At 41.1% G+C, this 282,837-nt stretch overlaps 6 protein-coding genes across 9 annotated transcripts; 3 read left to right on the top strand and 3 right to left on the bottom strand.

Annotated features, from left to right (window-relative positions):
• Positions 1-51,534: 51,534 nt before the first annotated feature.
• RAI14 (retinoic acid induced 14) lies at positions 51,535-136,864 on the top strand. Of its 3 annotated transcripts, XM_077171212.1 has the most exons (19): positions 51,558-51,687; positions 61,204-61,346; positions 62,076-62,167; positions 100,014-100,144; positions 116,977-117,065; positions 118,807-118,871; positions 121,678-121,735; positions 121,932-122,002; positions 123,361-123,467; positions 125,746-125,924; positions 126,546-126,574; positions 127,506-127,592; positions 128,321-128,407; positions 129,088-129,148; positions 129,469-129,587; positions 130,101-131,612; positions 132,376-132,525; positions 134,516-134,581; positions 134,838-136,864. In XM_077171212.1, the coding sequence occupies exons 3-19, from the start codon at positions 62,132-62,134 to the stop codon at positions 134,913-134,915; spliced, it is 2,925 nt and encodes a 974-aa protein (XP_077027327.1). In that variant the 5' UTR covers positions 51,558-51,687; positions 61,204-61,346; positions 62,076-62,131; the 3' UTR covers positions 134,916-136,864. The 3 variants fall into 3 exon arrangements, with proteins under 3 accessions (XP_054508493.2, XP_077027328.1, XP_077027327.1); XM_054652518.2 differs by lacking the exon at positions 61,204-61,346 and having other exon boundaries at positions 51,535-51,687; XM_077171213.1 differs by lacking the exons at positions 61,204-61,346; positions 127,506-127,592 and having other exon boundaries at positions 51,535-51,687.
• A 10,073-nt stretch (positions 136,865-146,937) lies between these two features.
• RAD1 (RAD1 checkpoint DNA exonuclease) lies at positions 146,938-152,242 on the bottom strand. The gene is made up of 5 exons (XM_054652025.2): positions 152,048-152,242; positions 150,388-150,496; positions 149,512-149,770; positions 149,060-149,158; positions 146,938-148,727 (listed from the first exon to the last, which is right to left on the bottom strand). Exons 1-5 carry the CDS (start codon positions 152,240-152,242, stop codon positions 148,544-148,546), a joined length of 846 nt encoding a protein of 281 aa, XP_054508000.1. The 3' UTR covers positions 146,938-148,543.
• Positions 152,241-157,035, top strand: BRIX1 (biogenesis of ribosomes BRX1). Its single transcript, XM_054652021.2, is given in 11 exon segments — positions 152,241-152,399; positions 152,401-152,616; positions 153,303-153,414; positions 153,803-153,846; positions 154,448-154,518; positions 154,900-154,949; positions 155,047-155,120; positions 155,220-155,270; positions 155,561-155,662; positions 156,188-156,316; positions 156,639-157,035. Coding segments are annotated over 11 exon segments (1,278 nt in total). The 3' UTR covers positions 156,909-157,035.
• Positions 157,036-159,518: 2,483 nt separating this feature from the next.
• DNAJC21 (DnaJ heat shock protein family (Hsp40) member C21) lies at positions 159,519-172,612 on the top strand. 2 transcript variants are annotated; one of them, XM_054651922.2, is made up of 12 exons: positions 159,519-159,703; positions 159,855-159,948; positions 160,813-160,936; positions 161,839-161,961; positions 164,927-165,231; positions 166,845-166,996; positions 167,336-167,423; positions 167,666-167,824; positions 168,482-168,521; positions 170,370-170,560; positions 170,959-171,031; positions 172,063-172,612. In XM_054651922.2, exons 1-12 carry the CDS (start codon positions 159,607-159,609, stop codon positions 172,225-172,227), a joined length of 1,611 nt encoding a protein of 536 aa, XP_054507897.1. In that variant the 5' UTR covers positions 159,519-159,606; the 3' UTR covers positions 172,228-172,612. The 2 variants fall into 2 exon arrangements, with proteins under 2 accessions (XP_054507897.1, XP_054507896.1); XM_054651921.2 differs by having other exon boundaries at positions 170,956-171,031.
• An 872-nt stretch (positions 172,613-173,484) lies between these two features.
• Positions 173,485-186,295, bottom strand: AGXT2 (alanine--glyoxylate aminotransferase 2). Its single transcript, XM_054652377.2, has 13 exons — positions 186,156-186,295; positions 185,594-185,778; positions 185,164-185,287; positions 184,225-184,319; positions 183,032-183,125; positions 181,939-182,032; positions 181,012-181,112; positions 179,854-179,946; positions 178,986-179,118; positions 177,776-177,864; positions 176,183-176,332; positions 175,755-175,853; positions 173,485-174,216 (listed from the first exon to the last, which is right to left on the bottom strand). Exons 1-13 carry the CDS (start codon positions 186,189-186,191, stop codon positions 174,106-174,108), a joined length of 1,404 nt encoding a protein of 467 aa, XP_054508352.2. The 5' UTR covers positions 186,192-186,295; the 3' UTR covers positions 173,485-174,105.
• A 4,068-nt stretch (positions 186,296-190,363) lies between these two features.
• On the bottom strand, positions 190,364-282,319 carry PRLR (prolactin receptor). The gene is made up of 14 exons (XM_054652350.2): positions 282,080-282,319; positions 260,767-260,857; positions 213,987-214,100; positions 212,876-213,008; positions 209,302-209,471; positions 208,334-208,500; positions 207,378-207,519; positions 205,200-205,332; positions 203,801-203,970; positions 202,387-202,556; positions 201,303-201,447; positions 200,371-200,470; positions 199,367-199,436; positions 190,364-198,744 (listed from the first exon to the last, which is right to left on the bottom strand). The coding sequence occupies exons 3-14, from the start codon at positions 214,054-214,056 to the stop codon at positions 197,734-197,736; spliced, it is 2,481 nt and encodes an 826-aa protein (XP_054508325.2). The 5' UTR covers positions 214,057-214,100; positions 260,767-260,857; positions 282,080-282,319; the 3' UTR covers positions 190,364-197,733.
• Positions 282,320-282,837: the final 518 nt, after the last annotated feature.

Here is a 282,837-nt window from a genome sequence, read left to right as displayed (position 1 = left end):
AGGTTGAATTGCAGGGATTGGAGTAGGTGACCTTTATGGGCCACTTCCAGTCCAACCCATTCTGTGATTCCAAGAGTGGAAGTCTGGATGTGTTCATAGGAGGTATCATTTTTTTTCAGATTCATTCAGGCAACACAGGCTTTGGAGAGAAATAAAGAGAGCTGATTTCTCTAGCACATTTCTAGAAAAGCCTCAAAAAACCTCAGGACACAGAAGCTGCTAAAGCAGACATTAAATGAATGATCTGATTTTAATGCAGCTCATTAGTTTGTAAGAAAAACAGATGGGACGTTGAATTATGGCCAAGAGTTCATCTGCAGTGGGACACTTTTGGCTCAGCAAGTATCACTCCACATCTGTAATTTCTATTAACTTCTTCAGTAATGTCAAATTCAGTTTCTGGTGGGAAAGAAACCTGAGTATTTTTACGAAAGGCTCAGCCACAGGATTGTGAGCAAATCTCTGGGAAGAGACACTCCCGAAGCACGAGGCCGCCAGCCCAGCCTCCAGCTCCACCTCAGGCTGAGTGAGGAGTGGGGGGCAGCAAAAGCGGAGCAGTTGCTGCCATCAGCTCATTCTGCTGCTCCCTGTGCCCAGCTGCAGGCACGGGGCAGGCAGGCAGGCAGCTCCCACAGTGCTCCAGCACCAGGAGGGTGAGCGAGGGAGGCAAACTCTGCACCCACAGCAGCCTTTGGATGTGGATCTGACAGCAGAACCAGCAGAGCCTGCCTGCCTGCCTGCCAAAAGCTGGTGGAACACAACCCCACTAGGGAACTTGGATGGCAGTGACCAAGATCATCCCCACCAGCTGAGATGGGGCTGGGCAAATTTGGGCTGGGGCAAATTGTACCTCCTCTGCCCAGGACAGCAGCTTTTAGCTCCTCTGAAGACTCAGTGTCCCTTGTCTACTGACAAAATTGATGCAGGAGACCAGACACGGATCCCTGCTTTAAGTAAATTTTTTTTTTCAGAGAAAATTTCTCAGGGTGCCTCTGAAAGATGAAACTCAATCCTTTCAAGTAATTTCTAAAAGTGATATTACCATGTGCTGCAGCTGATGGGATTCTCATTCCCATTTCCCCCCGCCTCCTGAAACATCCCATGTGGCACAGATTACCTGTGTCCTAGGAAACAGGAAAGCATAAGTTTTCCTAAAAACTAGGAAAAATCAATTCCCTTCGGCAGAAGGATGCCAGGAGGCTGTGCAGGCAGAGCAAAGAGGAGCATCAAAGGCTGAGGCTAAAGGAGTTCACCCAGCCCAGCAGGCGAGAAGTGCCTGTGCAAGTCAGAAACACAGATTTACCATCCCACAGCAGTGAATGTAACTGGACCTGAGAAAACCTGAAGTGATTTGCTAAAGTTGAAATTATAGCTGGCCACAAACACTTTGCTAGACTCACAGCTTCTGTCAGACACATCTGTGCCAGCCCCCTTCTGCACAGCAGCCACAGGGGAGAGGGACCTCATCTGCCTCCTCCCTAGCAGCAAGCCTGAACTGAGTCCTCAGTGAAGGCAGTATGAGCCAGAGACTGCCCACCACATATGCAAATTTCTTTTAAAATACACTCTTCTGCTTGGCTTAGTTGCAGGTTCTGCTGTAAATTAATTTCTGCATCCAAACAGGTTCGTTCATGCCTTGAAGGAATTTGCTATGTGACATGGGATCTGTCTATGATGGGCACTGCAGAAAGGAAATATTTGCTTTTGGGGAAGGGAAACCCTAAAACGACCAGAATTTCTAATGGTCTGACATTGCTATCAGAGCAGCTAGGATGCTCTGTGTGCAGTGAGCAGAGCAGCAGGAGCTGCCACAGCAGCTCCCAGGAAGCCAGTATGGATCCCTGCACTGGACTGAGACACTGGAGCAGAGGGAAGGCAAAGAGGGTGAAAAAGGGGAAAGGAACATTCAGCTGAGGCCAGAGCCAGCTATCTAAAATATGATTATTTGATACAAGCTTCATCAGCAGAGGGAGGAGGCAGCCCCATTTGTCTCCATGCCCCGAGTGCATTGCGTGCCTGCAGCCTGGTGATGAAGGAGACAGATCCTGCCCGGTGCCACACATCCCTTTTAATTGAGGAAAAACTGGAACTGAACCTGGCGTGAGACATGGCAGTGAGGTCTGTGGGAGGATGTTGCCAGGGAGCCTGGGCCAGCTGGAGCTGCAAGCACTGCCAGGAGCTGCTCTCCCTCTGCCAGCTCGGTGACGGTCACAGGGGTGGGCATGGGTGGGTTATAGACCCTGTTTCCTCCAGCACAGCACCAAACTTCCAGTTCCAGTCCCACCTGAGTAAAGTCCTTAAACCTGTGTTTTCATCTTCCTTTGCTCAGCCTAGAGTTTGTTTATTTTCTGGTCTGGGGCTGCTTCAGGAGCTGCACTCTGTGCTCAGCAGGTAGAATGCTGGAGGGGCTCCAGAAGCTGCTGCTGGCCCCAAGGACCAGGGAGATTTTGGGAATTCAGTACTAGGCTGTATATCCCAGAGCTGCTTGTGGAGGCTTGTAAAGGTAATTCAGAATCTTCCTCCAGCCCACAAGAAGAGGATGTGTCTGAGCAGCCGTGTGGGTTTGATAAGCTTCTGAAAGAGCAAGATCAGAAAATACAGAGAGATCACTAGTTTAGATGACCAAAACCATAGATTGAGAACATGAAATTTTCCTTTACACAGGATATTTTCTGTGTGTCAGGAATACTGGGGCTTTGCTTGCCAGCCCTGCTATATTTTGACTCCACAGAAAAAAACTGTGTAGAAAATCCATTCTTTGAGAAATCAAGGCAGAAACTTGCTGAACACTTTTAATCTAAATTATCCTCCTATGCCAATCCATTTCAAAACAGTGTCTATAATTACTCTGGATACATACTTACACAATTAACTTATTTTGCACTTGTGAAACTTGGATTTTTTTACCTCCCATTTGCATTGCATGGTACAGTGTAGTGAGTAGTGCCATCATCCTTGAGCAATCACTGGGGAATTTTGCACCATGAATGTCTTGCAGGGTACTACAGCACACTTACAGATGCTTGTGTATGGAATATTAATCCCAATATTTCCGGGTGTGTCGTGCCTGGCCTCGCCTGACCTTTGCTGCTGGACCAAAGGCAGCAGCTGTGGCGTTTCACCCCAGAGATGCCTTTGGCTGGCTGGATGCTGCAGCTGGGCACTCAGAACAAATCCAGGCAAAGCAGGAACTCAGTTTACCTCTGGTGGAAAAGGTTCAGGCGACGGTGAAGAGAAAGGAGAGGATTCTAGCGTGGAGTCTTAATCCAGAGTTTTATTTCCGGGTGGTAGGCCTCTGAATGTGGTACCAGCTCGCAATAGAACTCTGGGCCATATGGGCTCGTGTCCTTTTAAGTCCCGGGGACAGGGGGAGGGGGAGGGACAGGTGAGGACCAACCAGGTGTGAGCAGGGGAAGGGTCAAGGGATATAAAGACACTTGGACAGGCCAATGAACCCAGACCTGAGGGGCATCTTTTGAACTTCTGCCAACCACACTGTGCCCTTGCTGGAATGTTAAGATTGATGGACAGCTCTGAGCAGGAGGGCAAAAGGGGAAAGGAAAGGTTGGCACACCTGAGGGGTTGGGATAGGTGAAACAGGAAATGGCATCACACTGCAACACTTGTGTGAGAAACCATCTGCTTTTAAACTTGTGACAGGTGTTGGAAAAGAATACAAAACTATAAGTATGGGTTATTCTGTTTTTCTGTTTTTTGTTTTTTTTTTTTTTAATTTAAAGTTGGTGTGTATCTGAATAGTTGACTCAAAAGGTAATGACATAGCTCATCACAAAAAAAAAGTGACTAAGGAGATAAAGCAATGCTATTGAATAGGGTTTCTCTCATCTTGCTTGAACAAAGGCAGCACCATCTGTTGCTGTCTCTGCTGTCAATCACAGGAGCTTTTTTCCTGCCCAGAAGATGATTAGGAGAAATGAACCATATGCCAGAGAAATTAAATGAGGAGGAAAATGTTTATTTCCAAGGTGGGCTTAGACTGGCATAATTTAACCTGATCCATTGGACACATAGGGCTGAATCACAACTGCTTTTTTATTTTACACGAACAGTGTGTTATCTATGAGGCTTTTTTAAAAACCTGGTAAAAGCAGTGCTGATTTCACATTTCTCCAGCAGCCTTGCAGTGTAGGAATGACCCTCAAGAAGTTATAACCACTGAAAATGGAAAATACATTCAAGGCTTATTCTGATCCCTAAACATCAGGTTGAGTATATTCCTCAGGATGCCTCTTATCCAAGCAGCACCACCCATCACTGTCTGGTTGGTTGAGGAGCTGCATTTCTCTGGACTGCTTCTGTGCCACTTGCTCCCAGAAGGGTTAGATGACACTGTGCTGAAAGCCCTGCTTCCAGCTGGAAGCTGTCTGGCAGCCAGGCTCTCACATTGCTGTGGCTAACCCCTGATAGCAATGGTGGAAAATTCCTCTCTGTTTCCCTCAGAGCAGCGTGAGCCAATATATGAAGGAGTGTCTGGGCTATGGAGCAGACGTGGGCAAACCATGGAATGTGAGCAGGGATCTCCTGGGCTGTTAGGCCTACAGTTCACTCTTATAGGTGGAGATCCTTGTCCATGGCTTAGGGGAGGAATGCTGCTGTTTGTGGAGGTTTTGCTGCTCCCTTAGTGAGAGCTTCCTCTGGGGAGCCCACACAGCGCAGAGGGCTGGAGCCAAGGCAAGCTGGGCAAACTCTGTGTGCTCACAGACCCAGACACAGGAGAGGGCATGTTTTATTTCAGCTAGTCTGCTGTAAAGAGTGTCTCACAGTCTCAGTTATTCAGAAAAACATTTGGCAATTATGATCTCCAGGGCTCATTGTGCTTTTTGCTGGCGCTGGAGTAACCCAAGTCATTGCAATCCACGTGTCTGCAGCACAAGCACCCTGTCACCCTGACTTTTTAAGATTTTCTAAGCTTTCTGATGTTGACATTTTTGTAGCAAACTTTCTCACACACTTTCTGTAAATAACTCATTGTTTTGCATTCCTTTATGGAGGAAGAGAAAGTTGATAGACTGTTGGTTTGTCCAGCATCATTGGAGAGGTGGCACTGTCACCCTCCAATCCACTGTCACTTTTAGAAAACTATAAATGTTGGAGTCAGAAAATAAACTTCCCTTTTTTCTTCACCTTGAGAAGAGCAGTGTGCCCTTCTGTTCTTTCGTGTCCTATAGTGACATCACCCAGGAGGACACTCAGGGCAGAATTCTTGCATCAGTGCTGTGTTCTTCAGGGCACAGTGCTGGATCCATCCCAGAGCAGAGCAGAGATACCAGGAGCTGCCCACCTGCACCCCACTGCAATCCTTGCCTATTGCTTCGTGCAGGACAAGGGTCAAATGTTTCCTTTGTCTGAATTTTGAATATGAGGTGAGGAAAACAAATTACACTGTTCTGAGCAATTGAAGGAGGGTGCTGAAAGTCAGAGGAGAGTGGCAGCTGCTGTTCTCCTTTACTTCAAAGTTATGTTTGGAAAATTGGATATTGGTGTTACGGTCGAGATACCTTAAGGGTGCCTGATGGAAAATGTGACTTCCTCCAATCCCCTCCTCATTCCCCACACTCAAGTGTTTGGTTTCCTTACATAAAATATCATTATAAAACTGACATTTGTTTCACATCAAGTCTCAGTTTTCACTTGAAGTTTTAAAATGTGAAGAGAAATTAAAAGAAAAAAAAAAGGGGTGGCTTTCTTCCAGCTATTTTGGAATGGTTCTTTCCTTTTGTCATCCCCCTGTGAAAGTGTGACAATATTAAAAAAGGGGGATAAGTAAAGATTTAAAAAGGCAGAAACAGAGTAAGCTAAAGTGCACAAATTAAACATTCTTTCTTTGTTATCTGCTTTTCAGAACTACATTAGATTACTTATTTGCACTTTTCATGTTGAGATTTTGGTCCAAAATCAAGGCTGTTTCACAGAAGTTTTCAACTTCAATAACATTACAGGCTTTGATGGAAAAATACTCATCAAAATTGCTTGAGGATTCCTTCCTGTGCAGACAGAATGTGTGAGGGCTGCCTGGAACTGGCAATACCATTCCAGATATCCTTGCCCCCTGATGAGCACAAATCAGCACAGGAAGTTGGAGGTGGGTACATTTCATAGCCACACAGGGCACAGCTGATTAACACTCTCCTTTTGCACCCCCATCTAGATCAGGGAAGCACCTGCTGCTGGAGAAAGAAACAGTAAATGCAAAGTGAGGATATCACTGCCCTCCAGTCAAAAGTGCTTTATGTAGGAACACTGGTGTGTCTTCTGTGAGATCTGGGAAACTGCAGAAAGTAAATTTATACATCAGTGCTTGACTTTTGTCTGCTCTGGCTTTTATGTTATGAGAAAATAAAGGGAATGTCTCAGAGGAAGACAAAAGAAGTTTAAAACAAATATTCCCACCTCCAGCCGTGGGATCTCAGCTCCACAGCATGGAAAGCCACAGCTGAAAATGCTCTGTCATGGCAGAAAACATTTCCCAGAAAGCAACTTCAAGGGAGACTGACCCACAGAAAATGGCACCAGGCAGGGGAAAAGTGCAGGAAGCTTCATGTTGGAGTCCTGGACACAAGAGACTAGTGTTAAAACAAGAATAATTTCTGACCAGAAAGCTCATCAAGATTGGATTTTACCCACAGAATAAATCAGAGATCACGTCACTGTTGGGGAGAGCAATTCTGGGAGCATACACTTGTGCAGATGCCCAGGGAGTATTGTGTGTACAGGAGGTAGAAGTTCACTAAAATCTGAGTGCAACACCCCTGTCACACAGGCACCTTCAGCTTTGGGCCTTGAACACCACGTGATACTTGCACAAACACAAATAAACACATTATTTTAATTATGTGTGGACTTGTCCTTGTTTCAGTCTTTACACAGAAACCTGAATGTTGGCTTCAGAAACTCCACTCTGCTTGAACACAGCCAGGGCTTTCTGGCAAGCCCAGCACATCTCAGGGACCAGCCCCACTTTTCATCTCTGCAATGCATGCAGGGGGCCCTGCTGCTGGATCTGATTGTGTTGAAGGAGAGGGATCTTTCCTCACCACCCTCAACCCCCAGTCTGGGAAAACCACAGGGATGCTCCAGGCTCCTAATGCCATGACTTTGGCCAAGAGTGATACCAGTGCCCACCCTCAGTCCTGCCACACTGGGATTCACTTCTGCAGCATAAATAAAACCAGAAAATCTACTTCACGTGGCTGACCTGTGTGCTTTGAAAGGTTTCTGGGGAAGGAGACAAAAGCTGGGAGTAGGTTTGCATGTGAAGGGTGAACTTCTGGGGAATAGGTTATGGGACTAGTTTAGTCAGCACTTCACATGGTGCTGTATCCGCTAAGTATCAGTTAAGTAATTAGTGTAGTACAAAATGAAGTATAATTTATACAAGTATTCTAGATCTGTTATGAGAACAACTGAAATGTTTTTTCTTGCTTAAATTAAAGGAGCTGCTTTGCAGACACAGCAGGAATTTGACTGTCCTCAGCATCACTGCCCCTGTGCCAAAGAGAGCTAGAGAAATAAACAGGCTTTTTTTGTGAACTGAAGACATGCTCCTCCAGCACCACACGCTCACACAACAAGGGGTGAATTCCCATGTGGGAATGTGGAGACACACAGCCAGAAAAGCCAATGTGCAGGAGAATAAGCAGGGAGACAGGAGGTGAGGCTGGACAGGGGGAATGGGGAAGGAGCTGTGTCAAAAGGGTTCATGTACCAAAGGAGTCCATAGTCTAGATGAGTATACAGATAATTTATGAATTTGGGACACGCACTTGATAAATCTCAGCAGATTCCTTGTAGTCATGGGAGGCTCTGTATAAATATGTGCATTTCGGATGAGATGAGAATCGTGTGTGAGGAATGGGGAGGTTTCACTGCTTTGAAGCGGGTACCAATGAGGAATTTGTAGCTAGTGTTTAAAAGCACTCCTGCATGTTCCAGTTGGAACTTGGAACAGAACTAGGTTATGAAAATACTGTAAAATAATATGCTGTTCTTACACAATAATGTTGAACAATGCTGTGCAGTGTTTCTCCCTTGCTATGGCAAAGGCTATGAAAAATAATGACTTCCTAAATCAGAGATCTGTAGATAAAATACAACTATTGTATTATCAATAATGAGTTATGTTGGTTTAGAAACCTTTTCCTGTAGCCAATTTGTGCATCACAAGACGCAGTGCTCAAGATCAGGGTCTTTTTAAAATGGCAAGAATGCAGCAGAAGTCCAATTCTGAATGAAGGCCATGAAAGAGCTTTTGTGCCCTGGAATCTTGATATTTTAAAAGTTTATTCACAGTCATTACTAAATGTAATGACTGTGAGTCCTAAAGCCTCCCTAATTAGACGATATGGAAACAAGAGTGGATATTTTCATGTGTATTGGAAATAACAGAAGCCAAGTCCACACAAGTATGGGACACATGGTGTCCTCCATGGTGTCCAAATTAACTGCTACAGATTTCACTTTCACAGGCACTATTTATCCTCAGTGCACGTCACTGTCTTGTTTTATTCATTGTTAACCCATGGGTTAATCTGGGTAGGCAGGCCATGAGGGCTGCTACACTGGGCATGGCTTGGATTTCTTCTGGGAGAAATAAGCAGAAGCTGCTGTGGTCCATGAAAGCATCTGAAACACTGTGTGGTGGGGCAAAGGAGTGAAGGAGACACCACAGAGCAGAAAAAGGGTCAGGCAGACCAAAGGGCTGGTGTTCATCCTGGCTGGGAGAACCGTGGGTGTCAGCAGGGGTGGAAGAGACATCCCAGGGCTTCTGGAGAGCACTGGGAATCAGAAGGAGCCATATGGATGATTCATTGCTCAAACTGCAACAAGGAGGCAGCTCACATGGAGCTCAGCAAGGAGCCTGCCCATTGCCCACTGTGAGATGGGTCCTGCTTCAGAGGAGACATCAGGAGAGGAGCCTCAGCTGGGGCTTGGGATGACCTCAGGAAAACCAGCTGCAGGTCTCTCATGTCATGGCAACATGTCCACCAATGCTCCACATCCCCTGGCAAGGACTGGAATTTGCTCAGCCAGGTATTGCCAAAGAGGTTTGGAAAGAAGTGCAATGACCTGCAGTCAAGGTCCCTCCATGTTGATTTTCAGGCTGAGCAGAGGTCACCTCCAGGCACTGCAGATACTTCCAGACACTGAGACAGACATAAACTGGCTGCTGCTATCTCTAATGTATTGATCACAAAAATTGGGATATTTCCCTTTATAATTTTTTTTTTTTAATTTCTATGTTGGGTTTTTTTCCCTATTTTTATTTTCTTTTCCTTCTTATTTTTTCCTTTATTCCTTTATTTTTCAGGTTACTTTTTTTTTTCTTCTTTTTTCCTTTACCTCCCCTCACTGCCTAGTGACCCACGCTGTCAATGCCACAGCTGATCATTTGCTTGAGGCTGGAGACAGCACACAGAGCAACCCCAGCTACTTGAGAGAGGGCTCTGGGAGGCTGTGGCACTGATGCAGGCTCTCACTCAGCAGGGAAGGACAGGGGCTCCCTTTAGCCAGGTTTATCTGGAATAAAGATAAAGCCAGGAGCTGGAATAAGATAGACCTGTAGTACATCAACCTTTTGGATGGTCTGTGCGTGAGAAAGCTGCAGAGTGGTTTTTCAGGTCCCTGAGCAATGAATTCCAGTGATGAGAAGTTTGGTTTGAGAGCAGAAAGGACTGCCAGTCCCACTGAGAGATGGCACAGCCAGGCAGGGTGGGCAGACAAGCCATGCTGAAGGGGCAGGTTGTGAGAAATTTGGTGGATCCAGAAGTGACAGACTTGTAGGAGAGCACAGGGCTCCTCTGGGCAGGCCAGACACCCTTGCAGCTCAAGGGAGGTCACTGGGTTGTGCTGCCAGCCAGGCTGGAGCATCCTGGGCTGGTGCAGTCCCTGGAGCAGAGGAGATGTTTGCCAGGCACTTACACTCCCTCCTCTTCATCCACTGCTGCTGCTTTGCAGAAAGACATTTTTTGCAGTTTTTTTTTTTTTCTTTTTGCTCAGCACTGTGATGGCATTGTGAGGCCATTGCCTTGCCTTTTTATGCACATTCACAACTGATACACTGCAATCTAATCCCTGCTGATAAATGCACATCCTGTCCATAGATCTCAAATAATTTTACAAGTTATGGCAGTATGGCACTGCAGTTGCCAGTATTTGACAAGTGGATAAATCAAATAGAAGAAGGAAAATTGATTTTCTCGCTGCTAAAATAGAGTCACGTAAAGTCCCCCAGTTCCCAGGCATTTCCTACTTCCAGTCCTGGGACTGGCATGTTCTTACTATCTCCAGTACAGAGTTTGAAGAAAACACCAGAATATCTCAAAGAGAATTTGTAGCAATTTTTATACATAAGATAGAATTACACCAGCAGTTGCATAAATTTAAAAATATGCCAGAGAAGAATAACTGCTGAGAACAGCATGATAGCTGGATCACATGCTGTTTGCTAATAACCTTCTTGTGCAATGTGCCATATATACTTCAAAATGCAAACACTCCAACTTGCTTAAGCTTTGAATTGGGAATAGAATCCGCATGACAAAGACTAGGAAACAAATGGTTGAGATATGCAGATTCATTTGTATCTGCACATCTGTTCTAAAAAAAAGCAGAAGGAGAGGCAAATATAATGCAGAAGAGGAGCAAATAAAATGCAGAAATAAAGGAGACATAGGAAGTTAAATAAGACACAAAATTAAACTTTCTCAAAAGTCCTTATTTCATGAAATAGAAAAAAATCTGGGGCAAAACTGCAGTATTTCTCTTAGGACTGTCACATAAAAATGTATTTCTAACATAACCAAAGTAAACTTACAAAGCTGTAAACAAAAATATGAGACATATGCTGTGAAGTCTCGTATGCAGGAAACCACAGCAGTAAAACAACACAACAGTCACAGCAGTTCAGCAGGTCAGCAAAAGCTCCCAGCGTGATGTGATAAAACTGAATTTGCACCCAAGGGAAAAACATGTGTGATCAGTGAGGTAATCCCGAACCTGGGAGTGGTGCTGGTGAGTCCAGCTCTGGAACCAGACAGATTGTTCCTCTGGCCATGTTGTCTTCAAAGATTTCAAAAGACTTGGGGATTGTAAGAGGACTGAAAATATTGAAAGTGCTTTCAAAATGTGAATTGAGAGTACATTTGAATACAGTGATTAAACAAACTCATGTGGAGGAAACGCTAACAGAGGAACATACTTGTGAGGAGTTGTTACCAGAATCTACACCCGGGTGAATTGAAATCAAGAACTAAAAAATCTGTGCAAATAGTGCACAGCCCAGTCTTTTGTGTGCCTGGCTGGAAAAATGTGCTTGTTTATGCTTGATGGAGGAGAAACAGGTTGGTGTGGAGTGGGCAAAGATGCAGACCAGGTCCAATTAGAGGCTCTGCTCAGTCTGTCCAGCACAAACCAGCAACAAGGCAGCTCTTCTTGGTGAGGTGAGCAGGCTCCTTCTGCAGCTGATACAGACAGTAAACTGAGGGAATGAATCACACCATCTCTGTCAGACATCAGCCACAAGAGATACAAGTGAGTTGCCTTTTTGGGTGTCTTTCTCTGCTGTTTGTACTGGGAGATGAGACAGTTTCTAGCAACCTCACCTTCAGACAAAGTTCTGTGAGGTAGCCCCAGTTGTGTCCGATGGTCCCTTCTGATCTGATGTGACCAGGCAGGAGTGGCTGCCACCACCTGCTGTCCTCCCTCTGGCTCCCCCCAGCTCCCACCCACCCACTGCTTTAACCAGGATATCTGTTGTGCATGGGAAAAGTGGCTGCATCTCTATGAGCAAGAACAGATTTTTGTCTTCAAACCCCTGGTTTTTTCCTGCAATTCAGCCATGCTCAGTTCTTCACGTCCCCCCCACTGTCACTTACACTTCTGCTTGCTGGCACCTCTTTCTGCTTCTCCCTTCAGCCTCCCAAGCCCTTCCCAGCCCACTCCTCTTGCTGGCGTACCCTGGCACGCTGGGCACAGCCGCTCCTTTGCCCGCCGCGTGTGCTCGGGCTGGGCAGGCTCGGTGCCCCCGGTGCCAGGCGAGGCCAGCCCAGCGCGGTCCCAGCAGAAGATGCCAGGTGCCCGCGGAGCCCGGAGTGCTCTGGCGGGCTCCGCCATGTCGTGTTCCCCACCAATAAGCGCAAACAGAAAGCAAAGGTATGGAAAATGGTGCTGGAGGAGCTTCCTCCGGGCAGCGCCAGGAGACAGTGCTCCGTCTCCCTCTAGTGATGCCGGGGAGCAGGGAGGCAGCCCCGAGTCCAGGCTCACACGGCGTTTGTCCCCTCCAGCGCACAGGAAGCCCAGGTCCCCTCCCTGACCAGTGGGACAGAGTTTCAAGTCCCATCCCTCCCATCCCAGAGCTCTGGTTCAGGGTCTGAATTATTAATTACTGCGAGCTCTACTCCTATGGAAAAGCTGCTTCCCAGTCTAGTGGAAGCCTTCTTAGAGCTCACACCAGCCTGCTGCTGCCAGATGGTCCTCTGTGTGTCTGGAGAAAACCATCCACATCAGCAGCTTGCAAACTGGGAGAGCAGGAGCTCACCAAGTGGTCTTTTGCCCTGTGGGGGTGTATTCAGTGTCCTCGCTGTAACCATCCTGCGTGCTGGCTTTGGCTGGGGAAGAGTTAATTGTCTTCACAGTAGCAGGTATGAAGATGTGGTTTGGACTCATGCTGGAAGCAGTGCTGATAGCACAGGGATGATTTTGTTACTGCTCAGCAGCACTTGCACAGCACCAAGGTCTTTTCTGCTCCTCACCCCAACCCACCAGCAAGGGGGCTGTGGGTAGCAGGGAGCTGGGAAGGGACACAGATGGAGAGCTGTCCCCAAATGACCAAAGGGACATTCCATACCATATGGCACCATGCTCAATATATAAAGCAGAGGGAGAAGAAGGAAGCAGAGGGCACACTGGGGGTGGTTGTGTTTGACTTCCCAAGTCACCACTATGTGTGATTGGACCTGGCTTTCCTGGGGATGGCCAAACACCAGCCTGCCCACAGGGAGGGGTGGATGAATTCCTCGTTTGCTTTGCTTCTGTGCACAGCTTTTGCTTTGCCTGTTGAATTGTCTTTACCTCAGGCCAGGAGCTTTCTCACTTTCACAATTCTCTCCCCCATCCCACGGGTGGTGGGGGAGCCTGGGTGGCCAAGTTGATAGCTGGGGTTAAATGACACATCCTGCTCAGAAAATGCCCTGGATTACTCTCCTTGAGGAGGAAAAAACCCCCTAAATCTGCTTTCTCTTAGCAGCCTCACGTAACGGGATAAATGTAGTGTCTGGTCGCTGGCAATGAAAGGACACATCGGTCACCTGCTGTCACAGGGCCCTGCTCTGCCGGGCAGTGGCCTGGCGGCTGCACTCCGTCTGGAAAGGCCGTGGGACAGAGCACAGCAGAGACACAGGCAGGACAGGACCCGCCAAAGGCAGGGAGGGACACAGGACACGGCACTTCCAGCAGAGCCCGCTGGATGGCAGCGACAGGTCTGGGATGGAGCCGGTCCCCGCGCAGCTGCCCTGGATTAGCGACTTGGAAAAGACTGAAACCTCTTCTAGCGCCTGTACCGTGGGCACACAGGGATGTAGCGCTCCTAATATTTGCTGGGAGCTCTTAAGGCGTCATCGCCCCACAAATGAGGAGCTGCAGCGCTGCATGACCCATGCTGCTGTGTCTGCGAGTGCTGTGCTTTTTGTGGTGGGGATGGCCCGCACCGCGGGGTGCAGGCTGGATGCGTGTCCCGAGCTAAAATCAAACTGGTCATTGTCCCTTCTCTGCCACATCCCGGCCACTCCAAACACTGTGAACAACCTCAGTCTGACAGACCTGAGCCTGCACCTCCTCCTGACAGCACTCTGGGGCTGGGGGCCAAGGCAGCCCCATGGAAGGCTCCATAACCTGGTGGAGCAGGCAACACATGTCTAGGAGCAGAGATGCAAGCAAGGAGGGCAGGACTGCTGCTACTTTTCTTGTTAGGGATTTTGTTTTGTTTGTTTGTTTGTTTTTTGAGGAACACCTGTGGGCTTCTAGTCACATTTAGTAGTATAGTTAAAAATAATAATTTGGGGATGGACACCCAAGTGGAGTTTGTGCGGTCCAACACCCTGTTCCGAGTAGGTGAGACCAGGTTGCTCAGGCACTTTCCTGGCTGAGTATTGAAAATCTCAGTGTGGAGATTCCCTGCATCTCTGAGGCCTTCTTCAAGATTTCTTCACCCACATGATGAAAAAGTGAAAAAGTTTTTGGCTCATTTTAGTGCTCCAGGTTGTGTCTGTACTTCTTGTTCTGCAATCAGTGAACTGATCACTTCAGGTGACTTGCACTTGCCTGATCAGCCCCACCCTGCCTTGAGATAATTCTAGACAGTGATAACATTCCCCCCACCTTCCAAAGAACCCACCCCCAGTATTACACCTAGAGTTTTGCCACCAAAAATTACTGCATTTTGTTCCAAGGTGATATTTTTCTAACAAAAGACATCTTGCAAAGCATTGGGCAGGTACATACACAAACCCAGCCAAGATGAGTGTCCTGAAGCAAAGCTTTTTCTCTTGCTTCCCAATCATCAGTGCCCGTGGCTGCCCCGGTGGCTCACTACCTTGCTTGAATCTCTGCTCCACCAGGTTTAGGGAGCCTTCCATGGGGCTGCCTTGGCCCCCAGCCCCAGGATGCTGTCGGGAAGTGGTGCAGGCTCAGGGCACGTCAGATCCCTCAGACTGAGGATGGTGACGGTGTTTGGAGTGGCCAGGATGTGGCAGAGAAGGAGCCTTCATCCTTCCAGTGAAGGAGATCCAGGTGGTTCACAGGGCTGGTGGCTGACACCCACCTTGGCAGCGAGAGCAGAGCAGCAGAGACACCCTGGGCTTGTGGTGCTTCAGTTCTTTCTGGACAACTTGGGTTTCTTGCTGCTCAGGAGAACCTTGGGAGTGCTGGGAATCCACAGCTGCTTGGAAAAATGGGATCTCAAGAAGGGAACAGCTGCTACCAAAGGGTTCAAACCTTGGAAAAATGAGATTTTTTTAATCAGAAGTCCCATGGATGAGCTTTTTCCACTTCTCCTACCTCCTTTTTTTCCAGCTATTCCAGCAGGAAATGGAATTTTATTACCACCAAACCCATCCCTGAACACCTCAGAGCTCCCTTTCCCCCTCTAAAATTCCTTAAAATATATGTGAAGCAAAACTTGGAGGGATTTAAATCAAAACTGTGATCTGCAGATTTATATTTTTGTATCATTTGAAGGAAAGTTTGGATTTGGCTTTCTATGGATTTTCCTTGATTTGTGACTGCTCTGTTGGGTTTTTTGGTACCTAAAAATTCTATTTCTGTACATAAGAAACTATTCAGAACTAATCCGTGTGTTGTAATAAAGAGATTTGCAAGATAAATTTGGGAAAAACAGCTGGAAAATCCAGTTTTGGATTGGATTTCTGGGTGGTGAGGAGCTGTGTTTGTCATTCCAGGCTTTAATGACTGCAGGGGGTGAGGGCTGTGACTCACCAAAGGGCTTACGGCAGCTGTGGGAGAGCTGACCTGACCTCCTGCCCTTCTCTCTATCCCACCCTCTTTTTTGAGGTTCCCTGCCAAGCTTCAGGCATGGCTGAGTGTCTCAAACACTCCCAGGCTGCCATAAGCTGTAACCCAGCATGCTAAGGTAAACCAGCACCCATCTTGGTTCTCTTTCAAGCCACAGGACTACAACTTGTAATTTCTTAACTGCTTCTCCCATTGACTATCTGGAATTTGATGGGCATGGGATCCTTCATTTCCAGATTCAGGGAGCTCTGGTATTCAGACAGCTGAATTATACAGGCTATATTGTGCTCACCAAGGATTTGAGCCACAAGGAAAAAGAGAGCTTATCTCTGCACTCGCAGGCAATGAATCAACAAAAAGACACCATTAAAGAGCTAAAGCTGAGGGAGGAGAGCAGCCTGAGTTCAAAGTCACATGAACTCACTGGCCGTGTTTGAGCTAAGCAACCTGGGAGGTGGCAAATTCTTCACGACTTTAAATTAACCTTGGCAGCATAGTGTTCCTTGAAAAAACAGAGAACAAGAAGAACAGTATCATTGGCTAAAAGCCATCGTGCCAAGTACCCCATTCAGTGATCCAAATATTCAAGTCTCAATATGCAACTAGAGCAGATCTGCAGAAATATCAGTCTAACTTTTAAACTCTTTATTCCTGATTAATTCAAAGCACCCATTGAGATGTAAAGGTTTTACTGTCTGTAATGTGTGCTTACATATTTCCACAACCAGTTTGCAAAATAAATATTCTCCAAACCAGGAAACAGACACAAAGGTCTCCCTTGACTGTGATGATTTTCTATAATTTATATGATGACTCCATGATTCCAGGCACTAACCCTTGCTCTCACTATCACATGCTGGATGGATGCTACGCCGTCTCACCACCCCTTCCTGATCCCTTTGATCCAGGCAGACACACCAGCTGCAGCAGCTGCTGACATATGTCTGGAGGAAGAAAGTTCTGTTCCATGAAAGATTTAAAGATTTTCCTGGTTAAATCATTTGAATCTGGAACAAACCTTCTGAATTTATTTTATTAAGAGAAACCCTGTCTCAAGCCTGTGATTTCATTTTGACAAAATGGGAATGTTTGTATTTTGGGTTGTAATGCAGAATTGAAAAATGTTTGTATATTAAAGTACATCAAAGTGAAAGCAGTTTAGTATACAAACTAGAAACAAGTGTTGAGGCAGGACTTTTTCTTCCATCTCATGAGCTGAAACATCAGCAAATTGAATTCCACTTTTCAGAGTATGTAAAATTCCTCAGATTTCCATATCCTGGCAGAATTTTCCACCACTGCTTGCTTCACCACTTCCAGTGCTTGTACATACACCAGTTTCAGAGCCGCTTTGCATTGATACTGGAGTTACAAGAATCCTACCACAGTATTTTTACATGTGGGGCCACATTTTTGGGGGTTGTTTTGAGTACAGCTGTGCAAATTTGCTTGAAAAGGCAACCTAGCACAGGTCTGCTCGGGACTCCAGCCAGCTCTGCCTGGCATGCAGTGGAACACAAATGGAGGTTTTTCTAGCTCTAGTAATCACAGCCAGACCTGGTGCTGCTTAATTTAACAGCATAGCTCAGAGGCCAAGATTTTCTGTTTGCGGAATCACATGGGAATTGTAAAAGGCTCAGAATGTCTGAAAATCAGACAGCTTATACAGATGGCTGAACAGTGTGCTTGGGGACACAACTTCAGGCAGACAGTCTCAAAAGTCTTGGCTGTACCAGCTGTAGGAAGGAAGGTGATATCCCATTTTTCTTTTATATTGTGTAGAAATGTAGGTATTCAAGGAATTTAATCATATGGCTTACATAAGAAATCTTTCTTCTAATCTAGAGCACACTGTACTGTCCCCCTTTCTCTGGGCATTTGTAACTTAATTATGTGAAAGTTAGTACTTACTATGAATGGAAAAGAAATAACATTTATCCTCATTATTGTTATTTGTTTTAAAATGGGGAAACCATTTTTGCTGCTGTATTTTTCCCCAGCAGAAATGAGATGGGATATAATGGAAAAGTGCCTGCATGGAGAACTGGTGCTAAGACTGGCCAGGACCCAACAGCCCCAGGGAGACACAGGGAAGCAGATGCTGACATAAGCAGCAAGAGTAACCTCTGGCCTCTCAGAGATCACCTTTCCAGCTCTTTCACCATCTTTCCATGTGGTCACAGACACAAGCCCCTTCTCCTGTGATTGCCTGTCATTTTGCTGACTTGACATTCAGTCCTGTGACTCAGCCTGGGTGTGATGGACACACATCCATCTGCCCAAGGGGACACACAACAGTCTCTGGTCGTAGCTGAGCCAGTTCTTTTCCAAAGTACACCTGGTGAAATGCTGCAGGAGAGGACGTGGCACGTATCCTTCAGACACCTCCAGTGGCTCTGTGGCCTATTGTAGCTCAGATGCTGGCTACTGCATCTTTTGAGTCCCAATTGATCCTCATTTCCTTCAGGGAGGGAATGTTGGTGTCCTGGGAGCAAAAGGTGCAGAAAAGCCTGTGTTCAGTCACCATCCATGTTCTTGGCCTAGCAAAAACTGTCCCTGGTTCACGTTACCCACTGGCCTCGCTGGTGTCCTTAAGAGTTTGAGATGCACTCATGATCAAACAGCAGGGGGAGGTGAGGCTCTGCCCTGGCCCTTGTAGCTGGCACAGGCAGATGTGTCCTGGATGCACAGTCCCCCCTGCATGCAGTCCTCTCCCGCCTTAAAGTGAGCAACAAATTCCCTGGGGGCTGCGTGGGTGGCACTCTTTGCACCCTTTGGGAGAATGGGTGCTCTGGGGTCACTGCAAGCTGCCCTTGCTGTAGGTTTTCTCTTCCTGGTAAGGCACACTTTTCCTTAAACAATATCTATGTTTCCACCTTATCTGTACTCATCCACCCCTCACCAGGCATCAAACGCCATCCAAGCACTAAAACAACATGACCTTGCAGAGTTTCATTTACCTGTTAGCAAGCAGGCTGAAATTGCTGGTTACACAGCCATGCAATGGCCAAGGAGCTTTATTGTTTCACTGGTGGCTGACAAAAGCTGGCAGCAAGCTTGGCTCTTGCCCCTCTGCCACTTGAGATTGCTGCAGCCCTCTGAACTTGATGGGCAGTAGTGCCAATTAATCACAGCTCAACTGTGAGCCCAGCAGGCTCCTGCAGGGAGAATGCAGCTGCAGAGGGGAAAGGGAGCAGGGTGGTGCTGCTGGAAAGGGACTGTACCTCCTGGGTGAGGAGATGAGGGGGCCAGGAGATATCTTCAAGCAACACCTTTAAGAGGGTTTCCTTGATAAAGGACAGGTGTCATCACAGCAGGACATCGCACCAGCCCTGCTGCAAATGGAAACCTCTCAAGTTCACAGTCAGACCCAGAGCTGCTCAGGGCACAAACTTCATTTTCATCAGAATATTGTAATTTAATTTTCCCTGGAGAAAAAAAGATAGCTTTTCACTGTCACAGAGGCTGAACCTTGAAATATCTTCCTTGAAAAACAGAAGTTTGAATTCAGAGGAGTCCTAAATAAAGGCTTATCAAACTGTAAATATCATCATCATCCATCATGATAAAGATGACAGTTATACTGCAGGAATCATATCACAGGAGATGTAGATCAGCTGAGAAGCCTGAGTACAGAAAAGTTCAGAGGTATAAAGAAAGAAGATTGCACCATTTGACCCTGAAAAGTCAAATGCAATGTCCAAACTAGATTGTTTCACTGTATGAATTAAAGAGAAATTTTAAGAAACACCTTTTTTTCTGCCCACAAAGCGCATGAAGTGAAAACACATATTTTTCAGTGGTAAGACAGTTTAAATAAACCAATCTAACAAATTTTATAAAATAATTTTGTTTCAAATAATACCAAGAGGAAAAAGCCAGTTAGGACAGCGTGAGAAGACGCGCCACCCCCAGCAGGCACATTCCAGCAGGAAACAAAACAGCCCGTGGGTTCTGGGTGGCTCAACTTTCCCAGCACAGCCTAATCAATAATCTCACACGCAAACCTTGCCAGCAGCCCTGCTCACAGGCAAACACGGGACACAAACACTGATTTCCCAGAGGGAAGGTGTCCCCTCTGAGTGCATGGGAACACCGTTGCTCCACACACATCTGGGGCTTCAGGCACTGAACTCTGAACCCACACGTAAGGATGTGGTGTTTGTCCTGGCCACAAACACTGCAGCCCAAACCTAGATTTCACCATCATTCCTGCTGTCCATATTAGTCTGCTGTGAAAGTTTTCCAGAGCTGTGGGAAGGGAAGGCCCTCTTGGTAATATGCTGTTAGAACTGAACAATGTATTCACACTCCATTCACTCTATTTTGAAGAAGGAACATGCACTCTGGGAGCTCTGGCAGCCACAGTCCTGCCACATGCCAGCAGTGTCATACTGATGCAAAAATGTATTTATTACATATCAATGTAAATTACATTGATATGTAATAAATAAGGCTCAGAAAGTAATAATTCGCCTCAAATTGCCACTATGGAGTCTGAACCTGAGTCTGTCTTGGGCAAGTGTCCTTTGGAAATGTAGACCCAAGAGGAGGTAAGGGTGCCAAGAAGAGTGATTAGCTGTCTAGAAACCTTTTCAGAAAATTGAACTAATGGAGCAGGTTGCCTTGGGAAGCTGAGGGAGTTTCTAAGAATAGGTTAGAGAACATCTGTCGGAAATGGTTAAATTATATTTGATCTTATCTTGTAGGAGGGGAAGAGACTAGCTGGCCCTTCAACATCCCTTCCAGAGCTATTTTTATGTTTCCATGACAACTCTTTTGCAGATAGATTTTTCTTTGTATCAAGGCACTGGGATACTCTAAGGTGACTCATGAAAGCGGATTTTGGGAGTTGACACTTAACACCTACATGTGAATTGTTATTAACAGTTTTCCCCTAGACTGATCCTTGTATTAATTATTTGAGGAGACTTATTAAAATAAATCTGTTGTCATGCCATTTTTATCCTATTCACATCCTCCTATTGAAATTCAGCCAAGGATGGGATGACAACAGAGAGATTGCATCCAGTTTTGGTAGGATGGAGAGGGAAGAACAACATTTCCTGCAGTCACTACTAAAAGAAGTTCTTCCAAGTAAGATTATCCAACAGGAATTTGCCCAGGTATCCCAGAGTTCACAGCATTGCTCTTTAAAAAGCAATGTTAGAACAAGTGGCTGGTGAGAATCTGGATTTGCAATGCCTGGCCAAGATGGGACTGGGCAGCTGCAGCCTGGGGAAGGCCCTGAGGAGGAGCTGAGCACGGTGCAGAACCAGCGCAGAAGATGCTGCAAGTTTGGACATACTGAAAAAGAGTATACTGAAAGTTCTGCCCAAAGGAGAAGCTGCAAACCAAGGGACCCCAAATCAGCCAGGACTGATAATGATGTACTCAATAAGCAAATATTCTTGGCCAGGGAATGTGCTTTTACAAGAGGTTTCTGCCACAGCGCTAGGACAGAAGATGGTAACAGCTATCGAGTGACAGTGAGCTGTTCAGATACAACAGGTGAGATGGGGGAAACTCACTTTGCCATTTAGAGACGAGCTTAAATTTTCCTCCCTAAGTGGTATTCTACACCCTCCTTATGTAACTGTAGGAAAATGTTAGCTAAACAGTCTCTGGTCTGCTACCCTAAGCAAGCTCTTAACCAGCTTGGCAGGCGGCTTGGCAATTGCCTAGGATTCAAAAGCCCGGATGGAAAATTCTGAAACAGAAGCTCTTGCCACGTAGCACATTGGCATCCTGAGGAAAAGACCTTGGCCTGGAACCAGGGCCTTCTGAGTAACAAAATCAACCCCTGGGACAAACTAGCATGGATACTTTTTAATTGTAATTTACACACTGCTCAAAAAATTTTAGGCAGTGACAGAAGCTCAAGAGTAATAAGACCACCCAAACACCTACTAAGACATAAAGACAGTAATTATGAACTGATATTACCTGGTGTTAAAAAACAACCGCTTGCCTTTCCCTACCTCCAAGCTGTTTTTCTTGAATTTTTTTCCCTTTGCCACACCCCACTCCAGCTTCTTGCGACATTCCCACAGGGCCAGCCCAAGCCCATGCCCTTGGGGGATCTGCTGATGCCCCAACATACATCCAGTGCTCCTTTACAGGCCTTCTTGTCTGGAGCTGCAGCCAGCTAGCCAGAGCCAAATCTGGGCCACCTGGGCTAGGGAAGGTGTCTCACCCCGTGGCTGCTCTTACTGAGCAAGAGAGCAGCAGAAACACAGTGAGGACCTGGGCCAGATTCACATCTCACTTGGGCTAGTATTTACCTTGTGAACATACTGGTGTGCAGCTGGGGAGAGCAAGATCAAAGTGAGCTATCATGCTCAGAAGGGAATACAGAGCGGAGGCAGCTCTAGGTCAAAGTCATAGGAAAGGCGCTGTGATGCCTAGCTGCATTTATAGTTTCTCCATACATTATATCATACATTGTGTTCTTCCTGTCTCTGCAGTCAGCCAGCAATCCAGAGCTGGAAGTTCCTGAGGAAATGGCCTTTAGCTCTTCCACCTGTCCCTGGTGTGGCTCGTGGAGACCTCTCCACTGCTCTGGGAGAACACAGGACATGGGCTAGGACAGCTGGCACTGCTGCATTCAAACAACTTATTCAACTGCTGAAAAACTTCCCTAGCATCCAAGGAAGGTACGGAGGTGAAAATGTAATAGGCTAAAGGGAGCAGTGGAGTCCTTCACAGCAACATGAGATGAAGATGCATCATTTTATATTTGGTATCATTCAATCCTTTCCCCACATCCAGGCAGCAGAAAGGGTTCCAGCAGAACCCTTTCCAGCAGAAAGGGTTCCAGGACAACATCCAGGCAGCAGAAAGGGTTCCTTGACTGTGCTTTTCAATATTACCAAGAGTGGGTGATTTCAGCTGTAACTCTGGCAACTTCAGATTAAGTATCTCTGGTCTAAGGGATTTTTTTTATTCCTTCTGTAGTCAACAGATAGAGCAAGGCAGCTGCAAAGGGGTGATTCACCCCACCCTAAAATAGATGGAATGAGTCATGACCAGACAGGCTTATCTCCTTTCACTGATTATAGAGAGAGATCAGCCAAATAGCTTAGGTGAGATGCCATGACTTTTAGATGGCTAAAATTAAATGTGTGGTATCCCACTCTGTAATCACAGAGGTCTGTAGGTTTCCTGGCCCAATGAATTTTTTTGAGAGAAGTTTTTCCATCTTTCACTGCTGATAAAATGGTATCAAGTGTTCTTGTGTATTTAGAGAAATGTAGCCCAAAGAGAGGTCTCAGAGCTCAGCACAATAGCACAAATTCCAGAAGAGGATAAATAGGGCTCTAGGCAGTGGGACACGAAGAAAATCCAGTCTAAGTTATGTGTGCTCCATAATGACTTAACAGAATGGGAAGTGTGTATTATTAGTAAAATGCATTTGTGGTCCCCCAGCACCACTTGCTCTTGCAGTTAAACAAACACACCATGGGACACTTTCTACAGACACTGAACAAGGAACAAACAGAATACTGCTAGAAAATGACAAGATGCCCAAACTCAGGCCTTTTACTGCAGGCATTTTGTGTAAAATCTGCAGTATCTACTCCTCTGTGTACGTGTTAAGAAATCTCTTTTCTCCTGACAGAGAGGAGGTGCAAGATTTCCACAACAGAGTTGAAATATAGCCATGTAGCTGCTCAAAGTTTCAGCATGTTTTACAGAATAATAGATAATGGCCTGGGGCATTGCTTAGGGAAAAGCTGCTAAAAACAAGCAAAGTCAGTTTTGCTGGATAACGTATTGAGCAGGATGATTATGAGGGTGAATTATCCAAGCCCAGAAAAGACTGGGGCAGTGGGATGGAGATGGAGAGCAGAGCTTCTGGCAGAGAGCAGAGCGATGCCTTTGCATTGCCAAGCACATTTCCTGCAGTGTCAGTATTTGCTTTGATTGCATTTTCCACATGACATCTGCCAAGGTGGCAGAGCTGCAGAAGAATAAAGCCAATGGACAATGTCAGTTTCTTTGGAACTTGTGGTGGAGATTGAAAAACCCCAGCATAAACAAAAGGCCTGTGACTCATGCTGCAAGGGACACTGTGTGGGTATAGACTAAGACCTCAAGAAACAAGGGTGAGCTGCTGCTTGGGAGTGTCTGGGACACAAACCAAAGCAAATATATTTCAGCACAGCTGTATTGCAACTGGGGAGACAGTTCACAGTTACTTGGGACCAACCACTTCTAGAATGCTTGAAGCAATTCACAGTGTTACCTTTTGTAATGAGGGAGGTCTCCATCACTCCCACGTTAAAGAACAGTTAAATTACAGCATCCCAGGATCCCAGGGCTACCTGACTTGTAGACTCAGACCACCTGGTAGATAGCTACATAAGGGAGCAATCCACTGGCCAGTTGCAGTAGTGAGGAGTTAAAATCCTTGCTTCCCCTTTCTTTAGACAAATAAATCTTTCTGTGGTTGCCTGGAAGGAAAAGCAGGCTGTGGTATGTGGACATCTGGGAGAGATTCAGGCCACCCTTTGTGGTGTGGGGGGAGACCAGTGTGGTGAGGCTGCTGTGGGCCACCTCCTGCCCCAGGCTTCTTGATGGTTTGGCAATGGCCTTACAGCTCCTGCTCCTCTTGCAGCTGCACTGGGATGCAATGTCCCCTAGCAGCCCACATCTGAAGGAGAGGGGCTTGTCCTCCCCAGGTTGTTCTGTATGTACCTTCCTGTCCCTGGAGTATGTGGCTTGCCAAGAAAATAACTCTCTGAAAAACCTCACAGAGCAGGAATACAGGACCTATCAAAGGAATGGCAGAATTATGAAATGAGTGAGTTAATAGCTCTTGGAACTCCCTTTCCAGCAGCGCTGGGTGTGCCTTCCTATTTACCTTTGACAGTGTTTTTCTCACACCGTGAGGACAAGTGGCACAGACTTTGCTTTTCTGCATGGAGGCAAAGAGGGGCCTGGCAGAGTCAGACCCCACTGAGCTGCTCAGAGAAGACCATGCTTTGTGCTGAGATGTTCCCATCTGAACAGTCTCCTTGAATGTCTCCTACTGAGAGTCCAGAGGCACAGCAGCAGAAAAACACTCTGGGCTAGCACTTCCATGCAGAGTTGTTTTGGAAACAGTCAAACATGCCAAGTGTAAAAAAAAATAAAAGGCATTTTACCTAAAGGAAATGACTTCTGCCAGACAATGAGCTATCAGATCCCTTCCAGATGGAATTTTTGTTTTGAATCAACACTTTGTGCCTCAAGGAACCATGTTACAGAGCAGGAGGCACTGACCTTGGAGGAAGCGGAAAGGTTTGCATGACTCCTCTGTGCCTGCTGCAGACCAGAGCTGACAGTCCTTTTAATGGGCATGCAAAGTTCAAGGCAATACAATGACAGGTTTGAAAATAGACATGGAAAGAAGGCTCTGAAGGGCTCAGTGCTTTTGGGGGAGGTTTGGTTTCTCTCAAATTGAAACAGGGGCGCTTAAGTAGGTTATGAGCACGGGAAGGAGTCCCAGCTGCAGGAAGAACACATAATGGGGCAGTAATTGTGATTCCAAATGCAATGAAATCCAGTAATATCAGAGTGGTGCTGATACCAGCTTTATGCACCCTGCTGTGGCATTATGGCCTGACACAGCTGTTTTCTGCATCACCTCATTGCGCAGCCGCTCCCTCGGAGCTGGAGCCACGCCTGGCCTCTGCTCCGTGGGCTGGCAGCACTCACCCCTCTTCCCTGGGAAGGGCTGGAGCAGAGTAGGGCTGCCTGTGTGTTATGGAGCCTCAGAGTGGGTTTATGCCCTGTTTTCAAGAGAGATATAGGAAAAAAAGCCATCTTATGTGGTAAGCTGTGCTGTGGAGTGATAGCCACAGGGATATTTCATCATTTCCTAGGTAAATCATATGACATGGGGAGCAGAAGGCTTGTGACTGTCCAAGAGACACAGATGCACAGCCAGCCCTGACCCTCACTGCCTCTTTGTCCCAAGACTGGTGGTATCATGCTATGAGGTGAATCATAGTGCTGGTTTCCCCTGTTTTTATGAAAGTTGCAAGTGGTATTGCCCATGGCTGTTACACGATCTGCTTCCTCTTTAGAATGTGCTTCCAAAAACAACATTCCTTTGGTATTATCTTCTCTTTTCTCTCCTTTCCCCTTCTTCCTAATCCCGTCTCCACAAACTGGTCATTCATCACTGTCTTCTCAGACTAAATTCCCCATCAAGCTCTCCACCAGAGATGGAGAAAAAGGGCTGCAAACATCCTGCACACCAGTCCTCAAGGCTTCACAGTGCCTTGTACAGAACAGCCATGTCATCTTCTCCAAAACTTTCCATAGTCACTCCTGTCTCAAAACAGATTATCTCAGGGATGAGGTGGGCAGCAGTGACTTTTATGCGCCAAGAAAGTTTAGTGTGGAGTATTTGAGGAGCAGCAAAGGATCTTGTTCTGCTCTCCTCCATCCGTCGCTCAATCAGGCTTGCCACTCAGAGAGCAGCTGGTAGATTTTTAATTAAAACATCCGCCTCACAACTTCTATTTGGTTCCAGTTTTACAACACTGAAATTACCAGCAGAATGCAGTAAATAAGCTCATGTAATTTTTACAGGAGGTCAGGCACCAATTTCGACAATCTTAACTCGAGCACTTTACTACAGGTTTTTATATTGATGTTTTCCAGCAGCTGAAGGCAGGGGACCAGGTCAGAGCTCAGAGCAGGGCAGCTTGTCAGGGGAAAGAGGGCCGGGGTGAGGAGAAAACCAGATTGTATACAGTCTAGCACTGCTGTGGTTTTAGTCTCTTAGGATTAAATAACTTAACTGAGAGCAGCCAGAAAACAGCTGCAAATGTACACTGCAGCTGCAATCAGCGTAGGCACAGCCTGTGGAACAAGGCAGTGCCCATAGCCACACACCTGAAACCATTTGCCATTGCTCACGGCTGATGTCTAGACTGTGCTTTCACTCATCTGCTTCTGAACAACCCTCACCAGTGGCTGAGAAATGTCCTCAGGCGAGTGTGGAGGAAAAAAGCCAAAGGCTCTTGCTTAAACCAGTCCTGTGCTTGCGTTTGCTTCGGAGCAGTCACCCCAACCACGGAGCACAAGCCAGAGGACAAAGTTTCAGACCCCCAGGACTGGATCTCGTTTTCTGGGAAGTCAGTGACTAATCCCCGAGGAATGGCTGCGGGTGGGAGATGGCTGCTGCACAATGCTGCTGCCTCACAGCTCAGCTCGCTCCCGATGGTGTGGGATGAAGACGACTCCGAGGAGCTCCACAGTGAGCACACTTCCTCCTCGTGTTGCCCACTAACTGCGGGAGCATCGCTGCTTCTTGTTATGAGTAGAAAACTTGCCCAATTTTTTAAAAGGTTGCAGAGTTCACAGGGCTAGTTGCTGCCAGGGTGGAGTTATAACTGTTTGTTGTTGTAATCACCTGTTGTTAATAGTTTTTCGTTAACTACCGGTTTTTGATGGTGGGAATTCCCCTTTTTGTCGAGTGGCACCCTGCTGCTTCCTGGAGGATGGCACCCAGGATGGTGAAGAAGAGGGGACATCGGGATTGGCGTGCAAATGAAGAAGCCCCTCACCAAACCTAGCAAAAACCCCTACAAACAATGAGCGAACACAGAACTGAGGGATTGAAGTGATGTCTGGACGTGAGGAACAGAATCCAGTATCCACTGAGACCCTTTTTACCCCTCATCCTAACCTAAAAAAGATGTCGGCTAGAAAGAGGACCTCAAATGTCAAAAAGAAAAAGCGGGAATCTCCTGATGCTCTCGTGAGGATGGAACCCCCCCCGCTCTGCCACAGACCAGTGGACAAAGCTGCACTCTTCCTCCTCCTCTGTGACACTCCTGGAAGCAGTGGCGGCGTGAGCGCAACTCATCAATTCTTCCCACCCAACCTGATTTTTAATAAAGGCATTAAAAAGGAGAAGGAACTCCTGCGTGTGTTAATTTCACTTTTCACGCTGATCCTCCCCACCCACCCCTGCCAGCCCAAGCGCTTCACCTCTGGCTGAACTGGCTATCACAGAGATGCTGGACTAAGAGTGATCAGACAGGCAACAAGGAAAGGGGTGCACTGAGTTCTCCTGGTGATGAAATTCAAAATTTCTTCTCCAGGAGAACCCTTGCTATCCCTGTACTGGGGAAGAAGTGGCCATCAGGAGCTGATGGGGAGAGTTTGAACTGATGGAGAGAGCTTGAGAACTTTCTCTGATGGAGAGAGAAAGAGAAAAAGGGGAAGACAAAAATTACTTCATACTTACTTTCATACCCTTAAAATCTGAAGACCTGAATTCATCTAAACCAGGGGATTTAAAGCTCACATTTCACCTCTTGGGTTGGAGTCAGACTAAAACACCCACTCCCTTTGGCCCTCTTTCTGAGTCAGTGTCAGAAATAAGAGTCTCTGTGTCGGAAAGCCCCTTGTGCTCCAGTGACAGCAAAAGCTGGGAAACCAATCCATTCCTGGAAATCCCCTGCAACTCCAGCAGCTCCAGGCTGAAGAGAGAAGCTGGAAATGATCAGTGTTGCACTCCAGGAAAGCCCAACCAGCCCGGAGGGCCAGATAGGGCCTGCGCAGAGCACCACAGTCATGGGAGCACGCTGCAAAACAGCAGCACTGGGAGCTGCAGGGTGGTGTAGGACAGTGGGAGATGGTGGTGGAAAGGAGCCTGGGCTTTTCCGTCAGGGAATAATCCAGGAGAATGAAGATGGCTGAGGGGATTTTCCTATCCTCCCCCAGCCTCCTCTGTGGGACAGAAGTTACCAGAGGCCATCCGAAACTGAGAGGGACCAGCATCTGCTTTCTCTGCATTTTCATTTTGTTTATATATGTATTACTGTCTGGGAGAAATGTCCTCTGCATTCCAGACAGGGATAATGAAATCCATTCAGGGCAGGCAGAATGGGGATGACAGGTTAGGCGTCCCAGACAGCCCAAGCCAAGGCCTTGGCTGTGCACGGGCAGAGCCCAGCAGTCCCACAACGTTGCCATACACTGTCACTCACAGGACTCGGCTTCCTGCAGCCTCCTCCCCCTTCCTGCCCCTGATCCCTTCTCTTCCCCTCCATCCGGTTCCCGAGGGAACCAAAGCCAACTTAGGAAGATGCAACTCATCATCCTGGGACTTGCTCAGACCCTTTCTCATCAGGGTTTTTCACATCAAATTGGTTTGATAAATGTTTTGACCTCTGCATACCTCTGATAAACTCTGAGGGCTGCTCTCCTCCTCCCTCTACCCTTACTGTAAATATCTTGCAGATGCTCTGCTCATTTTTGTTCTTTTACAGCCAGCTGGCAACTTTGTTGGCATGCCAAAGAATTTCAGACCTTGGAGCAAAGCAACTTTTTAGTCTTCAGCTCTGAATCTTTTCTCACCAATATGCAAATCATTTGATATTTTTAAGACTTCTATTTAATTTTGCCATTAGACCATTGGACAAAAATTTTAGTCTAGAAAATGCTGTCCATTAAAATGAAAATATTAAATGTATACAGCTGAGAAACATTATGGAAAGGGCCAAATAAATTTCACAGAAGGTTAATGCCTTCAGACAAAATATTTTAACCAGTCTATAATATTTTATAATATGGATAGAATTTTCTATAAAATTCCTTAGGTGAGGCTGAAAGTTCACCTGGAAGGATCTCCTTCGGTACTGAATTTTCATTTGTTGGGTACATCTCAGACATTTCCAACTCTGTTCCCATATAATAGCATTATTTTCATCCTTATGACATGCTAAAGATTTTCCATAGAACAAGAAGCAATGCAGCTGACAGGATTTGCTAGGTAAGTACTACTGTGGGCATCAGCATGCACAAACTGCATTAAGACCATGAGGCTGACATCTGAGGAATGTGCACAAAATCAAGGAAAAAATGTGCTGGACACAGTTGATTTGGAGCCCCTGTGGCGCTGTGTGCTGTGCAAGGAAGAAAGCCAGGAGAGAGGAATTTGGTTCTGTCTCTATCAGTGGTGAGAAGAACAGATGAAGCACAGGGGAGGGTGGTTTGAGGCTGGTTCAGCATAACCTGTCTTTAATGGAGCTCGTTAGTTTGGACTCTGGGCCACACAAACCCAGTCACAGGGCTTCCAGGCAGCCTCAGGCACAGGCAGGGTGAGGCTGCCCTGCTCACCACGCACCACACAGGCAGATGCCCGGGGGAACAGGCTTGTCTGAAGGAAGCCAAGCTAAGCCTGTAGTTTTCAAGTGTTCCCAGCACTTGCTCCTCTCCCATTGCCACCCCCATGTTATTCCCATGCAGCAGCCAGGGGAGCTCTGAAGAGAATTGCAAATGGGCACTGCCTTTTCCTCCTTCTCCATGCAGACTGTTAGTGTAGTGACCCGCTCCAGCACGCAATATCAGATGTGGCACCATAAACATGAGTAACAGGGAGGTGTGAGGCTGATGTAACCAGGAGCGTGGGTACAAACTGGTTGGGCAGGTGTGGCTGCCGGGTAAAACATCTACAGAGTTTGGCTCTGAAGTGGAGGGGTTAATCTGTGTGTGAGTCAGGGAAAAGTGTAATAACATAACGTGAAGATCAGCTGAACATGGTGGGGTTGACAAAGACAGAGTCGGGAGTGGAAAATCAGGGAGATCTGAGAAGCACCAGGAGAGGATGGAGCAGTGAAACTGAGGGAAAATAGCATTTTGAGGAGAGAGTTGGGCTGCTGAGTGGAGTGGAGGAAAAGAAGACAGATAGATGGCATATCAGACAGTTCTAGAAGAGGCAAACCTATAATGAGGCAGAAGTTTCTGTTGTTTCAGTTGTTTCTGAGGCAGAAGTGATTGATTTGTGTATCACTGTTACAGCCCACCAAATGAAAGGTTGTTTGCTGTCACAGCATGATTCAGGCATTTTCAAGAACCATTGCTGGAGGACACAGATGAATACATCAAGCAGTTGTGTCTAACTTACTTGAGTGAACGCGCTGCTAAAGAAGACACTGTTTTAAAATCTTTACGGATGATTAAGTTAAAGTTCCTGTTCCTTGCACACACAGCATTTCCACTTTCCCCTTTCTCCTCCAAATGCCAACTTTTCCTCTGACCTGTGAGAGGTAGTGGTGGATAAAGAGGCAATCACAGCCAGTCAGGAGACCAAGCGATATAGGAAGCCTGCCTGAGCAGTTCCCTTCTGACTCCTGGCAAGCGAGAAGGTTACAGGAATGGACTCACAGACCGTGTGTGCAGAGTCAGACAGAAAGGCAGCTGAATTCTCTGCTTCCCCTGGCTCAGCACCACCTCTGAACCACATCCCAATTCATCAGCTCCTGACAACCGAAACACTGTCTCTGAGTGCCCCTGAGATGAATCCCTGCCTTGCTGCAGGGTCAGCACACAGCCACCTTGCCAGTCCCCAGCAGCATCAGCCCTAAGCCTTTACAGTCCTTTGGAATTGTCCCATCCCAGTCTAATCAGCTCGATCAGACCTCCCCCTTCCTGTCACAACTAGTGTCAAATTGAATCAAGGTCTGAGAACCTGAATTTCCCAGTCTGTCATTACACCTTTATTTATTATCCCATTCAGACATTAGTCTGGATGCCTTCCCCCCAGCTTATTCACACGTCTTCTGATGTAGTCTTTTCCTGTTTTTTTTCTTCCAGACCCAGTGCTAACTGGGTTATGAAGTCAACCAGCTTGAACCCAAGTTCTTAGCAGTGACCTCTTCACCTGTGACGTAGGGAGGTCCTGCAGCTCACAGCAAGCTGGGGCAGAGGTGCCCAGTGGCCTGACCTGCCTTATGGGTGTGAGATTTCCAGCAAAAAACCAAAACCACTAAACAATATATAAGCATTTTGTAGAAAATACATAGCATGATATGAACACAGCAGAGCTGAGAAGGATTTTCCCATGTATGTTATGCTGCCCAAAGAAGGAAGAGTTTGAGAAAAAAGACAGTGGCCTTTTTAATGGAGGGACAGGCAAGATGGCAATCAGGACCACTACAGGAGTTGAACACAGAGTCTGATTAAATTGTGCTGGATTTTCATGGGTATGAAAGTGCCAGTGTAGCTGAGGGGACAGAAGGAGTCTGGGTCACCTGGTTGCTGAGGCAGGGGATGCCAGACACATGTGTCCCAGCATCTGCAGTACAGAGAGGGGTTACAGGTAGGGACTGGCCAGTGATCAGTAAAGGAGATTTTCTGTATTGTTTACTTATTGTAACTTTGTTTCCAGCCTTGTAATGAAAAGCCAGATCCTGTTTCTTCCTGAGTAAACTCTTCCTCTGTCTTTATCCTTATATTCCTCTGCAGCTGGAAGGATTCCAAGTGGGACTCAGTGGCTTTTCTTTTTTTTTGTTTTTGTTTCCGATAACTAATGTAAATAAAGCGCTGTGTACCCTCCCCATCTTGGGTGTTTGCACTGTGACATCTGTTTAGCTTCATAAAATACAAGGACCCACCCTTGTCTCCTTCAGGCCGAATGAAATGGGAAGCAGACAACATGGAAAAGAAGTTAAAGAAAAGCAAGACACCGTGTACACAGACGCACTCTGTCAGAGGCTATATACGTTGGAAGCTGGTTCTTATCAGCCTGTGGGCACACGACCAGGCAGTCTGCAAAGTTGCTAGGACACAGGCACACAACTGCAACACCTGCAAAAGCTGTTTTGTGATTACAGGATTATGTAATATAATGTGATGTAATGTGAAACTACACCTGAAGTGGCTGAAAACCTGACTAGTAAATGTGAGACTCAGTTTGGCCTAGATCTACAACACATGTGTAAAAAAGCCAACAACTCCCACACCTATGTGTAAGTCAGGCTCTCAGGCCATGTATTTGAGTCTGTAGTACAGGTTTTACTGTAGATGGCTTTCAGCTTTGGACACTGTGCTCCACTAGGCTGGGCCCAACAGAGTTATTTTGTTCCCAAGAGACGCAGCTTTGTGTGGAGCAAAAGGGAGATGAATCACTTCAGCAAGTAAGGGTTTATGTCTCTCTCTGCTTACCCTGTCTTCTACCCCACCAGGTCCTCAGGAGCCATCGATGGCTTTAACCCATGCTGGCCACCAAGGACCCCTAGGCTGAGATATTTGTGTCCTGCTGATGCAGCTGCCATCCAGATTCTGCCCATTTCTCCCCTGTAAGGCAAAGTGTAACGTAAGTCCTGTGAAAGTTACTCTGTTCTCATTCAGACAACAATCTTCATAAAGAAATCTGTCTCTCTTCTAAATCCCTATAACTTACAAAGGGAAAAAGGAAGCATAAATCAAGCCTAAGTTTAAATGACCTGGACATGGGCCTCACCAGGAAAATCTAAAATGGTTCTGTGGTTGCAAGAACAATTTTCACTCCATGTTTCTGGACTGCATAACACACCACCAAAAGCATTAGACATTGGGAAAATAAGATCTCTTAATGGAAATATTATAGAGTTGTAATTTGCTTAGGCAGCAGTTTCTGTAAAAAGATTTCTTACTATTCTAAGGAAATGAAAAACGTGTGTTTTGGGTTCATATAAAAAGCACAGCCATTAGCAGAGAGAGGCCAGTAAACAGCAAGTGTGTTTCAGCAAAAGCCTTGGTGTAGTGCTATTTTAAGGACAGCTGGATGCAAGTATAGACTGCTGTGCTGGAAAACTGTAGCAGACTTGTATGGACAAGATGTTAATTGGAAATGCAATGGATGACATTATCAATACTAAATATGCTGAAACTAGTTTAGGATGGACTTCACACTGGGCTTGAGTTTTGTTGCCATTTACACCAGCATAATTTCCTTGTAATCAAATTTTTTCTTTGCTCATGCTTTATTGTCATGATACCCTTAGACCAGCAAGCTCTGCAGAGGGACATTTACCTTTGCCTCAGCCTGTTTTCCAGATGCTCTTGCAGGCTAAATGAACATTTTACACAAAATGGTAGGTGGCTTGTTTTTCTCAGGGCACCCTCTGGATTGCAATCTGGAGGCTCAGGATATATCTACTTGTGGTGCCAAAGTGCAGGCAAAGTTACATGCTTATTTACAGGATTTACTTAGTACATATTGAAGTGTGAAACCTCAGTGGATCTCTCTGAGTGATTATATGGATTGTGTTGCTGGCACAGGAGTAAAGCAGAAGCATAGAATTGTACACATTGAATCACACTTCCAAATACTTTAAAGTGTGCCAGATGAGTTAATATATCTTATTAAATCCACTAGTTATCTGTCAAACAAATAAATTTGAGTAGGTCTTGGCTGCCATTGAACAGTTCTATGGAGGAAGAAATATTTAAACCGGATAAGTGACTTCAGGTGTAAGTCTTTCTAAAATACCTGAATGTTCAAAATATTTTGAGCACTCACATTAAAAAAAATCAGATCTTAATTTTATCTCATATCCAGTGCCCCAAAAAGGAGTTACCTGATGCCATAATTTTGTAGTGACAAATTGGTGTCAGATCTTTGCAAAATCTAGCTCTGATGTTCAATCTGAAACTGAATCCCTTTCCATTTTCAGTATGTCCAGATTAAGCATTTAGGTCTGGTCTTTTTTTTTTTCTTTAGAGAGAGTGGCCCAGCTTTGACCATAATTGAAACATGCCCAATGTCAGAGTGTTGGTGAGGATCTAGGTTTCTAATTCTGACTCCTCTCAATTTAAACACCCTATTTGATGAATTTACTCAGAATAATGAAGGATGAAGGCTAAATGGGCTTGTGGTCATTCCTGGAAAACAAGTTGGTTTGTTGGTTTTTTTTTTTTGTTTTATTTTGTTTTTAACTGGAAAGAATTTATATTCATCATGCTAGGAGTTTAGGCTGACTTGTATCATCTTTAAACACTATCGTGTCAAGGAAATGGGAGGAGCCAAGAAATGTGCTGAATATCTAATAAACGAGATATGACAACTGAAAATCAGCTGAAACAGGGATTGTCTACCTGCAATAGTCCTGGCTAATGGTGAGTACATTCATGTGAGACAGCTAGTGGTTTTCAATAGCAGCTCACTTGCACACCACGCAGCCCTAAGCAGTGTGCAGGCATCCTTCCTGGCATGTCTGCAGTCCTGCAGGGCTGCACTCTCAGTGGGGTTCCCAGTTACAAACCCATCGTGCCTGGCTGGAGCAATGCAGGACCAGCTGACCTGCCGTGTGAACTTTTCACGGTTGTTGTTGTGCTGTCTGGACCCTGTGGAATGTGTAAGTTTCCTGTTTCACCAGTGTACCATGACTTGCATTTTGGGCAGGGAAACATGTAAACGTAATTAGATTGTTGGCAGCTACAATTCCCTTTGAAAATGCTGTCAAGATTTGTGCCTTTAAATTCTATTTTATTTGGATGGATTAAACTGATATTGCTCGAGACTGACTTGTTTATTGACTTAAGAATTTGGGAGTTTCCTAGCACACTGTTTATGGGTTGCATTTCCCTGTCTGTCCAAAATAAAGGTGATGCAGAGATTGTATGATTTTCACAAGTCAAGCACTCTCAATTTAAAGATGTGATGTGTCCTCTGGCTTCTTTCTGGTTTTCCTCCCAAGTATCAAGATACACAGCTTTCAAATACCCACTAGCAGCAGAGCCTAGGCTTTCATAACTCAAAAAACATGTGTGTTTCCCTGCTGAGGGTGATGGGTTGAAAACAGTGATTCTGCTCCCAAAGCAGCCTCCTCCTCTGTCGATGCTGCTGCTCTCCATGTCGAGGCTGAACCGAATCAATGTAAGGCCAATACATTATTGATCACCATCTGGGCAGGCATAACACGATTCACAGCCTCAGGGGCTGTAGGAAAAGGACAAAGGGGCTGACAAAGGTCAAGGTCTTCTGCTGGAGGTCAGCTGTTCCCTCCTCTAATTAGACATACAAATACCTGATTTTTGTAGAAACTGCAGATTGGGAACGCCCTTTTCACCCACCTCCCCACAGGCTGGGTAGGAGATGCAGACTCCTGGGGTCACTGCCCTTTAAGTTTCTCAAAATAAGAGGACACCAGAACTTGTAAGGACCCTAACAGCTGGCCTTCACAGCAGTTCTCTGGAACCAGATAGGGATTTACTGCCCTGATGTGCTAGAAGAGGAGTATCCCAGGCAGATTGATTTCAATGCATCAGGACTTTTTCTCGATGCCGACTCTGATTGCATTCAACAGACAGAGAGGCTTTGCTAAATCACTTTTCCAGAATATCAAGAAAGGAATTTAAAAACTAGTAGGCACAATGAGGGTTTACTACTAACTTATCTTCAGTCTTTTGCAAAGCACTCATAGATGAGCTCCTAAAGCCAGCTTGATGGCTGGAGACAGAGATGTGCATTGACACCAACAAAACCCAGGATAACTTTTCCTTATTTTTCTTCTTTTGTGTCATGATAGTTTCTCTTTTTCTGCCACTAGGTTCAATAGAGATGCTTATTTTATTTAATCTTTAAAATATGTTTTCTCCTTTCCATTTGTCAGTTCTGGACACATATTGTCATAGAATCTCATAATGGTTTGGGTTGGAAGGGACGTTAAAGATCATCTCGTTCCAACCCCACTGCCATGGGCAGGGAAGCCTTTTACTAGACCAGGTTGAGATGACTTGTGAAAAGTCCCTGTCCAGATTTCTTGCAGGCTCCTTACAGGTACTGGAAGGTGCTAAAAGGCCTACCCAGAGACTCCTCTTCTCAAGGCTAAACAGCCCCATCTTAGATCGTCTTCACAGGAGAGGTGCTCCAGCCCTCTGATCACCTTTGTGGCACTTCTCAGGATTCACTCAATGTTGTTCCTGTGCTGGATGCAGTGCTCCAGGTGGGTCTCAGCAGAGCAGAGCAGAGGGGCAGAATCCCCTCCCTCCTCTGCTTTCCACGGGGCTCTGGATACAGCCCTGGATGAAACTGGTTTTCTGGGCTGTGAGTGCACATGGTGCTGTGTCATGTTGAGCTCCTTGTCAACCAACAGCCCCAAGTCCTTCTTCCTACATCTGCCCCTAATGAAATCATGTTGGCCATTGCTGATCACCTCCTTATTTTCCATGTGACTTAGCAAAATTTCCAGGAGGATCTGCTCCATCATCTTGCCAAGCACCAAGATGAGACTGACCAATGTTTAGTTCCCTCGTTCTTCCTAATTTCCCATTTTAAAAAATGTGGGTTATCTTTCCCCTTTTCCCAGGCAGTGAGAATTTCACAGCATTGTCACAACTTCCCAAAAATAATGGACAGTGACTTAGTCACTTTGTCTGACAGTTCCCTCAGGACCAACAGATGCATCTCAGCAGGCCCCATGGACTTGTGCACCTTCACATTCCTTAGATGTGCTTAAGAACCTCATCTTGTGCTACAGCAGATGGCTCTTCATTCTCCCAGTCTCTGCTTTTGCCTTCTGTGACTCAGACAGTGTGGCTGGAGCACTTGCTGGTGAAGATTGAGGCAAAAAAAAGTCATTGAGTACCTCAGCCTTCTCCATATCTTGGATAACCAGGTCTCCCATTTTCTTCTGGAGAGGCCTCACTTTTTCCCTAGTCTTCATCACTGATGTACCTGTAGAGGCTTCTCTTGTTGCTCTTGATAACCCTAGCCAGACTTAATTCCATCAGGGCTTTGGTTTCCCCAACCCAATCCCTGGCTGCTCAGGTTCTCCCTCTGTACTCCTGCCAGGCTAAGGGAGTCTTCACTTCAAGATCAGGTTGATGGTGTTGTCTACACAAACCAAATATACCCCTAGCTCAAAAATGCACACACAGCTCAATTTTTAGGGAAGAGAATCTTTCCTACTTTCCTCCCTAATGTACTCTCTGCTGGGATGTGAGCTCACAGCTTTCCCAGCTGCTTGGGAGGCCATACTTTACACATTTTTGCAGTATTGGAAATTATAGAAAAGTATTGGAAAGTATAGGAAAGTATCTAATTATCTAGAAAATACCTAATTATATCTGGAAGTTATCTAGGTAAAATCCTTCCTGCTTTTCAAGTCAGAACAGTTTTTCATTCCAGCATGGAAGTTTTGCTGGAAAATTACTTTTGTGTTTTTATAGCTGATCCAGATCAGGGTTATCATTAGCTTAAGATTTTCCAAACGTGCTCTCCCAAACCCTTCTCCTCCTCCCAGGCTACCAGCAGTCTGCAAAAACTTGTAACAGCCACAGAGGGATCTTTTACTTGAGGCTGTGCAGAAGAATTTTCTGATGCAGTCTCTAGCTACTATCATACCCATTCTGCTTATGTACCTGGGATGAAAACTATAGGAAATCCCAGTCTAGACCTAAATTCCTGAGCAACTTCTTTTTTTGTTGACTTTGAAAAAGAAACTACATTTGAGTGATGTCTTTAGAGCAATTAGAGAGGTCCATCCAGTGTCATCTGTGTCACTTGCACATTTTTATTATTGCTTTTAAAAACATTTATAGAAACACTTGAGCCTAACCACAGTCATCAAGCATTTGTCTCTCCCAGACTGTTACTCCTCAGAGGCAGAAGATGGACTGATGGAAGCAGATCTCAGCCTATGGAAAGGACCAGGAGTTGTGCCTTACTGATCTAAGTTAATCACAGCACCCAAATTGCAATGCTTTTTACCAGCAACCAGGAAAAACATGAGGTTTCTATTAAAAATTTTCTTTGGAAACATCAGAGTTTATAAATAGCAGACAAGTCTATCATGATCAGATTGACATTCCCTCACACGATTTTTTCTCCCATTAAAAAGTTTGTAATTTTCCAAGTAAATTCTCTTCAAAGGTAAGAAGCAAACCAAGCAAAGAATGTTAATATATTTTTATTCTCCTACTATTGCAAAAAATGCTAGAACTTCTACAGCTGTTTGCAAATAAATAAAGAAAAATATAAAGATCTACAGGGGGAAAAAAAGAGATGGATTTTTATATTTTTTATAGTTTTATATTTTTATAGTATTTTTATAGTTACGAGTGACCACTGTGAACATTCAATCTCATCACAGGTGTAGCCTGTATTTCAGAATCTTTCTCAGTTAACCTTTCACCCAGTCCAATAACTTGCAAGAAACTCACACTCATGTCCTAGAAGGATATCCATAGGCCTTGAAAATTCCTTTTTGGATTTGTGCTGGATCCTAGGGGACAGCAACTACTTTTCTCTAATGCCACATCAAATCAGTCTGAGATATTATTGTAATTTATAGAAATTCAGAGGTCTCCTTTCATTGGTAGAACCTTGTAGATAAGGTTTAACATTAATGCAACTGAGTCTCAAATGCATAAATAATTAAAATTCCACGTATACATAAGGACAACTATAGTGCTAGTGGGGAAACTCTGCTCTGTTCTATTGAGAAAACTGTGCTGATTTTGGCCTACCAGAAAATGGGCATTTATCCTCAGTTTTGATATTTTGTCCACATTCTTCTTACCTTTGGGGTTTGCTCAAGTGCCCTTCTGCTTTTCAAGGTAATTAATGGGGGAAGTGAGGAGACCTGTGCTCCAGAAAGGTGGTATGCTCTGGGAAGGGAGTATATTTTGAGGAGTGATAGCGTGGAAAATTAGTCAGAAAGACATAAGCTTTCTTTTTTCCTGATTGTCAGCTCTACAATATAAGGCTTCTCATTGTTGGGGTACTCATATTTGGGTGTAACTCTAGATGTATTAATTAAAACATAGTCTTCAAAAAGGTCAGTTCATGATCTGCAGCTTAGAAAATCTGAATCTCATTGTGAAAGCTGCCCTCTCTGCCACAGTTCCTGGGAAGAAACAATGGATGGAAGGAGAGAGAAGGGAGGAGGAGAGAGAGGCAATATCAAAACAAGAGTGGGAGAAACAGAGCCAAACAGAAGAGAACTAACTCCACAGGGAAAAGAAAACACAGGTCATGGAAGAGGGCAAAGGGATGAAATGGGGGGTGTAAAGAAAAAAATTCAGACAAACAGAGAGCAAATGGGCTGCAGACTGGAAAAAAAAGGTGTGGGGGAGGGTGGTGGAGAGGAGGAACCAGAGTAACTTATTGAATCCATTATTGTCACTATAGAAGTCTTTTTAAAAAACCCTGATGAATGCAAAGTCCTCTCAAAAATTTACACATGTAGCCTGGGAGGGCTTTGAATTTATTTAGATGCACTGCTATGAAACCCAAATCGTACTCTGATCACTGAAGAGAACTGCCAGCGTAAATGATGTTTAATGGCTGGTCTTGACACAAGTAAGGATATCCTGCATTCCTGATTTACAGCCCTGAGGAAATAGACTATGAAAGAATCTTACACACCGAAATTCCAGTTTAACACACACACAGCCTATATATCCAACAGAAACACTGAATGTTCTTCTTATATTCTTTTGTTATGGATTTAAACTCAGAGCAACAGAATCATAAGATTCTGTTGTTCCTGTGGATGAAAATTTAAATTAAACATAAATTGGTCCTATTGATTATCTATCTATAGAGTCTCAACATGCCACTACTTGGAGATATGATGAGAAGCACTCAGTCTCTTAAGCACATCTTCAGAGCACTTCTGCAGCAGGGTGAGGAAAACCTTAGAATGATGCATTTGTATGAAATAAAGATTGTAGAGTGTGACTATATGTTGGAGTGCTTTTGACTAGACATAATACACACACCACCACAGGTTTTAGGTATTTTTCAGTCATTTATGCATCACATTCTTATATTTATAATCAGTTCTATTTTAGTATAACTATTTTCTTGAGAAGAAGCTACCCAAGTAAATGTTTGCAGGACTGGTCCTTAACTGATTTTAGTATCAATTTCAGTTCTGGCCATCTGTTTTTTTCATTCTAACTCTGTAAATGAATGTCTGTCCTTTGAGAATTTCAAGAAACAGAAAGTAACAATGAGCCTCTTCTGCAGTTCCAGACTAAATACTCTAACAATTATTAGTTGATGGGATATGCAGTAAAAAGAATTCTTACTGACAGTATAATTTATAAGGATAATTTGCTTTACCTAAAAAGTATTATAACATTTCTGTGCAAAGATGTGGCGGGCTTAGCTGTGTGCTTAGCCAGTTTTGAGCTGGTCTTTGGTGATGCAACCTAACCCAAAGAACAAGTACATAATCAGATAAGTAGCTCTGTGTTAATGGTATGTCAAGATTGTGGATTATTAGGGTTTCCACTTAATTTATTTTATTTTGAAGACCACAGATTCCAAGTTGGCAAGTAAAGAGAATTAAAAACCCACAACCAATGAAAAGAAGCTTTCAAATCTGCCATCTATACTGGTATGGCTGGAATGCTGGTGAAGGATACAGTCAGGAACTTAGGATTCAGTGCTTACTCAGCTTTCGTTAGCACTGCCATAATTAGTTTTAATAATGAGATAATACCTAAGGATCCAGCCTTTACTGTTACTGGGAGCTGTAACCATGTAAATGGAAACAGAGCGGGCTCCTCAACCAGAGATTTATGAAATATTAGCTAAAGGAAAGAATGGAGTATATGGGTAGGTTCTTATTTACACCAAGACAGGAAAAGCACAGAAAATGTAATTAGATCCACTTTGAAGGAATATAAAAAGTAGTAGATAATACAAATCATGCCTGTAATGATAAGATAATCAATTGTGCCAGATTAAATTGGCACTAAATTCAGATTTTGTAATTTTTTGTAACTTTTCCACAAAGTTATTGATGAATAAATATCCTCAGAAAACAAAAGTGTCGATGTTAAATGCAATTCCATATACAGCAAGAAGTCCCACAAAGCAGAACTCTGTGCTAATCTCCTTACCCTGAGACTGATCACAAATGGACAGTAAGCTGAAGGGAAGAGACTGTTCTGACTATCCAAGAGAGGAAAAAGTGGGAAAAAAACCAAAGCAAAATACAAAACACAAACACAAACCAAACCAAAACCACAAAAAAAAAAAAATCTCAAAGCAAACAAAAGCATAAACAGCTATAAATTGTATATTTCTTACTGAGGTCAGGTAAAAATTGCAACATAATTAAGGAATTTTTAAATACAAATTTTCTTAGCTCAATTTCATCATTCATGAGGTACACCACATTGTTCACTAACCTGTTGGACTAGTGAAGAACAATACCATTCCTGCTGGATAAAAGCTTCTTTGAAGAGCAGGTATATAAGGAATTTTGTGCTGCTTTGTGGATTAAATTCTGCTAAATACTGATGGCAATCTCATTCCATCATGAACTGAACTGAGACCTAAATGCCTACTGGCACGGCATGGATTCAATTTAATTTGATACAGGTCTCATGGATGTGTACAATGCAATCCTCCCTCCTCATGTGCAAAGAGAGGACTTGGACAGGTATTTGCTGTAGCGTACAAGATAATGAGAATGCCCTAGTTGGTTCCTAAACTGGGTTAGAGTAATCACATTTAAAATAAGTCAGGAAGCTTGTACTGTGTCTGCATAAACACTGTGGTTTGGTGTGGCTACAGAGTTAATCTCCCATCATTTTAGTTTGACTTGAAGAGCAGCTTTGGTGCACATGAATCACAGAATCACACAATCAGCTGAATTGGAAGGGACCCTCAGGGATCATCAGGTCCAACTCCTGGCCCTACACAGGACCCCCTAAAAGTCACAGCCTGTGCCTGAGTGCATTCAAACAGCTCTTGACCTCAGTCAGGCTGGTGCTGTGACCACTTCCCTGGGGAGCTGTTTCAGTGCCCAACCACCTTCTGGGGGAAGAACCTTTTCTTAATATCCAACCTAAACCTCCCCTGACACAACTTCAGGCCCCTTACACCCTATCACTGGTCACCACAGAGCAGAGATCAATTAGATTCAGAAGAAGCTCCGTCCCAAATGCCTATTAAACATTCCAGCTCCTTGGAGGCATGGAAGGAGGAGAGTATAGTGGTCTAAATCAGCAATTTGCTCTTTGGAGCAATTTGCTCTTTAGATGTCTTTGAACCACCTGCGTTGGGGACAGTTTGCTCAGGGGACAAGGCCAAATGTTGTCTGAAGGAAAAACTCTCAACTGGTGTAGTGAAATTATGGGGGCCTAAGCCTCAAATATCTTGCTAAAGCAGGCATTGGCAGTAATTGTCCCAGCTGGGGAGGTGTATCTCACTGAGCCCATTGTATCATGTTCATTCCTCATTGATGGAGAAAAGGTCTGATTTGACATATTTTGAAGGACAGCATGCGGGACACTCTGGTTCCTGAAACTGAGAGCTGTGTCTTGGGAAGGTGTGGTGGTGAGAGAGAGAGGTGAAGGGAAGTTCAAAAGCTGCATGAAAGCTCTGGCAGAAATAAAAGTGAACATGAAATTCAAAGGCAAAACTGACATTCCAAAGGGAATTTCTCATTTCATCAATTAGATTAATAAAAACTCTCAGGGCAAAGGGATCTATTTGCTTTCTCCAGAAAATACAGTACTTCGAGCAAATCTCTCAAAGCACTGGTTGTGTTGAAGGATGAAGTTGGTACCAGAGACTGAATCTTCACCAGTTTGCCTCTCATTCCAACTAGATACTATCTCACTGCAGCGTTTGAACAATGCATCATCCTGATATAATAATAGTGAATGTGATTCCAATTTCATTCTGCGTACTGCTTCATATACAAACTGGAGTTAGAACATCAGATGCAGGATTCTAGAATAAACAGCAAGACTGAATTTAAGATTGATTCAATGTAATTGTGATGTTTTGACCTGAATTGGAACTTGTTGGATATCTAATGAGAGAAGGAGAAGTTTATGAATCTTGATCCAAAAGGAAGAATAGCAGAGGCTAAGCTCAGCAGGAAATAATTTCTGGAAAGAGATCAAGTATGGACCTAACTAATGACAGAAAATACAAATATATCCAAATACAGAGATTTTAGCATCTTCATTTAAAATGTTTGCAAGTAATAACTTCAGTATACCATTTAGTGATCTGGTTTAAATATGGTTCCTCAGGGATAGCTGCCTGGAGAAAACAAAGTTGTGGAGTTGAGAGGCTCATTTGATAAAAGGGGGAAGGTGACCTACACTTCTTTTAAAATAAAATGACAGAAAATGATGGTTTAAGAACCATTTTGTAAGCTTTCATGTGCACAAATATTCTCAAACTCTTCCTTTCTTTGAATTTTCTAAAGAAAAAACTCTTGGTTTTGCACATGATTGTGGAAGCAAATACTGAGAAAAGGCAATAAAATTACTTTAATGTACTCAGTTTTTATTTCATTCCAACAACCACCACTTAATGTTCATAGAAAAAAAAGTGTACTGTACCCATCTGTCTCTACTCTTCTGCATCATATTGCAGCTATAATTTTGTTACTCAGTTACTTAAAATGCAATTGACAACATCCTTACTGCTAATATGCATGCACTGTTTATTTGCAAAGATCTGTTTTCAAATTGCAGAGTAAAATAAAATGACAAGCAAGTACCCAAGCAAGCAATTCTTTCTTAATTATTTTTGTGCTTTATTATTACATTTTATTGTAAATGGCCCCATTCCTTCCAGTAATAATTTCAACCTGAGGCTATGGTTTCTTGTCTTTGTTTTTTTTAATGTACTTAAAAAGCGATCCATAAACTGTACCCATATCTCTTGGTAATCATACTCTTACGTTCAGGGCATCAGAAGTAGGGCAGCTGATTTGAAACAAATGTTCCAAATGGCTGTATTTAATGATTCTTATTAATCCTGAAATTGAAGGAATTGAAAGGAATTGAAAGCAACACCAGATTGGCAGCTGGGCTCTCACTGTCATAACCAGCAAGAACAGACTTTGGTGCCCAGGGCAAAAGCTAGCAGGTTCCAGAGTCAGGCTCTGTATTTCCACAGAGGTCAGTACCACCAGAACCTTTTGTAAAATCATATCTCTCTGCATAAGTGGCACTCTTGAAAAAGGAAAAAAAAAAAAAGCTTTTTTTCTCATTTCTTGGGCAGCAGTTCAAACTAAGAAAAATGTTCTTTCCTCACAAAGAACTAGAAGGAGCAAATCGTTTTCTTTATTGAAAGACAACAGTACCATACAACAGTAAGACACTCGAAGATTTTGCTGATCCCAGTTAGGAGCTGAAGATAAGAGCCTTGACTTCTAGGAACTCTGCACACCATCAGTTATAATAGCCCATGGTTTCAAGGTAATTATTGATGGATTTGGGCGTAGCTAGGCATCTCTCAGCACAAGCAGGATCTGTGTTAAATCTGAGCACATCTAACCGGGCATCAGATCAACACATCCACCACATGGTGTTTACACTACCATGCACAAGGGACCTAGTGGTTCCTGGAAAATGAAGGCTTGTGGTATGTTTGGTGTAACTGGAAAGCAGCAGATGGGTTTGTGTTTCTCTGACTGGGAGGGAAGGGTAATATTTAGCCTAGACTCAGTCACAGACCCTTGAATTTCCAATTGGTCATGAAGGATGGGCGAGTATGTGGGAAGGAGAAGGGGGGGATCAGCTGGCCAGTGACCACTGACCACTGGACACAGTCCTCACAGAGGATGATGTGATCCTGTGCATCATTCCATGGCAGGCAAGTTATTTCTTCACTCAGGACCAGAGGAGCCTGCTAAATAGATGAACTGAAGCTACTTTGGCATTAGGCAGTGAAGTGCCTGAGACTGACTATTCAAGCAAAAGATTAAGCACACAGTGTAAAACTGTGAGAATAGAGGACATTTCAGCAATGCATTGCAGAGATACATGATATTGCATGTGAGAAAAATTCCACTAGACAGAAAAATCACTTTAAAGAAATAATTTCCAGAAATTATTGAATTATTTCTATTGAGTAGAGTGAACTTATACTCTGGATAATGTGGCTTTGGCATTTTTAAACTTTGATAATGCCAAAGCCAGACCTCATCACTTCATGAAACTCTGCCTTCAAGTCCATATTTATAAACTTCTAAGTACAATTGTATTCCTCTGTGATGTTCTGATTTGTCACAATCTTAAGGACTGCTACACCATATTAAAGACTTACTCTCCCTCCTTTGTTTGCTATTTATTTGGTGGTAATTAGATGCTTCATTTGTAGAAGTCCTTAAGAAAAGCCTCTCTGCTGGAGCAGGATTACCTAAGATTTATATCTGTCCTTGTGCAAAGTGCAGAAATCTCCAATGTCTCCACACTAAATTGCAGTCTTAAACTTGGATCCCATCCCACTTTCCAGCCCTTTGATATTTTCTCTTGTGATCCAGGATAAATGCTGTAGCCATCTCTAAGAAATAAAAAGGAATGTCTGACACTCATTTACACCAATCCCAGCAGAGGCAGGGGCCTTTGCATGCAATATGCAAATATGCAATATGAATGAGACCCAAAGTTTGATTTTCATGATACAGTAGAAAGAATCCTTGGATTTTCTTTTCTCTTTTTCTTTTTATACAAGTTTTAACATGGTCTGAAACCCCCTGCATCAGAGAAGCATTTTAAAAAACAAAACAGATGACTGACAAAGTGAGATTCAGTTTCTCTGGAAGTGTAAGGAAACTTCTTTTCCAAAACCTGGAAGAATGTCAATGAAGATATAATGCATATGGGGTTTTGAACCTCCACAACAAAATCAGCAGCAGAAATTTTGTCATGGGAATACAGCATGGGACAGAACAGGAGTTTCAGCTTGCTGATGCCAAGTGCATTAAGAAATCCTGTGAAGAGCAAAGACAAAAAATAGGCAGTTTGAAATGCCATTTGCAAGGTGCTTGGCTTCTCAGTAATGCAAATAGTCATATAAAATATGCAGGAATGTGGTTTTTTCAGGTTTGAATGGGAAGAGGAAATTGATTTACAAATTCTGACTGGAATAGGAACCTTAGACCAAGACTGAAGACAAAGCAACTTTCTGCACTCCTGTGTGGAGTGTATGCGGCATGTAGCCGCCTCTTTCTGTGGGAACTGCTTTGACTTTTGTGCTATTACAACACAATCAAGGTGCTCAACAGTGTAATTAAATACTAGGAATTTTGCTCTTCAGTGATCCTCAGATTAGTATAATCTTCTTCATGGTTGGTCTTGGGCAACTGGCCTTTCAGGACTTTCAGTGGTGTGCCTTCAAAGGGCCCCTTATATTTGTGGAGGGGTGGATGTCAGCTCTGCTCAAGGTGTGCTCTCCCTGTCTGTGGTAGTCTGGTGGCTTCACACAGGTGTTCCCATATGGCTTTTGAGAAATCTCAGCCCTCAAGCTTTCAGGGAAACCTCTAGGTGCAGGGTCTGAGTAGAGGATTTTCTCATAAGTATTTTCATAAGGATTTTCTCATTGATCCCGGTTCCCATCTGTATCTGTGGGGCCAAGCAGAGAGGAAAATGCTCCTCTTGCTTGCAGAAGACTGTAGAAAATGTGAGCCCATATGCACAGAATTTCCATGGCCCTGTGCAAGAGAGATTGAAGCAGTCCTAACTCAAGGACAAAGCAGTAGATGCTACACAGAAACAGGAATTATGGTACTGAGACCTGAAATACACCCTGTTGATTCTGGGATAGGCTTTTAACAAAGCTTTGTTCTTTACCTCCAGAGCTCTTGATGTCTGTTTGGTCAGTTGTGTTTCTGCTTGATGAGCTTTTCTATGGGAAGAAACAAAACACTTTTTCCTTTTTAAATTTAAAAAAGTATAGATGCTCTGCCATTTCAGGCACAGTCTGTTTGTGTAAGGAGTGTGTAATTTTCTTTTATTGTTTCCAAAAACAAACACTTGGGCTTGTACTTTTAAAATATTTTCAGAATTAAATATGTTATGGAGTAATTCTGAGGCTGTGTGGGAAATCTGCATTAAATCATCAAGACCACTTCATGCAAAGCAAAGCTGAGTTTGTCCCCACAGAGAAGATATACAAAATAAACTTATTTTACATTGGACATTGGTGAAAAGGCCAAAATTTTTTTCTCCTAGTTAAACCTACATAAATCACTTTCATATCAAAGACACTAACATGCAAGCACAGATTTCCATAATAATCTGAGAAAGAGAAAAAAAAAAAAAGAAGGCAATCTTTACTCTTTGTACTTAAGAAGGATTGCATTAATTCCTTTTGTATATTCCCGTAGCTACAAACTAAGATGAAAAGTATAACCACAGGCAGATAATGTCCTTTCTCTTGCAGGGAAAGAACAGTAAACTATGTTTCTCTTCTCTCCTAACTGGAACATCTATTCAGTCCCACTCAGGTAAGGCTGCTTTAGGGCTGGCTCTCCAGGGTTCACCTGATCTCTGCTGCAAAACCAGTGAAGGGTTTAGCAGCAGTAACACAGACAGCCTGGCCTCCTCCCTCAGCTCCTGACTCCGGCTCCCATGGCAGAGGAGGAATATTCAGATTTAAAGGGCAGCCCAGCCTCACAGTGCCACTTGAGGCCATGACAAAGCAGGACCCTGTGGTACCAGAAGAATCACAAAGGCAAAAGTTCACTGGAGCTTTCCAAGATATGTCACCTGGGACTGTGAAGAGGTCAAGTTATAAACTGGGGCTCCTTGCAGAAAGGTGTGCAAAGGTGAGTGCAGGTGCAAAAACCATGAGAAAGAAGAATGGTTGTTGGAGGCAGAGGAAATCCATCTTGAAAGAGAAAGTTGAAATAATCTAGATAATTCCCTGCAACCATTCCTGGATTTTTCCTTCACTCTTTGAAAGTTCAGTTCAAAGTAAAAGAAGTCCCTAGGTAAGCTTTCCTCTCTCTGAAGATTCTGTCACATTTAAGAGCCTAGTTTGAGCAGATCCAGTTGTGTTCTTTTTCCAGTTCCACTTTTAGTGTTGTCCTCTGGCGCTGACCCTTTCAGGCTCATTGCTGTTGCTATATGAAGAGCATGGAAACAGTAAAGGCAAAAAATTCCCAACCAAGTTTTCTAAACATACCATATTGTGAAGAGGCATCAATCACCTCCTTTCTGTGCTAACAAGTTATTAAAAAAAGAAATTGCTCTGGTGGAAGCAGATAAAAATGACACTTTTTAACTGTCTCACTTGTTACCACAGTGATTCTTGCATTTATGTGGGACATCTGCTACAAAGAATGATAAGAAGTACTTTACTGTAGGCAAAGAACAGTCTGGAAACAAAATCATGTCTTAAAATGTAAAGCTAAACTTTCTTTAAATTGCATTTCAGTGAAAAATAACAGCCAAGATTAGTAAATCAAATTATATTCCAATTCAAAATAGTCAAACCAGAACCAGTCCAACAAGGGAACTGAAAATGCAGCACTTAGAGCTTATAGAACAGGTTTAGGCTGCTTGAAGGGATAGCAGGAAGTAATCAGGCAGCTCAGGCGTGTGATTTCCTTTGCAAATGACTTCTAGGTGGAGATGTGGCCAGTGCTTTTTGTTCTACTAAAGGCAGTAGCCAGAAGCAGGGGGGAAAAAAATTAACTAGCCAGGAGCAGCATAAAAAAATTAACTGTGACAAGGTAAGCTAATTAGCAGATGCTATCAAGATAGAGTGATAAGATGTGATTAAAGACATCTTTAAGCCACTTCCAGGCCTCTCCCTTCTGGAGAAGTGGCTAGGAATGCAGAGGTGGTTTCATTACACCTCCCCGTGGGCAGCCAATTCCAAGTCAAAACTGACTGCACCCTCTCACATTTTCCAGGAGACTGGGCAGAGGAAGGTATCTTGCTCCCCCATCCTCGCATCATGCCTGCTGCAGAAAGGACTGGAGTGGCATGGTAAGGGTGTCACGCAGCCAACACGTTAATATTTAGATTTTGAGAGAAGCTGCTTGTGTAGGATGTACTTTACCTCACAGATTTAGTTGTCTCAAACTAGCTAACAATTTATGTTAGCTTATGGTGAGCATTTAATGAAACTCTCAAAGAGTTGTGTTTGCCCCAGAGTAGAAGCACAAGTGGAAAAATATGACTATGGCAGAGCACCGTAGCACAACGAGAGCAAAATTTGGAATAGAGCTGAGCTCATCCGGCTCCCAGCTTTGTCCTCTGCCTGCAGAGGCTCCAGCCACAAAATTACATAGGAGTGCTCTGAATAAAAAGCAATGACTAGCCCTTGGAAGGGGACCCAAAAGGGGGCTCAGGAAAGAAGAGATGAAAGGACAGCTTTCCATGCAAGGAGACTAACCCAGAGGGCAGGTATGTTCTGAGACACAAATCAGTTTGGTTTAATGCATTTAAGCTTGCTCCCACAACACACCCCAAAGCCTTTATCTTGGTCCACAGCTTATATGATTAACAATACTTCCCTGGTAAGTACTAAATATGGTATTTTCCACTTCCCAAGAACTGAAAGTTTTATGATGCATAGACAGAAGGTACTATCAGTTATTAATGTGTCATTTTATATGTGAACATCCCATGCAAACATACCCAAACTCCATCTTAATTATATAGTGGCATTGAGAACAGAAATAAAAATCATATTTGGTCAAACTATGCAAATGCAAGAGATAATGACTAACTAACATTTTCAGGTTAGTCACAGTGACTACACAGACCTTTACTGGTGTTGCTATATGTAGGCAAGAGACTTTCTAACAATACTGTACACATGTATTTGGCTTTAAAAATAACAGGAATTAAAGATAACTCAATAGTAAATGGAACATATTTTGTATCTGATGAGCTAGCATTGCAGGGAAAGTTTGATTTTCCTGTTTTTATTGGTTTTCTGCAAATTAAGTTCTTATCATTAGCTACATTAGATTAACATTTTGGGGTGTGTCTTTTTAATAAAAAAAAATAAAAGAAACAGTTCTGGCACAATGATGGCTGTTCTCAGACATAAAACACATGCAGAACAAATTGACCAAGGTAAGGGCTGCAGATTAGCAGAGCAAAGTATACTTCTGGTGATAATCAAGTATATTTGTTTAATAACAATACTTGCCACTATTACAATAATCACCTAAAGTTTTGAAGTGCTCATTTCCTCCTTGTACTGTTTGCCACTTCAGGAGGTGTGGATACTGTTGAGGACAGAGAAGATAAGAGCGATCACAGAGATTAAAGGAGAGCTTCTCAGTCAGGGAGCCCAGCTGTGGTCAGTGGGACCAGTAGATGGAGAGCAGCTCTGGCAGGACATTATGGGAAGCAGCTCTTCCTGCTGGGATCCAATGGGATGGGACCATTGACTCCCATCTCACTCTTGTGGTGGGATGGGAGTCAATGGTCACTTAACAGGTTAACTCATAGACAAAGTGTGCAAGGTCTTGCACAGGTGGTGTTTTTAGTGAGATATCACCGAGTATTTGGTGGTTTTGGTGGTTTGCCATTGGCTTGACGGAAGACTCTAGAAAGGGTGCTCCAGAGATTCAAGTCTGAGCAGAAGGGTTTGACCTACATGGGAAACAGACTCCTAGAGCACATCCTGAAACTTGGTACTGCTATAAAGCCCACTTGTGATTCCCACTGTAAGCTCCTATGTAGCCAAACACTACACCAGTTATTAATTTGGATCCTGAATAGTTCTCTTCTCTGAAGAGAAGCCCACTTCTCTTTCTTCTCAAGCAATCCTTTCTACCTAGAGGTCTGACAAAGGGAAGCTTTGGGAAGAACTGAAACACAGGACTTCCTTCATGTGCTGAAGAACTTTTGTTTCCTTAAGAACTTGACATAGATTTGGCCCCTGCCCCCTGCCCCCATCTTTATCCTAAGGAGATCCTAAAGCGCCCAAAGATGGCAGTGGCCTGGCATCCACCTTCAGCCCGGGGGAGACTGAGGAGATGCCTCATTGCAGTTACAACTTCCTTGTGAAGGGAAGAGGAGCAGCAGACACTGATCTCTTTTCTGGGGTGAAGTGACAGGGTCTGAGGGAAAGGCTTGAAGTTGTGTCAGGGAAGGTTTGGATCTGATATCAGTAAAACGTTCTTTCCCAGAGGATGGCTGGGCACTGGAACAGGCTCCCCAAGGCAGTGCTCACAGCTCCAAGCCTGACAGAGCTCAAGAAGTGCTTGGACAATGCTTTCAGACATGCTATGACTCTTGCGTTGTCCAGTGCAGGACCACAAGCTGGACTCTTGATGATCCATCCTTGTGGGGCCCTTCCAATTGGCATATTCAGTGACTCGGTGGCTCCCCGCGCCCCTTCAGAGACACACGCCGGCCCCGAGCCAGCACGGTGGTCTCCGCTCTCCGCCGCCCTCCTCCCCCTCACGGCCGCTCCCGGGGGGGGCGGGGCCGAGCCCCCTCCCCGCGGCCCTCAGCCCCCGCCGTCACGTGGCCGCCGTGTCACGCCGCCCTCCCGCCCCATCCCGCCCCCGAGTGTCCCGGGGCGCTCGGCGCCGCCGCTCCGCCCTTCGGCAGCGCCGTGGATCGCTCGGTGCGCGGCTCCCGGCACAGCCGCGCCGGCGTAGCGGGACGCAGGCGCTCCATGAGGTGAGGGCGCGGCGCGGGCGGCGGGCGCGGCTCCGTGCGCGCTCGGCGGCGGCGGCGGGCGCCGTGAATGGGGCTTTGTGTGCGGCGCCCACCTGCTCCCGCCTCCGCCGCCCGGCGCGGGGGGCTCCGGGCGCTGCCGCGGCGGAGAAACCTCTGAGGGGCGCAGAGGGAGGGAACTTCTCTCTTCTCTTCGCTGGGCGCTGCCGGAGCGCCCCGTTTGCCCGGTGTGGGGGAGCGGGGAGCAGCGGGGGGACGCAGCCCGTGAGTCTCTGCCGCTGGACTGTTTATTTTCATTTAGTCTATAGTTTATGTTTCGTTTGCTGAGTTTTGTTTTGTTTTCTCCTCAAGATGCGTGGCGGGCAGTGACAGCTGCCCGCGGGGGTGAGGGATGGCACCGCCAGTTCGCTGCCCCGCGCCCTGCCCGCCCGCAGAGGGGGCTCCGGGGTCCCTCGGCCCGAGCGGAGCAGCCCCGGGGTCGGGGGTCCCTGGTAGAGCGCGTCCGGCCGGACCCCGACAGCGGCTGTGCCGGTCCCGGGGCACCGTGATGGGGATGAAGTCCTCCCCGGGGGGACCCTCGGAGTCCTCCCTCCGAGCAGAAGGGTGGCCCCGGCTGTCCCGGTGCCCTCCCCGGACGTTTGGAGCCCGTGGAGGGCAGGGTCCTGCCGGGCTCCGCCGGTCCAGGCTGCCGGCCGCGGATCCCCGTACCCCGCGGGCGCGCAAGGGGCTGCGCCTTCCTATGGCAGCGCAGGCTTAAAAGATCCAGAATTTCTGTTGCTGTTAAAAAAAAAAGATTAAGTAGTCTGCTTTAGGAATGGCATCGAGTTTAATCGGGAACCTGTGCTTCTAACTTCTCACAGGGCATGCGGAAGATTTATCTTCCTCTTGCACAGCGTTTGGCAGCACAAGCCTTCTGCAGTCTGCTGTTGCCACTTGTGACATTCTTAACTTTCCCCTTGTGAAAAGAGTACGCTTTAACAGCGTTGCAGGATCTCTAACGAATTCTCCCGCTTGCTTCTATAATAAGCATGAATGTGCTTACTACAGCACTGATATAAAACACTTAGGCTACTTTCATAGAAGCTGAAGTCTCTTTTTGCCTTTTTCTTTTATTCTCCTGTACCCTAGCAGGTTGTAGCTGTGTCATTAAAAAAATAAATAGATCAAATGCCAAAAATTACACATACATCATGTTAGAAAGGTTTTCTGGTGTCCAGGATTAACTAGGAGTAACTGAATTTGTAAATATCTGTCAATGACCTGCTTGGCTCTTGTCTTGGGACACTCATGGAGAGCTGTCAATGAGATTTTATTTACTAAAAGAAGAATTGCATAACAGCCATATGAACCAGAGTGAAAGAGAATTTTGAGTAGAACAACACATTGTATGAGCTCAGGGTTCCCTTGATTTGAAGCCAAGCTCCGTGCCAATAAGTTACTGAGCAGTAGCAGACACCCATCCTTCCTCTAAAATATTGGCCCTCTAAAAAGATTGGCCCTCTGCTATTCTTTTCCCCTTCCAAAAGTGCATCTGCTAGCAAAGCAATAAAATGCTACCTCCTCCCCTCTATTTCCCTGAAACAAGAGATAGATGGATAACATCAAGTGAAGAGACTAGATGGGAGGCTGCTCATCTCATGAAGTGATGTAAGCATTTCATCACTTGCTTGCCTCAGATCTTCCTTTTTTTTTTCTTTCTGTATATTCAGTTTTCCTTCTCCCCCTCACTGATGACTTCATGCCTTTTTGAGGGAGAAGCAGTGATTGGAGAAGCATGAAAGCTGGTTCTTGTGTAAGATGTTGGTAATTTCTAAATCTTGCTGCAACAATACCCTAATCACCTTCCTTTTGGGAGTTGATTGTGGTCTGGTTCTTTTTGCACAGGGATAGTGCTTGAAATAAATATAGGGAAAAAATCCCCAAGGGAAACTAGAACAGATTCAAAGCTTTAGTGCCTTGCTTAATGGCAGACATAGTATAGTATTGAAAATTCCAGAGTAGAAGCACAGCAATCCATAGCATCTTCTGGAGTTATAGATTTGAGCAGCTGGCTCCTGCTGTGTATGTACCTCTTGCATGTCTGAGAAGCCTGCCAGCTTGCCAGCATTTTTTGGAGCTGCTGTCTAAGTGCCTGTGGATGCATACAGGTGATTGAGGTAGTTTGGGCTTTGCTTTCAGAGTTGTCAATCCTGACTGCTCCTTATATTTAGAGTCATCTGATCATGGGCTTTTCAGGTTCAGAGGAAGTAATGCAGACAGGTATAATTCTGGTAATATGTTAGAGCAGAGCTTGTCACTGTCCAGCTGCCAGAGACATGCCAGTCTGCTGAACTCTGGGAGCAGCTGAAGCTCTCCCTGGCACCTTGGACTAGCTGACAGTCCAGGTGCTTGCCAAGGACTACAGGAGTGGAAGCACACAGCAATGAAAGAATACATCCTTCCCTTGTGTTGAAGTCCTGGACAAGATGGGCAGAAACACCTAGAGGTGATGGTGGTGACCTGTGTGCTGAACTTGAGATGGTCACATCTTAGGGAGAGCCTCATGGTTAGTGCATTTTCCTGGGGAGTTTTAGGTCTTGATAAGTCCTTCCTCTGCAGGCAGAACTTGCATTTTAGATGAATGCTATAGTAACTTATGTACATTTTCTAAACCTGTCATAGTCTTCTTTTGGTTTTCTGCCTGGAAGCCATTGCCAGTGCTGAAAATACTGTAAAACACGATGAGTCTTATTTATTTTCCCTCCCACATGAGTCTGTTGGTAGAGGAGAGAGAAAGCCAAATTTGTTCAGTCATTACAACACGAAAAGAATTTGTGTGCTGGTCTGCCTGTGCCTCTGTAACTTCAAGGAGTTGAGCATTTTCCATTTCTTTTCTCATCACTTTTGAGAGGCAAGGAGCTACTGTTAGTTCTTACAGATGTCTGACTTCCCAAAGGCACTTTGGAACACCCTGAATTATCTCTTCAGAGTTTTCACTTTTGAGTACTTCTGAGGACCTTGTTTACAACTACTTGCCTGAGACACCAGCATGTTAACTCTAAGGGATATGTGAAGATTCCTAAGTCTGTGAAGACTGGGAGAAATATCTTAAACACTGTATCTCCTTCTTCAATATTGATACAGCACCTAGTGCTGCTGCTATTGAATATGAATTTCAAAAACCTGAATATAATCAGAAAAAAAATCACTTGATTGTCATTGAGATCATAGAATGGCTGAGGTTTGAAGGAGCTTCTGTGGATCATCTAATCCAACCCCTCTGCCAAAGCAGGTTTGGCTAGAGCAGGTTGCACAAGATCATGATCAGGAAGGTTTTGAATATTTCCAGAAAAGGAGATTCCACAGCCTCTCAGGGCAGCCTGTTCCAGTGCTGTCACCCTCAAAGTAAAGAAGTTCTTCCTCATATTCAGGTGGAATTTCACGTTTCTGTTTATGCTTCTGTTGTTGCCCCTTGTCCTGTCACCGGGCATGCCTGAAAAATGTCTGACCCCATCCTCCTGACACACATCTTTAAAACATTTGTAAGCATCGATAAGATCCCCTCTCAATCATCTCTTCTCCAGGCCAGACAAACTGATCTTTCTCAGCCTACACTTGTGAGAGAGAAGCTCCAGTTCCCTATCCATCTGTGTCCCTCCACTGGGCCCTCTGAAGAAGTTCCTTGCCTTCCTTGAGCTAGGGAGCCTGGAATTGGACACAGCACTCCAGATACGGCCTCACCAGAGCAGAGCAGAAGAACGTCCTTCAGTGTGCTGTCCACACTATTCCCAAAGCACCCCAAAATACAATTGGACTTCTTGGCCACAAGGACATACTGTTGGCTCACATTTAACTTGTCCACCAGGACTCCAGGTCCTTCTGGACAGAGCTGAATTTCAGCAGGCTCACCCCTAACCTGTGCTGGTCCCTGAGCTGCAGCACCCCACACTTGCCTTTGTTAACTTCATGAGGTTCCTGTCTGCCCAGCTTTCTAGCCTGTCCAAATGTCATTGAATGGCAGCATAGATACCATTCCACAAATATCATTTACCAAATGTGGGTGTTAATCTTGCTGAGAGTCTTCTAGAATAGAAAAGATCTGAATTTTTAGTCCTTTTTATTGAAGATTGAAACCACATGAAACTCTCAATTTTTGAATAATGTTAAAAATTATGTTCAGTTTTCATCAGCTAAAGTATTTACCCAAGAGCTTGGTAGCTGAGAAGGGGAGCTGTGTTACCAGCACAGTCTCTGAAAGTATTTCTAGATTCAAGCAGATTCTAGTGGGATGCCCTTCCAAGGTGTTTATGGGAATGGGGCTTGTCAAGTGTCTTAGGTAAATTGCTTTGATACTCCTGTCTTTCTAATTTCACCTCTAATAGGTGACTGCTCTGCCTTAGGCTGTTTCAGAATATTAATCCATAAAGTCATGGGTGTATCTCTTCATAGATTTAATGTTGCAACTGTACAGTTTGTTGTGTTCGATGATTCTGAAGAACATCAAGTTGAATGGTTGATAACAAAATACTAGGAAGGAAGTATAAACAAGTACTAGCTATTGTTATCCGTGTAGGTTTCTCATTTAAGAACTGAAATTTCAGAAGTGGGACTCTAAGGCAGTTTTCTCTATTGCTAATTGCAGCTAGATTCTTTATTTCCAATCTCATTCAGTTGAGCTGAATATTGAACATAGAAAAGTCTTCAGGACTGCACCCAGTCTTATGTATGATCAAACTAAAGAAGATGGTCTCAAAATTAAGGGCCGTGCAAGGGTGTGTGTATGCTTTTGTTTTAGAGACAGGAAAATTGAAGGCAGAGAAGGAGCATCAGTATGTCCCAGTTCATGCAACAAGTCTTGTCTTTTTTGTTGTGCCTGGATGTTGATAGACACCTCCAGACAAAAGAATGAGAGTGGGACTGGAATGAAGTTGTGTGTAAGGAGTAAACGACAAATTTACCTGGACTTAATTTAAGTTAGAATTTTGCCCAGAGTCCTGTCTAGTATGCCAAGTAAACAAACGAGGGCAATGTCACATTTTGAATTTTCTACAACCTGCTCCTGTTCATTGTGTGTAAAGGCCTTGTTGGTGCTAGCTTTCTTCTGGCTGTCTAGAGCTGCATTTGAATACACTGTGTAAACAAACTGCACGTATCCCCAGACTGACCATCTTGCCTGGGTTTATATTGTCTGTATGGCGTTCTCAGAGGCTGATACTTCTTCAGCTGAATCCATTAAAAGAAAATTTAACATTTGCAAATTCTGAATATCAAAGGAAGTGTAAGAGTAAAGAGTTGGTACAAAGTGTCCTGGAGAGAGGAGCGATAGCTGTAGATTTGTTAGTGTTGCATCAGCTGTGGTGCTCTAACTTCTGGACTCAGATGCTTAAATTTGTACAGTTCAGCACATCCTTGCCAGTGATTTGTGAGCAGATAGAGGGAATGCACTAGGTTACCCAAGGCCCTTGCTCTCTCTGATGTTGGATTCTGTTTAGAGTGGGATTAACTGTATATAAATCACTCCCACTCTTGTGTAGTGCTTGGGCTTCTCAGTGCATTTTTCAGTGCATTTTCATTAGTAAGTAATAGTAGATTAACCAAGCCAAGAATTATTTGTCTTTATAGGTAACACTGAGTTTATAAAATTCTGTTCCATTTGTCTTTTCCTATGATAGCAGGGTGGGTTACTCAAGATGGAAAAACTGAGTTGTGCTGATAAAGAGCAGGGAAATGTTCCTGTAGCTTTCGGTCGGATCATACATGCTTCTCTGATTTGGCCTGAGAAATGGAAGAATATGCTCAGCTGGATGGAAATAGGAAGTAGTCAGGGGAGGTGGAGTGTTGGGTGGATTATTGTTTTTTAGGACAGAGTGGGCTTGCTGTATTTATGTGGGAGCAGCCAGAGAGGCTGAGCAATGGCTAATGCCTCCAGGCAGCACTGTGTCTTTGGCCACGTTTAAGGAGCAGCTTGGGTTGGAGCACATTCTTGGTGTTGTGTAGGTCAGGGAAGCTCAGGGATGGGAAGCATTTGTGAAGTTGGATGCTGAAGGTGATCAGCAGAAGGGATGTATTAGTGTGGATGCCTCTGGCTGCTTTGCAGTGCTGGCTGCTGCTAGGCTGTGCTTCTGGGTCAGAGCTGGGCTTGTGGTTTAGAAAGTGATTGTCCAGAGGGTAAATGATGGTGTGCTTTGGGGGAAGATGCTTCTGGGGCCCCTTATTTTCCCTGTGAGAGGAGGTGTAGTCACACAAAGGAGGATGTAAGTGTATAGCAACAGGAGAACTCTTCCACACTCCAGACTCTTTTTTCATTTCCCCCACACCTCCACGTGTGTTGCCAGATCTTGCCTAGAGTCTGTAAATCTTTACTGTAACCTTTCAAGGTTGAAAAAGTTTTTTTGGAGTGTTTTAGAGTGTTTTTGGGAGGGGAAGGGGAAATTAGTTGAAACATTAGTCATGCTTTACTGCGAAAGACATCTGCGTGAGATGGAGGCTTCTCAGGGTGTTCTGAAAGAGGTGTAAGATTTTTGAGACCTAAATTAATTGAATTCAGAATTTATCAGTGAGGAGTGACTCATTAGCATGAACACTGTGCATAATATAAGGTTTTACTGTAAACTTCCAGTCTTGCTTAGGGAAACAAAGTATTTTCCTTATTGCATCACTGGATTTTGGCCCCCCTCAAGGAGTTAATTGTAACATTGTTTGAAAGGCCTTGCTCTGATTTTAATGCAATTTATTGAAAGGGGAAAAAAAGTCAGTATTTTTGTTTACTGTGGTTTGCACAAATCTCACTATAAATCTGCAGGGAAGATTATCCTAATCTGTTTCCTACATTTAAACCTAAATATTGTATTGTGTATTAAAACACAATTGCAATGAAATTGTTGAGGCCAAAGATTGCCACCACTTCAACGTCTCTTGTTCTAGCTAGATAGGTTTACCACCTACCTAAAGATGTTTTTTGTGGCTTGTGTTCCTCAGGGCTGTTTCTTGACATTAAGCGAAAGGAAGATAGAGGACTAGATATTTAATTTTGGAGATAATGGTTAACAGCACGTGATCAGCATTAGCTGTTGAGAATCCCTGGAGTTAAGCACTTATCTGCTGCTAACTTGCTGCAGTTATAAAATGACAGCACTCAGTATTTATTACCACATTCGTTCTGAAAGCAGAGAAATGCCACTATTAGTAGAGATTGCTTCTTGTAAATACCTGTGATTCATTGCAGAAATATTGTTTTGAAGTGTCTTGATGCTCCCTGGTGAATTTCTAGTAGTCACTTCCTATCTTGTAAAACAGGAGAATAATTTTAATGGCGCTTCCTTTATCCCCCCTCGGGCAAGTGAACAGTTGTCATAAAGCTCCAACGAATCAGGATGCTGACCTCCTTTTCCATCAATTCCAATAATTGCACCCTTTGAGAGGGGACTTCCTCCTTTAAACAGTGACAAGAAAAGGCAGCCCTCACCACTTCATGCATTTTTATCTCTACAGTGGAAGGATTATGGGCATTATGATGCACAAACTGTAATCTGAATGTTTGTGTTTAACTATATCATATGGAAAAAATACAGATGTGAAAAGCACACTAAGCTTGGGAATGCTGTTTTTGTGTTCTTGAGCATGCTTTTTTAATTATGCTGAGGATTTGAGTTTCACATTCAGTGTATAAAATGTGCTTTGTCCTTTCTCACAAGAGGGACAGTAATGTATTAGGAGTACTTGCAAAACTTGTTAATTAGACTCTCCTATAGGTTCCTCAGAGGAGAGGGTCCAGCTTTGCAGCTGCTCTGTGTACCTACAAGGAGTTTTCCTCTCTCCCATAGCCTTGTAGTTGAGCACTTTGTCTTCCTTGGGAGCTATAATAAATCTTTTGTCCATAGGAGCCAAAAATGCTGAGGGAGTGGGAAGGGGAAAGACAGCCTACAGCAGACAATTATTTGGCAATCTGTATGTGAGGAAAGATTTCTTGTTTTCAATTCCCTGTGCACGGGATTTATTTATACTTCATTAACCAGTCAAATTAAGCAGTTTGCTTTTTTTAGTCAAAGTATATTTAAGTTATAAAATATGAAATCCTGTTAAGTTTTGGGTTTTGAGGGATATTGTATAATGTTTCATGCCTTTAAAGTTTCTTTACATTGTTCTTTTTTTTTTTTTCCAATAAAATTTGGGGGTTGTTTGGTTTGGTTTGATTTGGGTTTTTTTTTTTTCTTTGCTGGTGTGGTATGTAAAGAAAGCCAGGTGAGTAATGGAATTTGTCTTGTCTGTACCCTGGCATTTGCAGTTCTCATCATCCTTGATATTACTGGAGGATAATTTAGAAGATTATTGGGCTCTTGCTGAGGTTCAGGCTCCTTTCCAGTGCAGGTTATGACAGCTGTAATTTAAAAACTTTCTCAAAAGTTTGGGTAGGTGTAGCAGAAACAAAGTGGTATGCTTCTCTCAAAGCAATCTGAAATAATTCCTTTTTTTTTGATTGTTCAGTTATTATTTTTTAAATTTTATTTATTATTTTACAAATACTCTTTTCCATCCAGGAAAAAGCTAAGAAATTTTCACCTAGGTCAGGCAGTGAAAAGGTTCTGCAAAATCTATTTTCCTTTTTTCTTTTTGCCTACTAAAGAATTAAACAAAACACCACAAACCCATTCTCCTTGTGATTAAATGCAAGAATTTTGAATGAAACCCCTTATTCATATACCTGGATGCAGTCAGGGATCTGACATGACTTGAAAATGACTGCGTAATTAGAGTTAGAGTAATTTAATTCAATTTAATGATTTTTTTAACAACTTGCAGAATTAGCCCATTTAGATTACCTACTGCTACCTACTGGAAAGTTGTAGCCTGTGGGAAATGTGTTTGTGTGTATTTAATGAATGGGATTTTTGTTTGTTTGTTTGGGTTTTTTTTAAAGAAATGTACTTGACTTTTGAGTTTGTCTTAAATCACTCTCAGATAAATATGGGGTTGAACTAAATAACATGTTTACTTAGCACTGATTGCTATTCCTGAATGGTAGTTAGGGCTGTATTTTGTGGAAGCATTCATATGCATATATATTCCACTAACAATGTGCTGTGTAGTTGGATTTTTAAAATTCATGGTAGAGTTATCATGTAGAGCATAGCAACTTGCCTTTAATAATGAGATGTACTTTTATGAAATAGCTGAATCTCACTTTGGTTATCAAACTGTAATCTACTGTTTCTGAAGAGTGATGTGAAACATACTGCCCCTGCATAACCTATTTGATTTTATGCTTCAGTCCCTATTTCAGTTATTTATTTATCTGACTAGACTTGTAAAACTTCTACTTTTTTTTCCTAGGGTGGAGAGAGGAAGTTTATACAGCTGAACATCCTTAAATTTAAACTGTTCCTTCAGAAAGAATTTGTATAGCAGCTAAAACTTGTAGATGAAAGCAACTAACTATTTCAGTAACCGTACCGTAAAACTAGAAATGTGGAACATTTTTATCTAGATGCATTTACCAATCCAGATGTTGCTCTCTCATTATGATTTTCTGCTGTGCTCTAGGGAAAAGCACATTGCCATGCTGCTTTAATGTGCTTTCACCATTATGTTGGATTGACAACATGTGGCATCATTGAAGCTTTCTGTCGGAAACCTTGCTCTAGACACCCACTTTCCTCTGTGAGAGTTTGCAGCTTGTCTGTTAGGTTAGTTTTGTATGTTTGTTCAACTGCTGCTTTCCTTCATGTGGAAGGGAGGAAGGGGGAACATGACTGTGATAATGCACTGCCAAGTTTCAAGCAGCTATGGCTCTTAAAAACCCACATACAGTTCCCCCCTTATGGGGAAGAATCCAAAACAATTCTTCCAGCAATTACCTCTGTCTTGTTCAGACGATTCTGTCTGCTCTGCTGTGTCAAGCTGTCCTAGTATGTGTCCAGCAAGGTAGAAGTACAATTTAGAGTTTGGTTAGTGGTTGTACTTGTGCATAGAATAATGGTGATACTTCTGCTACCCAGTGCAGACCCATGGTGGTAGGATGGCAGCGTTTTAATGAATGACTTTGTATGCTTAATTATGATTTTGCATAATCCATTATTACAAATGACTGTCCTGGTGATAATAGGCAGTGGTCAGAGGAATCTGCTCATGTATGAACGTGTTGCTGATCTAATTATGTGGAGGTGTAGTTAATATGATATACAGCTTAGGTTTTGGTGAACATTTGTTCTGTTGTTCAGTGGTCAGATTTAGGCTTATTTCTAAGTTTAGAGAAACAGTTAGAAAGGTTCCCTTAAGTGACTGTTAATCTTTTTTAGAGCTTGAGGGCTAAATCCTCAAAGACTGATAGGGATATGCAAATTCAATTGTGACTTGCCTGCCAGTGAACTGGATGGTATCAAGTTGGAATCTTACTTTCTTTCTTTTTTCTTTAGATATTGAAGAAGAATAAAAAGCTCCTCAAAGGTTTGGAAGGTTGAATGTGATCAGCATGAAGAGCTTAAAAGCAAAGTTCAGGAAGAGTGACGTAAGTACTTCTGCTATGTTTGACTGCTGGTTTTCATGCTGGAAACAAGTTCTTCACTCCCACCTTGATAAGCTTGTAGGTTAATGAATTACAGAGAAGAAAGCACAAAGGCAACAGCTGAGTACAGTATGGAGTAGGCTGTTTCTATTTGTAGAGCCATTATCTGTTATGCAAATTAACAGTGTTTTACTACCTTGGTCCCCATAGCTGAATCATAGACGTCTGTGGGGTCTGCAGAACTTCTGTTAGATTGTGCTGGTGCCCAGATTGGAACTTTGTTCCAGTTTTAGGGTTAAGCCTTGTAAGGGCTTTACTACCCAATCATATTTCTGTCTAAACCTAATACCATTCTTATCAGTGTGGTGTTTGAGCACTTAACTAATGTCTCCCCAGTCTGTGGCTGGATTTCTTTGTCAGCAAGAATACAGGAACCAGCTGAGCAATTAGGGCAGCTGTGGTCTATCAGTTCTAGTATGACAGGAGGGGTGGATATGAAGCTTGAGCAGTGGGGAAGGAAGACATAAATGTGGAGGTTCTCAGGAGAATCTCCAGAACAGTATTTAGAGAGACGTTAGGCTGCACAAAATCTTGCTTGTTGTAGAAGTATTGGTGGATACCCAAACTTTGACATGTGTAGTAAGCAATACTTCCCTTGGAGCAGTGGAACTGCTGTAGTCTAGTCCTGTTCTTGTCCTACTACTCATCCCAGGTTTTGTGTCACTAGTAAGAAGTCTGTGAAATAGGTGAGTTTGTTTAATCCACTTTCCAGATATCGTGTGGAATTTGTAACAGATACTCATGATCCATGGAGAATGTAGTGTTTCATTCTTCATCCTAATTTTTTTGTGCCCTTTTGAAAGAGGTGATGTATTGTTTGTCAGTGCCAGATTTGCATGGGGCCCTGGGGCAGCCATGTTGGATGAAAATTGAGTGTCTTAAGAAGCTTTGGTGTTCAGGAGTAAAGTTACACAGTGCACTCAGTGGGTGTTTTGATGTAAAGATGGTCTCACAGCATACCATTAGAGTAATGTGTCTTCAGCCAGCCTGTAGTGATCATCAGTAGCAGAAGAAGGTAGAGTTGCTCTTATGGTGTGACCTGCAGTTGTGCTGGCTACTGCCCAGAAAGAATTTTGAGCTGTGGGTTAGCATTTGGTGCAGCTGCTGAATTGGTGTCCTTGGAGCAGCACTGGTGGATGCTTCGCTCCTTCAGTTTAGCAAGAGGTATTTCTTAAAAGACTGCCTCTATAAGCAAGCTAAATATGTAAACCAACCTTTGCTGTCTAGAATATCTAGAATATTCCAGAAATATTTTAATTTTGGGTGCAGAGGGAAACACTTTTCACTACTTAAGCAGTATTTGATTTTGCTGGTCACCAGGTTGAATCAGCCAGTGGCACAGTGTCTTGTGCCACTTCACAACAAATAAAAATAATATCACAAGTTTCTGGTGTCCCATCTCACTGAACTTTCCTTTCAGTTTAGAACTGCTAGAGTTTTGTGGTCAGACTTTTTTCTCCTGTTCCAATGAGCAGCAGCAATTGCTATTTTGAGTTCACCCACACCACTAAAACTTTTAATAGGCATCTGCTTGGGTAATGAGAGCGGTCTGCTGGCTAATACATGAACACACTTGGAAGTTAGGTGTGCCCATGTGTTAGGATGACTTCATCCACACTTTTATGCTGCTTGGCTGGCCTGCTGCTCTAGAGCAAAGGCTAAGTGACACGTGTGATGAAACCAGACCTTGCTGTAGGAGTTCAGCCACTGTCATAAATCGCGCTGGTTCACTTATTCCTCACTTATCTAGCCCTGATAACTTGTGTACGCCTCTCCCCAAAATCAAGGGCAGTCTGAACGTAATTGCTGTTTTGATACTACTGCTGTCTACTGGCTGGAGACAAGGTTGACCGCAAAGGATTTTTCAGATACCTAAAATTTAGATATGCATCTCTAAGAGCATAGCAGTCTAAATCCATGACAGTCTGGTTTCCTCTGTTTTGAAGCCAAGCCTTAAGGGCATAATTCAAGGCAACCAACAGGAGCTGTCCTATATTTTGTGCAAGATAAGCAAGGAAAATTCTCTTCAGTTTCCAGAAGCTGCTCTTAGTTACAGTTTTTGAGGGGGAGAAAAAGGATGTCTTTTTAATGGGAAGTAGTTGGTTGTATTTCGTCTTAATGTATAAGATGTGGTAAATTCTCTTGGATTGGGGATGAGGGTGAAGTTAGAAGGGTTGGAGTGAATTTTCTCATTGCTCTCTAAAAGAAATCTTGAATGTATTGTGTTTTAGAACTGAAGATATCTTAGGGTAAGGAAAGAGTACCCTTGTCTGTAATCTCATTGTTAGCATTAAAAAATGGGGAGTGGGATGAGTAGGAGGTAAGTCTTCAAGATGTACATAAGAAACAGGAATTGCAAACACTTCTCCAGCAGTAGGGCTGATAACAAAAAACTCTGTACTGTAATGAAGACCACAAAGGAAATTTCACTGATGTATTGAAACTCACTAGGCTTTCCTGCAGTGGCTGAATTAAAAATGAGTATAACTGGTGATATTCAAGTATATTTCTTGGTATCCCTGCCAGAAGGCATTGCTTTGGTGCTCAAATGATGCCAGTGTTGATGCTTGTGAAAGAAATGACCCTGCTCCCTCTTTTTCCATGTCTGCTCTTCTCATTTTGAGGGTATCTGACCCTGCAGTGAGCTAGGTCAAGGACAAGAAGTGATGGAAAAATACTTTATGGAGTGAGTGTCAGATGAGTAACTCTGTGCTCTGTGTTACTGTAGGGTCAGCCTTAGGAGGAATTGTGGAAGTAGGAGGATCTGCAGGACATCCCTTTCTCCAGTTGTTGCTTGGTTTAGTTCCATTGTCAGGTCACACCCTAAGAATACTGGCGCAGAAAGCACAAGGGTGGGCATGCCAGCAAAGGAGTTGCAGGAATACACAAGTAAATAAGGCTGCTAATTTAAGTATTTAGCAGGATTGATATAGTCCACAGCTGAGAGATGACAGTATGACTCATAGATGAAGGGAGACTCCTCACTTCATGCTTTTGCTGTATCCCTGTATTTCACCTGATTTACTGTTTGTGAATCCAGCCCCATTAACTGGAGAATCCTTTGTCCTTGACACACTTAATCGCTGTGAAATCCTTCTTGGGGGTGACTGTTGCCATGTGAACACGTGTGTTCGGAGAGAAGGAATGAGATTTATCGCTCTGTCACAAATGTCTATTGTCAAAGCATGATGTGTAGTCACAGGAGGATGCTTGTAGACTGGGAATCTGTGAACAGGGTGCCTGGGTGGGAGCAAATGCTAAGACTGGAAGCTAAGCAGTGGTTGTGCACACTCAAAGAATGTATAGACAACAGAAACCACAATCATGTCTTGACAAAGCAGCAAGTCTCTTCTGTCTGAGAAGCTGTATTTTCTCTACTCTCCTCATCTCTTGCTTCTCATTATCAAACTCAAAACCTACCATTAAACACATAAAAGCTGACTACCTAAAAGGATGGCCATTTTAATTGTTGCTAGAGGCTATCACATGTAACACTTGAAAAGGTTGCCATAGTAATACCAGGAGCTATCACTTCAGACCTGAATTTGTTTATACACAGTCCATAGTTTATTCACACAGTGGAGAATGAATGTCTCTGCCCTGTAAGACAGAAGTTCTTCATAGTTTCTGCTTAGAAAAACAGATTTTGAAAAATTACTATTAAAATATAGCTACTGATTTCTTATTAGGTCTCTAATATTGGAGATTGTAGTGTTTTCTGTAGTAACTAGTCAGTTTGTGGTCTGACTTCAAAAGCGTCTAGAACCTTAAACAGTGGAAAAGTGGATTTTCATGTGTGAAGATTTAGCCTGTCTAAACATGTTTTGCCTGTTTCTTAAATATGACAAGGTGCTCATCAACGTTTTCAGGCACCTACACATATTTTAGTATCTAGCTCTTGATACTAGGATGATGTAAGTGCATAAGTGGTTTATTCAGGTAGACTGGCTTTTAACCATGATCTTGGTTACTCTAGAAAAAGCATATTGTGTGAAGGCTCTGATGGTTTGGATTGTTTTCACTGTCTTAAGTGTGTGGGCAAAAACTGAAAAGCTTTAGGACCCTTTTCTGTGAGTATTGAAGATCATCTGAAAAATACATACTGCAATTTGACAGAAACCAGTTTTCTTCTAAAAAGCTATCTTGTTGAATGAACAAGAAGATTTGTTTCCAAATACCCTCAATAATAATAATTAAAATAGTAGAGTGTTTTTTAACATTGAAAATTGACTGTGCAGTTCTCCAAAAAAGGTACTTAATGTCAGAAGCAGATCCGAGACAGGCTGGGATTCCCCAATGCTAATTACCAGCTTTAGCTTCTAGTATTTCTGGAAATGCCTGTATGTTGTACTATTACATGGGTGTTGAGAAGTTTGCAGTTCTAAGGAAAATTTCTGCTTTTTGGCCTTTGCTGTAGTCATTGTTCCATAAATCTCAAAATGATGAAGAAGTTAGGTATGTTGTAGTGTAAAATCTTAGTCTTAATCTAGACACTGTGCTAATTAAATCTTGGCATTTCTTTTTAATACCAAATGTTTGAAATAGTGAGTTTACATTTAGCAATTTTTAAAGTATAAAAAGCTAACCTACTTGGGTGTTTGGAATGGAAAGACTGCCTGGGACACATTCAATTAAAATCTGTGTTCTTGTGTGTTCTGGGCTGAATGTGTGGGAGAACAAAACTTGGGTGGGGCAACTTGAAAAGTAATAAAGCAGGATCTCCTGCAAACAGCCCTTAAATTACCCTGTCCACTAAGAGATACAATTAACCCAAAAGGAAGCATGGGATTCAAATTTGCTGTATCTGCTTTGTACATAGATACTTTCTTTCAGGGTAATTGTGACAAAAAATCACCACATACCATGTTATCTCTGGCAAAAAAAGTGAAATGGCAGTGTTGTTTGACCATTGTCCACCATTATTTAGAAAATGAACTACTGAAGCTTGCTTTTACTTCAGTATCCTGCTTTTGTTGTGTGTTGGATTGAATCAGGCTGAAACACATCATCATGACTGCAGCTTTTGCTCAGTTTACTGTTCCTCAGTGGTAATCTTTGATTCCACTATACAGCATGTGATGGAGGGTTGATCTCTGGAACATAACAGATTGCCCTCAACCAGTTCTTCTTGGGGGAAAATTGAACCTTCTTTCCCTCTTGAAATGAGTGTTGTGGTTCCTGATTGTCCCTCCCCTCTGTTAGGAGTCAAAAGTTTTACCTTCCACCCCATGTTCTGCTCTTTGGCTTCATACCTCCAGTTCTGAGCATACACTCTTCTCTACTCAGCTTGCTCTGCTTTGTCCAGGAAAGAAATTAAGCCTGGTCTGAGTATATTAGAGTAAGACCTGCTGCTGGTTCCAGTCAGTTCAGGGTGAACCTCTTGCCATCAGGTAGTGTATTTTCTTTATTATTCACAATAGGAATGTCCTCAGAGTACATTTAAAATTATTTTATTCAGGTGAACTGTAATTCTGGTGTGCAAGAGCCCTCTGTGAAGGGGGCCAATATCAGCCCAGAAGTTATGTAGCATCTCTTTTAATGGTGAAAAGAAAATGTAATGGAGAAGACAAGCAAAGACTGACAAATAAGGGTGTGGGAAAACAGAAGGGAAGCAAGAAGGTCTGAAAGAGAGAAGAAAGGAGGGACAGTTGAAGGGTCAGAGTTACTATTTTGGTAACTGTTCTGGGAGAAGAAGCAACTGGGCTGCTGTGGGTTGCCTGTTGATCATCTGTCTCTGGATGGGAAAGTATGAGAAGTGTTTAAGGCTAAATAACTTGCAGATATTCCGTAAACCACCTGCAGCATCTATAAATGTTTGAGACAGAAAGGAGAGGGAATTGGTTAAATGAGAACTGTGCTATGGTGTTTGGAATTACAGTAGACAAACCTTAGTTTACTTTGAATAAACACATGGTTATTTCCTTAAACAGGATTATGAAATGGGAGTGAGTAGGAAGAAGAAAGGCAAATTGGCATATACAGACTGGAGAAAACTAGTAATTTTGAATCTCTTGGTAACAAGAAAGGAATCTTTTTGTGTAGAAACATTTCTTTTCTGTCCCTTAAAAGAAAGCACAAAAGTTCAAAGGCCTCCCAACTTTGGAAGAGTTGGGAAAAAAGCATTTGTAATTTTTTCATTTATTTGTTTATCTTTAGTAAGATTTAAATGTAAAGTAAAATAAATTTGAAAATTATAAATGAGCAATCTATGTGTCCTTACTGTGGTACACTATATCCCCTCTTCCTTTTTGGCATTGCTCGTGCCTGATCTGATATGAAGTTGTCTGTTAAAACTCATGTGGAGGAGAGGATTTTAAGGAATGGGCCAGTCTTTGTGTTTGAAGGCTTTTGTCTTGTCTTTTGTTATTAGTGAAGACAGTTTGCTGTGAATATCTGCTGTAATATCATCTAGTGAATATAACACCCATACACTTTATTTTAGTGGAAATTTGAGCCTTTTCATTCTGTGCTTATGTTTTGGGTAGACTGTGAATGGTACAAGCAGACAACAAATGTTAAGGAGTGAGTCAGACTGAAAGAGGTGTATTAAATACCTTATTCCAGCAATGGATTCTAGTGCTATTCTTCAAGAAGCTGTTCTGATTGTGTGTAGTCCAGGAAAATATACAGCATTAGGGACATGTCAAGCCCTTTTTTGCTTTCTTGCACATTGTCACATTGAGGTGTGCTGAATATACATCTCATACATGCTCTGAATATCTGTGAAGGTAAAGCATAGAGTAGAATCACTGTGTCAATGGCCATTCTTCCCTGGAAAGGGGAAGTCTGGACTTGTGTAGTTGTTCTGATATCTGAAAACCTGTTTAATGAGCCATTTTGCCTATTTCAAGACCTGAATGGTCTGGGCAAAGCTGCAGCCTTCAGCTTTTAAAAGTCCTGTTAACATTGAGCTGGCAAAAGCCATCACAGTGGAATGTCTTTTAACTACAGCTTCAGGATGTCATAATTTCTTAGACTCACCGTTTATATTCACGTTTATTGTTACTGCAGGTACTATCTCTTCCAGTATTTGGGTTGCTATGTGGACTTCATATTTACCTTGAAGTATTTTGAGGTAGAAAACTCTTTAAGTAGTGCTCTTATTCCACATGACACCAGTGCTACTTTCTACTGTCTGGATTTTGAGAGGTGGCATAGTATTATTAGCAAAACATAATCTGAAACTGGCTAATTTTACTCCTCTGTAGCTGTCTGAGGATTCTCATTCTCTAGATATGATGAATGTGATTGTCTCAGATGAAATACACAGCTAACTGTCCAGAACACTTGCATTGACTTGATTGTAATGATAGAAGCAAAGGTATTTTAATAACTTTGCAAATGATGTGGTTGCCGATGCGTATATATGTGCCTGACATACCTGTGTGGCTCAGTTCATGGGTGCATACCTCTCCTCTTTCATCTTTGCTTCTTTGCTGTGTGTGGTGGAAACTTCTTAGGAATCTTGCCAACTTGGGTAACCTGTCTGGTTATCCAGAGCCTGAAACAGGGCCCTTTGAAGTCAGAAGAAAGACTTCAGTCTGCTTGAAAGAGCATTGAATCAAGAATGAAAACCAAAGTGCTGGTTCCATGGACGCACATGGCCAGCTCCAATGAGGGATAGATTTCCCCTCAATGAAGCATTGAAATACATTTGGGTGTTGAAAGTGCTGAGATTGACAGGTTATCCAAAAGTGGCTTCTTTCTGGGGTCTAGAGAAGGTTGAGTTTCTGTTCTTTTCCTCCAGCTTTTTTTTTTCCTTTGGGGGATGGTTGCTTATGGCATGATGCGATTCTGTTTGACAGGAGCAATGGCAACCCACTACATCTAGTTTCAGTCTACCCTCCTTTAGTTTAAAACCATTATCTTTTGTCTTATTGCCCCAAGTCTGGAGAAAAAGTTCCTCTCCATTGTTCTTTACTAGCTGCCTTAAAGTATGAAAAGGCCACAGTAAACTATTCTGGAGCCTTCTCTTCTCCAGGCTCAGCAACCCCATCTCTCTCAGCTTGTCCTCAAAGGAGAGGTGGGTCCCCTTTGATCTCCAGCAGGTCCCTGTCCCTCCTGTGCTGGGAGCCCAGGGCTGGATGCAGTGCTCCAGGTGGGTCTCAGCAGAGCAGAGCAGAGGGGCAGAATCCCCTCCCTGCCCTGCTGCCCACGGGGCTCTGGATGCAGCCCAGGACACGTTTGGCTCTCTGGGCTGTGAGTGCCATGGCTGGGCCATGTGCAGCCTCTCACCCACAGCACCCCCAAGCCCTTCTGGGCAGGGCTGCTCTGGGGCTGTTCATGCCCAGCCTGTGCTGGCAACAGGGCTTGTCCTGACCCTGGTGCAACACCAGCACATGTCCTTCTTAACCTCATGAGGTTCCCACAGAGCTCCTTCTTGAGCTTGTCTAGGCCCCTCTGGATGATATCAAACACACCTCTTGGCATGGTGTTATCTGTAAATTTGCTGAGAGTGCACTGGATCACACTGGCTGTGTCACAAATGGAGACACTGAGCAGTACTGGTCCCAACACAGACCTCTGAGGAACACCACTCATCACTGGTCCCCATCTGGACATTCAGACATTGATGACTGCTTCCTGGATGTGGCCATCCAGCCAATTCATTATCCACCAGACAGTCCATCAGAGCCATGCATCTCCAGTTGAGGGAGCAGGACTTTGGGAGAGGCCGTGTGTTGATGACACATTATTGATTATTTCTGTGTGCTTATCAGGGGATGAAGAAGGACCCTTTTCTTTAATTCCTTCACTGTGGCTAAAGGAATGTGAGCGGTATACCATGGGCTTATGCCTTACATTGCTGAGAAAGACTGCAAGTTCAAACTGTCTTGGAGTGTGTTACTGGCACAGTAACAACATACTTAAGGATGGAATTCTTGTGGATTTCATTTTGACCACCCAGTTGTATTCCTGTCCCACTTGGTACAAACAGCCTGTTGCTGTCTAATTTTGCTGGATTTGTCTCACAGCTGTCTTCAGTCCTGTGTCAAAGTGTGATAAATGCAGCAGGCAGCAGGTGTGCATCCCTGCAGCCCTGGTGTTGCAAATAGGGCTGTGCATGTGAAGTGCTGCACAGCAAGAAGCTGCCCTAGGCTTCGTGTTGGGCAGCAGTTTTTTTTCCAGTAGTGAATACCACTTCTTAATGCTTATGTTGTTTGCTTGTAAACTTGAAGTTGCTCAGTGTGTTTTGGTTTTGTTTCTTGTAGTGTAGGTTCCTTGTGTGCAAGCCAGGTCTCGCTTCAGCTGGATTGCTGTGCTGGTTATTTACCATGTTGTGCACTCAAGAGGAAGGTTGTGTTTCCATGTGTTTGTGAGGAACATTAGCTCAGATTAATGTATGTCACAGCAAAAAGGTCTTGAAAGTTTCCAGCGGTGATGCGCTGCAGCTATCTCCGTTTACTCAGATGATGGTAAGATGCATAAGGTCAGATGTAGGCTGTTGGTTTTTTATGTTTGTGAGTAATTTTGCTTTCCTTAGAGGGTCATTTAAGGAAAGAAATGTAATTTATGTTAATTTATATTGTTTTCTAAACTGTGATATAGTGAATGAGATGGGACAAGCATGAGCAGTGTGTGGGAAAATGGCTATAGCTAAGTTTCTTCTGTTGAAGGGTGGCCACTGGTTTCTGTTGAAATGCTTGGAATTTTGGGATAATATATGGTATATTTTTTTCTCATTTTTATGTGTGATGCTTGCTCAGTCATTACACATGAGGTGGTAAACACCAAAGTTTCTTTACTATTTTCTTCTTTTAATTTAGGCTAGCTGGGGGAGCATGGACACTCCTCTGGCTATAGAAACTTGTGTCCAGACTCTTCTCATTCACTGTGTCTTTGCATAGTTTTTGGCAAATGAGCAGCTATGGGTGTTGTTTCACCCTGTAAAATACACAGTATCTGTGTCATTTAGCCATGCAGTGTTGAAGGGAGGGCACCCAGTCCAATTTGAGAATTTCTGATGCAAAATGGAAGAACATGAAGTAAGTGTTCTTCAGAGACCAGGAAGGTGAGTTTAGCAAATTAACTTCTAGCTGAAATGTACTTGTCATTTTCAGTGTGTTTCTTCTGCTAGTATAGGAATGTAATTATTATGCCCTGGAACTCCATACAAGGGAGTTTCCATGCCTGGAATTTAGATTTATGATTTGCTTCCTCTCACTTCCAAACCCAAAGTATCATGATACTTTTAGATGAAGATCAAGTCACTTTATGATTTATTCTTGAAATGCTAAGTTACCTGTTTGCTGCAGTGGTGGCTGTGATTGTATTTGCCTTTAAGCTCAGAAGAAAAAAGCCTGCTATCTAGAAAGTGTGCATAAATACTACTTAATGACAAATATCTTCCTGCTCTCTGGCAGTAGCAATTCTTCCACTCATTTTCCTCTTTTGTCTCTTGGGTAACTCCCATAGGTTTAATAACTGTGGCTGGGGCAGAATTTTAATTTTCTTAAACTTATGTTTCTGTTTTTAACATTGATAGTTTTTCTGATATTTGGTTCCCTTCCTCCCACCCTCCACTGGCCTTTAAATTACTTTAGCAGTGCTCAGCATCCTCAGTTTTTTGAAAGTAGGATTGTTTCAGCTCTGTACACAAGGCAAACACAATTAGAAAATTACATCCTTTGACATAAGAAAAACAACTTTGTACGTGGTACATGTACTGAAGGTGTCTGTAAACAAACTTAGTATAATCTCAGGGGGGTGGGGGGCAAATGGACATTGTAAATCTTGCCATTGGAATTTATTTAAGCTGCTAGTTGAAAATCATGAGAACTGCTAATGCAGTGCAGTTAAGGAAGGAAAGGTCAGGAGATTGGAAAAAAGGCTCAACCCCTCATCTTTCAATGTGATTTTTTGCAGACTTGTGCAGGAGCTTATTATCCCACTTTCACACCTTAAAAATAAGGGAGAGCTGTGGAAAAATATTTCAATGGGGTAATTGTTGTGGATAGAATAGTAGTTCTGCAGTGCTCAAATACTGTGGAAACATTTGGACTGTGTAAATTCCCTTTAAGGAGAGACAAGCAGCTTCTACCACACCCAGACTAACAACTTTCAGAGCTCTGCATAGCTTGGGTCTCATCAGACTCTTCTGACTTTGGTATGTCAGCTAGCTGTGGTGACCAAGAAAAACCAAACTCTGCCTCCTGTTTAAAATCTGTTGGTATTTAGTGTTGCACACTGCTGGAGATCAGACCTGCTTTGCAGGGCACTTGAGTTTGTCCCAAATGTGTGTAATAGGACTGAATGAGGGTTCCATCAGTAAGATTCAGAGGGGTGTCTTTAAGTATAGAAGCTGTAAATGTCCCTGATGGTAGTCTCCTTTAATAGTCCCTGATGATAGTCTCCTTCTCTTTCTGAGAAGTTGAGACCTGTGTTTATGGTGAGAAGGTGCTGAGGACTTTGTAGGATCACATCTTTTACATTTTAGTAGTTCAGTTGTATGATTACTCACAGTTTCGTCAATGCATGATCATGCTCTGACCTAGACCATGTCCCCTTCTGCTTTCAGTGTATGTGTGTGTGATTTTGGATGAATTGTCAGTTTTCACACACAGCTGAAATGCATCTTCTTTTCAAGTATGTTTGAGTAATCCATAGTGATTAAGCAAAACAAGTAGGAAAGAATGTGATCTCGCTATATGCCACGATTGTAATGACCCCCTCTTTGCAATAAATCAGTTGTTTGTCAGAAGACTCATGTCTGCATAAGCACACGACATTGCTGCAGACAGGAAGTGCCCTAGTCTGTTGACCTCGTCTCCCAGGGAAAATCAAAAGTTCTCATTAAATTAAAAAAAAAATAACAAAACCAAGAAAAACTCCCCCAACTTGTCTTAGTAGAAGATGAAGGCAATAATATGTATAACCTCTTTCTTTTCTGTTGTTTATGAATGTGCAATCTGATATTTAAATTGCATTTAAAACCTTTTTAATGCAGCTGAAAGGAGTGAGGTCAGATGTATTTTCTTAGGGTTATATTACACTCCACAAGGGTGAACAGGAAATGGTTTAAAGGAATGCCAAGAAGCCCCTATTCCCTAACCAATTCCCTTGTTTTTTCTTAACCAGCTTTATTTCACATTGCATGCTTCAGCTGCTGTGAGCTTTTCTGGGTTGAGTATAGGAGCAGGTTTCAGTGTGTTCTTAAGTTACATCACCCAAGTTCCTTTGCCTGCATTTTAAAGAAGAAAACTGTCTAAATTCTAAATACAGCTGTATACAGACTAATTGTGGCGAAACAGAGATCTTGCTTTGTGCATTTCTAATCTGTTAGAAATGGTAGGTGTGCTATCTTATTGACACTGTTAATGTTAAAAGAATATGCATCACAATTTCCAATTATTACCACTGTCCTCAGGAATTTGCATATGAATGTATGCAGTAAGATCCCCATTTATTGACTTTATTTTTTGAATTCTTATTCTTCTGTTTCTAGATAGTTTTCTTCAAAGCAGCCTTATTTTTTTGTCATCAATCTGAGTATAGAAAATTGAAAGAAACTTACATATTGCCAAATCCATGCTCTTACAAACTATGAACACCCTGTGCCCAAAAAACCCAAAACCCAAACCAAAACAAAAACAAAAAACAAACAAAAACAAACAAACAAACAAACAAAAATCAACAACAAAAAAAACCCCAAATCCAGATTTAAGTGTTTCTGTATCATACACTAACTGAAATACTTAAAGACCATTTATCTCTTCGCTGGTTTTGCTTGTCACCTAGAATATCCAGTTAAGTAACACAAAGGAACACCTTGTAGAAAAGAAATTTTGGAAGTAGATATTTCAAAGAGCTGTGGGGGATGTAGCTTGTTTTGTGGAGTGATCTGCACAGCATGAACTTGGGCTTCCTGCTTTTCATAGGTGAGGCAAGTCCCTTCCTCTGTGGGGAAGGTTACTTGCTCTAGAGTAAGTCACTGCTTTCTGAGGCTTTGAACAGAAGCAGTGAAGGCTCTCCTAACACCTGTTTTCTGATCTAAAAGCTCACAGATGTTTTCATACCTGATTTCATACCTGATTCTAGGGGTGCATTTAGTGGTTGGTTAATAGGGCAAATCTTGAAAACATTCACGATGTTTACCAGAATGCTGCCACAATGAACATGCAAGACTAGACCAGAAATGTTCTAAATTCCTTCACAGAGTATGTGTGATGTGGATTTTTTATAGTCTTGTCTCTTCACAAGTAATTTCAAACACATGCACATTAAGTGTAAGTTTCAAAAGTAACCTACTGCTGATCTTAAAATGTCCTTAAATAGTCACATTAGACATTATCCTGGGCTTTTTCAAGCTTGGATATCAACCCAGGATGTCTAAAGTATGACAAAACTAGATAAGCTGACCAATGGTGTTGGTACATGACCAGGAGTTTAAACGTACTAATCTCCAGCTCCTATCCTATTAGGAATATGCAGTTGTAGCTTCTGGACACTGTGATTTGGCTTCCCAGGGTTCAGCAGCTTTGCTGACCACCAGGATTAGGTGATCTCTTGTAACAGTGTTTACAGAAGTCAGAAATATTTGCACAACAGTAATTATTAAAAAGGACTAAGAGCTGTGGTTATGAATTCCATCACCCATAACAATAATTAACACTGAATGGTTGTGTAGAAGGCAAGTAGTATGCTTGCTTGGGACTGAGTGCCTGCTACGTGAGATCAAAACCATGGTTGTTGAATACTGTAACTTTAAATTAAACATGGGGACAAAACCTTAAAATGTAATTAGGGGGTCTTCTCTAGTCTTTCTGACATTTGTAATTCTAGACTTAATTGGTTTTTCCATGCAATTAATCCTTATCAAATGTCTGGTGTGTTTCACATTGGGTTTGTGAGGCAAGACTCAAAATTATAGATCTTCCAGTGTTACATCCCTTGCTCACCCTACATTTCTGGTCAGTTTTCTGTTTGTTCCTGGGCTCTTTTGGTTTTGGAAGACACCAACAGAGAAGACTGGAAATGGTAATTTTTCTTTCTACTTCAGGAGTACTCTGGCAAAGTCCACTTGAGACCTTTGCTGGATCTTTATCCTACTTGCTTCCTGCATGGGTGGAGGTCTTCAGTCTCTTTTTTTGGAAAAAGAGTTAAGGCATTTGAGATTGCCTGCCATTACTGAGCCCTGGAGAAAAGTTCTTGGTTGGAAGCAAAACAAACAGAAAAACTAAAGGAAAAGAGAATATGTCTATTGACATGAAGTCTGACTTTTATTTGAAATAGAAAAATAGAAGCTTGCACTGACATGAATCATCATCATCCATGTTCTGTTCCTTGTTTTCTCTTCAGCTGATAGTGGGTGGAGTTCAAAAGTATTTCAAGCTAAACTAACTTCAGACACCAACTTGGGATTGCATTACCATCGGCCTGGGCCTCCATTGTCCTCCTGCAGCTTTGAGGATCTTTTTGGCGTTTCTTCATGTGGGTTTTTCACACTGCCCTTGAGGCATTGTGCTTACCAACAGATCTTAGTTGTTGTTGCTGCTATAATGAAAAGCATTGCTGCTAAGCTGTGCCTTCTTCCCTCTTTCCATATCCCTTTGCTGTTCCCTGCAAGCTTATTTTGTGTGTGTGTGTGTCTGTACCACAGAAACCTCGTACTGGGCCAGGATCTTACTATGCTTAGTGCTGTTATTTTTATCTTCCCTTCTTGCCTTTCCAGTTTGAGGGGTTCTTCTTTTATGAGGTTTTGTTCTAAAATGAAAACTGCATTTCCCACTTATAAAGCACCAAATGCAGATGATCATACCTTAAAAGAGACACTGTGCTTGTTTGTGGAGCAGCGGGTAAAACGTGATTTGTGCTACGCAGACATGCCGAACATTAATAAATTCCAATCACCCAAGTCGATGAAAGACACACATTATCTGTTTCTGGCAAGAATTATATTGCATCTAATTAGGCCCAACTTTAGAACATAGCATTTCATGAGGAAAGTTAATTACAATGCCTTTAGTCTTTGTTACAAGAAAGCAGTGGTGGGGAAAATCAGCAGTTGACGTTAATTTGTGTTCTCTTACTTAATCAGTCTTTTAGCATGTAAGCTTGTCAGGGCTGCCATGCACAGCAATTTTTTTGGGAAGAATGTAACTTCAGCGGATGAGAATGACAGAGAATCTCATTTCCAGTAGTAGAAAGCAATGTAGTGTTCATGCAGTTCTCCCTCCTCAATGGCTCAGTATAGAGAGTACTTTTAAGGGAGTTAATCAACTAATTTCTTTTGTGTGCTAAGTGAGGGTTGGAGTTACTGCCATTGGGGTTAAAAAGTACCAAATGCATTCTATTTGTCATCTCTCTTACCTTCCTTCTTGATCCCGTAATTTAAACTTCCTTTCTGAGCAAAGCAAGTCTCCCTGATTGATGTTGCAACTATGACCACATACCCTGCAGAAGTTGTAAGAAAGTAAGGTTACCACTTAGAAAACATCTTAAGAGCGTTTACAGTTTTTCCTGGGATTGGGAGGAATAAGTCTTAGATTCCTTAGATTTCACAAGGTCCTTTGTGAGAAGCAGAACTAGTGAAGTGTGGCTTCCCTGCAATGGTTGTTTTGTAGTTCTCCACATTATAACAGTACCTGTGGTTTTTCACTCTGGCCTTCAGTGTCTGCCTTTTCTGCTCTTTTTCTGACCTCTGTGCAGAGGCAGCTCTCTCTTGGGTCCCCCATGTGCCTGCCAGGCATCGCATGGTGTCTGCTGGGGCTGTTCCACATTACTAAAGCAGGTAGTGCAGGTAGCTCTTTGGCATTTCACAGGTCAAACACAACAGCTAAGCTCATGCTGCAGCCTTCAGTGGAAGCACTGTATTATTCTTGTCAATATAATCAGTTTTTCATGAATCTTGCATGAGTATATTTATCTTGGAGACTGTTTTCTAGCTTTTGGTAGAAAAAGCTTGGAGTAGGTATACTGGTATTAGAATGATTGCATAAATCTTTGGGGGGTTGGGGAGGGGGAGGAAATGGTGCCAAATTAAATTTTATTTCTAGAGGAGCAATTCTGGAACAAGAACAGGACCCTCAAACCTCTATTGCTGAGTTTGCTAAAACCAGCTTTATCAAGGGATGAAGGTTTCTTTTGGTCACAAAGTAGTGCTAACAGAAAGCTACCAGCTGGGACCTGTTTCTAAAGCTGACAATTTATATTCAAGTACAGGGATGTGATTTCTTCCTGTGCTAAATAAACTTGTTAGGAGATCTGGTTAGACTCTGTAAAATAGTTGGAATTATGAAAGTAGTGTTGCACTGAATTTTTTTAATTAAAGCTACCTAACGTGTCTGTTCTGGAGACTTTCTTTTGTCAAGCATCTGGCTGTCCTTGCAATTTGAGAATAATTAAGTTTAGATATTTTTTTTACTGTAGTGCTTTGTGCAATGGCACTTTCAACCCTGACGGAAACGTTAGGATAAACTGAACTCTGACACTCATCTGCCTGCACTGTTTCTAATAAAAGAAGTAGACCTCTGCCTTTTGCAACATTACAATATTTTTTCCTACCTGATATCATGTATGTTATGCTGATAGGTGTAACCTCTTGTCAAAGAAGAGTTATATTTTGTCACTCTGACTGTTTTGACAACTTTAATGATAGAAGTTGCATCCTGTTTGTTACTACTTTCATACTGTTTATGCAGACAAGAAATGAAAGAGAATGAGGTATTTTGTCTTTATTATAATTGTGCTTTGTTGTATGATACAAATTTTTCAGCTTCACTTTCAGAGGTTATTGAGTCTCACATGTCTGAGAATCCATATGCAGGAGTGCTGTCTGCCTGGTGCCTGCTCTGTCCAGGTTGCTGCCTCCTTCATTCTGTCAGGGTAGCAGAGGTTTTAGTGGAGGAGGCTCTTGAGATGCCTTGTTTCAGGACATGGTGCCTAAAAACTGGCAGTCATTAAATAATTTCCATGCAAAATCTGCATTTTTTTGTATGGGAGAAACATACAGCTTCCTCAGGAGCTCTTCCCATGAGCCTGTTACCAGGGCAGGGTGCTGTAGCCTAGTGAACAGTCAAAATGTGTTACTGTGATAGCAAATCTGTCTGACAAGTTATTACATCTCAGACAAAATGCAAGTGAGGGCTGGACAAATCCTGCAACACAGGTTCTGTGGAGCTTGGAAGCTGCTCCACAGATGCTCTTTCTGTGAGAATGAACTCTCTGTGGTCTTATTTGGCTTTGCTTGGCTTCCCCTCTGTCTTCTGAGATCAGCAAGCAAGATGCCCCACTGTAGGGTATTGACACTGATATCACACAGATGTAATGACTTTCATAATCTTTCTTAAGCACACATGTGAATCTAAGTGCAAAAAAGGATTGTTTGGAGTAGATGAACCAAAACAGTGGGATTAGTTTATTAAGACAATGAGATTTTGCCCTCTTCTGTGGGGCATTGTTGGGACTTGTAGCAAAATGCATCAAACCACAGTCTTCATAGCTGTGAGGAATATAATACATAGCTGTGATACCATCTCATTTGAGCTGTGCTGTTTCTGCTTGGGGTGTTTCTATAGTGCAGTTGTTTTGTGAGCCTGGGATGCTCTCTGGAAGGACACAGAGCAAGTATTGCTCATTGAGTCATCTGTGGCAGAGCAAAGACTGCAGCAGGAAAGTATGTTCAAAAGGCAAATCTTGAAAACTTGTATACCGTGGTAAAAACAGGACTTTGCAATGCTGCCCTTTGTAAAACACAAGCAGCCTGCAAAGACCTGACTGCACAGATTTCTTTTTCCTTCATTGCTTGTAAGCTGGGTTGGGTTTGTAAGAAAAAGCTCTGGTTCCCATTGTCATCTGAAATATGAACTCTGCTTTACATTCCTGACCTGTAGCAGAGCTATTTCAAAACCATGCTTTTTCTCCAAAACAGCATGTGTTGAATTATAATGGCCCATCCTGCAATGCAGACATTTTAATTTTCAACAGGCATGAATGTCTGCAAGGAGGTGAAAGTTCAGGGTGCGGGGGGAAGGCTAACTCAGAAAATATGAACAGAAATATGTTCCATTCCCAGCCCTCTATTCTTTAGAGCATTCTCACCAAAAGAAATTAAAACCAGAAAGAATTTTAAAACGATTTTTATCTTGAGAAGAACATGATGCCTGTTTGAGGTTTGGAATGTAAGTCATGAATAAAAAGCCATCTTGTTTTTGTGTGCAACTTCACAGTTGTACACAGTTTAGATGGTGGAGGGGAAATACACCTTTCAAGTCTAAAAATCATTCTGTAATTATGCATAATATGCAAAGATAACTGACTGTCTTGCTTAGCCTTCGTAGTTTGGCCTATGGGAAGGGAAACCTTCTGCAGGCAGTGTTCTCCTTTGTAAACACTTGACATTCTTCACGCCTTGTAAAGCATGTTGTCTGCAAGTTGTGTTGGTTAACTTTGGCTCCTGAAGTATCTGTTGCTCACTGCTCCCCTGGCTTTTCTCTGGCAGAAGAGGAGCATTTCCCTAGTGTAGTGGAAGATAACTTTTTTTTTGGTGTAGTGTGGTTGCAGATTTTTGTAGCTCAGGGACTAAGCAGCATGAGAGGCAGTTGCAGAAGTAAGGTATCAATTCTGCTGTACTTCTGATAAAACATAGGGCTTGAGAGTTGGAGAACGAAACTGGGACCAAGTAACTAAAGAGCTTTAGCTGTGGTGATGGATTGACTTTCATACAGTTCTGGAAATAACTGCTTGACTTCCCAAAAGAAGAGGAACGTCAACTCAGTTTTTTTGCAAAAACGTATCCAGTGCCTGAATGCTGTGTGTCACCAGGGCAGCAGAGACAGCATGGATCACCCGTAGCTCCTCAGGCAGTCTTATGGAGCAGGGGAGGGTGTTACAAGTGCTAACATAATAGAGAACATGTCTCTGCTGAAAGGATCTAGAAGTCCTGTTTGGCAACACTGTGTGCAGAACTAAAGTGAGGCAGTGGAGCTGTCTGTTTTCCTAGAGCCTGATTTATGCAGGAATTCACTTCTGACAAGTGAATTATTTGGTGATAAACACGCCTTAAAAAAATAAAATTAAAAAGTGCAAGTATCACATATGTTTTGATGTGAGTAGGTGAGCTGCACAGATGCAGTAAGAAAAGGCAGAAACTTAAATATGGGTACGTGTGTCTGTTCTGAAGAAATGCTAAAATAGGAGGAAATTGTAAAATCAATGCTAAGAATTCTAAACATATGATACTTTCCTTGTTGTGACCAACCAGCCTGTAGCTTTTGTTGACCTTGTTACTCTGGCTCATTAATTAATCCTGAGATGTACATGTGCCTTAATAATGGGGGAAAATTGGGTTCAAATTCCATGTGGCGGTTTCAAAATACATATGTGGAAGTGTGTGCTTTTTTCTTTTTTATTTAATGGTTATAAATTTTCCCTTTCCCTCGGATCTGCGTTCACAGATTGACTGTGAAGTGAATAGTTTGCAAAGAGTTAATCTTTTTGCCGTGTTGAATACCAGCTAACCCAGCTGTGTGGAACACAGGTAAATGCAGAGCAGTACAGCTCAGTCTGGCTTACTGTGGAAAAGGTCGCTGGATAATGCTCCCCATCCTCCCACCTAAACAGTTAAGGAAACTGGAATGCTTAACCATGCAAATCAGATACAATTGTAGCATTTGAATGGCTTCTTTGCCCTTTTTTTTTTTTCAGCTGTTGGTGCAAGAAGTGCCCTTTTATGCTGTCTTCAGAAACAAAAGAAGAACAAAAGTATTCTTGAATACTGTGCATCATCACAGATGTGTTGAGCTCTTGTTTTCATAGATCCTTCCAGTTCTCCTGTGACTGTGTTTATTGCAGGGCTCCACAGTTTATTTCCCAGATACAAATTATTTTAGGCTCAATTTAGAAGAGGCAATTTCAAGATGAGTCTGTTGTTCTGTTATTTTAAAAACATGAGTATTTGTTCCAGCACATGTCCCAAAATACGAATCCTCCATCCCAGAGATTATATTAAACCAATGAAATAATTGGCATATTTTCTACATTTGGTGGGAAGAAAGCCTACTTAAATGAATAATTTTGGTATCATACCTACTTGTTATCTGTACAATCCCTAACAAAAGCAAACAAACAAACAAAACCCTCTGTGTGTACAGAAGCCTTCTATCACACCTAGTAGGATCTGGACACAATTGTTTTCTCTTTTTACTACATGTTGAAATTCTAGCTATGCTGGAAGAGTAGTTGAAGTATGCACTAATTTGGTGTTTCTTTTGTTTGGTGTCCTTGTGTTTTGCTTAAGCGCATAGAAATTGACTGACTGTATACAAAAGAGTAAAAAATTTTGGTAAAATACATCTTGTGAGTTCTTCCAGAGCTGACTGGGAGTGATCTCCAAGGTAACCAGGCTTTTCCTGACATAACTCAGTAGCTGTATCTAAAATAAGAGTTGGTAGTAGCTGTGTGGGTGCAGTAGCAAGAAACATAGGTTTTTTACTGAGCCTAGGTAATTAGCTCTCAGTTTTTGGTCCAGTGTTTTCTGTAGATATCATCCATGTGAGACAGGCTCTACCACATCTCTGAAGGTGTTCAGAATTCACTCCCCAGCTGCCAAGGTCAGAAGAGACCATGTCTTGAAACGTGGTTAACTTCTTGGTTGAGAATAAATATTTTTGGTGCTTGTCTCCACAGTGATTGCTCTTTCAGACAACTGAAAAGCAGTTCAGCTTGCTTTGGTGGGAGGTATATGCAGACAGAGGAATACATAATGAAGACTGGAGTTTTGCAGGCTAATAATGTATTTCTTAAACATAATCATTTTTAATGGCTTAAAAGTAATAAAAATGCTGCACTGCAGCACCTAACTTTTCTAGTTCTACTTACATACAAGGATTATTTTTATTGCTTTTTTTATTTTGTTTTCCAGTCTCATGCAAACAGCATATGGATCATAAACAATATGGTATATTATTTTGGGCTTTACACTGAAATTCCGTCATTTCTGTTTGCAAAATTGTGACGTCTCTTCAAAGAGCAGTGGCATGACTGGCTATAGTGCTTGAGGTAATTGAGAGCATGTATAGTGTGTCAGGATGTATGGACTGTGTTGATAAAGCTCAGTTAGACTGGCTGTCATCCACTTTCCACTTCAGTTTTCCTGTCTGACATTAAATGTTTGGAAAACTTTTTGCATAGGCATAGAAATAAAAGAATGACGCATTCTAAAATAAAACAAAGCTAAGGAAGTGGCGAGCTACCCATGAAGCTCAATATTAATCTAAAACCTCTATTTCCAAATAATGTAATATTCTCAGAATGTTTCTCATTTGCCAGAATGTTTGCTGCCTTCACTAAAAAACAAAGCAAAACAGCAACAAAAAAAAAGACCCCCAAAATAATTAAGAAAAAACAACCCCACACCAAAACAAACCAAAACGATATACCAAAACAAAACTACATTTGAAATGGTGGAATCTCCCTTTATTTATACCTGATGTTGATTCTTTCTTTTAATTTAAGTGTGAATAGCTCTTGTGTAAAAGCTGTTTTTAATATGCCATGGAAGATGCAGGTAACCATCAAGCAGTCACGGAGCTTTGGCCCAAGGTTTGATGTCTTGTTCAATCAGGAGCATTTGCCTAAAAGAAAGTGGCATTGGAGATGGCCAGGCTGTAGTGAGCCCGGTTTTACAAGGGGGAGCACAATGGAACCAGTTCAGTGGCTGGGCAGGCATTCAGCAAGCAGCCCGAGGCAACGTGTTGTGTCAGGGACTGAGTACAAAGCCTTGGACAGCTGCAGCACAGAGGTTTAATTTATAGTGACGTTGCAGAGTGCGTGCCAAAACTTTCCTCATTCCTAAGGAAACACTTTCCAGTGCATAATCATTCAGTCTTGTAGAGATCTTTAGAGATGCTGAAGAGCATTTTGAGCCTTTTCTTCTCAAGCAGATAGCAATGTTCTGTGGTGAGGTTATGGATGAATTGTCTGTTCACACTTCACTCTAATTTCTGTAGTCACTATGGTAATAGTCCCAGATTTTGCTAATAGCAATATCTTCACTGCAACTCCTGGAGGAGTAACAGGAGGTTGATTCCATTTCTTAGCTTTGTCAGCCTCTTCCCATTCAAATAACATAGCAGGCCAAAATCTTTAAAATTTGATTTCTCAGAAGTAATTGCAGGGCTGTTGTGAAATACTATACAGAGCTTTCCAAATAGAAGTCCTTGATTTTTTAATTTCTTTTCCCATAGTGCAGTGAAGATTTTTAGAAGGATTAAACAAAACTGAAAAGTGGTGATTGATAATTCAACAGTTGCAGACAATATTCTTTTACTAATATGAGGGTTCTTGAGAGCTTCCTTTTCAAATCCGTATTTAGGTAAATAAATAAGCTATTTAGCTTTCAAAATGGCTGGTTCAACAAATAATTCAGTAATGGGATGTGTATAGCATAAAATATATTTAACATAAGAGATGGTAATCTACTGAAATCGTATCCTTCCATAGTAAAGATGTGTCCTCAGCCCATGTCAGAATGACCTTTTTTATCCATGCTGAGGTTTTTTGTTCAAGCCGTGAATTACAGTGTGGCTGTAGCCTGTCCTTGGTTTAGACTTCATCCCTTGATGCAAGTTGCCATTAAAATCTCCTTCCAGAAGATTATAGAAATTGGTGGCTGGGGCCTGAGAAGACCATACAATCAAAAGTATTCCAGCTTTTTGCCTGTGTGGTTAAGGCAGCATGGCCAAATCTGGTGGCTTTAAACCGTTTGTGTTCTGCTGTCTTTTAAAAAATGTTGGTCTCGTGATGCAGAGCTGACGTGTTGAATTCAAGATTGCTGCCTCGTTTTCCTTCATTGTCTCGGGATACTGGAGAAAGAGTGGAGGGATCCGTACAGCCCTATTTTGTGGAGGCTCCTTCAGCACAGGGGTTCCTTGCTTAGGACTGTGCTTGTTGGTGAGGTGAAGCACACATGAGGGGTAGCAGTTCTGCATTTTTTTCTTTCTACTTTCTACCTGTCACTACTGAAGGAAAGCAATATTGTCACGTGTGGTTAGCTGCTGGTTTAGGGCACTGTTTGTAGCCTGACTTGGTCCTGGTGCCTATCAGGCTGTACAAACACCAATATGTGGTTGGTTTTCCTTCTGCAGAGCAGGAGAGGGAATAGGAGCTGTGGCACAGTAAAAAAACCCAATGGAGCTGAACAAACTTCTGTTCTGTTATGAACAGAACACTCAGTTTGAGGGTCCCTAGTCTTTTTTTTCCAGCATGCCTGCTGGGGTATACCTAGGGAAGAAAAAGCACTGCACAAGGGTGTATGACACTTCTCCTTAATACTTTCCTTAGTAGTTTCAGCTCAAGCAGTTTTCTGCACATGTGGAAACACTTTTCCAAACTTGTAGTGAACCTTTCTGCCTAATGTTTGATCAGTCCCTCCCTGAACCCACATAAACCTATTGTCTGGAACATCCTTGGAAAGGACTTCCACAAATCCGGTATTGTTTGTTGCTTTACTCTGACCTGGTTTCACCTTCATGTGATGGTCCCTCATCTGTGCTGTAACAGTTGAACCCTCTGCACCTCCCCCATTTCAGTGGTTTTTGTCATCTTTGTGTCCCCCTTAGTTTGAGTACGTTGAAGTACCTTAGCCAGTTTGATCTCCATACAAGTGTTGTTTTGGATCATCTTTGCCCTTCTGAAACCTTTCTAATGCAGCTCTAATGCAATTTTAAAGAAAGAGCCCAATGATGCACATTGGTGAATACAGTCCATAATTGTTCTGTTTCCCTCTTTATGCCTTACCTGCTGGGTCCCAACACTTTGATTTCATATTAGTTGGACCGGGACTTGGGAAGCACGGATACATTTCCTGGTTCCCTTGTGTGGTCTCTTGGCTTCTTAGTTTTTGCTGAAACTTAGTTTCTTTCTAAACTTCTTTGTTGTTGTGGTTAAGTGTACGCACTATTAGAGGGGAAGGATACTAGCTGTGTGCTCAGGCTGACAGACTCCAATCTGTGTATTATATAATAGGGGGGTTATGGTAACACGGTGTTTTTCAGAAAGACTTTGGAATAGTTACACCCCAGTCAGTCCCCAGTAATTGTTCCTCGCTGGTTCTGTCACTATGAGAAACAAAACTATTCCTGCTTGTCATTTTTCTTTAGTTTTCATGCAAGAATCAGTTTATTTTTCTGGGAGCCAGGCTTGAACAACCTACAATATAAAGTGGAGGGTTTTTTTATATAACACTTAGACATTACATGCTTAGTTAAGGCATCTCTGCATACCTTCTTAAATGGCACCCTGAATACAACGAGGATCAGAGTAATAATGTGCTGAATGGTTGCCATTAATTCCAGGGGACTATATTAAATATTTGAGTAACTGAGATATTAAATATTTGAGTAACTGAGATGGCTTCTGTTGCACATATTTCAGTAGTGAACTGAAGAGTACTTTATGTCTTACAGTTGATTACTCTGATTTCCATCGCAGCACCTTTTTTCCATTCAGCATTTACATGATGCAGAAAATTATATCCTTTGCCTCTTACTGAGGTGTATTCTGAATTCATGTGTGTTCTTTTCTCTTTCCCAGATATTTTAAAAGGTAATCTTCTCTTGGTTTCCAAATAGTCCTTCAAACTCTTTTTTCCAAGAGGATTCATGCTAATAAGTGTGAAATAGTAATGAACCACAGATTACTTTCAAAGTCTATAAAGGCAAATTTTTTTAAAGCTGCATTGCTGCAGAAAGGTGTAACAACTTGTTGATTATACCTATTTCGTTTGTAATGAGAATGGCTGGTGCATTAATGTAGCTTTTAAGAGCAATATCCATTTCTTTTCCAGGAGAAGGCTTAAGAGTATTTATCTTGGAGTCTTCTAGAAAACCCTGCTCATTTGTATAATACCTTTTTAAAATAGCTAGCCAGATGGATCCAGGCAACGCTTGTGCATGTCACATATGTCTAACGCCTTTCCTTCTCCTGGGACCAAGCTGCATTACATCATATTTTATGATTACAAGACAGAATTTTGGTAGAACTGGAACCTAGCCATATGGTTGAGTCATCTGTTCTCTTCAGTTTTGGAAGGATTATACTGGCATCTTCAAAAGACTGTTAAATTTATTGTCTTTTTTAACCCATAAAATTTGGAAACCTTCTGCTATCTCTGGCAATGAAAACTAACTAATTTTCAGCTTATTTATATAATTCTTTGCAGTTATTAACTGAATCTGTTAAAGATGCTGTTCCGGGATGAAAAAAGGATGTTTGTATCTTATTCTGGGTTTTCTACCTCATGAGATGGAAGGGAACCCCTAAGATATGTGACGTGGATTCCTAAAAGAAACCAAAAAATCAACAAATGCAACTTCTTTGCATTTTTTCATGACTCATAAAACTCTTAGGCATTATCTCTCCTTCCATGAAGGCTTAAAACCTGTTACAAATCCTTGCTCTCCCTCTGCTCCTCCAACCTTTCACATGAATTATTGAAAAGCATGTTTTGAAAAAAAAAGAGAATTACTTCGCCACTGACTGGCCATTTGCTCCTGGGAATGTGTCTGAATTCGGCAGTTACTCAAAGTTCTTCTGTTAGATGCACTCCACGGAATCCAGCATAGCCCTGGTGTGCAGTCTCAGGCTTTGAAATGTGTTTAGAGTAAACTGATCCTGATGGGGGAGCGTGGCTAAGGATATTGGTCAGGTCAGTCTTGCTTGTAAGCATCAAGGGGAAAATGTTTTATAAGATTTATGATGCTACTTGGGATTTTTCTCTCTCATGTCAGCCCCTGCAAGAACTGTGATGAAATGGTTATAGCTGTAGCAGGGATGTTTTTGATGATGGAAAAGGGGCTGGTAGCACAGCCAGCCCACTCACTTTTCCTGGAGTTGTGTGCTCTTTCTCCAGAAGGACTCTGGGGAGTGGACTGCTCTTCAGGATTTTGTGCTTTGGTCACCATTTTATTATAGGTTTTTAATTTCTAGTAGCTTTTTACTGGGGAAGCTGAAAATCTCTATGTTGTTGAGCTGCTGTGCTCTGTTACAGCAAATGTGGGCAGATCTTGTGAAGAAATCAGAATATAAACTAGACAACCTGCAGTAGGGTGCCTTGGTACATCAGCAACAGTATTCCTTAGAGGGGAAGGACAGGCAAACCACTGGCAGCACTTATCCTGATAACAAGAGAGTATCTTGATGATTGTGACATGCAAATATAGTCCAGTCTAGGACTAATTAGTAGGAGCCAAGTGAATCTTTAATTAAAACAAAAGAGCAGAGGGTTGTTTGTATCTCTTGTCATCTTGTGTGAGCCACTCTGGTGCATTTGGTGAGTTGCAGGGTATCAAAATAGAAAAAGCACTGTGGGGAAAGGACTGAGTGTTCCAGTAAATCACATATTATTGATAAGAATATTCAAATGAGGACAGGTTATTGATGTGCAGATCTGTCCGTCAATACTGAGCTGTGGTGGTTGTGCCAGGTTTTTAGTTCAATCACTGATCAAATTGGCAAGAGTTAAACCCCCAGCACTGGCTTGGGGCAGCCAAAACTGAGTTTCCAGGAGCTGCCTGGAGGAAGGTGTGCAAGCTGTGGCTCTGATCAGATGAAAGGCAAGGTCATCCATGCCTGCTGAACAGAAAACTTGTGCATGTCATTATTCATGCCTGTGGAGAAATGGAACTCCTTCTTCAGATAAGGCCTAAGGACAGAACCAGGGTGAGTGCCTGCTTGTTCTCTCCCTCCTTTTGCTTTAGGCCTGGCATGTGTGGGCAGTTGATGTTCTGCATACAGAGTCTGACGCATAAAAGACTTGTCTGATTCTTAGTGCATGTGATGTGGAGGATAAACAACGTGGGAAGATGTGGTGGTGTGAAATCTCACATGTTCTTCACTGGCAGCTGAAGTGGATTTTATTTTCATGCAAAACAATTGCTTTCTTTTCCCCATGACTCTTGGATCTATCCCTCATTGCAGTCATGGAAGTAAAAGCAGCTAAGCTTAGCTTGCTTCTTTAATCTTTGATTTTGGAAACTGACTAATATTAGGTCTAGAGGTCAATTCACAGCACTAACATCTGTTAGTGGCCTCAGGAAGATCAGACAGATAGTGAAACTTTTTTGCCTTCTTATGTAGTCATGAAGTACTTTTGGAGATTGAGTTGAGTCCTTGAAGACTCCAAACAAAATAATTTCTTGGAATAGGGATTTGTCTCTATGCTTGCACTGTGTTTTGTTTGGCTTTGTCATGGGTTTCAGAATAGAAGGCTATAATCCCGTAACAGTGGTTATGTCCTTTACAAGAATGATGAATTCAACTATAAATAGACTGTTTTTGTACTCCAAATAGTTTTGAAATGTTAATACATATTTTGTTATGAATTTGGAAATTGTATTGCTTCCTACAATGGCATTCTAGTAGGTATAAAAATATTTCTAAATGTTTTTAAAAACATCCAAGATCTCTTCAGGCACTTGTGAAGAACATTAAGATGGTGAAGTTTAGTCAAGCAATGAACTTTGTCTTGCTAATAGAGGGATAAAAGGTAGCAACTTTCATTATGAGCTGAAATTTCATGTAGACATTTGTAATAGAAGCACAAAGTGGCTTGGCTATATGGTGGCTTGTACCTACAGCTTAGCACAGTACATCTTACACCAGTTCTGGACAATATGCTGCTCTGTTTGGTGTTTAATTTTTATTTTTTTTTTCTTATCTGCAGCCTTTGTGTCTGTATTCCCCTTTGCAGAATAATGGCAAGGAAAAACACGTAGCAGCTCTAAACACCATGAAAATCAGCTTACTGGGCAGAAATGGCAAGATAAGCAGTGTTTTGAGAGGTTTGGCAAAAGACAGAAGGAAAGATGGAGCCATAGGTCTAAAGTGCCAGTACATGATGGGTGTCCATTTGGCCATCAGAAATGAAAAGGATCCATCAAGTACCTGTATTCTCTAAGTTCAGTAGTTAACAGAAACTGGAGCATGCTACAAAACAACACCCAAACCAAGTTGTAGAATCATGGAATGTGCTGATTTGGAATGGACCCATCAGGATCATTAAGTCCAGGTCCCAGCCCTGCACAGGACACCCCAAGAGTCACACCATGGACCTGAGAGCATTGTCCAAATGCTTTTTGAACTTTGTCAGGCTGGTGCTGTGACCACTGCCCTGAGGACACTGTTCCAGTGCCCAACCACCATCTGGATGAGGAAACTTTTCCTGATATTCTAAACCTCCCCTGACACAACCTCAGGCCACTCCCTTGGGTCCTGTCACTGTCACTCCAGAGCAGAGATCAGTGGCTGCCCCTCCTCTTCCCCTCACGAGGGAGTTGTAGCTGCAGTGAGGTCTCCTCTCAGTCTCCTCCAGGCTGTACAGACCAAGAGACCTCAGCCACTCCTCACACAGCTTCTCTTTCAGACCCTTCACCTCCTTTGGATGCTCGCTGATGGCTTAATGTGCGGAGTTTACAAACCTTCCACTCAGGAAGTCGTATGTCTATGGCTTTAAATGTTGAAATCTAAGGGACTGTTCCTGTCCCTATCTAGAACCAAGGAGTTCAGATGTGTACCTTGGTCCTTGCAATCTGGTCTTCACAGACCACTGTGTCTAACACAGTATAGAGGATCCTCAAGATCATCAACACAGTAGCTGAATAAACAAATTTTGCTTGCAGAGTTAGCATTCCCTCTGTATTTTACAGCCTACTTACCACTGAAACATACTTACCAGATAAAAGGTCATGTTAGATTATCCAGGCAATTTTACTTTGAACCTCTTGATTTCCCCTTTTTCCCAAGTGACTATGAGGCAGTTGTGCAGCAGAAATCCTAAAACATGAAAGGCTTTATGTGAATTGCTCTTTGACCTTTTTAAGTAACTAAAGTCTGTTGATTAAGTAGTTTTTCAGTCTTAAAACTTCTTTAGAAGTGGTCTTTTTCATATGTCTCATGCTGATTATCAGTTTGTTGTTTGTATATGGTTTTATATTTAAGGGTAAGGAAAACTTGAGGATCTTTGGATAACCATTTGAGAAGTGTGGTCATTTTTAAGTCTGTGTTTTGACACCCCCTGGATCCTTTTGAAAGTAAGAGCTCCCACGTGTCCAGCAGTAATCAGTACTTTGTTAGATATATTTTAGTTTTAGTACAATTACTGAGTAATTTCAAGATGAGAACAGTCATCTGAGTCCTCTGTAGCTCAGATCTTTAGAACTTTGAGAAAAGACAGAACAATGGGAGATGGTCACTTCAAACAGAATAGATTTAACATCTTTATTTTTAGAATGTCCCCTATGTTTTTTCCTGTGCTAAGATAAACATTGTTTCATTTATACAAATATACACAATTAATTCTTGGCTTTACTTTCTTCTGTCTTACTGAGAATGATTGTTTGCATGTGGTGTGCATACTGCTACGTCCTTTGCTATCTGAAAATAAAGATAAATCTTCAGTTGCTGTACTGATGATGTGTGAGATGATAAACAATGGACAGTAGCAGGACTTACTGCCAGTGCTCTGGCTATATGTTACTAATGATTTAGATGTACTTTTTCTTGTTTTCTTCTAATGCCTTGCATGTTGTGAGCTTTTTACTCATCACTTTTCCTTTATATTCAGTGAAATGAAATGGCTTACATGAAAATATCAGTAATTTACTGATATTTAAAACATCAGTTTAAAAGAAAAGAGAATACCTGATGTACTAGATGTAATGTTAGCAGGAAATGCCACTGTTCCTCAAATGCAAAGATTGATTTATCACTTTAAAAAAGGCTGAAAAGTACTATCTGGATGGAAAAAACCATTGTGGCCTTTAGTATTAAGTGAAACAAGCAGCATGTGTGAGCTGTGTGTCTCCCAACCCACACAAAACTCCTCCATGTGCCTCTGAACTCGCTGGTGTGGGCCAGCTGTATTCCTTGGTCTGGGTGAACTGTGTCACACTCTCTTGGCCCCCCTTGCTGACTTCTGCTCTCAGGCTCTTCACTCTCTGGTTCTTACAGAAATGAAGTTTTGCAGTTGAGTTAAAAAGTGGCTGCTTTTCTCTGATTTAACTGTGCATGCTCTCTTCCTGACCTTATGGCTACTCTGCGTTCAAAGCCTGACTGAAACTGTGAAACTAACCACAGGGGTTTTTTAGAATAACCCAAACAAACAACAAAGCAAACAAAAAAACCCACTCACAAAACTCAACCAAACCGCCACCAAAACAGACAAAAAATACCCAAGAAACTTGCATGCAAGAAATACAAATATCTCAGCAAAACAGCAAACTTATTTCCACTTTCATTTCAAACTTATTTTGATTTTCATTGAGTGTTCTTGCAGCATAGCAAAGACCACACTAACTTTTTTCTACAACTTCCCTCCCCCCACACTCCCAGTCCCCAGACTTGCAGTCTCAGATGACCATTTTAGTCAGGTCATCTTCCCCCTTTTTTCTTGGTGAAAGACCCTTTCTTTTCACAGTTTGTGGTCCCCTTCTGCCAGGAAAGTTTCCGGGCAGCCTTGTTGGCTGATAGAAGTGCCCTGCTGAGTGACTTGCTGTTCAGTTGCATTATTCTGGGGTTCAGCATGAAAAAATGGTTTGCTTGGATAATAATCACTTCTTTATCTGCAGAAGCTACCCAGTGAATGGGTAATTATCAAGGTTTACTGACAATCTGCCCGTTAGTCTTTTGTTAGCATTCCTTGTCCATTCACTCCAACTGCTTCCTGCCTTCCCTGTCGTGTTTTTATCTCTGATTCAAATGGAATTCATGGTCTGACACAAGTACAGCCTCCAGTATCAAACAGACCTCATGCAATTCGCATGGCCAGTTACCCGAGCTAGGCACCATAGTAAGAAACAAGAGGAGGGCAATGGACTAACGATTCTGGTTGTAAAATGTGCACAGGTTACTTCATTGCTGCCATTTCCACCTTTAAATAATGACATGTGTAATCTTGTGAGCTGCAAATGTTTCACCTTCCTATGTAAATATAATTAGTGTTATTAGCCACCATTAGCCATCAGGTGACTGATGGCAACAGGCAACATGGATGGTCAAGTGAAGCTGGAGAAGACTGGGTTGTAGCAATTAGTGACATTTAGATAGTATCACTATAAATACTTTGAAAGCCATTGTCACGCTTTGCTTTTCTGACAACTTAATTAGAGGTCTAGACCTTACTTGTGGTGAAGTTAATGAGAACAGCGTCTTTTGGCATGGCCTTTCAGGGCGCTGCCTCGGTCGGCGCGGTGTAGCAGAGGTCAGCTTGCAGTGCCACAGAGCTGTGCCCTCGCCCAGGGCGGGCTTTGGGAGCGGCAGCAATTGAAAGGAACCCGGGAGGCAGCAGCTGCCAGCATCTGCTGAGCTCTGGATGTCCTGGGAGAAGCTGCTTTAGACTGGAATAAGCTGTTGCTGATAAGGTCAACAACATCCTGCCCTTCTGCAAGTGAGATTTCCACTCCCACCACCCAAGCTTGCTGCTGGCAAATACAATCTCTAAATTGCAGATGGGAAGGCCAGGAAAGGTGTAAGCTCCTTACCTACATAGCACTGGCTCCTAGGTTATAGTGTTTACAGATAAGCCATTCTTTTGAGAAAAACTGTCATCTGTTGTTTTAACTTCAAGGGATGTTTTGTTTAGTGAATGCATTCAGTACAATAAGATTGTTCTTGTTTTTAAAACTCTCTTGGGAAGTCCTGCACATGTGGACTTTTGTGGATGACCTTGTGGTGCAGTGGTGTTCAGTGTCTTTGCCATGCATTTGTTTGTGACGCCAGTCTTTAAGTATTCCTTTCCTTTTCAGACACTTGAGTTGCTGAGTTTGAAATTATCAGGAATTTCAATTTGCTACTCAGCTTCCCTGCAGTTCTGATTTCAGTGGAGATAACATAACTCTGTCTCCAGTAGGTTTGCAACAATGCAAGGTCACTTAAATCATCTCCTGTAGGCTGCATGCCAAAGATAAAGAAACTAAGTTGTTGCCAGTTAATGTTTGCTCAGGTATTTGCTCATGGAAAACGTTGTACGAGTGTTAAGTAGAACTATCACCTCTTGTTATATGTTATTTCTTGCATGATATTGCTGGTAAACTTAGACAATTGAGGCTTAATATCCTGATATGGTGGTGATGAAAAAATGAATAGCTACCTTTTTTGAACATGTTTTGATTCCTCAGCTTCTCTTCTGGAAAGAAAATTGTTCACTTTGTGACAGAGAAAACAATGTATAAAACAGCTAGTACAAGCTTTAACTCTATAAGAAAATAGCCTTCAATATTAAGGTTTCTCTTTGGACTCAAAATCTGTCAACTTGCCAACATGCTATGTGTGATCCCAAATATGAAGGATTTTTACTGGATGGTTTCAGTCCCACAGCTATGATAAGTACTTTATTAGTATCTTGCAATGATAAAATTGGAAATAAATTGTGCACAGAGAGGGCTTACAGGAGACTCGACAGCTGCCAGTGCAGTTGCTGTGGGTAAGTGCTGCCAAAGCTTGTGATGGAGCCATGGTTTTGAGAGGTCATGCTGATGGTGATCACTGGAGGTGGTGTGAGCACTGCTTCGGCTCAAGCATTGCCTTTTTTAACCACTGGTCATAAACTGGTGGTGTAGATCAAGTCAATCAAGTTCTCAGCCTCACTTCATTAACACCGGCCACACAGTGCCCTATGCAGGAGTGGCTTTGCACCCTAAGTGTGGCTACCTCTGTGCTGCCAGCCCTTTCTTGGGTCCATGAGGGTATCAGTATGAAAAACACTGAGCTGTTACCAGGGAGGTGCTTCTGAGTGAGGCCCTACAGCACACCTTTTCATCTAAAAGCTGAAAATTGAGAATAAAAGGCATGCTTGAGAGGGATGTTCAGTGCCACCAGATGTTTGAATTTTAGCATGCCATCCTTTCAGCTGTCAGTGTTGTATCTTAGCATTTATAAGAATGACAGATTATCTGATCCCCTGCACATTACTAGGAAAAACACCTATTTTATCCAAAAACTTGCACGTCTTGAGCTTTGATCAGATTACTTTGTCTCTGTGTAGGTAATACTCATTATTGCTACCTACACTGAACACGATACACATTTAAAAAAACCCAAACAAACAACAGACTAACTCTTCCCCCTCCCCCAAACCTGAAGAAGTACTGAGTGGAGTAATGGCCATGGTCTGTGAAGCTGAAATATGTGTTTCATCAATTTTGCATGTGTTCACAAGCCATTGTTATTGCAAAATGTTAATTGTTTGAAGGAAGGCTGTTGATAACTGTTTGGCTTGTGGCCTACAGGAGTGGGATGGGTGTGTGTAGGGTGGGGGTGGAGGTGAAGAGAACTCTCATGTGCAGTCTTTTCTGGGATAAGAGTCTTCCAAATTCATTACTCATATGTGTTTATCTTTAAGCTGAGATGCTCAGGTTTGGGGTTTTTTTACTAGAATACTACATACTCAGTTGACTAACTTGTGTATTTGCAGCAGTCTTACTGTAAAACAAACAAAAACCATCTCCAAATAAAACAAAAGAACCCCCAGCTTTATTGGTGGTGAAAAGTACCTGCTTAGCCATTGTTTTTTTTGCTCTTGTGCTATAGTCAATATATTCCTGAAGACTGTGCTGCTATTTTGTGCTAGCCTTGAGTTTGAAGTGTCTGTGTAGGTTGGCTCAGAATGTGGAGACCTCTCTGACATAAAAGAAAACTCTTTTATGTTACCTGAGTGAGTGGTATAACAGAACTGAAGTCCCCAAGGGCTGTGTGGTGGCTGGTGCCGTGCTATTTGGATGAGATCTGAAAGCAAGGCAAGTGAGGAATCTTTAGATAGAGGGGGTGGTAGGTGGTGCAGAGCTGAAGAAGGGGCAGCAGAAATGTCTGGGCAGCTTGGAAAAGGGAAAGTTTGGGGACTGCAGTAGAGGAAATGCAGTGGGTTTATGAAGCTGGCCATCCTGTACTCCTGGCAGAAGAGAGCACCTCCCATGTGCATGTTTCCCAGGATAGACAAATGCTGGTGCTGCGTGATGGGTGTCAGTTCAAGGTGGCTTCTACAGTGAGCACTAACAGGGAGTACCCATGTTTTGCATCATCCCAGCAGAAGTTACCTCCCAAGTCTTTGGTGTATACTTGATGATGTGTGACTTGTGGGGTCAAAACCAGGCTAATATTACAAGAGATTCCAGAAATGTAATGTAATGCAGCAGTTACTGCCTCTGTTCAGAAATCTGGGTTTTCTGATCTGCTATGGACAGCAGTGCCTATGCAATATTTGATTGCATGAGGCACTTTAAGACCACTACTGACTTAAATATCTCCTACTTTCTTGCCAAATCCTGGGTACAGTGTCTTTCTGGATGTCATGTGTATTCTCTGTCCTTTGAGATTTTTCTTCCCCTGAAGAAATGGACAGTAGGGATATGATCCCATATCGAAATGGGTTTTTGAGGGTCTATTATGTGCCATTTATTTTATTAGCTGTACCTTTAACTTTTGAAATGCATAGCTGGTCTTTGAGCACAATGGGGAAGAAAAAAACCAGTTTGATGCTATCCGAGGAATATTTGAACAACAGTTGATGCCTGGATACTTGTTTCTTCTGTGTGAACAGATTTGTGTATAATTTAATTTCAAAAATAAAACAAGGTGTGTAAATAGTTTTTTGTAGCTTGCATAAAATTGTAATTTCATCTACAGTTACAATGATGGCAGTTACTGATGTCTTAGAGTGGAATTTTTATTGCTTTAATGAAAAGATCAACAACTTTGTGTGAGCAATAGAGTGTGATGGCTTTTAAACATCTTGGGTAGGACACAGATATTTTAGTTTATAAATAAGCATAACTCTGCTGTGTGATGATAAACTGCGTGCATTCTTTTGTTTTCCAGGAGCAAAACTAAGTTTCAGGTACAGTAGTGTAATGGATGTTAAATATGCAATTGCAAGAACAAATATAGGTGGATTTAGGTATGTGGCAATCTCTAAAATTACTAATTCCTTTAACATCTCTTGAGTTACAATGCTTGAACGAAGAAACACTAATTAGATATAGAACTGAAAACAGGAATCTAAAATGACTGCCAAATACAGATCTAGCCTAGCCACCAGCCTCTACCATGTTCCTCTAAGCAGGAAAAGGAATTAATTTCCAGCTCTGTGTGAAAAATAAAGAAAGGTACATTGATAGCCTTTCCTTGACACTGAGATACATCTGATACTACTGATTATATTTTCAGGGTCACTTAATGGCTTCTCCAAGTTTAGTTCTACTTACTTCTCAAATATGAGGGAATCTTTTTAGCTGTGCAGATTAGTAGGCAACAGTTTTTAGTTTTCAGCTGAGGCCTCATTAAGTCTTTCCTTAGTTGTGTTTGTGTGTGAGTGTTCATTTTAGGATAAGGAAATGGTTGAATACTACAGTAAAGACGAGTTAAAGAATCTGGTCTTGTAAAAGAGTGATTCCATATGTAATAAAATGGTTTACTGTTAGCATGAACATTACTTTGCATCATCAGAATCCCTTTCAAAATACTCCAGGGTTCTCCGTTCAATATCTGAGTATCTCCTAGGTGCAGCCTCCACACTACATAAATACTGAGGGGTAATTTGGGACACAGCTGTGTTCATTCCTATTTGGTCTGGGATTTTAATGATAGTATAATTATAGATGAATACAGTTACCACAGAAGCTTCTTAAAGGGGAAATTGACACTTTATCTCATTATTTCTTAAATACGGGAGTCAGTATTTGTGTGCTTACTTGCTTGTACCAAAACACTGAATATTGGATTATATGTCAATAATGTTTCAATTTAATAGCTGGCTATTGAAGGAATATTCATGAAACTGCTTCTTGAAGATGTGGCCATTTTGTACTCTAAAGCTGAATGTTCTCTTGAAAGCTGTTCTGCCAAGGATTTTCAGCTGGCCTTGATCTTAACATTTTCCTGTAGTTTATTCAATTTCATTTACTTTCAAAAGTAAATTGGTGATTTCAGGTAGTATTGCATTGGATGTTGTGTAGATGAAAGTTGATTCATCAAATAGCCTGTATTTAAATATCTTATGTGACTGAATAATAAAAAAGCTCAGAAACAGGTCGAACTACAAAACAAAAGACGTACTGTCAAATAAAGAGTGTTAACTTTAAAGTTTTTTTATTTACAAGTGAGATACATTTTTTTAAACATCTGCTTTTAATAACAGGCTGCCTTTAAAGCATGAAATTCCCCAAATGCAGAATAGGCAATGAGTCTCATTTTGGGTGGAGCCTGCTGCTTGGCCGGCCACTCATTGTCATGGAGTCTAAATATTGCTTAGAGAAACAATTTTTTTTTGCTGATGTAATTAGTGCTCCAGAGTCTATAGAAATTTATTGCAGTGCCATAGGAATAAAGACTATAACCTGCTGGATGTGCACTGACTCACCAGTCATTCACTGCCATAAGAGTGCAGTTGCTCTGTCCGCATGCCACTTCCTTTGTCAGAGCTGCCATTCATAGTCTTGGTTCCAGGTGGTGTTCTCCCAACTTGTCTGCTCTCCTGCCCATGCTCTCCCTCACAGTTCTTTTGATTTGTTTTTTAAATTACTCTGAACCTGGAACACTTTCCTCCTGTTCCTCCTGTTTTTCAGGGTGTGAATAGCCTGTGGGGTTAGTTCAAATAAGTGGGCACATCATACACTTTTCCTCTCAAGCCCAGACAGAGAAACATCAAAGGAAGAAAGTCTGTATAGAGCATGAGGACAAGGTGTTGGGTGTGTGGGTGTGTGTGTGTTTATTGGTTTTTATTAAATATTTCTCAAGGTAGTAACATGAACTCAGTAATTCCAGAAGATGTGTACAAATCAAGTGCTCATGAACAGCAGTCATGCTGGAGATGAGCTGACTGATGTCAAAGAGAAAGCCACAGCTGTTGAAGTTAACTCTCCTGAGTGTAGCTGGGTGCTAACACTGCTTCAAACACAGCTTTTAACTGCACCAGATTGTTTTTCTTGGAGACTGAACACTGTTGTTAGTCCAGTTGTGTGCAACTTTCAACTCCTTTTCCAGAGCTCATTTTGCTGTGATCACATGGAATACAGAAGGTTAACTGTCCTCTGTTTTCTTAGGATCTTGTGATTCTACTTGGAAGTCTTTTAGAGGAAATAGGCCATTGTCCTATTCAGACCATTCAGAGAAGGGAGAGTCATCAAGTTGGGAACTCATGTCCTGCTCTTGATTCAGCTGCTGAGAGGGATCAAAAAGATTTAGTGGATTAGGTTTGGAAAGATCTGAAAGAAGGGTGGTTTTCTTTTCTTTCAGTTGCACTGTGTGAGTGGTTTGTTTGTTTGTTTTAGAGACCAACACAGGATAAAAAATTCAGTAAAGCTAGCTGCAGTCTGCAAAGGGCAGTCTCTTAAGCCATTAGCCTCCACAAAATGTGCGCTGGGAAAAGCCTTTAATATGGAAAGTTTTGGCTGGTTTGGATTGTTAGGGTGGGGTCTGGATAAGATGAGGCACCTCATTGCTTATCCATATGATGTATGTAGTGAAGGTCCAATGGGGCTGGTACAGCTCTGAAATGGAAACCAGAACTGGAAAAATAAAGAAGAATGTTTGAAAATACAGTAAGAAAATATGGGGTTTTTTTCCCTGCACTTCTCATCTACAGAGTTTCCAAGTTACAGTTCATCTTCAGTCATTGCTCAGGCCCTGGCTTGGGAACCTCTGCTGCACAGCTTGCAGATTACTTTTATGCGGCTTTGTCTGTGCCATTTCTTTGGGTTGGGCTTTTGTTTAAGTGGTGATAAATGCATGCAGGATCATTCTGAAGAGCCTATAAATGAAGCTGGTACTTATAATATTTCTCCTTACTTTTCCTTTTGCTCAGACCAACGAGTGGAATAAGAATGACGATCGGCTGCTGCAGGCAGTGGAGAATGGAGACCCTGAGAAAGTGGCTTCACTGTTGGGTAAAAAGGGAGCCAGTGCCACCAAACAAGACAGTGAGGGCAAAACTGCGTAAGTCCAACCAAAACTTGTGATTTAACTCGTGGAAAGCCCCAGGCCTAGAAATTTGCCACTTCTGTGATTTAAAAACCAGATACTATCCTGAAAATGATGGTTTCTTTTTCTTCTGAAGCACAACACATTCTGCAAGTCTTAATTTTTAATTCTACCTTTAAAATGCCATTTCAAAATCATAAACCCATTGAGGTAACTTGAAGGTTAATAAACTACTGGGTAGAGTGGGATTCTTTTAGGACAGAGTATTTTCAAATTTCATGGCACACTGCAGATTACACGCTCCAAAAGGTATTAATCTTTGGGGATATTTTTCCCCATGGACATTACTTTAATAGGACAGAAATTAAGATATAGTTTCATGCTAATGGGTTTGACTGAACTGAAACTATGGTGAAAGAGTTTTAAAATCCTGCAGATGCTAAGGATTTGCTAAGGGTTCCTTGTTTTGATTGAAGTGTGCTAATGAAAGTTTTGTGTAAACGAGATTCCTTTTGATATATATATCGAGATTCCTATTTCATATATATCTTCTGTTATTCTTCTTGTTCTCCTGCAAACATTCTGAATTGTGGAAGATAAAAGATTTCACTAAGAAAGTACAGCCAAAAGATTGCTATCCTTGCACTCTTCTCAGTATGGCACAGAAAGATGATTCAGTGAATAAGTGAGAAATAGGTATCCTGTGACAGAACAAAAACCTTGATAAAATTCTGGATAGATGTGGGCAAAGAAGGACTTGGGAGGGCAGCACAAAGCAGTTTATACCAAACTCTAAGTTCTGATAAATTACCTCTGGATTATATATATTGAGTCATACTCTGCTTCTTTCTTGGTCTGGTTCAATTTCCTACATCTGCTCTATTTCTGCTCTGCATCTGAGGGAACTGAGTGATGGATTGACTCATAATAACCTGCAATTTCTTACTGCAGAAGTCCAAGTCATCAATTACGTCAAGCAGGCTTTCTCCTCCATACTTTAATAGTTTAAAAGTTACCCACATATGTTTTTCTTTTGGCCACTGAATCTTAAGAATTACAGCTGTATTTAGCATTTCATGTTTTTTACAATCAACATAACTTCAGACCTCAGTTCTTAAGATCTTCCTAAACTGCACTCTGTATACAGTGTATCCAGTGTAACACCTACTTTGCAAGTTTCCTGTATAAATTGATACTATGGATTTTCCTAGGGAACCACCCAAGACTGAATTTATTAGTATCTCTTAACTCTAAGAAAGTAGCTAGGTATTGGTGCAACAATTTTTGAGCTTTACATGGTTACAATAAAAAAATTCCCATTTTCATTCTTTGACTGCAGCTACTAGGTCAGTCGGCATATATTTATATGAATGATGGTGTTACTAATAATGCAGTTGCAAATACTTCTTTTAGTTGTTTGGAATAAATGTGAGTTAGTGCTATAAAGATCTCTGCTGCTTCTTGTTCTGTGTGCTCATTTGATTGTCATTTACTTTTAAATTTTTTTCTGTGTTGTGGTTTAAAAGGCAGCTTGAGAGAGAAGAAAGAAAAGCAGTGTTGCTGTGATGCAGAAATACAGCATGTCACGTCTCATTCTGTTTCCAATGCTTTGGGAAATTTAGCAGACCTGCTCAGGTTATTTCTGTCTACATTTTGAAAGATAGAGACTGACAGGTGTGGGAGCAATGACACTAACCTGGAGAGACATAGCTGCCAAAGGTGGCACAGAAATGTTCTCCAGCATGTCTTATTGCTATTGGGCTGTGTCTTGTTTGTGTTTTTATCACTCTAGAGTATTTTTTTGGTGTGTACAAAATGGAGTTCAGCCATCATTTCTGCAGCATCTCCTATGTTTGCAGTATGATGCCAGCGCTTCATTCCTGCTGTGTGCCTGGGTGCCTGACACAGCTGTTTTTGCCTAGCCTCAGAAGCTCTGCTTAGAGACCCTTCTGCAGCCCAGCACTGAGGTCTGTTGGTGTGCTGCAAGAATATGGTGCTGGTTTGTTGGCTACTCCACCTTAACATCAGTAACTCATGTGCTGGGAAATCATGATCTGCACAGGGCTTTTTGGGAGAACTGTCCACCCCTGTGCTCAGATTTCACAAAATCACAGAATGGTTTGGATTAGAAGAGATCTTAAAGATCATCTTATTCCAAGCCTCCTGCCATGGGCAGGGACACCCACATATGGCCACATTGCTCAAAGCCCAGTCCAACCTAGCCTTGAACACTTCAGGCATGGTTCTTCCACAGCCTCTCTGCTCAACCTCTTACAGTGCCTCACCTCTTTCTCAGTAAAGGATTTCTTATTACTTCATTTAAATCCACCCTTTTTCAGTTTGAAACCACTCACTTTGTCCTATCTCTATATGCCCTCCTCTCCAGCTTTATTGTAGTTTCTGTCTTAGGTACTGGAAGGTGCTCCAAGGTCTCCCCAAAGCCTCCTCTCATGAGCCTTGCACATGGAAATAAGGCAGTGATTGGTGACAGCTCCATGACTTCAATAAAGGCAAATAATGGCTGACAAATTTGTTGGCCTTCTGCAGTGGTGTCCCAGCTGTGGTGCATGAGGGAAGAGCAACAACATCATCTGCCTGTATTTGTTCAGAGCACTTCACACTGTCCTGCACAAAACTCCTGTCTACAGCCTGGAGAGACATGGCATGGACCAGTGCTCCCTCTCATGAGGGCAGAGTAGAGAGGCAGAATCACCTTCCTTGACCTGCTGCCCACAGAATTATTTGGATGAAGAGCAGGGTATGATTTCTGTGAGCTGACATTGTCAGCTCATGTCCAGCCTCTTTTCCACCAGCACCCCAAGTCCTTCTGGGCACGGCTATTCTGGGTCTGTTCATGCCCAGCCTGTGTTTGTGCTTGAGTTTGCCCCGACCCAGGTGCAGGACCATCACTTGGCCTTGTTGAACCTCACAAGGCTCATGTGGTTTGCTGGTTGCATTTTAGAAAGTTGTCTGCAGTGCCATGTGTGAAGGGAGCTCTTTGGATGAGTGTTCTATTGATCCCTGTGAGTACATATTGATGTGTTTGTTTACTTAGTTAGGATGAAGTTGACTAACCAGAAGAATGTGGCGGATTCAATTATGTAACAGACTGTATAATGTGATTAAAGACTTTGGAATGTGGTTGAAAACAAAAAGGAGAAACAATTACAATATTTTGCAATATTTTGTTTGGTTTGTTAGCTCCATCGTTGTCTGTACCCTTAAGGTGTGACGTGTTTCTTTTAAGACTTTTCTTTCTCAGTCTTTTTGTTAACAACCCTACAAAGAAAATTTACAGTGCTGTCTAGATTTTTGAGATATAGTAATATAGTTTATTATTTTAAACAGAATGTGGAGAGGATAATTTTTCATGCTTAGAGAAGTACTTTTAAGTTTTCATTTTATAATTAGATAGCTTCCTATTATAAAATACTTGAGCTGAAAGGAACAGAGACCAGCTCTGAGGGTATTCTTTATTGGTCCTGTTGTGTACAGTATGTATCATCCCACTGAGTCCTGCTATGATGTGCTCCAGCTGTGGCCCAGTTTTGGACATTACCTCCTAAATTTCCTCTTTGTGTCCTTTTTAATCCCTATCATTTAGGTCCTTTATTTTGTGACTTGTGGACAGGCAATAAAATGGAGGTACTTAAAATAATGAGGTCTAGGTACCTCATTAATTTAAGGTATCTACTACTAAGGTAGATATTTCTTAGAGATAATATTTACAAATTTTCATTAGGAGGTTTAACTCCTCAGCAGTATCTCTTTAAAAAAAAGGTACTTAAAAAAGACCTTGTCAGAGTAATAAAATTATAGTTTTTTAAGACTTGCTTGACTTTCCACACCGTCACCCTGCCTTTGACTAAGTTCTTTCTATAAACAATAAATCACTTTTAAGGCCATGGAGCAAATCCACCTTTGGCATAAGTTGACACAGTTCCATTGTTGCTCCCACTCACATAGCACAGACTATTGCCAAGTATAGTTGTAATAGAACCTATCTGGAAATCTGACTCTGTCATTGTAGTCTTACTTTGCCAGATAGGTTGGTTGTTTTTTCTTTTGGTCCAGCTTCCTTAAACAAAAATACATGGCTTTCCAGCTTGGAATTTGATCATTTGAATCCACTTAAACTAACAAAGAAAAGGCTTTCAAAAAGATCCCTTTCGGGAATGATCGGATTGGATTCATTCATGTGCTGCACTTTCCACAAGATCAAGTGTTCAAATGGGCTGTTATTTTAAGAAGCTACTGCCATTATTGAGGGGAAGTGGAGGGATGGGGGTGGGGGAATGATTTTGGAAAGGATTTACAGTGTATAAATGGTAGCACTTCCTTGTCCTGAAGTTATTTTGTCAGTGTGCCAGTCCATTACTGCCATGTTTGCATGTTTCTGCAAGGTACTAAACTAGAATTAAATGCTTTTGGCTATTAAGTGAAACAATAGATCTCTGTACATTTTTTTAATCTGCAATCGAATCAGTTGTTGTTCAATAAAATTACTCTAACAATGGTACAAAAAAGCTTTAGAAACCTCTGCAAATTTGTGCTTTAAGGACTCTTTCACAAAACTACTGCCAATAGCAGTTAATAGAAAAGACATATTTTCATTTGAAAGAGACTCTTAATGCCTTGGAGGCTGAACTAAAAATAAATTTTGGAGCATATTCCAACTGCAAATACTTGATATTTATTATGTACATAATATTAATTTTTGTTTTCTTCCTTTTGGATCTTACTGAATAAGGAGGTGGGGACAAGTCACATGAAAAACATCACTTTTTGAAAAGTAGATAATGTTTTAATTACCTTTGAGAGAGAATGTTTCCTTCTATGTAATAATATTTACCTTAAAAGAAGCTATTGGAAGAAAACATAGAATGATGAACAATTTGAGTTGGATGGGACCCATAAAAATCATCAAAGTCCAAGTCCTGTCCCTGCACCAGACACCCCAAGAGTCAGACCATGTGCCTGAGAGCATGGTCCAGACATTTTGAATTCTGTCAGGCTTGGTGCTGTGACCACTGCCCTGGGGAGCCTGTTCCAGTGCCCAGCCACCCTCTGGGGAAGAACCTTTTGCTGATACCCAACCTAAACCTCCCCTGACACAACTTCAGGCCATTCCCTCAGGTCCTGTCACTGTCTCCACAGAGCAGAGATCAGTGCCTGCCCCCAGTTTGCTCTCACTTGTGAGCGTGTTGTAACTGCAATGAGGTGTCCTGTCAGTCTCAGCTGCTCCTCACGCGGCTTCCCCTGCAGACCATAGAGCAAAGTAAGGTCAAGGGACCTGCTCAGGAAATTCCATTTTAGGAGTAAAAAGGGAGGACAGAAGTTGTTAAGTTCCAGTAGGTGTGGCCAGCAAAATAGCAGCTCTGTCCCTGCCAGCTAGATTGAAGGAGGCGCAGACTTTCCTAGGCACTGTGGGGTTTGGAGAATGCATATTCCAGAGCATAGTCAGACTGTCAGCCCTCTCGGTCAAGTGACAGGGAAGCATGTTGGTCATGGAGCCCTGACCAACAAGAAATTTTTGAACAAGTTAAGCAGGAGAGTGCCCATGCAGAAGCCCTTAGGCCAGTCAGAACGGGGCAGGATGTGAGGAATGTGCTGTACCCTGCAGCCAGGGAGAATGGTCCTTCCTTGAGCCTAGGGAAGAAGGGACCCCAAGAGACTCGAGGATAACCTCTTGGCTTCTGGAGTCTGGGATACAGAGGATTTGAGGCCAGCTACACCCCAGCTGAGAAGGAGATTCTGGGAGTTTATGAAGGGGTTTGAGCTGCCTCAGAAGTGGGGGGCACTGAAGCACAGGTTGCAGAGCTTTATATATAAAGCCTGCTGGCTTTATAAATTGCTGAATGAGAGAAATGAACAGTGCCCTACCTCTACACTGACTTGTGGATGTTGGCAAACACTCTGTGGTTGTGTCTGGACTGACAGAAAAGGAGCAATTGGTAGTGCAGAGGGAAACCCATCTGGGCTGCTGAAATGTGGCAAGAAATCGCTGCCCAGGTAGAGAAATGGGCTGTAAAAGTGCATCATGTAGATGCACACAAATGCAAGGGTCAGGCTGCTGGAGAGCTGTACATTGATTTGATCTCTGAGAAAAAAAAAATTACTTTTATCGCAGTATTTAATTTCTGATGGTCGCAATAATGTCTAGGTTTCTGAACATGGACAAAGTAAGAAAGACCACAGGGATCTCAACCTTTGTTTTATCTCTATCCAACAGACGACTGAAATCTGGTTCTTATTCCAAAATGTCTTGTGAAGTTTTATTTCCATGGGAGATCTGGGTGTAAAAGCTTTTGTCTTTCTAAATATTTTTTGAAGTTTTTTTTTAGGTTTAAATCATGATTGTTCATTTTTTTGTCCCCTCCCCTGCCCTGCAGCTTTGCTAGGGATATAATTTAATTAAGATGTTGATATTAAGTTTCCTGAAAAATTGCTTTCAACTTTAGACAAATGCTCGGAAATGCTAGGCCATGGTTGGATTAATGTGTCCACTGCCAGGATACTAAATTGGGCTAATTAACTTTCTATTATGTTTAGTATGAGCTGATTGTTCATGTATGGTGAGAGGGAATGCTTTTATCTCCACAACAGCGGAGCAATACTTAACTTTGATTTCATAATCAAATCATGGCAATACATGAAAAAATCCACACTGCCTACAAGCACCATTGACAATCATGCAGGCTTTTAAATGAGATCCATGCAGGGGAATTCATGATAGTGGTTTGTTCCTGGCTCTTGACTGAAACTGTGTAGACCATTTCTGATGGTTTTGACCCCTCACTTGACCCTTCCAACTGGAGTTGGAAAATTTCATGATCCAGTTTTTAGTTCTTGCCTACACTTTTGACAGAATTTGAAATCAACAGCATCCAGGCTCTGTCATTTTTAAAGTAATTTTTATAGGCTATTTTAGCATTTTTGTAGCTTCATGTTATTAGGGAAAAAAAACCAGGCCATCTTCTGAAGAGACAGAAATTAATCATCTTTAGTTGTATTTCAGTTCCAAAGATCCTAAACTTTTTACTTTATCTCTTTAGTGATTTCCTATGTTGTAAATCAAACAAATTCCATGTATTTAAAAAACAAACTCCCTATTCCATATAAAGTTCTCTGAGCATTAAGAATCCCAATGGATTTGGCGTCTTACATGCAAGGGGCTTCATGCAGATGATATCTGAAGTTCAAATACAAAACAACCAGTCTGCAATTTCTTGAGCCAGCTTGTGTCTTCTGTTCTAAATTTGCTTTTCACACAGCTGATGGCTATTGTTAAGAGCTTTTGTATTTCATTGTCTTTTAGTGGGACTGTCATCTCAGAGGGAAGCAAATCCTCTTCTGAAGGGCCCTTGTACTCATGTTTGGGTAGCCTGTGAGCCTCCTGCCTACAGGCAGGATTGGCCAAACCTGTACTGCAGCATGAGGCAGCCACTGGAATTCCCTGTTGATGCAGCTCCATTTGCAGAGTTGCCAAACACCCAGATTTTGCCAGACCTGGCTGGCTTTCAACATGTTTGTCAGTTGCTTGGATCAGAGGAGAGCCTGGATGATTGGGAGTTTTTGTATGCCTGGGTTGAAACAGCTGCAGTTTGGCTCATGTGGAGGCAAAACCCAGCGCCCCAGTTTCCCGTGGGGAATGCTGTGCCTGCTCCCTGCACTTGTCCCATCTGAGCTGGCAGGAGAGCCATGAGGGAAGCGTGCCTCTCATGGGTTGGGCCAGAATCAACCTCTTCAAGGCTGGGGGGGACAGGGTTAAGGCTGCAGTTGTTTTTCAGATTTATATCTACATGATGGGCTGCAGTTGTTTTACATGTTTTTCAAAGATTTATGCAACCAAATGAGCTGTATGTGTAGATTTTAATTATACCCACTGGCTGTTACTGGCATAAAAATGTACTCTAATCTAGGAAGGGGAGCAGACAGCCGAAACAGAGCAATGTGCAAATGCTGAATTTACTTAAGTTTTTTTTTTTAACTTCAAACTGAGGTCTCAGGCAGTAGACTGTGCTGGTGGCTGCTTATTTACTAGATTTATGTTTCACTCTGTTTTCTGCTACCTTCTTTACAGTCCTGTGTTAGGAAACTGCTGAAAGGTAGCTGGAAAGTAAATGAAAAATTCAGAAAAGCTCTGAAGTTGCACATGCCTGTGGCCCAGCCCCTAGTTGTCTTCCAGTATATGGAATCTTAAGTAGTATAATTATTCTGAAATACAAAATAAAAAGTATATTGCCATAATAATCCAACGAGTTTCTTCTAAAAAAATATGAAGTGGTCATATTAACCAGTGGTCTTTGAATGTGTTACAAGTAGAGTGATTACTATGAGTACATGTTATTGCACTTGGTTTGCGAATATCCCATGAAGTACAAGTTCATTTTGTGCAGCTTAATAAAAAAATAAGCACATCCAAACAGTTGCTTCAAATCTGAAGAGATGGGAAGTATTATGAACCTAAAAGGTACAGAAACATCAAGGACAACATATCCTGAGCTATCACTTGTCAGTATCCCTCAGGTTCATAAGGATATTTCTGCTCATCGGTTCTTGGAGAACTAGATGCAGTTCTTAAGTCTTGCTGGATTTTCACACTACGAAAATATTTGCTTTAGATTAACCTTTACTCAATTGCTCTTCCTCTTTTGAGCCTTTTCCTGGCCTCTTGTTAGGCCAACATGGTTCGGGATTAAATTGCTCTAATGTTCATGACTTTCCATATACAAAGGTGATTATCAGCAATTGCTGACCCACAGGCAGCAACACCAAGTGAGTTGTGTTGCACTATGTAGTTGTTGCTCTCATCTTTGGGCTTAATTTTGACTTTGAACTCTGTTGGGCCTTGAAAGGACTGAACATGGCTAGCTGGTTTTACCCAGCTTCTGGAAGAAAGTCATCTTTACCTGGGCACATCCTCAGGGATTTCATGCTGTGCTAAAAAGATGTTGTGCCATTGGGCATGAATACTGAGAAGGTAACTGAGCACCTGTTTGGACTTTATACATGGGATGTGGTCTTAAAGAAACTATCAGAAGTAATCTTCCCTACTTGTCTGCCTTCCTTGGCTTTGGAGGCTCAGGCCACGCTGCACAGATTTCTGGGCTCTTTATGCTTTCTGAGACTTCATCATTTGTCATACTTTGCTATTTTTCTACCCTACAACTCAATTTTTTGGGTTTTTTTTTACTTTTAGAAAGGACTACTTTAAAAAGTACTAATTTTTACTACTCCAAAAATAAAAAAAGTATGTCTAAATTTCAGACTTTCTGTCAACATCTAGGAATGCCTTGAAGCTTCTGCTTGCAGAATCACTGTTGCATTTCGCTGACATTAGTTCCTGAGGAATTTTAAAATAGACACTGTTCAAGAAACTTTATGTGGTAAATCTAAATTGTGAGCACTTGTGTTTACAATTAATGGTACATGGAAGGAAAGTCCATACATTTCAGACTTGAAGTGGGAGTTTGTGTTAATGTGGTAATAGAGTTTGCCAAAGAAAACTGTATGTGAAAATGGAACTGCTAGAGCACAACCTGAGAATGAAAAGTATAAAGCTGCTGGGGATCCCAGAAATCTCTCTGAAGAGCAGCTGGGTGGATATTTTGCTGAGTTTGAAGGCTAAAATCAGGAGTCTGTAGCTTGCCAGCTCCTCTGTTGAATGACGCAATTGCTTCTTTTCTACAAGAAAACAGCCATTAAAGAGGCTTGCCTTTTATTAATGTCCTATAGCTTGAGGTGTGTATGATTGAAACAAGACTTTTCATGCTATGATGTAAAGATGGAAACTTTATATGAAAACTGCATTGTTTTGGTTTCATATATGAAACTTCATATGAAAACTGCATTGTTTTGGTTTCAGTGGTGGGTTTTTTGGTTTTGTTGGTTTTTTGACAATTGTCCTAAAATACATGCTACACAGAAGGGGCATGCAGGATTTTTGTCAGAGGGTTCTGTGTGTACTGGGGCAGGGCAGATGCCATCTCATATTAAAATAGAAGGATACAGTCTGTGTGCAGCACTTCACTTTACTGTGGCTGGTGCTAAAGGGGAGAGAGGGGAAAATAATCTCATACAGCTCCTGGTAAATCCATACCCGCCTCTGTCAACTTCTTAAAATCTTGCACTGCACTCTAGAAGCTGTTTGCAGCAACTCATTGACTGACTGTTTTAAAACTCTAAAAACATAATTTTCTCAGCTTGTACTGGTGCCAGCTCTGATTTGAAAACAAAAAGTATTTCCTTTCTTCCTCCTAAGATAATTTTTGAACTCTTCTGGCTGCATGTATACAAGTGACAAGATAATGATATGGAATGCCACCATTATTGAAAAGCCACATTTTTTACAGTTGCTCTTGGGAGTAGGTAAAATGGGTGCAGTGTGAAGCTGTAATTTTTATTTGTTTAAAGAAAATAATAAAAATCCCCAAAGAACTGGTAAGTATTGATAGTGATTATCTGTAGATGTCTGATTTTCTTTTAAGACAGTCTGATCTGCCAGACATCAGTATGGCTCCTCCATAACTAAATTACTTGTTCTACCTACAACATATATTGTCCCAAATGAGTGACAGTATCTTGGTAATGCAGTCAGGAAAAGATGAAGTTCCCTTTGACTTTCATAGCAAAACATTAATGGTTTAATTTTAGGTTAAAGGTGAATTCTACATGCTGCTCCTTATTTTTCATGAACAGATTGCCTCTGTGCTGTGTGATGAAGCAGTGGAAGGCAGCTTTGGTTTCCAACTGGTTTTGTTTGCTGTGCCAGCTCACCAGCCACACAGTTACCTTCCTGCCTCTGCTGGTGCAAGGAGAAAGCACAACCCAGAGAGGGCTTGCAGAGAAAGGCAGAAGACACCTCCCACTCAGAACTGTTATGGAGCTTTCCCAATCATTTAATCTGAGGGTGGTAATTTCTCTATTATTAGGTTTGAGGTGTGTCGAAAAGGGTTTACTTTCAAAATTGTTTTAGTGCTGATAAAATCTCAAGCCCTTCACCGATCAGTAAACCATATTCTTCTACAGCGACTGGTCATGGTGCTACATGTGAGAGGAGGCCACACTGGACTTCCTCCTGTGTGACACCAGCTATTCTCTTCATGCAAAGAATGTGCTGCTCTAGTAACTTGTGGCCCTTTCTCCTTCAGACCAGGTCTTGGTGCTTCTGCCACTCAGCCTGTGACGGAAAGCAACCAAAAGCTGGATTTCATCTACTGTGTTTATTTTAGCTGTTGTTATTGAAGGAGGAGTTGAGGCCTTGAGGGATAGCATTGTAAGCTAGGTGCTGCTTCTAAAATATATAAAAGCTCCAGTTAGTTCAGAAAGTCAGCCAGGTTATCAGTAAGTCACTTTGTGGCTGAGGTAGCTGGTGAATTGCTTGGCTGTCTGATCTGGTAGTAGCAAAGCTTAAATGTATTCAATTTTTTTCTATTTTTTTTTTTTTTTTATTAGCAATACAAGGTCTCTATGCAGCTTTGTATCTTTATCATTCTTGTTTGTTTGTGTGAAGGTATTGGTTGGTGGGGAAACTATAAATCATCAAATTGTTGGAAGGCAAGTTAGACTTTTTAAAAGTCAACAAAGGGTTGACATCCATTAGAAAATGAAGAAGAATGATCTGCCTTGGGGAGGGATGTTTTTACTCAAAATAAACCTTGACAATGAGTGTATATGAGTTCATAGTGTTTTTCAAACATTATTGCACTTAAAATATTTTCAGAGCACTCAGATTGAAATTGCAGAGAACAATAGTATTATACACTTGCATATAAGTTTGACTGGTTTCCATGTTTGTCATAATAGGAAATAGCAAATACAATATTCACTTAGCATCCATAGTTCAGCCAAATTCCTTATTGGCTTTGGACTTTGGTAAGTAGTGTGTTGAAGTGCTTTCAGGGCTTGGAGAAAATCTGTTACAGAGTATGCTAATTCTGCCCAGAAAAAACTCTGGAGCATGACCTTGCCAAACAGAGGTTGAACCCTCTGATTGGGTGTAATTCTGCTTTCCCCCCCCCACCCCGTTTTTCTTTTTGCAAATGATAATTTCTTTGTTAGAAGGTTATTGTCTTAAATTAAGACTTGATATTTATTTTTTTCTGATTTTATCACGTTTCTCTTTACTTTTGCAGCACTTCCCCTAGATATATGGACCACCCAGTTGTTTTAAGCCAGCTGTCAAAATACCATTCAGTAAGAGGATTTGCAGGAAGCAGCTCTGCAAATGGTTAAGAAGAGAACCTGAATTTAGCAGAGCCATGTCTTACTGCTAATACCACCTTAGCAATTGCCATCAGCTACAGTTTTACAAGTCTAACCCCTAAATGTGGATTATTTCTTTCTACTTATGGTGTAATGATTTGTAAAGAAAAGTTTTATGTGAACTGAGTGGTAAAAATTACAGTCCTTTTTCATTTGAGTTAGACTGACATTTAAATAATTTTTGGAAACACTCATTCTTGGTCTTTTGTCAAAGACTGGCTCTGTCTGAACTCTTGTACTTTGTCTGTCAGATGCTGGTTAAAGAAGTCTTCATTCCCTTGCTGGTTTAATATTGTGACCAAAATGGGAAAAAGGTCATTTGTCCTCAATAAGGCATGGGCTGTTTAGGACAGATGTAAGTGCTTCACCCATTGACATCTATCTGTAAAAAATCTGCTGCTTCAGAGTAGTTCAGGGATGTCATACACAGCTGTGTCCTCTGTTCAGGCAGCAAGCATCATAAAAAGCCTCCATCAATGTAGGGTTTTTATTTGAGTAACATTTCAGGTCAAGAAATTTGAGGTCCTGACAAGATTTTGAGGTGATATCCTTCAGTTGAACCTGAACCTCATGAAATGAATTCACTTTCACTCTAAAAGTCTGTTTATTCCAACTGGGCTTTGCATCCTTCACAACTAACATAATTTTTCACCTTTTCTTGTTAAGTACTGAATAAATATGAGACCTGTACATTCCCAGTAGGAAAAAGCAGTGTCAACCTACTGATCTTCTATCTGCTGCAGAGGTGGGTCTTGAATCACTGGGAATGGTAGCTGCTCCTCTGCTCACTGAAACGTCTGGATAAAACAAAAAGAGACCATCCTGCTCCTCAGGAAGAACAGAAATGTTTTACAGCAATAAAAGTAATCTATCTCAAAACAGTTCAGGCTGAGCTATCAAGACGTAGCTCTAAGTGGCAGTAACAGGCTTACCTATTGTGAAGGGAAAATGAACTTTGTTGTAATGGGATCTTCAGCTGAATGAGAATCCAACCCTCAGTGTGGCCCTTGGTCCAAATGAAGTCTTACGTGTTTGTTTTTGTGTACCTAAGTCATTGCACAACCAGGAAATGGGAGGAAAAGTTGTTTGCTTTCATATCAAGGAAAGTTTATTCATAGGAGATGCAAGTAAAATGCACCACTCTTTAAGGCGTCCAGATGGTGAGAACTCCAGTATTTGGAAACCTGCAGTTTTTGCCTCAAGTATTTTAGGAAATTATGTAGCTTGTTAGGAATTATTCTGAAATGACTGTCTGCAGTCTTCTTTGTTTCAAGAGCCTGCCTTGCTATATAGGATTCTTCAGTATTTACTACTCAAGTGTTTGGGTTTGGGGTTTTTCTTTGTTTGTTTGAGTCGGCTATTTTGTTTGTTTGGATTTTTTCAACTTCAAAAAACCTTCCAAAAAAAAACCAAAAAAAAACCCCAAAAAACAAAACCGACACAAAAAAAACCCCAAACCAAAGCAGGGGCTATTAACTTTAAAATCAGAATTGCTTCTTAAGGGGGAGGGTTTGTCCAACACTAATAGTTTAGCTTTAATATGACTGTGATAGGTTCATTCCATTCTGGAGTTGTTCTCTCTATAGAGCAGGACTCTGTTTACTAAATCAGCAGTTAAGTATATCCCCCATTCCCTTCCAATTGCTTTGAGACTGTTAAGAAAAAAATATCTCACCACAGGTTTATGTTAGAGGTAGTACCAGAAAAAGGATGCAGAGAGGAGACACACAGCAAGCCGTTCTTTGTGAAATAAAACATCTGCGTGTGTGATGACTTGTTGAGAACTGCCATGGGAATTGTTTTTGTTGGTGGGATTCATGTGTTCATAGGAGCATAGCCTGAAAAGAGTTATTTTTAATTTTCTCTGATATTTTTTTACAGTCAGATTTTACCTAAATAAAACTTCTTTAGCACTTGCGTGTTCATGTTGCATTTGGCGCTGTACTACAAAGTCTGTCCGTAAAATCTCAGTGCCCCAGATTTAGCCAAGTTATTATTATTCAGGTATTTATTATTACTATGAATATTGTCAAATGTAAGTTAGCCAAGTGTGTGTTTCACAGTCTTCCTAATACATAAGAGAATTTGATTGTATTTTGTGTTTACACAAATGTATCAGAACATGTTTTGGTATTTTGCTGGTATGTTGTGCTGGCTAAATTAGAGGTGTTGGAATTTGTCAGACTCCTCTTGTGTCCCTCCCCCAGTCATTTTCCCAGAGCCTGAGAAACCATTTCTTCCAAAGAATGTTTACACAACTTTGCATTGGTCACCAAGTACATGAAGTTTTGATTTTGAATGACTGGAGAACAGACAGCAGCAGCCCTGCTTGTGCTCCTGGACGTGTTAACTCTTCAGCTTGATTATGGCAGTAGAATTCACAGGATGAACACACAGAATGCTTTTATATTTGCAGAGAAAGGCTTAAGTGCTGCCTGTCTGCCATTTGCAATCAGCAGCATCCAGTGTAGAAGGAAGGACTCCTCCTAGAAAGTGAGGTGTTTGCTGTACTTGGTAGACAATTCTGTTCCAGGACTTCTCCTGTTTTGATTAATTCTCCTCTCTTTGTGAGATGTTGTCTGTAGGTCTCTTTCTCTGCTGAGTTTTCAAGAAGTCTATGGCTTAGAGAAACATGGTGTTGTCATTCACAGACTCTGTGTCTGAAATACCCATTTCATTCCTGCCTGTTGTTCCAAGTTTCCCTGGTTAGGCTGAACTTTCAGTGTTAGCTTTAACACTTAAAGGAAGCAGTTGTTCAAAATATAAACTCCTAAATATATTAGTTGATGTGGCTCTGTGATTTATGATGTTTCTTTTACATTCCAGAAGAAAATCCCTTTTACACTGGGGTGCAAAATTTAAAAAATTAATACCTCCTTCAAAAGATATTAGAAAGCATCCCAGGAATACTGGCTTTTTCAGTTTGGTGCACATTTGATGACAGTTCTAACTTTCCACACACAAAGAAATAGTAATTAGAAGTGTTTTGTCTTTAATTTTTGTTTTATGTAACTCCCACTGAAAAAACTGCTCTGTGTGCGTCAGGCTGATGTTGGTAGGACTCACATGGGTAGCAGGATGTCTGCCCATATCTTAAAACTTGACAGCACTGGTATGTCATGCATCAGGAGGATATAAACTTCTCTGTTTTCAGAAGCTTTCCCTTCATTTTTGCTTCAGGGCAAAATGAAGTCAGCAGCATCTCTGTAGCACTGTTTCTGTGAATGTTGATGTGCCCAGCCTGAGGATGTCAAACATAAAATCTCAGCTGTAAAAAGGCTTGAATTCAGTATAATTTCTTTGGTTTGTTCTGTAATTACATCTTAGGTAATTGATGCTTGGAAGTGCATCCTGCCATGGTGTGGTTGGTAATGTCTGCAGTTTCACACTGTTTAAGCAAGCAAGTGCTGAGGTGAACAGCAAAACCACAAGTGGAAAAATACATCTCTGGCACAATCTCGCAAATATTCAGTAGCTTTGATTTCTCCAGGTGATACTCAGAGTAAAGTGTTTTCCCCCACCCATACACAAAGGAAATATGAGCTTTATAAAGGACAATGCAGAAATACAATTTGAGGTAGTTTAATTAAGGAAATGCAGAATCATGTTTTAGAGGAACTAAATTTTGTCCACTGAAAGGGGAAAATCTAACTAAATCTGACTAAATCTGACTACTCTGACTAAAATATCTAGAACAAAGTCAGTTATTATGATTGTTTTCTTTATTAATTCCCCAAGCCCAGGCATTCTTTGGGGTGGTATTATATCACTAGGGACATAAGTCTAGAAATTGTGTGAGACTAGATGTACATAAAGTATATGATATGAGCTGATGAGACGGCAGCCCGTGTAAAATCATAGAATCATGGGGTTGTTCAGGTTGGAAAAGACCTCTAAGATCATTCAGTCCAGCCATTAACCCAGCAACCCACATCCACCACTAAACAGTGTTCCTCCACCAGTGTCACATCTGCCTGTGTCTTAAGTATGTCCAAGAGCCTTCCAGGGATAGTAACATCACCAACTCCCTGGGCAGCTTTTTCCAGTGCTTGACAACCCTTTCAGTCAAGAAATTTTTCCTCATGCCCAATCTAACCTCCCCTGGTGCAGCTTGAGGCCATTTCATCTCATCCTATCCTGAGTTACCTGGGAGAAGAGACCAACCCCCAGCAGGCTACACCCTCCTGTCAGGCAGCTGTAGAGAGTCATAAGGTCCCTCTTGAGCCTCCTTTTCTCCAGAATAAACATCCTCAGCTCCTTCAGCTGCTCCTCATATAACTTGTTCTCAAATCTTTGCCAGCCTGGTTACTCTTCTCTGGACATGTTCCAGCACATCAACATCTTTCTTGTAACAAGGGTCCCAAAATGAACACATTGTCTGACCTGCAGTATGGAAGTATGACTACAAAGTCTTTCTGATGTGCCATCTCACTTACAGAGCTGTATCTTCCTGGGAGGAAATGGAAGGATACCAAAAGATCTAAGGACAGGGAGGAAAGAATTTGCCAGTTTGAAGTTAGTGAATGAAAGAGAAAAGATATTTTAATAATAATAAAAGACATGTAAATGCTCTCTTCCAGTTTTCACCTGGCAGCCACGAAAGGGCATGCAGAGTGCCTCAGGATCATGGTGACACATGGTGCAGATGTGACAGCCCAAGATGGTGCAGGTATGTCTCTCTATACCAGTAGCATGATACACTCAATTTGCTTACATAGTCATTGATGTGCAGACTGAAAACACAGATTTGACAACTTTGCTTTTCCCCACACACCCTGTAGGAAAAGCAGTTGTAACACTTGCAGGTTTCAGTATATTTGCTTTCCTGCACGCAGAATTCAGAATCTAAAGTCCTTAAAATCTTTTGTCCTAATGCTATAAATTTCAGTGTTTGTAGTGGGCTCCAGATATAAAATATTTGCTTGATGTTTTTAAATTGTTATTTTTAAGTGAAAAAAAAAGAGAAGAAGAAAATAATTATCCTCCCCACCTCTTCTTATTATTACAGGTTGCATCAAGATCTTCAGTTTTACTTTCATGTTTATCCAAGCTATTAATCCCATTAACTTTACAGGAGTTGCAGTAAGACAATTCCTCAGGATTATGACACAGTGAAAACAGCTGATACAGGCCGAAACAGAGATGAGAGCTGTTAAATATGATGTCTCAGTTCTGAAAAGTCCTGTGCTTAATTACTGCTCTGCTAGGAGAGTGATGGCAGCTGAATTTGAAACTGGCAAACTCTTCTTAATAGATTTCAGTTGACACATCTTCAGAATCTGTGCCCAGCATTTTCTCTGGCTAGCTCAGCCACCTGGATGACCTGTCAGCATTCTGTCTTTCCAGTAATGATCTGTAATTGCTGGGCTCATGAGTTCTGTTTTGCCACTTACTGCAGCCTGAGGGAATCTCTGTCATATGTGGGAATCATTTGCCTCTATATATAAAGAAGTATCTGTGGTAGTGGAAGAAGCATTCGTATTTTATGTAATGATAAGGGAATATATGATGCAGACTATAATTCCAAACTCATGCTTCACCTTGCCTGATGAATTATTGATCACTTGTGTAGTAAAAGATTTCCTGCCTACTTCCACCTGAGAGTGTCAGCCCACAACTCTTTAGTGAAATCCTTCTATGTGAAAGTCACACCATTTGCAATGAGAGCTTCCTGTCACAAGTGTCTTTGTCTTTATTGAGTACTAAATCCTGGGTCCTTCTTTTCTTAGTTGCATGGATAATTTCTGTTTTTGCTGTCTTGTCATCAATTTTTCAGATGCTCTGTAAGATGAAGCTGGAGGAGAGACTTCAGTGTTTCATCATAAATCCATAATCAGTAAATCATCATGAATTCAGCTAAATGAAAACCAATGCAGACCTGTATTTGATAGAGAATAGGAAATCTGTGAGGTGCAAACCAAAGCAGGCCTGTGTTTGAGTCTTCTGTGTCTACTTCATGGGTGACACAAACTTAATATATTTGTAGGTGGTGAATTTGGCATGTTTTGCTCTTGATGCTGGGTACATTTTCATTGCCAAATAGCAAAAATCATGACACCGACAGACATCCGTGTGCAAGGGAGGCTGTGTAATACTGGAAAATTGTTTTCTAAGAAACAAGACATAATGTACAATTTTAGACTTGCTTCTTCCTAGGTGTAGTCTGATACAATGTTTGTGTGACTCCTTTATATGAATTAAGACTTTAAGATTATTCTGTTACTTGCCTGAACAGGTAGTAAAGACATTCTGCTTGATGTAGGTTTTTACTTTATTTTCTCTACCCTTACTTTTTATGTTGTGATAGGAACAAGACAGATAATTCAAGATTTTTCCTTTGACATGGAAGGTTTTATTCCTGTGCTTTGGCATGATTGAATAATTAATTTGCTTTGCTTTTATTCTTTTAGGGCACAGTGCTTTACATCTTGCAGCAAAGAATAGCCACCCTGATTGCATTAAGAGGTTACTTCAGGTAAAAGAAAAATCAAATTGATTTTGATTTTTTAAATTTTCGTTTGCTTTCATTAGACTCATTTTATGCTAATAATCTGCACCACACTTCTATACTGTTCTATCTCCTTGGCATCAAGAGAGGTGCATCACGAGTTTAAACATAAAGAGCTTAAGGACATTGTAGGCACTGTGAATGGATGATAGAAAACAGTGTATCTTCCCTGAGTGGTCTGCAAATACAGTTTTCTATGTCCAGCTGCTCTGACATAGCTTGGTTGGGTTTCAAGTAGTTGTAGCTTCAGTTTAACTTCCTGTGTTTTGTCTGTGTGTTTGGACGACTTGGAATTAGGATGGATTAAGAGTTACAGGGGAAAAGGTTTTTCACTTCTGGGGGAATTCTGATAATGTTCCACTGGAATGCTTTCTGTCTGTTCACCATAGAAACATTTTCAAGTTTAAAATAAAAAAGAGATGAAAACAAAGTAGTTTAGATCCAAAAATCATATGGAAATAATAGAATCTTCAGTAAAATGAGGTAAAGGACAGTGAGGGGTTACAAAGGGAGTTGAAAGAATGGGGAGAGAAAATAAGAAAAACAAAAGTGAAGATGAACAGAAAAGTCTCATTGTGTTGAAGGTGAGTGTTAGTAAGCAAAGACATTGTCCATTTTCATTTCAGAAATACAGGTAAGTTTTCATGGTGGTGATCAGAGAAACAGAACAGATTTTTCTAAGTTTGGAGTTATCAGATCTCAGATAAAATAATGAATACAGACTGAGAATACAGATGAAATAATGATTAACAACCCTGCTGGAACACGATGGTGCAGATAAAGAATAGATCCTATATCCCAGCCTCCAGATTGTTTTTCCCTGGTTGCCTCAGGGCTCTCCAGCTGTCCGGGGACTGACCTAGGTCAGTGTCTGACAATGCAGGGTCCAGTTTCACTGATTCTCACCTCCACCCCTTGCCGGCGGTCTGCCCAGGGTTATCCTCAGCCCCGATCCACGTCGCCATCAGGCCGTGGCTGCTGGCATCGCAGGCAGCTCAGAACCAGCCGTGCTCAACACCAGGGACCTGCTTTTGTTGGTGTTTTTCTGCTTTCATTTCAATATGGAGGTTTATAAATACATTTCTAAGTGCAGACCTGTTGGTCATATCCTCCAGTACTTCATGCTCTTAGGGTTATCTTCTGTGGATCAAAGTGTGTGTGCAAGGAATGTCTGACTGGTGTTGAGCTAAAACAGGCGGAAAAAATTATTTCACACAGGCAGAATCATGACATTTTTGTTACACGATGTAATGGTCTATGTGATCCTGTTTTCCTAGATAATCACAGGTGTGTGGGAGACAGTGCTGCGTGTAAAAGTCAAAAGTTACAGTGTTTGTTTTCTGGAAATGAAAGCAACCAACTGTCCAATAAAAAGCTTTGAAACTTGTGAAGGGCTTAGAGAGCCACTCCTGTCAGGAGCAGCTGAGGGAGCTGGTGGCGTTTAATCTGGAGAAAAGGAGGCTTAGGGTAGACCATATCACAATGAGAAAAGGAAATGGCCTCAAGTTGCACCCAGGGAACTTTAAGTTGGATAATAAGAAAATTTCTTCACCTGGAGGAATTTAAGAGCTGTGTAGATGTGAGACATGTCTCAGTGATTAACTTGGCAGTACTGGGTTAATAGCTGGATTTGATGATCATGATGGCTATTTCCAACCAAAATTCTCTTTGCTGTAACTAAAACAAAAATCTTTGGTCCATTTAATATTGGGGTTAACTGTCCCATCACAGGTTATTAAGGTTATTAAGTCCCATCCTCCAAGATTGCTCTCTTCAATTTGCTGTTGTTTGCACTTTTTGGGCCTGAAGCTGCAACAGTGTCCTTGGACATCTTGGAAATCTTTGGAATAGGATTGTTTTGTCTAACTAAACTGTGAAGAGAACTTGCTAACACTATATGGAGTTCAGACTTATGAACTAATGCAGTACAGAATCTGGATAATATGAAAGCTAAAACTTAAGTCATCAAGAGGGATGGAGCATGTCTGCTGTGAGGAAAGGCTAAGACTGTGGTGTTTAGCCTGGAGAAGAGAAGGAGACCTTAGAGCTGCTTTTCAGTATCTAAAGGGGCTACACAAGAAAACCAAAGAGGGAGTTTTTACTTGGGTATATTGTGATAGGACAAGTGGCAATGGCTCAAACTACAGGAGGGTAGGTTTAGATTCAGTATTAGGAAGAAATTCTTTACTGTGAGGCAGGTTGAGCAGAGAAGCTCCGGGTGCCCCATCCCTGGCAGGCCATGTTGGATGGGGCATTGAGCAACCTGGTCTAGTGGAACATGTCCCTGCCCATGGCAGGGAGGTAGAACAAGATGATCTTTTAAGGTCTTTTCTAATCTAAACTTTGGCATGGTTCTATGAAATGCAGGACAAATTGCCTTAGGACATGGTTGCTTTAGCTTTTACTCTAATGTTAAAAAGAAAAAAAAAATCTGAAGCAAAAGAGACTTTATTTACTGATTTATTTATTACTTTATTTATTTATGTATTTATTTACTTTTTTATTTACTGACTTAAATTATTCTGAAACCGTAACATTTTTTAGGGACAGTTCTCTTAACCATGAGGATTTCCTATAGCTTCAATATAATTTGGTGTGAAGACAGGAAATACCAGATTGGTAGAGAGAGAAGTTGTACCTTCCTTCAGTGTTCTTCTCTGAAGCAGCACATAAATATTTTTGCAAAGATGTTAGCACTCTGTCTATATAAAAGATATGTTTTATTTTCTTTGTGTCTCTCTAATTGCCTTTTCTCCTTTTCCGTATTGTGCAGAGTAAATGCCCAGCTGACACCACTGACAATTCTGGGAAAACAGCTTTACATTATGCAGGTAACTTCTTTGATGAAAGTTTGTACTGTTTTGTTGTGCTTGATATTCCTAACTTATCAGCCAAAATTTCTTTCTGTAACCCACTGCAATGCTGCAGTATTGCAAGTGGAAGTGTGGGACACAAATTTTGAAATTGGGGTTTAATGGACTTTCACAGTTGTCTTGTTTTTTTAAATTTAATTTAATTTTGTTTTAGCTGCATGTGGGTGTCTTCAGGCAGTTCAACTCCTGTGTGAGCACAAATGTCCCATTAACATCAAAGATTTGGTATGTACCTCCTCTCCTGTGTGTACTGCAGATACTTCAGAACTTTTATCACCCTCATTCCTTCTGTTACCATGCTCCATCTCGGGTGCAGTAGTTGAAAGCAATGCTGTGCTCACACCTTCAGGGTTTCTCTGCTGGAGGAAGTTCCTTTTGCAGCTTGCCATTGTAGAGGTGTGGAAGCACTTCACAATCTGATACTGTAGTGGCAGGATTTGCTGATTGTTGAGACATTGGCACAGGTAGCTACAATCAATTCTTACATGTTCATAATTAAAAGTGTCCCCAGGAGGCTTTGGAAAAGGCCCAGTATGTGGCCAAGGGCTGCAAAATGCTCACAAAGCCCAGTCATAGCATGACATGCCTGAGGGGAACAAATATACCTCATGTATTCCAAAGGCTCAGAGACACTACTGTGAAATGTGTACAACCAACCAGGTCTGGCTTTGGGAATGATGCCTGATATAAAACCAAATGACAGAAGGAAGGGATCTGTAAAGCACAGGCCAGGCAGAAAGTGATAAAGATACTCAAACTTGTTTGGTTTTGGCTTTGGTCTATATCTGGTCTTTCTAGCAAAATATGTCACAGACATAGATATCTGATCTAAGATTTCAGCAGATGCTTTTTAAAGGCATAAAAGGTTTGTTCAGTCTTAAGGCTGTAGGAGTATCTTAAAAATGTCCTGAGCTACATCATGCCCAGGTATAGGAAAGAGAGAGACCAGCTTCAGAGGTGCATGACAAAATGATAAGGAATGATCAGAATTTGGGCAGTGGACCTAACTGGGAAATTCCAGTTAGCTACTAGTAAAAAAATAGCCTCACCTTGAAGGCAGTCAAACAGTGGAACTGGTACTTAGAACTGCGTCTTTACCTTTGGAGGTGCTTAAAATGTGACTGGACAAGTCTCTGAGCAATGTGCTGAAACTTGAAGTTTGCCTAGCTCTGGATTGAGAAAGAAGTGGGAGAAAGCCCCAGATACCTCTAAAGGTGTCTTCCAAATTGTTATTCCATGACTTCATGAAATGTTGTATTTTTGCCTAATATTTAGTTAAAATTACCATTTTTTGTTATGGAGCTACAGAAAGATATTTTGTAGTTTGAAAATAATTGTGTTTTAGCATTGAGCAAACAGCAAAGGGAGTACAAAGCAAGTTCCTGCTCCCTGTGTTTTGCATCATCCCAAACAGACTAGAAAGGAATTATAACACACTCAGCTATGTTTATGGTACACACGAAAATGTGCTAATAGCACCTCATTTTTGCTATGTTAAGGTAAAATTTGCAGCTGACTTTAAATCTCAGTGTGTTTTTATAAATGGATGGAATACTTCATAGTTTCTTTATATGCATTTCTAGGATGGGAATATACCTCTGCTGCTTGCAGTACAAAATGGTCATACAGAAGTCTGCAAATACCTTCTCGATCATGGAGCAGACATCAACACCAGGGATAAAAATGGAAGGTACAGTACATTAACATGTTGATTCTTCACCAAAGCTGACTGTCAAATGAAGATTTCTTCTCAAATCCTTCCCAAAATAGTTGATGTTAGGTGAAAGAATGCTTTCTGTACTAGACAGCATATCCAGATTGCTGAGAAGGCTTACAGAATTCTGACTGAAGTAAAAGATGAAGTAGAAACTGTGTGGCTATAAAACTAATCTGCCTGTAAGATTTCCCTTGGGATACCAGCGCATTTAAATTATTCCTGTACAAATATGATTGACAGCACTCACCCACGTATCACTTTCTAAGTATCCCAGATAAAATGCTGCTCTCTTCTTGGAATGAGTTAATACCTCCAACTTAAATTCTTAAAACTGCTAGTTGTGAGCAAAATCTGTGAGGGTTGCTTTTTCTGCCATAATGCAGCCACAGCAGCAAGAAAAAAAATACAGTAAATCTCTATAGTGGAGATGCTGTTTTTTAAGAAGGTGCCAATTTGAGATTTTTCTGCATTAAGAGAGATAGTGCAAATATCAGACAACTTCTTAAAAAGCAACATCCTTGTAGTGAAAAATGCACTTGTTCTGATGATACTGACAAAGATCAAGAGTCTTAGAAAATTATGGACTGTTTTATAAACAGCTGGTTAAATTGTGGAGGTAAAGCAGGATACTGACAAGATTTGGCACTTACACTTCATAGCAATTTTGATTATTCTGTGTGACACAATGCTGATTCTGTTCTCTGGTGGCACCTGTGAATATAAGACTGGGCCCTAACTTGTTTTTTATCAGTCCAAAGTTCATTAGAGTGCTCTTTATTTCCAGTTGTCTGAAGAAAACCCCTTTGTTTTCTGTCAGTTTTCACAGCCTCATTGGTGCTTTGAACCTGAGGTGCTGCACCCTCTGAGGCCTCTGCCTTGTCCTCGCTCTCCTAGTGTTTAATCAGCAGTGTTAAGGCTTTTGGCTTTAATTGGATGAAGGAGTTTCTGTCACAGATAGGACTCCCATTTTTGTATTTTTTTTAAGATAGCAGTGTATGTAGAAGCAACAAAACATTGTAACATGGAATGTGCTGGTTTCCTTCTTGCTTTAATTGTGGTGAGGGGAGTGACTAGTCCTGCACCTTATGTTCACAGAAGTAGTTAAGATTTTACTGAAACAGGAGAAACCTCATTGGGAGAAGAGAGGGATAACCTTGGAAAATGGCATCTCCAGATTCCTATCATGTCCAGACTAAGTGAATTATTTTGGTAATCTAAAACCATCCCTGTGACTCTGGAGGTGTTATCCAAGTTATCACTCACCACTACTTTTAGCACAGTACTGCAACAGCGTCACTTTTCCAAGTGACTCACCCATTAGAGGGAGTGTGTTTAATTCATTAGTGAAACTGTTTTCCTAATAGTTAGCAAATATTATCACTGTAGTAACTTTTCAGCATTGTATCTGCACTGAGGAATGTATTTGGCAGTAAACTTGGCCAACTTATTAGACATGTTTTCATGCTGAGAAAGAACTGTGCCTGAGCAGGAAGGCAGTATTAGAGCATGCTTGAAAGGTGAGGTTTTCTGTGTGTTTGTAATTATTCTGTATGTCTCTTTTGACCCCTTCAAACAATTGAGAAAAGCAGATACATGTTAGGAAAAGATTCCTTCTGTATGCTATGCTTACTCTAGGAGCTATCTCTGTGCAGCTGCTCTGTGTAGGAAAGGGAATTGTTTGTGCTGTCATGAAATCCTTTTTTTCTTTTTTTTAGGCTGACAGTAGCACAGGGTTTGAGGTCAAACTCATCTCTTGGACTCACTGAAGATCTTTTAGATTTAGTTGTCTTTTTGATTGAAATCTGTTTTTCTGTTTTGTCTCAAACACAACATGTGGAGGAGAACACAACATGTGGAAAGAAATAAAGGTTTTCTTGTTGTACCACCACTGTAATCAGAGTGTAGCGATGAGGTTTGTTTGTCTGACTTTACCCTGCAGCCATTTCTATCTATGACTCTCCTCTCAGCCTCAGGAGGCCATATTTAGAAATGTTTGCAGACCTGTATTTGCAGCTGGAGTGTATGAGGAAGAGGAGGAAGAGCTGGCAAGTGTCTGTTTGTAAGGAGAAAGAGAAGAATATTATATTATTATTATTATTATATTATCTGTTTGTAAGGAGAAAGAGAAGAATATTATTTATTGCACAGTAACAGTCACAATATTTTTTTTTCACTGAAGAAATGAGCTGCTAAAGAGAATGCCTTGACACTTGCTGTTTGTATTTTGTTTTTTTTTTCTTCTCTTGTTCAGAACTGCTTTGATGATGGCTTGTGAAGCTAGTAGCCTTAACATGGTGGAAGCTTTCCTTAGGAGAGGTGCAGATGTCAGTTTAGTAGACGTCTTTGGACAGAATGCTCTGCATTACGCCAAGCTCTCTGAGAATACAGGAATCCAGAATCTCCTGTCGTCAAAGATATCGCAGGACGTGGGTATGTGAGAGAGGCTGACCTGCCCTTTGTCACTTCTTGATTTAGCACTGAGCAAATTTACTTAAAAGTGTAGCCCAAAATGCTGCAAAAGCCATTTTCAAGATTATCTGGCTGAAATTTCCCAAAAACTCTTTGCCATTGATGGTAATATTTAGCATGGGATAAAACCCTGAGCAAGCCAAAAAGAGGTGTATTGGAGAAAGACAAGTTGATGTAGTAACATCGTGAAATTTTGCATACAATTTGGAATGGATTCTCTTTTATACATAGAAACCCTCAGCAGAGGGGTTGGAGAAGGAACTAAAGCAGGCAGAGCATTTTATGGTCAAACTGCAATGGATTTCTGAAGTAGGAAATTTAATGCATAAGAATGGTGCAAGACCAGAATAAGAATTGTCATGATTCTTCAGATTTTGTCTCAAAATGAAATGAGACAGTAGCAGAGAAAGAATGTGATTGAAATGGAATTTGAAAATTCTACTTTTCAGGTGTCAGACAGGAATTCAAAAACCAAACCATTTATCTATGGTATGGGAAGCAGAGCAGAGAGGTGGGTCAAAAATAGAAAGTAATTCTTCCTTTAATAACTTCTCTTTATTCCACTTCTTTTCTGCTCCACAGAGGCAAAGTCTCCAACAAAAGTGAAGCAGGTATTTGTCCTTTTGGTTTTGAAAATACTCTGACTCTAGACTTGTAACGTAACAAAAAACAGTAACAGAAGCACTAGTAAGTGCCGTTGTGAGATGGGTTGCCATGACTACCATGTAATGGAAAAGGTTTTTCTTGCTTAGGTAAGAAATGTGCTTCAGGAACACTACTTTTAGACTTGGCTTCTCTGTGTAACAGCAGCCAGCACCCTTGGCGAGGGGAGGAAAGGAGGAGCAGTGTGTATGTGCACGTGTGGTGGGATGATTCCTGCTTTCCTCATGTGTAGGGCAGGAGCTTGGCTCTTTGAATTGCAGAAAAGAGACCTAGAGAAATTCTCTCTTTCTGAAACACAAAATTAAAGGTTATCCCTGGTTTTGCTGGAGACTCCTTGCTGTGGCAATCACGGCAGATTTAGGCGATTAAATTAGTTTCTTACATTTTTCATTCAATGTCATATCTTGGTGTGCAAGTAGACCTTGTAGACCTGCTGGTGGCTGGGAAGTAGACAAGGGTGCAATGCATTGGTCATTCCTTCTCTGAGTGCAGAGGTGGGTTTTTGGGGGGCTCAGGCAGAAGCTGGTGGAGAGGAAAAATGGTAGATGTGAAGAATGGCATGACTGGGCTGTGTGTGAATGGAAGTGTTTTAAGGTCACTGGTGCTAAACCTATTGTCAGCTTCTGCTTTTTCACTAAATCTTGTTTGTTTTCACTGAAGCATGGTTTACAAGGGAGCAGATTCTTATTGTCAGGCATGTTTAATATCTTTGTGTTAGTAGAGATGTGGTCTTTACCCAGGGGAAAAAAGGCGCTGCATGAGCTGCTAAAGTTGATATTAATGTGGGATTTATTTTTTATATTTTTTTATTAAACAACTTGCTCAGACTTTACTAACCAAACTAACAAACCTACCTTTTCTGGCTGGTGAAACTTTCAGCATGATCAAGGCTCTAAAATAAGTTCAGAAAGAAGTGGAACTCCAAAAAAACGCAAAGCCCCACCTCCTCCTATCAGTCCTATTCAGGTAAAGAAAAGACCAATTTTGAGATGCTTTTAGGGGATATAAAGCATTTTGAACATTATTAGAGTTATGTGGGCAGGATTTTCTCTGTCATTGTTATTTTATGTGCCTGTCTTACCATGAGTGCTTTTCCTTACATTAGGATGACACCATGAAAGCTCATGTTGCTTAGATTAACTAAGCAAAATTGCTTAAAATACAGCATGGTCCAAGATACAACTGTACAAATTTTGCTGTACAATTGCTTCTTTCAACTAAAGTTGTTGTTCTTTTGCTGATTTCAATAAGTAAATGATGAGTTCTTTATATTTTAGTTATACATATATATGGATATATATTATTATGGGCATATAAGCATATCAAAATAAAATACTTAACTGCATTTTGGTACTATATAAGTCTATTTAATAGTTAGGGTTAGTCTTAAACCAGAATGTAACCTGTGTAACAGCTACACTTCTTATGTAATAATGATTCAGAAGGGCACTAAATAATTAGGTCTGTTCTCTGAAAGTAATCTAGGATTGTGACTTATATTAGTGCAGGTAAAATACTCTTTAATGCATGTGTATGTATGTATGTGTGTATATATATATACATATATATGTATATATGTGTGTGTATATATAGATATACACATATATACATAAATATATATATGGGCACATGTTAGGGAGGTACCTGTACGTGCAAGTATGTATACATACCTATTTATATAAAATTTTTTACAGGTTAATGATTTATCCTCTCCATACTCATCAACTTCAACTCCCATGACTGGAAAAGGACAGGCTTTCTTTGCTGATCAAATGTGCAAGGTATCAGTGTTCCATTCTTATGAGCTATGGGAAGGAAAGTACAGGATCTGTTTTGCTTGATGTTCTATTTTGATGACTGCAGTCTCCTGTGACTTAATTAGCTGAATTTTAGGAACAAAAGCGAATCCAAATCTATTTAAATGCAATTCATGAAACAAGACTAAAGTTTACTTTAATATGTGAAAAACATGTACATATAAATAGTCATAGGTAAGTGTTTAGAAGTATGGTTATGAAGGTATTAATGTTCCAAGAGTTCAATTTCTAATACCAGCAAAATGCATGGAATCGGGCAGTGAGAAGAGACCATTTTACCAAAAGATGTCAGTGAAAGGGTTGAATACATTCTGTCTGATCTTTACCTTGTGTTGCTGAAGATTTTTTTAAGCACATGTGAGTATGTTGCTACTACTTATCACAGGGTTTGTAGTCTTCCAAACTATTTACAAGATGCCTGTGTTTCATTAGGATTTAATTGGAATTGGGCAATGGAACTTGAATGGCTTTAGCACACTTTGAAATACTGGACACATGCTACAATTAAATAAGACCTCAGAAATAAAAGTCATCCACTTGGACAGGCTTTATCCAGCAGAATCTATACTGTCTATAGTTGTTTTTGGTGAACTGTCCAGCTTTACATCTGCTTTCTGTGAAAATGTTTTCTTTTGATGTCTTAGCAGGAGGAATTCAGCTCCTTTTACAGGGACAATAAAGACAGACTGAGTGACAGCACAACAGGTACACAATTAATCCTTATCTCATAAGGTATTTTAAGTGGCATGAAATGCTGAAAACCTCTGTATCTTTCTACTTAAAACATGAGACACACTAAGTATTGAGAGTGATGGTTTGTAATTCCACAAGCAGCTCCCCACCAAAACATCCTGCTTCTTCCTGCTTCTATTACATTAACACACTCTTGGGGATTTTGTAGGAACAGTTTGCTTGCTCATTGAATTTAGTGGTCATGGGAACAAGCTGTTTAAATGTTGGAATAACTAACTAAATAGCATTTCAACTTTTTGAAACCTTTTGAATCTTTTTTTTTCCTTCTGAAGGTGCTGATAGTTTATTGGATGTGAGTTCTGAAGTTGACCAACAAGATCTACTTCTGTTGATGCAAGCAAAAATTGCCTCTCTGACATTGCACAATAAGGAGCTGCAGGACAAATTACAGGTGTCATATTTTTGTGCTGTTCTGATGCTCTCTTAATCTGCTAGGCAGAACAAAGAGCTACTTACTGTTTTAAAGAGTTGCACTGTGAAGATCTTTTAATGAGCTTGTTGGTAAGATCATGGAAGCACTGTACCCCAAAGGATTAAATCAGTGTTTTGATCTTCTCACTTTTCCCATAAATTACTGAATAACTTTGTTTATTATGATAACTACATTCTAAAATATGTTGTTGACAGTTGTGCTAGAAGAATTTTAATTTGCATAGCTTTGATTATTAGCTTATGGAGCTCAGCCCAGACTTTCAGAGGAGCTTGGCACTTACTGCCTTCTCTCACTGTAGATGACTAAGTGGGAGCAGCTGAGTTTTGAACTTTTCTAGAAGTTTCTTCCATGGCTCTTTCATCATCTGTCTCTATAGGATGTGGCAATACTTCCTTGCTTACTCTATTCTAAAAAAATTAGAATCATGTACTTGGTTTTATTGTGCAATTGTTGGTGGGTTTTTTTGGACAGGAAAGAACACCTAAAGAAGGGGATTCAACTGTAGAATCTTATTCATCCCAAACACAGTTTGAGCAAACAGCAGAGAGACAAAATGAGTTCATGGTGCAGGAGCTGAAGCCTACGTTAAATGCCACTCAAGTCCAAGAAAAGTTGACAAGCCCCAGAGAAGTAAAAATAAAGTACCTCCAGGAAGACTTAAAGGATGTGCAGAGAAAATTGGAGAATTCTGAAGCCAAAAGAAAGCATGTGGAAACTCAAGTCCAGTATAGAGTCCCAGAAACAGATCATTTAAATAGCCCAGACATTTCAGAAAATGGTTCTGATCTTAATTTGAAATGCGAAGAAACTCAAAACAGGCATGAGGAAGCTGTGAAAGAGATTTTGAATATACAAAGGCAAAAGAAGACAGGTCTTGTTTCCTCTGAAAGTGAAGAAACCAGTTCTGATCTGAGTATGTTGAAGATTACATATGGAGAAGTTGAAGCACTTAAGCAAGAATTGAAGAAAGCGTTGGAGGAAAGTGAAAGACAAAAAGAAAAAGTGAGAGAGCTACAGAAGAAGTTTGAAGACAGAGAGCAGAAAGTAGCAGGCAAATTGTCTGTGGAAGAGTGTGAAGAAATGAAGAATTCATATTGTTCAGTTATTGATAACATTAATCAAGAGAAAGCATTGCTGATTGAGAGGTACAAGGAAGGGCAAGAGGAAATTAAAAGGCTACAGGACAAGCTGACAAATCAGATGCAGTTGGAATCTAGTGCTGAAGCTGGAGAAAGGAAAGATGTGATGCACAGAACAATAGATGATCTCAACAGGCAACTTAGTGAATTGTCTCAGTTGTACAAGGAAGCACAAACAGAGATTGAAGACTATAGGAAGAAAAAAACTCTAGATGATATAGCTTCAGACTACATTCCTAGAGATGAACATGAGAAACTGATGGAGGTAACAAATTCTTTGAGATACAAAGCAGAAAATGAGTTATCAGAAATGAAATCCCAGTACACAAAAGTATTAGATGAATCAGAAGAACTCAAGCAACTATTAGACATTCAGAAGCAAAACTCTTTGCCAATCACTGAACACCGTCAGGTAATCAATGCACTCAGAAATACCATAAAGGAAATGGAGGAAGAAATAAATGAGCTCAAACGACTACTTAGCAACAAGGAAAGTGAATTAAGAAACTTGGAAAAGGAGTTACTGGAAGAAAAAGCTGCAATTAATGAAGCCATGGTACCCAAGGCCACATACAAAAAGCTCCAGTCCTCACTAGAGGGTGAAGTTAGTGCTTTGTCATCCAAACTGAAGGATGTAATCCGAGAGAAGGAAAACATATCCTTAGATGCCATGAAACTGAGAAATGAAATTTTGCACTTGAAAGAAGCAAAAGAAGGTATGCATACTCTGCTTGAAGCAAAGGAACGGGAGGTGACTGATCTTCAGCACAAGTACCACCAAGTTCAAGAAGCTCTTACTGAAATGAAAAACTCATCAAAACTAGAAGAAGATAAAGACAAAAAGGTCAGTGACTCAGTACAGTGGAGGGGTAGTGTGAGTTCAGAGTGCAAAGCGTGTTTACTGGGGCATGAGTGCCCTAACAATGTTGGTTCAAGTACCTTCTGAGTGCATATCCCCCTCTGAAAATCCAGGTATTGCAGGCAAAGGGGTTTTCTCTATGTTTGGCTTTGCAGTTGGCTTCCCTCCCCTATGGAGATAGACACAATCTTTCAATTTACCTCTTTTAAGTTCTTAGATTGGGTTCACACTATTCAGGTAGCTGAAGTCAAAGAAGTGAGATTTACAGCAGAAAGATATTCCAGAGGAGACAAGAAAACAAAGTATCAGGAAGGAGCAAAAATTCAATGGTGGCATATTACTACATTATCTCGGCCACAGCATGATTTGACTAATTTTCCTCTGCAGCTACCATATCCATCACTACAAATTCCTTTATCCAGAGCTATGCAATTTGGTAGCTGTGAATAGCTGGCCTGTGTTTGGTTCAGCAGCAGAATTTGTAAAGGTGGTAAATGCTGCCCTTCTTGTTAAATATTACTGATGTTCAGAACAAGGAGTGCAGGTTGAATAGACCTGACTAGGATGGGGAATAGAGGAGCATTGTAACCCTTTGCTTACATGACATTTCTGTTTGTCTATAGAATTTATTTACAATTTGGTTTTCCTCACTTTTTTGATTTAAGTCACAAATAACTCAAAGATAAGACACACAGAAATACAGTATGCATAGCATCTTTTAATGAAAACCTCTGTTTTGCTTCCCTAGATCAATGAAATGTCCAAGGAAATTAGCAAATTAAAAGAAGCGTTGAACAGCCTTTCTCAGCTCTCCTACTCAACCAGTGCCCCCAAAAGACAAAGCCAGCAGCTGGAAGTGCTACAGCAACAAGTGAAGCAGTTGCAAAACCAACTGACTGTAAGTGTGACAGTTTGGAAACCTAACATTATCCCAGTTCTCCAAAGAAACATGTACTATTCTTCACTCTGCCTTATTTGAAATAGAGTACAGTCAGTGAGTACATGGAAAAGAATCTTCATCCAAAAAATCTGTGATTTCTATTTCTCTGAAACTTGTAGGAATTTGCAAGTCATGAATTGCACTTTAGAAAGAGCATAACTAAAGAAAGCTGATTTTCCACATATTTTTCTCAGACCAGTTGAGAAACAGATTTTTTGTAGTAAAATGGAGTGACCAAACTTGCTGCTCAGACCTTAATTTGTGGAAAAGTATGATCAGTTTGCAGAAGGTTTTCAAGAGCATTCATCAGCTGAAGTTGTTTTGGGGTTTTAAGCTTTTTGGAAATATGAGGTTTCATGTCAAGCAAATGCATCTTTTTATGGGGAGCACAGTTCATTCTCTGAAATTCTGAATGCCTTAGAGGTATTTTTTTTTAATTTTGTTGTTTGTGTGTGAAAGGTCCAGTCTTCTAAGCTGGGTTGAGTCATAATTGATATTTCCCAGAGCTTGCCTGCCCAGAGGAGAGCACTTTATCCACTGTTGAGGATGAAAAGAAGGTATTGTCCACTGGAGGCCTTTGTTGAGGGCTCTGGAGTGCCTCTGAAAGGAGAATTCCCAGACTGACATGCTAAGTGGTGTCTGCTTCCTACCTTTCCCAGCAGAAAAAAAGAGGGCTCAGTATGCCAGAAGAACTCCCTTGCAGGCAAGAGAAATAGTAGGCAAAGCATCCTGTCAGTGTAAAGGCCCAGACTTTCTTGTTCCAGTCCTCCATGTCTGAAAGGACCCTTCATCTCCCACTAATTAGGATCAGCAAAGTAGTGTAAAAGTGCAAAGGTATACAGCACATTGGGAAAGCATTTAACATTTAAAACATGACAGAAGCACTCTTTCCTTCCTGTAGGTTAGCTTTCCTAACAGCTTCACATATCTTTGGAAAGGTGGCTTCTGAGTTGTGGCAGTCTGTGGTGATTGAAAAGGATTGGGTGGCGTTCATTAAGTCAGGGTCCTGCAGGGTAGGACCTTCGTAAGCACCTCCTTTCACCTGGGAAGGCATCAGCTCTGACAGAGGGGTTGATGCCTTTTTCAGACTCACCTAAAAACAGAGGCCAGACAGAATTAAGAGAATAAAAGCAGATATATTAATGAAGGGCCTTCAGGTACATTAAGGGTGGACAAAGCCTCCCCAAAGGGGCTATATCCAAGATGGAAGATGGTCACGAGTTTTTCAGACAATTCTAAGTTTGGTCCATTTATGTATCAGGGATTAATACTCCAATTACAACTTCAGGTAATGAAATCATATACCCCCAGTTTACCACTTCCCCCAATTCACTTCTGTTTAGACTTTCTGGGGCCTGGGGCAGTAGGGTGTCCTTATATATATATATCCAAATATTTCCAAATGTATGTATCCAAATATATCCGAACAATTCCTCTCTAGCTACCAGCCTAGAGAGGAATTGTTTTGTCTGAATAAAATGGGAGAACAGTAGCTGACAGGCTATGGAGTTTTAGAGCTATACCCTAAAGCAGTACAGATTTGAAAAATATAAAAGCTAAAATCCTAAGGCATCAGGGCCACTGTCTTCAGGGAAGAGCTGAGTTGCAGTTGAGAGTTGATTTGTCAGAGTACTGTTGTCTTTCCTCAATTCTGGCTGCTGATAAGCTTGGAAATATAGGATGTGCTCATTCCACACCTTTGCAGCTCAGTGCTTGTTAAAACTGCTGATATCACCAGCTCTTTTACTGGGGTAGGTAGAACTACAGCATTTTCCTGGACATGCTTCTGAGCAAATTTTGAGTGCCTGGTGACACAACACTGTCAGAACTGGTTTTCAATGCATTAATAAGACTATGGTTTGAATTCTCCCCAGTCAGAATCTACTTGGGGAGTTCTCATTTCAATAGTTCTGAATGCTCTATGCTTTTCTGCTTAACTGTTTTTTAGGAAACAAAGAAACAACACCAGGAAATTGTCTCAGTTTACAGGATGCACCTTCTCTATGCTGTGCAGGTATGGTTGCATGTTGTCAGTCACTCAGTGTTAGTGTATTAACTGAAGATGTTTCTTCTGCAGATCTAGTAAGAATTTTGCATGTTTTCACTTAGAAACATCCCTCCCATAAGGTATGACAGTTCAAGAACAATTTTAACACTGCTTCCACTTGGGAAATTGGTCTAATTAATATACCTGAAAAATAGTTTGTCAATGTTCTGAAAGACTGGAGCTGCATTCATTCAATCATCTTTTTTTCTCTCCCTTTGTCTAGGGTCAAATGGATGAAGATGTCCAGAAAGTGCTTAAACAAATTTTATCAATGTGTAAAAGCCAATCACAGAAAAAGTAAACAAAAAAGCCAAGGAAAACTCCCTATTTTTATTAACCCTGTTATGGTTCTTTTATCTAGATTTGCCTTAACATAAGATTTCAAATTGGCAATTTGCTGCTTTTGTGTTACTGTGCTATTTGTGAGGGGGATATATTTGTCTGTCTGTACCACTTCCATGTGCATTTCCATGTGCAGAAGCTAAACACATGCCTGCTTTTTATACCCAAAATGCAAGTATGTTCTTCAGACTTTTTACATAGGCCACTCCATGTCGTGTTTACCCTGTGAGTACTTTTCCAGCTTCCTCCAACAGCAGCAGGTTAACCTGGAGGAAAGCACTGGTGTTGCCTGGGTAAAGGTGAAATTCTCTGTGAGGTCTTCTGTACTGATTATAAGCTGCATCTCATTACTGGGTGTGTTTGATACTGCAGCACTCAGATTGCTGACATTTTGCCACATGCAGCCTTTGGCAGAGCAGAAGTGAACCTTGAAGCAGTGAGCAGGAGTAGATATTTATGCTGAGCCAGAACCTCAAACAGCTACACTTCCTGGTGCAATGTTATTTAAGATTAACACACTAAAACGTGGCTGCCCCAGTTCACCCAATGCACTGAGTACACAAAACCCATACCATGCTTCAGTTTCCTTAACTACCTGGTAGTGGAATGAAACTATTTCAAAAGGTAAAAGCATTAGTTTATTGAAGTCACATACAAACAGAACTGTCTCTATAAACAGCCCTTTGTGATAGGTTTAGCTGTCTATGCAAGCGTTGGCCATGAAGCTCAGGAACAAAACCAGGTCATATACTTTTAGACAAGGGATTCTAGTGAACACAGGATGTTTACAGTAAATGTCAATGCCTCATACTTCCTAACCTCACTTTTGTAAAGATCTTCTCTGCGGTATATTTTTACTGGCCCTCTAATGAATTTTTTTGTAATGAAATCATTTTTTCTACATAATATTTGCATTAAGCTTATTAACAAATATTTTTAGGTAATTGTGTCTTAGAGAGTTTCTTTTTATACCCCCAAGTACTCAGTAATAGTGAAGCATAGTAAAGTGTTTTCAGTTTGTAAGAAATTTGTATGGAATAATAGACCTGTCTGTCAGTGTGGTCCAGAGCAGTTAAGTGTAAAATTCAGCCTGCTGTTCCAAAAAAATTTTAGAAATTATAGGTAGACAACAGCAGGAGGTGTCAAAAAATTCTGTATGTTGTTTCTAGAGGCTATAGGCATCAATAAAGCCTTTATCAGCACTTCTACATTTAAAGTCAAATAAAAATGCCTGATGTGGAATAGAATGAAACTATGGAAAAATGTTTTAAGCACACACTGCACTTGAGGGTACAACCATTTTAACAAGCTTGCGGCTTCAATATGGTATTGTGGTTTTTTTTTTAATTCTATGGGGATATGTCTCTATTAATAGAGAAATCTTTCAGAGCTATATAATCTATGAAGTTTATATAGAGTCATAATATGACAGGAGTCAGCAGTGCCTCAGGCTGACTGAACTCATAGTGCACTTATATCAGATAATTCCTAACTCTGGCAAAGCTAAATGGATTTTAAAAACAAGAAGAAAACCACCACCTTTGCATCAGTTAGACCTTGGTGTTACTTTTCTTGAGTGGTTTAACTAATGCCGTCTAATTTTGAACAGTATTTTATAGTTAGACAGCTTTGAAAATGCTCCAAAGAAATGTGAAAAAAATTTTGCTGCATTACTTTAAAAAGAACAAAATTTTAAGCATGCTAATGCTGCAAGTATAAAACTTGATGAATCATTTTGTAGGTTGCTTGATGGATTTAGTCTTCTACTTTGGTTTGGTTTGTATATTTATTACAATTATCTTTGTGGAATATTGGAAATTATATACTACAGCATAACAAGTTTCTTTATATGTAATTTACAAGAAGTTTCCTCATGCAGCAAATAAACTATTTCCTTTTTTTTTTTCATTTTTGTCTTCATTTACTTTTTGTACTGATGGAAATCTCACTACACTGTTCTAACATAGTACAGATGTGTTCTGTATCTCCTGTTTAAATGGATGACACAAGAGCCAGGTTTTCCTCCCTGAAATTCAATCTTCACTATTCACTATCTTGATCTGTTGTGTGAAATAAATCCAGTCCAAACCCCGCGCAGTGAGTTTTGCAGATAATGCCTTCTATCTCATGGATAAGTTTGTAGCCATTTCTCACATGGACATCCTGCTAGAGGTAATACAGGTTTCCCATTTGCCACTGGATAATTCCAGCAAAGTTTAAAATACCTTAGAGCTGCAGCACTCACCAGTGATGTCCTACAGTTCTTCAAAACTGGTGGTTCTCTGTCACTTAGCACTTCACACATAGAACTACAATGGGAATATATCTAGGTGTATGTGCATATGGATATGTCTGCTTTTTAAACTTACTCACACAGTCAGCCCCACTGCCTTTTATCATCTCTTCTCAGTTTTATTTGAGAAACTGTTCTATTAGTGACTGATTTCCTAGTATCTTGCCTGAAGGAATTGCATCTCTTGTGATCTCATCCCAGGGCTCTTTAGCCTCTTGTAGCAAATTTCTGTTAGCTGCCCAGCACTGGATTCCCTTTGAAGATGGGCAAGCTGACATGCAGAGTCTGGGCCTGTGGGGTACATCTGCCTAAGCTGCTACTCTGAAACATTCACATCTGGATGTTTCTGGCCTCCTGCATGGTCAGTCCAAACAGCATGGGCAGCATTTTTGTAGCAAATTCCTTTCCCTCTCTCCACTAAGTGCATGAGTACTGGAAATAAACTCCTCTTGCCGAACTCACTGCACTATGTCCTGTCACAGTAGGGAAGGGTGACAAATGATGGTAGCAGACTTCAGATGGAATTTGGGAGTAGACAGCATCCTAGATCTGCATTATCACCTATTGCTTTTTTTTTTTTTTTTCTTTTTGTCCCTTTCTCTTGCTATGCAAACTAAGGGCAAGTTCATGTAAGCAGGTGTTGCCCTGGTTATTTATCATCTGGCTCTCACAGGGCCCTCCTTTTACCAGCCCAAACTGACATGAGAATATAGGAGGGTGGAGGGTGAAAATGCAGATTCCAGCAGCAGTCAAAGGTTAACTTTTCGCAGTGTGCCTTGTGTCCTTGCTGGACAGATCTTTTGGCTGTGGCAGCACATAGTGAGGCATAACCAACACCTGAGCACAGGGGTCATTATCCTCTGAGATGAGTCTGGGTTCCTGGGCACGTTGCATAGCAGACTTCCTGCTGGGGCCTCCTGGGTAGAAGCACAGGTGGAGCCAATCTTGCCCCTTGGTGGCTGAGCAGGGGGCTCAGGGATGGCAGAATGACCTGCTGCTTGCCTCCCCACCTCTCCTCAGGGCAGCTCTGTGGGGATGTGATGTGCTGTGTGTCAGCATAAGACAGCAAAAGCCCAGGGAAGACCACGCTGCTCTGTGCTGCAGCAAATCACACACAGGGCCCCAGGAGAAGCAGCCAAGAAAGGGCCAGTGGAGAAGCTGGCAAGAAATCCCTTGGCAAATGCCATTTCACTATATGGAACTGTTAAAGCCCACTTCATGTTCTGTGAGTTTGCCCAAGAATAGCTGGCTGGGGGAAGAGGTAGGTGGGGTGTGATTTCAGTGCTGGGTGATTCAGAGCTACACAAACCACTGCTGCAGTATCTACATAGTGTCTGCACCACAAATCTGCTCTCTGGAGGGGTCCGGCAGAGTGGGGTACCAGCCTGGGGTGTGCAGGAGGATATGCCAAGAGGCTGGAATACCACATGGGAGGAGAGCTGACTCATGGCACTAGAACAGGGGGCTCATGGGCCCTTTGCCTGTCTGACCTTCCGCAGGGAGGCTCTTGCTTGGGTCAGCCACACCAAAGCATCCTGGGGCTTTCTTCACACCAGTGCCAGCCCTCATCTGAGCAAGAAGCAGACACAGAAGGCAGAGGCAATGTGCTCTCAAATGTGGCAGAGGCCCAAGTGCTGCAGGCAAGAATCACTGTCTCAGGTGATGTGGTCAGTGCAGGGGAGGTCCTGGAGCACAGGCAGCCTCCTGTGGCTTTGGATGTCTGGGGGTCAGGGCCTCAGTCTGCTGCTTGGGACCCAGGCTGCAGAGCAGCTGTGCCTGTTGGGAAACTGTGTGGAAAAGCTCTGGGGGGGTAGGTGTGGAGGTTTCAGAGTAGCATAGACAGATGTGATGTACCCCAGCGCATATTCCACAGGCACAGCTGTAACACAGCAAATTTTTTCAAGCAAAAATAAATTGGTGCAAGACTTTTAGGACAGTTCAGTGATCTAAATCACCTATTAACTGTGGTTTTGGTCTGCCACAGAGAGTACTAAAACTCCTGAATTTAATGTCAAAGCACAGTACAAGAATTTGAGTACCTTGAAACCTTCATCTATAACACCACTTGGTTCTGCAGCTATGGGTCGTTGTGTGTGCTTGTGGCACTCCCCAGTTCTCAGCAGAGAATTTCACAGAAGTCAAGTTTCAAATGCTTTTCTTCATCCCTGCCTCCTTCTCTCTTTGGATCCTTCATGATCCTTTTGAACATAAGTAACAGAGACACTAAACACAGACTAGAACCATATTTTGTTTTGGTTTTATATCTGTGTTCTTCTCAGGCAGTAACAAACTCACTCTCCTCAACAGTCATTTTCTTTAAACCCCTGTCTTAGAATTACAGCGGTAAATTGGAGCTGAATAAAAATCAGTGATTTAGTGTCTACTAATTTGAGGAAGCTTGAGTTAAAATTTCTGTAACTACAGAACAGATCTACCAGTCAAGCCTGCTGCTGGCAAGAATGTGATGTGCCTTGCCCAACAACTGTTAATTAGAGTCCCCAGACTTCAGTACTGTGTGACAAAAAGTCTTCTTGGAGAAATGACAGCCTCTGTCACATCAGACACAGTGGTGGCAGACTGCATGGACTGCATGGACTGTCACTAACACATGACTCCTCTGATGACCATTTTTTGCTGTTACACAAGCAGCAATAATCAGCTTGCTTTTAGCCCTGCTGATGCCAGTCCCCAGTCCTACAGGTGGCTTTGGGAGGGTCTGTTTTGTGGTACCACCCTTAGCTCCTGGGGCATTTTAGGGCAATGCATTTGTAGGTATTTCCAAACCTTTGGCTGCCCTGACAGACTCTTAATTGATGAGTTTAACACAGGTTAATGCAATCATCGGGCTTTCAGTCTATTTTAAAAGCCTGCTTGCATGCTGATCTGTCCAGATTCGCAGTGTTGGCCCTCTTTGTACATTTTCCAACAGCCTGAAATGCTCAGACAGTTGGTAATGGGGCCTCCTACCAGCAGCTGGAGATTGGAAACAGGCACATCTCAGTGACATCATCTCCTGCAAGGGGCTCAGGGCTGGAGCCCACGGGTGTCCGTCTGTCTGCTCCTGCCTGCCTGGCTGGGCTGCTGTTAACCCTGCCTGGGGAGGACGCTGCAGCTGGCACTCTGCTAGTACCCTCAGGAGACTGACAGTGCCTGCATCAAAACACCACTGTGCCTGTATGGGAAGCTGTTGCTCCGCTGTAGTCACCTTTCCCTTTGGGATCAGCCAAAATGCTCCTTAGTGATGGCTGGGCTCGGGCCCACAGCACTCTTCCTGTATTCCTGGTTGTAGAGCAGCAGCAGTCCCCACATGCTGCACATTCAGAAGCCCTGTCCAAAAATGTTTGCATGCATTTGCTTCTCTGTAAACATCTACTGCCCACCAGGAGTCATCCCCCAAAGAGTGTGGGGAGCAAGGGGGTTGCTGGATTAAACTGCATTTTCCAGACAAGAAGAAAAAAACTCAAAACATTCCTGAGAAAGCAACCTGGCATTCCTTCCCCTCAGAGCCTCCCTGACAGCTGGAAAACTGTCGGGAGTGACAACTCAAAGCACAAAGGTCTGCACTGCCCCATTCTTAGAAGCAGATTGTCTGGATTCTTGCTGTTCAAAGTGCAGGCCCCAAAAAAAGCGGCGCAGCGTTCAGCAGTTGGTGGTGCCACATCTGGATGTGAGCACAGCTGGACAGATGTTGCAGAGCTGGTGCACACGTACGTGTGAGGCATTCCAGAGCCAGGCGCCTGCAGGAAGGTCGCGGTGGGAGGGCAGGTGCTCCCCTGGTTGTGCCGCTTCTGCATTGCCCCCTGCACGTGTGCGGAGCCCTGCGCTGCCTGAGGGGGGCCGTGTGGGTTTCAGAGTGACTTTAAATTCCTGCCCTTGCTGCCACATGAAGAATTCGTGTCCCCGTCCAGCGACCGGGAGGGGCAGGTCAGCAGAGTTTCCTCTGCAGATGCTTTGGCCGGGGGTGTCTGGCACCGCGTTCCCTTGCGAATATCTGCATAATTAAAACCCTTGCGAATATCTGCATAATTAAAGCCGACCGGGATCACCCAGGCTGGGTTGCAGCATGGAGGAAGAGGAGGTGTGAGCTCTGTGCTGCCCATGCGTCTCTGACAACTTTTCTGGGAGCTTTTCTGGTCAGCTCTGGAGAGTGACGGCTCGCAATTGCAGCCTGGATATACCCCAGGTCCTCCAGAACCTGTCCCATGCTGGTAGTTAGTTTATTAGGAGAATAAACGTGTTTGGCCAGCTTGTTGTCCAGAAAAAATCAGATTTGTTTCCTGGTGTGCAACAAGCAACTAATTACACACTCAAAGATAATTATTTATTCCAGTGGCACAAGCCTGGGTGCTTAGTGGTGTTCCGCAAATCAAGCACACCAACTCTCAAAACTTTTTACTATTTATACACTCTGGTGTTAAGGAAACTCCCCAGTCTGGCCATTGTTGAGCCTCTCTGGCAGTCACACTCCCAGTGCCAGACTTTCACAGGTGGGACTGAATCTCCTTCACAGCGGGCGGCTCCAGAGCCGCAGCTGATGCCCCAAACACTCCCCTCGCAGTCAGACCAGGTTACCTCGCTGGCTCCACCCCAGGTTTCCCATGAAAGAGTCTCAGATGTCTCGTTCCACAAAGCTGTTATACATGGATAATGAGATGATTTGCTCTCGCAATTCTGTTATAAATGATCAAATCCTGAGCCAAAATTATCAAAATTTTAGCAGATTTATTAATTTGTCTGCGAGACCAAAGTTTGGTCTTCGAAACCACCACAGCCAAAAAGACAGCGTCAAGCCCGGGATTGGCGCCAGGTGAACACAGATCTGACCTCCTGAGTGTCAGAGTCTCCCCAGCTCATGCTCGTGGCTTTGCACAGCGAGGTTTTATACAGTTTATTCTGCCCGAAGCAAAGATGACCAAATTTTCTTTGTGTCTCTTCACATGCATCACTGTTGCTTTCCGTGTGCAGAGGTGGACAAAAGCCGCGTCCAAGTGTGCCATTGGTATCAATTGGCTCTGGAGAAGCCGTGTACTCAGATGTACCAGGGTGGTGCTGTTGACTATCTTGATAGATGCCATTGGCAAGGCGATAATCGTGGAGGAGGAGGCAGCATGGGGAAGCCTTGGAGTGCTGTCCAAGGGAGCAACTTCCCCAGCTTCCCCCAAGAAGTGCTTGCCTTCCCACCCCACTGTGATGGCCTCAAAGGTTGAGGGGGCCCAGCAGCTGTAGCTTGAGGGGCCACGTGATCCTGGGAGGCTTCAGCCCCAGCCCCAGGCTGCTTACCTGCTGTGGAGAAGCGCCACGCTTCTGGAAAAACTCCAGAATGGGTGCAGGAGTCTTGGTCTTTCTTACGGTTCTAGGTGTCCCTTCTGGTTTTAGGTGTTCTTTCCGATCCTAGGTGTCCTTCTGCTGTTTCTTCAAGTTCTAGGTGTTCCTTCCAGTCCTAGATGTTCCTTCCAGTCCTAGGTGTTTTTTTCCGCTGTTTCTTCCAGTCATAGGTGATCCTTCCGGTTCTAGGTATTACTTCCAGTCCTAGGTGTTCCTTCCGCTGTTCCTTCCGGTTCTAGCTGTTACTTTCAACAACTCAGGGAACCACTGATTATCGCCCTGGAAGCTTCTATTCTTACATTAAAGCGTCGATGGCTATCTTAACGTGTGTCCGGGAACTAGTTGAATCTGAATAAGACAGCTGCTCCCAGCCAGGACAGTCAAAAGACATGGTTTGGATTTCACAATATTTTACACCATACATTAATAGCATGAATTATCCCTACCATATATTACAACAACTATTGTGTGAATATTAATAAAAGCTTTAGTGATATATAGTTATGTTATTGTAGTTCAGATGTCCTCTGTTCTTCCCACAGTTCCCCTTTCCCTCCTTTCCCTTTTCCCCTTTCCCCTATGGTTGCCATCAGACTGCTGGGGCTGTCTAGGACAGGTATAAAGAAGGCTGCACGTGTGCCCCTTGTATGGGGCAGTTGGGAAGGGAAAAGCTCAGGGGGTTGCTTAGGGAGTGCAGCATGGCAACACCTGATCTCTAATGAAGTTACAAGCAAGCAGTCTGCAGTGATAAATGACACAGAAGAGCTGACTGGCAGACTTTGGAAGGGGCCAGGGCATCCCCAGGGGTATAAAAGACTGAGCATCCATCTTGAAGATGAACTGGCCATATGGTATCCACGAGGGCACTTCCCAGCACTGCAGCTTTTTCCTTACGTAGTCCCTTGTTGTATTTTTGTTAAGGTTTAATAAACCTTTTCAAATTTTCAAAGTGAGCAGTTGTTTCTCACAAAGCCATTTATTCACGGCACACAGAAACAGCTCAATACCTCTGAGGAGGGACCACAAAAAAGGAACCTTGGGGAATTTTACACCCTCACTGTCTACCCAGGTGCAAGTGTAGCTCTTCCTCTCCAGTTGGCACATGCCACCCTCTCTGTGTCTATACACCTAGCTGGCATCACCCGTGTTCATCTCTTTTGTTATCCAAAATGTCTGCAATTGCCAGCCCCTGCTGTGTCTCCCCGCTCACCCTGGCTGGTTTCAGCGGGCTTTGTGCCCTCTGTAAATCAATCACAGGGCTGGCAGTTCACAGCCTCTTGTCTCTCCCTGGGCTCCCACCCAGAGCTCAACCTGCTGCAAATTCAGCTTGCAAACACAGCTGCCTGCACCAGACGTATCCCTCAACATTAGCAAACATAGCCATTAATGTTAGTGGGCTACAAAAGACATTGTTCTCTTATTAATCAGTATTCTATCTTCTATCAGTTAATGATTCTCTCAGTTCTTATGCTCATTAGTCTGCAACCCTCACTCTTCATCTTCTTTTGATATGGTGGGCTATGAGTCACTCTGTCATGATTTCTCCCGGCTGGAATTCCTTTTACCCACTGGCAGCCAGTTTCAGCACAGTTGCTGAGTTGGCCTTATTAGTTTCCTCCCTATTTTGGGAGTTCTGCCATATGTCCTTGTGGCTTTAAAGTTCTGCATGGTTGTGTCTACATACTATCCTTCTTCCCTAATTTTGTTAACCTGCCTCTAGGTATGAGATCACTGAAGCTTAACAAGGCAATTCTGCCAACAAGTAATTTATCTTTCCAACACCTGGACATAACTTAGGGCTTATTAGCTGCTTTCTGTTCCATGGATTAAGTCTCTTTCTGGTTGATTAGGGGTTCAAGTGCCTAATTAGTTGGAGTTGTGTTCCACCTGTCCCTTACGTTGCAAACCCAATTCTGCACTCCACTGGCTTTTATGGGGTAAAATCCAAACATATGTTCAGGCAGATTTCTTATCTCAGACCTCCAGCTTTCTGCTCACTTGCTCCTTTTTGGTCAACTCCATCTGAATTGGAAGGGGTAGAAGGCTGTTCAGTTTTCCATTGAGAGTTTTACTCCACACACAGACACAGCCCCCCACCCACTACCCCACCTCAAACGCTGATGCAGAGGGGGTGAAAGTGGGAATGAAATTCCCATTGTCTCTCTGCTCAGAATTTCAATGGTATTACAAAAGGGAAGTTTTTCCTGGGCAATGCAGCTCTTTCTAGACTCTCCTGCATGCGTTCCTCCAGAGTACTTACACAGACTGACGTTCACATTCGTGGTGGACATTCAAACCCACTTCTCACTTCTGTGAGAGTCTTTTACTCCACGGAAATCAGAGCTGTGTGGGGCACCCGACTGCATCCCTCTCCAACACTCTCTGCCTGGAGGAGCCCTAGCAATTATCTGTAGCAATGCTTATGCACTGCCCTGTTATTCTTAGACCCAGCTAAGGGCAGAAGCAGGGAAGAAAGAGGCAGAACCCACTTCTTATCTCTTCCATTTATACCTAAGCAGTCCTGACCCCCTCAAAGAGAGATTCTCATAAAAATGAGTTTTTGTCTCAACAAGAAGTCATCAAGTGACTATTCTGTAATAGCAGCATTTTAAAAATAATTCTGTTTGTTCAGTTTAATGTTAGTGTTCTCTAATGTTACTGTTCAGCAAAAGCACTGCTTAGTGCTACTACAGACAGTTTCTAAGTATTTATTTTGGTAAGACCCACCTGCTGGATTCTTCAAGCTGCTACAAAACGAGGTTAAAAACAGACACCTACAGGAAACAGCATATGGCTTATCTCAGCTTTTCCAGCTGCTCCACTAACCTCACTAAAGACTCATCTAGTCAAGTATACAAGAGTACTATTTCCTTGTAAATCCATGTGTAAATAAATAATAAACAACTAAAGTAAATAAAAACCAAACCACTGATTCTTTCCCACCACTATCTTTGAAATAGAGGTGTAGAACTGAATTCCCCCTGGAGAATTTTGTGCTTTACAGATCCCAATCATTGTAGAAAGCCAAGGAGACACAAAAATTCAACATGTTGGGAGGCAGGAGATACTAGTAGCACCAGGACTGTTGGTGTTTTGTTGCATAAAGATTGTCAGGAGCCAAAGGCATTATTTTGACTTCTGCAATCTTCAAAGACTGGTGGGGAGTCTGGGCCTATAGGCAGTAGTTTTCTGGTGGAATCAAAGTGTCTTCTTGAAAACCTGTGGTCAGTTCCTGCTCTGAAAATCACAAATCAAAATAATTGGAGGGGAAATCTCTTGCCAGTTTTGTGGCCTCTGGATGTGGGATGTCCACAGCCCCCAGTGCTGCCCATCAGAGCTGCCAGGCATCCCCTACCACAGCTGAAACGGGGTAGAAGGCACTGGTGACAGCTGCCAACCCAGGAACTGGTTTACTTTACAAGACAAGTAATTCTGAATACTTGCATGCACCCTTTTAAGAAAGCAGATGGGCAAAATCTGAGTTGTGACAAGCCTCTTCTGTGATGCTACAAAAAGTAGTGAGCTGAACATTTCCTTTGCTGCAGGTTTCCTGTAGTCTGCAAGGGGAAAGCTCTTGTTAAATAGCAGAGACAAAACGTACTAAAGGTAACCTGAGTTCTGGATCCATGCAAAGTGTAGCAGGAAATCCAGTGCAGCAGTGGATATCTGCAGAATTTATGTAACTTACTAGGTCAAAAAGATGCAGTGCCCTTTTAGTCACCATCCTCCTCTTCACCCTTTTTATTTTACTGTGCTTGAATGCAGAAATGTAACTGAAACATCACAGATGGATCCTAATCAATTCACTGCCTTTCAGCACCAAGGCTGTAGCCCAGATTTCCCACGTTCTTGTCTCCCTAAAACCATATCCATGAAGTCAAAAGTGCACAAGCACCTCCCTACCTCTGGGAGCCCAGGACAGGACTCAGCCCATCTGGGGTACGGACATTAACTCCTGCACAAACCATATGTGCCTTTAATATCTAATACTAAATGCAAGTTATTTTCTGGTATTTTGTGGTGTTCTAACTTCTAAGGGTATTGCTTCTACGATTACTGTTGGTAGGCCACAGAAGAAATCATTTAAAGTACTATTTCAAAAAGGAACACAATACATCTGTAGGCAATTATATAAAAATTCAAATGTTAAGCCACAATTCCTGAACACAATACAAGAAACTTGGATATTCTAAAATAAATCACAGCAAGAAAGTGGTGTGTTCTAACTCCATTTTTATCCTGTCACCCAGGGATTATGTAAATCATCCTTGATACTCAGTAGTCAGGGATAACATTAATGACTCCCAATGAGAGCATAACCTTTTTATCATTGAAGAAATTGACACAGTAAGCCAGAAGGAAGTTAATTTATACTTGTCTTGGGTATATTTTAGTTTGGAAAAAACACCCAGTAAATAAGAGTAATTTAGAATATTAGGTATCTACGTCAGCCTTGTAGTTCAAAAATTTGTAATTGTTTATAAATTTCAAACAGTTAACTTTATTGTAAGCTTTATTGCGACAAATGGATGATTTGCACAAAAAACAACAAAAGTGAACAGATAACACTGTGTATTCCAAAAGTATACTCTTCCTGGCATAAGCAAGATGTGAAAAATTATCCACAAAAACATTTTAAAATAAACCCAAAGGATTCTGCTGAATTGTGAAGCAATCAACTTGGTAACATATGAACACACTGTTTTCCATAGAAAACAAAGCAAGACCTCATCTGACAGACAACAAAACTTGACTAGAGTCTAAAGCTGCAGAAACCACCCGGAGATTGCTGACTCTGATCCCACCCCACAGCAGAGAGGCAGGCAGGGCTCAGTCTCTGTGTGTGATCTGCAGACTCTGCACCCAGTCCAGTGCCTGGCTGCTCCCAGGTACTTCCCGTTCTGTGCAGGGTCTTTGGTGTGAAAGGACAAGTGGACTTTTACCTAAACACAGCCCATCTGCTGTTCTGGAGGTGGACACTGTAGCAAACTGCCCAGGAACCACACTCTCTTGTCAGCGAGCATGAGGTCAGCCCCGTTTTTAGCAGATTTGAATACACCACTCCATGGGACACAGGCAGATATTGCCCTGCTGCCATTCAGCAGCAACTCCTGTTGCTGAAAAAGGCTACTGAGAAGGCAAATAAAATTCATAAAAAATTTTCAATATGAAACTTTTCTCTCTTACGATTCTTAGCACCACCAGTAGAGAGCAGCAGAGTAGGAGCAGGGACATGAATACACAGAAACAGCTCAGCAGCAGCATTCTTGCAGATGTGTAATAAACTATTGACCCAAAACAATGATGTTGCCAGGACAGTTGTGAGTAATGAGTAAGTAAATCTTGGCCTCTATATCAATTTACCAATTCAATATCAGTTTGCAGACAAAATGGTAAATTGGTGTCAGATGGAATTCCAAGGAATTGAATTATATTAAAAATTAATCAAGATGAGGAGAAGCCTAGTGGCTTCACTGACAAAACATGTCAGCATTTCCCAGCAAGAAACCACCTGCTGCTATTACGAGATCTGTTTGAAAATGTTGTTCTCTTTGAAGATAAATTTGGTTTTAAGTCACTGAAAGTTATCTGGCCAATATACAACTAGTATCCAGATTTTCCCCTGTGTAATTGCTTACTAGAGGCCAAAGACAAAAAAAACATAGCACAGACAAAATTCTTGGAGAATGCTGCAAAAAGCATCAATGTATTACACAAACAGTACTTTAACATCTGTGTTGGAAGCAGTGTCTATAAGACATAACTCCCCTTTCTGCTTTTTCAGTTTGAGTCAAGGCTAAGAAATGTTTGCAGTGGAAGAAAATGAAAGTTTTCAGCTTTCTTATTCCAGAGTTAAAAAAATAAAGACAATATTAACTCTATCAAACTTTACAGCTTTCATTTAGTTTTGTAAAAAAATATAATATTTTATATAACCAAAAATATATTACAGATGCTAGCACACACACCTACAGTTCTGCTTCAGTGATGTTCTCATCAGGGCAACAATAGTATTCCACAAAACAGATCTGTCCATCTTCATTCCTAATCATATACTGCAGTGACAGAAATCCTTGAGCATCTGTTCGAATGGACACTTTGCAAGACAAAGCCAATGCCTTTGTGGATGGTTTAAGCAAAGAAATCTTGTATCTGCAGGAGAAAATGTTATTATTACATATTATTTCAATAATATGAAAAAAATACATTGCACAAAGAGAAGCTGAAAGATTAGTCACTAATAAAGACCCAGAATAAACACAAATCAATTAGGAAGACGCTTATTTGGTCTTTCCCTGGTAACAACATTAAACTGTCATTGTCAGCACTTAGCTTTTGATTACAGACACAGCCTTTTATCAGATGGGGAGTATTTTTGCCCCCTCATACTAATAAAATAAATGTTACAGCAATGCAAAAGCAGTTTTTAAACTTCCCATCAAGAATGCATGACCTGGCACAGAGGGCATCAGCCACTTTCTAACCTGTTAGTCTGGGTCTGGTTACAGTGGAATGCTTCCATCAAATCAGAGTCCCTAGGGTAGTCTAGATGTGCACTTCCAGCATTTCCAAAAGTGGATAACCTGGAAGACAAAAAGCACCATCTCAAAATACCTGATGAGAGCTCTGTAAAAACTCACCAAAATGAGTCATTGTACATATCACATGACAGTTTCACAAAACAGTGCTGTTTGTTTCACTTTATTTAATCAAAAATGCTAAACTGTCCACACCAGTGTCACATTTATGAAGTTGTCAAAATACTCATTACTATGTTAATTAGAGAACATACTGTGATTTGCTATACTCATTACAATTCTTCCTGAAATGAACGAATTAATTCTAAAATAGTTCCCCTCTCTCCACTGTGAAAACGTCCACTCCTCACCAAAGACAGCCAAGCACAAACATTTGAGTTGAAAGCCATTTCTAGTACCTGAAGTAGGGTTTATCTGGAGACATGGTAATCTGCAGAACTTCACTGGTCATGTCCAGTTCAGCAAATGCCTCTCGCAGTCCCTCTGACTGCAGGATAATTTTATTAACAACCTTTGTACTGCAGAAATCAAAATCTAACAACTCCTCAGGTTCTTGAGTGTTGATTTTGCACACTGTTACCACTCCTCCTTCTTCCAAGAACAGCATCAGGGGATACCCATAACCACGGTAACACAATCTAAGGGCCGTTGATGTTCCTGAAAATGAGAATGAAATATACATTCTGCAGAGACCACAGCTAGGGCATTTGATCACTTTAGAAAACTCACATTTTTCTGGCACACAGGCCACAGATCGACCTTAGTGCTGCCTCCCAGATACCCCCCGAAATGCTAATGATTATGCAGTAAAATTAAATTACTTGCGTGGAGACAACTCAAATCCAAATAATTTCACCCACCACAAAAGAAACACCAGCTGTGACAATTAGGACATACTACAAACAGTTTAGAGGAATTGGAAAATCCTCATGGTCCTGTGGCTCTCTCTGGCTCACATCATCCTTCCTTACTACTCTTGTTACTTGTGCAACCCAAACTGAAGCTAATGCAGCTGAGCTTGTGCTGTGGTCACACCCTCCTGTGGCAGGTTATCAACACCTAACCCTCTGGTTTCCCAAAATCACAGTGCTCTTTAGTACACTCAGTTTAGATCTTTAGGTCAGCCACAAAGAAAACTGTAGAGGAATGAGGAGCTCAAGGCAGAACTGCAAGGGCAGAACTGCCCAGAAAGCTGCCATGGTATCACTCCACATACTGTACTCATCCTGCAGCACCCACACAGCCTCCTGTGGATTCATAGAAATACACCACACCTGGCAAGGAGCTGGTTCCAAAAATGGTGAGGCAGTCCAGAAGAACAGACAGACTGATCCGGAACATCACAGACTCCTCCTGAACGGAAAATTCCTGAAAAATTTCTGCCTGTAAATTAAAGAAAAGAGATGAAAAACTGGGAGTTTCTGCAATTATTTTACAGTTTAAACTTCAAGGTTTCCCATCCAGAAAGCAGTGCAACACAAAGTGATTTCTACATGCAACACAGCAGTCATTATAGAAAAATGGGTCTTCATCCTCAAAACTAGGAAAACACAACCAAACCACACTTGAAACGAGGTAAGATGGCATAAACATGAAATCCTAAATACTTGTCTATTATGGTTTAAGTACAACCTACAACCTACAACAGTAAAACTAGAGCTGCTTACTTCTGGAGCTAGAAACATTCATGGAACTGTACAATGTATCACCCTTCTCCAGTAACAATACTTACACTTTTTATGCTCAGTGCATGAATAAGCATTCCAAACACTACAAGGACATAAGAACAGATCAGAACAGTGACTTCACCACTCTGAAATATGTGCTGAATCCTGCCTTTGACTAGCCTGATAGGGATAAACTGCTCCTTGCTATCCTGTCTGTCACTGGCACTCACTGCTTTGTGGTACCTACAAGAACGGAGTGTCTCAGAAATAAACCGGGGTGGCATGAGCTGCTTTTGGAAAAGTAATTTCATATTTTCCTGGCAACCCAGAGGGAAAACCCTATCCTGGGGTGCTTTGAGCATAGCACAACCATCTTTAATCTAGTGTCTGTGCATCAGTACTCTTTCAAAACTGACATAAATCCAACCTTTTAGCTTTGGGATGAGCTATAGCTCAAAACAATTAAAGAGGGATACCATGAGGACTTCCTGTGCAACTAAGCACAGCACAGCCAGAAGGAGCCATGAGTTTGGAGGGCACTAATACATTAGATGAGGGTGCAAACCCACTACCCTGTCAAGTGCTCAGGGATGTACTGCTGCAGGGTTTGGAATTCCAGCAGCATGGACACCCATAAACAAGGGCAGCCTCACCATGGCCCTTCCTCCATGCCAGCTCAGAGCCTTGCTTCCAGCAAAGTCTCCCCTTCTCTGCAGGTGAGCACATGGAAATGTTGGGGTTGGGAGGGACCTCTGGAGATTATCCAGTCCAACCTCCCTGCCAAGGCAGAGTCACCTGGAGCAGTGACACGGGAACACATCTAGAACACATCCAGGCGGGGTTAGACTGTCTCCAGAGAGGGAAACTCCAAGACCTCTCTGGCATTCTGTTCCAGTGCTCTACCCCCCTAAGCATAAAGAAGTGCTTCTTCGTGTTGAGGTGAAACTTCGGTGGTTTATTTTATGCCCATTGCCCTCGTTCCTGTCACGGTCACCACAGAAAGGAGTCTGGCACCATCTTCTTGGCACCCACGTTTGAGACATTTATACGCATTAATGGGACTCAGTCTGCTCTTCTCCAGGCTAAACAGACCCAGCTCCTGCAGGCTGCCTCGCAAGAGATGCTCCAGTCTTTTACTCATCTTTGTGGCCTCCGCTGGACCCTGTCCAGTGACTCCTTGTCCCCCCGGTGCCCTGACAGCGGCGGTAACCGGGGCCTGTGCAGGTTCTGCAGCAGCCGCGCCCGCCCCTCGCCCGTGTCCCGGTACCTGGATGAAGGCGTTGGCCTGGATACACTTGGCATCCTCCACGGTGACGCGCAGCCCGCTGGCCGTGGCGAGGCAGGTGGCGTGGTCCTGGAAGTGCACGGCCCTCAGGAGGCTGGACAGGTGCCGGGCATTGTCCAGGCTGGCCGACAGCGCGTAGCGCTCGCCGCTGGCGGGCGGCTGCGCCGAGAACGGCATGGCCCAGCACCGGGAACGCCGCAGCCGGCAGTGCAGCAGGCGGAGCGCAGGAGGCGGGAATGCAGGAAGCGGGAATGCAGGAGGCGGGGCGCGGGCACGGCGAACGGAGGGAGCGCAGGAAGTGAGATCACAGCGTCGGCAGCGCAGGAAATGCGAGCGCAGGAAACGTGACGCGGGAAGCGGGGCGGGCCAGGAGCCCTCGCGGCATGGCGTGCGCACGGATGGCGGCCAAGAGGAAGCGTGGAGCGCTGGCCGCGGGGAAGGCGAAGCGCGCCAGGAGCGCCCCGAGCGCGGGCGAGGCGGCGCCGGAGGGCGGCCCGAGGGATGGCAGCATCCCGCCGCAGGAATACAGCATCCCGCCGCCCGTGTCCCAGGTACCGCCGCTCGGCCCGGCGCTCCGGTTGTGTGGGGGAACGCGGCTGAGCCGTGACAGAGGGGTTTGTTCGTGGTCTTTTATAATAGCGGCACAAGTAAAAGTAAACGGGCGGTGTGTTTTTTCCGTGAGAATACGCGAAAAGCGCTGTCCTGGTCGATGTCCGTAAGATGTGTTAACTCAGTCTCAGAAGTATTGGGAAGAGTTGGGCAGTTCTCTTGCATACGGAGGCTGTGTGGAAAGTGTGCCTGTTCCATTTAGGAATCATACGGAGAAGGTTTTGGTAATTGTTTGCTTGTAGGAAAAACGTAAAGTACTGCGTGTAAACACAAAGATTTCGCAATTTCGACAGGAGAAGCTGGCTGTGCTCTGGAGCTGTTCCTGAGCCCATTTTGCAGGAAAATAAGCGACGCACGTGGGTTTTTAGCAGTCGGGTGGGAGGGAAAGGCTGTGCCCGGGAGCACGCTGTGGATCGGGATGAGGACGGCTCCTCCTGTAAAAGCAGGGCCCCTGTTCTGTAGGGCAGTCTCCACTCTTGCTGAGAGCGTGGGTCTGTCTGCACGGGAGATAAAAACGGAGGTTCTTGCTGTGTCTTTCTGTATTCACTGTCCAAACTGTAATTTTGCTGCATTATAATAACATTAAGGCTAGCAGCTTCCCATGTGACTCTTGTGTCTTTTTTTCTAGGGCAAATGGAAAAACAAGGAGCGAGTGCTGATATTCTCCTCTCGTGGAATTAACTTCAGAACAAGACACCTAATGCAGGACTTAAGGACATTGATGCCTCACTCTAAAGCTGGTAGGGGTTGAACATCATTCCTAACATATTTTGAGAATGCTTTTAAACCAAAAGCTCCTAACAACTTGTTCTTTGATTTTTTTAAATGTGGTGCAGAAGAGTTTTGATGAAACTTGTATCTCAAACAAACACCTTTTGAGCCAACAAGTACAGCAATTTTTGTATAATAGTATTTTCTGGGAATTGAATCCTATGGCATCACTCCTGAGTCTGCACAGTTGGTTTTGTTGCTATGTTTAGATATTCCATATATTCCATAACATGACAATTTGATAATTACCGTTTTGTTTATAAACTAGTAAATTTTTTGCAAAAAACCTGACTGTTACAATAATCTCTTGTATTAAATTGGTTTTCCAGCCTTGTAAATGTTGACTTTATCTTTCAGATACAAAAATGGACCGTAAAGACCAGTTATTTGTAATCAATGAGGTAATTCAGGTTTTATCTTGGTGCTTCTTTATTTTATTTTATTTTCTGTGGAAATTCAGTATGCAAGGGAAAGGGGCAACCAAGTTCAAAGTGTAACTTCATAGGTGAAAAATTACTGATACCCAAACAGCCAAAAGTTGACTTTTGATTATTAAAACCAGAATGAAACTTATAATTAGATACAGATTTCCATCACGAAGAAATACAGCACCATGTGCTTTTCTGTGTAGGTGAGAAGTGTAGTACAGCTTATGCTTAAACAATGCAGGACACAAATATGCAGCCAGCCCAAATGTAGTAGGAGGTTGATAGTTCTGAACCTAGAACCTAATGTCTCAGCTCCTGCTCTTGTGTTTGTATCTGGAGAGCTTATCAGGTTGTTTGTAGCTTTAGTGAGGTTATTACTCCTTGTACTAAGTATGTGAATTTTTTTTTAAAACCTAACCAAAATTTGGGTGTCAGTAGATGTCATTTCATAAGACAAGATCTTTGCTTTTGAAATTGCAGTTTGGAGAGGAGAAAATATTAGAGATGAATGGGGAAAGTTATCAAAAATGTATTCAGGATTTTGTAAGCAGCTAACTTGATGTGTCTTGTGTAGGTGTGTGAAATGAAAAACTGCAATAAGTGCATCTTTTTTGAAGCCAAAAAGAAACAGGATCTCTACATGTGGTAAGGAAATGTTATGTTTTGTTACATTTCTGTTTATAGCTGCAGATGCTTCAGTTGGAGCTGAAGTTTCCTACGGTAATAGTGAAGATGCATGAAATACTGCTGCTTAGTTAAATTTGTTCTAATATTGCACTTCTGTGGATAGTGCAAATTTACAAAGTGTGAACAGCTTTTGGTGACTGTTTGCAGAAGCATTTTACAAAATTATTTAGAAAACAAGTGTTTATGAGCTTTTTAAAGGAACTCAGTACAGCTGTAAAAGTGACAGAAACTACTTCAATGCAGGAATAGCTAGTTGGGGTGTAGTGTGGAAATCCAGCATGTATTCTCCCTGCTGTTAACATTTTTCTTTCTTTCTTCCCCACCACCTGTCCTCTGAAGGCTTTCAAACACACCACAGGGACCATCTGCTAAATTCTTGGTGCAGAATGGTAAGCTGGTGGACATTATTGTGTTTGTATTCTTGCTGTTCTGTCCAAAATATTTTCTGTAAGTAATAATGGTTTGGTTTTTTTTTAATCACTGTAGTTCACACACTGGCTGAATTGAAGATGACAGGAAATTGCCTAAGGGGCTCAAGACCCCTTTTGTCTTTTGATCCAGTAAGTATAGGTTTTATTTCATTTTGGTAGGTTCTTACTCTTTTTGCATGACTATTGCATTTAGCCTTGTATGTAAAACAACATTTTTATTTTTTGTAGATATTTGACCGGGAGCCACACTATGCCCTGCTAAAAGAATTGTTTATTCAGGTCAGTCTATAGTTCAGTGTTTCTTCACTGGAGATGTTTTTTGGCAACATACTTAAGAATCGCAAGTGGTTTTTTTTTTCAAGCAGCAGTTCTACACTTCTGAACTTTGAAAAGATCAAAAAGGATTTGGATCATATTCTTAGCATGACTCAGACACTTATTCTTAAGTTTTGGGTTATGAAATGTAACCTTGGTTCGGGAACTTAGTAAATTAAATGGAATTTAAAAATAGCCATTTGTGTTTGACCTCTTAAATTGCAGATGTTCAGAAACTCTGCCTTTTATTACAGATATTTGGTACACCACAGTACCACCCCAAAAGCCAGCCTTTTGTTGATCATGTCTTCACCTTCACCGTCACTGATGAAAGGATCTGGTTTCGCAATTACCAGGTGAGTGGTCTCTCCTAGCTCTTCAAAAGGATGTCAGTGGAGTAACTTCATATCAAATCCACCAAAAGAAATAAGAATCATGATTATTGTTATCAGGATATACCAGCCCCCAGTGCTTGCAGATTCAGTGTCCTGAAATTACAACCTTCTCCCATATCTCTGGAGAGATCTGGTTCACTGAACTTGCATTCATTAAGTTGTGATTCTGTGAGGGATGTCTTGGTGGCAGTTCATACTACCCAAGGCCTAAACTGTACCTTAACCTAAATTGCTGCTTTGACCCAAAGTGATCTAAAGCTTACTTGCTGTAGAAGGAATTCACAAATACAGAGTACTCCAAAAGCTTGCTTGAATTCCTAAGAACCGCTCTATGTACAGAACTGGGTTTATGCAAATCTAACTAATCAGGTACCTTATCTTGAATTTAAGTTCAATTGTGTATTACCATATATATGCAAAGCGCCTGCAAGGTCATATGCTTTGATTCAATCTGTAAAAATTGAGAAAGTTTTCTTTTTATTGCAGATAATAGAAGAAGATGCATCTCTAGTAGAAATTGGGCCTCGTTTTGTCCTGAACCTCATAAAAATCTTCCAAGGTAGCTTTGGAGGACCAACTCTCTATGAAAATCCTCATTACCAGTCCCCAAATATGGTAAGCAGTTCTGTCTTAGTTTTCTCTTTCATTCAGCAACTAATTTGAAAACCAGCCTTGCAGTCAGTCTGTGCAGGAACATCAAGTATGCCTTTCCCCATGACCCTTTGTAGTGCCCTAAACTAGTGACAGTTTGAGGACAGAGTAGTTTTGTGATCATGAAGTGAATGCAGAAGTCATGTACTGAAAAGATGATGTTACACTGAGGGTCTTGGCCATTAAGCAGAGAAATTAGTATTAAAGAAATTAGTTTCATTAATAACAGATTTCTTCCATTGTGCTTATTTGAAACATGATGAAATTTAAATTCTTATTTTTATAGCATCGCCGGCTGATAAGATTGTCAGTGGCAGCTAAGTTTAGAGAGAAGCAGCAGGTGAAAGAAGTGCAGAAGATAAAGAAAAAAGGGACTAAGGTCCTTGTTGAAGAAGATCCTACTGAAGTAGTCTTTGAAACTCCAGCTGAAGAGAAGCCAGTGGAAATACAGCTTGTGAAACCAGAGTCAAAGCCAATTGTTAAAGATAAGAAGAAGCTACGCAAAATTCAGAGGAAAAAGCAAAAAAAGCTATTCAGAACTGAAGGATCTGCATAGATGTTACAAGGAATGAAACTTCATACAAAATCAACCAAATATTGTAAATATTTGAATTTACATTGTACAGACAAACATGTCTGAACTTCAGTTTTAAGTGAACAAAATATACATTTCTTTATAAAGATTGAGTTTGCATTCTTTTATTGTCTTCTGGGGTTCTGAGTTTTCAGAAATAACATGGCATCTCATTCAGCCTGGCCCTAAACAGTTCCAGGGATGGGACATCACAACTGTTCTGGACAACTTCTCTGGGGCTATTTCTTTGTTACATACCTTTAGTTGACAGTTCCTGATCTCATGACCTGGTTCTTCCACTCACTAGTTCTGCACTCCCCCAGACTTTCTTGTGTTTCAAAGTCTTGCCCATGCCCTTTTCTGTTTGATACCTCTGTTTCAATTTCCAGCATCTTAATGCTGAAAAGACACAATGGGCTGGAGAGGAAGCTGACCTGTTAAATTCTAAACACCACCCCACCCAGCAGGGCGAGGGAAATCCCATGTAACTTCTGCACCAAAGTGGTCTGTGTGCCATGTGATTGGAAAGAAAGACTGGTGAATATTGGCATGTGCTCCGTATATACATAGACATAGACATCTGAGTTGGAAAGGACTCCCAACAGGATAATTGAGTCCAATTTAACTCCTTGCAGAACTTTGTAACACTAAGCCGTATGACTGAGGATCATACAGACCCTCTTTAACTCTTGACAGGCTTGTTGCCACTTCCCTGGGAACTGACCATCCTCTGTGTAAAGAGCCTTGGTGTCCAACAGGAACTTCCCCAACACACTGTCCTGTAACCCCAGCTGACAACTCAGCCCCAGAGAGCTCACTCTCCCTTGGTAGGATTGGGAAGAGAATAGGAAGGGTAGAAATGAAAAGTTATGAGTTCAGATAAAGACTTAAGAAAAAACCAAAGCTTTTTGTAAAGCAAAAGCCATGCACAGAAGCAAAACAAAACAAGGATTTTATCTACTATGTCCCGTGGGTAGGGACCTATTCAACTCCCAGGAAAGCTGGGTTCCATCACATGTAACAGTTACTCAGGAAGACAAATGTGTCACTGTCAATGTTCCCCCTTCCTCCAGCTTTGTGTGCTGAGCATGGTGCCATGCTGTGTAGGACAGCCCTGCAGGCAGCTGGGGTCAGCTGCCCCGGCTGCGTCCTCTCTCACTTTCTTGTGCACCTCTCTGGTGGGTGGGGTGAGAAGCAAACGGGTGTGAGTCTGAGCATTGCTCAGCAATAATGCAAGCATTTCTGTATCCACACATCATTTGTGTTTTCAGCACAAATCCAAAACCCCGCTCCCTACCTGCTACTGTGATGAAAATTGACTCTAAACCAGCCAAAACCTCCCGTGACAAGGGTGTGTATTGGAGGTCCCCTCTCAGCCTCCTCTCCAAGCTGAGCAAACCATGTAATCTCAGTTGCTGTGACCTCTCTTCATCTAAGCTGCCCTTCTCCTGACAAACTCCTATAGCTTTATAACCTTTCCTATGTTGAGGTGACCCAAACTGCCCCCAGCACTTGAGGTGAGGCTGCCCCAGTGCAGAGCAGAGCAGGACAATCCCCTCCCTTGCCTGGCTGGTGATGCTGGGCCTGATGCCCCCAGGACAGGGTTGGCCCTCCTGGCTGCCAGGGCACTGCTGGCTCGTGTTCAATTTGCCTTGTTTGAATTAAACACTGAGATTAGGATTTCCAGATTTTACCTTGAGATCAGGGCCTCTAGATCTTGCTGTATCATCGAAAACTCAGTTTGTGTAGTGCCCACTGATACACACCTGACCTAGAGAAGGAAAGCGACTTGGACCAACACTAAAATCTCTGAAAAGCATATGTATAAAAAAAGCTATCTTGAGAATGTGCACTGTGCTGGCTGTACCACTGAGCTCCTCAACACCCACAGGAATCAGAAACATCTGTTTCAGAAATAGTGTGGCCAGCAGGCCTAGGGAAGATACTCTTCCCCTGTACTCAGCACTAGTGAGGTCACACCATGAGTCCTGTGTTCAGGTCTGGGCTTCTCAGTTCAGGAAGGACTTTGAGGTGCTGGAGCAAATTCAGAAAAGGGAAACCAAGCTGTGAAGCACAACAAAACCTGGAGCACAGGTCTTAAGAGAAGCAGGGGTATTTACCCTGGAAATGAGGAGGCTTAGAGGAGACCTCATTGCATGCTACAGCTCCCTGAAAGGAAGGGGTGGCCAGGTTGGGGTCAGACTTTTCTCTGAGGCAACTGGCAATAGGAAAAGAGCACTGGCCTTAAGCCGTACCAGGGGACGTTAACATTGTACATTAGGAGTAATATCTTCACAGAAAGGCTGATTAGACATTGGAATGGGCTGCCCAGGGAGGGTAGAGTCACCGTCCCTGGAGGTATTTAAGGAAACCCAGGAGTAGCACTCAGTGCCACGGTCTGGTTGACACGGTGGTATTGGGTCACAGGTAGGACTCGATGATCTCGGAGATCTTCTCCACTCTCATTGATTCTGTGAATTCCAGCACAAGGTATCAGGTTAATCGGACGCCCCGTGGTTGAAGCGCTCCCAACGTGCCGCGGGCAGCCGGCTGACACCGCGCCGCAGGTCCCTCCCCTCCCGCCTCGCTCCTCCCGCTGCCGGCCTGGCCCCTCCCGGCGCGAAGCGGCGGTGCCCGCTGTCCCGGTATCCCCGCCCCGCCGGCCGCCGCCGCCATCGCCATGAAGTGCCACTACGAGGTGCTGGGCGTGAGGCGCGACGCCGCCGAGGAGGAGCTGAAGCGGGCGTACCGCCGGCTGGCGCTGCGCTGGCACCCGGGTACGGCCCGGGCCCGGCCCCGGCCCCGGCCCCGGCCCCGCGCGGCGCGGGGGCACCGCGCTACCGCCTGGCTCGGTGCCGGGGGCGGCGGGGCGGCTGCTGCCGCCGAGCCTGACCACCGCTGACACGGTTTCGTTAAATTGTCCTGCAGATAAAAACCTCGAGAACGCGGAGGAGGCAGCGGAGCAGTTCAAGTTGATCCAGGCGGCGTACGACGTGCTCAGCGACCCACAGGAACGGGCCTGGTGAGCGGCGCTTGGCCTGGCTGAGGTTTTATTAGCCCGGGCTTGCCAGGGCTTGTCCTGTGCTGCTCCTGGGCCTCGCTGCAAGGCAGCGAGGGCAGCCGTGGGCAGGGGCAGCCGGCTGGTTTTAGGTTTTGCCAGAGTTGGAGCCCTGCAGCCCTGTGGAGGGGCACGGCTCGCACTCTCTCCCTCCTCGTGGTGTGCCGGGAGCTGAGGGCGTGCTGGGCCCCAGCAGCGCCTGCCGACAGCCGGGCTTGGCCTGCGTCCTCCTGCCCGAGCAGCTTTTCAGGGCAGCTCTGGTCAGCCCTCAGGCCCCGGGCAGTGCATACAGGTGTCCAGTTCTAATTTGAAATACACACATACACATCTCTAAAGGATCGCTGTTCTAAATGTTCTCTATAGCTTGTTTTTCACATGGACTGAAGCATCTACCAGGTTACACAGCCAAACCCGCCTCTCCTGAGTTTGTCCTCCTTGAGAATACTGGACTGTTTTTCAGTTTTTATGTGCTTGGGTATGATTTGGGGATTTTTGAGTGCATGCAAGTATTGGGTGATTTAAGTAATGCCCTCTACCCCTTTCTGAAAGTTTGGTGAGGCATCTTTCTCAAATGCGATTGCTTGGTAGCTAGCTCTTGAGGAATTATTGCTATACATATTGCAGATAAAATAATAGTAAAATAAAGGTTAAGAGGGAATATCTACTGGGTCTGTCATGTGTTTTCTCTCTGAAGACTTTGGATGTGAGAGCCAAATTACAGACAGTGGGTTAAGCTATACAGTGATGTAATAGGTGTGCTGTGTTAGTTTAGCAGCACTGTGGGTTGTTCTGTGTATCTACATCCTTGATGCTGTGGATTTTTTCCAGGTATGATAATCACAGGGAGGCTCTGCTGAAAGGGGGAGTTGATGGAGACTATCAAGATGATAGCTTGGATCTGCTGCACTACTTCACTGTTAGCTGTTACTCTGGATATGGGGATGATGAAAAGGTAAGGTATCAATTAATCTTTAATTAATCAGCTTAAATTTCATTATAAGTGTTAGCATTTGTTTTGTGTTAAAGTTATATGTAGAATTGTTAGCACAGCTTACACAAATCCAAGACAAAACTTAACCTGGATGTATAAGGAGGCTTTAATTCTTGCATATTGTCCAACAATTACTTAATCAAAATGTCCAGCTATGTTGTACAACTACAGATGTGTGCATATTGTTTATTTATCTCATATAGTGAAGCATTCCAGGGCTTTGCAATACCAACTATTTATTTAGAAATAACTTTATCAAGCAAGAATCTTGTAAACTACAGAAAAGCAATGTAACAATAGCCTTTGGGGGAAGGTGTGCTTGCTGTAATTGAATTCCCTTTTGGATTTTTGAATTTCCCATTGGATTTTAAGATACTCACTAATAATATTTAATATATTGAAAAGGTCCAGGTGATTAGAAAAACATCCACCAGAGGCAATACTTATCTGTCCTTCTGTTACTGTACTAGTAGTCAGTTAGTAACATATTAATTTAGGAAAATATAGGATATTTAATAGTGAATTTTATGTCTGGATCTTCCACAAAACTTGATCCTGTGTAACTAGGAACTTATCACCATCTCCAGCATATGGAAATTTTCTTTTAAAATCAGTGTTTACGCATGTGAGAGAGACAGAGACAGTATGAGGAAGGTGGAAATAAGAGGCATGAGAGATAGTGGAACTTTGGAAAGAAGAGTCTTTTACCTCAGCAAGTGCTCACAAGGCCTTATTCTGGTTTTGAGTTGTTCTTGCAGTGTACCAAACATTTCTCTAAAAGAGACAGCATCTGAGCATTTGTACATCTATTATTGTGCCACACAGAAGGTTGATTTATTTGTTTGTTTGTTTGTTTGTTTAAGGGATTCTTTACAGTCTATCGACAAGTTTTTGAGAAGATTGCGAAGGAAGAGCTGGAATATATGACACAGGAAGATATTGAAGAATTCCCTATGTTTGGATATTCCCATAGTGACTATGATACGGTAAGGGCAAGTGTAAAACTGAACTGCAGGTAAACCATTACTTTGTCCCAAAGGAGAGGTGCCTCCTGATTTCTGAGGTGAATACCATGCATCTGTGGTTATTTTCTACTATTGTAGACTATTACTGCAAAGGAAGTGCTTGTGGTCTGATTCATATTTATGTGAATTAAAATTGGTATTTCCTGCTGGAGTATAGTATTAGCCAGGCCTGCTGGGTGAGTTGTCAGACAGATGCTTCACAGGGACAACCATCAATTATGCCAGTGGAACTTAAGTCTAGTGCAAGACCTATAAAGCAAAAGAATGGATGTTTTCTTTGCTTCCTGATGAGAATAGTTTACCAGTGTTTAACACAACTTATGTTAGAGACAGGGGTACTGAGCTAATTTTTTTCCTGTAACAAGTATCTTGCCTCATACAGGCAAACTGCATAGCACTTAGTGTGTAGCACAGCCTTTAGAAAGTAGATGTGATGTTGACTGGCAGTGTGAGCTGCCATTATGATTATATTGTCATCTGCAATTAGCTTGTAGTCAGATTTGATTCAGAAAAAATTGCATGCTTTCCTCTGTGAAGAAAGAAAAGAAAGTGTATGGGTACTTGTATGACTTGAATTCTTATTATCTGGTTTGCCAACTATTTGTTATAATCTATCAGACTATCAGATTTAGGATTTTTATAAGGTTACCAGTATTTATGTGTTGAAATTAAATACTGAGGTGATAACACTCCCTAGGGAATAACTGCACAGTATGAAGTGCACTCAAATGTTGCTTCTAGTGTGGTACTTCTCCCTGTCACTTTCTCTGTATGGATAATTATTTATGAAATTTGAATTGACTCATACCTTAAAAGTTAGTAGCTTCAGTGGTACAAAACTTGGCTGGAGTTGGAAACAAAAGTTACAAATCAAACTTCTTAAGAAGTGCCAGAAGGGGTGTTTGGATGTGGGGAGAAGTTACAGGATGGCTTAACGAATGGAAATCTTTCCCAAGGAGAATACATAGTATCTCTGGACCAGCTAAAATATGTCTTTTAATGTCATTATCTTGAAACATCTTTTGAAAACTTCTTCTTTTGAAGCCGTGGGACAGATAGGATTATAGACTCAAAGTAGCTTTAATGCTTATGTCAATTAATAACTGCAAAAAGGACTGGAATTCTGATTGAACATGCTTTGACATCTGCCTAGTTCACGCTGTTCTGGAAGCAGAGTGCTCACTTTTTGCCCCCCTAGGGATTCCTAGGGGTATTTTATAGGAAATAGCTTCTGATAAGTAAAAAGGTAATTTTCCCCATTGTCTTATATTCAGACAAAGAGATTATACTGCCAGAGGATTCCAGCATTGCAATGCTCACTTCTCTACACAGTAGGAATATAATGGGGAAAGAGTTTTAGAAGGGAGCTACAAAAACTATACAAAGGCTTTAAAATCTCTGATGTGAATGTTTTCTGGTTTGGTCTACTTTGTGAATTCACAAGAAGCATGAGAGGCAGCTTGGTCAGAGCCAGGCAGCCAGGAAAGATTTTCTTAAGGGCCATGAGTTCACAAGCATTCATGGGAAGAGAAGACTTGTAGGTCAACAAAAATGTTCAGCTCCAGGTATGAGTAGCAGGCAAAACAAAATCCACTTGGGAGTTCAGCAAGGGCTGCTGTACAGGCTGCTGGTGAGTGCCAGACATGTGCAGGTTGTTAAGGTAGCTGCTGAGAAAGGGGAGAGTCCCACCTTACACATCTGGTGAAGGGGAGGATGGTCCCTGTCATCAGTTGGTGGGTGTGCATCCTTTTGCACAAAAGTATCCTCTTCTGAAGCAGAAATTTCTGGTAGATAGTCTAATATTACTTAGGTTATTGGATGAAATATGAATGTTTATTGGTTATTTTTTTGATAGCAGAGAAAACTTGTAGTGACTTACCTGCCAGAAGCCACAGCCGTGAACTTCACTACTGGAAGTTATTGTTGAGTTGTTCCTGTGAATAACAATTGATTGTTTTAGTTTCCATGAATAAAAATGGCAGAGGAAGAACAGAACTGACTTAAAAAAACCATTAAACCATGAGATTAAATACTTCTATGAGGTATCCCAAAATATGAGCAGTTGGGGAAATAGAAGTGAAAAGGAAGTTGGGCAAATAGTAGTAAAAAGGAAGATTGATAGGACAAGTAATGTAAGAAGGGAGTTTAGGCATATCTTGATTGCTGAATATACAAAGTACAGAAGGACAATAATTATTATTTGGAGAGAAATAAAGAACAAACCCAAAGTGATTATGAGGCCACATTATTAGTCCAGCACTTACACATGAATAGTAAAAGGGAGGAGAGTAAGTAACAATCACTTTTTATTCTAATGTGAAAGCTAGGGGGCCTAATTTTAGCCTACAGTCATGTAGTTTGCTAACAAAACAGGAGTAAATGTTTCTTCACATAGCCATTTCTTAAACTGTGCAAGTCACAGCTCCTTGCTGTCTTGCTCGGGAAGCAGAGAGAATATACAAGGAAGAAATAACATTATGTATTTGGTTTTTGTTTTGCTTCTTTTTTTATGCTGTGCAAGTGTGTGGCTGAACTCTGGTGTGGTGTAATGTGGAGTGTGTGTTTAATGTGTGTTTGATGTTTGTACGTAAGTACCAGCTTGCAGGCAGCATGTGTGATTCTGATTGTGCTTTTCAGTTTGACAGGAGAAATACAGGACAGCTAAGTAACTGGACACTAGTGTCAGCGTGATCCAATAATGCAGGGGGATATTTTTAGAAGTTGCAGTTTGTAATAGTTTAGATGAGGTTGTTGCTTTCAAACTTCAAGGATGATGTTACAAATTTTTCTAAATCTTCATTGCTCTGAGGCAAAACTGTGGCCTGTATAGAAGTTCAGAAAAAAAAGGTTACAAAAGCTCTGAATTATTTATCTGTTTTTTCTGTCCTTCCTCAACAAGTGACTTAGTTTTGTTTTTTTCTTATAGGTAGTCCACCCTTTCTATGCATATTGGCAGAGTTTCTGTACGCAGAAAAACTTTGCTTGGAAAGAAGAGTATGACACACGACAAGCCTCAAACCGCTGGGAGAAACGAGCTATGGAAAAAGAGAACAAGAAAACAAGGGAGAAAGCAAGGAAAGAGAGGAATGAACTGATCCGTCAGCTAGTAGCCTTTATTCGTAAGAGGGATAAAAGAGTACAGGCTCACAGAAAACTTGTAGAAGAACAAAATGCAGAAAAAACTAGGAAAGCAGAAGAATTTCGGAGGCAACAGAAGCTAAAACAAGCCAAGTATGTACATGTCGAACAAATTATTATTTTTTTAACTTGAAGAAATTATCCATGAGAATTGACTTAGATGCTTATAGTAGCTCCACTTGCTCTTTGAAACATCCCTGAAAATTTTACATACTAATTTTGGTCTCAAGTCTGAGCTTTTTAAAACTCAGGTTTCTGCATTGTACTGACTTGTACAGAGGTCTAAGATAACTGGGGAATGCTTATCTGGGTGCTGTGAGTAACTGGCTGTAATAGCACAGAACCCAGTGTGCTTTTATTTACCTGGGAAAATGAAACTTATTACCTATTTTCCTTTAAAGAAAATAGAATGTAAGTTGTAGAATAAGAGAGAATAACCTAGACTTAGATCAGCTTCATCTGCCTTGGAGGTGTACCTGCTAAGCAGATAGAAGGGATAATGAGCTTAGCTTTGTCTTCCCTCTGAATTCTTTGGGAAGGATCCTTTCCTTGGACTAAATGGAGTGTCAAAGTTTGGCTTTTTTGCCAGAATAAAAGTGGTCTCCTGACCATAGCCCCAATTTATTTTTTCAACTGGAAGAACTGTTTGCCTGCACATACGATGGAGGAGCTTAAATTCTTATTAAGAGTGCACTTGCAAAATAACAGATATTATTAAAATTATGTAATAACATAAATGGAGTATATGGTGTACTGTTTTTCGATATATACACATATACATTCACCCTTTAGGGACAGTAAAGTAGGGTTATGCATTTACTGACAAGTGGCTTGATAATTCTGAGACAAGAAGCCGGCTGGAGCAAAATTCAACCGTCCTGTGATGCCATATTTGGTAACTTGGGGCACACTTAAATTGGAAAAACTGAGATGGTACATTCCCATAGCACACAGTCAAGGAGTAATGTGCTTGTGGATTTTGTTGTCCTGTATTTTTTTGTTTGTATGGCATTCACATTCTATGAACAGAGAGACATAATTCTCTCAGAGTTTTTTCCAAGAAAAAAGAGAGAAGAAGAGAAAAAAAATTCTCTACTTGCTGCTCCTGTTGTTTTGCACATGTAGAATATGTTAAAAAGATTGTTTACCCGAAGTGATTTGTCAATTCTACTGAAGATTGTTTTGTTTCCTTGGCCAATTGGAAAAAGCTGTGTCCTGACTGTCAGACAGTCACGAGTTTTTTTTAGTATTCTTTAGTATTCTTTGTAGTATAGTTATAGTACAGTATAATGTAATATAACATAGTTTAATAAAGCAATTGTTCAGCCTTCTGAATCAATAAAGTCAGATACCAATCATTCCCTTCATTGGGGGCGCCCTGTTTTACTATAAGTTTGGATCTTAGAGTAGGTTGAGATGACTTCCTTGCTGTCAGCTTGATACTGACCATGCTGCACAGCATGTTCTGCCTGAAATTCAACCAGGACCCACCTATGTTAATAAATCTGCTTACAGTGCAGACGTGCCCATTGACATCACAAATTAACTCAGATTTCCAATTGTGTGCTCCATCATATGTTCAGAACTTTCCTCCTGTGATGAGGAAGAAGAGCAATTATCTTTAAGTAGAAGTTCTCTTTCAGTAACACTGTTCCCCTAGTTCCCATCTCAGGGACAGTGTAGAAGTTACTGTATTCTGCTTGCAGGCTTGCTGAGCAGTACAAAGAGCAGAGCTGGATAACTATGTCAGATCTGGAGAGAGAGCTGCAAGAGATGGAGGCACAATATGAAAAGGAATTTGGAGATGGATCAGGTGGTGAAGATGAATTAGAAGAACAGGAGACAAAAAGCATTGAAGGTATGGCGTGTGGGGAGGTGATATCTACTGAGACTGCAGTATGAGTGTGGCTCACTTACAGCCTCAGATTCACAGTTCTGACTGTAATGCAACTCACTCCCTCCCTCTGAGGGTGCTGGGCTAGAGTCTGTCCCTCCCTGGTGTTTTTGTTTCAACAAGCTGCAGCTGTTAATTTAGACCAATGTCTGATTTGGTGAGGTGATCTTGAGCTGTCTGTGTGTCAGTAGTACTGGAGAAATTAAATGTCAGTGCTGTGACTATTTTCTGGGGCTTAAAGAGCATTGTGTTCAAAAATTGCTTATCTGACTTTGTCTCTCTGATTGCTGCTGATTTCTTCAGACAAACTGAATGATGAAACTGAAGAAGCTGAACTTGTTGATGGTCTGTACTGCCCTGCTTGTGACAAATTGTTAAAAACTGAGAAAGCGTAAGTATTTGTTGTTGGGGATTTGGGGGTGAAGGTGTTGGATTTTAAGTCATTTAAAACTGCATTTTAGAGAATTTTTAACTTCACATAATGATGAGTGTTGTCTTTCCAGTAAAGACATTGCCAGTGCAGAATTTTTCATACTTATTTTCCATACTGGATAATGGGCCTGTTGTTAATTTATATGTAAATATAACTATGTTTGCTCAGAGCAACCTGCAGTAACAATCTGGTCTCCACAGCATGAAGAATCACGAAAAATCAAAGAAGCATCGAGAGATGGTATCACTGTTACGACAGCAATTGGAAGAGGAGGAAGGGAAATTTGCTGTGTCTTCAGATGATGCAGATGGAATACAGACCAAAGAGGAGGAAGAAACAGAAGACATACCCAAGCAGAAGTACTTGAAATTGTTCTTAATTTTATCATGACTCATGATTTACTAAGTTTTAGTGGTCTTCAGAGGGACCTCTTGATGATTTGCCACTGCATTGCTCTCAGTATTGTGCAATTTGAAATACTTCTTAGCATCAGAATTCCAGTAAAACATGTGCTTTTGCATGGCTACATTTGAGTGCCATAAAACAGCAGACTTATGTTTTTTCTGCTGCCTAAAGTTATATGTTAAGGAAAAGAAAGATTTGTTATTTTCAAGCAGAGGGACTTCCACAGAGCTAGTGCTTATTGATTTGGTACTTACTGTCAATTGATTGCTGGCATAAATGGAAAACGAGTGTGCTCAAAATCAGAATTGTTACACAACTTAATTTTTTAAACAGCCAGAGCATAATCCCAACTATCTCACTAGTATCTTTCGGTTCAGTCTGAGCAGAACAAATGTTTTACTAAATGCAGTGAGTAGTTTGGGAGACCTATTGTTTTATTTCTGGCATAAGTAACTTTCTTTTTGTGGCTACCTAATATCATGTTAAGAGGATAAAGGATAAGTATAGCTTGAAATCTGTTGTATTGCACTAAATGCAGATATCTTTTTAGAAATCCTAGGTTTTGGGGGTTTTCTGTGTAAAAAAAGGTAATTTTAAAATTATCTTTACAGACTCTCAAAGAAACAAAGGAAGAAGCAGAAAACAATGAAGGTATGTAGTCATAATCATAGTCTGGGAACTTTACAACCCAGTTTTCTTAAGAAGCCGAAAACTTGTCAAATTATTTGACAAATTATTTCTCTGTCCTGCAGAATAGGAGAACTTGAAATTCCACAGTATTTTAAACTATTAAAAATATTTTAAATTATTTTTGCCACCAGAATAACTTCTATTAGACTTATTATAATAATATTTTATGATAATAACATCATAGACCTCACTTCATTCTGTTAATGCAGATGCTAATATGTAGTGCTGACTCTAAAAAGCTGTAGTCTGAAGTATAAGAAAAACAGAGGGAAACAGGCAGATGGGGAGAATGCAAGGAATTGGTCAGTAAGACCAGTAGTGGCCAAGGTGCATTAAGAGCTCAATTTGGTGGTCACTTCTGGCTTTAGTTGTAGGAGTTGGTATAATGTGTTGGTTTTTAATCTCTAATTTAGAGGGGGTCAAAAAGACTGCCACAGTATTGGTTTTCTGCTGGCAATGTAGCTGTTGGAAGGAACTTTTTCCTGATCTGCAAAGAAAAGTAACACCTGGAGTCTGTTGTACTCCAGGATCTGAGTCTGTGTGTGGTATCACAGATCTGTGCTGACAGCAGCAGGTGAAATTCACCAAGAGCAAGCTGTTTCAGGCTTGAGTGGCAGGGGTGTCATAGTCAGCATGCTCCTCTGTCTCTCTTCCTCAAACTTCATCCTTTTCAAGTTCTTACTCCTCAGTCCTAGCCTTGTTCCAGTGAGCTGTCTGTACCAGGTCCTGCCTCTTCCATGCTTTACCCTCAGATTTCCTATTCTCTGTTCGCCTTTTCTGCCTTCTCCCACTCCATCATTATCTCTTGTTCTTAAGAAACTTTTCTGAGACTTCCAAGCAGCTGAGGCTTCCTGGCTTCACATTGGCTGGTGCAGTTGCATAGTCCGACTGTTGGCTGGACCTTCATGTTTCTGTGCAGGCCATGAGGCTTCAGTTAACTCCTTCCTCCTCTGTTTGAGACCAGAAGGTCTGTTCTCACTGCAGAGGTGGCACATAGTCACCGGGGCTCTGTTCCATCAGTTTGCTACAGCCTGGACAGTAGGTGCCACTGTTGCGTTGCTCAAGCTGCAGTCTTATGCTGGGAAATCCTCACCTCCGTCCTCTGCCAAGCATTGTGGAGTACTGGGAATCTCTGTGGGTTTTATTTTCTTTTCCTGAAGTTAGGATTGGCCAAGTTTTTTTCAGGTAGCTGAGACTTTGCACTAGAGGTGGTAAGAGTTCCATTAATGTGGTGTTAGGTCAAATTTGTTATTGTGCTTTTGGGAGCTTTGCTGTTCTGCTTCAGACAGGGACTTGATATTTTGCCAAACCATGTATTGAGTCTAATCTGGCACATGGAAAAAGCTGCCAATATCTGCTGGGGAAGGAAAATACAGTGTGTCTACCTAATTTCAGTCAGCTCAGTTATTTTGGCTCCAGGGTCCTAATGCTGTTGTCTGGCACAGAAAACTTCAATCTAAATAATTAACCCTTCACAAAGTTAGAAACCACTACCTGTGAAATAAGAAATAGTAGTCAGAACAGGATGAACCCTGTGTGTAATTAAAAGCTACTGTAGTAGCTTTTGTAATTTCAGAGGCTGTTTTATTGGTGTTTCTTCCCTTCACCACAGGTGGCCTCATCTTTCAAAACAGGAGAACTAAGGTTTTACATGTTACAGTCTCACTGAAAACACACAGTAAAATTAAGAGGGTCCATGGCTTTCTCTCCTCCCAACCCACCCATGTTTGAGGTAAATGAGTATAATACTATAAACATAGTCACTAACGAACTGGAAGTATTTAACTTGGATTTTTTTTGTTTGGACAGAGTTATGAGGACTCTTTTGATCAAAGTGCTGACGAAGAAACAGTTGAACAAAAGGAGGTGCCCAACGTGGTGAAGGACGGTGGCTCAACAGAGGAGTTGGTAAATGATGGTCAAAGATGTGCTGTGTCAGAGGACACAGGCATTACAGATGATGTCAGCCAAGAGAATGAAACAAAAAGTGAAGAAAAAAGGTGTGTTGGTTGCAACATTGCAGTCACTGTGTCATTCTGTGTCATGTTTGATATTGTCAAACAAGGAGAGATTTACTCTCAAATGTGGACTCTGGGGCCTGCTCACCAAAACTGGTTTGAATAAATACGATACTAAACAAAGTATGTAGCAACTTCTCTGGAGGTGGTATTTGACTGCAGATTGCAGCCATATCACTTCCTAGGAGCTGATTCAACATTCTGAGATTAACAATTGACTGTATAAATTATTTTTTTTTTTCTGGATGCACTTACCTTTTGTTGTGGGAAGCAAGAACAGGGGAAAGCAGCAGAGTTATTGAAAACTGAAAAACATCAGAAGCTTGTAAATGCTAAATGTTCCTGTGCACTGATTTTAGCTCCTCTTTGTCTGTTAGCAGCACTAAGCCTAAAGGGAAAAAAGCCAAGGAAGCAAAAAAGTCTGCTAAGGTGTCTTCAGAGAGCTCAACAATGGTATGTCAAATTACTTATGCTATTTAAAATAGAATCAGGTGTTGGAAGGGACCCTAAAGATCATCTAGTTCCAGTAGACCACATTGCTCAAAGCCCCATCCAGCCTGGCCTTGGACACTTTCCAGTGATGAAGCATCCACAACTTCTCTGTGCCAATGCCTTTTCACCCTTACAGTAAAGAATTTCTTCATAATGTGTAATCTAGACCTGCCCTCTGTCAGTTTAGGGCCATTGCCCATTGTCCTGTCACTCTGCTTGTGTAAAAAGTCACTCTTTCTCCTTTTGTAAGCCCCCTTAAGACATAGGAAGGCTGCAATGAGTTCTCCCTGGAGCCTTCTCTTCATCTTTCTCAGCCTGTCTTTACAGGAGGGCTAAAAGGTGGGGATCATATAACTACAAAGAAGGCTGTTTTTTGGTCACCTCCAGTCCACCAATTCTGTCCCTGTGATTTTGATAGAACTGAAACTTCAGCTCTTGTCCTCACAGAGAAATACAGGACTCAGCTTCATTTCTAGGAGAGCTGGTGAAGCTCTGTGTGCAAGGCAGTTCAAATAAATTAAACAGCTGGGGACAGTTCAAATAAATTAAACAGCTGTTGTCACCCAGCAGGTGACAGGCCAGTACTGTTTGCATCTATCTCAATATTGATGCTTGCCAGAGAGCAAACTTTGTAGTATCTACAGCTAAGACATACTAAATTCACTGCATCTCAGAGCCCAAAGCATTACCTGTATGGTCAGGTGAGATCAAAACTATCCTTCACTTTGAATAGTAAAGATTTACTTAGATTTGCAAGGCTTCCATTCTTGATTTTACTTAAAGCACTTTGAAATATAATGAAGTTATATTTGCAATTATTTGTTAAAAAATATGTGCTTAATTGTTAATGAATAATGAAATCTTGATGATAGAAACAAACAGCTTATTCCTGTTTCATTTCCAAGGAGAAACTGTCTGCAAGAAGTTGGTGTATTATACTGATGATATATTCAATATGAATGTGAAGCATTCTGGTTTTTTTCTCATTGTAGAATGAAGTTCCTATCCACTGTGTAACCTGCAACTGTGCATTTCCATCCCGAAATAAATTGTTTGAACACCTGAAAGTCACAGGACATGCAAGAGCAACACCAACACCAACTGTAAATGGAGCTGTGAACACCAAAAGCAAAAAAGAGAAACGTAAAAACAGATAGAACTTCGCTATAGTGACAGTCTTCAGAATTGTACATTAACACTCTGAAAAAACTGAAACACGCACACTGCCTGTGTCTGGAGTTAAACAAAGAAGGCAAGTACCAATGTAGGAAAAAATGAAGATGCACAAAAGGAATACTATCTTGTGGAAGACTCTGTGCTTTCTTCTGTTCTTAAAAGCCTTCTTTTAATCATAGAATGGTTTGGTGTCATGGCAGAGGTGGATGTTCCTTCCACCAAACCACCTTGTCTAAAGCCCTGTACCCTGAGCAGCTTTCACACCATAGGTGGGGAAATAGTAACTCAAAGCTATTCACCCTGTGTTCCTGTAGAACCTGCATGGATTATTTCCAAAGAGGAAATAATAAATTATTTTGACACGTGTGCTGTTGCTTTTCTTTTGAGAGGGCTCAGCTCAGGGTGAGTACCCAGTAGCAGGGCCTATGCTCTGTTGATAAGAACAGGGTGCTAAGAACACCCAAGTCATGGATTTGGTCCTCTGTGGGCCATTCTCTTAAAACTGGGCTTGATGATCCGTGTGGATCCCTTCCAATTCAGAATATTTTTTGATTCTTGATCCTCTATCAAATGTGAAGCACTGCCAAGATACGGGCTTTTCTTCTGCCATTTTCAAATTACTTAATTACATTAAGCAGCAGACAGAAGGGAAGAAGTTAGATGACAAAGCTGTTTAAACCAGTTTTGACAATTGCTGTTTGTTTTGTACATCTACCTCCATGGCAGATGTTGGGGGAAAAAAGTCTAGTGGAACAGCCTTGCTGGAATAAGTGAGGGAGAAATAAATGAGTAACATGAATGAATTAATTTGTTCTGATTTCTAAGGAAAGGGACTACGCTTCTGTTTAAAGGCATAATCTCCCTGATCTTCAGTAGGAAAAAAAAAAAAGGTGGGTTAACAAATACCTGATTTTGGAGTGGAATTGGTTTGTACACAGGAGTTATGAAGGGAGTTGGAGAAGGCAGTGCTCAGCAAAGGCTGTACAATATTGTTTAGGACCCATGGAGTAAGATTTTGAGGTACTGATGCTCTGTTACCAAAGTTCCTCTGAAGTACTGGCAGAATACTCTCCTCCCCCAAACTTAGGTGGTGCTTTATTGGGTCAAGGAATTTTTCCAATATTAAAATTGAAATAAAAGTAAAATGATAAACGTACAGTTCTTGCTGACTGTCCACAACATCTTTTTTTTACTGGAAACTGAAGGAAGCAATGACATTACACATTAAAAAGTGATTATGTAAGAAAGAACATTTTATTCCACTTTCCCGAGTTTGCACCTTTACAAAATGATTAATGGGTGTGCTGTGCAATCCCAAAAGCAGCAGGAGGAAAAGAGAAGTGTATTTTGGAGAGAGTGATGACTGGATTTCCTATCCCCATGATAAAAATAATTACTGTAATTAGAAACATCTCAAGTGTCTGCAAACTTTTTGTAATGGTCTAATTACAGTGTGTCCTTGTAGGCAGGGTAAACAGTTTTAACTCTGAAATTTCTTTCCCAATTCTTTCTGTCACTCTAAAAATTACTGATTTTGATAGGATTTTCACTGGGGAAAGAAGAACATATGCCTGCCTCTCTCTCCATTTGATACCCTGTTAATCCAGTCAGGGTTTTTTGATAATAGCAAAATAGGTGTGTAGTTCATACAGATCAGCACTGTAGAACTGAAATGTAGCTTTACAAAACAGATTACACCATATCCTTGTTGAACACTGTATCAGTCAGAATGCTCTTATGATACTGAACAAGCATGTAATTGTCACACTGATTTTATTTTCCAGGGTAGATTAGTGCCCAGTCTGGGTTGCAAGTGTCAAGGATTGTGTGTGCCTCTCATGTGAGGAAACAAACCAGTTCTATTTTGCAGCTGCTTTTTCCATGTGTCTCTGTAAAGCAGTACGAAATACTTCCACAGCAAAGTCGACATCCCTCTTAGTAATGCACATAGGAGGCTTAATTCTGAATGTCTGAGGAGAGAGAACAAAAAGAAAAAAGAAATGCTCAAATTGCATGGAAAGAATATGGTTTCAAGCAGCCTATCTGGGTCAGCACTCCCACCCCAAAAAAGTGAGGAAAAAAGGAGAACAGCAGTGCAGGCACTGAGGCTTATGATAAATGTACTTTGAAGTGGAGCAATTTTGAACTTGACTGCACTGAATTGCATCTGACTCATGACCGCCTCTTGATAACCTAACTGCCTCCACAAAAGACCTAAGTAGAGTAGGTCGTGTCTGCAGCTCTGTTTCGGCAGACAGTAAAATCTCAGATGGATTTGTATGAAGAAAGAACAGAGACAGACGTATTTTCCTTTCTTGCAGCTCTACCACAGGGAAAAGTAGTATCTGCTGAGAGTGGCAGGCTCCCCCATTGTGTCAGTCGATTTGCTTTTTTATTACAGGCTGTTTTTATAGGCTTTTAAGAGAATGCATTATGAATGAATCACTAAATACTACATTGTAGTTAGGGTGCTATAGCTGGAAATGTTGGTCAGGAAGCGTTATATGTACAGCTACACTTGTCAAGAACGTGGTCTCTTAAATCTGAATGTTTAATCTATGTTTTGCAAGGCTTCCATTCTTGATTTTACTTAAAGCACTTTGAAATATAATGTTCCCAAGAGTATTTATTTTCCATAAGAATCTTTAATTTCAGATTTTTCTGGCCTCACGTCACGGGACTTAATACAGGAAGAGCAGAGTAATGGGCTTTCTCACCCACAGTCCTGCTGAAGCAAACACTCACAGGTAAACAGCCCTCTTATCAGACAGAATGAGATTTTACTGCACTGAGCTTCAACTCATTACCTGCCTCTTGGTCTGTGACTTAGGGAAGGACTGATGAGGTAACAGACACAGTGTCTGATGTATTTTAGCCACCCTCCATCCATCTCACATGGCAGCGGCCTCCTCTGTGTCAGAGGGCTTCACTGAGGGGCCAGCCCTAAGGCAATTCTCTGCCATTAAATGAGGGCTGCAGGGAGCTGGTGCCGTGTCCTGGCTACAGCATGGAGTACACTGTCAGCTGCTGTGGGTTGATGGCCTTCACATCCAGCTCTCTCTTCTGTGCTGTTGCTCGACTTGCTGTCAACACCATTTTTTTCCTTTAATTGCCATAGAATTAGAACATTACCCAGCTCCCCAGACTCAAAGAACTACTAGTTTTGTACTGATGTATCAGGTGATAACCTAAACTGTGCAAAGATTTGTTCCTGAGTATTGCTGAGTTCTTCTAAATTGCATAGACTGTATACCTTGCATTCCTTGGTTTTCTAGGGGATGTTGTCCCTCTGAAGGAAAACTCCAAGCTTTGAGCTTGTTCAGAATATTTGAAAAGAATCATATAGTTCTTACCCAGTTTTAAATAAGCAGTATTAAACAGAGATGGCTCCTAAGAGTATACATTTCCTAATTTATTTACTAAACTAAATTAACTTAACTTGAGGGAAGCAGGGATGTAGTTCACAAGGAAACAAAATAAGCTTTTTTTATAACCAGAGGTTCAGTACCTGACTGTAGAGCCCTCCTCTGCCAATCAGAACCCCCATGTCTTTACAGTCCTCCCAGATCTGATTGATTTCTTCAGCTGGAAGAGGGCGTCGGCTGTCCTGAGGAAAGGAAATACTAAACTTCACTCAGATATTCTAAATTAGTTCTGTGGCAAAGATGTATATTCCGGTCTCTCCAACAAATCCCAACTCTAGCTGAAAATGTTAGCTGTATAACTTACCTGCTCTCATGAGCCTGTGCATTTAGGGTGCATGTCACTGTTTACTCAAAGCTTGTGAAATAGCTGAATGACGGAATGTTCTGGTTCATTTTTAGCCAGAGCAGTGTTTTCCCACTGCACTGTCTGCTTTTTAACAGGAAATATTTCTATTATTTCAACTGAAATAAAATGGCACTGTAAATTGAAAGGAATGAAGAAGTCACTAACCTTATCTGTCACCATTTCTACTCCAATCATAAGTCCCTTGCCACGGACATCTCCAACAATCTCAAATTTATCCCGTAGTTTAGCCAACTCCAGCAGCATGTATGTTCCCACATCATCACTATTTTTTTGTAGACCGTCTTCTTCAATAGCCTGGTTAAAATGAAGTACCATGACAGTGTTGCAGGAAAAGCTTTCAACACATTCTGTTAATCCCCATTGAGCTTGTCACTATATTTATCTCACTTCCTTGCTATGTTTCTTGACTACCTCACTGCTCACATTTAGAAAAACTCATCACATCACTGCTGTGATGATCACAGCATCAGAATACAGTTACCCATAATACTTTCATATTTCTGAGTCACTTTTCACATTTTTCTTAATGTTTACATTTAATCCAGTAATTCCTGCTCACATGTACTTGTAACTGGAAAATACCTGACCAGAAGGATTATTTTCAAAATCTTACCAGAATGTTTTAACTTTTTTCAGTATCATGAGAAGAATACAATTTGACTAGGCTTATCTATGTGTACTAGGCAGGGAACAGCTTGAATACTATATTATATTTAGCAACAACATGTTTTTTTAAAAACAATATTTTCTTCATTCTTTACACTCTCCTCCTTAATCAGATTTCTTATTTGCAGGCACGTACACCACCTACACACAGACCATTAGATGCACCTAACATCTGCATTTAGAAAAATTACATTTAAAAATAATTACCGAAGATAAAGTGGTTGTTTCTACTTTTTTGTTTTCTTTCAACTCCATTTTATTCTTCCTGATTCTAACAATTTCCTTGGAATTATTTCAGAGCCAGGCTCCAAGTTATTTCGGAGTTGAAAAACCCCAAAACATGGGTTCTTTATACAATCATCCATCTTCTTAATAGCTTAAACCCCCCAAACCACTCAGGAAAGCAACACGAATAGAAACAGTGTCTGCTGTAATGAAGTGCCCTTCAGGAATGAATGTTCTGTGCATAATCAAGACAAATTGATTTGTAATAGTGACCTACTACCCACTGACTGATTTTCTACTGAATAATAAGTGAAATATGTTGCACATTTTTCTGTTTTCTTTTTCATGAGGTAATTTTTTTTCTCCAGAAGAATTTTTGACCTTAGGTATTTGTAATTGTCTGGTCATAAAAGTTTTTTTAAGCATAAGGTAAAAAACATAAAGTAAGCGTAAAGCCTAAAATTTTGTTAAACATGTATGCCAGAAAATAGATTTTCTTAGCTGTGGATTTGTATAGTGCTATGAAAGAATTAGCTAAGGCTTTTCAGTAAGTTCTCTCCTACAATTTTATTAACAAAGTAGAGAGCCCAAGGGAGATAAAGATGATTCTGAAGTCATAGTTACAGGGCTCCTAGTCCTTCTAGAGATCTGAAAATTTTTGCAATTAAATTAATCAGGATTTTTTCCTGTGTATGGGACACACTGGGGCACGTATACATGTATATGTTTATGCACTTTACTCAGTTATTTTAAAAATTGCCCACATAGAAACTTATATGTGCAACTTTCATCTTTTGATACAATTTATCTTGTGGTACAGATAAATTCATATAATGTTTTCCCTACGTCAAGAACTGCAGCTCCAACTACACAGGCCAAAGGGTTTCCTCCAAACGTATTAAAGTGAAGGTTTTGAGCCAAGGAACTTGCAATTTCTGAAAGAAAAAGAACAACACTTGGTTACTCCTTCCATTCATAGAATCACAGAATCATAGAACCACAGAATGGTTTGGGTTGGAAGGGACCTTAAAAATGATCCAGTTCCAACCCCTCTGCCATGGGCAGGGACACCTTCCACTGGACTCAGTTGCTCCAAGCCCCAACCAGCCTGGCCTTGAGCACTGCCAGGGATGGGGCACCCACAGCTTCTCTGGGCAACCTGTGTCACTGTCTAAACCCCTCACAGTAAAGAGTTTTTTCCTCATATCTAATCTAAACCTAATCTCTTTCAGTTTAAAGCCATTCCTCCTTGTCCTGTTACTCTATGCTCTTCTAAATAGAAAAGTCCCTCTCCATTCTTCTTGCACTGAAGGCCAAAATAGGTCACCCCAAAGATTTCTCCAGGCTGAGCAATCCAAATTCTCTCAGCCTTTCCTCTTTGGAGAGGTGCTCTGCCCCTCTGATCATCTTGGTGGCCTCCTCTGCCCTGTTTGGTAACCGTACTGAATTGCTTTAAACATTTGTTACTGTAACAACAATTTCATTTGCTGTGGTTCAGCTATGATTCTACTGGAGACAACACAGCAAGATTTCCTGGAAGCAGTCTGTGCAAAATATGAGTATTTCCAAAAATTATACTGCCTAGCAGATACCAAAACAAAACTTATTTTAAAAGTCATGCTTCTAACATATGCTCTCACCTGCTATCTTAGACAGACTGAGCCTCCCTAGACTGAGCCTGCCATTTGAAGGAATCAAGCAGCTGGATTATTTATTCACAATATATTATTTATATATTATTATATATTTATCAGTAAAACAGTGAATCCGGTGAGGACTTCCAGGCTCTTTTACCAGCTCTACAAACCACTCACATGTTCATTCCTGCTTCAGTCATACAACTAAACCCATTTAAATACAGCTTTGTACTGATACAGCACATGTGGTAAAACAGGTGAAGCAATGAGGACCCAACTCAATTCTCAAAAGATAGACTGAGGAAAAAGTTTTAAGTAACATTCAGCTTTTTAAACACACATCTCTCTACCAGTAATTATTTTGTATTATATTTTGCAATTACTCTGTTTTAGATCATAGTGGAACAGAACACTTATACCTTTTGTTGTAACAACAGCTGCCATTGGGAAGCCATTGCCAATTCCTTTTGCCAAAGTAACAATGTCAGGGACCACACCATGTGTTTGAAACCCCCAGAAATGGCTGCCTGTGCGTCCAAATCCTGTCTGTACCTTTCAAAGAAAAAATTCAGAGATACACTCATCACTTTCTCACACTTTGTGATATAGCTCCTTTTCTTGTGTTTCTATTGTTACTGATTTGCATTAAACAGCAACTGTATCTGGAGTCAACTTGTATTAAGACCCTTATTCAGATTGTTCTACACAAAATGATATTTATTGTAATTGGGTTTTTCTTTCATGTGATAAAATGTCATCATGTCTTAGGCCTGGTGAGATGCACAAATAAGATGCAGTGTCCATTTCAAACTGGAGAAGAAATGTAAAAACATTTGACACATTTGATACTATTGTAGTATTGTTTTAGCTGAGAAAATTCTACTTCTAAAACATATTTGCAGAGGTACAGCAATCAAGTATTTTCTGTATTCTATGTGTGTCAACAATACTCATAAAAGGAACGGTTATTTTGACAAATCTTCCATCACAAGTAGCATTTGTTGCTACTTACTGCTATTTGTCGCATATTTGTGTAAATTTACTGCTCCCAGAAGGTAAGGACTGAAGTCTGCTACAAATGTTACCTTCGCCCAAAATGAGAAAAAAGGCAGTAAAAACTGGGAGGCTCCTATGCTTGGAAAGATGCAGTTTAACACTGTGTTAAACTTAAGCTATGAAGTGTATCACATTTCACTTAGATTATTTCCAGGCTTCACCTGGATTCTTTTAGGACAACTTTCAGAAGTACCCTACTCTAGAATTCTTACGTAAAAAAATCTGACTCACTTCATCTGAAATGCAAAGGCCCCCTCTTTCCCGTATAAGCTGATAAGCTTCCTTTAAGAAATTTCTTGGGTACTGAACAGCTCCATTAACACCCTGCCAAGAGAGAAACACAATGTTTTCAGGAACAGACAAGGAAACAGGAATTCTACTTGAGAAAAGAACCTAGCAGCCCTCAGGTAACAGCAGGACTGCTGTTACAAGCTTCTGGCTCCAGCAATGAAATCGCTTCAGAAAGCTCCTGCTCAGGTCACGCATTCCCATTCCACAGTGCTGCCTGCTGCTCCGCTGGTTGTGCTGGCAGGAATGTTTGTGAGATCACTGTAAGACCAAGTCAATTAACAACAAACTGCTGAAACAAGGACCGTGAAAATCTACACACAGCAAAACCCAGGAACTGTTTGATGAGGAAGTTAACCAGAGAATTCAAATTCCTTCTTTGGTTAATTTGTTTAGAATATTGCCTTCTCAATGTCTTTTCACCTTGACAGTTTGCACTTGCCTTGGAAATTCAATTTTTTCCCTCCACCTGGACCAGAACAGCTTTTAAGACTCAAGTACATAAGTACTTAGAAAACAGTAAAAACCAGACAACTGCTCCAGTTTTCCCTTGCAGTCACAGTTCTCACATTGTTTCTCTTGCCCGGGATAAATTCTCATTTTTCCTATTGAAGAACCATGTCAAAAGCAATTGCGAATGTAGGGTGAAACATTTGGAGAATGAATCCTGTGGCCATCAGTTGCTGGACAGCTGTTAAAAATGTAGTGGACAACATGACTAGAAGAGGGAGAAGGAGGTTGAGTTAAAAGTTTACAGAAATAATAATGAAAATTGAAAGGAGATAATAGAAACCAAACCATAGCATGCATCACACTCACTATTTAAATGCAGAAAAAAAATGTATGTTTTTCTGTTAATCATGATTCTTTGTTTAATTTCACAAGAAAAATTCTAGTTCCATTGAAGTCAGTGACAAAAGCTGAAGTTTGAAGGCAGTTCATCTAATCTTTCAAACATTTAAAGTGTTTAAAGCATTACAAAATCATAGTAAGAATCAGCAAACATCTATGTTCAGGTTGCAGCTAAAGAATATCAGATTTGAGTATTTATTATTTCACACTACTTGTGCTATCACAATTGAGAAATGGCAAATTACCTACTTGGATTGGTTCAGCAATAAATCCAGCTACTGTCTTGGGCACTGAAGTATTCAGAGTATCTTTGAACTGTTCAATGTACTGGTCTTTTGCAAGACATGCACCTGTTTACAGGGGAAACAGTTTGAAGGGAATTTACTTCATATGAAGAAAACTAGCTTCAAAACATGAAACTTTGCATCTAAGCAACAAGTGTTGTGTGACTGCATGGTAAATACCACCTCTCAAATGAACAGTAAAAAGCTAAACATTAAAGGAGAGAGAGAGTCTCTTCTCGTAAATGTGTATTCCATGGTTAGTGCAGGTAGGAGGATTCTGGAGAATATAGTCTGTGCTTAGATAAAGAACAGAGCAATTAGTATGGATGCTGCCATCCACTAGGGACAGCAAAGCTAAAAACAAACCAATCTGTTATGTGTCCATATGAACTAAAATAATAAAAAGTGCTTGTTGAAACAGTAGAAAAACTGATTGGAACTGTTGTTAGCTGCACAGCAGTAGAAGAGATTTCACACTGTGTTGTATATGGAACATCTTGCCCCATGTAAGACCTCCACCTATTGCTGATTGTCCTTACTATTTGCCTTATTCCAATATAAAAGCTGGAAAGCTGTCAGAACTTTAGAAACCACAAAAAAGACCATCAACACTTCTGTTCTTCCAGATGTGCTGAAATGAGTTCCACAGCTTCCAGAGTTGATCATGACAAATACTGGAAACAAACACTGAGATTTCAAGAAGAAATCTGAGAACGTCGTGTCATCTGTCCCACATTTTCCCCATAGGGATGCAGGGTCCTGAGATAATCTGCAATATTTCCTTTGGGTCAGCCTTGCAAAACGGAACCAGACATCTACTTTGCTTGAGGAGGTAATCATAACATATTTTCACTAGTATTTTGTAATCCAAAAATTTTTGTCATGGACCAACCTTCAGTACAGCTGCATTTTCGAACAGTTTGCACTGGAGAATCTCTACAATGGCTGCCTCCCCATGGACCACGAAAAACATCTGGTAACATTGTCTGTCAGACATAAGAGAAATAGCTATAGATTTGATGACGGCTTTCTAAGAGATCTTTTGATCTAATGACTAATGGCAAAACAGAAAAACAGCTGTTAGAATCAAGGGGCAAACACAATTCAAGGAATTTGTGTGAAGAACACTAGGGGGATAACACCAAATAACCAAGACAGTGTTGGAATCAAAAATTTAGACTGTTCCATCTATAAGCACTCAACTGATTTTTTATTCCTTTTTTCATTCTTAGGCTATTGGTTACCTAAAGGTAATGCCAGCATTTAAGAGCTTCTGGTAGTATTTTGGTAGTCTGAAATAAGAACAAAATCTGCAAAGTAGAGTGAGGCAGGCAAATCTAACTGAGAAAACTCCAGGTTTCTAATCCTGCTGCTGATGAAATACCACATGAATTAGGGCACTCACTGAGACAGGCTGGGAAGCTGCTGTAAATGAGCCTTCCTATGGTTAATAAGTGGCTGTCACCTGTAACTATTGGAGTCAACAATAGCAGCTTCTAGACAGAAAGTTACTCCAATCTGCTCAAGGGCAGGGACATTACATACTGCCATTTAACCTCAGTGGATCTCCTTAACAGGTGTGTCTCCTGTCTTGCTGAGATAGGATTCCCATTCATTATAGTGAAGGATCTGCTCCAGACCATCTGAAAGCAGCTTTGCACAGATCTGACAAAACAAACTCGAAAAAATGGGTTCAGAACATTATTTTGCTCCTTACACAGACTCCCATGAAAACATCAAGCATGACTAAAGAACTGCAAATCATGGACCACTTGTGTTATGGCTGTTCTAACTCCAAATTAGCCTAAGAAACTATCCGTGGAAGAAAAGGGGACTCTGGCTCTTGTTGAATTTACACAGCAGAAACTGCTACACTGCGGTTTTGATTAGTGGCCATAAAGCGCTTGAGAGGAGAAAACAGCAATTGCTGAAATACTCAAATAAACTGTTAGTTACCCAGATTATGAAAAAAAAAAAATTCTCACTGTTGTACAGCCAAAGCCATTGGCAACACCATGCTTATAAGAAGTCAGAGATGTCAAGCCCAGCGTGTAAGGGCTGCCTCCGTGGTATCCTCCTCTGCTCAAAAAAAACAAAGCAGATCAGCATCACTCATTTCTGAGAAGTGTCTGGAGTAATATCAGTTCTGAGAAGGCATGCTTCTGAGATATAAATTGTTGGGAAGATGTGCATTTTTACACTGAAACTAAGAAGATTCCTACTGCCATTTTTTGCACTGCCTTTTGATGCTGCTATTTCAAATATAAAAGCTGTGAAGAAATGTTTGAGAGGAGATGAGTACAATCAGTGGAACCAACAGTGATTCAGACAGTGCCTCATGAAATTCTACTGTAGCACCTGATCCCTACAGAACAAACATCTCTGTCTTTTGAATCTTGGAAACAGTTGCTCTCTCCAAAAGGTGTTGCCAATCATTAAACTAAATGGTGGTTTGCTGTCAGTTTTATATACAAATCAAAATTGGTTAGTGAGGATACACAAGCAAGGTAGGTACCCAATGTTCTGTTGAACACAGTAACAGAAAAATACAGCTCTTCATTAACACAGCCATTTATTCTAATACTTGAGGCTCCCTGGGCTGCACAGTAGAGGGAACTGTTTATGCTGGTGTTTACAGCGCACTGGTGTTCAGCCCACATCCGTCCCTGTCATTAAGCCAGAAGAGCTGTTTGTGTACCTGTGCAGTGAACTGTGGTTCAGGGCCCTGACAGAATAACAAGGCTGCAAAGCAAACAAAACAAAAATCAGCTCCCAAGCAGAGCAGTTCCCTGCTGAGGTTCACTGCACTGCTGTTCCAGAGGTACCTTTGCACCCACAGGGGCACTACAGAAGGGAAATGGAGGAGCAAAGGAGCAAGTGCTCAGTCTTGGTCTGGCCATGAACAAAAGCCTACCAAAGCACACCCTGAACACAGACATCAGATCATTTTCTAGGAAACACAAGCAAAAATTGCAGGTTGCATTTTTATTGCAAAGTAGTCCTAACATGCTGTATGAAAACTTCAGCTCCTGATTTACTCCTCTTTGTCAAATACAGTAATTTTACAGCATTCTCCTCTGCAGACCTGGGGTGAAAAATTCTCAGTTATTTCTTGTTTTAGGCACACAGAGAGTGATCCCATACACAGAGTAGTTTTGTGAAGCTGTGTCGGCATTACCTGAGAGAGATGATGTCAAAGTTACGAGTGTGTAGCCTTGCCATGAACATAGCTAAATCATTGGCTTCTGACCCACTGTTGGTGAGATAAACCACCTGTGGGAGAACACTTGGGATCAGTACAGCACAAAAACACCCCCTTCTTCTTTGGCATCAGACCATGTCCCTTAGAAACACGATGAATTCTAGCCTAGCACTGCCACAGGGCGACCTCACCACGATAAAATTAGTGTTGCCCTAATGCTACAGATGAGAACAAAGATCCAGCGGATGTGCACTGGGAGGGTACAGAAAAATCTCAAAAGGTTTCTATTTACAGGTTTTTCTAAGATGGATTTCTGATAGAGAGAAATTAAAGTGTTGGGTCAAACTAAGCAGGACATTTAAATTTTTTTTTTACTTTCCTTCCATCTTTAAGATTGCAATAGCTTAATGGTCTTCTGCTAGCCCAATTTCATTTTATCACCAATTTATTTTACCTGAGAACAAAAGTTATTTTTCTTACTGTTTCACTAAATATGAAACATGACATTTTTGTGATTTATCTGTTTAGATGTCGGTAAACATTTACACATACTACACAAAATACTGTGTGGATTTTCCACTGTGGATTTTCATGAGATCAAAAAAATTAAGGTCAGCTATATGTCAGAATAGTACACATCTTCTTTGTTCCTCCAAAGTAATTTTTAAGCCCGCAATGCCTCTTCACAGTGACAAGTGAAGGGAGAAAACAAACAGAACAGAAACTGGGGATATTATGTCTACAGCTAGGTCTGAAGAGAAGGCCCTGAGCACCCTCGTGCTCTTTAACTGACAGTCTCTATTCCCCATACAGATTTTCTCTCTAGAGATATCATGGCTCTCAATTATTTAATAAATACTTCCTATAAACAGAGACCCACTTCACCAGGCCCTGCTCCTGTCAAAAGCAATTTACCTTCAGTGGATCTGGAAAAAGAGAAGTTAGCTTCTCCGCATACTCGTGGATTGCTGGGTACATGTAGATGTTGGTGGTATGCCACAGGCGAGCCAGCTGCTTCTGGGTAGCCATAGTTACCTTCCTGCATGTAGCAAGGGAGAGACAAAGGGATGGAATTCCACACAGGCTCTTCATTCATACATGCACATACTTCTCTGCTATTGATTCTGCAAACGCAGATGCTGCACCGTGCGCCAGATGGAGGAACAAGCAGACCAAATTAATGAATCCTTCAAAATGTAGCAGAAACTGAACTGTGATACATGTCAATTCAAGTAAGTTATATTCTGGTTTCAGGCTCACAGTGCTGTACATTAATGAAGCACAAAACAATTATAGGTGTCTCGTCCTGGGTTTTGTACCATAAATCAAAAAGCAACATACTTACGGGTGACAGTGTCCAACACTGACAGTGACAATTCCAGCAAAGAGATCAAGGTATCTTCGTCCCTCATGATCAAACAACCACTGCATATGCCCCTGGTGCAGCAGCAATGGCCTCTTGTAGTATGTTCTCAGTGAAGGTGCAATATTTTGTTCACGGATCTTCTGCACGTGTTCATAGGTATAGGACTGAGTGGAATAAAACAGTCAGTATCCACCCCAGCCTTCCAAAGATCCAGACTCATGGAGCTGGTGTGGAGCACACAGATTACACAGCTGTCTACAGGATTAAGATTGTAACAGATTCTGGCACATAGAAGGCTGTTCTACAAACCTCTGAAACTCAGCTTTTTGAAATAAAGCTGTGCTTCTGCAAAAACCTCTTCCTTAAAATGTTTTCAAATTACAGATTTGTCACACAGGTACATTTACAGGTTATATCCTAGCTGTAGCAGTTGGGCTGTGCCCAAAGAAGCAAATTTTATAATCATATTTAGCAGATGAACCTGTCACCCAAACCCAGTAATGAAGCTTTATTTAAATTCAGTGTAGTATGCATGACTTACTTCATATTTTTCAGGTACAAAATCACAAGGAGGCATTTTTGCTTGCGTGGAGAGAGAACTTTTCCATTTCTGCTGCCTAAAGGCAACTATAAAATAGTAAAAGAATTATGAAACACTTGGCAAACTACACACCTAAAAGATTTGCTCAATAAACTTGTTCAATGAACACACGAGCTACAGTCACAGAAAATTTCGGAGGGTTTTTTTTGGTCTGAGAAGTTTTTTTTTGGAAAAAATAAGTAAGAGGCAGAATATATGTCATTTTAAAAGAAAGGGGTTTATGTTTCACCCATTAAAACTCAAGTTTTCAGTTTCACATGGACTTCTATTTTGACAGAAGAATAATTTTTATTTTAAAAATAAAAACTATTTCTAATACAAGTTCTTATCTGGAAGCAGTGGGTGAATGCTGTGCAGCCAGGTGCCCAGGGTGACTGCAGCATGGGCAGTCCCAGGGAGCAGGGCAGAGGCAAAGCTGGGCTCACCGAGAGTGCCCTGCATAAATGGAGCTGAGCAAGGTCCAGGGTCCACCCAGGCAGGAGCAGCAGCAGATGGGGCCAGGGCAGGGCTGGACACAAGGCCACAGCAGAAGTGCAAGGTCCATCCAGGAGACAGAGCCAGGGCTGGGCTGGTGGCAAGGCTCATGGCTCAGCTGAGGCAGAGACTGAATGGGGCAGACATGAAACCAAGGGCTCCTGGACAAGGGGTACAGCCCTGGGGGAGGCTGTTCAGGGGACACGAGCTGTGCTTAGGGCCCTGACAACTCCAGCTGCCATCTTCCATCCTTGCTCCAAAATCCTGGGAACATCACACTGTCCTGCCTTTCATTGAAGTGCCCATGCAATTCAGCAGGTATCAGAGGCACCTGATTGCCCAGAGAGGTTGTGGAGTCTCCCTCACTGGAGATATTCAAGAGCCCTCTGGACACAATGCTGTGCTGTGTGCTCTGGGGTGGCCCTGCTGGAGCAGGGAGGCTGGACCAGATGACTCACGGTGGTCCCTTCCTACCTGACCCATCCTGTGATTCTGCCAGGAGTTATCTCAAGAGACTCTATTCCTGCACCTAGAACACTAACTACTGAGAGTTACATAGTTGTTTTTAAAAGCCAAAGGTTAAAACACATGTGAAATGTAAATGACTGAAGAATAAAGTTTCCTGAAATTAATTAGACACAATGGCACGTCCCTTACAACACTAATGAATATAGAATCTTACAGCACTAATGAATATAGAATCTACAAGAGTCCCTTCTCAAAAGAGTAGTTGAAAACCCATGAGTTAGGGAAGCTTTACCCTTGGAACTCTTTCCAAGGGATTTGCAGCTGCACCGAAAGCGCTTCCACCCCGCGCGCAGGCACGGTGCTGCCGTCCCTCCCGAGCTGCACGGAGTCCCGGCCGCCCCCGGGCCGCGCCCCCGGAGGATGCCCCCTCCGCTCCCTCAGCGCCCCCTCCGCTCCCTCAGCGCCCCCTCCGCTCCCTCACCGCCCCCTCCGCTCCCTCAGCGCTACCGCCGCTCCCTCAGCGCCCCCTCCGCTCCCTCAGCGCCCCCTCCGCTCCCTCAGCGCTACCGCCGCTCCCTCAGCGCCCCCTCCGCTCCCTCAGCGCTACCGCCGCTCCCTCAGCGCCCCCTCCGCTCCCTCCGCTCCCTCAGCGCCCCCTCCGCTCCCTCAGAGCCCCCTCCGCTCCCTCAGCGCTACCGCCGCTCCCTCAGCGCCCCCTCCGCTCCCTCCGCTCCCTCAGCGCCCCCTCCGCTCCCTCAGAGCCCCCTCCGCTCCCTCAGCGCTACCGCCGCTCCCTCAGCGCCCCCTCCGCTCCCTCAGCGCCCCCTCCGCTCCCTTAGCGCCCCCGCCGCTCCCTCACCGCCGCCGAGCCGCCGCAGCCGCCCCGCCATGGCCGCCCGCCCGGGCAGCGCACGGCCCCGGCACGTGTGCTGCTGTCCCCACGGTGTCATCACATTCCATCCCCTGAGGTCATCCCGTGCTGTCCCCTGGTGTCATCCCGTGGTGTTCTTGTGGTGTCATCTAGTTCTGTCCCCTTAGTGTCACCTGCGCTGTCCCATCCCGAGTCTTCCTCTGACACAGTTTGACCGTGAGCCCTTCAGAAGAGCCTCGACAGGCTGGAGAGGTGGTCAGAGAAGAACTTTGAAATCCAGCACAGGAAAATGCAGGGTCCTGCACCTGGGGAGGAACAGCCCTGGGTACCAGCACAGGCTGGGGCCCAACCTGGTGGGAAGCAGCTCTGTGGAGCAGGAGCTGGGGCTCCTGGTGGACACCAAACTGTGCATGAGCAGCTCTGCCCGTGTGGCCAGGAAGGCCAACAGAATCCTGGATGCCTTTGGAAGAGCACTGCCAGAAATTCAAGGGAGGTGATCCTGCCCTGCCACTCAGCTCTAGTGAGGTCTCTCACCTGGAGTCTGTGCTCAGTGCTGGTCTCTGGAGCATGGAGGGACATGCATGGAACAGAGACATGGAGCTCCTGGAGTGGGTCCAGCAGAGAGCTACAAAGGTGATCAGGGGATTGGAGCATCTCCATTATGAGGAAAGGCTGAGAGAATTGATCCTGTTCAGCCTTGAAAGGCATAACTGAGAGGGGACCCCATCAGTGTCTGTCAGTGACTGCAGGGAGGGGTCAGAGCATGGACCAGGCTCTGTTCAGTGGTACCAGGCAGCAGGACATGAGACAGCAGGCAGAAACTGATGCACAGAGAATTCCACCTGAACATGAGAAAAATCTTCTTTACTGTGTGTGTGATCGTGCAGTGGAAGAGCACAATCACACACACACAAAGTAAAGAAGACTGTCTCCCTCACTGAAAACACTCAAGAACTGCCTGGATGCAGTCCTCTGCTGTGTCCTCTGGGGTGATGCTTGAGCGGGGATTTTGGACCAGATGACCTAGTGTGGGACCCTTCAACCTGACCCAGTCTGTGATTCTGTGAATTGTGTTATGTTAAATACATCTGGGTGGATGGGGAGAAAGTGGCAGATACGCTGAGGGCTAACCTCTCTAGGCTGATGACCCATTTATTCCCTTGTTTTGTCAGGGAAGAGGTGTAGCACAACCTTCTACAAGGATGGGAGAATTGGGAAGCTCTACTTCCTTTCTCCATTACTTGCCATCAGCCAAGCCCTGGGCAGCCACACACTCAGTCTCCCACCAGTGGGAATGGGGAGAGGAAGGGAAGGGTAAAACCTGGAAAACCCTTGGGCCAAGATAGAGTTTGATAGGAAAAGCAAAAGCCACACCTGCAAGCAAAGCAAAAGGAATTAATTCACCATGTCCCATGGTCAGGCAGGAGTTCAGCCATCTCCAGGTGAGCAGGGCCTGTCACTAGTAATGGTGACTGGGGAAGACAAACACCATTGCTCCAAATGCCCTGTCTTTACTCAGTACTTCGCATTGAGCATGGTCTGGAATATCCCTTTGGTCACTTGGGGTCACCTGTCCCAGCTGTCTCCTCCCAGTCTCCCACCCACCCAGAAAAGGCCTTGGCTCCGTGTAAGTTCTGCTCAGCAGCAACAAAAACATCTCTATTATCATCACTGTGTTCAGCACAAATCCAAAACACAGCCCCACCTGCTGTGGGGAAAATTAACTCTGCCCCACCCAGCCAAAACCAGAACATCTTTGTCATACTTAAGAATCAAGGGTCAAGCTGGCATTTCCTGAAATGGAAATTGGCACACAGTTTAACCAGACACAGTTGGCAGTGAGAGGTATTTCACATTTCTTTTGATGACCCTGCCTGCTCCTAAGACAGCAGACTGACCCCAGGTATCCTGGGGGGCAACCCTAGTTTTGCAGGAAAGCTGCCCAATGTTGGTGCAAAGTGTCAGAGATGAATACTCTCTAGTAACCAGGGCAGTGCCTACACACTTTAGGACTCCCCCAACCCTCAACCTTTCTTGATCAAACTTTACCTTTGCTAAACAAATCCCTGATTTTCAATGATAAATACAATTTAAATCAACATGAAGAGCCATAAAGAAACATAAAAGTTGTGACCAGGCATGTGAGCATCTGTGTTACCTTGCTCAATTACTTAGTGCACCAAAATTGGTTAAATATCTATCATTGAGCTTTCCCCATGGAAAACAGCAGAATCCTGCCCTACAGAGTGTCTTGGATGCCTGGATTTTCCTTTTTCTTTCTGTACGTTATATAGTAGAAATGTTGCATATCATGAAGAAATACAGAATCTTGGAATTTTATTCACGAACTTTTATTAAACTGAAATGCGAACACCATTGCAAAGAGATTTTACAATGACAAAAGATCAAAAAATTCATCAGAAAGCTACAGACCTCATAACAATATTGATCTTACAAGTGAAAACACTAACAGATTTTAGTAAAGCCAGCATTTTCAATATTAAGAACTTAAAAAATGTATTTGAAAGCATTTTCTTTTAGATACACATAGAAACAATGAAGAATTCCTGAGCAACTACTTTTATACCAGTATTCTCCAAAGAATGTACATACAATATATGAAATCTGATTCTTACAACTTCTTGTATTTTAGAAATTTACAAAAAAAATTTGGATCCGGTTCATAGAATAATTGTGCTTAAAGTCATTCTGTTGCTACAGTAATGACACTGCAATAACCTCTCATGTTCCACATTGCATACAAATTTTGAAACTGAAGTGGAAAAAATGCCTAGCTTGTATTGCAAATCTACCAGCGAAATGGTTTATGCAAATGGAAATAAGTTTTCTCTAAGTATTGGGTCATCTCTTTCTCTGCTGAAAATATACAGTTTATTCTGAAAATTATTCAGAAGGTGCAATTTTGGTTTCTTTGAGAGTCTCCTGGCACAATTAAAGGCAAGGGAGGTTCCACAGACTTTTACCCTCACTTAGTAGCACATCAGAATTTTGAACAAATACGATTAGTTTATGATTAACATGTTTTTTCTGGGCTGTACTTTTTCATAACAGTGCCCTCAGTACTGCTATATCTTACACAATGACTAAAACATACACAAAAACAACAAAAATATTTCAGAAGCTAAGATAGTGCTGAGTATCTCTGAGCAATATAACACATATATAAGAACTGATGGTTATATTATATCAGATGAACTGTTTTTGTAGTCAGAATAGAAAAAATTACTTTCCAAAATTAAAAATATACAACACTAAAGCAGCCTAGGAGCTCTTTCTAAGTATAGCTGAGCAGTAGTTTCCTCTCCCTTTTGGAATGAAAGACAAAGGGATGAGAATTAAGAGTAGTCTACAGCATTATGAATTTTAAAAAATGTGATATGACATCATTATAGTTCTGTCTGTAGAAAAATCTGCCTTTTTCTAGACATGCATAGTTTTGCATCCTACTGAAGGAAAATTTTCTACAAGTCACTTGTACAATGATTTTCAGCATCCTCTAAAAAGTTGCTGAAACTAACCACTGCAGGAACTGAAATGAAATCTTCCAATTTTTATTGATGTCAAAATGAGGTGAAGGTACTCAGCAGCTCACAAAAAATAGATCCAAAAGCAGCATTGTTAAAAAAAATAGTTAAATAATGTCAAGATCCAAGACAAGCAGCATCACCGAGTAGAAAAGGACAAAAAACCTTCCAAAAAGAGGAATATATAAAAAAAGACCTTGTTATATCTAACTGCTCTATGCACCAACATCTTGAGTATAAGATCAGCTCTTTGCATATTAGCACTCTAAGAGGCCACACGACTAATGCAGGTATTTTTCTTAACTACTTCCAACAGATATAATAGTGCCTCTTAAAAATGTAACATATTGAAGAGATGTATTTTAAACCTAACTTGGTAATTTTCAGAATTTATTACCAAGACAGAGACTTTCCAACTAAGGAAAGTATTAACAGGTACATTGTCACAGGTACAAACTGAAACAATGCCCAGAAATTCCAAGAGGCTGCTTAGTAATATCCCCAAAATGTTTTTTCTCTTGGAACTTCCAGGCCATTGAATTATATGTACAAAATAAAAACAGAACAATGTTTAAGGATGGTAGAAATATGTGTGGGACAATGTAAATGGATAAATAAATCTCACCTGTATATCTGTGTGAAAAACAGAAGGTTGTTTATAAAAGTAGTGTGGTGCACTTTATTTCTCTTGATTTTTTCCTTTAGGAATGTAGGAAATGCAGTGTCAGATCAGATGCAGAGCCTGGCTCTTCAAGTTTTGTTTTTGCCTGGGACCAATGTCAGATAGGGGGAAGAAAAATCCCGTAACTGGCAGAAAAAGAATGACCACTTCTCATGTATAGGACTTTTTCTGCTCATATGAAACAGCTGATCCATCATAGCTGATTTCAGCATTTTGCCAACCATAACGCTTTACTGCTTTTGTGGACTATACCAGGTAGCTGTGCACATTCCCACTTTTGATATTAAAGTATTTTCTTCTCTTCCTTTTTCCCCCCTCACTAACTCATTTATCATTTCTCTCAGTTCTGCTAGTGCTCACATTTTACAATCTATTCTTATATTTGATTCTTTCCCTTCCATTTTCCCGTCTTCCCCCCTGCTTTTCAGCTGTAGTCAAAATGCATTTTTCCCTCATCATCTACCATGTAGCATCCCACAGTGACTGTACTCTTCTGCTCTGTCACATGCAGCATTCTTGTCCCTCTCCCTGTCACTTAGTGGTGAACTTGGCAGGACCAGATTAACATTTGGACTCTATGACCTTATAGGTTGTTTCCAACCTAAACTGTTCTATGCTTCTAAGATATTTAAGCTCTTTATATCCCCATGTATTATGTATTTAGGCATCTTTATTTTTCTGCTTGATATACACCAGAAAAATGAAGAAAATCCCTGATTTGTTTCAAAATGGTTTTCAAGGCTGATCCACAAAGTTATTAAAATTGTTATAATTCAGTCCATCTTTCCGCACCCACAGGAACTGGAGCCTGATTTTAGTACGACTGTTTGAGATAGCTGAGAGCAGGGCTTTCCATTTTTACTCATTTAGAGACAGAACTGGAAGGTTTGCTTCCTAGGAAATCAGTTGAAAACAGGTAATTCTAAATACCAATTATTGATAAATACCAAGTTCCATAGCTGAGATCCAGAATGAAAGCACTTCTGGAAAATTGGCTCGATCAGTCCCAGTGACCTGGAAATACAAATACTGGCAAAAAACTTTTCAGGTCAGGAATGGGACTGATTCTTGACTGCCCATCTGGGCACGAAGGATATTCTTACAAAGTAGAACTTTCTTTAGGTTTTTTTTTTCCCCATATTAAAAACACTTAATTTTGCTACACATCTAGAATATTCCATCCTCATACTACCACTGCCATGTAAGTGATGATTCCATGACAAGCTGTTTGTTAACAAAAATATTTTGAATTTACAAATAAAATTTTAAAATTCTTGATAGATCAAGTCACAAATTTACACACAAAGCGAAATGCTTTTTCTTGTTTGCCTTTTAAAGGGAGCAAAAAAAAACCTCAGAGGTAGCAATTATTTGAGAATGTGATGCCTGATCTCATGATGCTTTTTTCACTTCATTTGCCTTTACGGCTTTGTAGAAGATGTCTGATGTCTATCAAGTGGCTTACAGGACTTCAGTTTCCTTGCACAACACCTTCAGATCAGTTTATAGTTGCCATGAAATTACGAAATACACTTACAGGCTTCATGATGTAAACCCCACATAAATAATGCTTCAGAAAGCACAAAAAATTCTGCTTATTCATTTTGAACACCTGCTGCTACTACACTTTGGATACTTGAATGACATTTAAAGCAGCTGTCTATTTTTCAGCCATTTAAACATACACACACAAACAGGTATACTACAGAATTCACTGGTTTGACATAAATCATCATTACATATTTGTTTTACAGTTTGTTCCATAAACACATACATCCTCTTACTAATATTATATCAGGTTAATTCACTGCATTTAAAAAAAAAATCTTTGTAGTTACATAGTATCATAAAGACCAAACCTAAAGTCCTCATCATGTGTGATACTGAGCTTTGTGAGCACATGCCAATTCATTAGTTTGTATTTCTTCTAAAGTCTGAAATATTACACAGAAATACTAAAATTGTACATCCAATATGTCTCTGGTAAAAAAAAATCTAGTAAACAACTGTATGGTAACGAATCATATTTGCCAATACTGAAGAAAAAATGTTAAAATTAGTCTGAATCAGAAGGAAAGGTAATTAAATAACATATAAATGTTCAATTTTAGGGATTTTGTAAAACTAATTATGTAGAAGAGTCTTTATGCTACCTTTTAGGGCTTTTATGCCATTACAAAGTAGTTCACACTATAAATGACATGTGGATAACTTTGACATTGAAAACATCATTCACATTCTTGAAATAATTATTCCAAGTGAAAAATTTGACTAACTGTGCAAGAATTAGAGGGGTAAATTCTGTTCATCCCTCTGCATATCAAAGGAAGTATCAAGAGCCTGTTTTTCCCCACTGGTGTGCTATAATTTTATACTGATTGACTCTGTAGAACTGCTGCAAAAACTCATGTACTTCCTAATGAAAAGCTTAAAGACCTGCAAGAAAAATATTGTTGCAAACAGAAAAAATTAATTATTTGAAAATTCAAAGGACCAAATACTTAGCTGAAGGTTATTTTGATTCTACAGAACACTGGTATTTTATTTTTTAATGTACTTTCAGATGTTTAAGGTCACTTTCAGAAGCTCTGCCACTGAGGAACAAGGTGTTTTGGAAAATATAAGCAAATTCAAGGGAAAATTATTCTATCTGCACATTTGTTCAGCTTCAAGAATTAAATATATTTATGACAATGTGCTCAAATTACACTTAGCTAGCAAATCCCCCAACATTTCAAAGCAGAAAGTAAATGCCCCTTTTCCACTGTAGCTGACTTTCCCTTTTCACAGGGAGACATGATGATTTGGCATATTGAGACATTCATGAGCAAAGGTGGGAGATGCTCAACACCACACAAAGTAATTTAGGCTACAAGTATTTTACAGTTTCAGTATTCATTTATGACAAAGCAGAGAAACTCCTTGACTTTCCTTCTGTGTGGATTATTGGAGGCACACATGCCTACAGTTAGGCAGGATGAATCATACACTTAAAATCTGCTAACTGTTGTGTCTGTTTGCTTCAGGTGAGAAGTAACTTCAGGTAAAAGATATGGTGGGAACAGCCTGTTACTGTCATGCGTCTGGGTAGTCACTGTGTTCTAACCTTAGAAATCTACCCTATACGGAACATCTTTACGCTCTAGGCTTTATGAGATACTACAGCTTCTGTGCATTACTAGATACATCCCAGAAAGCCTGTAGCAGCATATCTTTATGCACATCACTAGGTGTAGGAAATAACACAGTCAGAGTTTTCTGTGTAAAGAAAGAGGAATGTGTCTGATCCTATTAGCTCTGTTAGATTCAGTCAGAAAACTGAAGATTTAATAAGACACTGTCAGACACAGTGTGTTGTCAGCTTACACACACATTCCTCATAACTCAAGAGTTTCTTTGCAGTACTTCTAGCATCTCTAGAAATTTGTAAGGTATACTACAGACAGAGTATCTATTGGAAAATTGTTCAATTAACTATAACTGAGTTTTATGTTTGATACCTGGAGTAGCCCCTTCACGTCTTCATGTGTTAAATAAGTGGTTGAATTAAGGGATCTAGGATGCCTTCCCCCACCTTCAGCAGAGCATCCAGACTGCTCTTATCAGCTCCTGGAATTGGGCAGTTGCCTGTACAGAGGACAGTCTCTAAATCTGATGCCACCCTAATGTTACTACCACGTATGTTTATAGACACACAGATGATTAGTTAAGTTTTAATGCCCTGTCTGCAAAGGCTAGGTGCTCACCAACCTGTGCTTGAGCAGTTCCAGGGCTTTGAAGGTAAAGGGTGAGAATCTGATTTGCTGAATTAGATATGGCCTTCTGGGACCTTCAAAATCTGAAATTCTCTTTTGTCTGGCTCTGCAACAAGTACCTGATACTGCAGGAAGGCTTGCTCAGTGCATAAAATCATAAAAATATGGAGAAAAGTAAAGCTGTTCAGGAAGGAGACTGACAAAAGAGAGAGCATCTATCAAATACACTCCCCTCCACAGGTACAGGACCATTACCTCACCTCAAGTTTCCAGTTTCCCCTGAAGCTAGAGATGCTGGCTAAATACTTGGCCCACTTTTAGCTAGTCATCATATGATCATACTTTTCTGGAGTCAATTAAACTTTTGTTTCAAGAAGGAAGACCAGAGCAACTTTGCAGCCACTACAGTATAATTTTGATTCTATCTTCAGTTACATGGGATATAATGGATCCTTGCTGTTCCCACTGCTGTTCTGGGGACACATGACCAGCCCAAGTACATGGACTCCTCATTCCCACTGCTTTTTCAGTGGAGGTCTGAATCAGACCTTGGAGGCTGATTCCAAAACTAATGTTCATAAATTCATTATGAAAAATATGATTTCAAATTTTACTTCCAGGCTCAGACAAAAGTGCAGGATACAGGAGAGCCCCATGTCATTTACAGTTGGCATCAGAGTACAAATCCAAAGGGAAAGAAGCTTGGGTCTCAAAACCTAAACTCTATTTTAATTATATAATTACAGGTAATAAAAAACCTGTGAAACAAATAATTTACAATTCAAATAGTAATATATCTGTAATATATTAGAAATATAGTTTAAAAATGTCTCCATATTCTTAATTAGTATAAAGTTTAATTTTATGCTTTTTATAGAAATTATAGCTTTACTTGTTACTGCCTCAGCAGAAGGAAAGAAAAGTTCCTCAGCAGCTAAATAGCATTGGGCAATTAAAAAATATTTCATTTTGCTCTTTTTTGGTAATAGAAAAATAGCCTTTAAAAATATGTAGTTAAACATATGGGCTTATATTAAAGTAAAATTGTGTATTATATACAGTAAGGCAGTATATCATATATTATCCTGCTTTCTTTTTCATTTTGGTTTGTCTGGACTAGGATATGAATGGGATGCAGCTTTCTGTCACATTGAAACTAAACAAAATATATTTAGAATAATTTGTTATTTTACTGCCATTTGTAGAATATATTCACTGTTGTATATGATTTGTCATGTACAAGAGCTCCTTTTTCTCGAGGATTGAGAAGAAAGATAAAGAAAACAATGCAGTGTCAGAATGCATTCAGAAGAAAACACATTGTAGGTAAGAATACAGTTGTGCAATAATTTATCTAATGGAGGAACTGCTCAGATTGCTATGGTTTGCTGACTCACCCATAACAATTTTCATCTTTGTTGAATCTGTGGTATTTCCTCAGGCTTCATCAACCAACAAAAGTTTTGCAGAACTGAATAATTATTTTACAGAGTATTTTTCATGATACACAAGACCCATTTCCTCATTTCCCTTTGTCAGAAATGTGTGCTAGTAATCCAGGATTTACGTCCATGACTATTACCTCGACTCACAGATTATTTTATTACCTGTACAATGCACATAGGAGGATAGGCTTTTGGAGGCTAGGCTTTTCCAAAGAGCTGTTTGCTATGTGATTTTGTTTTACTGTGTGTAACTACTAAGTATGTGCTGTACTAAAAGCTTATTTAAAGGAGGGCATAAAGGAAGATGGATCCATGTAGTCTGATCCACTGTCGTCTCTTCTGGAGTCACTTGGAGTTGTCGTGCTGTGGCTTGTATCCTTCTCAGCTTGACTTTCCTGAGGGTTCTGAGATGTTTCTGGTACAGGTTCTTGAGATACAGGTGTGTTCTGGCTGCGCTGATCTGGCAATAGTACTAAAATGTGATGGTCCACAACTGTTGAGACCTTGGTATATTCTTTGCTGGTTTTTGGAACAGTACCTTTTTTTGTCTTTCCATTGTTTTCTTTATGTTTCAGTAATAGTGATGGTTCCTCATCTGGTCTGACTTTATGAACTTCTACATAGTCCATTAGTTTAGGATTCAGGAAAGGTGACTTGTTACCATGTTCATTTTGTCTGACCTGCACTGTGGTTTGGTCAGTTTTGAAATACTCCATCTCATTTATCTTTTCCAGGTCATCATACACAGTTTCAGCAATAGGATATAGCGATTGACGACTTTCTTCATTTCCCACCAAAACTGGTGAAGTGTTCACATTTGTGGTGTTCAGTGTTATCTTGAATGCCTCCATAGTGCTGTGGTAGGCAAACATAGCAGCCTGATTACTGGGTAACTGAGCTGCCAGCCATGTGCACGACTTTTTACTCTCACAAGGGAGTGTTTTCTGCTCTGAGGTCGAGGCCGCACACCGAGTGTCCCAGCTCCCCTTCCCCCCTTTCTTTTCTTTAGCTCTTACATCTTGTGTTTGAAGAGTAGATGGAAGGCTGCGGGATTCCCTGCACTTCACAGGGAGGAGAGAAGGGCTATCACAGCTCCCTCGGCCTGAGTCACTGTCTGTTTCCTTGAGAATAATTTTTGCATTTTTACTTGGAGTGTCATGACTTGGCATGAGCTGCTGATCCTCACTGTCCTCTACCTCTAGATATTCTATCAGTAGTTCCTCGCAGTCTGATGTTGGAGGGAAACCATGGCAACCAAGAGCACTCAGTAATTCTTCAGATTTTCCTGTCTGAAGGTATAATGAAGAGGATATAATTTTTCATTGTCAACCTTAAGGACTATATGACTAGAACAATTGTGAACAGTCTACATATTTGATGCACAAACACTTCGACAGTTACATTGCTAGACCTAAACCTGATTTCTACTGCTGCAGAAAATATTGAAAGAAGAGAAGAATAATTCCTGAATTTCCTCAATGGGGAGACAAACCTAAAATTCATGTTGTAATGTGGGAGGAGCAGGGAGCTTTTGGCAGGTATAGGTCTCCTGAGATTAACAAGAAGGAAATGGAGGAGAACTACAGTGTAGACATGTTCTGCCTCTGCAGCATAGCTAAAGACCGTGAAAAGCATCTTCCATAAGAACTACAAGGAAGTTCACCGAGGCATTTTCTTATGCCCCAAGGAACAGGGCAGTCACAAACCCTGTTCTTAAATTCCTGTTACAAGTGAAAGACAAAACTCTGACTTACACATATCCCCCACATACTTAACTGGAAAGTGTTGCTTATTTCCAACACTGAGTAATTGAAGCAGTTTTACACATTACTGTGGTAACTGTGTTTGCTAGTACGTAAGTTGGAAAAGCAAGTTATGGTGAATTCTTTTGTTGTTGGCTGTGGTACTCACCTCCAGCAGATGTGTATCTATGCCTTTTATCTTTGGTCCTGGAACTGGTGGCAGGATAAAGGCCATCATTCTAAAAAAAAACCCAGAGCAAACATACCAGCTGTAAATACAGACACTAGCTCACTATTTGTTCTCCCACTTCCTCAGAATATGACTGAGATTTTAAACACTTCTCCCATATCTTATATGTCCCAGTTGGACCTCTGTCTCCTGTCTGCCTCTCAAGCTGTGTAATTTACAAATCCAGTTACAGCTCATACAGTACCCTTAGATGACTTATAAAAAACATACTAGCAATACAAAAGTTATTTAACTGGAAAAGTAAAATTAGTAATGTCCTTTTAATTGTCATCTGTCCCTTAACCTCCAGTTCTCTAATACCACTGTAAATTCACCACTGCCCAAGAAAGAGTGAAGTGAGGCACAGCTCAGGAGGGCTAGTGGGGCTGTCTGTGCATGTTTGCCTGTTACCTGATTACTGCTAAACAGGATGGCTTTTCCAACCACAGTTTCTTTCCCTTTCTTCTACTCAGCCAGTATTTTTTGTTGGACTTGTAAAATAGCAATAATCTTTGCAACACCTTTCTCTTTCAAATTTGATTGAAATTAGCCAGGATTCTAAGAAATCATTTGGGAAATTGACGGAGAGGCTGGCAGAAAGACAATCTCATAATATAACCTTGTTTACTTTAGGAAATTATGACAAAACCCAAAAACATGTCTCCTACAGAACAGGGATACTCCAAGTAATGTTTGATGAATATTACATGACTAACCAAGATTAGTCAGATCTAACAGAGCTGTCTCTAACTGATAATTTAGCCTGGTTTCCATAAGAAGCAGAAACACTGCTTTATCAGTTGCAAATTAAGTCAAATACCTATAACTAATAGTTTATAAGCTAAAGTAAATGGTAGAGGATATTGAATCAAATATTAGAATTCTATTTTTGGAAAGTTTTCTCTGATCTTAGACTTGATGCAATTGTGAAATTGGTGGCTTACCTGTACCCTTTCATAATCATAATCCAGCTCATGATTAAACATATAAGAGATGACAGGACACCAACGATGATCCACACAACCATATCTTTTACTCTAAAGTCTAAGAAAAAACAAAATTATTCAAGGACAGACATTTAGCATATGCAGTCAGCATGCCAAAAAACCCTCACAAATTACTTTTATTTTAAAAATTGGCCTGAACTGCCAAATTTATTATCGAACAGAGGCCTTCAGCAGCACAGACAGATCTCAACAATCCCTGTAATATCAAATAATGAATATAATTTTTACTAATGGTACTGCACAGGAAATAAACTGTCTTGGAAAAATCATACAAAAATGCATGGAGAGGAAAATTTTGTCACAGCCAATTATACAGATTGGGTTCAAATCCAGTTGTACTAAACCTGTAGTCATTGCATTATTAAATACATATCATACAATTAATTAAATGCTGGGTAAAGTGACCTAGGATTACATATTTTGAAGGATTTTTGTTGTAATGTAACACTTTTCATACTGAAGTGGTTATTTCATATGAATTCCAGATAAAGAGTAATGAAGTAATGAAGAGCTGTTACTGTCTGAAGGCAATCACTCTTTGTTGTCTCTGTCACCATTTTAATGCAGTTGCCAGTGTTCTTTTAATTAAAAACTACCATAAAGAGAACAAATGAGGCAACAGACAGAAAGGACATGGTTTAAATAAGCAAAGAAATTATTCAACCTCTTAACTCTATCATAAAGTAATGAAGGGGAAAGGTATCTGGGTATGGTGCAGAGATGATAAATATTTGGTTACCTTAGCAATGATGTTCTTGTCTGTCCTAGGGAAACTAAGGGATCTGCACGGATGCCACAAACAGCTATCAAAAAGTATAACATTAACTTGCATGTAATAACAATTACAGAAGGGATGCCTGGCCACTCACCAGTAGGGATCTCAATATACATTTCAGGGCTCCACTCACTCCACAGTCCATGGTGGTCTGGTTTGCAGTGAATCTGTACAATGTACCTCTTTCCAGGATGTAAACTAAACATTTTGTATTGTGTTTGCTGTCCAACAAAAATAGTCTGGAAATAAAATAAATGTCACAGCTAAGGTTTTGGTAATCAAGATGTTAATATAGAATGATTCTGGATATCTTTTCCTAATAATTGTTGAGCAGGAATAATGGTACATCTATTTTATTTCTATAGTTTAGCTTTCTAGGAGGTGGGAATGAGATCTGGCTCTGGTGTAAATTAAACTGCTGTATAAAAACACATCATGAATTTATGGCAAATAGGTGAGAAGCTGTGGTAATGGTAGGAACTGCAATGGTGACAGGAAGAGGAGGAGGCAGAGATTAATGAGGGAGGAAGAAAACAGAGATGGAGAAAGAAAATGCAGAGAGGAAGAGGCAATGTGGAGTTGTGGAAATGCACAGGGTAATAAAAAGTAGGTCTTGCAATGGTCAGAGGGAAGTGCAGTGGGAGGGGGATGGCAGGAGGAGATACAGAGGTGGTTTGGAAGTTCTGCAGACAAGAAGGGCATGGAGTCAAATATCAATAGCTGGAGTCTTTAATTTACCACTCAGCTGTTTAAGTTGTAGATCCTGGCCATAAAAAATTATTATTGTTGGGTGGCCACTACATTTACTACCTAATGGTTATTTATATAAATTTAAATTATTTTACGTAATGTCACTGAAGCTTTCTGTTATCTAAGAAGTACCTGTGATTAAGAACAAATTATCATGAAAGAAACATGGCTAAATGAGAAGGAACAATTTAAACTACAATGCCAATAGGATTAATAAATAATGACCAAAATTAAAAACAAATACCTAATCACCTGCTATTTACAGCAGCATCTGAGATACCAGCAGGAAATCACAGGTCATACAAGCGTTTTTGAAAAATTATGACCTATTTAGAGTGTCTGCTTCATTACATTCAGGCATGGGACCTGGCCGACAAAATCTAGCTGGTCAGAAAATATTATCTAGCAAAAACTTGTGACATCCTTACCTCCCAATCCTCTCCTTCTTCAGGCTTTAGTCGCAATTCATATTCAAGGGTAAGCCATCCAGATCTGACATCAGCCTGTGGGGGTGGAGACCACGTCAGGACCAGATATGATTTTCTCTTTATTGACTTTTTTAATTCCAGGGTTATATTCACAGGAGGATCTGGCTGTACTGTTGAAATAAAAGAACTGTCAATAAGAATCTAAGTGACTTTTTTCCTTGCAGCTTAGGAAGAAATATAAAATGATGTGAGTGAATAGTTGCCATCTCCATTGGGTCTGGTAATTTAGAACTGCTACTGGAATATAGAAATCAAGAGTTTTCAGATAAATTAAGTATGGATTTAGGAATTTTAAACCCCCCCTGAATAGTAGTAAGTGTATTAAACTCATGTTGAGATTTGCCTTAACCATTTATCATCAAAAATATTTTTCTTACATTTCTATTTATTGTTACTTTTCCCCACAACTGTATTTCAAAGTTAATATCTTTGATGTTATGTTCTGAAAGTTGTGTTCTACTATAATCTTATTAAAGCTTGGCATAAATATTTAGGAACACTGAAAACATGGATGCAGCTAATGAAACTTGTCTCCTCCATCTTTTACATTCAGAAAACACAACCACATGATCCCTACACTTCTAGGTAAGGATACTTAAAAGTAAACCAAAACACCATATTAAAGCTCTGTCTATATTTCAAAAATAAATAAAAACGGAACACAGGATTCAGACTTGCATCTCCCTCAGTTCAGAGGTAGAGCTTCTGCATATTGTGCATATATTTTACCACTGTCTGATCAAAGATTCATTGGGTCATTGCATTGAGGTAAAGTATAAAGCCATTTCTCCAACAGCCTTTTTCCAGTTGCCAGACTCCTGGCAGCCAGATCCTTGACAACAAAATGGTTATCAAGGATAATGTTCCGTTCCCTTAGATAAGACCCTAATTACTTGTCCACAGTCACTCTGTAGAAAAAGTCTTATAAAAAGATTATCAGTATACTGCTATAAAAAGCACTAATGCAGCTTCTCTTGGGTCTGGAAACTACTTTTGGGTAATCAGATTTAAGTATTATTAGTTAAAAGATTAAATTGATTCTGTTGCTTATACAGTGGAAAAAAGATTTTAGCTGGATGATGTTTCTTAGGGTTTGACTACAAGAAATATGGAAAACCAATAAATATTTATCTGAACATAATTTTAAAGCTTTTAGCATTTTTGGCTTCTTTGGAAAATAAGATGGTAAAGGGATGAATATTGATTTGTTATTACACTAAGGAATATCTTATTTGTATAAGTTTTAAACTTGAATGTAATCCTATATACAAGGAGAGCTGGAATTAAAATTCTTGTGTCACAACCCATGATTCTGAATAATTTGGTTCCACAGAAACTACTTTTTAACTCTTACCTATGTAAGTCACATCCACATAATGGGGATCAGAGACATTACTTCCCATTTCATTAGTTGCCCTCACAGTAATATTGTATATGGTCCAGAAAGAGGTGTGCTTTTTATCGAAGTAGCACGAATTGGGGCCTGCAGTTTTGTAATCTGGACATTCATAAACTTTTTCTTCTCTGAAATGAAAGAATCCCAGTGATTAGGTTACACAGACTGCAACACCTGATTTTGGTTACTAGTACTTCAGCATTATTTAGGGCTGGATCTGATTTTTCACACCTGGCAATGTGAAGAAAATCAGAAAACTGCTTCCAGACTAAAGAGTCATTGGACTCTCTACAGAGACTGTACTAAGCATTTTCCCCACAAAGCAAACACCACAAAGCCTGGAGGATTTAGGCTATTGCAGATGCAGCTGTGGGCTAGTACAGCACAGCTCTTCCTTCTCTGAAAGCCACTGTTCACTGCACAGCCCAGAGCCCTTAAACGTTACAGAGACTGAGTAGAAGTGATTGCTGAGTCTTCTATCTATTAAAAACTATGTATTTCCAATGATCATCTCACACTTACAGGAATTCTGCATATTACACTAATATGCCTTCAGAATTTATTTGGTCTTTCATCTCTTTATCATTAAAAAAATAAATCTACTTTGTACTGTCCTTAACATCCATACCCAAGCTTCCCAAAGTCAGAGGAGGGGTAGGAGAGAAATTTGAGTATGTAGTCATTGTTTTCATGCTCTTCCTAGATGCACAGTAACAAAAGAAAAAGTTGTGGATGTGGACCTCTTACTTTGCCATACCTGGCTGGACCAGTATCTGTCTTTTTACACTAAGAGTGGGCTCTCAGCTGATAGTTACAGAGTTTAGCATCTATTTAGGTAATTGCAAAGTACAGCAGTACTAGGTGAACTAAAAAGGACCAAAAAAGGTTCATAAGACTTATTGACTCTTTCTTTAAAATGAATGTTTAGCACTTTATCTGAGTTCCAAGGAAAGGTTACTACAGAAACCAGAAAACATTCATGCCTTATGAATACTAGTGCAAAACAAGTCTTATCAGAAGATAAAAATTTTAGTATCTGCTAATTTTGGAAAGTTTTATTTCTAAGACTGTGTGGTTGAAGAGTTTTAGGACTGTGCAGTTGCACTGTTTACTAACAAGCTGTTGATGAGCAATTAAAAGACAGAATTCACAGTAATTATATACCTGTCATTATAAAGAGACCAAGATTTAATATTTCAATCTTAGACATGTTGCTGCTTTACTGTGATGCCATAACATGCCACTGGACAAAACCATGGACTACAGAAAATGTGATCTCCCAAAATAAGAAATGAATGAGGATTGATTTTCCAGGTCCTTCCAACAAAACACAGAATAACTACACAGCACTTATTACCCCTCTTTGCTGTAAAGCAAAGTGTGTTTGGTCAAGAGTCCTCCAGCTGAAGCAGGTTTCCACCAACAAGTAAATGTTTCTTTTTCAGGAGAACGGCACTTTATTATTATAGGCTTTTCAGGAGGTAACCTTTCTGTAAGAGATAAAGAAATGAACTAATTAGTAAGTTTAATCCATTAGGTCCACCTTGAATTTGCAAAATAAAGTCAAACAGAGAACAGGAAAATAGAAAAACAGGAAAACAGAAAAACAGAAACAGGAAAAAAGAGAAACTTGCTTTGTAGTGGCACAGGAAAGGAGGGACCATTTGCTGCTTAGGGCAACAACTTGCTACTTTCACCTGGATTCAGAATTCTCTCTCACTGCAGCTGCACTGAAGAACAGTTTTAGTTTTCTGCCTGTGGCTTTCTTCCGCCCCAAAATCTAATAAGGAATGTTGAAATACAGTCATAGCAGGCTCTACAGAGTTATTTAAAATACACTCTACTATCCAGTCTATATTCTATGGTGCTCTGGTTTCAGCTAGCATAATTTCTTCTCAGTAACTGGTATAGTGCTGTGGTTTGGATACAGTATGAGAATAATTTTCATTATTCATTATAGGGATATTATCATTCATTATAGGGATATTTTGTCACTAAGTCATGTTTATCCTAAACCAAGGGCGCCTTTTTGTGTCTCCTGCACCATCAGTAAAGAGCTACAAAACAGAAAAAAAAGGTTGGGAGTGACTATAGATAGACAGGTGACCTCACCAAAGGTCATCTGTTCCACAGAACATCATCTCCAGCATACAAATTTGGGAGTTACCCAGAACCAGTGCCCATCAGGATTCAGAAATGGAGTTTGGCATTTATCAGCAGTGGGTGAGAAAATATATTGTCCAGAATTTTTTCCCCTTTTTTATCATCATCATCATCATCATCATCATCATCATCATCATCATCATCATCATCATCATCATCATCTACAATTATTATTATTATTATTACATTTTACTTTGTTTTAGTGATTGAACTGTTCTTATCCCAACCCACAGATTTTACCTTTAATTCTTCCCTTCATTCCACCATGGTGATTTATGAGTGGGCAGCTGTGTGATGGTTTGTTGCCAGCTGGGCTTAAACCACTACATACAAAACAAATCTTTTTTTCCAAAAGATGTGTTTAAAGATTATTCTGTTTGTTTGAAAGGTATGCTGTCATTTTCTTTTGATTTTAGGTAAAAAAAGGAAGAATGTAAAAATGTATGTCTATTTGTTGGCATTCTTGCCAGTAATTTTCTTCTGAAGTACTCAAAATATACAAAGAAGCAGGTCTCATATTTCAATGTAATGTTTTTATGTTCAGTACTCAGGCTACTTGCATGATTGCTCCAGAGCAAGTTTTTATAGTTTCAAGAACAGCACTTAAGAACTGGGCGGAGAAAAATGCTTGAATTTTGAATAGGATGATGCTCATCAAAACCCTGAAGTGATTGAAACTTTTGCAGTTGTGTATTTGTGGCAAAAGTATTCCTATTACATCAATAATATATATTTTCTACTATGTACAGCAGAGAGATTGATTTTCCAAATTTATAATTGCCTAAGGCAGATCTGAAAATGGGATATTTAAAAAATATTTTTCTATTAACAGTACTTCAACAATATCCATATCAAATAATGAATAATAAAACTACTAACTGAAGAAGTTTTGAGACAGCTAGGTTAAAGTGTCTTGCAACAAGATATGATGTCATACATATTTAATGTGTCTACTTAAATCCAGTAAAACTCAGATAGTGACTTCCATGTGATAGTATCTGTAAGAGCCATCAGGGCTTTCTGTCTGGGCTCTTATACAAAAAACATTACCTGATATTTATAGCTACAGATAAAATCAACATTGTTTTTAAATAAAGGGATAGGAACAATAAATTATTTAGGCATGTCTGTATCAGAAATGGCTTCCAAGTAAATCCCACCTTGTTCATCATAGCTAGTTTCAGCAGAGGATCCTGACCAGATCAACAAGATTAACAAAGCAATTACAAAGGAAGTATGGTAAAATGCACTGAGCGCTACTAAGTACCCATGTGAGAGGCCAGGTTTTCAGGATTTGGCATTTAGGCACCTTCACAACATTGAACCTGCCACACTTTAAAAGCAATTTACAGAGCAGCAATCATCCACTCACCTTTGGGGATCTCAATGCTTCTTTCTGAGCTCCACTCACTCCATTCTCCGAGGTCTAGCATGCAACGCACCTGAACAATGTACTTCACCCCAGCTTTCAGGCTGCTCACCTCATAGTGTGTCTGCATTCCTACAGACACTGTCTGTAAAAGAAAATGGACTGGAAAATAATCAAGAATTGGACCACTTCAACGAATAAACCATAAAGGAACAGGTTCTGAGGTTCTGACTTCTGAAAGTCAGGGATTTAAGTCGGCTATTTATAAGATATCAATTACCAAGAAGCAAAAGTAGTGATTTAGCAGAAAAAAATCACTGCTGATTCTGATATTCAAGAAAATATTAAACCGTAGACTTCCAAATATGCCATCAGATCCATAATGCAAAGAACATTACAAGTAGTCCAGCCCACATATAAACCCCCACTGAAATACTTCTCAGTGGCTTTAAGTTACTTTCTCAGACTCTTCTAATTTCTCTTCAGAACTATCTCAAAATGCATAGCATTCTCCATCATTAAGCAGCAACAAGCTAAGCAGCATTTAGGACACATGACTATAAGTTTAAGAATGACATTTTATCCTGAGAACTCAGCTGTAGCAGTACTGAAGCTGATTCCTAGAAATTTGGCAACAGGTCGAGAATGTCAATGGAGCGGTTAAATGTGAGTGAGCCACAACAGAATTTCTGAGGGGCAGGTTGCCTCCAAGTGATCATGTTGAAGAGGATGATGATAACTGGTTTTTGTCATACATAACATTAGGATGATTATGTAAATATATTGAATTTCACAGACCACTCCAGTAATTTTCTTTATTTAATCAGATCTAGTTACAATAATTTTTCTATTCTTACATTTTTATAGGACCAATTAAACTGAGACAAGAGAATTCATTTGAATAGAGCACTTATAATAATGAATAGAGCACTTATAAAATAAATGTATTTTTTCCTTACCTCCCACTCTTCCTTTTCCTCAGGCTTTAGTCGTAGCTCATAGTGATACACATGTGAATTAGAGCTGGCCTCAGCTAATGGGGGTGGAGACCATTTTGCACAAAGGTATGACAGGTTAGCAGATGTGTTTGTTTCTAGAGAGAGGTTCACAGGAGCATCTGGCTGAACTGTATAAATGAATGAAAAGTGTGCTATTTAATTTTCTCTCAGAAAAAAAACACCTCCTTTATGTTTTGTATGTCATCATATTATTTTCAGATATTTCAGCAATGTAAAAGAATAATAAAGAAGACTTTTATTTTTCCTTTTTCCTCAATAAGTTTAACTAGCTCCTGATTTCCAACAGTATCAGCAAATCTTAAACTTTATTCTGAATTTGTCAGGCTAAGGAAATACAAATCATAATTTTATAAGGCCGCTCCTGGAAAACTAGAATGTCATCTATTTCATAGCTAGAAAAACTAAGCATATTATAATTAAAATGGTATATAATATGTGTGCGGAAACTAGATTGGAGTCAGGAATATAAAGTTCTACAAAAAGCCTGCATAATGCTCAGGCAGTTATTTTTACCCTTCCAAGACTGCAATGCCAGCAGTTAAAATGATTTTTACATTTGAAGTACTTGGTAGGTTAACCTAATTTGAAAAATTTTATAATCTACATTGAGTCTAACTAAAATACTGCAGACAACTAGAAAGTGAAGCAAATTTTTCAGCTAAAGTTAAAATTTTTACATATTCATACATGAAATTCCTACAATCAAGTATGTAGTTACTTAACTTAGAATTAAAATGCAGTTTTCACATACATTTAACATGCATATTTTAGGTTATCTGTAAATAAACACTTCTCAATAGCAAATTGCACATCATGAGGAAAAAAATCTTTCACCACTACCTGTTCTGGGATTAAAAACTGAGCACATCTCCAACTAGTTTGTTTTCCATTTCATTCTTTGATTTTACCTATGGAAGTTACATCCACATGCTGAGGATCTGAGCTGTTACTTCCAATCTCATTTGTTGCCATTACGGTGATAATATATGTTGTCCAGGGATTAGTGTGGTTTTTATCAAAGTAACAGGAATTTGGACCTGATGTTAGGTAGTCTGGACATTCATAGATTTTTTCTTCACTGAAACAAAATGATTGAAAAATTTAGGAAATGAAGCAAAGCAGATAACATTCTAGCAATGGACTAGATTCAGCAGAAAAATCTGAAATGTTTGTGTGTGTGTGTATATATATATATATATAATCACAGATATAATTTATATAGATTTAGAATAACCAGAAATTTAAATAATTATATATATATATATTTATTATAATTTAATATTTATATATATATATATATATATATATATATATATATATATATATATATATATATATTTATATATATATATATCTATAATCCCATCTCTGGGAAACATTTGGTACATGTGAAATGACATTACCATAAATGCTTCATTTACATTTTTACTGCAGTTGTTTTGATGAATGCTTTCTCCCCTTTGTTTATACATAGGAATAAATCAACAAAAGAACAGAAACAGAAATTTCCACAGACAAAACAAAGAAATTTTAACAATATTTATAAGCAAGTAAGAGGCAAATGAAAAATATTTACTTCAATTACATAAGTTGCTAAATATCTTTGCATATCACCCCAAGAAATTAAACTTATGGGCCCTATGGCAAAGAGCTCTTTTATTGATTAGTTTGTTTTCAGCAAGGTAGGAGAATCATTTAGGTTGGAAAAGACCTCTAACCTTGTCAAGTCAAGCTTTGACCACCTTGTCAACCAGACCATAGCACCAAGTGCAATGTCCAGTAGCTTCCTAAACACCTCCAGAAATGGTGACTGCCCACCTCCCTGAGCAGCCCATTCCAATGCCTACCCATCCCTTCAGTGAATAAATTCTTCCTGAGGTCCAACCTGAACCTCCTCTAGTGCAGTTTGAGGCTGTTTCCTCTTGTCCTATCACTATGCCCCGAGAGAAGAGACTGATGAACACATGCGTACAGCCTCCTTTCAGGGAGTTGTAGAGTGATAAGGTGATCCCTGAGCCTCCCTTTCTCCAGGATGAACACCCCCAGATCCCTCACCTGCTTCTTACATGACTCGTGCTCCAGACCCTTCTCCAGTTCTGTTGCCCTTCTCTGGTCATGTTCCAGCACCTCAAAGTCTTTCTTGCAGTGAGGGGTCCAGAACTGCACACAGGATTTGGGTGTGCTCTCACCAGTGTCAAGTACAGGGCAAATCACTGTCTTGGTCCTGCTGGCCACACAGGCTGGGTGCCACTGGCCTTCTTAACCACCTGGGTACACACTGGTTCATGTTCATCCCCAGGTCCTTCTCTGCTGAGCCACATTGCCACCTCTCTACCCCAGCCTGGAGTTGCATGAGGTTGTTGTTACCAAGGACAGGACCTGGCACGTGGCCTAGCTGCACCTCACACCATCGGCCTCCATGCAAATCCTTCTGCAGAGCCTTCCTGGACTCCAACAGATCAGCACTCCTGCCCAGCCTGGTGTCATCTGCAAACTCACTGAGGGTGCTCTCAATCCTCTCATCCAGATCATCAGTAAAGATATCTAACAGGGCTGACCCCAGCACTGATCCCCTAAACACACCTCTAGTGACCAGCTGCAGTGGATGCAGCACAGCTGCCCTTCCTAGGCCCAGCCATCAGCCCTTTCTTAACACAGCAAAGAGTGCTCCTGTCCAAGCCATGGGCTACCAGATTTTCCAAGAGAATGCTGTGGGAGACATTGTCAAAGGTTTTGGTGAAGTTCAGGCAGACTACATCCACAGCCTCTCCTGAGAGGGTTGCCTGTTCATAAAAGGAGATCAAGCAGGACCCGCCATTCCTAAATCCATGGTAGCTGGGTCTGATCCCTTGGTTGTCCTCTATGTGCTGTGTGGTTGCACAGGACAACCTGTTCCACAACCTTCCTGATGTCAATTTATTTCTTTTTAACAAGATCATAATCAAAACTATCTGAAAAAAAAGAAGAAAAAAAATTACTTCACAGTCAATTACTATTGCCCTTACATGGGTCTTCGGATTATTTAGGAGAGGGATTGTGCTCAAAGCTGGCCAAGGTGATGTACTCACAGCCTGTCTCAGGTGATAAGAACTGTACAAATCCAAAGCATCAGCTGATGTGGCACAAGAATGAACAGTAATTCCACTATTATGCTTTATGTATGATCAGTAATAAGGTTTCTTAGTTTCCAGGAAGTTTTGTCATAGTTCACAAAGAAAAGATGGGAGAAACGGGTCTATACCTAAGAGAAAATGAGCCTAGAAAGGCAATTGTGGCCCAGGTCTAAAATGCTTGGCAGAGCCTGGTTTCAGCAGATTTAAGAAATGGATAAGCACTTCTATCCTTCCCTAAGCAAAATGGCTCTGGGCAGTGAATTAAAATGTTCATTAAACTTTTTGATGAAGACTGAAACATCTGGGCTTTCATAAAATAAAAGTTCCCAAATCATTGTTGTGTGTGGTAACTCCATTAAAGAGTTTTTTTCTGCATTTTTTTTCTGCTCAATGATTTGAAATGCTTAAATGTCGCAGTGATTTCTGAGGCTTTACCTTACCTATTCTTAATCTCCCTGGATTTATAAAAAAACTTAATCTCTAAGCCTCCCTGCTTACTTGTCCCTGTTCAAAGACTGTTTTCAGGAAGAAAGTACAAAGTTAAAGAAAGATGGACAGGTTCAGTAAAGTTGCCAAACATATACACTTCATTCCTGAGCAGGATGAGGGAGTGATAATTACCAAAATATTAATTTTTGAGATTTTACACCCATATCTGATTTCACTGCATTTTTGGAACCACTGACCACAAAACCAACAGGAGAAAAAAATTACCATAGTCCAGAATGGGGTTTTAGTGTGCATGGTAATGGACAAGCTCTTTGGCAGGGCCCCAGCAGCCCTCACTGACCCTGCCCAGCCCCTCCATGGGGACCTGGGTCCCAGGTCCCCAGTTTAGCTGGTCTGCAGCTCCACACAGTCCTGCCTTTCCCAGTCACAGCCCCCTGAGCCAGCCCAACCCATGAGCTGATGTCCCAGCCCAGCGTGGCCTCAGCCTGTCCCTGTCCCCAAGGAGGTGACCAATGCCCAGGGCTGGGCTGCGCCCCTCCTGCCCTGCTCCGTGGCTGGGGTGATGGGAGATCTGCTGCCCTGTGGTGCCCTCATGCTTCAGTGCTCAGAGGGTGACCCCATCTAGCTGAAAGCTTGTGCTTCCCAAAAAGATGGGCAAACACGCCTTTGTTTCCAGCACATCTTCAGACAAGTGGGATTTTTGGTAGATGAGTTTTAGGAGGGACAGGCTGAAGATTCAGGGCTTTTAGTAGTCATGTTTTCTTCCAACAAGAAGCCATGGATTTTATGCAGCCCCTGTTGTCTATCTAAGGTTAAAATGGATTCATAAAAACAACTTTACAAATTAATGTTGTGATTCTCTTGGTCTGACAAAACCCTCACCTGATCACTTACAGAGTACATATGCACCACTTGTTACCTGTCCTTGCTGTAGAACAGGGTGTAATTGTTAGGGAGTCCTCCATCTGAGCCAGGCTTCCACCAACATGAAAAGGTTTCCTTTTCTAGAGAACGACATCTTATTATCTGAGGTTTTCCAGGGTATGATTGACCTAGGGAAGTGCAAAAATCCAACTAGTTAAATTAGAAGTGGGCAATGCTTTTGGATGCTATTGTTGAATGATAAAAGTCAACCTAGCATTCCTTTTTTGAAGACAATAAAATTACACAAAACTGAACTGAATTAAGCAAATAACTCTGCCTGGGAAAAGGATCAATATTCTCAAAAAGGTATATACACTTTACCTCAAACTTCTAAAACAGCTAGTAGAATGATTTTGCTTTTTAACAAGAACATTTATTTTTTACCTAAACTCAAAATGGTATATTTATCTCAAAATTAAATTATGAAGATGGGAAATAAATATATGACTTTTAGGATTTGTCCCCATAAGCATTAAAATTTTGTATCTTCAGATTATTTTAAGATTAAATTTCAACTCTGAAACAGAACTAAAATTCCATTCTTTGCACATATTTGAGGTAAATTATGGGTCAGAAAATTATAAAAAGAAGGAAATCAATGGGCTAGATAGAATTTTTTGGGTGCTGGCAAACTCTATGTACTCATTCATTGTTCAATCATTCCCTGTTAATCCAAATATATTTAAGAATATTTCTTTTAAGACTACTTCTCATTAACTTACACCAAGAATACAGACCACACATTTAAATTCATTTTAAAACAACAAGTGTGTGACCTTTTAACCTAAGCTTATCATTATTTCATTAAAGTTCCATGTAATTATCTCAAATAGAGTAACTATTCATATGCTAAATCCCAAGAAGGTGACAGGCATAAAGTGAATATAGTGTTTCAGTATTGCCACCAAAGAATCCTTAAATTAATCACGTAAAAAGAAAAGACAACTCCAGCCACTTTCAAAATTGCCATAACAAACTTCAGAAGAAAGCAATTTAAAGAGGTACATGCTCCATTGTTGGTCAGGATAAATGGGGTAAAGCCTCAGACTTTTCTAAAGAAAGTGTCTTAAGGAAAAAACAAGTGTTTCAGGAAGTGTTGTACTTACCAGTCAGACCTACTATAGTCAGAGCAAGCTGCAAAATAATTGGGACTGATGAAATGAATCTCTGTTTCATGATGCCTGCCTCTCCGCAGGAGGAAGTATGAGATCAAGGGCTCACTGAAAAACACGCCATCATGCAACAGTCAGTAACAATGCTCAGCATGTAATACGTATCTCATGACTTGACCAAAGTCCTTTTTTGAATTGCAGGTAATTGATTCTTGCTCTCTCTCAAAAAGGTGAGGCAACACCAACATTTCCCCTTTGGAAGCTGAAAACCGGAACCTCAGAGAAGCAGGTAGGCCTTGATAGAGGTCTCTGAATGATTAGCAGTGCTAGGATTACAATTTCTTAGCATTAACAAATCTTGCATATTTCTTTGGCATGTTGGGATACCAGGTTCTTATCTTAGAGTTCTAACTTCTAGGTTAATTAATTAACCTAAGAAAGCAGCCTTTTAGCAACAAAAATATACTTTTACCCCTACTGATGCAAAGAAGAGGTCAACATACTTGAACTCTGAAAGTCCTGAAAACAGAAGGCAAATAGAAAAGGTCCAACATTCATTTACAAGCTTATGATTTTGATCCAATCTCAAAACTTCTCTATATTTAGGACTGTCAGTATTGAATTCAGGATCCCTTGAGCAGAAGAATATTACTCTTTCAGTACATTCAACCAATTGTTTTTACTGTATTTGATTTTGCAGTAAATTTCAGGTGAAAGACAGATTTGCAAGGGGTCACCACCTGGGACCAAGACTCAGTCCCTGCCGTGGGCTCACACCACTAGATGTCCTCAGAATTCAGGTTACAGCTCTGGGTGCTCTGGAGTCCCTGCTGTTGCTAAATCTGTTTGCTTAGCCTGAAGAAACGACACCTCCTGCTTCTCCCACCAGTACACTCCCTGCTTGGAGACGACTGCAGTCAGCAGTTGGATTCTCGGTTGCCAACCTCAGTCTTCGAAACTAAAGAAGAACATTTTACTGCCTCAATAGGGAGTTCCTTATCTCAGCTTTCCACTCCTACCCCTATCACATTCACAGGTAGATGTATGTTTGCAACCCAGTCTGTGTAGCACAGCATGAGAACAAGCTGTGTCCTGGGTGAGGAAAAATCCTTTGTGGTTCATCAGATGACTAATTTTGCAGTATGCAATTAATTTTCTACATCAAGAAACTGTAATGCATCATCATACAAATGTTTTTCAAGCACAAAGCCAAGTGAAGTACCAGTTAATGCAGCTAAGTCTAAAACATGTTTACTGTGGACAGTGTGGAAGAGAACAACAGTTGGCTACATTCCCATATGCCACTTCTGAATATCTAGGCGTGTTTCAGGCGCGCAACTGAGCTACAGGCTGGAAAATTGCATCTGGGTTAGTTTTAAACTCACTCAGAGCATTTTGTGCATATAAAGACAGTGAAGAGAGAACCACTTAAATATAAATTCCAGTTTGGTGTAAACACATGCAGCTTTTATTACTGTAAACAAATGGCAGGCACAAACATTAGTGTTTAATGTCAGAAATTACCCAAAAATAATTTTATAGCCCCATAAAAATAGGGCTATATAATGAGGAACACAGATGATTAGGCTCATAAAAGGCACATTTTTCTCAGGTGAAGTTGAAATAATGAAACTACAAACAGTAACTACTTCATGTACATATGACAGTATTTACAGTATTTTATTACTTCTAAAAATAGTTGGAACATTTGCAAAACAATGTACTTTAAAGCTAAGAGTCATATTGATAAAGAACTATTGCATGATTTTTTTTTTTTTACTTTTCTGTATGTATCTTTCTATGTGAAGAATTGACAAAAGAGAAACTGATTACACTGGCTGAAAGAATGACATTTTTTAATACAACAAAAGAGAGGCACCATCAAGAAGGATCTTTACTAGAGCAATTTTCAAGGAAAATGGGATGATTTTGTAAACTGAAGACCTAAGGAACCAAATTAATAGTGAGAGGCTGAAATTAATGCATTAAAAAATATATTTTTCCTCTGGAGCTTTTGAAAATGAGATGATTGTGAACCACTTCTGTAATATGGCTGTGCGAAAGAACAAGAGGTGATACAGGGAAGGAATATGGACCTATCAGTGTCACAGACTAAGCTCTGTCTACAGTTCTGGTAATCTACACTCCGGAAAAAAGAACCGAACAGATTTTGAACACAGCTATCAACATGACATAGAGACTGCCTCATGATGGTGATTTAAAGAATTGGCTTTGTACTCCATGCAAGTGTATGGTTCTCATCTGCAAACATAAAACGAGATAAGCATCAAAAGAGGGAAAATAAGAATGAGTAAAATAAGAATGTTTCCATGTTCACTTGCTATTCAGTATTTGCGACTCAAATAGGGCTTAGAAGGCTTCTGGAGAGATGTCTTGTTTTTTGAAAATACTTGCTTAATAAAAAGGTAATACTCACATTGTCATAACTGTATCTAAAGTGCATCTTCCCTATATATAATGTTTTCATAAAAGGGTAATTAGTGTTTTTGAAGATGCTACGAAGTAATGTCTCTCTTTTAGGACTGAATGCATTCTTTCATGAGGGATGCAGTGGACATTGATTTGCCACAATGTGATCCAAAATCAAGGGTTGAGCAACTGATAATTAAAAGATCATATGCCTCCTTTTGAAAGTCTTGATTTAATTCCAACCATGTTATTGCATTCTGACATTCTATCTGAATTTCTGCCTTTGAACACAGCTGTCAGATAGTATTCAACAGCTGTGCATCACATGCCAGAATGCAGTGCTCCTTGATGGAAATGGAAACTATTACTGGTGTTTCAGAATGCACAGAAGAATTAGATATTCCTGTAAAATAATTCTACCCTGGAATTAATAATATAATGAAATTGTAGGTTTGAAAACTGTGCTGACAATGCTACTAAATAAAGATGAAAGCTAAACATCAGTACTTAAATCAGGTGCCATGAAGCTGAGTTGAGAGAAACATGTCCTTGTCCTAACTGACTTTTAGTTCTTGCATTCTTTCATTTCTTTCTTTCCTGGCTCTGCTGACGGATAAATTTCTTGAGAGTGACAGAGAAGTCTTTACTCAGTTCTGCACAGATGGAAAAATTTTCTATCTGCAACGTTTTCAGGCTTGCAGGAACAGGAACAACTGTGTATCAGCCACTGGCAATGACATTATGTGCAACACAATTTCTGCTTCTGTGGTTAAAGAAATCAAAAGCCAAAAGCACTTTACCAATCTCTACTGAAAAAGTCTGGCATTTCCATTTGTCATGATGATAAACAATGTTCATCTTTCAGGCCTGGGGAAAGACAGTTTAAGGAGCTCTCAAAACACCATAGTTCATTACCATTTGAAAGGCTGAACTACAGCTGTATGAAACAAAATATAAAAAAGGAACCCACTAAAGCAAGAATGTGAGAGTCTGTTAGACAACCTAGAACATTCAGCTGTATTATGGACATGGCAGGAGTCTGCCCTCCCACACAGAGATCACAAAGCCAACAGGGATACATGTTCCTAGCCATGGCCAGAGCATCATGGCCAGGTGTGTTTCTGATTGACAGTGATGGTTGGGATTATACAGCAAATTAAAAGCTGTAGATGTGTAGTGTGACCAGAGCTCTGTTTTTCCTCTCTGAATGAGCCCTAATTGGATGTCTCTGAATCCCTCAGGCACCCAGCACTATCTTCAGGGTTATGCACAGGCTCCAGAGATGATAAAGGGCTGAGGCATGTCTATGATCTGAATTTCTTGTGACTGATTCCAGCTGGCAACTTTAAGCACGTATACTTGTGTACTTTGTGAGGAAGCCTAGTACCTGCTACTAACTATGAACCTAGATATTCAGTTAATTTACTGGGATTTAGGACTTCATATTTCTGTGTTGCATAAAATGGGTGCAGTGGCAAGAACTTTTAGATTTCACCTGAAAAGCCTATATATGGCCTTATAATATATCTTTCCCAAATTTCTCTCATAAGTCACCCCCCAACAACCCTTGGCAGTCCTTCCTTTGATTAGCAGTCAAGATGTGATAATGAACAAAACAAATTGCCTCACCCATGGAGATATGTTTTGCAGTCTGAAAGACTTGAGTCAATTTTGAAAAAGGAAAATCACAAAACCCCAGATTCTTGAAAACAGTTTAGACCCTTACATCTCCATCATAGTATTTAGACTCTTAATTCCTATTGATTTTACAGAACAGAGACTGAAATTTTCTTAAGAACTCTCACTAACTAAACTGACGAAAAAAAAAAGTCAAAAGAAGAAGAAATTACCATTATCATCTTTGCAGATGAGGAACCAAGGTAAAGAATGCCCAACAGACTTATAGTAAAAGTGTAACAAAAGCTACAACCTGACCATTTTTCTTTTCTTTTCTAAATACCACCTCTACTGCCTTTGCTTTCCCACAAAAACAAATCTAATGCTTTAGCTAACAGTAGTACCCTCCTTTCTCTACCAGTCTCACATTTCCTGAATATTCAATTTTCTTCCCTGGTGCTTTGTAAGTTTAGCCATAATTTCAGGATTTATTTCTAAAGCAATCTCTAACAGAAAAGAAAATCGTAAGTTCTAAAGAGTAAAATTTTAGAGACTGAAAGCTAGAGCTTACATTAGAACTTGAATTATGCTGTGCATTCATCTCTACCAGCTATCAAGCCCAACTCCACAATCACTATCTTCTTACAGTAATTTTAGGTATTTTTGATAGATAGCATAGTCATAAAGTATAAAATAAAATTTTCTACCTAGGGGATTCATGTATGTGAGGCAGCTTTTTATGCCTCTCTTTCATGAATATCAGATTATTTGAAAAGTTGAAAAACAAAAATTCCATAATAGTACATTTCTGAAAGCACCACTAATTTATTTCTAAAACATAAAGAGAAAAAAGGTTACTCTGTATTAGCTGTTGTAGATACTGACACTCAAAGTAAATACACTTAAACATAGAGAGATAGAGACAGTGGTAAAATACTGTACATGCTTCCCTTTATCTATTTCAAACAAAATTTTGTAGAAATGAGCTTTGGATGCGGTTTAAATTTACTCATAAACTGTGCTAGGCTACTTGTTTAAAGGCTAATCAACATCTACCCAGGCCAGGACATGATCAGATAAAAGCTGAGAGGGCTGGGGGAGGAACTCTAGCAGCCTCATCAGTGAAAATCAGGTGCAGGGAATGAGCTACACCTGACTACCAAAGCACAGTCAGACCATTGTCCTTGTGTGTATGTCACCAAACAAACCTCCTTCCCCACTGACTCATCGGCTGAAGGAGGCAGAACACTAGGGACACAGTGGAAGGAAGGCATTGGGGAGTAAAGGAAAGCTTCAAAGTGGACTGGGGAGAGACAAGAATGGGAAATAAGGGTAATAAACAGTTCAGTTCAGTGTAAACCTGTGGCTTGTCAGAATAAAATGTGTGCCTGATCATTGTAGTCTGTAGCATTGTGTCGTTTATACAGGTTTTATTGTAAAGTTGATTGTTTTTTATAAGTTAAGATTTGGTTTGACCCTTGGTTCCCCCATGTTCTCCCTCATAATGGTTTGTTCCTCCCACCAGTTACCTGTCCCTCATTGTAACCAACCCCCTTTCATTTTGAGAACTTTCTATGTCAATCTTCCCTTACCTAACATATGATTTGTCCCCTGCACACGCAAGAGAAAAAAAATGCATAATATACCATTACATGGATGATATCCTTATCTGTGCCCCTAACGACGACATGCTTGCATGTGCCTTAGAGGATACTATTACAACCTATTATGGTAGGATTTGAGTTGCAAACAGAAAAAGTCCAACGCCCGCCGCCTTGGAAGTATCTGGGCCTTGAGATCACCCACCGTACCATTACACCCCAAAAAATCCTAATTCACACTAACCCTAAAACCCTAAGAGAACTGCACCAACTCTGTGGATCCCTAAACTGGATCAGGCCCTGGTTAGGGCTCACCACAAGAGATTTATCCCGTCTCTTCAACTTGTTAAAAGTGGGGGAGACCCTGGATTCCCCGAGGGCCCTGACTCCGGAGGCTAGGGCAGCACTCTAGAAGGTCCAATCCATCACTGCAAGTTGGCACACCCACTGGTGTCGTGAGGATCTGCCCTTCAGCTTCATCATTCTGCATAGGCTACCGCATCTTTACTGGTTGATTTTTCAATGGGACACGGACCATCCAGGCCACAAATTGTTTAATGTTGAATTTAATTTAATTCCAAAAGAGATTCAAAGTCACCATCCACTCAAAGCCCTGACGGTTTTTACAGACGCATCTGAAGGATCCCACAAGTCAGTCGTTACTTGGAAGAACCCACGGACTCAGCAGCAGGAAGCCGATGTGCAGATTGTGGAGGGTTCTCCACAAGTTGCTGAGTTAGATGCAGTCGTCAAGGCTTTTGAGAAGTTTCCACAGCCTTTTAATCTAATAATCGATTCAGCCTATGTAGCAGGTGTAGTGTCCTGGGCAGAACATGCAGTGCTCAAAGAAGTTACCAATCCTGCCATCTATCGCTTGCTCTCGTGTTTAATACACCTGGTTTCCCACTGAGAGCAACCCTTCTTTGGAATGCATGTAAGATCACACACCGACCTCCCTGGGTTTATTGCCGAGGGAAACCGCAGGGCAGATGCCCTAGCCGTACCCCTGCAGCTGGCTGGCCTACCTGCAGGCCAAATTAAACCATCAGCAATTTCATCAGGATGCCCCAGGGCTGGTCCGCCAATTTCACCGGCGGCGAGACCAAGCCAATATGATTGTGGCCACCTGCCCAAATTGCCAGAAGACCGCTCTACCGTCATTGGGTTCCGGGGTGAACCCTAGAGGACTGCGCAGCTGCGAAGTCTGGTGAACTGATGTCACCCAGGTGTCCGAATTTGGGCGGTTCACATATGTTGACGTATCTGTGGACACCTTCTCGGGGGCTGTCTTTGCCTCAGCCCACACTGGGGAAAGAGTGACAGATGCACAAAAACATCTGATTCATGCCTTTGCAGTTTTGGGGATCCCATCTGCCATCAAGACAGATAATGGCCCAGCATATACCTCCAAGGCATTCAGTGAGTTTTTGCAGGAATGGGGGGTATAACATTGGATGGGAATTCCACACTCCCCTGCTGGTCAGGCTGTAATAGCACACACTCACTAAACTTTAAAGCAAGTCCTCGCCTGCCAACGGGGAGATGTCCAGGCTCTGTCCCCACATCTCAGACTTTGTAAAGCACTCTTTACTATCAATTTTTTAAATTGTTCTTTCGACAGACAAACAGCTGCCAGTCCTGAGACACTTCCACCAGCAACAACACTATGGATTCAAAGAGAAGCCACCTGTCCTTATTAGGGACCCGGACTCTGGAGAAATCCAGGGTCCATTCCAGCTTATCACTTGGGGTCGTGGATACGCCTGCGTGTCCATGCCCTCAGGTGTCAGAGGGATCTCTAAGAAACTAATCAAACCCTATACAACAATGGAATCTGTTAGCACACCTCAAGCTGTAACCCCCCCGGCCAGGAAGACCCCACTGACCACACGTTTGCACAGAATAGAAAACGCTGCAGGAGGGGAAGAAACTCGTGATATTATCTTTTTTATTCGTTTGCCTCTCCCTCAGAGAAATTCCATTGTTATGTTTGTTTTAGTATTCATTACGTGTTCTGTTCTCATTTCATTTCAGGCACCCACAATGCTCCTCGCAATTGTGGATCCTGTCCTTCATGAAGAACATAAGTTATTTTGCTGTCATTTGTTTCCTGCCGTCCTTGTGCTTCAGTGTCTTATAACAAGTCATCACTGCCTCCACCACAAAGCCTTCCTCAGCATGCATGATCGCCTTTGCTGCCGTTGTTAGAAAAAACAATACATGGTGGGAGAACCAAAAAGCAGAGAGCACTGGAGTATAAAGGACTGGACTTTACACCTTTTACAGCACCCTCTCCATGAACTGGACTCTGTTTCTTTTTACAGTGCCCCCCTCTCCTTTTTAAAACAAAAAAGGGAGAGACGTAGCATTGTGTCGTTTATACAGGTTTTATTGTAAAGTTGGTTATTTTTTATAAGTTAAGATTTGGTTTGACCCTCGGTTCCCCCATGTTCTCTCTCATAATGGGTTGCTCTTCTCACCAGTTACCTGTCCCTCATTGTAACCAACCCCCTTTCATTTTGAGAACTTTCTATGTCAATCTTCCCTTACCTAACATATGATTTGTCCCCTGAGCCTTTTCCCTCTTCTGGGCCATTCCTATTGGTTCAGTTGTGTCCCTCGCTCCTCCCCTGGGCTTCGTTCATTGGTCCCTCGTGGCTCCTTGTGTCACGCCCTTCCCCTTTACAAGTGCCTCCCCAGCGGTTTTTCTCTGACACCGTTACTGGCCCCGCCTGGATCAATAAAGCGCCTTGGCATCCATACGTCTGTCTACTCCTTCCTTCCTTTGCCTCAGTGCTTCGCAGTCCTGCTCTCGCCTACGTCACCACGCCGCAGACGGAGCCACTACCCAGAGGTTCTTGCAGAGGACCTGGGAGTGGTGCGATTCATGGTCTCCACTGGTCACTCCGGGAGCGGCTAGCCAGCACCCATCAGCTCCTGTGGCTGCGGGATGAGACTGCAGTTGCTTCCTGATAACAAAAAAAGGAGAGTCCCAGGGGCTGTTGGTTTCCACCATGTGGCCTTTGGCCAGTTCCTCTGCCACAATCTGAGTGAGCACCTTTAATTTTTGTTTTTTCAGCGGCCACTGCTCTACTCGGACTGGTTTATCTGTAAGCCAATTCAGTTTTAGGGTAAGGCGCTCCCCAGTGGCCGCGCCTAAAAATGCTGAGGAGCGGGCAAGTCCAGTTTCACCCCCCATTGTCACATGGCATCTCTCCCCCACAGGGTAAACTTGGAATTCAAAATGAATGGGCCTACAGACACTAACTAACCTGGCCCGTACGGGGACCTGGCCGGGGGGGTTCCCTTTAGGCCGTTGTTAATCCCAGGGGGAGCGGACACGCCATGCACAGTGGGAGCAGTTACCGCCGCAGCTTTTGGGACCCTTTCCAAAGTTTTAAGTTTTCCATTTCCAGCAGTGAGTGGGTGGAAGTGTTCTGAGTTGGCAGCAGTAGTCTACCCCATAATCTCATTATACCCTATTTCTATCTCCTGTCTGGGTGGACTGTTCTGAATGGTGCCTTTGGATGTCAGTGAACTCTCAACTGGATCAGCCAGTGAAGAAAGAGCTGGATTGCAAACCTCCAGGTTCAAATCCAGATCCCACACAACTGGGGAAAGCAAGAGGATCTGGGACCAGCTACTAGGTCAGCTAAACATCCACAAGTAGCTACTGGGGAGATCGATTTCTTTATGTACAAATGCACACATACATATGTAAATCTACACTTTAGGGCATTGTTGATGTGTGTGGCCCCTGTGTGGGTTTTGTGTCCATGTACCCACCCACTGGGAGCAGCTGCTCAGCTTTGCTACAGGCAGAAGCTGATGTTAGGGACCTACAGCAGCCTCACATCTGTGGGGCTGCCTGATTGAGCTGACTCTGGTACATCAACATGCAATGTTTTACCAAAAACCCCATATTTTGTTTAATAATTTGCTCTCTGACTTCCACTCCAAATACACTATTTTGTGAAGAAAGAATTTAGATGGGCAATTTACCTGCCAGAGCAATAAAAACTACTCATACATTAGGTAACGAACTTTGAAAACACTAGCTTCATCATTGTTTTTCTAACAAAATCTGTCTGTAAACAATTTGAAACAAAATAGAGTATTTTCTAACTAACAATAAGAATGGCCTGTATCTCCCAGAGACCAGGTGGGAAGACATACTACTCAATTACCAGGGTACTCTTTTGTTTGGCTCCATTTCAGTAAAGCTAATGAGAGCAATAAAAATAGCATGAAGTCATTTGGCAGCTAGACATTGTGCCATTACAGAAAAACAGATTTAATTGAGGGTGATAAACGGGGGTTTTTTATGTGCATATTTAAAAGGGCATCAATAATGTGCAGCTGAATATGGTAGAAATAAATGTGTGCAGTTACTCAACCATGGCATAAGGTGAAATGTAGTTTAAAGATAGAGCTCAATGAATGGTTCCTGCTTTAGAGAGGACAGAAATCTGTTAAAGAGTGTGCATGCTGGGAGCACTGTTTGACTCAAGACTGGCTAAATAGAATCTTCTACTACTTTGTATTACTTCAAAACATACAATTCTATCCCTCCAGAAAAATTTATTCTGCTTTCATTACTTCCTTTGTCAGGAAGTGGGTTATGAATTAGTGGCATGTCCCTACATGTGACTGACATAAAATATGTTTTTTACCAAATTTGCAACAGTGCTGCAAGTGCTGGCTTCATCGTACCACCAACTGGAAAGGATGATGATAGAGTAAACCTTAACTTTCTGCTGTAACCAGAACAATGTCTCTCATCCAAGTATTTCTACATCAAACAATCATTATTCAAGTCATATTTATAGTGATAGTCCTGAGAACAGAGACAGAATCCTGCTGTCTTGGGTACTGTATAAAGAAGAGTTCCTGCTCTTAAGATCTAAAAATATAAGTAGCCAATTAATAGTACAGCATGGAAAAAAGGGATCTAAAAAGCAGGTCACACTTGCATATTTTTGGGTTGAGATGAAAGATTATTTTATTGGTAAAATATTGTCAAAATATCCCATAAACTGGAAAATGCCTATGAACCATCAGTTTTAGAAAATTCATTTTGGAACGTCACGAATTCTTTTTCAACCAAAGTCAATGAATTAAAATTCTGAAAATTCCAAAATGAACAAATTTCATCAAACCACATAAAGCATTTTGTTTTGCAGTTTTCCAGTAGCATATTTTCTGAAATCTAATCAAATATTTGTAGGTTTTCCAATTTTCCAATGAAAAATTCCTGATAATTTTAATTATACACAGAATTCCAATGAGTAATGCAATGGCATGAAAATCTTGCTATTTTGACATTTCTGAGGGAAAATGCTGGTGTAGAGGTGAGGAGGTTTTTTGCAGAGAGACAAAAATTATGAAAAATTTAGAGAAAACAAAGGAACAGGACTTAGGCTGTAGTAACGGGAACACAGTAAGGGGCATAAGTGTCCATAACAGAGGTTAGTGGGAATAAGACAATGGGGAATAACACAGAAGTGGGAAAGAAGAAATAATCTGTTGGGAACAGGCAGTCAGGGAACAGAAGGTCAGATGGAAGCTGTAATTTTGAATGCATTCCATGATCCCTTATGAGTTTCAAAGCTCCATGCAGTGGATGCTGACCCCCAACAGTCAGGCTGCGGGGTTGGATGGAGGAGAAGCATCTCCTGTATTCTAGTACCTGCAGTCATTAGTGGGGCAATGCTGAAAAAAGCTGTGACCATGGCTGTAGAGCAGTCTCTATTCACTGGTAGTGGGACAGCCCATTCTGGCTGAGTCTGGGTCAAGAGTCTCTCATCAAAGCTTTATGACTGCGGTAAGACTCTAAAAGAAAGAACCTGGCTGCTGGAGAGTGAATTTTCTTCTTCAATCACAAATATGCATAGCAATTAACAGTATTAACAGTGGGAGCAGAGAATAACAATCGTTTTCTGTTTCAGTGTTCCCTTTTTCAGGAGGCCCTCAGTGAGGTTGTAAAAGTAACTGTTTCTTTGTGTTTTTCTGAGACTTATTGTATACTTACACTTGAATTGTTTAAATGACTGTATAGTTATTGTGAGAAAGAACGCAATTACCAAAAATTACTACTCTAATCAAACTGATAAAACACTCAATATTCTATTATTTGTGAGCATGAACATTTCTCAAACATATTCCCTAAGCTTCAAATTTGTTGGTAAAAGAGCTTTGTGGTTGCATGCTAAAGGCCACTACTAATGCCATGTACAGGTAAGTGGCATATTGGTTAACTAAAGGAATGAAAAAATGTTATCCTGGTAAATTTAAAACCAATTATTTGAGAGAAATTGCTGACAATAATGGGAACACAACACTAGTATACCTTTAGCCTTCAGTGAAGCTTAAAATAATGATCTTTTGGCACTCTTAAAAACATTATACCCCCTTTAATACTGAAATACGTGGATATGCAGAGAGGTATCTTTATCATGCCTAGAACTAATCTTGGTATCATTTTATGGATCTACTTGGATACCTAACTCCTGAGTAGAGTTGTGTCTAACACATTTTATAAACAGATTATTCTCTACAGGAGTTCAGATAGATGACATTTATCTCTAATGTCAGTAGAAAACACACAATGTCCTCATGAGGAGAGTCTTTATACAGAAAGTCAAATGTTCAAGCTACTGTGAACTCTTCTACATGCTAAACCAGTAATAGTATCAATATTGCTCTATCACAACCCTTTTAAGTTCTACATAGATTGTCATCTTCCAGGAAAAAAAAAGTTTAGCTGTGAAAAAATAGTGACATTCCTAAAAGCTGAAATGTGCATTCTGAGGGAATTGAATTCACCCTTTGATCAGGAGTACTAATTTCCCTTACGATTTCTTCATGATGAAACTATAAACTGAGTGAAGTATAACACTAACCTGCTCTACTCCCCATCTTCAACTCAGGATGCTAAGCTTTGGAGATTCTCAGCTATGGTGAATTGTGGTTTAGATTATTCTTCCTTTGTTTTGAAGTATAAGGAAATGACCCTGAGGTTGCAGACTGTGAAATTTTCATGCACTTATTTACAGAATAATGACTAACACAGCAATCTCTGGAGGTTAAAGGTAAATTCATTAATGAATTCATTCATTAACCAATTCACTCATTAACTCATTTGCTCAGCTCCTTACAAACTGCAATGACAGCACTGCCTCCTATTGATGAATGATGATATTTGCATTTCTAACCATAAATTAAAATGTGTCAAGAATCTATTTGAAGAAAATAATTTTGCAAAGAAAGAGGAAGTTTCATGGTGCATTAAATGCAAAAATTAGCTTCACAAATAGATCAACTATCTATGGGAAATTAGGTTTCAGAGCATGGATAGTGTTTAGATTTAGGTAATAAAATGCTTCTTTCTTACCTTTGCTGTATCAAAACTGTGCCCAACTAGATTAACATGAATGTACCAGTTTCCCCTGTTCCTCTCTGGAGTTTGCACCTTGGTTAAATAATGAAGAAACAGCTACTTAACCATTTGGAGAAGAAAATATTTCAAGGATAAAAAATATATTCTACACTAGACCAAAATCTATTTTAACACTTGTCTCCAGTATGCTTCTACTATTTGGTGAAAAAAGAATAAAATGAAGAAATTTTGGCGAGGGCATGCATCAATGCATCAGGCTGCACTTGTTTTTCAGCAAATATTCTTGATTCACTGCGTATTGTGCAGCTTCAGTGGCTGGGAAATTTCTTATTTGCACAAAGTCTCAGATTGCATCTATGGTGTGTTCAATAATTACCAAGTTTTATAGGCCTCATTACACTGTGTATGACTTAACCTTGGAACACTGGAGTCAATGCTGGCATCCTCTGTCTTTGACATGGCATACCTCTTCAAGATTATAGATCCACATTCAACTTAGTGGCCAAAAGGGAAGGTGGAAAGGGGGTATTATGACCCTTTCAGAGTGGTCCTTTCAGAGCTAATTGCAAGAAAAAGCATCTGATTTTTACCTAAAAGAAACTGAAACCAAAATGAAAAAGTTTCAATAACTGCAGGTAGAGAAAGATTAAATTTTTTTTATGCCCAAGCATCTGAAATGTCAGTTCTGCATCTTTTAGTCCTATGAAGGCTATCTCACAAAATCATAATGCCCCCTCCCCACACACAAATTTGAAGTTAATAAGTCTGAAATACCAATCACATTTGTATTTTTAGAAGTATTTAATATCTACACGGAATCAAAGAAGAGGCATAAGTGTCAGAAGCATTCATGCTTGTCTTCTGTAATGAGGACTTAATGGTACATTGCAGCAAACTAGGAAATTTTAGTTAGAACTGATATAATTTGAAGCATGGTAATCTAGATCACTAGAAATCAGTTATCAGCCTCTGTAATTACCATCAATCCATTTTGTTTCCTATCCCAACACAAACTTTAATTTTTAGGTTTTTTTGCAGGCACCCAGTTACCCAATCATATTTCAAATGGTAAAAACATTCATTTTGTGTGTAATTCACTGTATTTCTTCCACAGTCCCTGGAATAAAAACTTTATGCTGACATTTATGAAATGGCAGGAGGAAAAATGCTGTAACTGTGGGTATTACTTTAGGTAATAACAGCAAGGCTTTTAAATACTTGCTTGCATAAAGGCTGACCTTTTCCACTGATATAAAAGTAATTTCTATTGTAACTTGGATCCACCCCTTAGTCATTATTGTTACCTGCATCTTTTCAAGTTATTTTTTCAGTGATGCCTTTATGTTTATATGTCTGAGTCTGCCTGGCTTCATGCCCTAGGTCACAGCATATTTTATATAATTGAAAGGGAAAAATCATGGGAGACTAGCACAGTCATGTTTTAAATTCCTATTTTAATTTAATCTTTGATTTGCCACACTGACAGTATGTTGAATATATGATCTGGCACTGTTAAAATCCTCGCACCAGACTTTCAAATTAAATTCTGTTTTTTTAAATTTTAAACTGGGCATGGTAGAAACCTTGAACCAAAACTGTTCAGGTTTCTATCTTCCTTAAGGTCTGCTTCCACTTGAAATCTGGGCTTCCTGCAGATGGTTACACCTCTGACAAGGCTGTCAAAAAACCAGTCTTGGGTGATGAACACCAGCACTCAGAACAAAACCAATGTGAAGTAGCTCAGAGAAGAACTCTGAGATCATCAAGTCTCACCTGTGAGTGATCGCCACCTCGTCAACCAGACCACAGCACAGAGTGCCACAACCAGTCATTTCTTGAGCAACTTCAGCACCTCCCTTAACAGCCTGTTCCAATGCTTGACAACTCTTCCCATGAATATATTCTTCCTGATGTCCGTCCTCACCCTCCACTGGCACAACTTGAGGCAATTTCACCTTGCTCTGTCACTTGCTGCCTGGGAGGAGAGGCTGACCCTCACCTGGCTACACTCACCTTTTGGGTAGTTGCAGAGAGTCATAGGGCCCTGCTTGAACCTCCTTTTCTCCAGCATAAACATCCCCAACTCCCTCAGATACTCCTCACAGGATTTACTCGCTAGACCCTTCACTGACTCAGTTGCTCTTCTCACAGAAAACACTAAGGCTCTAAGAACCAGCCACAAAAGTGCATAGAAGAGGGAATTTTCCTTGTGCCTTAGAGAGTTTTGTCCCAGGTGCAGCTGAGAGAGAGCAGGGAACTCAGTTTGCAAAGTTGCTGTCTGGATGAAGAACAGGTTTTGAGGTTATCTCAAGATGGTCTTTCAAGACACAAATAGCAATAGAAGGCAAATCTTAAGAGGGCAAATCTGTTGCAGACAGTATGGATGGGTAATTGAGGCATTCTGAAATCTTTAGATGTGAACATACATTTTAAAAGTAAGCAGACAAAATGAATAATGAAATTCCATCGGGTTGTAAATACCATTTTCCTGCTTTTTAAACTCGGCTTACTTAAAGCTGATTTTTACTTTGCTTTCAGAGTCCCATCTGCATTTAAACATTTGCATAGCTATGTTCTAAATAGTATGTTGATTGATACAAAAGTTATTAACTGTTCAACAATACAGATCAATTATTCTTCACAGATAAATGCTGCTGAGTAACAAATACAATAAGAATATTTTCAGTTCAACAGCCACCTCTGTGCTGTTCTTAACTGGTTCAGAAGCCTACAGCCTACCTCAATTCTCTATTCTGGACCACAGTGTGAGGGATGCACAGAGACCCAAATCATGCAGATTGAGTGTCAGCCACAGGCATACAGGTCTGAACACTGAGCACTAACCCCATGTATGGATATGTTGCTGTCTTTTGAGGAAGCTGTAAGCACAGTCAGAATGATATGTTACTCTATCCAGATAAGAGATAGACCCCAGCTTTAGAAGGTTAAATAAACATGGCAACACTTAGCTACTGCTCACAGCCCACTCAGTGCTTGTTATGAAAAGAAATCAAGGGGACAGTGCTTTTAATAGAGATTTCTGTAACATTCCTCCTCCAGAGGTGAAAAAGAACAGTAGTTCTGCAAATTATTGATGTACCCTGGATTTCAAAATCTGCTCCACTATTTCAGTTTCCCACTCTTACTGATCAACTCTTTAATCACATATCATTCCTTGAAAGATGAAATGGGTGCTTGCAAACACTGATGCATGCGTAGATGCATATGAAAGGAAAAGGTCATGGACTCTTTTTTAGGTCTCAAAACTTTTAACTTGAGCAGGAGTCCTTCCTTTTTAAACCTGTATATACCTAGAAGAGTTATACAAGTGTGTGTATACAACAGTATAGAAAACCAGAAAATCTCCAAGTCAACAAGTACACAGTAAAAACCATACTGCTAAATGAAGTATACCCTTTATTCTTCAGGAATCTGAAGGCTTAGCAGCAGGCTCTCAGAGTCTGTTTTGCTATGGAATTAAATTCACTAGTATACAATTTAACATGGAATCAGTTGTATGTCACTGAAATTAATGCATTTTTGCCACAGTGCATTAAATATATACAATCAATTCTTTACTAGAAACTAAAAGGGATGGGAAATAATTTGTTCATTTAGTACCATGACAGGGCAAATACTACAGATTATGGGGTAAATGCATCAAATGGAGATGTAAACCACCAGCAGAATGCACTGCTGCACCAATAATATCAATAACTATGTTAAAAACCAGCTGCGGAAACACAGCAAATATTAAAATGAGATGAAATCCTCCATGTTGTCTGCAACTGAAATTGGTAGGAACCTTCATTGCTTCAAAACCTTTGAAACTGGAGTCTCAGTTTAGACATGTGCTGCTGCTGCTGCATAAGACCTGGCATTATTTGTAGTTTCCACTGTGGAAGTTCAAGTTTTGGAAGACAAAACTCCACACTAAAGGAGGGGAAAAAATTGAGAGCAGACCATCATGGTGGACACCAAATCTTCCAGACACCCTTCTAGAGTTTGAGAAGACTGAAGGGTGTATCAGAAAGCTCAAGTATGTTCTGCTGATGAAGAGGTAGAATATGAACCCAGCTCCAGGGTTTTACTCCCATCCCTTCCAGTAGCTGAGTCTCTGACATCTTGTTCATCTGCAAAATGGGTGGGCATCTCACTGAGATGTGTGTCTTTTTAACTACACTTACAGTTTCCAAGTTGATTGAAATTAATGTTTCCAAGATACTTTGAGGACTTCAGGAGTAGGAAAGGAATATTCAGAGATGAATTTTTGGTAGTAGTGATTTTAGTAGTTGTAAATAGCTAAAAAAATCCAAGTGGCAGAAATTTTAGCAAACATTTCAAGGAATCACAGAATGGATGAAGTTAGAAGACCTTTGGAGAATGTCCAGTCCCCTGCAGTGCTCAAAGCAGGGTCAGGTAGAGCAGTTTGCTCAGCATCATGTCCAGTTGGGCTTTCACTATCTCCAAGGACAGAAATCCCACCATCTCTCTGGACAGACCTTGGCCCTGTTTGACTGTCCTCACAGTAGATAAGTTTTTTCTTGTATTTAAGTACACTTTCCTGTACTACTGTCCATGCTACTTCTTGTCCTTTCTCTGGATGCCACTGGGAAGAGCCTGGCTTAATCTCCACTTCCCCATCACCTATTGATTAATTTCTCCCAGAAGTTCTTTTTCCTGGTAGAACAAATCCATATCTTTATTATCTTAGACAATTTTCTGGATTGTGGTATGCCCATGTTTTTTTTCTACTAGGGAGCTCCAGATAGAATACCAGGTTCTTTCATCTGAAGCTGTCAAACCCTTCAGGACAACACTTGAAAAATAAAGCTGAAATATACAACTAATTCCATTGAGTGAGAAAGGGAGAGATAATGAGGCCAGCTCTGAGAAGAACTCAGCTTTAGAGCTCTGCAATGCTCATTTTCCACTGGTGTACATGTATAAGAACTGGCACAGAGGATCAGAAAATTCTGGTTCTAATCCTGAATCTCCTATTTTATTTTATATTATCTTTTTCCATTAGTCAAAATCGGATTCCTTTTTTAGAGGAAATCTGCTCCTAACAAAGGCATCAGCCAATGACTGAATTCCTTTACAAACCACTTTATTTTTGACTTTACAGCCAAACCATTAAGTAAGTCACATAAATTCTCAACCTGGGAACAAACTGTCATCCTTCAGAAAGTTCATGTGTTTGTGTTTGGCTAACTGCATGGAAAATAAAAGCTTTGTCATTTCTTGGTATTTTTTTCTCTCCCTCCATTAGCATTCAGGTTGGTAACCCCTAACGAGAGCTACATGCTTGGCATTTCTATTCGAGTGTCATTTTCACTGATTGCAATGAAACTATATCCCAGAACGTCTTAATGATAATAATTTCATAAAAATCCTAGACTGACAGCACATGTATTATTGCTGAGGAACATGAGTCTTTGTCCTTTATAGCTTCTACAAAATATGCAGGTCTGTTTATCCTGCAGCTTAAGTTACACAATTATGTTTGACACTAAAACCCATCCAAGGTTCCTACTTTTACGATCAAAAGAGTACTAGGTTATGACATCTGAGTGGAGCACCTGACCGCCGTGGGTTGGCCCTGTCTGGGTGCCAGGTGCCCACCAAAGCTGCTCTGTCGACTGCTTAGCGGAAAGAAAACACAAGGAAAGGCTCCTGGGTCCAGATAAGTCAGGAAGAGATCGTTTACCAGTTACTCCCACAGGCGAAACAGACTCGACTTTGGGAAATTAGTTTACTATATTACTTATCAATTCAGAGTAAGCTAATGAGAAATAAGAGCAAAGCTTAAAGCACTTTCCCCCAGCCGCTCCCTTATACCCATGTTCAGCTTTACTCTCTATTTGTCTACTCCCTGCCCTCTCCCTGCCCACCAGGGTAGGTGGATAGGGAGTGGGGGCTGTGGTCAATTCATCACAAAGACTCCTCACATTATTCCCCTTCTCCTATGGGGTCTCTCCCATGGGAAACAGTCCTCCACAAACACAAACAAATTCTCCTACTCAACATGATTGTTTCCCGTAGGCTGCAGTTCTTCATGAACTGCATCAGTTCATGTGGGTCTCCTCCACAGGTTGCAGTCCCTCAGGAACAGGCTGCTCCACTGTGGGCCCACACTGGGGACACAGCTCCTGCCAGGAGCCTGCTCCAGTGAGGGCTGCTCTGCACAGGCCACAGCTCCTGCCAGGAGCCTGCTCCAGTGAGGGCTGCTCTGCACAGGCCACAGCTCCTGCCAGGAGCCTGCTCCAGTGAGGGCTGCTCTGCACAGGCCACAGCTCCTGCCAGGAGCCTGCTCCAGTGAGGGCTGCTCTGCACAGGCCACAGCTCCTGCCAGGAGCCTGCTCCAGTGAGGGCTGCTCTGCACAGGCCACAGCTCCTGCCAGGAGCCTGCTCCAGTGAGGGCTCCTCTCCACAGTTCCTGCCAGGAGCCTGCTCCAGCACGGGCTTCCCATGGGGTCACAGCCTCCTTCAGGCACATCCACCTGCTCTGCTGTGGCTCCTCCAGGGGCTGCAGGTGGATCTCTGCTCCCCCCTGGGCCTGCAGGGCCTGCAGGGGCACAGCTGCCTCACCAAGGGCTGCACCAGGGGCTGCAGGGGAATCTCTGCTCTGGCTCCTGGAGCAGCTCCTGCCCCTCCTTCTTCACTGACCCTGTGTCTGCTGAGCTGTGCCTCTCACACACTCTCACTCTTCTCTCCCTCTCCCTCACTCCCTGTGTGCAGCAGTTTTCATTCCAAAAGCGCTGCCACTGTCACTGATGGGCTCAGCCTTAGCCAGTGGTGTGTCCATCTTGGATCTGTCCAGCATTAGCTCTGTTGGATGTGGGAGAACTGAAGGAAATGTAATCCCACCTGCTACGAAACCCTTCTCACACAAAACCAATACACTGACTGAGGACATTGTGAATTGAGGAAATGGGTTCTTTGCCAGCTCTACCATGGCAGCATAGAGGAAGAAAATACTCATCCTGGTTGTTGTAATGATTAATGTACCATCCCTCTTCTCAAGCCAGGAGATGAGGTTTGAATCACAGACAGCTGGTAGGAAACAAAATTGTTTTCAAATAATTCCATTCTACACAGTGGTATTAACCTTTGTTAATGGTGTCAGGATATGATGAGTGGCCTGGGACATTGCTTACCCCTACACCCTCAGCTGAACTGAATACATCTTGGCCACTTTGTGCCCTTGAATATAGTAAGTCTGTAATTTTGTGAGAATTGTGAGAACAAAAGCTCTCTTAGTTACAATTTTGCAATACTGACTCAACAGAAGTTAAGCTCTGAAATGCGTCAATAACACACGATTAAAGCTCAGACCAGCCTGGAAGAAAAAAAACATGTTTTTCCATGCAGTGAAACTAAAAAAGCTTGATTTTCTAAGTTATTTCACCTTGCCACTCTAACACTAGCTTCCTTCTTCCTGATATCCTCTATTATATCAGGAGACTGAAAGGCTATGGCTGGGCTGGAGATAAATTTATGTCAATAGGTTCTTTCTACACAAGTTGGCTTGAATGGCCAGCATATATATGCTGACAGTCTAACAGGTTTTTGCCAAAAGGAACCTCATGTTAAATAAATTCTGCACAATCTTCCTTTCACATCAGCAGAAATACTAATTAGAGATCTCTGTTCTGTTCATTTGACAATTTTTGGAAAAGAATTATTTGTAGCAGCTTTGGGAACTTTATCTACTTTTATAGAAGATTTATACTAGACACCAGTATAAAAAATATTTAAAGGAATGGGCCTACAGATTGTGAGTTAACCTCATGTCTCTAGTAAATGAATAGTAGTTTCATGTTCCAAATATCCAATAATTATTTTTAAATTTAATTTCATTTTTTATGGTAAGTCTGTAACAGTGACCAGTGTTTCTGTTCACTCTGATCATGCAGTTCTCTTTTTATGGGTTGCCACTGGAGTAAAGAGGGCACAAAGAGGGCTTTTAAAAAACATGTGGACTACAAATTATTGTCTGACTTAGCTACGAATGAACTTGTTTGGTCATCTGCCTAGAAACCAGGAGGCATAAGTTAAATTATCGTCTCATTCTAGGAAAATCACTCCCAAATATCTTATTTCTTATCGAATGCACTAATCTAGGCTAGAATTGTTTTCTAGTCCTCTTTTTTTTTCATTCTGGCTGAGAATGCAAGAGTTAAAGTGACAGAAAAAATGTATAACCAGGACAGAGTTTAACTACAGGTTCATCCTTAAGGTACTTGGATGGGAAGGAATGAAGTTTGCTTGATCCTTGCTCAAATTTCCTCTTTATTTTAGTGGCAGCTTAATATAAAATACATGAAGAGATCTGAGGGAAGAAAACACTTTGGAATCATAATGCAAAACAATATGCAAGATACACTGGATCTGAATGCAGACGTGAAAAATTACTTGCTATTTAATTGGCAGGGTGGTCGAGACTGCTATAGAAGTTAAGGAAGAACATGGAAAACAAAGAGGTTCACATAACTAATCAAGAAGTGTCTTTGGGCCTTGCCTAGCTTGCTCTGCTGGTGACAAATTCCCAAAGAAATGTCAAAGAGACAGGCCAGCAGTTTTGTTTGGACAAAAGTCAGAAGGAAAGGTTTGGAGTTGTAGATTCTTTGGCAGTCATTACAGAGAAGACATGGAGTTGTCTATACAGATGAATGCAGAATACAGTGTGGGGGGAGAAGGAAAGAGGATCAAGAAAAGACCTCTGCAGAGAAAGAAGAGAGGACATGCTGTAGCAGAATTGTGGAAGACAAAGGTAAAAGGAAAACTGTCTCCTTTTGTGGGTGTCTGTACATGTGAGCATGCAGAAGGGAAGGGAGGCTGAGAAAGAAAAGACTGTGGTAGGGGAAAAAGGACCAAATTAGTTACATTTGTATTTTTTTTAGAGATAAATCAAATACTTGGCAATTAATTGATATTTCACAAGTTGCATATTAAACATTGAAAGTTTGCATATAAGCACTTGTGGTGTTGCCACAATTAGCCAACTATTTCTGTTTATCGAATTAGACTTGCAGAAGCATGTCTTTGTTTAACTTTCTTTCCAAAAGAAATGTTCTAAAAACATGTTCTAAAAATGTTCTTGAAGAGCAATCAATATTGTTTGTCTGAACACAGGTAAGAAAGCCAAAAAAGCTCGGTGACCTTAACTCTAGATTTATAACAGCTGTTTAATGTGGAATGTGGAAAACCAAGTACATGTTTGTTTAGAACTCCATGAAATACTGTGAACATTTGCAGCTTAAATGTTTGAGTAAACAAACCTGCAAGGTTAAGAAGCGTGACATCCATATATTCTCCTGCATGTGTTGAATTACACTATGACAGGTAAATCTTATTGCCAAGAATGAAAAGATCAGCTAAGTACAAGATACTTCTTACTGAGAGCCCTTCTAGTGAAGGATTAAAAAAGCAGAGATAATTGTGTGGGACATGCACACAGGAATCATTTAATTCAGGAAATGCTGAACACAGAAAAAGACACTGTTTGTATGGAAACAGATTGTGAAAAAATGCACTAAAAATTGAAAACAAAGCAGAAATACCCAGTAGTGCCACCAAAATTTTGTGGGACTTATTAGGGTTTAGCAGAACAGCACAAACCCACAGAACTAAAAGAATAATTCAAGCAGGAGGATCTCTAATCCATCCTCTGTTGAAGGCACTTACCTATGAGACCAGAACATGTTGCTCTGGATTTATCTATTCACAGCAGGAAAATCTCAAAGGATGGGTACTGCACAATGTCTCTGAGGCAGCATGTTCCATTGCCTGGCTGTCCTTAGGGTGAATGAGCAGTACCTGATACTCCGTGAGAGCCTCTCTTGTTTCAACACATGCCTCTTGTCTGTTGCCTACCATGTAGAGCCTGCCCTTATCCTCCCAGTGACTTCCCTGCAGTTCCTGACTGGCGTACTACCATCAAAATGGAGGCCTGTATTTTTCCCTTCTGTTTGTAGCTCTACTGTCCCATTGTCACTGTCTGGTTGTAATCCAAACCCTTTACTTTCCTGGCGCACTTTTCTGAATTTTAGGCTGTCTTTCTGATGCAGTAATTGCATATTAATTCTATGGTGTTTGTTGCCCTTTCTCCATCTCGGAAGCAAATGAAAAGTGTGAAATGAAAAGGACAGTTCCTTCAGTCACATTTGGCTAACTGGGAACAATCTAGGAAAAAAAGAAAAAAGTACTTGACCTACATGAAAAAGGGTATGCCAGCACCAACCTAATATGAATGTCTATATTTCTATAAAAGGATACAAAATTTAAATAGATCATGAAAATGAATTCTAATGAGCCACTGCTGTTTCTTCAAAACAGTCCTAACTTGAAATGATAATTTTGTTTAATTTTTCTGGAATAAGTGTTATTAAATTAAAAAAAAAAAAAAATCATCAGTTTCCACAGAGCTGCCAGATAGGACAGCAAACAGATTTAACTCCCCCTCCCCCCCCCCCAACACTAAAAAAACAGTTATGTGTGAGACAATTATCAAGTCATTATGAATTATTTGCCTTGTTACACTTGTATTTCGACTTCCCTCTGTTCAAATTCGACTTCCTTCTGTCTGTGTATGGATGCAGTTAGAAATCCACTTAGTTGTAAATAAGCTAGGTGGTCTAGGAAGGAAAGACAGTACCAGGGGTTCAGCAAAGACTGTGAGTCAGCCTGTGGGCTCTCACACAGGGCAAATGGCTGATAATGAAATAGCCTTTAAATCAGGGATTTTGTTACTGGCTCAGGATTACACATTTTGACTGCTGTAATATTATCAGCCTTCCCTAGCTAGTTTGGGATGAACATTCCAAAAATTGCACAAGAACAAACAGCAAAAAACTACAACAATTCACTGCTAAAACAAAACCTATTCAAACTTTGTGTGCAGAAGAAATAGTTCAAGAACATTTTGTGCTTGGGGAAAAAGTAATTCTGAAGTCGGCAAGGCTAGGAAGAGCTTGGCCTGATGCAGCTGCCTATCATTACAGATGACAAAGATTAGCACAGGTGGAAATGCATTTTTCTGTGTCATTTTCATGAGAGCTGCCTGTTCCGAGCTCTAGTGTGCTCCTGTTAATGTCACTGTCTCCTGTTAGAGGAGGTGCCACGTGGCGTTCTGGCCTGTTAGAAAGAGACTGTTTGCATGTTTAATAACATCACTGAAAACAACTGTTCAGCTTTTCAGCTACTGAAATGAATGCAGTTATGTCCATAACAAATTATCACTTCATTACTCTTAGCCCCTAAGGCTGAAGATATCTCCCCAAGGCCCTGTGAAAACATCCATAATTCTCTTCATGGTGGCAAGAGGCGGATGTTACTTCCTCAAGGATAGGTACAATCAAGATTGATATGTAGAGAAAAGACACCACCTTGCCCTTACTCAGCAACAGAAAATACAGCAAGGTTTTGAAATTCTCATATGCTTTCCCATTTTTTTTTCTTTTTTTTTTTTTTTGGTTATGCAAGGCATAAGCCTTGCAAGTTCCACTGATGTTGTTTTTGTGTTGTATGGGGAGTGCAATGCTTTCTTCCTCACACAACATGAATATATAAGTACTTTATGGATACTTGGGAAACACTAAATAATTTCCACTCTGACTCAGAATGCATTCTAGAACATGGGAAAAGTAAGATCTTTATTTTAAAATAAAACTATGCTGTTTATACACAGTAACTCTGGAAATAGGCTTAGAAAATTTCTAATATTATAATGCAGCCGAACTCCAGTAGTACCTTTAGGGATTAAAGTGATTTGAAGATAAAAATATTAATCTCCTTAGTTTTGTGTATAAACAACTGAAATGAAAACATGAATGCCAATTCTTAGAGTGTCCTCTTCATCACAATAAGTAGACCAATAAGATCTCTTGGGATTCCTCTCTTGAAATATTTACCTTTTCTATTTTTGAATGTCAGTAACTGTGTACTTATTCTTTCCATTGTCTGGTTGCATTTTCCTTTGCTATATCTTCTAAAAAGGCACTTATTGCATCAACTGGTCTAATTTTTCAGATGCTTCCCCTTATTCAGATAAGTAAGGAACTGTTTTATACAAGTGGAGAAAATGTACATATCTTCTAGTAAACAGCTGATTTCAACTCCACGGAGGTAATTCCAATACAAAAAAAATAAAAAATGTCAACACAGCTTACTATTTTCCCGGCCAAATTTCACAAAAGCTTCACAGCTTCTCTCACACCTCATCAACTGTACAGAAATTACTGTTATTTCCATCTTCTGTGATGGCACAGTGAGTGAAATACATTGAATACAGCTGAAAATAAAACTTGGAAGGTTATTTCACTTATCCCAGCTTTTATGACTATATGTATTTTTTAATTTTAATACTGTATGTATTTTTTCCTGTTTAAAAAAAGAAAGATAAAGTAAAAACGTAACCTTTCCTTTAAAAAAATTTTTTACCACCTTTTGCAAGATGATGTACAGTTAGGTTTTTAAGGATCATGCAAGCTGGTTTTGCCCACCACACTATTCTTAAATGAGCTGCTAACAAAAATACTTTTTATAATGTTGCATTTTTACACTTTATTTTTCAAACTCCAGGTTGAGATGCGTTCCTCTGGTTAACACCTTAAAAACCAAGAGGGATCAAGTAGAAAATCACAAACTAAGAAGGAGTTTGGAAGAACTTGTAGAAGAAATAACTGTTGATGAAAGTATTCTTGGAAGCCAACAACAATGACACTGAGTGTTTCACAAAAACCTCTACAAAAGAAATAAACCTGAATATCACAAAACTCAGATTATAAATTTAAGCCTTCACTGCCTGTCCCAGTGAGATGAAGTATTAACTTGTCCCTTAAAGGTTTTTTAAGCTGTGGAAAGAAGTGAAAGACAAAGTTTATGTTGACCTAAATGTATTTGATGGAAAGAACAGGAACAATGATCTTGACACAGGATAGTACAAAAGAGCAGAGCCACAGGTTAAGGATGGGGTTTGTGGGTAACTGCAGCAGAGCTGAACAGCCCTTAAGGGTTAGGAAAAGGTGCTTAAATGCTCTTCAAAGAAATGAAGAGCCTGAGTGCACTGACTGCAGAAGAAGAGGAAGCAGGAAAAGAAGCTTAGTTTAAACAAACTCCATGCTTAAAAGCAGACTCCATGCAGGAGCTGTTTTCAGTAGCTGGATTTTTCTCTAAGGAAAAGGAGTCTTCATATTTTGAACCATTACTATGTGCATAAATTATAAAATGCCAGGTGTCATTTTTGCAATTAGATAGGAGGCATTGCTGAATTTGAACCTTCAAAAATTTTATGCTTTGCTGTATCCACATGCCCTAGATAAAAGTAAGCACTATTTACTTAAAGCATAAGCTGACTACTGACCACACAGACTTCTGTAAATGATTTACACATCCAGGAAAGGAATACCTCAGTTATATGTACATCAGCAGCGTAAAGCAAATTTGCAATAAATTCTGCGGCCATGAGGTCATAAAGTATTTTCTTTTCACTCTGTGACTGTAAAGAACCAAAACCCTATTCAGTCACAAAGCATTTGTCTGCCTGGTCTCACCAACCCTAGCTGCTTTATAAGACAGTAAGCAGCCTTGGTCCATCACAGGATAATGTGCATCAAAGAGGTAAGAATGAGAAAAAACCACCAGCTTGTCTTGGTTATCCCAATGCCTTACTGGCTCAAACATATCATGTAAACAAAACACAATTATGAAAGCAAAACAGCAGATCAAATTAAGGAAGCTATGAGAGAAAAAAAACAAGAAAAGACATGTAGGCAGCTGTAGATAAAAAAGTATACTTGACACTAAGAGCTGAGCTTGATGGTAGCCTAAAAAAATGACATGAAAATGTAAATCTCAGCAGCAGAGAATTCTGTGCTGTAGAAGAAAACTTCAGACCTTTGCAGAACAGAAAAGAAGACTGTTGCCTAAAGCAGAGAACTGAAAAATGTTCTGTCTAAAATATTACATGTAGACGTAATAATTGTTGTTTTTAAATTTTCCAAAGATTTGCTTTAGGTTTTATGTAACCAATATGGGATTAGGTCGCAAATGCATTGATCCATTCAGTTTAATCTATTTTTTCTTCAAAAAGTCATTGAAGATTATGCAGAACAATAATATCTCAGTGCAGGAACTCTTTCAGCTCTGAATCTTGATGTTTGCCAAACAAAAACTTGATATTTCATATCACATTTCATTTTTATTACCATGACATGTGAAATTTCAAGCATTCTTCTTTCCTACAGAGAGCCAGCACACAGAGAATATAAACAAAAACATGGGTAAGATGCTAAGAGAAAAAAAAAAAGGTTACATTTAAATAAAGGCAGCATCATTAGAGACAAAGTACTTAAATCACTGGGTGCCTCACCTTCCTAAAATCCTTGGAAATATCAGGATCTTGCTAACCATGGTTTTATTTAAAGAGGACTATAAATAAGGGATGAAATAGGACTCACCCAATATGTGTGTATTGATATATATGTACATATGATATGTATGATTCAAGACATTTCAGGTCATTATTCAAAAAGTTGTATCTTCTGTTCTGCTTGAATATGCTCTTATTAATGAGATACTCTTATTAATGAGACTACCAGGAAAAACATGGATCTTATCTAAAATTCTTCTTATTAAGAGTGCTGTGATGCAAGATCAGGGTAGCTGATCTTAGATGAAGATATATTTATCTATATACCAACACAGAGAGATAGGTGACTGAGCTTCAATTGAAATAACAGCTACTTCTATAAAAACTACTTCATCAAATATAGTGATGAAACAAAGAGCTTTTGTTGCCTGAGAAAGCATATCTTATACAGTCCTGAAGAGGAAGAGATATTAATTAGGTTTGTTTCCGTTTGTCCAAAAATGTTGCTGACTTTAGATCCCAAATAATGAATTTATTCCACTGTGTTACAGGTTGTACATGTGGGAGGAAAAGCTGCAGCAAGAGAGGGGAACAGAGGCTCAGCAGGTGGGTACAGATTAAATCCCTCCTGCAGCTCCTTTTAATGCTGTCCAGGTCTCCAGCTTGTGAGGCAGCTGGGGCTGCCAAAGAAAGAGCTGAAGGAGACTGGTACATGAGGGGAGATTTGTGCTCTATTATTGCTACACTTTTACATATTGTTGGACTTGATGATGCTGGAGGTCTTTTCCAGCCTCAGGGATTCTGTGATTCTATGATACAGGTCTCAGTGATTGATCTGCAAATCTCAATGACACAATAAAAAATAACTTTGTGTCAGGAGCACTCCTAAATAATGAATGTTTTTTGTAACTGGGAAAAGAGGAGCAATACTGTTGGTATGAACTAGCCATGTTTTCAGCATGCTAAATAGAGCCAGTCTTTCTAGACATTCCAGGTCATTATTTAAAAAGTCATCTGCTTCTATTCTGCTTGATTATACTGATACCTAATAATGAGACTACCAGGAAAAATTATGGAACTTATCTAAACTACTTATAATTAAGAGTAGTGTGAGGCAAGATCAGGATATGTGATCTTAGATGTATATTTGAAAGAGAAAAATTTTAATTTTGATAAGGCCTGTCTTATCCACTCTACAATTCAACCCATGTGACAAAATAAGCACTGGATTTGAGGTACTCTTACACAAGAGGTGTGGGTGCACCAACTGGAGCTCAGACACATTCTAACAAGTGACACTGCAAGAAGCCTGAGCAGCCTGTAAGACTATGTATATAACCTGCAAAAGTGTCTGCAGCAACTATTTCTGTGTTAGTGACAATGAAAAATGGGAACCCTAAATGGAACTGGAAAAACAAAATGCCAGGAATATACACAGTGAACACATATATTTAATTTCTTCATAAACTCTATTAATTACAGATTTACTCCTTCCATGACATTGCCGGAGTCCACTCATAATGCTGGATACCAAATTCAGTACTAAAATTTTCCACAAATCCTGAAAAAGATCTCCAGCTTTGAATGACAAAATAAAATTAATTCCAAAACAAAAGATGCTGGTGCCTTCATGTTTTCCCCTGTACAGTGCAAAGCCTTGATTTGATTTATTTCTGTTTTAGTTCAATCTTTCAGTGTCTGTGAATGAAAGCCCATGATTTTTCCAATGAAAAAAGGATACAGAAATGACACTGGTGGTTGGCAACCACAGGCAATTAAGTCAACTAAACTTTGTAACTATCATGTAAAGACTCAGCAATAATGAACTTTGTTTTTAATCAATCCCTTTACACTACTATGTTGCAGAAAAAAAATTCATATGCATCCTTCTTTTGTAAATTACTGGACTTTCTCAAGTCATTATCTTATTCCTAACCATGGCCAGTAATAAAAATATGGCAAGCAGTCATCTAAGTTAAATATTTAATTATTTTACCTTCCATAGCAACCCCATGGACACATTAATCTCTTCTGTTCTGCATGGTCCATATTCAGTATATACAGACAAATCTCACTGAATTTAGCATTAGCAGAAGATACACATCTGACACCTGACTTCTACACAGTAGTTTTCTACTTCATTGGGCAAAATATAAAAACCCCATAAAAGTCAAATTAACAGTTTTCAATGAAACAGAATGCCTGAAAACCTCACACAATTAAAGAAAACCAAAATTACAGCTTGATAGAAGATCAAGGATATCCCCCTGATCTCACTGCCACTTATGCCAACATTAATTGGAATGATTTTAGCATAATAAGTAGCAATACATCTTCAAACAAGAACAAAAATGTGATGCAAGAAAATGCCTTGCAAATTATGAGAAAAACCATGTGAAAACTGCACACATAATAACACATTCAATATCATCCTTGAAAACAAAACTGTTAAGTATCTGCTAATTAGAATGGCATTTCAAACAAGATTTTAAGCTAACAAAGTTCTTTTCAAATCATCAACCTCTTTCTCATTCTGAAGAATGGTAGCTCACAAAAGTTAACTATGGAGCAATTATTTGTGTAATGGTTTACCAAGGGAACAACAGCTTCAATACTTTGCTTTCAAGACTGGCCATACTTTGAATAATTGCAATAGCTATCTTGAGTTCACTTGACAAATAAACTGGACAATTCATGCCAGTTCAAATTATCAGCAACTGGTTTTCACATATTGACTTAATGTTAGGGTTCCTATTTCTTTATTTGTGTTTACAGATATTTTACATCACAGCGCATGTGGTCTAGGATCAAACTGCACCTCGAATTCAATTCCATTTTTCTCTAATGGTATAGCTGTCTTCTACTGTAGCCCTGTGGGTGTGTAAACACACTATAGTCATCGTGATAACAGGCAGCACACTGTCCTGACTTTGCAAGTCTGCAGTACTGAAGCATCTCAGGCTTACTTAGATATTTTCTTGGTCTACCTGCACGTTTTGCGGGGCTTGTTTAGGTGAAGCATTAATTTTTAAAATTTATTTAAATTTTTGCATCTCTTTTTCTGTATAACTGTAGTTTTATATAGAATAGTAACATTAGCTATTCTGATATGATGAAATATTTAATAATGGTAAGATGACCCAGTCGAGGAGAATACAAGCCTGGTCTGATACATGAATAAGAACACAGAATAAAGACAGAGGTTGCAAAGCAAAGTCAGGCATGAAAAGGAATTATAAGAAATGGGGGGAAACAAACCAAATCCAAGGTCTGTAAACTACTTACCAACAGCCTATTAATGAATCCACACAATGAGCTGAGCAAAATAAAAGCAACAAAGAACAGTATCTGAAATACATAAACTCCAAAAGTAAACTTAAAACCATCAGACCAATGAGTAAATAGCAAGGTGCAGAAGATTAGCAAACAAAGAAAAATGGCTCAAAGTTTATCCTGGGGAAGGGAATAAGGAAAGCAATAAGCTATTCCTCCTAGTGGAAAACAGCAAGTGACCACAGCATCAATAATTCACTCCTCTGAAAGATGTGAGGTACTTATTTGTCTGCTGCACTGTTCCCCCTTTCACCTCTGCCTAAGGCAGACCTGATCATGCCATCATACTGTACACAGGAACAGAAAGCCCACATGAAAACACAGTGACATCATATAACTGTGTATTTCAGCTATAGGACAGAGATACACAGGTCATCACAAAGAACTCTGGGCTTTATTTACCTGCCTTTGAAGCATGGGATTTTTTCACTTCATGTATATAGAACTGCTATATGTACATGCATGAAAAGAGAAGGCAAAGGATGTTTGTAAGATTTAAGATTTAAGCTTAAGATTTAAGCTCAGCAAACAGATTCAGTTCTAAACCTATTCAATGTAATGCTTTCTCGTGTGCACATCCTTCTGCTGGAATTGCTTATATTGCCAATTATCTGTTTCAGCATTCATTTCTAATAGTCTTCACAATCTGTAAGCCACCCTTTAGAAACAAGACATTTGCTGGTCTGGACTACTGACTAATGCATAGTTTAGTGTGATGTTGCTACAGCAACTAAAAAGATGAAATTACATATCATTTACACGTTACTTAGAACATACAGCTTTCTAAAAGCCATTAACCAGACACAGATGCTACGATGGAGAAGACAAGGATATTTTAAAGCATTCTAAAATATTTTCCATTGTTCTGAAGGAGTAGGGAAGTAAATCAAAGTAATAAACAGCATAAGTAAAAGTGAAGAATTTTAAAATAAGAGAGCGTTCACCTTTAACATAATACCAGCATTTCTCGGGGTCCAGTTGCCAAAAGAACATATTTCTAGATCATGGACAAACACTAGACTTTCTACTTCAGTACTAAGTACGTGTCTGTGGACCACATCATAGTGTGAAGATATTTTGCAGACCATGTGTTGCCCATAGGAAAATGACTCCTCTCTGAATGAAATCTTGAGAGAATTTCAAAATGGGGGCTTGGTCTTCCTCCAGAGGACCTCCTTAGGAAACACATGAGGGTTCATTAAAGAAGTTTTGGTCCTCCAAGACAAGCTAATTACCTCTCATCCTCCCTGCAGAGACACAAACTAATATGAAAATGAAACCAGTATGTGTTTGTGTGGTGTTAGTGGTGGTGATGGATAAATTTAGCAGACAAATTGGGACAATTCAAATTGGTAAATTTCATTATTTAGTGAAGCTATTTATGCATTGAGTTTGAAAGTGATCTCAAAAACATCCAGTTTGTAAGGTCACTGTGAATAGAAAGTACCCATGATTGGGTTAAAATTTTAGATTCACCAAATGGGTGCACATTTTGGATACAAAAGTGAACAAAACATCTGGGAATGAGTCTGGGGATATTTTCCAGACCACAGCAAGAAGATTAATGAACTAAGTCTGTCAGGCTAAAATGGAAGCTTGCTGAGGGACTGGATAAGGTTTTGATTTAAGAAAAAAGGAGAAGAAAGAAAAGCAGTAAAACAATCTATAGAGTGGATAGGCCTGCTGCTCATTGTCAAAAAGGGTGTAATTCTTTGCTTATGTATAAACACTACAAAGTTTCATAATTATGTAAAAAGGGAACATTTTGTACTGCCAACAAGAGAAGAAATTCTGTAATGGGAGGATGCCCAGTCTTTTTCTGCATCTGAAGTACCAGAGGGTTTCTGGCACTCATATTGAGAAGAGAGGCAAGCTTCTGCATGTTCAACACACTCTCTGAGAGCACCATCAGTAAAACCTCTTGAGTGTCCAATGCTTACTATACTTTCCACAGCATCATCCTCCTGCACAATGCTGCAATACGTCATTTTGGGACTGGAGACAAAGACAACATGAATCCAGCTGGATTACAGCACCTGCCTTATTTTATTTAAGACATCTGTGCAAATAGGTTCAAGTTTTGAAAATGCTACCTTCTCTGTGGACATTTGTGCCTACAGTCCATAAATTGACTAGGTAAAAGTGCAAAACTAAAGTAAAGAGACTATGAGTGTTACAAATGTCAGTACAGGAAAAACTGGAAGAAGAATGGAGAGGAAGAACTCTAGTTAATGTCCTTAAGCCTATAACATGCACAAATTTATCACTGTATTGTGATGGAGAATACAAGGTCTGTAAATATGTCCCCAGGAGGCAGAGGCAAAGCTTCTATTCACTCAGCTCCTGGTATCCTTTTACTGTGTTTCAAATAAATCTTCCACAGATATCAACTCACCTAGATTTGTAATTCAAAACCAGTGAGGTACAATTACCAGCTAAATCCATCCAGCTGGGACACTCCTTCCTCCTTCTGGCAAGGCACATTAACCCCACTGAGCTTATTGGCTCCTACCCATCCTTTGCCTCACGCACAAAGAAATCCCTTTACCTCTGGAACAATCAGTCTGACAAACTTTAGCCATTAAAAGAAGCAGAACTGCAGGGAGCCTGTTTCATTATCAGCTAATATGAAGGGCAAAGATTCAAGACAGTGAGATAGATTATAGCTCTGGAAGGAAGGCACCCTTGAGGATGCCAGAAAGGATGGGGCACCCTCCTGAGTCAGTGGTTCCTGAGCAGCTGATCAGTGCTAGCACCATGCCTAGTCATGCTCTCACAGTGAAATCTCAACTGGAAGTCTTCCTGAATGTGTTTTGAGACACTATGGAAAAACACATGTTCTAGCAAGCAGGCACATGCAAGGCTGTCAGAGATGCTCTGGCCAAGTGGAGGATGCCAGTTAGAACAAGGACTGTCAGCTTTGCACCGTGCTTTCTCCAAAGAATTGTTTCAGATGGAAGCCAGGAACCCTGTCATATCATGCCATCTTTTCTTGTAAGGCATACTGCGCTGTAAGCATAAACTCTTCAGTCAAACACTACTATTACCATACTGCCTGGGAAAGAGAGTCCTGGCTTTCAGACAATGCATCACAAGCGGAATTAAAGGCAGGCCAGCAGGGTCCTATGGAATACAGGGCAGCACCAATTGCTTGTGCTAGAAACAGCAGAGGAAGATGCAGGGCAGTAGGACTGGATAGGGACTGAAAAGGGGAAATACGGATGTCATTGGGTCTCTAATGACTTGCCAGCTATTATAGAAGCTGCTCATTTCATCTTGACAGAAAAAAAAAAACCCCACTAATAGGAAAAGTCTGGGCAGCAACAAAAAAGGGGAAAAAAGAAAAAGATACAAAAAAAAAAAAAAAAAAAAAAGCCCTGCTGCCACAAGCTATTGGAATAAAGTCTCATTCAGATATTCAGATACAGCCAGATGTCCTGTGTGCCCCATTAGACTGCATCTAAAGCAGAGAATTTTCTTTCAGACAGAAATTAAGGTATTTTGCTAAAGGTCTTTTGCTAATCATAAAAAGACTGAAATCAAACCAATGAAAAAGCCTTCTTTAAAAATGAGATGGGAGATCTTGGTCGGTTGCCAAACAACCAGACATCCATTTTTATGCCCCTCTTCAACAAGACATGAGGCAAAATTTAGAAACTGGTAAGTTGAGAAAAAGAGAGAGCAATCACCCACCAATTACCATCTCAGGCAAAATAGATAAAATATGGGTAAATTAATTTGATATAATTTAATTTAATTTACTGCCAATTTAATAGATTTGGATGATGAGAAGAGCCAAAGACAAGATTAAAATCATACCTTCTTCCTCATATCTTTTTCCCAGCCTCAACTACACTCCTTCACTTGTGGAGTACTTCACACCCCACCACTAAGTTAGACCAGGGGGAACTGGGGAATGGGGGGCTGTGGTCAATATGCACTAGCTCATCTCTGTTCTCCTTCCTTCCTGTGCTGCTCCCATGTACTGTTCTCCTGCTCCTGCACAGCTCCTTCCCTAAGGCTGCAGTCCCTCAAGGACTGCTCCAGCACAGTTCAGTCAGGAAATGCCAACCTGTGCCAGGGCAGGTCTCTCCTCTGGCTGCTGTGTGGGTATGTGCCCCAACATGGTCTCTCCCACGAGATGCAAAAGAACACCTGCTCTGATGCCCAGAGCACCTCCTCCTTCCTTGCTCACACTGCTGTTTTCTCACTTTTTTTCCCATTTCTCCTATGCTGCCATGCAATGTTTTAACCTCTCTTAAATATGCTTTCACAGAGGTGCCCCCAGCTTGGCTGAAGGGCTCAGTGGTGTCCTGCAGTGGGTCGGCTGTGGAGCCAGCTGTGTTTTCCACAGGGCAGTCCCATACCTTTTCTCACAGAGGCCACCCCTGATTGCTGACACTTTGACACTTTGACGTACATCCAGTATGTCCTCTGGCTTTTGAGATGTGAAGGCAGTAAAGCCTGTTCTGGCTGTCTGACTCTATCTCTTGTCTGTCTGTAGCTATGAAAATATGGGTAAGAGGAGGAAGATGAAAAACATTTGCAAGGGGTGAAGAGAGCAGATTTAGACTCTCAAGACCACGTAAAAGACAAGAACAGTCATGGTGCTGCAAAACTTAAGCATGATCTTTTCCTCACAGATTCCTGCTCTGTAACCAAAGTTAGTCTTAGGCTTGGCAGCAGCTTAGATGTGGGCCAGGAGACACAAACAGCCAGGGCCACTGCATTTTACTGTCCTTTCACAAACTGCAAAGCATTCAGCTGATTTCCAGTATTTTATCCAGGCTTATATCAAGTTGATTTTATAGATAATATCAGTAGGTCTTAAATGATCTGACAGTGCAACCAGGTAACTGGTAAGAAGCTGTCATCAGAATATGGAGTCATTCCATATGAAAGCAGAGCTGAGCACAGGCAGCAAGAATCAAGGTCAGAACATTCATTTCTTGACTGTAAACCTCTGTATGGGAATAAGATAGCATCACAGCCTTTGGGAAGACTCCAGTCCTGAGTCTTGAAATATGAAATATGTAAATCTCACTGCTTCATGGAGTATATAACAAAGTTGGAGTACATAACTAACTGTTTTGAGTAGCTTGTAAGTTACCAGAGTATCATGCAACGTTGTCAGAACTTTTCCAGAGAACAGCTATAGTTATATATTTCTTAACAAATTTTCTGGCTCAGATGGTAATGTTGGAAAAAAGAGTGATATTAGGACAGCAATGATCATAGAAATGCAGAGTTAGTGGATGAAGCTGAGCATGATTGCGACAGGAAAAATTACAGGATCAGAGCTTGCCAATAGTAAAATAGCTCCAAACCTTTTATGAGTACCTTGTGGTCAAATGATACCGACTGACCTCTGGGTCAGGACCAACACCCAGAAACATCTCTAAAAAGGCAGAATAACTAATTCAGAATGCATGAAATAAGGCCCAGAAGGACCTTTCACCTTCCCAAATTAATACTTCATTACTAATACTCCAACATCTGAAAAACGATATGGTCGATCTGCAGATGCTATTAAGTTCACCAAACTGGTGTGCTCAAGTATAGGAGACTGAATTAAAGGAAATGTTCTTTCCTTGAATTAGGTCTTTCCCTGGCTTCAGCTTTTCCTCTTAAGCACTGGGACAGCATCTGCATGCTCTGAAAGCAATGGTTCTTGGATTGCCTCATCCTAAAAAGTCCATTTACACATGCCATTTCTCTAAGTCCCGTCATTCCCTGAGAGCAAGTGAGGGCCTCAACTTCTCTCAGATAACTCTTCAGGACCTGAGACTGTTACAATGAGAACACCACTGGGCAAGTACTCCATTCCCTGCCCTTAATCCAAAAAAGGTTTTTTCCTTTAGTGCTCTTTTTTCTTACTTAATTCCAAGATCTGACTACACAAGTGTGTCATTCTGGCAGAATCTTTGAAGTGCATTGTTATAGAGGAAGCACAACCCTCAAATGCTTTGTTGAAAGTTGTTAAGACACTTGATTGTCTTCAGGTCTGTTCTTCTCACAGGTCCTTTAAAGCTTCATGAATGCACACAGTAAATTCACAATATCTTATCTGTAATAATTGCACTTCACAGACATAAGCTATGCAGTCTCCATAAAGTCATTACATTCTTATCAGATCATTGTTCACCAGTCCTCTATGCAGCACCTTCTTTTCCTGACCCAATGAAATATAAAACTGGAACAACTCATACTTACACACAGAAAAGAGGAACAGCTGCAGATGTTGCTCCTGCTTATAAATTATCCTGTTCCAACCCTCTGCCATGGGCAGGGACACCCTTCCAGCAGACCAGGTTACTCAAAGCCCCATCCAACCTGACCTTGAACACTGCCAGGGATGGAGCATCCACAGCTTCTCTGGGCAACCTGTGCCAGTGTTTCATCGTCCTCACAGCAAAGAATTTCTTTCCATATGTAATCTAAAGCAACACTCTCTCAGTTTGAAGCCATTCTTCCTTATCGTGTCACTACAAACCCTTATGAAAAGTTCCTCTCCAGTTTTCTTACAGCCCCTTTAGGTACTGAGAGGCACTATCAGGTTCACTCCAGAGCCTTTTCTCCCAGTTGAAAAACTCCAATTCTTTCAGCTTGTCTTCATGAGAGTGGTTCTCCATCCCCCTAAACATCTTGATGGCCTCCTCTGGGCTCACTCCAGCAGGTCCTTGTCCCTCCTGTGCTGGGAGCCCAGGGCTGGATGGAGTGCTCCCAGTGGGTCTCAGCAGAGCAGAGGGGCAGAATCCCCTCCCTGCCCTGCTGCCCACGGGGCTCTGGATGCAGCCCAGGACACGTTTGGCTCTCTGGGCTGTGAGTGCCATGGCTGGGCCATGTGCAGCCTCTCACCCACAGCACCCCCAAGCCCTTCTGGGCAGGGCTGCTCTGGGGCTGTTCATGCCCAGCCTGTGTTTGTGCATGGCATTTCCCCAATCTGGGTGTAGGACCCAGCACTTGACCTTGTCCTGCACCTGGATTGCTGCACTTGTTCATGAGGTTTGCACAGTCCCACCTCTCCAGCTTGTCCAGTCCCTCTGGATGGCTCCCTTCCCTCCAGAGGGGACCACACCACACAGCTTGGTGTCATCAGTGAACCTGCTGAGGGTGCCATCGATCCCTCTGTCCCTGTCACCAACAAAGATGTTGAACAGTGCTCGTCCCCACACTGACCCCTGAGGGACACCACTTGTCACTGGTTTCCATTTGGATATTGAGCAGTTGATCCAGCCAGTTCCTTATCCACTGAATGGTCCATCCACCAAATCCATGTTCTGGTGGGATACAAGGATGTTGTGGGAAACAGTGTCAAATGCTTTCCACAAGTCCAGGCAGAGGATGTTGTGCCAGTCACTCTTCCCTTATCCACCAGCATCATAAGCCCATTGTAGAAGGCCACCAAATTTGTCAGATTGATTTGCCCTTACTGAAACCTTGCTGGCTGTCACAAATCCCCTCTGTATTATCCATGTGCTTTAGCACAACTTCCAGGAGAATCAGCTCCATGGTCTTGCTGGACACTGAGGTGAGACTGGCCAGCCTGTAGTTTCCAGGTTCTTCCTTTCTTCCCCCCCTCTGCGTTATGTTTCTCTTTTTTTACAAGCAGTAGGAACTTTACAGAACTGCCACTACTTCTCAAATATAGTGGCTAATGGCTTAGACACTTCATCTGCCAGTTCCCTCAGGACTCACATACACATCTCATCAGGCCCCATGGACCTGGTCACCTTCAGGTTTCCTTGAACCTGATCTCCTGTGGCAGATGTTTCTTCTGTCTTCTCCCTGTCCCTGCCTTTGCCTTTTGGAGCCTGGGTGGTGTGGCTGGAACACTTGCTCATGATTCAGGCAAAAAAGGTGGTGAGCACCATAATAAGATTATTTCAAGTCTACTGTCAGTTTAGAGGAACAATTTAGAGGCAGTGGTCAACAGGTATTTTGAATTGGTTTAGAAAGGCTATTTAAAGATTATGAAAGATGCTTTGATCCTAATTGACACAGGCAAAATCAAAGACTGTACTTCAAAGTGAGAAGTTACTTCATCACTGTAGAATGGGGTGAGTTGAGTTAGACAATGAGAGATGATGATCAAATTCCTCTTATTCTTACTTATTTGAGGGGAAGAGGAACAAAGAGAAAATTGCAGAAAAACACTTAGAGACTAGTATACCTCTAATTAGAGGTATTCCTATGGAAATGAAGACAGACGTCTTCACCACATTCAAGAGGTCTTCTAAATTTAGATCTTCCAGGAATCTTACAAAATCCAGAATAGAAAAAATTACCTTTGCCCATATATTCAAATCTCATGCACAGCGACAGTGAATTTGAAAAAGCAAGTATATTTTCATCCTTAGAAGCATTACAAAAAAGTGGGTCTGTTTTAAATTTCATTTAAAATATCTGGTAGACTTGAAGCAGCCACTACCAATCTAGTCTCACTGCTCTATCTTTAGCAGTTGACATAATCTTAAACTGGATCTGAGTGAGAAGGGAATTCTTTTGAACTACACACATTTATGTATTGCTTATTTAATAAAATTTAACATGAGAAGCATAGTTTATAAACTTTAAAAATTTATATAACCTCCAAAATTTGTCTTCCTTAGAGATACATTTTGATTTTATTCCTGTGTAGCAGAAAAATTAGGTGTTTTCTAACTGTAGTGAAAAAAGATTTATCAACCCATACATGTAAACTGAAAAGAATGACTCAAGTAAGACTTTTTTTCTCCCATCCCTATCTAGTCTTGGCTGACTTGCAGAACACTGGAACAGAACATTGTTCTGGAATCAATCGTACTGACTTGTGATGGCAGGCAGCATGAAGGAAGAATTACATCAGGGATATTCTCTAAGACTAGGTCAAGACTGCTGATGGAGAGCAGCATATTATTTACTAAGTAACGACAGTGGGATTTTAAAACTTTGCCTTTTTTAAATGTGGAACAAATACAGTTCTAATGCATTAAAGCAGAATAAATATTAGAAAATCCTCTGTAAAAATTAAGTCAATAGATAGCTCTGATTACCCAAAGACATTTCTAAAGACCAAGTATATTATTTCAATTTACTTAAGAGAATAATTCCACTATGTTATGATGACAAGTACATTCCTTTGAAAGGCCAGAACATTTTAAATGTAAGCTCATGTTAGACCACATTTTTCTTGAAATATCATTATGAATTATTCATCGTTCATTAACCCTGTCATAGTCATGTATATGCCAATTGAGTGAAAGACAGAAGCAGAATTTTTCAAACCTATGTATTTTTGAGGGACTGAATCAGTTAATGGCTTAAACATTGCTAAATTCATTGAAGGACTTTTTCCCACTACTGCAGACTGCAAAGAAGGAGCTGTTCATCTCTGACCACTGATGACCACTGAAGCCCACCCTTCCCGCATCCATTAATTGGAATTAGGACTTGATATAAGATAAAGGGGGTATACTACCATCCAATCAGCCCAGGCCTGAGGAGAAGAATGTGTCCAGAATGATACTGGAATAGAGACTGGGATTCTGATGGCTGTGATGTGCAAGGCAACTACCCTGGGTGCAGAGGGCAGCACAGCCCATCTCAAGCTACAGCTGGACATTCAATGAGATACAGAAACGCAAACCCCTGAGGTGAGCCCTGTCTCTTTGTCCTCACTCAAGGAAATTCAATTGTGACAACTCTCCTGCCAGGAAGTGCCTGACACTGCAGCCTGAAGGCATTAATCTCTGCTGATGGGCCATGATGGACTCAACTGTACTGACATCACAGGTGCTGTAACATCTTAGGTGTCAAAAACACCCTGAGTGTCCCCATGATCCACAAAATTACATCATTCTATGTGAAACTCCTCACCCCAGAGGTGGGCATTCTCCCCTGAACCCAAACTGGTAAACCCAGTAGATTTTGTGTTCTGTGGATTTTTCTCAAGATTACTCCCACCACCCAACAAATACAGTCTGTAATCATCACTTTGACAAGATTGTGACCAACAGATATGGAAATTCCAAACACCAAGACTCATCGCAAGGCCTTCAAGTGGTGAGATCTTCTATTCTTATCCTTTCCTTTTCCTTCTCTTCCATATATGTTTAAGTGATATTTTTATGCTTTTATGTTACCATATTACTATAGATAATAATAACCAAAAGGCTACATCCCGACTTTAAATTGTAAACAAATTGTTCTAAAATAAAACACTACATGTATTAATTTACAAACACCAATAATTCACTCTGCCCCAAGGGATGTATTAACAAGAACCTGGGTTACTCTCCTTTGTGGGGGTGGGTCATAACAGTTTTCTCTTGTTTTATACATGTAGGTTTTTTAAAAGGCTTTATGAAGCTGAAGGAGAACCACAGTCCCTTGTGAACTCCCATAAATACAGTGGTGTTTGTTTATGGCTGCTTAATGAATATGTGAAAGGGAGGTCCTGGATCCTATGGTCAAGCTTTGCCACTCTTGACTGATACACAGCAGAGAACAAGGCTGCCTACTGTGAATGCACAACTATGGGAGCTTTCTATTAACTGTGTCTAGAAGGAGCTACCATAAAAGATGCTGTGGGTAAATTCAACAGTAGGTGACTGTTTTTCTCCAAATACACCATCCTTTTGTTTCTGGAGAAAGCAAACATTGTTTAGGGTTACTGTACTATTTGATTCTCTACAGTATGAAGAATAGGAAAGTCAGACACTGGAGGATAAAATGTACTGCAAACTCTGTCCCCTGACCCATCAAAACTTCTCTTACTACACTGCAGTTCTAGCTCTGAGGTAATACATGTTCTTTGAATGCTTCCAGACTTCTGAGCACTCCCCTTCTACCTTCCCCCTAGCTGCAGTGTTGGGTGCCTGAGCACAGGCTCAGCTTCAGCAATGGGTAAGGGCCTAGCTTTGAAAACAGTCCTTCCAGAAAGGTCTGCCACGAAGTGTCCAGGAGTGGGCTCTCCCATTTCTCTCTGCCATGGCTTAGAAACCAAGGCCTCATTCTGAGGAATGAGGAGCTGTGCTGCTGCCATGCCTGTGCTGGGCCAGGTGCCCCACTAATCTGGATCCTGACCCTTCAGCCTGAGCTCTCAGCTTAATCCCTGGCAGGGATTGTCTGTCTGTCTGGACTCATGGCTGAACCTGGTCACTGTAACTAGGCTTATATGGGCACCATGGGCTGTGCCCTGGCACAAATTATGAACACACATATCTCTGGCACCACGACAAACTTTTGTCTCCACCTAGTTCCTTGCTGGGCAGCATGTTTTGTGTTTGAGACTACAGCTGGGACATTTTGACCATGTGGAAGGGTGGATCAATGCTTTTGTGTTATCATATTATTTATTATATGATACTTATGTTATTAAGTGGAGGGTTTCACTTCCCTCACATGCCTTGCTCCTGGACATGTGTTCCCACTTCTCCATGTGCCAGCTGAGATCCACATTGACAGATTACCTTGGCAAAGGCCTTCTATCAGGCGAACAAGTTAAATCAACTTCAAAAGTGGTACAGCGAGCACCAAAGATGGTGCAAAAGTGGTAGTGCTCACGGGTAGGTAGGAATAAAGAGATGGAGGGAGGAGTGGGTGAACAGGACCTCCCCTTTCACAAAAGCATTTGCTAGCTGCACTCAGTCACAGTGTCAAACCCAGCCAGTGACTGATCACTGTGAATTAAAACTGTGTGTTTCTCTCAGGGTTTATGAATGGAGACAGCAGAGAACACAGAAAAAGTAGCTCAGCTTCTCAAATAGAATACATAAATGTATTGGTTCTCACCAGGCCGCCTACTTAAATAAGCCATTAGCTTTGGTAGTTTAGTAAAGCAAAAGAGAAGTCTACACAGAGAAGCAAGGGAAAACAAATAGATTAATTCTCTATTTCCCATCAGCAGGTTATGTCCAGCTAAAGTCTAGGAAGCTGGCCCTCACTATGCACAGAAGTTACTCTGGAAAATAAATGATCCAACAATTATTGTTCCCTCCTCTTCCCCTTTGCTTTAGTTTTATTTCCAAGCAGTAGAATATCTCCTAGGTTATCTTGGTTCAGCTGTAGTGTCTGTGTTCCCTCCCAAGCTCTTTGCTGTGCCCAGAGTACAGACCTGTGGAGGGGGGAGATGCAGCCTCGATACTGTGGCTGGTGGTAGCCAAAACACTGCTGTGTTACCAGCACCTTTCCAGCTACCAATACAGCACTCTGAGGGCTCCTATGGGGAAAGTTAACCCTTCCTTAACTTGCCAATGCCAAAAAAAAATCTCAAACAGCACTCTCCAGAAGCCAGGCAAGCTACCTGTCCCACTAAACTACTGGATATTGCTAGGTTGGATGATTAATGCTTACACAGTTTTCTTTACTGGAAAAGACTATTCCACAAGGGATCCAAGAGTTCTGTGGGAAGTGTGTAAACCCCCAAAGTGTTTATGTAATCACTACTCCCCCTTGAGTGCACACTGTAAATTTCCACAGTTTTCAACATGGTCAGGAATTTTACTGGATACCCCATTTAAAAAAAATGGGGTAAGAAACTAAGAAAATGATGTTAAAAGCCTATCTCCATTGTACAGATCTGGGCTATAGAAACATATATAACCTTCTTCATAACCCTCTATTTATTTTGGCAGTTAGACAGATGCATTCTCTAAGCAAAACTCCCAAAACATTTAGCAGAGGTTAACACATGGAAGAAAAGCAATAGTGCATAGAAAGGAAAGTGCAAGTTCAAGGCAATTTCCCCACTTATCAGTGTGGTAACCTGTACTGACCTGAGCAAGACGTTGACAAAATAGGGCTTTAGAAACTCAGTAACAGTTATCACTAACGTGGGTAATGGCAATTATGAAAAGACATTTGAAAGGTGTGATTATACCCCTGTCCTTTCCCCTTTCCTCAGTTTTTATCCCAAGGACTTACCCCTCACTTGCACACGTCGGTAAATGCAGTCAAGAAAGCATCAGCAACACTGGCCAGACCTGTCCTGCGGGTGTTGCCCAGCCACTGTAGCAGCAGGCAGTGCTTGAGGGAAACACAGCCTCCCCAGCTGCCACAAAGGATTTTCTTCCCACAACAGGCAGCACCCTAGCTTCAAACAGCCATAGTTCACCCTTTCATATTCTTCCCTGATAAGTCAAAGGCTCTAAAGTGAGAAAATCTAATACTCCTGCATACAGGAATCAGCTCTGACCACTGCTTAGACCTGCAATGAAAGTATGTGCTGAGGCAATGAAAATAATCACACAATTCCAAAGAGCTGACACTGGTACCACAGTTCAGTCTTCAAAAAAATTTTTTTGAGTTAAGGTAGATTTGTAATATCTGTGACTTGTCATCCACAGCCTACTCTATAGATTCACCCTCACAGAGACAACAACTGGGAGCAGTTGCTGGACAAAACCACCCAAATCAGCCAAATCACCTGCTATTATGAATAGTCATACTGCATAAGCCTCTTAATTAGCTACTCAAGATTATTTTTAAAGTAGATACTTTGGCTCTGACTGTGTTGTTATTGGAAAGTGATCTGATCTCTAATTGCTTTAAGGGAAAATAATAGTCTTCCAATTTCTTCCTAAAGTTTATTCTCTGTTTTACATCTGCTTGTTTATTATTCAGATCAGAGTATTACATTTTCATTTCCTCTCTGTCCTTAGTGTTACAGCCTCCACCTGGAAGTCTTTCTGCACTCTATAACATGTTATGGAGTGATACAATACCCACTTCACAGATGGCAGACAACTGGATGGATGGAGCTTTGAGATCCCTGCACATGGTACAGAGGATTGGAGCTTGGTGAAGTAAAAAGGTCATTTCCCACACTGACCATTCTATGACTTTATTCCTTCTTATGTTTTTTTGCTACACTAAAAAGATTTATTTTTGTGATATCTTCTTGTAAGAGAAGCTAACAGAATAGTAAGAATAGAAGCTTTCTTTGCACCTGATCAAATTTTAGTCCATGCTCCTTGAATGAGAACAAGTAGAACTTCACAAATTACTTTGACATCTTCACTAGAACTCTGAATAACATCATTAACACTCCTCTAATTCCACTAGAAGTAATTCAGCTACATCAGGCCAACACTCCTAGACTTGTGCTTGTCAAAGTAATTTGTCTGTGTTTCCAACTAATGAGCTGCTGGCTGAAAGAGTAATTTTTGTTATTAGTCCAATCTCAGTCATTGATTTAAACAAGTATTGAAGATTCAGATCCAACACTCATCCTTAGGAATTTCAGAGCTAACCCTCTCCTACACAAGAGCTTTCCTTTCACTGCCAGTGTTATTATATACTGAGGTAGAGTCCTAAAAATTATTTTCTAAATACCATTTCTCAATCTTGCCGTTTCAAATCTGTAAAGAAAAGGTGTTTTACTGAAAGTGGATAAGATTTACTACACTTGTATATTGACAGGTATCAGTCAATCTAGCTCAAATATCTTCAATATATCATTCTGCTCAGAGCTGTTCTGAAGTCTCCCATATATTCTAAATTAGTCTGGCCAGTACAAAGCTGTCTGCATAATTTTCTTCCAACATCTCCGTTAATATAGATTTTATGTACACAACATTCTTCAGTCATCTTGTAATATCTGAGAAGAGATTTTATCATTACCTGCTCTGTTTTCTTATATCCCTTCCACACAATTATGTGATGGAGATCCCCCATTACCCACGTTAGTAGGTGACTTGGGAGCTCACCAAATAATCTGTGGAAAGAACTCTTGTTCAAAAACACAAACATCTACTGAAATATGCATTTATAAAATGAAAAACAATGTTGAAACCCAACTCAGTGTGCTGCTGTGTGTTCCTGTGTGTTAGCAATTTGCGTCACTGTTCTAAGATCTGTAGGCAGTATATTTTGCATTAGCAGCCTGGATTTCTGTCACTGTAGCTAAAACACTCTTGGTTTTGTGGTTCTCAGATCTGGTATTGTCTTACAAAAGCTGGTTTTAGCCCAGATGTTTATCAATTCATCATTTCAGCTCCATCAAAGATCTGCAATTTTAAAAGCAAATGGTTGGTTTTTTTAAAAAAAATGAAATATCTGATTTCTCACATATAGTTTGAAGTTATATACTCACGTTTGTTTCTTCTCTTCAAGGGACAAAATTCTCACAAAACCCACAAAGTTACACACATTTACATCAAAATGAAAATGGCAAGCAAACACACACTGCTTTTTTGAGGACAGATTATTATAAAAAAAAGCGCTTTTTTTCTGGTGATACTAGTTTATAAAGAAATACAAAGTTTTCAGATGGTCTTTCAGAATTCGTTTGTTCAGCTTCATTACATAAACCTGAGGAAAATACTTAAAAAGAAATTGCCTACATATATAGATTTAGTACTGTGTTTATGTGAAAGAAAAACAACAAAACAATAAAATAGCAATGTATCAAAGCCACAGGGAGCTTTAATACATTGAATAAAATTTAGTTGCAAATAATTTTTAAGTGGATTTGATCCTAAATCTGCTTCTTAACAAAGTCTAAAGTGCTTTTGCAAGAGCTTGTACTGAAGTGTTTTCTTTCAACTCTGTGCTTCTTTTCATTAAGCAGAAAACAGAGTGGACACTTACTAACATTTACGTTGTTTATTCCAATACTTAAATAATGTACCTGCCTCACAGTTTAACTTCAAACACTGGAAAATAATTTTCTTGGGATAAGGCTGCATTTAAAATTCAGTTCTAATATTACATAAATTTTTGGTAATAGCATGATACTGAAATATTTTGTAACTCTAGGTTAATATGAATTTTATGTCAGCAATAGCTAGCCCATGGCTAAAGCTTTTGATGGGGAACTCACAGTAGGGCTTCTATCCAATAACTCCACATACCCTAGTTCTTATTATGTAAGCAAATCCCAAGTTATTGGCAATCCCAGAGTTCAAGGACAAAAGGAAAAAATCAGAACATGCAGTACCATATGCACATTTGAGGCTAAAAAACTTCATGCACTTAATCAAGTAACTCAAGATAATCTGTTTCATCCAGAGAAAGGGCAGAAGTAACTGATTTTACCACGGTCTGTTCTCAGGCAGTCTCCACTGATTTCAGAAACCTTCTTTGACTCCAAATCTGCTGGCTGATGTGCAGTGTTGTGGCTTTGTCCCTGTCAATCAGCACAAAGAATATGCCAGGTCAGTTGTCAGCCTGTGCCCTGCTTCCCCCTATGGATGCCTACCAGACAGTCCTTGTCACCACCCCTGGTAACTCATCTGGGGGAGAATCATGCTCAGCACTGAAAGCGTGTTCCTATCCTGGAAGCTGCTCGTTGTCTCAGCAGCTCTGAGTCAGCGATAGTCTCCTCTCTGTAAACATTATTTTCATTACTCACCACTTGCTACCTACTGGTTTCTACCTAACCAGGCTTTATGTACAAAGAGCTCTAAGCCATGGTGTGACCCTATGATTACTTCCTTCCCACCTTCATTTACTTTCATGACAATTTTTGGCCTCTTAACTCCATGTGATTTCATTTTCTCTTTCATCTTCAAGATTTAACCAGGCAGAAGGAAATGCAGTCAGTACTGGTCTCTCCAGAGATCTTTTGAGAACACCTCTAAGAAACCTTACACTCTTTGGAGATTTAGTGTGTACTTTTCTGAACATAACATCATTAATGTAACTCAAAACTTCAAGAACTGTTACAAGTAGATAATGCTTTGAGATTTAAAGTGGTCCCTATATCTTAAGAAGAGATTTAGGGGTTTTTTTTCCAATTTGGATTTGTTGTAGCTTAACAAAATCAAATTAAGAAACAACTGATGCAATCTAAATTTCAGCTATTTTGCATTAGCTCCTGTAACATATTCTGATCCAGCAAAATTCTGAAAAAAAAAAAAAAAATTGGCTTGTCTATGTTCTTACACTGAACTCAAAAGAATTACACCTACATCTAATGCTTCTGCCTGCTTGATCATGTCCAATTTTTGTGGGAGCTGAGAGGATTAGAGAATGTAATACAGAAACAACAATGTATTTTTGAAACCACTCAAGGACATGGACAAGATGAAACTTTACTACTGCTAAGCCCCCTTAAAAGCTTGTGAAAAGCAATATTTTTCTACTAAAAAGTCTAAATATACTTAAATAAAGAAGCAAATCAGTTATTTCTCATAAACATATCCAGTGGAAAATTTTAAGAACACTAAAAATCTTCAGGATAGAATGATTTTTCATTTTATTTTTCTCTATAATTGTTTTATTGTTCTCTGTAGAACAAGATCAGCCCTCAGAGCTAGCCTGTAAGATTCACCATGATATATCTTTTTTCAAAGAACAATGCAGTTGTTTAAATATACATTCTTCTCATTAAATTTATTTTTGAATTCTGGTGAGTTGTCAAAGCGTCAGGGTATTTTTAAGCTTTAGAGATTTAGGATTATGTAAGTGAGTAGTTTTCTGGCAGAAAGCATACTTGTAAATCAGCATTATTTCAGAATATTTCCAGGGGGTCTCTATCCTCAGCTTTGACTGGACTTTTGAACAAACTGCACTTTCTCTGTACCCGCAATCTACATCTTTTGCTGGCATAGTCGTTCGCTGAATCCTGCACCTTGCCTGTGGCATTCTTCAACTAGCTACACAAAGATACAGCTGCTGTTTGACTGTAAAACCAACACAGAGAAACACAGTCTATGTATTTTTAACTTTGGCCTTCTATTTTAGGCAACATGGAAGAGAGCTTCAGTGCAAGTCATGCCACTTGATTTCAGCTGATGCATTACAGGGTAAGAGATCTGCTTTGTAAAATGCCCCAGAATGTTTGCATTAACAGATTCTCTAAAGAAAAAAAACCAAGAAAACATGACCAACTTCTTGAGGCAAATCCCTTCAGCACAGCTGGGGACCAAGGCAGCAGGGAAACAAAAGGCAGAGAGCGGCACACACGTCATCTGCCCCACAGGGAACACTTGCTTGGCAGGCCTGTGGCTGCTGCCCTGCATTGTGTTTGTGTCCCAGCTACTGGGAAATGCTCATGTGGGCTTTGGGCCCCACCAAAGCCAGGACTAACCCTTACACTGCTCTGCAGCTGAGCAGGACTGCACTGCCAGATCAGCAGCCCGGCCTGCCAGCCAGGACACCTGGGCCTGGGTCTCATGGTGCTTGGAAAGACAGCCTCCCACCAAGACACACAGCCTCCCACCAAGCTAAACATGGGAGGCTTCCCAGGGAGAAAGCAGCAGAACTGAGGAGACCAGAGGGAGTTTTTAGTCCCCTGATGCTTTATCAAACCTGATGAAACTGTTCTTAGCATGACACTGATTTACTAAAGTGTTTCTTGTTTCAGCTTAACCCACTCTAGTGACAATAGTAGGAGGATGTGAATTGCAAGCAAAAGTAAATAACTAATTCATTAAAATCATGCAGCTGAAATACAGAAATGAATAAATGGCAACAAACTCCTTAATTTGTTGATTTAATCTCTTAATTTTTCCCATGAGGCAGCTAATAGGGGAGCTAATGAGCTGCTAGTCATCAGTCATTGGACACTGACTGCTCCACATTCAAGAGGCTGATTAAACAATATAGGTGCTTATTTTATTCTGGCAGCACAACAGGATTGAGATTATTAATTAGGAAAGAGATCAGACATTTTGAGCAAAGGAGAGGCAATCATTCTAGTTATACCAGTCTGAAGCTATTCTCATAAAACAATATAATATTAACTTTTTCCTTATTTGGATTAGAACAGATGAAAACACCTGAAGCATGGTATGAGGTATAAAGCAAAATAGGGCACAGGATTTCAACACGCAGAATGACTCCAGCTCTAACCTCTAGGGGGTCAGCACAGCTAATAGACATCAACTTTCAAAAGAAACTTCTCTCTACAGACAGTGAATGTTAAAATAAGCTTCAACCTACTCATAAATTACAGATGTCAACCCATGGGAAGAAAAAAAAAGAAGTTAATATTTTGTAGTTGGGGGGAATTTTCTTCTAGTCTTTTCTGATGATGCTGAACAGTTAAGTCAGTTTACATGGTACCGCTCTTTGACTAATTTCAGCACTACTGACCAATAAACTCCAGGTATTTCTACTTCTCTTAGCATAATTTACAGTATTCCTGTAAATCTGCAGTGAATCAGTTCAAGGAACAAAAACTTGGTTTTTTTATCTCCTTGAACAGATCAGATGAATATCAGTCAAAGAACAAGGGAAGAAGTGGAAATAGTTTGAACTCTTATGCAGTAACACTTAAATCCAATTTTTTTCAAGCAAACACGAAGAATAATACCTGTGAAGTTTTGGTTTGGCTATCAGGATGTAGCTAAAAGGTAAAATGTTAAAGCCAATGAAAAACTAGTTTTTTACTGCCTGCTATCAATGTACTATTAAATTATGCCTGTTCAAATAGAAAATGGATTGCTCATATCCATTAAGGTTTCCCTACGTAGTTAAGTGACCTGTTGAACCTAGTAAGCAGCAGTCTCTTGACAACAGTGAGCTGAAAAGAAAAACAAGAGTGGAAATACTGTAAAGACATCTTTTCAGGTACTCATGAGTATTGGTTATTACCTGCAACAATAATCCCTCATACCTCTTTGAATGAAAATAGTTGATGCTGTAAATCCTAATAGAACTGTGATGACATAACCAGACTTCTGTGGATTTACTAGGCAAGAGTTGTTAAAAAGGGTCGATCACAAAGCCAAAGAGCTTCTAAACCTGCTGACCTTTGGCTCAGCTACCTGAATCACAGGGAACAGCCACACACTCCTCCACGAGCTGGGAACACTTAGATCTTATTTAAGGGAATCATAGAGAGATTTTGCAGGGAGGATTAAAATCAACTAAAGACATAAAGAACAACTTTTCTGAAGTAGCAGTAAGGATTCCCATGGAATAGGATAACAAGACCAAAGTTGGAGAAGAAAAAAATTTGGGAACATGGTGTTGATTCTTAAGCTGTGGCCATTGGTCTTCCCATAGTCAGAAAAAGGAAGTTTTAAGGTCAGGTGGAAAAAATTATCTGGGGGGACAAAGTCCTACAGACACTGCAAAATTTATCTTCTATTTGTAGAATCTAGTCCATACAGTCTAGATTACCTGTCTTTGGATGCATAGTCCACATAAAGTTGGGACTCCTCATATATAGAAAGTGAAAATTTCAGGTTTGCGTTAAGCACTATTCACTACCAGCAGCTGGAACCAAGGTAGCAGCTCCCCAGCAACAGGGTAACAGTCCTCAACTCAGACACTGTTTACACAAGGAGTGTAGGTTACACTGACCTCTCTTTCAAGTACTAGGGGTTTAATTCTTCAACACAATGATGAACACCAATACAGCTGCTTATCTGAGCCTGCACTGCAGGGACAAGAAAAAGGAGGAAAAAGAGCTGCTTTCCTCCCCCTTCTGGAGTATTTCAGAATTCTAGTCTGAACTTGTAAATTAATTTTTACATGAGTCAGGAAACAGCAAGCAGGTGTTCACCATTCCTGTGCTTCCAGGATCTGCTCAGCAGCGATGGAGAAGGGCAACGGATCTGGGGAAGAGTTTGGAACACATATCCTGTCAGAACCAGCTGTGGGAGCTGGTGGTGTTCAGCCTGGAGAAGAGGAGGCCCAGGGGAGACCTTACCACTCTCTACAGCTCCCTGAAAGGAGGGTGTAATCCAGGTGGGGGTCAGCATCTTCAACCAGGAAACTGATGAGAGATCAAGAGGACATAGTCTTAAGCTGTTCCAGATGAGGTTTAGGTAGAATGTTACAAAGAAATTCTTTACAGAAATGTGATTAGATATTAAAATGGACTGCCCAGGAACATGGTGGTGCCATGGTCCCTGCAGGTGTTTAAGGAAAGACTGAATATGGCACTCAGTGCCAAGGTCTGGTTGACACGGTGGTGTTGGGTCACAGGTTGGACTCTGTCACGGGATGAGAGGGAGCTTCAGACAAGCCCTGCCTTAGCTTCAGATTTCTGGCAACCGCTTGAATTTAAGAAATCACTCTGGCATGCATGTTCTAGGGATGGTAAATCAGGTCTATTTACAAAATAAATTATTTATTAAACAGACTGTAGATACCAGACAAAAGAGCTTAATCAGAGTCACTTACTGCAAAGTATAAAATTAAAAAGAAGTACTAATAGATTACAGCATAACATAAATGTCTGCACAACATTAAGGTGGCACCTATATAAAAGCTAGAAAAAGAAACAGTATTGATTAGGGGCCAAACATAACATAACATGAAAATATCAGTAATGTACACAGATTCCTTCACTCAACCTCCAGAGGAGTAACTGCAAAGCAGGCATCCCTGCTCAGGCAAGAAACTCCACAAATTTCCAGGGAATGTGTACAATATTTCTGCTTTGTGAAAGTTTTAGTGTAGCTTTTATAGTTTCTAAAGTGAGGTATTTGTCAGTCAGAAATCCAACTTATCTTCCAGATCTCTCTCTGACAGTAAGATGTTTATGGGCCCTTGGGAAATGCCAGATCACTGTTAATCCCGTGGTGCCAGAATACCTCACTACAAGATAGTTTGTCTTGTTTGAGTTATCTGACCAGTTAACAAACAAGAGATAAGCTCTTGTTGTGGGGGCAAGATGTCCTGCTACAGAGTCGATGATGTCAGAGGTCTTTTCCAACCTAATTAATTGATTCTGTGATTCTGTGACAGTGAGTCGTGCATTTGGTGTACACTGATCTGTCAGTTTGTATACTGTAAAGGACCCACATTTCAACCCTTTGGCACTGGACCACTCAGAGCTGTATTTTGGGATACTGTGGAATGGAACTCAAACCTAATTTCTGCATGGGAGAAACAGCTGTTGACAGATGTAGAGAAGTGAGATTCTTTAGCAGGGCTGCAACTTGAAGCAATACCCTCACTATTCTTTTATAGATTCAGCTTTGAAGAAGGAAAACAAAGATCATTACAAGTTTGTTTCATTTAGGAAAGAACATTTTTCCAAATATTCAAACAGAATAATATTAGATTCTAGAAAATACAAGCTCAAGACCTTCTGTTTCTTGATTCAGATCAAGAACCTGAATGCAAGTCTTCCTTTCCTCAACCACAGAGCTCCTGGCTTTGCTGAAGTAGTTGTCTCCACTTTTTTATAAGAAAATATATCTTGTTTTGATGGTGCCTTAGTTAATCTTCTATATCACATATGAACACTTGAATGGGAAGTCCTCTGGAGTATCCTGACCCTGCTTCTTTGAAAACATTCTAAGTAAGTTGCTTCATCAAAGTTTTGCCTTCAACAATTCTGTACTGCCCTGAAAAAATACTTTTGTACTGTCCATTCATTTCACAAAAAGAAAAATGAAAACACTCCTCATTATGTATTAGCCATCTTTCAAAACCCTTCTGGTGGTGCCTTGTTGCTTCCATCCCTCAGACTTAGATGACCCAATTTTTAAAAGGAATAAAAATCTCTGAGACACATCCATTTCTATGTCCCAGGTTTTTTGGACTGCTTTCTTTGTAGCAATTTCTCACAGCTACCTGAACGTAATTTTTAAAAAAATCTTTACTATTTCCTTCCCTGTTCCTCCCAGGTGTTCACAACAATGCTTGTCCTACTTTCATAATATACTATGACTTTAATTCATCTCTGGGCCCCATCTCTAGCTTATCTCACTCCTAAAAACCTTACAGAGGAATCCAGCTCTTCTTGAGATGCAGAGAGTCCATTACAGTTACAAAACAACAGCAAAACAACCTGTCCTTCCTAAATTAAATAAATTTTCCTCCTTACACTACTCCTTGCCTCCTTCATTACACTGCAGAAATGAAGTCAGACACAGCTAATTATTTATGTCCATTCTTTATTTACCACTCTTTACAGGACCTGCCTCACAGTCTCCAACAAGAATAGGCATGGTTAGATTAAAAAGTCCAGGGATCCTCTGATCATCTGTCAAACCCTATTCCATGCCATTAGTATTGAGTTATGGACAAGCCTCAACTTCTGTATCTCAACTTAGCCTGTTTGAACTATTCCTCCTTGAAGAGTTATTACACATTAAATGAGCTAGAGAGCAAAATGCTGAACATAGTACAGCAGCAGAAACATTAATCTGTAATACTGGACAGCCAAGGTCCTTGCTACTGTTAACAGTGTTTTATTTATGAAGAGTGAAGCTACTGACAGAAGAAATGAAAGAATTTAATTTTCATTAATATTAGATGTTAACACCTGTTAACTGCTTGGTGATATGAAGTGAAATGATTCCAGAATACCTATTCAGATTTCTTTCAAATTGGAAAAAAACTATATCATAGTACCTTTATTCTAGTGGATAAGAGAAATCAACTAAAATATAGATTATTGAAGATCTAAGTTAAATTTGAAAGAAAGCAAGGACCTGGAGCTGAATTTCTAAAAATCCATGAGAATGAATGCCCTAGTTTCTCAATTACTTTGGCTAAAATTTTTGGTTAAAAATTATATTAAGAACCACAAGGACGAGACAAGGAATCATGGAAGTTTGTTTTAAAAAGAAAAGAGGTCTATCTGAGAAGAATTATAAAATCATTTAAATAGGCCTCCATGCTTGTTTAAAATAACTGAATAAATAACTAAATAAATATATGAAAATAATTTGTAACTGAGTTAAGAATTTCTTTATCAAACCAGACATTGAGCACACTAGTTCAATAGCTGCACTATCCTCTTCATGCTTTTTATGGGGTCAGGTGACGCTTTCAAAAGACCTGAGTGTCATAAAACACCATCTGCTTTAAAAGCACCTCTTTACTCATCAGCTTCACCCCTGAGTTATACTGTTGCTGTGAAATAATATTCAGATTTCTTGTGTCAGAAACACAAAGTATTTCTGGCCTGTCTACCTATCAGTATCAGCGCCATTCACATATAAACCAGCTAGTTCTGAATCAATTCATTTGAGTATTTAAATCAGTATTAGTGCATTAATATAACTCTCCACTGGGGCTAATATATGCTGGTTTTTAGTGTTGTGTAATGTAGCCAATTCCCCTTACAGTTTTAGTTAATGAAAGACTCTTTTCCACATTTCCTTCCAAAAACTGTTGTGTAACATCACTGTGTACTGTAAATAGCTTCCCACTTCCATCTGCTATCTGCTCTAAACTGCTCTGATTTGCAAAGTTTTTGTTTTACAGTTCTTCAACATAAAGCCTTGTTGTAATTTCTTCTGGACTATGGCTACCAGTAGCAGCGGCACATAAAGATTATACTGCAAATAGGGTTTTGGTAGTTAAACAGAGTCTGAAAGAGTGCCTAAAAATTAATTTTAATGAAAATATTTCATAACAGATTGGACATCATGAGACTCTTGAATTCAATGGGATACCCCTTACTAATCAGCTGAGCTGAGTACCTTGTTCTCAGCACTCTGAAAGGATACACCAAAGGCCCCACAAATGTGATACAGACAACAATCATTCTTGACTTAAATTTTGTTTGTGTCTACAGTGACAAGAACATATTAAAATAATAAACTAGAAGTTGTCATGGTTGATTCAGAGTACAGATAATGTACTAAGAAAACATAAAGAAACTCACAAAAAAAGATTTTTACCGATACCAGTTACTGCCACAGTTTCCAACAAAGTTCAGACAAGCCAAGACAGTTTGAATGATGCCAGGTAATTCTGAAATATGGTTGTATTAGGTTGGTGTGGCAAGGGTTTGTAGCAGAGTGGCTACAGGGGATGCTCTGTGAGCAGCTGCCAGGATCTTTCCCCATGTCTAACAGAGCCAATGCCAGATGGATTGAGGATGGACCCATTCCAGGCCATGGGTGAGTGCCAGGGTCAATGATGGCAGGAACACCTTTGGGAAAATATATTTATAAAGAGGGAACAACTCTGCAGACACCTCCAGCCAGAGAGAGGAATGAGAGCATGTGAGAGCAACAACTCTGCAGGTACTGAAGGCAGTGAATGGTGAGGCAGCTGTTCCTGCAGCCCCTGGAGGAGCCACAGCAGAGCAGGTGGATGTGCCTGAAGGAGGCTGTGACCCCATGGGAAGCCCGTGCTGGAGCAGGGTCCTGGCAGGAGCTGTGGCCTGTGCAGAGCAGCCCCTCACTGGAGCAGGCTCCTGGCAGGAGCTGTGGCCTGTGCAAAGAGCAGCCCCTCACTGGAGCAGGCTCCTGGCAGGAGCTGTGGCCTGTGCAGAGCAGCCCCTCACTGGAGCAGGCTCCTGGCAGGGGCTGTGGCCTGTGCAGAGCAGCCCTCACTGGAGCAGGCTCCTGGCAGGAGCTGTGGCCTGTGCAGAGCAGCCCCTCACTGGAGCAGGCTCCTGGCAGGGGCTGTGGCCTGTGCAGAGCAGCCCCTCACTGGAGCAGGCTCCTGGCAGGGGCTGTGGCCTGTGCAGAGCAGCCCCTCACTGGAGCAGGCTCCTGGCAGGGCCTGTGCACAGCAGCCCCTCACTGGAGCAGGCTCCTGGCAGGGCCTGTGCAGAGCAGCCCTCACTGGAGCAGGCTCCTGGCAGGAGCTGTGACCTCAGTGTGGGCCCGCAGTGGAGCAGCCTGTTCCTGAGGGACTGCACCCTGTGGAGGACCCAGACTGGAGCAGTTTGTGGAGAACTGCAGCCCATGGGAAGCACTCACATTAGAGAAGCACATGGAGAACTGTCTCCCATGGGAGGGATGCCTTGCTGGAGCTGGCAAAGAGCATAAGAAAGAAGGAGCAGCAGAGAAAATGTGTGATGAGCTGACCACAACCTCCACTCCTTGTTCCCCTGCATCACTCGGGAGAAGACAGAGAAATAAAGAGTAAAGTTGAGCCTAAGAAGCAGAATGAAATAGGGAAATTTTTTCTTTTAGATTTGTTTTCTCATTTTTATTCTAATTTTTTGACTCTCATGCTATTAAGCAATAAATTAATTTACCTGAACTGTCCATGATGATAGCTGATGAATGATTCTCTCCCTGTTCTTATCTTGACCCATGAACCTGCTGTTATTTTCTCTCCCCTATCCAGCTGAGGAGGGGAGTGACAGCATGGCTTGGGTGGGCACCTGACAGCCAGCCAAGATTAACCCACCACATCACTGACAGCACAGGAAATCACAGTTTTACAGTTACAACATGCTACTTAGATATCATTATTACTGTACAGTTTCTATGACCAGAGTCTCTAGATCTAATTGCTTTGATGGGTACAATACAAACATCAAAGATGTATTTCCCTTTTCAAAGAATGTAAAACCTAACAATCTCATGCATAAAAGCTTCTCAGTAATTCAGACTAAAGAGGTTCCAGGAGGTCATCTAGACCCCAAGAGCACCAAGGAGGGCTCAACAATGCCAATAGAATTCCTTTGATTTGTTTAATCTACCCAATTAGGGGAATTTTGAAACCTCTTCAGGCAATGTAGACTACTGATATAATATTTATATTAATAATGTTCTTAATATCTATTCTATAGATATTGCAAGCTACCACTTAACCCAAGTACTTCTTTTGCAGCCTAAAAGCAACAGAACAACAAACTGCTTCTCTCTGCAGAGCTCAGAGAGTACTTTGAACACTTTAAATATATCTTCTCTTAATATTTAAATGTAGCAGGCTTGATTAATTTTCTCATATGCCACATTCTCCAGATCTCTGAATCTTACTCTGCTGCAGACTCCCCATCTATCTTTTTTAAAGCACCGTGCCTCTGAAATACAAAATATTTTAGCTGAGGCCTTGAAAATATTGAAGGGAATAAGAGAAACACTTTGAACAAATTTCTCAACCACACTCCCATTTCTAAATTCTGACAAGGTACTTACTTTTTGCACTGCAGGATGATGTTATTGACTCCTGTTCTTCTTTTGTACTGTTAAACCCCTCATATATACCTGTTCAAATCTGATTATTAAAATTATTAGAGAGGACCCTCTGCCCAAATTAAGGTGTAAATGAGACCATATTCTGAAGTCAACAGTACAGCTTTTATTAAACAGTAAATGTGAGGGAGACAGAGAGAGAAAATGGGGCAAACAAAGGAGAAAGGGGAGAAAGAAAGTAACAGAGAAACAGATCAAGTAGAAAAATTATCACCACTCCATAGGTTCCAACGATGTCCCATTGATTCTCTTCTGGTCTTCTGAGTGGCTGCAGTCTTGTGGAGGTGATGACTGCAGACTGTATCCATCAAGTGGTGGAGGGAAAGAACCCAAAAAACACCAGGTCTATGGGTTTTATATTATGCTGAGGCTATGTGGAAACACCCCCTGTACCTCCCCTGGATGATGCAACACTGGATCACGGGACATTTCATGAGTCTGGCATCTTCTAAAATGTTGCAGCTGTCTCTTACCATTGCAGTTGAATCAATCGTGACCCATAATAGCCCATCAGCCAAGATTAATACCTTCAGCCTACACGTGGCTGTCCTGGTACTTTGGACAGGAGTTTTCACAGCTGAATCATTATTTAAGGGAGGACATTGGTGTGATGAAAGGACTTGTGGCTCCTCTCAGAATTTGTCTTTTATCAGCCTCTTACATCATCCGGAAATCCAGCTTCGATCCCCAAGCATGCACACCCTTCTGCATTCTGTGCATCACTAGCAAAGCACTCAGCCAACTGTTTGAGCTGCTAGCACCAACAGTCCAGTCTCTTACATCTGCATTGTTTGAGACATTAATCCCTAGCAATCCAGTCTCTCACAACACCAACTACTTTCCTGAACCCTTGTTACCTCAGTCCTGTATTTGTGCAGTTTTGTATCTGTGTTTCAGAGCAGCACCTTAGTCTTATTTCTACTAAGCAAGTTTGTATTTATCAGAAACCATACAACAATCATAATATAAAAACAACTTTTTTCTCTTCTTCTTCTCCACTAAGCTGAAGTCCCTGTCCTTTCACCACTACCTAGTACAATGGTATAATGCTATCCACTAATGACATATAGATTAGTTGTCACACCAAGGAGCTTTGCTACACCAAGCCCTTTGCTCAGACAGAGACCCACTGATAACCAGTTGTAAATAATTTTCCAAGGACTGGACATCCTGTACAGTGGTTTCATATAGACTATGGGTTTCTAGCTAATTTATAAAAATTTCAATAAATTGTCTTGAAAGTCTGACCAAAGTGCAGATATATGACATCACTACTGCTCTTCTGTCCTTGAATCTTGTTACTTTAGAAGGAAACCAGAGCATTTCTGTTTTCAGAATATTTCATTTCAGTGGGAACCTGTGTTGCTGTTACTTATCTCCATGCTACATGTAATGGATTTATTTCAGTGTCTTACAGCAGTTTATAATCAAGTGATCAACACAGAGAGGGCACAGCTAAAAAAAGATCTGTTAAAAATCTGCACAGAAGATACTAATTGCTAATAGGCTACACAAACTGCTGACCATGTCTTCTGTTGTCTAAAGAAAACACTGTGCCTCTCTTTTCCCCTGGCTTCTTTTAGATTCTAGGGTCAAGACAGTTTCACACAAGGTAGGACAGGAAAGGTGCTGTGCCCACTTTCCTTTCTTCTACTGCAGGTTCAATCCCTTATGGTGACGTGTAAATACTTCTAAAATATATAGAGTAAGGTGTGCATAAGTACTTAAGTACTTATAAATATATGGGCTTTATAAATGAATTTATACTTGCAAAATTTACATATTACTTAATAAGAAGTATCAATTATAAAGTTTAAATATGAATAGGAAAAAAAAATTAGAAGAACAAACAGATACACAACCACACGTTAACACGACCCATGAAACCCCAACAACATTATTGTACAGTGTTACTTGGTCAGTCTTTGGATCCTGTGCTGTGCCACAAGATAGAGAAAATGCTGCCTATTAAAATGGAAAACCAGAACAGAAATTCAGCTTTACAGGAACATGTGCAGGGGCACTAAGGAGAGTTCACAATGGGTTTTCTTCAAAAGAGAAAATCCATTGGTTAAATGATAGATGTGATGAAATTTCTGAAACAAACCTCAATTACCCAGTGTGACAATGACAAGGGCAGGGGATTACACTTACCCAAAGGCCTCCCCTGAACATGATGCAGCAGTAAACATGGGTCCTGTTCAGACAGAAGATGAACTGAAGACAGATTCGAGGTCACCTATACCTTATTAGCAGACTGGATTTATAAACTCAAGATGACTCCTAATCTATCATCCATGGCTGAAAGTGCTCAACACATAATTCATCGGGCTCACTCTTCAACAATTTTGCAGCAAAGATCCAGGACAGTTGTTCAGACCTACACAAATTTTCCCATTCTAGTCCAAGGGGCAAATTATGTTACAGCTGAGAGTAATGGCATCTCAAGGAACAAGCTCTTTGGGATGCCTGCTTGCATCCAAAGTTGCATTGGGGCAACTTTAGACAAATCCAGCATGGGTTTAGTACATTATTTGGAGCAGCCATGGACAAAAAGCAGCCTTGTTAAAATATATCTCCTTTTCTAGTGGTAGAATGGGCCATCTTCCTCTGTATTTCTTGTTTTTTTCCAGTGCTCAGTAGAGTTTACTATTCTTCTACTTCTTCTGTTGGCTGGAATGCCAGAGCACTACCCACCCTTTTCCTTTAAAGGGTTTGAGAAAGGACAGCCCTTCAGGGCTGTGACGTGTCTCTCAACAGCCCTAGAGACCTCCTGCTTTGCCACACTTCAACTTGGCCACAGCTGCCTGGGAGACATCTGACCACATCTCTGGGCATGGTTTTAGCCATGCTTTTAACATGTGGCTTAATAACTCCCAAACTCCTTGAGGAAATTATATAGCTTTTGAAAAGAAGCTGTAGAATAAAGTACCTAGTCAACTTGGGATGTTTAATAATTTATGTTCAAGGAGGGGTCCTTTTGATTATTTTGCTATTCTCTTTACTACTTACTCTTTACTATATGGTGGCTTTGTTAGAACACCAGAACCTTCCAGGTCATCAGATAAAATTCACAACCTCTTTTCCACTGTGAAATAAGACACACTTGCTTTCATTTGTATTTATTTCAATGCTTCCTCTATCAATATGAGGTTGGTTTACTGGCACATAATGCAGTTTGTACTGTGTTGATGCAATGAGCTCATTGCTATTACCATTTTCCAGAACTCACCTTAAGAATGGGACTAATAAATCTCAAACCAGCTGGTATTCAACAATGTTTTGTGTAGAGGTAGATGGAGATCAAAATCTTCCAGGCATGTCAATGAAAAGGGAAACTGTCACTGGCAACCCCAGGAGAAGTTTCAAAAAACCATGCTAGCTTCCTGGCTATATGACAAATACAAGAATTTTCATCCATTTTAAGCTTTGCTTTCCTAATTGCAGGACTGAAGAACAGATCCATGGCTGGTCAACAGTTAAAGCTCTGTTGTTGAAGCTACTAAGTGTTTATACATTCCAGCAATATGTATATTGATGAATAATGGACTTGCTGCAAAGAATAATGCCATGTCTTACCCAGCAGCATTATTAATACTATTCCAGCTGTCTGGGTATTGTATTTCTGCTAACCTCACTTCCCACTGGCCTGATGGCTTCCAGGGGCTTTGAACAGCTGTTTGGTAAAGTTCAAACTGGTGTTTTGTGGGGATATTTTGGTGTAAGGTTTGTTGGGGAGCATGATGTGTAAACTGCGGTTTACCATCCTTCTTTTTGCCCACTCTGGCTCCAACTGCTAAACATCATGGACTGGAGAGGCTTTTATCCCGCTGTTAAATGTCTAGGGCAAGCAACACCCCTTTACAAATAGCTGTTTCTTCCCTCATCTTTTTACTGCTAGAAACTTTTTAATTTTGTCCTCAGTAGCGTTCACTTTTTAAAGCTCATTGGAATAGAATGTCCCTCAATACCTTGGTGACTGTAGACTATTAAGCAGTACCTCTGACCCTTTCTCACAGTTTCAACTAATACCTGTGAACATCTGTTCATAACCACTGTCAAATATTTCTTTTCTCCCAAACATCCTCACGGCCTTCTTTTCCGAGTGGAGGTATATTTACTCTAATTTCACATCAATTACCAGACATGGTTTTCCAATTCCTTGCACAGCTTGGATCTTTCACACACTTCTGACTCTGGCAAAGTAATGAAGAAACTGTAGTTATAGTCCTTTATTATAAACTCCAATACCACGCCAGTGTAGCAAATGGTAACTGTGTGCTCTAAAACATCCCCATTTCTAGGTTTTGAGCACCGTGTTGAAGAAATCTGTGACAGAAGCATGTACCTCATTACTAATAACAAAGATGTGAAAATTATTTTAATTTAACAGCTTGTGTGAAGGCTGATTTAAGAACGTCTATTCCCTCCCTGGTCTATAATTACTGAGGCAGGAAAAACGGTTTTAAAAGCTTCAGCTCCTTGAGAACCCATTCTGCCTTTCAGACACAGTCCAGGCACACTTGGACAATATGCTCACCACCATTAAAATGAGCTTAATGCTGTTATTATTGTGCTTAGAATAGCCAACAAATACCTGTTACTTCTAAAGGACTTTTTCACAGACATATGTCTATTGTGAGTCTTGATTTACCAGACATGAGGCCACCTGTTTCATGTTCAGATAATAGTACTGCTTGTTTCAGAAAAGGGCCTTAACTCCCAAAGCTTTCCAGTTCTCCAGGAACACAGAAAATGTCTTTCAACAGATGCTGCAGTCTATCAACACGCTGCTACTACATGAACACAGAAAAACAAATTAGGCAACACTTAAGTCATGCTCAATGAAACTTTATTAATTAGTTGATCACTGCGGTGATCTGTCTCCTATTGTCACCATTTCCTTTATTTCAAAGCTGGGTTTTTTGGCTGTTTTACCTTTTTTAAACCCTGTGGTTCTAAGCAAGAATAAAAACAATTAACAGAAAAATTGTGTCTTTTGTGTATTCAGCCAGGATTGTGTTTTCAGGAAGTGCTATGAACTCCACAGCAACATAGGGAAAAGGGAATACATGAAGCGTAATCCCTGTCATGGTGTTACAAGTTAGAACACTGAGATATAGACAAGAGTTGCCTCATCTCCCCTTACACAAATTTTTGTTTTCATAATCCCAGCCCAACCATCTCCTCTTGAAGACACATGGTCCTTTAGGAAAACATTTTGGGAGGTAGGTGTCCCTACAAACATGTTCCCATGAAGTTGATTTTTTACTTCTGGCCTTCAACTTTAGTAAGCAATATTAACTATATTTTCTAGAATAGGAGAAAGCTGCGGGACAGCCCCAAGGTGAGCTGGTTGGTTTGAAGGTAGAAGAGGAGGGCCTCTTCGTCAGATTCATAGGTCTGGTCTGTTGTTTGGATGACCTGGGGCTGGGTGGCAGCTTCCTGGACAGCTTTACAGGCTTACCCCTCTGCCCAATGCACGTTCAGATCTTGTTATGTCCCCCCACTCCCTCTGGCATACTCCCACACCATTTAACTGTACTTTCCTTTTATTTTGCTTTCTGTATGTTAACATTAAATTCTCACTTAATTTTATTATCTCTTACGAAACAATTTCATACACCCTCTTTATAAATAAAATCCTAGTATGGTATAAAGAATTATAACTATGTATGAACATACATTTACACACTTCATACACTTTCATCTGCGTCTTTGTAAAGACACAAAAATCCATGTGTCTATCTATGAGGGCCTTTGACATACTTCTGTAGCAAAGAAAAAGGCAACATTTTCAGGAAGTACAAGAAGTTCAGACATCACATGGGGTACGGCCACAACCATGACAAAACAGTGACTCCTGTGGACAAAGGGAGGACAAGGCCTCATGGATCTGATACATTTCTAGGCTAAGGGGGCTGTAAGGCTGGAATGGGGACAAGGGCTTCTGCTGACAGTGGTCATGAGACTTTTGAGGGTCAGGTCTTCCAGCAGGAGTTGGAGCAATGGAGCCTGCACCAACTGGCACCAAAGTTGTTCTTTAATTGAGACCAATGACATCTCCCTGGGTTGTAGCCTTATCTCTTCTCCCCTCATTTGTGTAAATCACAACAGAAATCTACACTGCTGCCACTCAAACAAGGAATGAAGAGAGGTACTGGACATAAAATAACCAGGAAACAGTACATAATAATATACTGTTATATATATATATCTATATAGGGAATGAACGTATAAATACTATTTTAACATACAACAGTAATAATTACAGGGAGTTTGGGGTAATTTGGCATTACTTATTTAGGCAAATTTATGATGCTTCAAATACAGAGATGACACAAGGCATGTGAGGTAGGGCTTTTCTTGAAGAGAAGATTACAAGACACCCTTTGAGTGACAAATAGACAGGAAACTATTTTTTGTCTTCCTCATACTAGAACAAAATAGTATGATTATACCAAATTACCTTATCTAGACAAAAAAAAACCAAACTCCTTTACATTGTTACTTAAAACAAAGGGGCCACCTGAGGATTCTAACTTCAGATGCCCAGACTTTACCACTGAACCTGTTTAGTTAAACAAGGTAGTTTAGTTAACACTTCCATCTAAATAATTTATATATTAATGTTTCAAAGACTAATTTTTATTCTTAAAATACATATCTTCTATTTTTTTCCATTTTTATTCTGTATTCACAAAATTATGATCCACCTACCTTTCATAAGGTAGGTAGAATTTGCCCTATAATCACTGAAGTGAATTGTTCTTTATTTTCTCTTCACATCATGATTAAGCAAAAGGAATCTTTTTGAAGAAAAGCCTACTCTTTTTGGATTGTCTTTGTTGAACTCTCATGATTTACCAGCCAATGTGTAGGGGTGAAGAAAGAGCAACAGCAGCAATCCAATTTTTGGATGAGGCTGAGAGCAGATGTAGATTTGGCTACAAGTCATCCTTGCTTTTCCAAAGACCATCTCCTCCTTCGTCCAAGAAAGAAGGGTCACACCATACAGCAGCATCCAAAATGTGCTATTCATCAAACAGATGATCTGTTGTGAATTCTAAACCCTCCATTTTTTATATCATGATTGCCCCTAATTGTTCTTGCTCCAGTTAGAGGTCTGAAACTTTTCAGAAATTATTGGTGCCAAGTTTATTGACTCTTTTTATGGACCAGTACATACTTGCTCAAAGGGAATGTAATGTAATGTATCACATGTTCACCAGAAGTGGAAATGTGACAATTTAAAGGCACTGTTAATATGGAATGACTTTTCCCTGAGGGAACAATGAATTTGGAAAGAGAATTGCCATGCCAAAAAGCTTGGGTTACTTCTGGTTGTAAGGGGTTTGAAATTCAGGAGATTAGAAAATTTCTTAAGACAAGGAAAACAAATCATCTCAGATGTAACAAACATCCTGAATGAGATCTTTTCAGAGATCATTATCTGTAGATCTAGAGGGATCATAATGATCCTCTAATCTATTACATACAATGGCAATAGGACTCAACCTAAATGCAATCCTGAACAACAAAGATATTTTAACATTTATTTTGAATATTCATTCTTTCTCATTTTTAATTCACTATTTAGAGTGCAGCAGGAAAAGAGAACAACTCTGCCTGCTTGGTCATATGCTTCTGCTAGGTGTGGAGGACATGCAGTACAGGAAGATTCAGGCAGAGCCACAGCTGCACTAGGCAGGTACATGCTGCAAACAGGGGAATTACCAGTGGCTCTACTGGAAGTTTAAAAGTTTTAGGACTAAAAAGTCCTAAAAAAAGTAAATATAGCCTGTTGGACATGAAAGTTTTTTAGAAGGATTAAAGTTTATGTTAAATAGTACCATTGCCAACCTGTATCTATCTATGATAGATAAAGCAAGGTCTCAGAGCAAGGTCACCTCTTCAGTGAGACCAGGCATATAAAAGATAGAAGGGCCAACAGTTAGAAACCTTCCTTCTCTCATTATTGCTTGTAAAAAACTGTGCACCCTTGACTTCATAATGTTTAATTAAATTAATCCACAATGATAACTTAGGTAAGAGTGAGGACTGCAAAATAGGTACATCTGACCAATAAATATATTAAAATCACATGGGCTGACTCTTCAAAAAAATTAATATCAACCCTTAGGTTGATCAACTAAATTTAGCCTAACTGCCCATGCAGCCTAAGTATAGACTCACAGACAGAAGATTTTTAATTCAGAGCTAAGCTAAGGAGAAATGTGATAGCAATCACAGATAAACAAGAGCGGAGACCAAATAAGGCATCCCCCCAAAACTGTAGGAGAACAGTCTGGAAAAGTTCAGTGAGAAAGTCTTTGTAAGAGAAGTCGTTAGACCATTAGATTAGTCCAATTTAAGAGTACAACCAAGACCTTTGGGTATAGGCTGAGCTGCCCTTTTATCTTACCTTGTGAAGATAACAACCTCGCTGAAAGGCAGCGGTACTGAAGAAATAAATGGGAAACAAAAGTGGTGCTGAAGCCACAGAAAATGAAGGTTTTCTGGGAGGAGCAGAAAACTTTGAAAGAAGGGTATTACATAGCAAGATCTTGCAACAAAACTCTAAAAAATCCTGCCTGAAGAATAAAAATATGTATTAATATGTACAGGTGGGCATGTAAACATATAGAAAATATAGAGTTTGTAAATTTGAGTGTCTGGGATACCAGAATATTAGTTTCAAACAAGACAAATGGATGGTAGTAGGAACAAAAGCATTTCTAGTGCTGAGTCTGTAATTAACCTGTGTCTGATTCTGGAGAAGAGAACCACCTGGGAGGATACAGATTTCAATTCAAATAGTGATACACCTGAACGAAGTTGCTGAACTTAATTTGCTTCACTGCCATAAGGATTGTGTGGAAGTCAAACTTCTGCAATCTCTAAATGAAGGCCAGATCTTTCAAAAGCCCCCTGTTTCTGACAACTGAACTTTACTTGCTATGGGTGGTAATTGCAGACGGAGCCATAAACTTGACACATTAAAATGGTATATTTTGTTGAGCAGCAAAAAATGATGATAATACAATATAAATAGCTGAAAAAACTTTAACCCCCTTCTGAAAAATAAAGATGAAAATTCTGAGACTGATCCTACTCAACTCAGTCCACTGGAAAACCTGCCCTTTCAAAGCCTCCCACCTTTGACACAAAAAATTTAGTCTGGCAGGTTTCCAGATCAATTTCAACAACAACAACCACAGCAAAATACCAGGATTACCTATCAGCCTTTTTGCTCCTTGCTGGCTTTATGACAACTGCAGTCGGCTTTGTGCTAACTGCATTTCTCCAGATTTTGTTTCCCTCCACGGTCGGCGCGCTCCACGGGTTTAGTCCTTGTGCAGGGCTTTAACCGGGCTGCACTTTGTCACGGGAGACAGACGAGCCTTCACGCTGCAGGCTCGCTGTGGATGCTCGGAGCTGCGAAACGCGCACGTGGTAAATGGCTGCTTTCCCTAGGCGGGCGTGCAAGCATTACTTGTTGCTAAACTTGCTCGCTGCCTGGCCAATCCATCTGCCTGCCTTGGGAGAGTGCCTAGCGCAGCTAGACAATAGCAAGCCAAGTCTCAAAAGAAAAGACTGATAGCTGCAGCAGAGCATTTCTGCAGCAGAAATCTTAGCTGGTAACGCGGACACAGAATCCACACAACTGTCTGGCAGGCTGCTGTGCTCTCTAGAGGGAACTCATAGCACGGGAAACTGTATTCATTCCCAGGGTATTAATGCATTCCCAGGTGACTGTTGTAATAGTGAAAATATTACAGATGTTGACGGTACAGTGTTTCAATAAAATGCAGGGAAAACTAGCTAAAAAGATGCTTTTTGGATCAAAGCACATAATTTTCTTTAGGACTTGCTCATTCACCAGCTTTTCTCTCCATTCTCTCTGAGACCCATTCCCTTCAGCCTTTCACTGCCAGTCTGTGCCAATACCAACACATTCGGGAGATAACAGAAAACAGAATCTGATAACTAGTGAATGTATGTGCAGACACAACAGAGTGTAGCACAGGAAGAATAAAATAATTACTGGGGAACATCAGATAGTGGAAGATATTATAGCAGTTATAGGAGTTCCAGAAGCATATTTTCATTAATGAATAACAAAAATAAGGTATATTTAGTGAACATAAAATATGAATCAATATATTGTAGTATATTGATATATATTATGAAATATTATGAGATTAGTACTACCAAGTAGATTAAAAATGCTTTGAAATAATAAACACAGTCCAACTGTCACTTAGAAAAAAGCATACAGAAGGAGTGTCATCTCTGTTTCTACAGCTTATATCAGTATTTTAAAAGAGAGATTACTGACTTACAAATAGAAATCCTTTTTTTGCTTTCTTAGAATGTGAGCCACATTATATTTACCATACCATATTAAGCTGAACTGATTTTACTTATTTCTGTAAGTTTTTCATTTCTGCTAACAGAACTACAGTTTACTCTGTCCTTCATACAACACCAAACCCTTTACAGGAAGGTAAACATACAGTAGGAACAGATTTAACTGCAGTACTTACTTTTGCCTGGTAATGAAATGTATGTTGACCCATGCCAGCTCATGAATGCTTCCTGAAAAAGGACTTGAAAATCCAGCGTTTCAAAGTGTTTCTCATATATTTAAAGAAGAAAAACACCCAGAAAGAAAGAGAGGGAAAGACCCAAAAGAAAGATAAACAAAGCAAAAGCCTGACAGCTTTAGAGCTCTGACTGCAAAATATTCAGCCTGGCAGCTCTGGGAGAAATACAACTCTGTGTACTTGTACATGCTCACCCCATTAGAGGAGGAGTCAGTTTTGCAACACTTATGTTCCTTGCTTCAGGCAAAACAGTGATTCTCTTCAGTGCAAGCAATGTTTGTAGTGTGATGGCTGTAAAGGTGAGAGGTGCACTCTGGAGTGTAGGAATGCAGCAGCAGAAAAAGAATAATTGGGAGCATCAGCTACATACTTTACAGGTTGTTGTGATTCCTTTTGAATGCTTATTGCCCATGATTTTTTTTTTTTTTCTGAGGGAAACCTAATACCCCTTCAACATAGACTGCATCCATAATGGTTTTTCTGTACCAGTAGTTCATGTTTTATATTTTAGAATAGCAGATTTATTTTTCTTTACAACAGAGTAAAAGGTATTGGCTTTACATCAAAAAGCTGATTAAACAAAAGGAAAAAAATCTTCTTTTGTAGTTTTGAGAGCTATTATGCAATAGGGTTGTGAATTTTACTAACATAACTATTCAGTAGTCATCTATCTCTACTTAAAACATTTTTACAAATTC

The sequence above is a fragment of the Agelaius phoeniceus genome, chromosome Z (assembly GCF_051311805.1).
Source record: "Agelaius phoeniceus isolate bAgePho1 chromosome Z, bAgePho1.hap1, whole genome shotgun sequence".
In the NCBI taxonomy this organism is placed as follows: domain Eukaryota; kingdom Metazoa; phylum Chordata; class Aves; order Passeriformes; family Icteridae; genus Agelaius; species Agelaius phoeniceus.
Note: the sequence above shows the minus strand (reverse complement) of the source record. Positions and strands in the feature narration are given on the sequence as shown.

Excerpts from the sequence above, each read along its gene's own strand:
- RAI14 (XM_054652518.2), top strand. The coding sequence starts at position 62,132 with ATGAAGAGCTTAAAAGCAAAGTTCAGGAAGAGTGAC. Across the intron at positions 122,003-123,360 it reads CCATTAACATCAAAGATTTG|GATGGGAATATACCTCTGCT; the intron begins GTATGTACCTCC and ends ATGCATTTCTAG. Across the intron at positions 128,408-129,087 it reads TTGCTGATCAAATGTGCAAG|CAGGAGGAATTCAGCTCCTT; the intron begins GTATCAGTGTTC and ends TTGATGTCTTAG.
- RAD1 (XM_054652025.2), bottom strand. The coding sequence starts at position 152,242 with ATGCCGTTCTCGGCGCAGCCGCCCGCCAGCGGCGAGCGCTACGCGCTG. Across the intron at positions 150,497-152,047 it reads AGGCCAACGCCTTCATCCAG|GCAGAAATTTTTCAGGAATT; the intron begins GTACCGGGACAC and ends TTTAATTTACAG. Across the intron at positions 149,771-150,387 it reads TGGAACCAGCTCCTTGCCAG|GAACATCAACGGCCCTTAGA; the intron begins GTGTGGTGTATT and ends TCTCATTTTCAG.
- DNAJC21 (XM_054651921.2), top strand. The coding sequence starts at position 159,607 with ATGAAGTGCCACTACGAGGTGCTGGGCGTGAGGCGCGACGCCGCCGAG. Across the intron at positions 166,997-167,335 it reads GGAGACAAAAAGCATTGAAG|ACAAACTGAATGATGAAACT; the intron begins GTATGGCGTGTG and ends TGATTTCTTCAG. Across the intron at positions 167,825-168,481 it reads GAAGACATACCCAAGCAGAA|ACTCTCAAAGAAACAAAGGA; the intron begins GTACTTGAAATT and ends TTATCTTTACAG.
- AGXT2 (XM_054652377.2), bottom strand. The coding sequence starts at position 186,191 with ATGCCTCCTTGTGATTTTGTACCTGAAAAATATGAA. Across the intron at positions 179,947-181,011 it reads TTATTGCTGAACCAATCCAA|GGTGTTAATGGAGCTGTTCA; the intron begins GTAGGTAATTTG and ends CTCTCTTGGCAG. Across the intron at positions 177,865-178,985 it reads AGCTGTTGTTACAACAAAAG|AAATTGCAAGTTCCTTGGCT; the intron begins GTATAAGTGTTC and ends TTTTTCTTTCAG.
- PRLR (XM_054652350.2), bottom strand. The coding sequence starts at position 214,056 with ATGAAACAGAGATTCATTTCATCAGTCCCAATTATTTTGCAGCTTGCT. Across the intron at positions 201,448-202,386 it reads AAGAAGGAGAGGATTGGGAG|ACTATTTTTGTTGGACAGCA; the intron begins GTAAGGATGTCA and ends TTTTATTTCCAG. Across the intron at positions 198,745-199,366 it reads TAGATACACATCTGCTGGAG|ACAGGAAAATCTGAAGAATT; the intron begins GTGAGTACCACA and ends TTATACCTTCAG.